Consider the following 288,358-nt stretch of genomic DNA (forward strand, 5'->3'; position numbering starts at 1 on the left):
GTGTGTGTCTCTGCAAGGATGGGGTGTGTGTGTGCCTCTGCAAGGATAGGGGGAGGTGTGTGTGTGTGCCTCTGCAAGGATGGGGGTGTGTGTGTGTGTGCGCCTCTGCAAGGATGGTGTGCGTGCGCCTCTGCAAGGATGGTGTGCATGCGCCTCTGCAAGGATGGGAGGGGGTGGGTGTGTGTGCCTCTGCAAGGATGGGGGGTGTGTGTGTGCCTCTGCAAGGATGGGGGGGTGTGTGTCCCTCTGCAAGGATGGGGTGTGTATGTGTTTGTGTGTGTGCGCGCACTCTGCAAGAATAGGGATGTGTGTGCCTCTGCAAGGGTGGGGTGTGTGTGTGTGTGTGCCTCTGCAAGGAGAGGGGGGGGTGTGCCTCTGCAAGGGTGGGGTGTGTGTGTGTGCGTGCCTCTGCAAGGAGAGGGGGGGGGTGTGCCTCTGCAAGGATAGGGGTGTGTGTGTGTGTGTGCATGCCTCTGCAAGGATGGTGTGTGTGTGTGTGTGTGTGTGTGTGTGTGCCTCTGCAAGGATGGGGTGTGTGTGTGCCTCTGCAAGGATAGGGGGAGGTGTGTGTGTGTGCCTCTGCAAGGATGGGGGTGTGTGTGTGTGTGCCTCTGCAAGGATGGGGGTGTGTGTGCCTCTGCCAGGGTGGGGAGTGTGTGTGTGTGTGCGTGCGTGCCTCTGCAAGGATAGGGGTGTGTGTGCCTCTGCAAGGATGGGGTGTGTGTGTGTGTGTGTGCCTCTGCAAGGATGGGGTGTGTGTGTGCCTCTGCAAGGATGGGGTGTGTGTGTGTGCGCGCCTCTGCAAGGATGGGGTGTGTGTGTGTGCGCGCCTCTGCAAGGATGGTGTGTGTGTGTGTGTGCCTCTGCAAGGATGGGGTGTGTGTGTGCCTCTGCAAGGATAGGGGTGTGTGTGTGTGTGTGTGCCTCTGGAAGGATGGGTGTGTCTGTGTGTGTGTGTGCATGCCTCTGCAAGGATGGTGTGTGTGTGTGTGTGCGTGCGTGCCTCTGCAAGGATAGGGGTGTGTGTGCCTCTGCAAGGATGGGGGTGTGTGTGTGTGTGTGTGCCTCTGCAAGGATGGGGTGTGTGTGTGCCTCTGCAAGGATGGGGTGTGTGTGTGTGTGTGCCTCTGCAAGGATGGGGTGTGTGTGTGTGCGCGCCTCTGCAAGGATGGTGTGTGTGTGTGTGTGCCTCTGCAAGGATGGGGTGTGTGTGTGCCTCTGCAAGGATAGGGGTGTGTGTGTGTGTGTGTGTGCCTCTGGAAGGATGGGTGTGTCTGTGTGTGTGTGTGCATGCCTCTGCAAGGATGGTGTGTGTGTGTGTGTGTGTGCATGCCTCTGCAAGGATGGTGTGTGTGTGTGTGCGCGCCTGTGCAAGGATGGGGTGTGTGTGTGCGCGCCTGTGCAAGGATGGGGGGTGTGTGTGTGTGGCCGGGGGGGTTGCAGGAGCAGCTAGGCTTGTGCCCAGGGGGCGCCCGTGCGACGCGAGGGCGAGGACGCAAACCGCGGCCAGGGGCGCCGGGCTCCAGCCTTGCCGCAGCAGAGCCCCCGCCCCCCGCGCTGTGATTGGCCTCCCGCTCGCTGCCTGGCCCCCGGCCTGCCCGGGCACCTGCCGCCGGGCCCCGGGCGCAGCGGCCGCGCCGGGGAGGCGCGCTCGGCCATAAAGAAGAGGCGCGGCGGGCCGGGCAGCCGGGCCTGCGCCCAGCCATTTAAGGCAGCGGCTCCGGGCGCGCTCGCTCCTTCCCTCACGCCCGACGGGGGCCAGGGCGGGGCCCGGCCCGGCCCGGCCCGCGCAGCCTCTGGGGGCGGGCGCCGGGCCGCTCACCAATGCCAGCCCCGCGGGGGCGGAGCGGCGGCGCCCGGCTCGCGGCGGCTGGGCTTCGCTGCGTGCGTCGGCTCCCGGGTGGCTGCCAGGCTGGGCTGGGGGGGACCCGCGCCCGCTCAGAGCCGAGGGGTAAGTGGGCGCCTGGGCAAGGGGGCGAGGGCAGCGCCCCGCGGGGGGAGCGCAGGGCAGGGCGCTGCGTGGGGCGGGTGCCGCTGAGGCGCGGCGCAGGCTGCAGCCCCTCGCCGTCCCCTGGCGCGCCGCAGCCGGGGCGGCAAGTGGAGCCGCCGCTGGGCTCCGGGACTGGCCGGCGGGGCTCGCGGCGTTCGCGGGGCGGCCCGGGATGGCTTCTCCTGGGCTGCCACCGCGCCGGACAGCGGCGCTTGCGGTGGACTTTGCGCCAGAGCCGCCGCCGCCGCCGCCTTTGCTCCGGCTGACCGGGAGGATGCGATCGCTGCGCGCAAGCTGCCCGAGGCGCCTAGGTGCGCTTGTGGCACGTTCCCGGCATCATAGAGCCATCTCCCCCCGGGGGCCCTCGTTTAGCAACCTCCCAGCCTGGCCTTTCGCCCTCTTTATTGGGGCGACGGTCCCTCGCCCCCTCGGGCAGGGAGCAGGAGAGGGGCGCGGTGTGAAGCTGTTTCCCTTCTCTGGAGCGGCCGTCAGACCAGCGCCCGGCAGCTGGGATCTGGCTCCGGCTGCATCTTGTCTAACGCTGCAGGATGGAGCCCGTGAGCCTTGGTAGCTGCATCCTTGAGCAGGACGCCGCCTGCCGCTCCCAGGCTTGGAGGACATGCAACAGCACCTGCCTTGGGGAGAGCTGGAGTCTTGCATGGTTGATGTTAGCAGCACTCCCTGGGTGACCGTTTAGCCTGAGTCGAGCAATGCTCCCTTCTCTCCACGCTGTAGAGAGTGCTGCCTTCGCCGGACTTGTTCACCCAAATGTTTCAGATGATATCTGGCTCGGCATAAATTGTGTAAATGTTTCAATTGCATTTCACGTGATTAACGTAAAACTACCGATTCCTGTTTACCCAGAGCTTCTTAAGCCTGTCATTATGACATCCTTCCCGCTTTGATACAGAACAGGCAGTCACCTTATAAAGTGTTGGGTGGGTAGAAAGCATGCAATTATTAAAAACATTCCGGTATTAGTTCGAGCTTTGTCATATAAAGCTACACAGAGCGGATCTAAACAAGCCTTCAAAAATTTCCAGCTTCCGGCACACGAGAATGCTCCCAGAGAACAGCAGGTAGACAAGCAAAATGCTGTATGTAAGAAGGAAAAAAGTGAGAAAACACACACTATTTTAAATTAGCCAATTATCTTTTCTAGCGCTAGTTCATTATAAAAGTAAGTAGTTGAAATTACTACTTCAAACTCAGGTAAAACTGGTGGTTGTGAATGGCTGCAGGTCTCCTTTGGGCAAGTAGGATTTTTTTTCTCCCATTAGTATTGCAAAATATTGGTGTTCGAATATTCAAGTATGAAAACGGATATTTTTTTTTAAGTTCAGAAATTTGGTACAGTGCATACTTTTTTAATTGTTCCCTGGGAAACGCAGCTTTTTCACCATGAACGCTTCAAAATGTCAGTGGGGCAGTTTGTGCAAAGACTTGCCTTTCATTTTGACATAAACCAGGAAAACTTTGAAATGTGATTACAAAAAATGATTTTATTTTCACTGATCTTGCTGCCAGGGGAGAATCTTTTCACACAGCTCTGTTTATGTCTTTAGATAACTTGTCCTTTTATAACATTTGCATATCCATTCTCAGTGGGATTTAAAGATTTCTTTTTTCTGTTAAAATGAAAAATGGGGAAGTGTAAAGCATTTTTATTGTAGGCTGTGTTCTCAGGCTTAAAGGATGATTGTTAACAAGAGCACAGATATGAAAAGATTCAATTTTGGTTCTTAAAATTTCAGCAATCATTTCTTCTTGCCAGTAGCTACATGCCTTTCAAAATTAGTTACAACTTTTTTTCCTCTAATGGCTGTATTGAGCTCTTTTGTGTCTGTTTGTGGACCACAGCCATATGACTGCAACCAGTGTATCGCTTGTGACTGCCTAAGTGCAATGTCCACTGTTAAGTATTAAAAGAGCATTAGGTTTTATGGAGCCATGCATAGAACAATTCACAGATAATGTAGATCCTCTTCCTCACTATTATTATATTTAAGATGATTGTAACTGGAAAAAGGTCTGTATACATTTAAGTTTATGTATGGCAGTTATCATTATATCTTTGTACATGTTTTAGGCTACAGATTGACTGTGCTGAAAACTGAGCTATTTTTATTTTTGACATTCTAGCTGCACTTCATATAGCCAAATGCAGAGTGGCTTTTCCTAAACATTGTTTTGTTAGAGCCCTCAACTTTGTACTAAAACAACAAAGACTAGGTAAAATAGCAATGCACCATAGAAATTCAAGCACTCTCTTGCATTACATAATTTACTTGTCATACAAGTCTGATTTTTCTGCAGTATAAGGATGTGCCAGTATTTGCAAACCAATGCTGATTTTCTTTGCAATGGTTCCCATAACAAGAACATCACTTTCTTCAGCATAATGATTGGCTGACTTACTTCACCCTCTTACTCATGCATACCTGCTGACCCTATTTAAGGAAGAGACACCATAGTGTTTAGCAAAGTATTTTTAATTTTTCCTCTCTCTCTCTGAAAAGACCTTCTCATGCAGTGGATTTCAATGAAATTAAACAAGTGTGTCTCTTTTTCACTTGAAATGCCTCTCTTTGTAACTATGACATGTGTGCCATTTTGGTGGGTCAGAGCAACAATTATCACCTTTTGCTTGTCATGAATAGACAGTTCTCTCACACTTGTGTTTTAAATGCTTGCTTTAAAAGTGGAGAAAAGATTGATATTAGTTGACCTGAAGACCTGCTATAGTTAAGTGTCTGTTACTATTGTTCCTTTTAGAAATCGCATGTGCTCAGACATCGCCCCAGTGAAAGTTATCTTTGGCCTCAAATTGGCACAAGTCTGGAGTAGATTACATGCAGTGGGTTGAGGAGGAACTTTATCAAATTAAAAATGGAGATCTTTGTGTACATATAGGCAGGAGAGGTTCTTACATGCTTCTGCTAGCCAGTTAAAATGCTTGAGTTTAACAGCTTTCATGATGGGGATGTGCATGTGCTAGAATCCAAATGGCTCTGCTTTCTTGTACACCATTTCTGCTCTGTGTTTGGGGTTTTTTTGCTTTCGGATTGTCAGCTGCTTTGTTCCTGGAAATGAGATCTGCTGCTTTTCTGGGTTGGGTGTGCAGCTGAATATCGGAATGCACAGGTACTAGCAAGCCTTGCCAGGCTGCAAGGGCCTTTTTCTGCCTAAGGGGATTTATCCACAGTACTAGTGATATAGTGTCTTTCAGGCTGATTTTGTGCTGGCCTTGTTTTCTTGGCATGCAGTAATTCAGGATATGTTTACTCTCTAAGGACTATACCCTAGGGGTATGCTGGCATAACTCTAGAGGGTAGACAAAGCATACAGTGATGGACGGGTTTTCTGTCTGTGTAGGAACACCACTTTTCTGAGCGACGGTAGCTAGGTCAATGGAAACATTCTTCTATTGTCCTTGTTTTGTCTACACTGGGGATTAGGTTGGCAGACCTATGTCACTCGGGTGCGGATTTTTCATACACCCTGATCAACGTAGCTATGTTGACCTAAATTTAAAATGTATATGAAACCTAAATTTGAGTTCATCTGAACAAGTGGAAAATCATTCTCTGTGTGCTTGTGGTACACGAGCATGAGACAGAGAGAGGAGGGTGGGGCAATTAAATTGGCTTTTCCCAAGAAGAGGAGCTGTTTCAGGACTTTAGACCAGGCAGCAGGTATAAAATTGGATTTTTTTAAAAGATAAGTAAATAAGAGGGAGCCGAACCTGTGCTGCTCTTATAGGTTTCTTTGCTCTTCCTTCTTTTTCTGCTATTCTTTTTACACGAATGTGCATGTGTGTGCATGCACATGTCTCTTGTGCAGTCTGGAAGTATTTAAACATGGACTTTATCTGGTGCTGGAATAATGCCAAAGAGCAAGAGTGACAAGCCAGACTTCTTCAAGGTCCATGTAGTTAATGCAGATGCTGAAGCTTTCCCTGCATCTACAGTGCTACTGTTCTCCCCAGTGGTTCTCAACCAGGGGTTCGGGGCCCCCTGGGGGCCCATGAGCTGGTTTCAGGGGGTCCTCCAAGCATGACCGGTGTTAGACTCACTAGGGCCCCAGGCAGAAAGCCAAAGCCCCACCACACAGGATTGCAGCCCGGGGCCATGAGCCCTATCGCCCGGGGCTGAAGCCAAAGCCTGAGCAACTTAGTGTCGTGGAGCCCCCTGGGGTGTAAGGCCCTGGGCAATAGCCCTGCTTTCTACCCCCTAATGCCCACCTTGGCATTTATATGCAGCGAAACAGTTGTTGTGGCACAGCTGGGCTGTGGAGGTTTTATAGCATGTTGCTGGGGGGGGGGCTTAGAAAGAAAAAGATGGAGAACCTCTGGTCTACTACAGCTGTCATAGAGCTAATTGCTGGCAAATATTACTTGCTTCAGTGTACTTCCGTCTCTCAAAGTTTAAATATAGGGGACATCAAACAAAATGAACAAGTTAGAGAGATGTTTGAAGAAAACTGACCATATAGTGAAGCCCCTGAAGATAACAGCCTGTTTCACTGAGGGAAGCGCATAAAAACAGTATGCCTGTTCCTGACAAGATATTGAAGGCAAATTTAAAGTACAGCATTGAATGGAGTGTTTAGCCTAATTAGTGCTTTGAAAGTGCAAGTCCTAACAAACTCTGCTGACAAAGGAATCCCTATGTTGGAAGGACCTGAGACCTTTTGGTTTTGAAGTTAAATGTTAAGGACTCTGTTTATCTTGTAAGGGCTTAAAGGAGCACCTGGTAAAGACAGTGTCTGTAACAGGTAACAGTTTGAGTTCCCTCTCAAAAGAAAAGGACTGGAACAGAATCCCTCAGGCAGCCTTTATTATGGTATGTCTATACAGGTAACCCAGGGAGGCATAACCATGCTAGCTTTAATTTAGCTAGCACCGGCAACGATAGCAGCACAGACGCAGTGGGAGGTGCTAGCAACCATTGTACATACCCATGGTTGCTGGAGGGTTGTACTTGCACTGCTAGCCTGTATTGAAGCCTGTGCCGACATATCTGCACGATGTTGTCATCCACACTAGGTAGACTAAAGCTAACACAGGCTATACCTACCCCATCTATGATCATGCCTTCATTTGCTGTACAGACATACCCCCCCACTCTCCCAAGCTAAGCAATGTTGGGGTGCACCAGTCACTGAATGGCTAATCTTAAAGAAACTCACAGGTGGTTTCAGAAAGCACTGCTGATGATTCAGTGATGTTTTCTGCTCCCTGCCCCCTCCCCCCATCTTATTTGGTACTGAACCACTGCTTGCACAGTATGCTGCTAGATGTACTTGCTCTTATGGATTAGCGTTAAAACTGATGAGGCCATTCATTCATAGAGTTTAAGTCCAGAAGGGACCATTAGATTATATAGTCTGATTTCCTGTATATCGCAGGCCATTACATTTCACACAGTTACACCTGTTTTGAGACCAATAACTTGTGTTTGACTGATATATATAAAGGCATCCAGTCTTGCTCTGAAGAATCCACTGCTTCCCTTGGTAATTTGTTCCAATGATGAATCACCCTCACTATTAAAAATGTGTGCCTGATTTCTAATTTGAATTTGTCTGACTCCAGCTTCCAGACATTGGATCTTGTTATGCCTTTCTCCACTAGATTAAAGAGCCCTTTATACTTAGGAACTTTTTCCCGTGAAGGTACTTATACACTGTGATCAAGTCAGTCACCTCTTGATCTTCTTTTTGATAAACTATACAGATTGAGCTCTTAATCTCTCACTGTAAGGCATTTTCTCTACCCTCAAATCATTTTTGTGTCTCTTTTCTGCATCCTGACCAATTTTTCAACAGGTCATGACTGTGGCCATTAAAAATTCCACAGTACTTATTGTAATAATAGGGCTGTTAACTCCATTTTCCTGACCAAATTCCATTTCTGTTAATTACATTCTGACTGACTTCCTGCTGGATTTTTAGTTGTTCACAGTATTCCATGTGCTAACTAATTGTATAGAATTGCTGTATGCTTTTGAACAGCTGCTGTGCTCCTCCCCATTTTAGGGGTGGGTGAAATGATCTCTTATCTACCTTTTGGAGAGCTGAGTCCTCATTAGGCAATGTTTTGGAAAAGTGCTTTAAGATCCATGGATGAAAAGGTGCTATAGAAAAGAGGTCAGAACATGAGTGGTTTAGGCTGATACGGAAGCTCTCCCAAGTTTAGTGGCTTGACTTAATTTGGCCCAGGCTCTTATCTGGAATTAAAGGTTACTGTTGCTGGAACTCTGGAGCTGTTTGTTTAATGAAATACAGGAGACAGTTGAGAAGAGCTACCAGGCTAAAATAGGAAAAAAAAAAAAAAACCCAAACTTGAAATTATCACTTTGTATGACTATTTTGTCCAGCCGCTTCCTCACAGCATAGCAAGGAAATGACTGGACTGAACAGTTGTGGCTCCTTTCATGCTGTATTGTAATCAAGTGAATTTGGACCCAGTCTTTTCATTGCAAATAGTGGAATATTGTTCATATATTTCTGTGAAACCAGTAGTGGACCTGTTGGCTTGCTTCCTTTCTATGCATGGACAATTGCAGAATATTATGGGCTTGATTTTTCGTTCCACTACAGTCCATTGGAGCTACTTTGCCAGTGAATGGCAACCCCACAGATCTGGGAATTGACTCAATGTAGGAGGAATCCTCAGGTGATGCAAAGCTAGTAAGGTGGAGAATAACTCATCATACAATTCACCTGCATACTGACGTCTTGATGTTGCCGGTTGGAGTAAAAAATTTTTGTTACAATGTGATTGTGAGGAGTGTTGTGTGTGTATTATATTACTGTACATGCCAGAGGTGTACGTGACTTATTTACAGAGGGGTGGAGTTTAGCGCTCCTTGTGTGTGTGTGTGTGTGTGTGTGTGTGTGTGTGTTAAGGTATGTTAAAGAAGGATAACTGGATATATCCTTGCTTTTAAGGGTTTATGTTGTGGTGTGTTCCCCCTTTAAGCAACCTGAGGAGGTTTCTGTTTTCTTTGTGGAAATATAATGATAATGGAACTTACTTTACTTTATGTACATCAGCAATTTTGCAACATTTATAAATTATAAAGGTAGTTAGCTTTAGTTTTTGTAATAAAACAATAACAACCATTTGGTTCTCAGATCAGAATCAAGTCTCTTTTTTTGTTTCTTTTATCTAAAGCAGTTCTCTTGAATGGCATGTGTAACTTCATAAAAGTCTGAAATACTATTTTGCAAACTAAAAGCAGCATTAGGAAAGGTGTATAATCAGTATTATTATTATTATTATTATTACTGTGTACGTAAACTGGCGGCAAGGAGCATTTCAACAGTTGTCTTTATGCAGCTCTGTATAGTCTTCCTGCCTTACCCTGTCCATAGTGCTAGGCACAAGTACGCTTTTAGGCACACAGTTCCTAATAAAGCCAATTTAAATGAATGAATGTTGCATGTCTAAATCCTTTACAAGGCTTTGAAAAATTGTGGAAAAAATCTTTAGGCTTCACTCTGCAGTGAACAGTACATGGCCCACATCTCACAGCAATCATGCTATTTGCTGACGAAGTTGAGTGCTCAGCATCCCGGAGATTTGGGCCCAAATTGAAGAAATTCAGTCCAGAGCAGAGCTCAAAAAGGGACTGCAGTAACTCTGATTCTTATTGAGAGCTGTAGAGGCACTGCAAGGGAAGCTTGCACTGAATTGCCACAAGCAACTACATCTGAATAAGGAGAAGATTTCATTTCTCCAGCTGCTAATCCCTTTACTCAGTATAAACGTTAACCCCAAAATGAGGAAAAAATTCCATCTGAGTTTTGTCCCTGTTGTTTTAATGTGACATAAATAAGTACAGACAGAAAATAGAATTATCTATAAATGCACTTATGGAATATTTTTAAAACAGCAAGATCAAATTTTGTCTATATTTAAGCAAAACGGGGGGAGAGAGAGAGAGATGCAATCAAGAAAAAAGAAAAACTAAAAAACTATAAAAGGGTTTAGTGCTGTACACTAATGTTGGGGTTTAGAGAGCATGACCCCTTAAAAACCTCATCCTGAGGGAGAGGAAGTGCTGGTTGTTCTGAGGGGAGGGGAGCGAAGGAGAGTGAGGGCCTACAATTAATAGGTCTTTATGTAGTGAAGCACCCAAGAACCAGTCCGAAGCTCAGGAGGGACAGTGCGGCCGACCGGGGACATCCCAGGACAGGAGCTAGGAGGAGCACCAGCATGTCAGGAAGGAATCCCCTGAGGAGCACGAGCCAGAGCCAGACCCAGTATTACTGTCACCCAGAGCTGTATGGGCCTGTGAGTAATGGAGCTTGTGACTTTGCATTGAAAATAAGGAGGGAGGCTGTAGCTAGCTAAGTTGAGAGGTTGTCGCTCTGGGTTTGCAGAGTGTGGCAGAAGGGGGCACTGGAAGGGTGTGTTGGGGAAAGTTTACGGGCATGGAAGACAACCAGGAGCACCCAAGGCTTGCTGCCTGACTGGAACTCTGCCCAGGATTCCTGAATTCGGAGTCTAGATGTAGGGCTTGACCCCTGTGGGTCCACATATTGGATGTACACCTGTTCTTCCTCTCTCCCTATCTTCTACCCCCTCTTGTTTTTCCCCATTCATCACTCTGTAAATAAATATTTCCCTTCTTTATATTTGGTGTACTATTGTGTGTGTGTTTACTGCAGGGGGTTTGGAACAGGTGCCCCTGGGATGGAAGGGAGTTTTGCTGCATTCCAGGGCATGCTTTTTCTTGCCCAGAGCTGCCCACAGAACAAACTCCATCTTGACCACGAGGGCGCTATTGTTACATCTGGTGGACCATATGGGGACTTCAACTGGGAAGTCTCTGAAGCTTGGGATGTGCTTCCCTGGCCTTGGTGTAGTATTCTGTCTCCCATTAGTGGGGCTAGGCCAGCTATAGCTCTATGAGCCTCCTACAGACTTGGCTAATAGAGGAAAGTCTTTTAGCTCATGCATTAAGATTAAGAGGTGTTGGGTTTGATCCCTGCTGCTGATGACCCCATATGGGTATGTGCAGTACACACATGCACACAGTGACATCATGCACCCTGAGCACTACTTTGCAGAGCAAAGAGACCCGAGTGATTTCTCTCCGTCAGAAAAGCAAAGAGAGGGGATTACTAGAAGACATGTGCCAAAGGATGTGGATCTCAGAAACTAAGGGGGTGCTGTTGATGGGGTTTCTGGAAAAGATGGAACCCAGTGAAATTGAGGAGAACCTAGATGCAGTGGGAATACTGGAGAGAGTGAAGAGCTGCAGCTGTATTTACAGCCGTATAGTGAAGGGCCTGGTATCTCTATGTACTCACTCGAAGGAAGTATCTGGACAAGGCTCCCAAATTGCTGCAGGTGGGAGTTACCCCCTAGAAAATCCTGGGACCAGAACAGCACTTTGTTGGTATGCTCACATCACTTGAGATGAATTCATTAGAGAGGAATTAATCTCAGCATTGGGAGGTGCTCTGGCACCTGCAGCACCCAGAATGTTAGAATGGGCTAACAAGCTGGGGAATGCCCTCAAAGATGCATTGAAGCTGGCATATGAAAATGCACCATACAAGCAGTTACGTTCTTTCTCAGGAGTGTCACCCATACCCTTGGGGAAGGATGATTGAGACCTAGAGGGATTTTGCAGTGCCCCTTGCCCAAGAGTGGGAATGCTCAGAAGCAGAAATGGGTGCTCAAGAATCTGTATGGACCTACCATTTGAATTGTCCAAACCCTGAAAGACTCCCAACTGGCTGCAATGGTGCAAGACCATTTAGCCACTCTTGAGAGCATCTACAGCAATACTGACAGTGGTGAAGATCTGTATTATCATTTCCATCACATCTATCAGGAGCCCCGTGGATGTCTGTCAGATTTCATCAAGAGACTAGAGCACTTGCTGCAACAGGCAGTGATTCCGCTGTGTTGGACCAGATCCTTCGAGGCACCCAACAAGATGGGATGATAATGTGGAAAGAGGCTCCAAACCCTCCCCTGTTCCATGATCTTATTTGAGAAGACCTGAAGAGGAGGAGTGATGATTGTGGGTGGATGCAGTGGTGAAACTGAAGAAAGCAGGGAGTTACACTGCTGTAGGGCTCGAAGAAAGGGAAGAGGCCCTATCAGTGGTGGTGTCTCTGAGAGAATTGACCTGAGAAGTGGCCATGGTGAAGACTCTGGGACATTCCCCATCTTGCAGCTGGCAGGGTAAGTAGCAGGAGTGGGCTGCAAAGGGAGGACCGTTGAAGGGGTGATAGTCCACAAGAAGATACCTGTTACAGCTGAGAGAGAGTTGGGCACTATGCCTTGGACTACCAGAATGAGACAGGCAATGTAGCTGTATCCTGACAACTGTAGTGAACAGTTGGGGAGCTTCAGGGAAACCCTGAAAGTCCAAAGCTCCCCAGGAAAAACCACAAACAAAGGTTACCCAAATGGGCTGATAGGACCCCAGACTGCAGTGTTCATCCGTATAGGAGGATGATTGTGTGAGGCATTGTTGGACAGCAGATGGCAGATCACCATACTTTATTAATCTTGCTACCAAGAACGCCTGTGGTATTTATTGTTGCACCCCCTGTCTGGCCTGACAGTCTGGGAAATGGTTGTGACTTCTGCCCTTATTGGGGATACATCCTTTTGAAGGTCCAATTTCTGAAGGACAACACAGGGCAACCCAGGAAATAGAAATGTTGGTGCTGGTCTGCTCAGATCCAGAATGAACAATGTGTGCACCCTGAATCCTAAGAACAAATGTAAACCAGTTCCAGAGATGGGTGTGGAAGTTCTATGAGATGGTGGGAAACAACTACCTGCTGGAGCTGCCAATGCATGCTTTATATAAAGCTGCATATTGGAGAGTGAGGGGGCCCGCATCCCAAGAGGAGATTGAGGATTAAACCCTTGGGGAAGGATAGTTTCCAGTTGGATTCCTCTCTTTCTGCTCAGTGAAATGACTGCCTGTGTGAGAACTTAGTCGAAAGGAAGGTTGTTTTCGCTATGCACAAGTGGAATACAAGTTGTGCTCAAGATGTGGAGCACCATGTCCAAATGCAGGACAACTGGCCTTTACGAGAGGGGTCAAGATGATTAACCTCCACTGAAAACGAAGATGTGAGGTGGCACCTGTGGGAGTTGGCTGAAACTAGTATCGTTGAGGCATCCAGGATCCCATACACATTGCCGATTGCTGTAGTGCAAAAGAGAAGTGGCAAGGTGTGCATGTGCATTGATTATCACGCTCTGAACGGTGGACACTCCACAACCAGTACATAATACCTGGGACAATGATACCTTGTAGCCTGAAAGGCAGTTGCTGGTTCTCTATCCTTGATCTCTGCAGTGGATACTATCAAGTATCTATGGCACCGAAGGACCGGGAGAAGACAGCTTTCATCTGCTCCTTGGGATTTTACCAATTTAATCATGTGCCTTGGGGGGTGTCCAGGGCTCTGGCCACATTTTAACAATTCATGGTGTGGGTGGTAGGGAATATGCACCTGTTAGAGTGCCTGGTGCACCTGGATGACATGGTGGTATTTAGGCACACTTTAGGAGAACATGATGCTTGGCTATGCAAAGTCCTGGAGCTTTTGGAAGAGCCTGGCTTCAACTTATCCCTGGACAAGTGCATCATCTGCTAGATGTTTGTAAGGCATTTGGGACACAAAGCGTCTACAGATGGTATGGTCGTGGACCTGGAGAAAGTGAAGGCATTAACCACTTGGCCAAGGCCCATGACCTTCAAGGAATTAGTTATTTCTGGGATTCTGTGGCAATTACCGCAGGTTGATAAAGAATTTTCCGCACATTCTGCATGCAACCACAGAGCTCACCGAGGGATAGCGCCCATAAATAAGAAGGGGAACCCATGCCGGGATCAATACTTTAATGCGAGTGCACCTTTCAGGAAGCAGTGGACTGCTGAGTGTAAAGAAGTTTTCTGGAAAAAATTTGACAACTCACTCAAGCACCTGTCTTGGTGTACGCTGATCCCACCCAGCCACGTGAGTTTCATATTGATGCATGCTGTACCAGGTTAGAAGCTGTCCTTGTTCAAAAACATGAAGGCAAATTTCAGCCAGTAGCTGTTGCAAGTCGAGGCCTCACGCCCCCTGTGAGGAACTACACTGCTCAACAAGTGGAGTTCCTGGCATTTAAAGTGGAGTGTGTGAGAGGTTCCATGACTACCTCTATGGGGCAGAGTTTATCATGAAGACTGATGATGATTTTGCTGTTCTCTTGACATACATCATAAGGTTTATCTGTAGCAGGGTGCCGGTGGTTAGCAGCGCACTCTGCCTATGATTTCACAATGCATTATTGGCCCAGGCAATGGATGCAGATACCTTGTCTCATCGGCCTTAAACTGAAGACTGATCACTCAATTCTTGGATGGATGTGGGGATTCCTGATTTGAGAGCATTATGCCAGCGGGTATCTGATGTGGAGGATAAATCCACAGCTAATGGAGAATGAGTGATTGACTATCTGTGGTACCACCGAAAGCCACACCCACAGTCTACTCAAATTTTACTACAGTAAAGGACCCTCTGCTGCCCAGACTGAGGGATGAACAGATGGAGCATTCCCAGTGAGCTGATTCGCAGATGAAGGATCCCCTTTATGGGTTGGAAAGGACCTCAAAGCTCAAAGCTGGGTGAGTCGCCCAAAGGGAGGTCCTTTTTCTAAAGGAATGGATCCGCCTATTGGTTTGGGACAGGAGACTTTTTAATGAGGGCAGAAGCATCCCCAGCGGCATCACCCAAAGCTGTTTGTGCTACCACAGAAGTACTGGTGAGAGGTGTTAGAGCCCTGCCACAGTCAAATAGAGTACCTGGGAGTAGAGGCATTGAAGGCCCTGGTTAAGGTGAGATTCTGTTGGCCTGGGATGCGAGGGGTGACATTACCCATCGTGTTCACACCTGCACCAGGTGTAATTTGACAAAAGACTGTCTAATCAGGCAGTTCCTCTTGTCAATATCACAGGTTTGGCACCCAGGAAGCTTGTCATTATGGATTTTCTGTCTAGAGCCTGACCACTGGGGTACTGCTAATATCTTTTGATGGTGACTGATCATTTTACTTGTTACGCTCAGGCTTACCCCACCAAGGATCAGAAAGCTTCCATGGTTTCCAAAGTCCTGCATGAGAAGGGATTTTGGGAGCTGGTTAATAAAAGAACTGTGCAAGATCATGGGGATCAAAAAGTCTCATGCCACCCCTTACCATCTGCAAGAGGATCTGCTGCCAGAACAAGTGAACTGCACATAGTTCAACATGCTGGGAACCCTAGAGCCTTGGCAGAAGAAATACTGGAGCTGGCATGTGGAGCACTTGGTAAATGCCTATAACTGCACTTGGCATGATGCAACTGGGTACATACCATACGTGCTGATGATTGGTTGAGAAGCCCAATTGCCAGTTGATCTGAGTGTTTTCACACGGGGCGCGACTGGAAACATATTTGGGGTATGAAACTTGCCTGAGTGATCAACTGAAGGAGGCATATCAGATAGCGATACAAGTCTTGGGTCATCAGAATCAACAGAACAAAGCCCATTAGGACTGGTGAGTGAGGTAACAGGAGCTCAAGATTGGTGATTGAGTTTTGGCCTGGAATCAAGGAAAACACAAAATTGCTGGCTGATGGGAGTTGCACCCATACTTTGTAGAGGAGAAACTGTGGGACCTACCAATATATTATATACGCTCAGAGGGCAGTTATGACCCAGCCAGATCTCTCTGCTGGAGTCATCTGTTACTTGTGGGACGAGTACTGTTCCCTAATGAGTATGTTTCCATGGATTCTGAGCCTGCCAGCACCATGAGTTGGATGTGGTCCTGATGATGATCTACCTGGTCTGTCTGGATGCCCAGCTCCTGGGGGAGTGAGGATGAAGTGAGGTATGGCAGACATCCTGTTTAGGAGGCTCCACAGCATTGGTCCCCCTTGTCATTGCACAATGGGATGGTGAAGGTGGAGAACCCATGCTGACCATCCCAGAGGCTCCACTGAAGTGAGTCCCTTACACTGCCAAAGCTGTGGGGGGCCCCAGAGGGCCCAATGAGGAAGGGACAATGTGGGAAGAGTATGCTGTACTTCAAATGGTCACTCTAAACCTTCATACCTTAGGGACCTGTCCTTTTGCCTCCATGATGAGTGGTAGCACTTCAGCTGATGCCTGACAGCCAGCCTAGCTGTTCCTCCAAGGAAGGGCAGCCTGGGCACGTGCTGATGTATGATCATTTGTACCACGGGGTGGGAGGGGGGGAAGCAAGTTGCCTCATGGGACCCTATTCCACCCCCAGGATCCTGTGGGTGTAAGGACCCAGGGACTAGAACCCAGGTCTGCAGAGTCTGGGGTGGCTGGTATTCCCACAGTGCCACCCCCACAGCCCAGGCAGAGCTGCAGCCAAGGATCACTGTGGAGAGTAGGCACTGCAGGAAGTACTACCCAAGAGACCAGGAGTGACAGTACCCTGTGGCCTGCTGATTGGCCAAGTGCCCTTCCTTAACCCCAGGGGTTGCCCCAGGAAATTGTCTGAGCCACCACACAGACTTCAGACTGCTGCAACGCCGGAGTTTGCCTTGTCTTCTGATCTCCAGTCTCTCATTCCAGTCTGGTTTCAACCCCTATTCCTGCCTCTTGATGCTAGCCTGGTACTGCCTCTGATCTCCAGTCTTCGACCCTGATCTGACTCGGACCTGGCCTTGCCATTCCTCCAACGCCTGCCTGGTGACTCCCATCCCTGGTGGTCAGACCTCATCCCACCTGAAACTTCTGCCCCAGACTGCCTACACCTGGGTCCCTTACAGTGGGTTGGATGCTGGGGATGCTCCCGACCAGTAGGAGACCTGGGTCTGCTGCTGGGGATCTGCTGCCTAGAGTTGCCCACCTTGCTGTGGACAACAAGGATTATTTTTTTGTTGGGGTTTAGAGAGAATGGCCCCTTTAAAACCTTGTCCTGAGGGAGAGGAAGGGCTGTTTATTCCAGGGGGAGGGGAGGGAAGGGAGAAGGACCTACAGGGGCATACGTGTGCTAATAGCCTCAGACAAGAGGGCTTACAGTGAGGCCCTCATTTAGCAAAGCAGCCAAGCAATGGGCAACGGGTGTTGTAGGCCAGGGGAGGCTTAGCCCCTTCCACGGTCCACCCGGAGGCCCCACCCTCATTTCCCCACAGGGTGGCGGGGTAGGCAGGCCGGGGCTTCTCTGGCTGCAGGGGGAGGTGGGGCTCGGGGCTCCTCCGGCCATGCGGGGGGGCCTCAGGCAGAAGGTGTGCGGCTGGGGGCTAGCCTCCCCGAGGGACTGGTTCACTCACCACCTATGCAGCCAAGATCTGGTTCAAAGCCCAGGAGGGACACAGCGGCTGACCAGGGATGCCCCAGGATGGGAGCCAATTGAGCACTGTGCCAGGGAGGAATCATCTGAGAAGGACACACTGGAGCTGGACCCAGTATCACTGTCGTGCACAGCCGTATGCGGCTGTGAGTACTGGGGGTTGTGACTTGGCCTTGGGCAGAGACAATGTGTAACTGTTGGTAGTGGGAGAGCCAATTTAAAGTAACGGTTTTCAAACTTTTTGAGCTAAGCTCCCCCTTTGCGTTACAAATTTTGGTTATGCCCCTCCCACCCATACAAAAAGAGGTGAGTCAGGGGGTGGACGTGGCACTCCCACCCCGAGCCCCGTTGTGCTGGGCTGAAGCCCAAGCCATCTGACATCACCGCTGGCCCCCCTGAACTTTCCTCTGTGCCCCCCAGGTGGCATGCCCCACGGTTTGAAAACCTCCAATTTAAAGGTTCTGGTGGTATGCAGCATGGTTTAGGGCAATGCATATGCAGAATTGCTTATGCAATGGCAGAAAGCTGGGGGAGGGGGAGCACGTGACCCTCCTCCCCCTATGCGGCACCTCTTGGGAGGTTGTTGCTCTGTGTGGGTTTGCAGAGAGCGTTTGAAGAGGGCACTGAAGGGGTTTGCTGGAGAAAGTTTACTGGCACCAAAGACAGCCAAGACACTCTGTGGGACTGGAACTCTGCCCGGTATTCCGAAACTCTGAGTCTAGATGCAGGGCTTGGTCCCCGCAGGTCCTCGTGTTGGATGTTACCTTGTTATACCTCTCCCCCTATCTTCTACCCATCTTGTTTTTCCCCATTTATGACTCTGCAAATCTATATTTCCCTTCGCTATATTTGTTGTACTATTCCGGGGTGTGTGTGTGTATATACTCCAGGGGCTTAGGAACAGGAGCTGCTGGGGCGAAAAGGAGTTTCTTGGGAAGGAACCGCCCGCAGAGCAGTCTCCATCTTGGCAACAAGGGCACTATAATTACAACCAATTAAAATCTCTCTTGTATAAACAGCATCTAGAATGCTCTGTTTAAAAATTGTGTTTTTGCCTTTTGCTTAGATTGTTCGGAAGTATGTAAGCAGTGTTGGATGCACCTGCTAATTGTGCCAAATATTTTTTTTTTTAAATGAGGACTGACGAATGTGATGTTTTGATCACTATTTTGCTTCAGAATTTGAAAAATTTGAAAATTCTAGCCTATATGTTCCACAAATTGCCCAAAAATATGGGTTCTGATCCTACTTGTATTGAAGTCAATGCTTGAATACTTGAAAATACACAAATAAGATTGCAAGGAACATAAAACTAGAGGGTCGTACACTTGGCTACTGATGAAGGCTGAGCACTGTGTATTATCCAACTTAAGTACATATGGCTTTTCAGTTTTAAGGACCAGCTGAGAAGGTATTTGGGGGGAAGAAATCTTTGCTTGGCTGGCCTCAGAAACTGACAGTGTAGCTGTGGTAGGTGAGGCTGGAACTGTTGTGACATTGAAATCAGACAAGGAGAGGAAAACTCCAAGCAGACTTGGATGGGAGTAAAAATGACTTGTGAAGGCGAGGTGAAAAATGTCCTGACAGAAAATTATGCACTCCTTGTTGCTTCTGTAGGCTGAGCTTATTGCATGCACTCGGGCTCCTTGCAACCATCCGTTCCATCTCCCCCCCCCCCCCAACAAACAAACCTCCCTCTGTGCAGCCACCTCCCCATCCTCCTTTGTTTCAGGGACTCCCTGCAACCCCTGCCATGTGTCAGGGGCTCTGTGTGTCCAGCACGCCACCTGCCCCCCTCATTTCCCCCTTCCCACTAGTCTCCTCCCTGCCATATACAAGGGGTTCTGTCACCACATGTCCCCCGCCCCCATACCATTGTCCCCCATTCATCCCTATTTTCCTTCATACCAGGGTTACCTATTTGTCCCATGCCAGGAGCTGGGCCACTCTTCCCCCCACAGCGTGCCCCCCCTTTCCCTCCTACTGCTTTTTTTAACTCCTTTTCTGAGAGAGAAATGTTTCATGGTGTCAGCATATTAAACTATTGAAAGGATGGGCAGATATTATGCTGGAAGGTGTTAATGGCTGCCATCAACCATTTCTTTGATCTATAGAGAATTACTGAGATGGCTGAAATTGCTGGCTCTGTGGGTGTGTTTACATTGCAATCGAAAACCTGTGGCTGGCCCCTTTCAGCTGCCTTGGGCTTGTGGGGCTTGGTCTAAGGGGCTGTTTAATTGCAGTGTAGACATTCGAGCTTGGCAGGAGTCTGGGCTCTAAAGACCCGGGGATGGATGGAGATAGGTAGGTAGGTGTGTGTGTGTGTGTGTGTGTGTGTGTGTGTGAGGGTCTGTCTACACAAACCCTGTGAGCCCCAGTCAGCTGGCATCACAGGTGTCTACTTGCAGTGTAGACATACCCTATGCATGTCCTCCCCCCTCATTTCCTACCTTTTGGTTTTTCTGATTTTCACTGAAATAGAGTTCAGCTCATTGATGCCTAGGATATTTCCTACCATTTTGGAAATTGGTAGGAATCTGCAGTGTTCAAAAGTTGTCATGCTACGGACCGAGAAATGCCACCAAGTTGCCACTCAGCCAACTAAACAAATATGCATATGTTTTCATTGATCTGCATAAAGATTGTTCCCATTTATCCTATTTAGCAGGCAGGGAAATGGGGAAGAGCAGCCAATAAGCTGGGATTTCCCCATAGACTAGTTTTTTTCCTCTCCATAAACTCATAGTAGGGTCTGAAAACTCAAAGGGCTGGCAATTTTATCTTCAGTGGAAGTAAGAGAAAGGCCTATGATCTGAGGCTTACAGTTGTTTGGGAGGCATACACTGTTGACTGGAGGTGAAGGTGATAGTAGGAACCTATTGCCCCCCAAATTAGAAAAAAAAAATTACCACCTGGGATATAATGTTTGAAGGAATTGTTGCAATCTGAGATGAAGTTTTCCAACCTGTAGGGAAATAGATTTTCTTATAAATGTAATCTTTTCACTGTGGGCTCAATTCTTCCTGTCCCACCCTACAGGCATGGAAAGCTCTAAATACAGCAGAATTGCCACAGTTCTCTCCTTTGGGTGGGAAGCAGGCTATGTAGAGGCCAGTCAAGGGAAGCTGCATCTTTGGCGTCCCATGGAGCAGGGTTCCACATTTGTGTCATTGAAATTTAGGGTTTGGAGTAAGCACAGGCTGGAGGCGGGGTGGATAAGCTCATGGCAATTACTTTGCAAGGGAGACTGTAGCTGGTAAAACTGCTGATTCTTTTCTCCCAACCTCAGTGGAGAGTCCGACCAGGACTTGTCCCTGTGTGCCTGTCTTTAAAAATGTCTTCTGTTCCTGTAAATAATGTGGACTGAAAACTGTACTTATTTAGTTCACAAGACACTTGACCTTGTTGCAGCCAGCTGGTGAATAGTTTTAAAGAAAAAAAAATTACTGATCAGCGAGGAGAGTAATAATTCAAAACTGTTTTAAGATGCACAGCTCTCTCTCAGTTTATCTGGATTGTGCCTAAGAAACTGAGGCTGTAAATAATTATACACTGCATATTTAGTAGAATAAACTGGCTGGATTGCTCTAACCCCTTGACTCCTCTATCCTAGAAAGTACACTTCAGTTGATACAAAAGCTAGTGTCTCTCCATAGTTAATGTTGAAACAAGGCTTCCATTATAAACCTGTGAGGACACCCATTTGAAAGCAAGCTACTTGAAATCTTAGGTGTGGTCCTGTGCCAGGCCAGAATATTTCTGGAAAGCTGGAGACAAATTGGACAAGGCATTTGGGAAAGAAAATAGGGAGGTTCAAAAATGTAGGCAATCTTACTTTAGAGAGTTTTCTAATGCTGTTCTGTAATGTCGTAACTCCAAAATGGTTTGGTGTAGATATCTTACATTTGAGTTAATAGGCTGCCCTTTGTGAGGAATGATACCTTTGTCTAGTTCTGTGTGGGGTGGGAGAAAGAACAATACTTACACTGGGAACATCAATATTTCGAACCCTTCATGCTGGCTCGTGCCTCTTTTACGCAAAATATACTGACTTGCTCTGCTGCTTCCTAAACAATACGTCAGGGCCTTGGTGCAGCAGGTCACAAGGGGCTGGTCTGGACACGGTCTGCAGTAACTGCTTTAAAACATGCAAGACCCACAGATGTTTCTTCAGGGTTTATAAATTACTGAAATTATAAACCCCACAGGATGTTTAAAGCCAGTGAAGCCCACAGGTCTTCCATATTTGAGGATTGGTAAATAGAAAAGACAATCTCTGCTTTCATTAAAATATCCCAAGGCTCTAGCCCTCTTTCTAGCAAAATAAACAGATGTAAATCATTTTAAACTGATCACTAGGGCTGAAAGTTTCAGTGTCCTAAAGATCACAGGGTATTCGTGCATCTTCTGTGCTACGCAGCACTGGCAGTTGGAATGCATGGACATGTTAGCTGTAGGTTCTTGCATATTTGGGAGGATTCCAGATCATTGTGTGGCTTCCATTGATAGTACTTGGACAACTATGCTCTGGGCTGGTTGCCTGCAGCTGAGTTGGCACCTCTGAAGTGACTAATCTGGGCAATCTGTGACCACAAGGAAAGGCAGTTCAGTAACATGGGAGGGAACGTGATCTAGTGGACTAGGCGTGGAACTGTAAATAAAGGACTTCCACATTATAATCCTAATTCTAACCTGAATCTTTCTGTGGTCTTGGTCAAATCATTTAACTTTTCCAGCTTACTTTTTCCATCTCTGTAATGGGCAATAATGTTTACCTACCTCAAACCGGAAGGGGGAACAACAGTTTGTAGTTTGTGAGAATGAAATAGTATTTATAAAGCACAGCATATGTACTATTCACTGGGCTGCACATACAATTCTCCAGTTGTTTGGGCCAAAGGCGTCCTGGAACCCCAGTTCATTTGAACAGTTATCATTTTACAAAGCTTTTTTTAAAATGTTGGCAGCTGTGCAAAGGCCTCAGCACAGAGATGGGATCCAGCAATGGGAGGCTTAAAGGAGCAGAGACCTAAATGCACATAATGTTTTTATGAACATGAGTCTGTTACATTTGTGGTGCATCCCAAAAACTAACCTTGTTTCCTCTCCTCCCTGTCCTCCTCCTCCTCCCTCCCCCCCCGCCCCACCAGGCCGGCTCCAGACACCAGCATTCCAAGCAGGTACTTGGGACAGCAGTATTTCCGCGGCGGTGCCAATTCGGAAGCAGCCCCTCAGTGGTGCTGGCTGGGGCGACAGTTAAGGGGCAGTTTCTCTGTTCCGCCGGCTGCGGCGGCAAATTGGCGGCAGCTTCTCCCCTTTGCCGTCCCTGGCAGCAGTTTTTTTTCAGTGCTTGGGACAGCAAAAACTGTAGAGCCCGCTCCCTCCCCCCCACCCCCCCCCCCGCAAAAAAAACCAAACAAACCCAAGAAGGGACAAAATATCCTAAGGCCATCTTTGTGGTATAGTAGTGTGAGCATGGTGGACTGATGTTTGGGTGGGGTGGGGGAAAGAGAGTGGTGGGAAAACATTGGTTGTCAGGCCTGCTAAAAAGTGCTCAGGCTGGCTCTGTGGAGTTTATAAGTTTTAGATGACACACTCTCTCTCTTCCCACCCCCCCCCACACCACACACACACAGTTCAGTAGGCTTTTTGGGTGGTGGTGAGGGAAGAAAAGCAAAATTAGAGTTGTTGGGGTAACCTTAATTGTGTATATTCATATTTTGTATGTGTGTGTTTGAATTCAACCTTTATTTAGAATTTCTTGACTTTTTAATGTTCAGGTTTTTAACTGTACAGTGCTCTCAAGTTCTTCTTCCCTTAAAATTGCACAGAAGCTGGTGTCTTTGTTTTCCTTTTCCGCTGCTTAGAATGTAAAGGAGAATCAAAATTCTTTGTAGTTAATCTTAAATCGAGGTGGGCAAACTACGGTGGCCTGCGGGACCGTCCTGCCCAGCGCCTGAACTCCCAGCCGGGGAGGCTACCCCCGGCCCCTCCCCTGCAGACTCAGCGCGCTGTGTCGCTGGCACTCTGGCCCACCTCTCCTGCCAGGCAGGGCAGCGGTGTGGCTGTGAGCTCCCGCTGCTCTGAGCAGCGTGGTAAGGGGGTGGGGAGGGGTTGGATAAGGGGCAGGGGGTCCCGGGGGGCAGTCAAGGAGCAGGGTGCAGTTGGATGGGGTGGAGGTTCAGGGGAAGTGGTCAGGGGGGTTGGATAGGAGGTGGGGGCATGGATAGGGGTTGGGGCAGTCAGGGGACAAGGAGCGGGGGGGGTTGGATATGGGGTGGGGTCCTGGGGGCAGTCAGAGGGCGGGGGTATGGATAGGGGTCAGGGCAGTTAGGAGCAGGGGGGTGGTTGGATAGGTGTGGGAGTCCTGGGGGGCCTGTCAGGAGGTGGTTGGATGGGGCAGAGGTTCTTGGGGGGGCGGTTAGGGGATGGGGAACAGGGGGGTTGGATAGGGGGTGGGGATGTAGATAGGGGTCGGGGCAGTCAGGGGACTGGAAGCAGGGGGGTTGGATGGGGGCAGTGTCCCGGGAGGGGGCAGTTGGGGACAAGGAGCAGGTGAGGGTTGGATGGGTTGGAGGTTCTGAGGGGGGCAATCAGGAGGCGGGAAGTGGGAGGGGACAGATAGGGGGCGGGGTCCAGGCTGTCTGGGGAGGCACAGCCCTCCATAAAGTTTCGCAACCCCAGTGTAGCCCTCAGGCCAAAAAATTTGCCTATCCCGTCCTAAATTCATAACCATACTTGACTTTTTAAAAATATACAACTGGTCCATATTCATTTTGGAATATAAATATCCTTCCCATGATTGTGCTGGGTTATATAGTTTTTGATAAGTTAAATTGAAATTCTGTTTTTGATTAATGGGAAATAATGTAAAATTAATGAAGTTGGTTTCTTAGCTTCCATATTTTGCTATTCTGTGCCTGATTAAATCTCTTAATTTTTGTTTTTAAGGGGTTTGTGAACATTTGTCCTTGAAAGTTTACTGAAGTATTTTATTTGTATTGCCTGGAAGGATGTAGCTTCAGTTGATGATGAATCAGTGTTTTTCCAAAACAAGATACAAGGTATCCTTTTTTGCTAAGCTTCCTAGTGTAACCAAGGATTTGTACAGATAAATTATAGATAGGGCTATCAAACGATTAAAAAAATTAATTGCGATTACTCTCACTGTTAATAATAGAACACCATTTATTTAAATATTTTTGGATGTTTCCCACTTTTTCAAATATGATTTCAATTACAGTGCTCACTTTAAATTTATTTTTGATTACAAATATTTTCTCTGTAAAAAACAAACACAAGCAGTATTTCAATTCACCTCATACAAGTACTGTAGTGTAATCTCTTTATCATGAAAGTTGAACTTACAAATGTAGAATTAAGTACAAAAAATAACTGCACTCAAAAACAAAACAATGTGAAACTTCAGAGCCTAGAAAGTCCACTCAGTCCTATTTCTTGTTCAGCTAATTGCTAAGACAAACAAGTTTGTTTACATTTACAAGAGATAATGACAGTCATTTAAAAATATGCGCTAATTTGTTCCTGAACTCATTGGGGGAGAATTGTATGTCCCCTGCTCTGTTTTTTTAGCCGCAGTCTGCCATATATTTGATAACCCAGCACGTGTTGTTCGTTTTAACAATACTTTCACTGCAGGTTTGACAAAACACAAAGAAGGTACCAATGTGAAATTTCTAAAGATAGCTATTGCACTTGATCCAAGGTTTAAGAATCTGAAGTGCTTTCCAAAATCTGAGAGGGACGAGGTGAGGAACGTGCTTTCAGAAGTCTTAAAAGAGTAACACTCCAATGCAGAAACTGCAGATCCCAAACTACCAAAAAAGAAAATCAACCTTCTGCTGGTGGCATCTGACTCGGATGATGATAATGAACATGCATTGGACCGCACTGCTTTGGATCATTATTGAGCAGAATGCATCGTCATCAGTATGGACACACGTCCTCTGGAATGGTGGTTGAAGCATGAGGGAGATATGAACGTTTAGCATATCTGATGTAAATACTTTGCAACACTGGCTACAAAAGTGCCATGTGAACGCTTGTTCTCATTTTCAGGTGACATTCTAAATAAAAAGCAGACAGCATTATTTCCTGTAAAATGTAAACAAATGTTTATCCTAGCAATTGGCTAAACATGAATTATGACTGCGTGGACTTGTAGGCTCTAAAGTTTTACATTGTTTTGTTTTTGGGTGCAGTTATATAACAAAAAATTGACTTTTTTTTTAAGTTGTACTTTCATGATAGAGATTGCACTACAGTACTTGTATGAGGTGAAATGAAAAAAACTTATTTTTACAGTGCGAATATTTATAATAAAAAAATAATATAAAGTGAGCACTGTGCACTTTGTATTCTGTGTTGTAGTTGAAATCAATATATTTAAAAATGTAGAAAAAATACCAAAAAATGTAATACATTTCAATTGGTATTATATTGTTTAACAGTGTGATTAAAACTGTGATTTATTTTTTTAATCATGATTAATTTTGAGTTAATCGAGTCAATTATATTATTATTATTATTATATTATTGCTTAGCCCTAATTATAGAGATATGGTGGGCTAAGCAAACGGGTTTTTCCATGGAAATATGTGCTAGCCATGAGAAAAGGCACAGCCCTAATTATAAGATCTTGGATCTTGTGTTTTAAATAGTCAGAGAAGTTCTTTGAAGTTAGCTTGCTTTTCATCTGAAATTTGACTCTCAAAGCGTATGGATTTGAAGCCCTTCTGATAGTTTTTCTAGATCCACTGAAAATACTGTGGTATGAAGGTGATTTATTTATGGGTGAGAAATAGAGTTCACCTTGGAAAGGAATTATTTCAAGTCCATGGATATTCCTTCATTTAGCTATGCCAATAACTTAATATATTGGATATATTTTATCTCCGATTTGCTCACAGGCCAATCTCAAACATGATTTTCTCAGAATAATGTAGGGAATAATTTTTATGACTAATACTTGCGGCCGAGTTCAGAGGTGATGTTCAAGTTAGACTCTGAAATGTACTTATGCAGATTTACCAATATGTGGAAGAGGGTCTCAATAAGTGTAATTAAAACATTGAAAAAGGTGTAAATTAAAGGAACACCATCAACTTAAAAAAATTACACTTGTTTCAGAAAATGATGAGCACCTGGTCTCTGAAAAGTAGGCCTCTTTGACATGTTTCAACTGGGTACTCAGCATCACTAATGACTGTTTAGGCTGTAAACAAAAACCTTGGCTGTGGTGTCTGCTTGCTTAGTGCTAGGTTGACATGAAGCTTCATTTGGACAGAATGAAAGCAATGCTGGTCAGTTGGGGAAGCATTTTGCGGTGGCGGTGGGGCCTGGTTTACCCTTTGTCCAAGAGAATTTCAGTATGTCGTTGATTTTTGAATCCCAGATTGGTTCTGGACCACCAAATGACCTCAGTGGCCAAGAAAAGCTGCTGTTTTTAATCTGTTTTATCAACTGGCACACTCACCTTGTTGCAGATGGGGACCTTAGCTTAGCTCTCCGAACCTATATGGCTTCTAGATTGGATTGCTGCCATGTGCTCTACATGGAATGACCATTGAAAACTTTCTGGAGAATCATCTGGTGCAACATGGGGCTGCTGAATGATGTCACAACATGTCTTTGACAACTTCACTCCCCTTGTTTGTTGCTGGGTAAAATTCAAGATGTTAATATTGACCTATGAAATCCTGTTCGGTATAGTGCTGGCCATCAGAGACCCTTCCTTCTTCTAGGAAACCTTTGTGACAGTTAAGGTCAGCTGAGGCACCTGAGTTAATAGCTCCTAGATTCAAAAACTTCTGTGGACATGGAGTAGGGCATTCTCACTGAAGGGTCTTCCACTCCAGAATTCACTTTTCCCACTGCTTTGACAGAGCTTAAGTTTGTAGATCTTTGTGGATTGGTTATAGTGCCCTTCTATTTTCTTAGGCTGCACCAGCATTGGGAGCATTCTTTAAAAATCTGTCACCCTTGTTCTAGCATCAGCGGCCAAAAAAGAATTTGAAGAACAGCTAGACAAAGACTCAAAAAGTAATAGCAAAAAATGTTTTAAGTACATCGGAAGCAGGAAACCTGCAAAACAACCAGTGGGGCCACTGGATGATTGACATGCTAAAGGAGCACTCAAGGACGATAAGACCATTGTGGAGAAACTAAATGAATTCTTTGCATCAGTCTTCATGGCTGAGGATGAGAAAGAGATTCCCAAACCTGAGCCATTCTTTTTAGGTGACAAATCTGAGGAACTGTCCCAGATTGAGGTATCATTAGAGGAGGTTTTGGAACAAATTGGTAAATTAAACAGTAATAAGTCACTAGGACAGATGGTATTCACCCAAGAGTTCTGAAGGAACTCAAATGTGAAATTCCAGAACCACTAATGGTAGTCTGTAACTTATCATTTAAATCAGCTTCTGTACCGAATGACTGAAGGATAGCTAATGTGATGCCAATTTTTAAAAAGGGCTTCAGAGGCGACCCCAGCAATTACAGGCCAGTGAGCCTGACTTCAGTACCAGGCAAACTGGTTGAAATTATAGTAAAGAGCAAAATTGTTGGACATGTAGATAAACATAATTTGTTGGGAAAGAGTCCACATGGTTTTTGTAAAGGGAAATCATACCTCTCCAATCTACTAGAATTCTCTGAGGGGGTCAACAAGCATATGGACAAGGGGGATCCAACGGATATAGCGTAAGCCTTTGACACTGTCCATCACCAAAGACTGTTAAGCAAAGTAAGCTGTCATGGGATAAATGGGAAGATCCTTTCATGGTTTAGTAATTGGTTAAAAGATAGAAAACAAAGGGTAGGAATAAATGGTCAGTTTTCAGAATGGAGAGAGGTAAATAGTGGTGTCCCCAAGGGGTCTGTACTGGGCCCAGACCTATTCAACATATTCATAAATGATCTGGAAAAAGGGGTAAACAGTGAGGTGGCAAAATTTGCAAATGATACAAAACTACTCAGGATAGTGAAGTCCCAAGTTGACTGCGAAGAGCTACTAAAGGATCTCTCAAAACTGGATGACTGAGCCACACAATGACAGGTGGAAATTCAAAGTTGATAAATGCAAAGTAATGCACATTGGAAAACATAATTCCAACTCTACATATAAAACGATGGGGTCTAAATTAGCTGTTACCACTCAAGTAAAAGATCTTGGAGTCCTTGTGGATAGTTCTCTGAAAACATCCACTCCATGTGCAGTGACAGTCAAAAAAGCGAACAGAATATTTGGAATCCTTAAGAAAGGGATAGAAAAGACGGAAAATATCATATTGCCTCTATATAAATCCATGGTACACCTTCATCTTGAATACTGCATGCAGATGTGGTCACCATATCTCAAAAAAGATGCATCGGAATTGGAAAAGGTTCAGAAAAGGACAACAAAAATGATTAGGGGTATGGAACAGCTGCCATATTAGGAGAGATTAATAAGACTGGGAATTTTCATCTTGGAAAAGAGATGACTACTGGGGGATATGATAGAGGTCTGTAAAATCATGACTGGTGTGAGAAAGTAAATAGTGTTGTTTACTCCTTCTCATAACACAAGAACTAGGGGTCACCAAATGAAATTAATAGGCATTAATAGATTTAAAACAAAAGGAAATATTTTTTTTTTTACCACACAACACACACACAACCTGTGGAACTCTTTGCCAGATGACGTTGTGAAGGCCAAGACTGTAACAGGTTTCAAAAAATAACCAGATAAATTCATGGAGGATAGGTCCATCAATGGCTATTAGCCAGGATGGACAGGGATGGTGTCCCTAGCCTTTGTTTGCCAGAAGCTGGGAATGGACAATGGGATGGATCACCTGATGATTACCTATTCTGTTCATTCCATCTGGGACATCTGGCATTGGCCATTGTTGGAAGACAGGATACTGGGCTAGATGGACCTTTGGTCTAACTCACTGTGGCTGTTCTTACGTTCTTATTAGTATGAAGACCTCTCCTTTTTTAATGTAATTTATTTGGATCTCTGAGTCTTTATTTAAACCTTTAAAAATATACAATGCTGCTTCACAGTCTGAGTGATATCCCTTATGAACACGTTATGTGGTGCAACTTTATTATGTAATTGCAATACAAAGCTCCCTTTGTTGTAGTAGTCTTTGTTACAAGATTGCCTATAATGTAGGGCTATAAAATTCTAGCTTCAAGAAGTTCATTATAACCTCCTACTTCACAATGGATTGCTCTCTCAGCTCTCAACAAGACTCCTACAGAGAGGATGCACTCTGTTGAAAATATGTGAAGATATATGCAATAGTTGTATATGATTTTGTTAAGAGAGCCAACGTGATGTCTGGGAAAACCTGTGACGGTCTTGAGAGTTGTGTAGAACTAACCTAGGTGCTTCATTAAGAGTATGAATTCTGAAAATGTATCGTCCTGCTGGTAAATGTGAAATAATATAGTGATTTCTTAAAGATTTTTGTCTGGGAAGTAAATTTAAGGATGAGTTAAGGTAGAAAATTCAAATGACAATTGCGTTATTATAGTTTAAACAACAAATCTCAAATACTAGAAAAAAGGAAATTTACTGTTTCTGTACTAAACTTTGTCCTGTTTTCTCTCCCCTTCTGCCTAAGAATGGGAGATGCTAATCATTGGCCACATGAAATTTATGTGCCTTATTGAGAGTGTGAATTTCTGTGGTACAGTCTTTACTTGCATTTTACAACCTGTACCCACACTTCAAGATTGAATACAGCCTGGTTTCTGCTTTGTATCTGGTGGGTATTGGGGCAGGTTAAGGGTATGTCCTTGGGACCCAGGCTCTATCCTGGAAAATGCCCCAAATAGATCAGCAAGTGTTGCATAACAAATAGCTGATGGTCAGCTGCTGTTGCAGAGTGAAGGACCCAGGCTGAGTAAGAAAAGGAGAAATGTGAGTATGTCTGAGTTCTCTGAGGTTACATCAGATAATTTGGTGACTGGCCTGAGGGGAGGCAGAAACTGAGCCAAAATCTAATCTAGGCATGATATCATATTCATTGCTGTCATATGTGAGCACTGGGAATCAAACAAAAAGGATTTTGCACGTAATTCAGAAGTAAAACCCACACTTGGGCATGTGGTATTCTCTACACAAACTAACTAAACTGTGTTTAAAAGGATGTGATCTCTTACCCATTTCAGAAGCAAACACACAGTAAGTACAGAGTTTTCCAGCCCATATCCAGAGAGAGTTGGACTGGATTGGAGTTGTGTATTTTCCCCTTACCACTGATGAGTGCTCTGGATAAATCAATGTTGGAGGATTCTAACTGTAAGAAATAGTACTGCTCTTTTGTATTGCTTCTTCTTGATGCTGCCTGCAAACAGCTGTTACACTAACTAGCAACGTGCTAAAATTTCTCCAGAAGGGCATATCAGATATAGGTGCTGGAAGTAGGGGTACTGTGGGTGCTGTCTCACCCCCTGGCTTGAAGTAGTAATAACAGCCCAGGTACATGGTTTCCACCTTCAGCATCCCCACTATAAAAATTGTTTTAGCACCCCTGATATCAGACTGTGACTGAAAGAAAGTAAAACAGATGGACCAGATGAATCAAATCTGAATGGTGTCACCTGGAATAGGAACATGCTTTTCTAGTGCTACTTCCTGCAGGTGTTGAATCCAACATACGATAGCAGATCAGTTCTCAGATATTTTTACCTCGTAGTACTTTTGCTAACAGAAGGGTACTGTCTAAGAATTTAACAAGTGTTCCTGGCCATGTGGACCTTGCTTCCAGGCACTAAAAGTTCCATAGTGTGTTTTGACGTACTGCTGTTTCAAATATTTAGTGTGCAGTAGCAAGGTCCATGCTGCCATTTAATGTTCAGCTAGCGTGCTGTAGATTTGCACCCTGGATTTTCCCACACTAGGTCTCCATGTACATAAATCCTACTAGAAAGTACCAAGTTACTACTAACTGTGTAGCATAAGCTCCCTTCACAGATTGTAACATGGACTGTAGCATGTGGAAAGTCTAGTTCTCAAGGGACAACCTAACAAAGAGGATAAACTATGCAAATTAATCTGCAGGGAATGCAATGATCTTTTTTCCCCTCCTCTTTGCAGCACGATGGCTGACAATAAAACAAAGTCCACTAAACCTGCAAACAAGACCCCTCCAAAGTCTCCTGCAGATCCAGCAAAAGAGAGAGCAGCCAAAAGGCTATCTTGTGAGTCCAACAGTTCCCACGAAGGGGCTATGGCAGCAGAGCTTAGTGCTCTAGAAGAGGCTTTTAGAAAATTTGCCATCCACGGAGATACCAGAGCCACAGGAAAAGAAATGCATGGGAAGAACTGGTCAAAATTATGTAAGGACTGTCATGTGATAGATGGGAAGAATGTGACAATCACAGATGTTGACATTGTCTTCAGTAAAATCAAGTAAGTTCCTTCCCTTTTTTCACTCCCTTGTCTTGTTATACTTTGCACCCACCCTCAGGTTTATGTTTATATTCCCCTCGCCCCCCAAAGCTGGTGTGACTCATAGAATTAACATTTTATGAGCAATAGCAGGTACAGCAAACATGTACCTCTGCCACAATTACACCCTGGCTCTGGCTCAAGTCACGTTATAGTCAATGTAAGTGAGGGGTTAACCCATGCATAACTCTACAGGTTTAAGAGTAGCAGCCGTGTTAGTCTGTATTCGCAAAAAGAAAAGGAGTACTTGTGGCACCTTAGAGACTAACAAATTTGTTAGTCTCTAAGGTGCCACAAGTACTCCTTTTCTTTCTACAGGTTTAAACACACTTGTAAACCAGAGGGCAGATTCACCGGCGGGGGCAGTCTGAAGAGCTGCCACAGACCCTCACTAGTTGTTTGTTTGTTTTTTTCCCCCTTGGAGGCTAAGAATCCAGTTTGATTGAGGTAATAAATAAGATTTTGTGGTCCCAAATTTGTGTGGCATGGACACGCATCTACATCGCAAATACACCATCCATTTTTTTTTTGTGGCTGAAGCCTTCTACTTATCAGCCACCAAAACCTGGATGGTGTACTGGTAATGAAGATGCATGTGCATGCTGCCCATAGATTGGCACTGCCAAGCAAATTTTATTTATTACCTCTTACCAATTACCGCCAAATTGGAATCCTAACCTCCAAGGGGAAAAACTAGTCAAGGTCTGATCCAAAACCCAGTGAAGTCAATGGAAAGACAGTTAGTTCAGCAGACTTTGCATCAAGCCCTAAAATTGCTATCTATCTTGCTTCCCCCTCCAAACTGCTTACGTTTGATCAGATGTGGGGACACAAACATATTGGCTAATTAGGCCCTCTGCTCTCCATTACCTTAGAAGCTGTTTAAGTTGCACAACACTTAGTTTTATTTAAGGACAAATTTTCAGCAAGGTTCCTTAATTGTGCTAATAATTTTGAGGAGTATATGTTTGCACACACCCTAACCCACAGTTTCATGTGTAAATGCTGGTTTGAGGCCATGCAAACTGAGGCAGCTGCAGGTTCAATTAGGGAGACTTGCTGAAAATTTGACCCTTAGAGCCCACCAAAGATAAGAAATATAGAGAAGAAAGGATCCTTTACCCTTCATGGTTGTCCAATGTGATGTACACGAGTCATAGGACACCATGTCATTAATTCTTGAATGAATCTATTGTTTATGCTTGATCAACCTCATCCACTGGCTTTTCCCTAACATTTGTCATTTTCCAAGAGCGGGGAAAAAATGCTGTTTGTGCCGAGTATGTTTCCTCTCTCGGCTGTTTGCTTCTTGCTCTGTCTTCAGCTGACAAGCCAGCATAGGCACTCCAACCCTTTTGTTCTTGGGTTAGCCTCTCACCATCTCTGCTCCCTTGACGACAGTATTTTTCTGGAGATTCTGTTGCTATAACCAAGCTCTGTATTTCAAGTGGAATCTTATCAGTGAACTAGCCCACTGTAGTAGATGGCTAAGCTTGGAGGTGTTTGGGCTTTCAGTTTTGTGTTTTAATGAATTTTGATGGATGATGTCAATGTTCTATTCTCAAGTATTCTTTGGTTTTGATAAACTTGAATATTTATTTGTTGCTAGCCTAACAGGAAATGATACAGGTTTACTTTCTCAGGCCAGTTTCCATGCAGTAAATGATGTGATAGGCTCTTAGTATTGAAGAAACTGGCTGTGCACGGGATTGATGGATCCTGAGGACTCAGACCTGATGCCTCCTGGGGTGGAATAGATTCACTTATGCTCAGTGGGAGTGAGGTGTGGATCCAGTGGTGCAAGTAGGGTGATATGGTATGCCGTACCACTAAGCTATTTATAGCCGATACGGGGTACCGGAAAGACGCAGGAGAAGCAGAACGTGGGGCCGCTGGGTGGCCCCAAGCCGGCAGTTTCTCTGGTGTGGCTGTACCGCCACCAGCTGTTCCACCCAGCTGCATGCGTACATCTTCTGTCCGGGGTCTGTACAGCAGCCCCGTTGGAGGACAGGACAGGGGGCAGTACAGCTGTGCTGGAAGAGCTGCTGACATGGGGCCTCTCGGTAGCTCCATGTTCTGCTCCTTTCACTGCTGCAGTTCCTGGGAGCTGCAGCAGTGAAAGGAGCACAACATGTAGCGCCTCCAGCCCCGCCCCCAGCCCTTCCATGCAGCTGCGTGCCTGTGTCCCTGGTCTGGGGACTGGTGCCGGAGGAGCGGCTGACGTGGGACTGCCCAGTGGTCCCACGGTCTGTTCCTTTCGCCGCCGCAGTTTCTATGAGAGCCATGTGGTTCAGGGCTCTCCTGGGAACCACACTGTGAAAGGAGCAGAACCCCATGCTGTCCCCTCCTTTGGCACGGCTGTACTGCCCCCCACCTTGTACCCCCAGCCCTGTACTCCAGCAGGGCTGCTGTACAGACCCTGGACAGGGCTCAGGAGACGCAACTGTGTGGAAGGGCTGGGGGAGGGGCTGGGGGCAGTACAGCCATGCCAGAGGAGCTGCTGGCATGGCGCTCAGTTGCCAATGTGTCTGAAAAAAATATTCTCTGCTGTCAGAGGGAGCTGGTTTGAAGCTCTTCTGCTGGCAATTCCCAAAGCAGGTGTGACTGTGAAGTGGCTATTGTTCCAGGAGCAAGCCCCCTCTTCTCTTAGCAGCCCACACAGCAGCTGTGCTGTGTTCACCACTGGGAGTGCTCCCTGCCCAGGTAACGTGGGATGGTTCATGAGGAGGGGGAGAGTGCAGGGCCCTGGGTTGAGGGCAGAATGGGGTCACGTGGGGAGGTAACGCACCCCCTCCCCCTTTAGCCGGTGCTGCGTACCGGTAAGACAGGAATTCTACTTGCACCACTGTGTGGAGTGTTAGGGATATGGGGCAAGAGCAGGGGTCTCAAACGCAAATGACCACGAGAGCCACATGAGGACTCTTACATTGGCCCGAGGGCTGCACCATTGATCCCCACTCCCGCGCTGCCCTGGCCCTGGCCCTGCCCCCTCCCTGCCCCCAGGGGGCTTAGGGCAGAGGGTTGGAGTGCAGGAGGGATGCGTGGTGCTTCAGGGGCTCAGGGCAGGGGATCGGGGTGCAGGGTGTGGCAGGCGGCTCATGGCAGGGGGTTGGGGTGCAGGAGAGGTGTGGGATGCAGCAGGGGGCTCAGGACAGGGGGTTTGGCTGTGGAGGGATTTGGGGGGCAGGTTCGACCCGGCATGCACCAGAGGCAGGGCAGGCTCCCTGCCTGCCTGCCCTGCCCCTGCGCCACTCCAGGAAGTGGCCGGGACCTGGGGGAGTTTGGGGGGACACAGGGGTCTCTGTAGTGCCCTGGCCGCTCCTCCAGGTACCTCCCCCGAAATGGCCAGGAGGTACCTGGAGGAGCGGCCAAGGCAACACACAGACCCCTGTGGCCCCCTGCCCCCCCAGGTCCCAGCCACTTCCCTGAGTGGCACGGGACAGGGTAGGCAGGCAGGGAGCCCGGTGCGTGCTGGGCCGGAGCCACTATAGGTGAATGCTGTGGAGGTGGGGGGGGCAGCGGGCAGTTGGCAGGCCACAGAAAATAACCCCTGGCCCGCGGGCCGCGTGTTTGAGACCCCTGGGCTAGAGGGAGAATGCACTGATATAAACACAGGCCACTTCCACTCCCCAGTGATCCCTATTGGCAAGGAGGTAACCAATACATTTTTTTGTTGTATAAAAGTAGCCCAGGAATTCCTGATTTCTCAATCTTTGCTGGAATGACAGAGCTGCAGTAACTCCCATGCAGCTATTACAGGATTAATTGCTTCCCCCTTTAGGAGTGGTGTTCACTGGGTTCTTCTTCTCATGACTGTCCCTGGGGTGCTGGCTCTTCTGGCTGAGAGAGCCCTGTCTTCCGTCTTTTCTCCTGGCTGCCTGCTTCCTTCTGGAACTATGCAGTGTAGCTGTAACCGTGCCAGTCCCAGATCTATTCAGTGTGGGTGAAACCAAACAATCACTATGCTCTCGAATGAACTGACACAGAAAAATGATAAAAGACAAAACCACCCTCCCACCTGTGGGTGAACACGTTTCAGCAATCACTTCATATCTGACCTCTCAGTTCTCATCCACAACATGTTCCAAAGATAAGCCTGGGAGCTTAAACTCGTAACTCTGCTAGACACTAAAAATCATGGATTGAACAGAGATGCTGGATTTATGGTTTATTACAACAACCTATAATATACTAATTGCCTCCTTTTGTCCTATGACTGCAGAGGTGTCAATGAGCCACTTTACCTTGAATGGTCCCTTAGGGGGCGGGATAGCTCTGTGGTTTGAGCATTGGCCTGCTAAACCCAGGGTTGTGAGTTCAATCCTTGAGGGGGCCATTTAGGGATCTGGGGCAAAAATTGGGGATTGGTCCTGCTTTGAGCAGGGGGTTGGACTAGATGATCTCCTGAGGTCCCTTCCAACCCTGATATTTTATGTTCTATGTTCTCCACTTAGCATATTTGCTAACTACTTATGCTAAATAACAGGTTTTGGAGTAGCAGCCGTGTTAGTCTGTATTCGCAAAAAAGAAAAGGAGTACTTGTGGCACCTTAGAGACTAACAAATTTATTTGAGCATAAGCTTTCGTGAGCTTCTTTGGATGAAGTGAGCTGTAGCTCACGAAAGCTTATGCTCAAATAAATTTTAGTCTCTAAGGTGCCCAAGTACTCCTTTTTTACTTATGCTAAACAATGTGTTCCACCTTGCATTTAGCTGTCACACTCTTGAGTGCCTTTCCCAGCCCTGAAGGAGAGCTCTGTGTGGTTCGAAAGCTTTTCTCTCTCACCAACAGAATTTGGTTCAATAGAAGATATTACCTCACCCACTTTGTTTCCTTTTGGAGCTGTCAGCCAAGGACAGTGCTGAAAAAAGGGAACTTGGCTTCTTACCCCCCCATCAATCAACTGGAGAAACCAGTCTTTCATTATCTTGGGAAACCGTGTGCATACTCATTGCCTCTTTAATGTCATTCCTCAGTGCCCAGATGGGGTGGAGTCATGAGTAGGATGTAAGTATTGAAAAGCAACTGCTGGTTGGGTGGCTTTCAGAGGCTCCTACGCAAAGGTGCCAGGACCCAGGATTAGCCTTCGGGTACTGTTTTCTGTTGATACCTGAAGTCACTGCCTTTTTAATAGTTGGAAGATAAAATTTATTTTAGAACATTAATTCCTTATTAACAAATTGCCCATCCATTGTCGGCAAGTGCAGCATAAATTTTGAATGTTCCCTCTGTGTAAATTTAGTATTTTTAGCTATGACATTTCTTTGTATTTTATCGGTGGAGAGAGAAATAAGCAATAACTGACATTTAACTATGAAAATTTCAATATTTCAGGCCTTCCTTAAAAGATTCTACCACATCATTTTTGTATACCCTTTTTCCATAGTTATTTTTCCAACTTGTTTTTGTGTTTTTTTGTTTGTTTTGAGGAGTTGGTTCATTTTGATGGAAGCTTTTATTTTCACCAGAGATCACATATATTTCGTGTAGCATATTAATTATGACAGGTGTGTTAACAGGATCAGTGAAAACATCAGAAGTGCTGAACAATGCACACATTTAAAAAGTGAAATAAAAACTAGAATGAAATCTTACGTGTAGAAGGCTAACAGGCTCAACTGCTAGAACACTGGCAGTGTAGTCACTTTGTGGACACCTGGGAGACATGTGCGAGCTTGGTGTATACTGAATGTACTGGTTGTGCACAAACAACTGCAATGTCTCCTTTCCTTCTCTTCCCCTCCATACCCAACCAAAAAATCAATGGGCAGATTCTGTGACCCTAACTCATAGATTGAGTAGAACGTAGTTTGTTGTGAATAGTCCTATTCCCCACCCCCCGTGGGATTATTTCTACAGAAAGGTAATAATAATCAGTGTAAGATACGTGGGTTCTAGGCAGAGCTGGTTGAAATTTTTTAATCCAAACTGTTTTTCAGCAGAAAATTTTCAACATCAAACACCTGAAAATGGAAAAATTTTGATAGGGGGAATATCACTTTGGTGCCTCATGGGAATTGTAGTTTAGGTGCCTAAAGCTCCCATTCTCCTCTATGGGTTGGGTTCCCCAGATGGATTACATCTTCCATGATGCACCATGGCCAAGGACTCACAGGATGTATTATGATGGCTCAGCAATAGGGGAAGCCATGATGCACTATGGGAGATGTAGTCTAGTCAGAGAGCTAGGCCCATAGAGAACAATGGGGCATGATGGAGGCATTTCCAAATTGGATTTTCAGCTGAAATTTTCAGCGGAGACAATTTTCTGATCAGCCATATTCTTCGGGTATAACTGGAAAACTTTGTGGAATCTGGAGACAATTTAAGCTTAGTGAAATCAGTCTTCAGTCAGAATCGCTATATCCTAAATATGTATGGCTGTAGTCTGGGATGAGGGATAGCTTCTGAAAATAAGGAGTAGGTGATCACTGCTGACTCCTTTGCTCAAAGTCATCTGAGTGATGGAGTTGGTTCCGTTGTTCAGAGATCCTTTTTTTTGTTACAGTAAGGCATTTTCCCTCCTGCAGAGTGCTGGTACTGATAGAACACATTGGAACTTTCCCTGGGAGGTGCTGAACACTTTGTAGGATTAGTAATCTTTTCTCAATGTGAACAGCATTTATTGGACTAAGCACACTTCATCTATGAAAGTTATAGTGAACCTATGCTGTTTGAAAGGCTGGAAATGTCTGTCTTTCTTTCCTTATAGCTTTTAAAGGAAGCTCAGCTAAGGTTCATTATATTACTCAGTATTGATGATGAAGCCATGTGGTAGCTTAGTTACACTATTTCAATTAAAATGAACAATTCAGAGTCACTGTCAGTCTCTAGATGGGGACATAAATTCAGACTGGATTGTAGCTATGCTGGTGGCCTCTTGTGGGAGGATTATATACAGGGTAGAAGAGAAATTGAACGGATCTGGGAGTGTATGGCTTCTGAATGTACATTAAGGTAAAAAGAAGGGGAAGCATAGGTATGAAGAACACACAAGTTGAGATGACTGGAAAAATACAAAAACGTGTGTGTTACAACAAGACGTGAGTTGAGTTAATTGTTTATGGGAATGTATTTTTTGTTTGATAATCATCTGGATATTTGAAGACACTTAAGAAAACACTCATAAATCCCAGATGTTTGATGGATTTTAGCACAAATTACTATCATCTAAAATTTCATTCCAGAAATGCATTATTTGTAAGGCCCTACTTAATTTGTGATAGTGCAGAAATTGCAGATTCCTCAATATTAGGTTTCCACCGCACTTTTGATTTTTATTGGCTTACTACGCAGTCCACAATTTTGCATACATTTTCAGGTTTGCAATACACACTTTTTTCCCCATTAGTGCAATAGAACCCCATTTATCCAAATTGATAGCCCTGTTGCTGGCGGTGGCACTGCCTTCAGTGCTGTGTGGTCAGAGAGCAGCAGCTGCTGGCTGGGAGCCCAGCTCTGAAGGCAGAGCTGCACCAGCAGCAGGGCAGAAGTAAGGATGGCATGGTTTGGTATTTCCACCCTTACTTTGGCACTGCTGCTGTTGGGCTGTTGAGAGCTGGGTTCCTGGCGGAGAGTGGTGGCTGTTGGCCGGCTGCATAGCTCTGAAGGCAGCACAGAAGTGAGGGTGGCAATACTGTGACCCCTCCCCACACACCTAAAATAACCTTCAACCCTCCTGCAAATCGCTTTTGGGTCAGGACCCCCAATTTGAGAAGCACTGGTTGCCCCTGTGAAATCTGTATAGTATAAGGTAAAAGCACACAAAAGACCAGATTTCACAGGGGGAGACCAGATTTCACGGTCCATGATGTATTTTTCATGGCCATGAATTTGGTAGGGCCCTACTGATAAGATCTCTTCAATGTCATCGAATCATGACCATGTTGAAAGTGCCTGATCCTTCTGGGTCAAGTGGCATCATGCACACACGTAGTGCAACACGTGAGACAGAGACTCAGACCGCTACAAGCCTGGCTAGCCACTGTCTTCTACCCCTCTTGTCATCACCAGGACTCAGTGCTCACAGGTCTGGTACAGGTCCTCAACTCGCTGACATGGCGGCTGGACAGCCATATAGTCTGTGTGGGGATACCCTTCTCAAATCCCCAGTCATCCTTATCTCTGATATGCAATGTGTTGGCCCTTGGCTGGGGAGCCCACCTGAGGTCCCTCAGAACTCAAGGTCTTTGGACCCAAGAAGAGCTCTCCCTGCACATCAGTGTCGGGGAATTCAGGGCAATACGTCTAGCCTGCCAGGCATTTCTGCCTCACCTGGTGGGCAAATTAATTTTGATCCTCACAAACAATATGAGTGCTATCTTCTACATAAACAGGAAGGGCAGGGCACATTCTTCCCCCAATGCCAGGAAGCAATCAGCCTGTAGGAGCTCTGTATCAATTACTCCATCAGCCTAGAGGTATCTTACCTTCTGGGACTCAAAACCAGCTTGCAGATCCCCTCAGCTGTGGCGTTCTCCTCTCACCACATGTGCTCTCTCCATTCAGACATCGTGAAGGACATCTTCCAATGGTGGGGGAGTCCCTTTATAGATCAGTTCGCCACCCGAACCAACAGGAAATGCTACTAGTTCTGCTGTCTGAGAGGTCACAGCCCGGGGTCTCTTGCAAATGCATTCCAGTTATTGTGTACAAGGCATCCTATACTATGCATTTTCTCTTATCCCACTGATTCACAAAGTTTTGATGACGATCAAGCGGGACTGAGCAAAGGTCATCCTCATAGCCCCGGCATGCCCCAGGCAACACCGGTTCCCATCCTCCTAGGCATGTCCGTTGAGACACCACTGCAGCTTCTGCTGCACCCAAACTGGATATCCAGGAATTGTGGCTGGCTGCGGCATCTGAACCCCACATTCCTTCATCTGACGGCCTGCAAACTCCAGGGCTGAATCTGGAGGAACTAGTTTGCTCAGAGTAAGTCCGTGAGGTCCTAATGGACAGTAGAAAGCCATCCACCAGAGCCACCTACCTGGCAAAGTGAAAGCAATTCTCCATTTGGTGTTCCCAACGTCAAGTCCTACCCTTGCAGTCTTCTCTGTAACTTGTTCTAGATTACCTGCTTCTGCTCAGACAAAAAGGTCTAGCCCTTTCTTCAACTGCTAAATGGACCTTGACTATGTCAGCTTTCCATCTCAAGATTAACAGCTGTTTGGTCTTTTCACATAACATGGTCATCCAGTTGCTCAAGGGTCTGGAGAGGGTATACCCACAGGTTAGAGATCCCACCCCTACTTTCTCTCCAGTAAAGTAGCTTTCCTGGTGACCATAACTTCAGCCAGGCAGGTTTTGAAGATCCGAGCCCTCACCTTGGAGCCCCCATATATGGTCTTTTTCAAAGACAAGGTCTAGTTGAGACCACACCCATCATAACTTCCAAAAGTGGTCTTGCAGTTCCATTGCAATCAAACAATTTTTCTGCTAGTGTTCTACCCTAAGCCACATGCAAATAGAGAGAAACAGTGTCTCCATTTGTTGGATGTTCAGCGTGCCCTGTCTTTTTAGATACAAACTGTTCCATGGATCCACTCACCTGTTCATAGCGATAGCAGAAAGTATGGAAGGTCTCCCCATTTCTGCACAAAGAATCTCGTTGTGGATTACTTTGTGTATCAGAGCATGTTAGGAGCTCACGGATATTCTGCCGCCCCGGCTAACCTAACAGCACATTCTACAAGGTCTCAAGCCTCCTCCGTTGCCTTTTTGGCATAAGTTCCAATTCAGGACATCTGCAGGGTGGCAACTTGGTCGTCGGTTCACAAGCTCATGACATGCTACCCCATTACACAATTGGCCAGAGACCATGCTGACTTCAGACTTTATGCTGACTTCAGTGTTACAGTTGGCCTGTCCTTAATCTTGGAACCCACCTCCAGTACTGCTGCTCATGTGTCACTTACATTGGAATGGACACGTGCAAGCACGCGAAGAAGAAAAATGGTTACTAATCTTTCTGTAATTGTTAGTCTTCAAGATGTGTTGCACATGTCCATTCCAAAACCCACCCTCTGTCCCCTCTCTCAGAGGTGGTCGGCAAGAAGAAACTGAAGTGGAGCAGGGTTGGCAGGGCCCTTTATATCAACGGTATGAGTGTGCAACACCAGGGGGCACTAGAAAAATTGGCATCTGTGCTCAGAGCGTGCGCACAGCTACACTGGAATGGACACGCGCAACACATCTCAAAGAGTAACATTGCAGAAAGGTTAGTAACCATTTTTTTTCATTGATTTTTTTTTCTAGTCTTATGTCACATCCTCAATGCTAACAGCTGATTTGTAAAATCTATTCATCTGCATTTCTTGTAATGGTTAAACCATGTACCTGCAGGGAAAGTGTGATGAGTTTGTTGAGTCTTGTGGCCCTAAAGAAAGCTGGCAAATTGATGACTGACTAGAAGTGGAAAAATACAAAATGTGTCTGGATTTCATGTTGATCCACCAAAACATTGAGGCTGTGACAGAGCAGGTCTGGGAGTGTTGTTTTTTCATGCCATGGAAAGCAAAATATCTAAGAAGAATAGATGTGATTACCCTCTGACCAGCATTCCGACGTGTTGCTTTGGGAACATAAATTTCTTTGTTTATTGGGATCAGCAACTGCTCAGGGGAATTTGATACAGTAGATATGCCATACACATGCTCCACTTGTTGGATGCAGCTAATGTGGTGGTGGTAATAATAGCCCTGATATAAATATCTTTTCCCTTATTTTAGAAGTGCAAGCACTAAACACTGTAAGAAAATGGTGTATGCACTGCCATAAAATTGCTAATTCTATGACATTACTTTATAGAAAAATCAAAATATTTCTGTTTATACTGGCATGTTACTATGGATGCAGGCAGGCCTGGGTGACGTCATGTCTTGGCTCTCTTGTGAGCATTTATTTAGGTAGTTGTCTCCATGGAAACATTTGTTTGTTTTGATGTTACTATGTGTTAAATTTTTTAAAAAAATTTGTGTGTGGTTCTATACCAGTTTGTTACTGAAGGCTCCTTTTAAACTAGAGAAATCCTGTAAATATACTTTACCTCTCCTACCCTCCAAAAATATTGTGCGGCAAAATATCAATCAAAAGCATAATTGTACTCTTAATTCCAGTAATAGCTTCTGACATTGCTTTGACATGTTTCATTGTTGCTGAGGAAGCCATGTATTCTAAAGACCAGAAAACTCTCTTCCATGTTTTTAAGAGAGGAATTTTTTTGTTCCCATGAAGAACCCTCACAATATACTGTGCTACGTCCTGACCTGAACAGATCCACCCATGTTCTAATATACTTGCAAGTCAGCTGTTTAGCCTAGTTCCCACAGTCCGGGTCAACTAAGTCTCACAAGTAATGCTTCTACCTGAGGCCAGCTGGGTTTTAATTCAACAGTAGCTAACTGCTGTGGTAAAATCATGGAAGAATTAAACCAGATGTGATCAGCCTACACAGCTACTTAGTTCAAACTCCTGGCAAGGATGATGATATGCTTTTCCCACTTGCTAATTGGAATATAACCGCAGCTATCGTTTATTTGCATTGAAAAGTATTACTTCAAACACTTGTAAAAGAGCAGCACTTTGAAACCTGTGCTCATTCAAAAGTCTTCCCAAGAAGTTGGACTGAAGTACTTCCTGTTTAACAAACACTTTCTGATGCCTCTTGTGGCTTTTTATAAATACATTGTGCAATGCAGTGAGACTTCCAAATCAACTCTCCTAGGTAAATGAAGCATATTTATTGTAATACACAATTGAAAATTGTCATCTTTCCTATTGGAATTATTCTCAAAGTGGTATTAGTATTTTGATTTTTAGAATCCCACCTGATAACTGTTCTACCTGTTTTATGTGATTTTTTGCACATTGTATCTGACTACACGGGGAAATGAGTACTAATTGGATTTGGAATGGTACGTAGGGAATTATCTGTGTTAATCAATCTCTGACTTTCAGACTGACTGAGAAAGGGCATGACTTAAGGCTGAAAAAGCAGGTCAAATTACAGCAGGAAGTGATTCAAAATAATTATTTCTTCCTTCAGCACTCTCAGATATTTGTTTGTTAATTGAAACTACCATTCAGATGGGGCTGCCTAATCCACTGTAGTATCCAAGAAGCTAAAGACCTAAATTAAGGTTGCTATTATGTATGTATACCAGCAAATGTTAGTGGTGGTGATGGGGGTTATTGTTTAAAATAAAAACCCAAATAACCTAAGTATGTACAAGTATAGAAGTGGGCAGTTCTGGGAAAGTAGATAAATATTCACATACACTGTCTAATTTGTTCAAATGTAAAATTTATAGGTCAGTAATGTATGGTATTTATGATTTTAAAATCATAGGATTTTGTGTAAACATATTTCACATGAATACTTATCTCTGGCAGTATTTGTGTTTTCTTGGAACTTCCCAGATCCTTTGTGTGCTTATACGACATCACATATAGTACATATTGTCCAACAGCTTTGCTGTTCAGTACAGTCTGCATGAAGCCGTTCTGGATTATAAGGGCTTTTTTTTTTGTTTGGAATACGAATAGGGCTCTGATATCAGACAGTCTCTCATATAGCTCTCATCACTTCAAGTAGAACTTCATTTTCATATTACTCCACTTAGTCTGTAACTTTTTTCTTACCTATTTAATCAACCAAATCAAGTGTGTTTTTAACTATAAAAGCTAAAAGCTGGAACCCTGTTTACTGATAACAAATAAGTATTTTCTAGATCAATAACAAGATTTGTGTCCCTCCCCTTCTCCATGGAAACAAAACCAAAACAAAATAATGTATTGGCCAATCTATAAGGAACCTAGCAGGATTAGTCTACCTGTAAGGAATTTAGCAAAACAAACTCTGCCTGGATAGCCTGTCTCTAACATTTTGCTCCTTCCTTAAGCACTTTTTTCACAAAAGTGTTGGTTGTTTTATGGATAAATGTAGGTAGAATTTGTATACCTAGAAAAGGAAGAATCCTTAAAACTCACATTGCTCCCGAGTCCTGATTAGAGTCTTGATAAAAATGTTTACTCTAAAATCCCCTCAGATGACTTGCTGAGATCATCATAAGGTATGACTTTAGGTGATGGGATTTATTATTAGCCAGATTAATGACTTGCATTTATACCTAAATATAATAATCTAATAAACTAGAACTGCTTCATACAACACGCTATACTAGATATGAAACAAAGTTTCTGGCCAGTAAGTATTGCATATGCAGCCAAAGTTGCAAATATTCCTGATTATATGCTTCACACTATTCCTGAAGGTTTGCAAAAAAAGGTTAAGTATTGTCTTGAAGTTATAGGAGCTAAATACATGCTGGTTTGTTTGTTTTTTTGAGGAAAAACATTAGTGGAAGAAAGATATATCTAATGTTTATGCATCATAAAGTAACTAGATCAACTAGGAAAGATTACTATAACCACCTGAAATAGATACTTTAACATACCATTAGAGCAGTAATGTGGAATTTAGTTAATCTGCCTTTGGCCAGATAACCGCTAAAAGAAATAAAAGATATGGTCCTGCTCTTGGGAAAAAGTGTGTTACTGTTCTAAAGGAAAAATGCATGTGCTAACCTGAGTCAGTGGCACAGCTGTTGTGCTGTTCCTGTTATCCAGAGCTGTTTCAGGTGTTTGTAATAGAACCAGAAGAAGCTGCATAGCCATGCTTAGTGAGGGAGGCTGTGTTGTACCTTTATTTTCAAATGTATTTCTGAATCCATCTTTAGATATTGATAGCTCTAGTAAACTGAGGAAGGATTAGCCAAAAACCCAGCTTGAGTGATTGCTGGAGCTTCTGTGTTACATGGTCTCCCACTTCCGTTTCTGTCACGAATGAATGTGAGGCTCTCTTGTGGAAATAGGTTGGCAGAAGAACATTTTCAGCTGTATATAAGCTCACATTAATCATGCTATTGGAACCCTTGGAACTGGTTGGGATACTTGAGAGCAGGAATCTGGAGCTAGTGTTACAGAGGAGGAATGGAAAAGTTCATTTGTAAATGCTAACTGTGCAGGACATGATCTGGCTCTTAGAGTTGTACACAACATGATCTTACATCGGCAGTGTTGGATGTAAGCCAAATGAGTAAAGTGTAATTTATTGAATTCAGCATGGTACTGGAAGTGATGGCCGTCAAGAAGATACCTTCTTTCCATAATTTGGTCATGTGCTAGCTTGGCTACTTATTGGTGAGAAATTTTGGAGGCTGTATATAGAATTACTTGCAGTGCTGAAACACTGACGTTAATGTTACTTGAAACCATTCCTGAGGGGTGTTTGCATTGATTTTAGTAAAATGGCTAATTCTTACCCTTTTCAAGTAATTTTCAAGACTTCAACCTTATGCAACTGTGGTTTATTTGCTAAAAAGCATGTACACCTTTTGTATGGGGCCCTGATAGAAACGGTCAGAAAAATGGAAAATTTCAAAAATGTTACATGGGGACAAAACTTTCCTAATTTTTGATCAATTCTAGGCCCTGGTTATTCACTAGGGTTTCTAGCTGCTATTGTAATATAAATAATTTAATAATAAAGATTATTGCTTGCACTTATACAGTGGTGGTAATCCTGATAAGTCCCAGAATACTTACACTGTGTATACGAGTCTCTGTGGCAACCTGCTCTAGGGTAAAATACAGCAGCTGTTTTACCACTGCTAAACAATAGGTTAGGGCAGCAAATGGCGGAAGCTATTGAATTTAAACTTAATGAGGAATTTAGGTAGATTGCACATAATTACTAGAGCTGGAATGTAGCCAGGACACCTGGATTAGCATCCCTCCTCTCACGGAAAAAATGCTATGGGGTTTTTAATGACCACACTATCCAAAATCAGCATTTTCAGTCCCAAATAGCACCATGCTTTTACTGTGCGATACAGCACTGTTCCTGGATTAAGCATTATTTGGGGTATGTCTACACAGTGAGCCTCCCAGGCTGGCTTGACAGACTTGGACTTGCAGGGCTTGATCATCGCGCTAAAAATAGCTGTGTAGACAGAGCTTTACATTTGCTGCTCAAACCTCGCCCCCCCATTTTTTTTTTTGGGCTGGAGCTCGGGCTCAGAAGCCCAATCCGAAACATCTACACGAGTATTTTTAGTGCAGGAGTGTGAGCCCCACCATGAACAGGAGTCTGTCGACCTGGGCTGGGAGTCTCACTGATGCGGGCTGTGTAGACGTATCCTTAGAGGAATAAAACCACCTATTGAGTAGCCAGTGCTGCGTCCTGCAGCTCTCCCATCCACATTCTAATTTAGCCAACACTCTTTATGCTGTGAATTTAAAAAAATTTTTTTTTTATTTTTTGTTATATCCCATAAGCTAAAGTTTAAAAGATGGTATATGTGTGCAGGCCACTACTTCGGTCTGACTGGTTTCAGAGTAGCAGCCGTGTTAGTCTGTATTCGCAAAAAGAAAAGGAGTACTTGTGGCATCTTAGAGACTAACAAATTTATTTGAGCATAAGCTTTCGTGAGCTACAGCTCGCTTCATCGGATGCATTTGGTGGAAAATACAGAGGGGAGATTTATAGACACACACAGAGAACATGAAACAATGGGTTTTATCATACACACTGTAAGGAGTGATCACTTAAGATGAGCCATCACCAGCAGCGGGGGGGGGGTGGGGGCCGGGGGACGGAGGAAAACCTTTCATGGTGACAAGCAAGGTAGGCTATTTCCAGCAGTTAACAAGAACATCTGAGGAACAGTGGGGGGGGGGGAGGCAGAAATAACATGGGGAAATAGTTTTACTTTGTGTAATGACTCATCCATTCCCAGTCTCTATTCAAGCCTAAGTTAATTGTATCCAGTTTGCAAATTAATTCCAATTCAGCAGTCTCTCGTTGGAGTCTGTTTTTGAAGCTTTTTTGTTGAAGGATAGCCACCCTCAGGTCTGTAATCGAGTGACCGGAGAGATTGAAGTGTTCTCCGACTTGGTTTTTGAATGTTATAATTCTTGACGTCTGATTTGTGTCCATTTATTCTTTTACGTAGAGACTGTCCAGTTTGACCAATGTACATGGCAGAGGGGCATTGCTGGCACATGATGGCATATATCACGTTGGTAGATGCGCAGGTGAACGAGCCTCTGATAGTGTGGCTGATGTGATTAGGCCCTATAATGGTGTCCCCTGAATAGATATGTGGACAGAGTTGGCAACGGGCTTTGTTGCAAGGATAGGTTCCTGGGTTAGTGGTTCTGTTGTGTGGTGTGTGGTTGCTGGTGAGTATTTGCTTCAGATTGGGGGGCTGTCTGTAAGCAAGGTCTGGCCTGTCTCCCAAGATCTGAGAGAGCGATGGCTCGTCCTTCAGGATAGGTTGTAGATCCTTGATGATGCGTTAGAGAGGTTTTAATTGGGGGCTGAAGGTGATGGCTAGTGGCGTTCTGTTATTTTCTTTGTTGGGCCTGTCCTATAGTAGGTGACTTCTGGGTACTCTTCTGGCTCTGTCAGTCTGTTTCTTCAGTTCAGCAGGTGGGTATTGTAGTTGTAAGAATGAATGATAGAGATCTTGTAGGTGTTTGTCTCTGTCTGATGGGTTGGAGCAAATGCGGTTATATCGTAGAGCTTGGCTGTAGACAATGGATCGTGTGGTATGATCTGGATGAAAGCTAGAGGCATGTAGGTAGGAATAGCGGTCAGTAGGTTTCCGATATAGGGTGGTGTTTTTGTGATCATCGCGTATTAGCACCGTAGTGTCCAGGAAGTGGAACTCTTGTGTGGACTGGTCCAGGCTGAGGTTGATGGTGAGATGGAAATTGTTGAAATCATGGTGGAATTCCTCAAGTGTGTCATCCACTCCCAGCTTCTGGCAAACGGAGGCCAGAGACACTCAGAGCATGGTTTTGCAACCCTGACCATCCTTTTAGTTTAGAGTTGTTGGTGTGTGTTAGTTAAGGTGAGAGGACTGTTTTCCTTCTCTTTTCCCCCAGGAGACTTGTCCTCTCCTGGCAGGATATGCCTAGTTTGCTGGGCTTCAAATGCTGCCTGTCTTGCTGGGAGGCTATACCAATGAGCAGTGGATAGTCCAAGTGTGTCTGTTGCCCGGGGGAGTCCCACATCTCAGAGAAGTGCTCCTTTTGTATGGCCCTTAAGTCCGGAGCTAGGAAGAACAGGGAGATAAAGCTCAGGATGTTGGCGATGGAACATTCCCTGCTCTCTGAGCCAGGGCCAGAAGACCCCCATCTGCCCTCTGCCCCATACATCTGTCCCTGAATAGATACAGTGGCCAGTCAGCCTTGAGGAATGCTTCTCCTAAGAAAGAGAAGCCTTTGGCATACCCTGGGAAGACTCACAAAAAGAGGAGCATGGAATCTGTATCTGAGGAGTCTGCTCCAAAAAAGACCAGGTCCCTAGTCTTCAAGGGTACTGTTGAGGCCAAGGACACTTTTTTTTTCTCTGGTACCTATGGGCCTGTGAAGCCCCAGAGATCCAAGTAGAGGAAGCATGGCTCTAATAAGGTGCCTGTACCCTCCACTAGTAAGGAGAGTAAGCACAGGGTGTCATCGAGCTCAGCCCTGTCATCAGTACTGAAACATCCCCCGTTGATCTGTTGTGTGCTTTAACGCAGCCATTAATGCCAATGCAAGTAGTTCAGCGGGGGATGCGTACAAGCGGTACCCTCGGTACCTAGTAAGTGTCTGACAAAGCTCATGGTATCTTTATTGTTACTGCTACTGTCAGCTTCTGCCACGGCAACCTCAGCTATGGTGTTGGTACTGAGGTTCTCTCTGGTAATGCAGGAGTTCCAATACTCCAGGGATCTCTGTGTCAGGTGAACCACAGTTCCCGTTGTTGTCATGGTACCAAGACCTTGGACTCTGAGTTGGCACTCTGTAGCATAGGACTCTATTCTATTGGCTGCCCCCCCAGTGTGAGGATGTGGAGGAAGAATAGGACTCCCAGTCGGTCTTCGTGATTTCTGTTAGTGGTTCTCCTACATACCCCTGTGGGAATGCCTCCTTCCACAGGGAGGACTTCCAGCTCATCCAGGATGGTGGAGCCAACTCTCTATGCTACCTCTGCTCCTTTATGCATCTCTGCAAAGGCCATATTGTGACCTGTGGGTTGCCTATTGGCAACAATTCAGTAGAACACCGGTACCATCCCTGTGGGAGACCAGGCTTTCACATCCTCCCTCTACTCTTTCAATGCAGAAGATGATGTTTGAGGAGTTAGAAGCTAGTGTAGATGAGGAAATCATCCCAGAGACTCTCATTTCATCATTGTCACCAGATGAGGTGGGATTGGGAATACCTGCCTTCCATTGCTGATGATGTCAGATGATTCCAGGACCTCATTAGATGGGTAGCTGACACTCTGCAGATCCCTCTGGAGGAGGTCAAAGATCAGCAGCACAGACTGCTTGATATTTTTCAGTCACCAACACCCTCCAGAATGGCACTACCTATTAATGAGGCTCTCCTGCATCCAGCTAAGACTCTATGGCAGATGCTGGCCACTATTCAACTAACATACAAAAGAGCTTCCCTGAACAAAAGTGTAGGAAGACCCCTAGGAGGACACAGATTCATAGCTGAATGAGAGAAAAATTAATCCTCCATAGTCACTTATTTCTTTGTCCTTGCTGAGCCTGCCAATAAGGATGACAGTTAGTGCTATTTGTGATGGTTAGCAAATTGGGATAGGCATCTGTGACTGATGGATGCAAGGCCGTGCATCTCATTACAGCTACTCACTGCACCATCCAGTGTTCTAACAAACAGTAGTTCAAAATAATGCAGACTACTAAGAGAAGTAGTTATGGAGTCAATGGATGTATTTTTCTTAGGCTCTATGGATCCCATCATCAATAAAGATGGTAAATTCTATCATCAGCAGCAAAGTGTGTTACAGGATAATGGTTTCTTGCAGCAAGCAAAAGCAGTGAATCCGTGGAATGGTGCTGTAATGTGACAGCTGCTCATTGTGCCATTGTTGAAAATCCGAGTTCTGTTCGGTTTAGAAAACAGACTGGCTGTGTGCTTAATAATCAGAAGCAGATTATGTATACAAGTACAATGTTTTTAGATATACTTACCATTAAACCACAAAAGGCCACAGGGCAGTGCCAGTTAATCCACAGTTTGGTTGCCTGCTCTGCCCCAGAGGAGTGGATCATTTGGCATTACCCCAACCCTTTACCCTTGGGAACTGCAATTTTCACTAATAAATGAGCGTGAAATTATTACTTTGAGACCCAGAGTGATGTGGAGTGTGAGGCGGCCTAGCACGTGAGCAGTAGTGGCCAGAGGCATTTGGTCTGTAGAGGGCAGCGATGGGCAGATTGCTTCAGGAGTGCTGGGGACAGCCATAGGATTGTGTCCAATGTGTAGTAAACCTTTAAAAAAGGGCTGAATATGCTCTCCTCCCCCAGTGCAGCCTCTTAGCTTTTGTATCAGGATGGACAGTGTCTGAACTTGTCACCAGCCTGCCTGGTCACTGCCCTTTTAGAGTGCTGAGTGTTGCCTTGCCAAGCTTGCTCCTCCTGCTTGGAGAACATATCAGCTCCATTCTGGCTCCTTCCCTGGGAAAGAGGCCCTTGTGCTCTTATCGCCTCATGTACCCAAGTGGGACAGCGAACATGTAGCCTTTCTTCCAGCTGTGCATTCTTAAGTTTACTGTAATTTCAAAGTGGATGGTGCCTGGATGCTGGGAGTGTGCCTGATGCCTGAGGCACATGGTAGCTAGGAGGGGAGTGGTTTGTGGTATGGGTAGGTAAGTGAGACAGGCATGCACGATATCTGGTTGGGATTCGGTTGAGGGAAAGCTTTGACAGCTGGGAGGATGTGGTATATTGATTCATGTTGATTACTCTGAGGAGTCTCTATTTAGAAACTATTACTGCTTTCGCCAATCATAAATCAAGATTTTAGATCCATTTAAAGTACACCTCTTTGAAGAGGCTGTTTCCTTCAGTTTTACCAAGTAAATAATCTTGGACCAATTAGGAATTTAATTGAAGACACTGATTTCACTTAGTGTAATCATAAATGCACCCTTTGAATTACAAACCACCTTTATCCATTACTGCTGGTAATGCCTGTGTAGTGGTAAAAGCTCTTAAGCTTTTCTCCAGGGCACTCTGTGCGGAATCACAGAAGAAGTATGAGTTGCCAAATTTTGGATTATCTTTTTCCAGCTCTAGCTCTGCAAGGGATGATTTTAATATCTATCTTAAATACTTAATATATTAGCCCTGTTTTACAAATGGGCAACTGAAGCACAGAGAGAATGAGTGACTTGCCTGATCACCCAAGAAGTCTGTGACAGAGCAGGGAATTGAACCTAGGTCTCCCAAATCCCAGGCTAGTTCCCCAACCAGTGGACCGTCCAGTTACTATCCTCTTTCATCTGTGATGGCCCCAAAATATACCACGCATGGTGCCATTCTGGCAGAGCTCTCTAGTGTAGTCGCTCTAAGTTGACAGGAGAGAGCTCTCCTGTCAATTTATTTAATCCACCCCTAATGAGTGGCGGTAGCTATGTTGGTGGGGAAAGCTCTCCCACTGACATAACTCTGTCTACACTGGCGCTTAGGTCAGTGTGACTTATGTCGCTCCGGGGGTGGCTTATTCATACCCTTGAGCAACGTAAATTATACCGATATAAGTGGTAGTATAGACATAGCCTTAGTGTTCCATAGAAGCAGTTACCTAACAAACAGTGCCACTAGAGAAAGGAGGCACAAAACATTGAATCCATAGAAATGTGTTAGTTACTACGGCTGTGCACATTTCTGCTGATATCCCCAGTAATGCGACAGTGATAGCGTGTGGGTATATTTGTGTCTGCAATAGTAATACAATAAATTCCCCAAACCATCTTTGTCTAATCTTCTGTTGCTAAAAAGAAAAACAATGGAAATCTTATTAAATTGTGTGAGTCTTCAAAGAGGATTTTGCAAACAAGAATTTGTCCTGTGATTAAGATTTTTAAAAAATTCATAGTTTTAAGGAAAATGTTAAGTGTAGTTGATAGTCATTTTAAATGAAGATGGGATATTCTGATCTAACTTTAAACAAGGATCCATTATTAAAATAATACTGCTGCCACAATCCAGCAATGATTTTTAGCAATGCAGCCAAGATTTTCTAAAATAAGTCTACAATTTTAGGTTCCTAAATTCATATTTAGAGACACAGATAAGTAGCCTGTTTTTAAAAGGGCTGAGCACTTAGCAGTGCCCCCAACGTTAGTGGGAATAACAGCTCAAAGCTTCCACCACTCTGGGCCAAATTCTGAAAGGTGCTGAGCACCTGCAACATGTCTTCACTGAGAAATCACAGGTGCTCAGCACCTTTCAGAATTTTGTATTTACAGTTTTACTGTGGGCATCTCCATGAAAAATACTTTCTCTTACAGAAATGTGCTGGCATTTCTTAAGAGGGCAAATTAAGACACAGTTAAAGGAGGTCTGAAGGCAGTGCAGAGATCATTTGTATTTCCAGATGAAATGAAAAAGAAAAATAGATGCTCTGTATGTGAATCACATTTGGATGATATTCTTCAATGTATCCAAGCCCATAATTAATTAGTTGTAAAACTTTTCCATCTAGTTAGTAAATGGTATCCGGTAAAGGTAAGCAGAAAAGAGAAGGATGCAAGCTTAGATATTGCACCAATGTGGATTAGAAGGTGGTATTGATTACAGTAGAGTAGCCTGGGAAGGGAAGTGGATCAGAAAAAGGATATTCTGGGGCTTGCTGTTGGGAATCTAATGCCAGTGAACCAAGAGAATTTTGAGTTCATAATTTTCTAGTTTGTAGGGTGGATTTTTTTGGGGGGAGAGGGTGCATTTGAAATCTGAATCTAATGGGTAACACAGAAAAGAATAAATTTTAGGGAACAAAATCTTTTCTGCGTGGGGAGATTCTTTACTATCAGTCTAGCAGATATGGTAGTTTAGAGGAACTAGGAATGTTAAAGAACCAAGCGGAGGATCACTGTTGGCTGGGGTTAAGGATGGAGGCCTGCATGTGGGATTTTGATTGTACCCTATGCACCTGATTCTCCATTTCTTTGCACGTTGAAGTGATTTATTCTTATGTTAAGTGGATGCAAAATACTGCTGAAGAAGAAAGTTACAAAATGAGATTTCACTTCAAGCTAATACAATTATTTTAAAAAGTGAAAAGTAGAGCTAATAAATTTTTTTTCCATAAATTAACATTAAAAAATTAACTTTTTTCATTTTTGCAAAAAAAAATTATTTCTAAAAATTTTATTTCAAACTTAATTTCAAGTTTTGATTCTCCTTTTTCTTTTTTTAATTTCAAAATTTGTGGGAAAATTCACACTTTTAAAGATTATTTTTATTCATCCCCTTTTTTTGCGTGGAAAAGTATGTGAGTATACGTGCATGTGTGAAGTTTCTCAAAATACAAAGGATAAGAGAAAGTAACACTCTTATCTCCCTTACCATTTGGAAATAATTAAAAAAAAATAGTGTGGGAAATTTTGCACAATTTTTTAAAAAATTTTCATCGCAACATTTTATATGAAACTATAAATAAGTAGATTCACTTTTTTTCTTTTTCCTGAGGTGAAGGAAATTTTTTTTTTCAACAGAGTGTTTGACTAGCCCTAGTACAGAAAAACACATTGATTCCGTGAGTTGGAGGAGCCTGGAAAACTCTAGCTGAAATATTTCCAGGAGGGGGTGTTAGCGAAAAGCAAATTTAGAAACTAATTTGCAACATGAAATAGCACTTAAAAAAAAAAGGGTTAATTATGGATTGCATACAAAGCTTTCCCTACTGGTCTGGTGAGATTCCAGCTGGAATCTCTTATTTATTTCTTAGAACTACAACATTAGAAAGAAATTGTCAAATTAGAAGTTCTTTAGAGAAGAGCAACAAAATTATTAATGAATTGAGAGGGACTGAGTTAGGAGGAAAGAAAAAAAAAAAGCTGAGCTGTGTGTATTTAGCTGAAGAGATTACTGAATAGAGGATGATTAGACATTTCAGAACACGTTATTTTATCCAGGGTGGTATGTAAATTAGTGACATTGCCATCAAACCACTTCCTCCAAAGAAAAAACCCTGCTGTGAATTTCATCAGATTTGAAAGTTGGATTGGGATGAGTGGGTACTATAAAGCAGATCAGATGGACAGAAATAAATACTCCATCATTGATAACCATGTTGGATGATATTCCTGAAGGTATCCAAAGGTGAACAGGGAACTTTTTCAGGCACTGTGATGAAACCCCCCTTTCTAAAATTGGGATTATGTGAAGTTACGTGGTGGTTTGTCTATGGTTGGATTTGTGGCTTTTTGCCGCATTAGTTAAAGGTGATAAGGCCATTGATAAACACATGTGCAAATCTGAGCAGGATGCCTATTAAGTGGTTAAGTAGAAGGCTATCTGCTTGTTGCTCACATTAGGAAATGGAAGTGCTGGTACTAGCTGAGAATGCATTGCAGTGTGTGTTCAGTTTGATAACTGATGGGATTTTGACAAAACCAACCAAAGCATTCTGTTCCAGTAGGTCAGTTTTGTAGTATGTTTTAGTATGACCATAAATGGTTTGGGTCTATAAGCTGTCATTTGCATTTTGGTGACTAGTTTTATCGTAAAGATAAACAGAATTGTTGATGATACAATTACTTCTTTACATAAGCAGACGAGGGGGAAATGTCAGATCTTCTTCCAAACTTGCATCTCCCTTTCATCAGATCTTAAAACGATTCTTAGTAATCAACAAAAGAAATCATCTAGTCATATTTAGAAGACATGATTGCCAATTTTGGAGATAAACTGCATTTTCTTAGTAATTGCTACTGCAGATACCTGTATACTAATTCAACCATCTCCAGAGAAGAATGACATGGGAGAAATGTAATTTTAGGAGAATTGCACTTCACATCACAATGAGTTTGATGAAGGAGTTGGTGGTTATTAAAGCAAAATGCAAACAATGCAAAATTAGCTTGGTCCCAGTTTCTGCCGAAACAACTGTCTCTGACTTATTGCCTGTCCTCCAGCCCAATCAAGAAGGTCTGTAGAAAGGCACCAGAGCAGCCAATTAAAGAAGCTTCTTTGCTCTCACCCTGTCATGCTACTTAGAAGAAGTCACTGCTCCCTGCTTTGATTTCTAAGTCTGTTTTTAGAGTTTGACCTCCTAACCCCTTTGGCTCCATCCCCAAATCACAACTTGGTCACTTCAAACAAAGCCATTTTGCCTGGGTTGAATCATTCTGCTTAGAATTTGATACTTTATTCTAAAGCCAACAGCACAGATGTCCAGCCACAACACACATGTCAGTCATTGGTTGGTTTTTCCCTAGTTCTAGGGATAATAAATATTAACATTGAAAGGTGTGGTGAAGAAGGACCATCTGGAGTGAGGGGAATCTGAATTTCTTCTGTTTTGGGGTTGCTTTGTGTTTCTGCTGGGGACAAACATGAAAGTTCACCACAGCTTCAACAACTGCCCAGGGTATAAGGATTTCCTATGAAGAATGGGGTTTCTTTAGAGGGGAGGAGTTCAACAGCAGTGAAGCAGCTATAAACTTAGAAGTGGAATGATGATTTTATTTTAAGAACATGTCTGAGCCATCTTATGTACAAGGCGCTTTTCATTTTGTCAGTTTCATTTTGTGCTTTGTATATGTCATGGCATTTGTGTTTAAAAATGTTTTCATCCGCATTTGTCAGTGCTGAGATAATAAGATGATGGTATGAAGTGTTAGGATACATTTACCCAAATGCTTTCTTGTGTAATAATCTCAAATATTGTGTCATTTCCTAAAAAAAACATGGTCACGTTTACTGAACAGCACAGCTTCCTCGGGACAAAACAGGAAATTCAAATAGATTTTTTTGTGATAACTGTTGTTGTTGGGTTTCTTTTTATAACTTAAAACTTTATAATTTAAAGCAAATTAAGAAAGTAACAAGAAAAGCAGTACTTGTGGCATCTTAGAGACTAGCAAATTTATTAGAGCATAAGCTTCTCACGAAAGCTTATGCTCAAATAAATTTGTTAGTCTCTAAGGTGCCACAAGTACTGCTTTTCTTTTTGCGAATACAGACTAACACGGCTGCTACTCTGAAACCTAAGAAAGTAACGCGCTTCATTTGTCTTTCCAAAAAAATCACTTTTTGGAAAAAAAATTCTGGCTCTATTTCTGCTCATCTTCCACATGTTGGTCCCTTTGGAAATCAATGGGACTACTTGGATGAATAAAAGTAACAGGACTTGACTTGAATAGTATTACTGTATATGTGCCTTCCCTCCTGGGATGTTATGTAAATGATTTACTTCTCCCAATGCCTCGGATGGTTTGGCTTCACTACAAAATGAAGGTGTGATTGTAGCATGGGCAGCCACACCCATGCTAGTTTTAATCTAGCTAGCACAAGTAACAGATGTAGTGAAGAAGGGGCGTCATGGTCTTCAGTGTGGGCTAGTAACCTGAGTATATATCCGGAATCCCTGACTGGCTTGTGTTTGGGTGGTTAGCTTAAGTACAAGCCCATACCACCATATCTTCGCTACTGTTGTTACCTGTTCTAGCTAGATTAAAGCTAACATTGGTGTGCCAACCTGTGCTAGACACATTGCCGTGTAGACATACCCTGATGGGGTAGGTAATTTGCCCATTTTACAAGTAGGTAAAGGGGCACAGAGTGTGACTTAGTGATCTAGCCAGGGTCACAGGGAGTGAAATTCATCTGTGGTACAGAAAGCCAAAATGAGGTCCTCTGTAACACTTCATGCTTCATTGGGGCCATGTGATGGCGATACTGCTGCAGTGGCCACACAAGAGTGCCTGTCTACGTCCTCCACCCCCTGTGGAAGGGGTTTCTACACTAGCCCTGAATAGCCTGATATAGAGTCAGTTTATGCAGACCCACTGAACCCAACATCCTGCACGATTGAGAAGGTCTGTGGTTGCCACTTTGGCCCTGTCATAAACATACAGCTAAGGGTAGCATAAAATCCCTCCTTTATCTGTAAAGGATTAATCAGTTCCATTAACCTAGTTGGCACCTGACCAGAATGATCAATGGGGAAAGAAGATGCTTTCAAATTTGGGGGTGGGGAAGGTAGGTTTATTCCTGTTTTTTTTTTTGTAACTTTAAAGTTTTGCCTAGAGTGGAATCCTCTGTGTTTGAAATCTTATCACCCTGTAAAATTATCTCCTATCCTGATTTTACAGAGGTTTTTCTTTTACTTTTTTTTCTTTATTATAAAGTTCTGTTTTTAAGAATCTGATTGGGGTTTTTAGTGTCCTAAAAACCCAAGTATCTGGTCTGTGCTCACCTTGTTTACACTCAAGCCTCCCCAGGAAAGGAGGTGAAGGGGTTTGGGGGGATATTTTGGGGAAACAGGAACTCCAAGTGGTCCTTTTTCCTAAATCTTTGTCTAACTCACTTGTGGTGGCAGCGATACCATTCCAAGGACAAGGAAGAATTTCCTTGGGGAAGTTTTTAACCTAAGCTGGTAGAGATAAGCTTAGAGGGTCTTTCATGCGGATCCTCACACCTGTACCCTACAGTTCAGAGTCGGGAGGGAACCCTGACAAGCCCTCTAGGTTGAATTAGTACCTGCTAGGTACTAGGGAGGCTGCCTGGAAACGTATATGGTCTGGTCCTGGCCTTGCAGGTTGGGAGGATTTAACCCCTGTGTTCCACCTAGGGATGTAAATAGTGTGTGAGGGTTTTTTTTTTTTGATTTTTTTTTTAAAACAAACCGTGTAACCAATTAAAATTCTATCAGTTAAACGTTTGATGGGGGAACTAGGGTGTGTGGGGTACTGCAGCACTCCACGTTTTATATGGGGCCCCGCTGCCTGCTCCACACTCAGGATCCCCACCGCCAGCCCCACACCTTGGGCTCTGCTGCCGCCCAGCATCCTGGCATGGGCTATAACCGCTACACTTTCAGATAGCTCTGTAACAAAACCATCAGATGCCCAAATGCTTCAGCTGCAAGATAATCAATGATAATTAATAGAGGCTATCTTACCAGTATCTTCCACTTTAAAATGTACTACAACTGCCATGTCTGCTGAACAGTCAGTGTCAATTTCCAATATTTATCCAATTAGCAACAGTCTTCTCCAAACTCACCTCAAAGCGAAGCTCCTGTTGAAAATGGAAAAGTCGTTGATTTGTTCGTCGCTCTCTGGAGCATCACATGAAACCCAATGATCCTGCAATAACTGCCAAACCTGCACGGATTGCCTTCTGGTTAAATCCACGCCATAAACACATGCGGTTTCTTTCGCCTGTTGTCCAGATTGCTGCTTAATCAAAGCTTCTGCAACTTGCATCCATGTTTAGAAATAGAAGAACCTCCACGTGCCAGGGCTGAACCGAGACGTGCTGAACTGGATGAGCCAATAAAGCCAGCGCCGAAAAATACGCGTGAAACTGAGAAGAGTGTTATAATGATGCTTTTAGGTGAAGATTACACCACGCCTTGGAAAACTCGCAAAGAGTTGCTTGTGCATTCCAGAATTGTCTGTGCCTGCAGAACGTGTGTTTTTCAACACTGGCCTTATTGTTAATTGGCTGCGCACGAGACTGACACCAGAGCGTGTAAACATGTTAATGTTTCTTAACAAAAATCAGCAGTAGAGTTGAAATTCTAATCAGACTTTTTGTGTTTTTGGATGGCTCAGGGATATTTATGTAAAAAGTTGAACAAAAAAGTGGGTTTTATTTTTACACATAACACAGTTTGTTGTGTTTGTTCATAAAGGCACTTGACAAAGATAATATTTATGTGCGGTAGATTCAGTGTGATCCAGTGGCACTGGAACATTTTTAGTAGTGGGGGCGCTAAAAGCCAGCCCCCTCCTATTGTCCTTCCCACCTAGCTGGGGTTTGGAGCAGAGTTGTGTCTCCAGGAGGGAGGACATGGACAGAGGTAAGGGAGTGGAAGCTGGGACCACAACTAGGGGCAGGCAGGGGCCGGGAGTGCAGGATTAGATGTTTTATTGCAGTGATTTTTACTCACATCCATAGTATTAACTGCTTGCTATATATGGGGCGGGAAAACAAGGACATAGTGGTAGGACCATTTTCACCTTCCAAAAGAAGATTAACTAGAGATCACAAGATCAATTTCCATTACAAGATAAAGACTCTGGTCACTTGTGCTTTTTAGTTTCTCTAAAAACCCTGCAAGATAAGATCCCATAAACTTCTCCAGTAAGTAATATATCTGAATTGACTATATCTATCTGTCATAACATATAATGGATCCAGTAGGGCAGGCAACAGAGCCCCAGGCCTGGGCAGCAGCCAGGAGGGATCCTGGGAACGGGGCTGGCAGCAGAGCCCCAGGGCCAGCAGCTGGGATGCTGGGTGGCAGTAGAGTCAGAGGCGTGGTGGCAACAGAGCCCTGGGCACTGGGCGGCAGCTGGGATCCCGGATGCCTGGGGCCAACAACAGAACTGAAATGGATAAGCATCAAGCTAGTCAGTTAACCGGTTAAACTTTTACATCCCCAGTTCCACCCATGAGGAGCCAAGTTACTCGGGCTGTTCAAGAGTGGATATCGCTCTGGTGGCTATAGCAGAGTTCGGATACTAGATCAGATTTTCAATCTTTTAAAATGAAGTGACCCACCTTGCAGTAAATGCTACTAGATTGAATGATGACCAGCACAGGTAAAGAATTAGACTTCAGAAGGAAACTATCAGGAGGTTCCACATTCAGATAATTTGAATGAATCAGACATTTAAATGTGTAAGTATAAAGAATAATGGGCCATATTCTGCTGTCAATTATACTGGGAATAAATATAGAACAACTCCATTGATAACAGAGGAGTTACTTCAGGTTTAGTCCAGTGTAACTGACAGTTTGGCCCAATGTATCCAGTCATTCCACTGGCTCTCATTTTATATCTGACATTTTATACCTGAGAGTGAGAATGAGCCAACTGAGAAGTGTTCAGCTCTGAATAGACACATATTATAATGACTGGAAATAAGAGTTCTAGTGGAAAACTACTGACCCACAGACTGAAGTGAACAAGAGGACTATGGAGCCATTACCTTAGTAACAAAGATGCAGTGTTTGTAGTCGAAAATGAAGTTGGATGGGTTTGGGGTTTTATTTTATTGTAGTGAAGGAAAGTGTGTAGGCTTTGTTGTGTACTAAATCCAGTTCCCATAATTCCCTGCAGGAGTCACTTTTCAGTCTTGTTGTACAGTATGTACCAGTGTTCATAGACCTTTGCCTAATGTCATGTCTTAAAGAACACACAGAGATTCATGACTGACATTACCAGTTCCAGTATGAACTGAATGCAACCTTATGTTTTATTTTAGAATTTTATTTTGTTTTAATTGCAAAACACAATTATGGTTGATGATCTCATTCTAAAATTCAGTGGAATATAAAACAGCTGCAGCATTTATGGCCTGGAGAGGGAAGAACATCTTTGCCAGCAGGCTGGCTAACCTAGTGAGGAGGGCTTTAAACTAGGTTCACCGGGGGAAGGAGACCAAAGCCCTGAGGTAAGTGGGAAAGCGGGATACCGGGAGGAAGCACAGGCAGGAATGTCTGTGAGGGGAGGGCTCCTGCCTCATACTGGGAATGAGGGGCGATCAACAGGTTATCTCAAGTGCTTATATACAAATGCACAAAGCCTTGGAAACAAGCAGGGAGAACTGGAGGTCCTGGTGATGTCAAGGAATTATGACGTGATTGGAATAACAGAGACTTGGTGGGATAACTCACATGACTGGAGTACAGTCATGGATGGTTATAAACTGTTCAGGAAGGACAGGCAGGGCAGAAAAGGTGGGGGAGTAGCACTGTATGTAAGGGAGCAGTATGACTGCTCAGAGCTCCGGTACGAAACTGTGGAAAAACCTGAGTGTCTCTGGATTAAGTTTAGAAGTGTGTGCAACAAGAGTGATGTCATGGTGGGAGTCTGCTATAGACCACCGGACCAGGGGGATGAGGTGGATGAGGCTTTCTTCCGGCAACTCACGGAAGCTACTAGATCGCATGCCCTGATTCTCATGGGTGACTTTAATTTTCCTGATATCTGCTGGGAGAGCAATACAGCGGTGCATAGACAATCCAGGAAGTTTTTGGAAAGCGTAGGGGACAATTTCCTGGTGCAAGTGCTAGGGGAGCCAACTAGGGGGAGCGCTTTTCTTGACCTGCTGCTCACAAACCGGGTAGAATTAGTGGGGGAAGCAAAAGTGGATGGGAATCTGGGAGGCAGTGACCATGAGTTGGTTGAGTTCAGGATCCTGACGCAGGGAAGAAAGGTAAGCAGCAGGATACGGACCCTGGACTTCAGGAAAGCAGACTTTGACTCCCTCAGGGAACAGATGGCCAGGATCCCCTGGGGGACTAACATGAAAGGGAAGGGAGTCCAGGAGAGCTGGCTGTATTTCAAGGAATCCCTGTTGAGGTTACAGGGACAAACCATCCCGATGAGTCGAAAGAATAGTAAATATGGCAGGCGACCAGCTTGGCTTAATGGTGAAATCCTAGCGGATCTTAAACATAAAAAAGAAGCTTACAAGAAGTGGAAGCTTGGACATATGACCAGGGAAGAGTATAAAAATATTGCTCGGGCATGTAGGAAAGATATCAGGAGGGCCAAATCGCACCTGGAGCTGCAGCTAGCAAGAGATGTCAAGAGTAACAAGAAGGGTTTCTTCAGGTATGTTGGCAACAAGAAGAAAGCCAAGGAAAGTGTGGGCCCCTTACTGAATGAGGGAGGCAAGCTAGTGACAGAGGATGTGGAAAAAGCTAATGTACTCAATGCTTTTTTTGCCTCTGTTTTCACTAACAAGGTCAGCTCCCAGACTGCTGTGCTGGGCAACACAAAATGGGGAAGAGATGGCCAGCCCTCTGTAGAGATAGAGGTGGTTAGGGACTATTTAGAAAAGCTGGACGTGCACAAGTCCATGGGGCCGGACGAATTGCATCCGAGAGTGCTGAAGGAATTGGCGGCTGTGATTGCAGAGCCCTTGGCCATTATCTTTGAAAACTCGTGGCGAACGGGGGAAGTCCCGGATGACTGGAAAAAGGCTAATGTAGTGCCCATCTTTAAAAAAGGGAAGAAGGAGGATCCTGGGAACTACAGGCCGGTCAGCCTCACCTCAGTCCCTGGAAAAATCATGGAGCAGGTCCTCAAAGAATCAATCCTGAAGCACTTAGAGGAGAGGAAAGTGATCAGGAACAGTCAGCATGGATTCACCAAGGGAAGGTCATGCCTGACTAATCTAATCGCCTTTTATGATGAGATTACTGGTTCTGTGGATGAAGGGAAAGCAGTGGATGTATTGTTTCTTGACTTTAGCAAAGCTTTTGACACGGTCTCCCACAGCATTCTTGTCAGCAAGTTAAGGAAGTATGGGCTGGATGAATGCACTATAAGGTGGGTAGAAAGCTGGCTAGATTGTCGGGCTCAACGGGTAGTGATCAATGGCTCCATGTCTAGTTGGCAGCCGGTGTCAAGTGGAGTGCCCCAGGGGTCGGTCCTGGGGCCCGTTTTGTTCAATATCTTCATAAATGATCTGGAGGATGGTGTGGATTGCACTCTCAGCAAATTTGCGGATGATACTAAACTGGGAGGAGTGGTAGATACGCTGGAGGGGAGGGATAGGATACAGAAGGACCTAGACAAATTGGAGGATTGGGCCAAAAGAAATCTAATGAGGTTCAATAAGGATAAATGCAGGGTCCTGCACTTAGGATGGAAGAATCCAATGCACCGCTACAGACTAGGGACCGAATGGCTCGGCAGCAGTTCTGCGGAAAAGGACCTAGGGGTGACAGTGGACGAGAAGCTGGATATGAGTCAGCAGTGTGCCCTTGTTGCCAAGAAGGCCAATGGCATTTTGGGTTGTATAAGTAGGGGCATAGCGAGCAGATCGAGGGACGTGATCGTTCCCCTCTATTCGACACTGGTGAGGCCTCATCTGGAGTACTGTGTCCAGTTTTGGGCCCCACACTACAGGAAGGATGTGGATAAATTGGAAAGAGTACAACGAAGGGCAACAAAAATGATTAGGGGTCTAGAGCACATGACTTACGAGGAGAGGCTGAGGGAGCTGGGATTGTTTAGTCTGCAGAAGAGAAGAATGAGGGGGGATTTGATAGCTGCTTTCAACTACCTGAAAGGGGGTTTCAAAGAGGATGGCTCTAGACTGTTCTCAATGGTAGCAGATGACAGAACGAGGAGTAATGGTCTCAAGTTGCAATGGGGGAGGTTTAGATTGGATATTAGGAAAAACTTTTTCACTAAGAGGGTGGTGAAACACTGGAATGCGTTACCTAGGGAGGTGGTAGAATCTCCTTCCTTAGAGGTTTTTAAGGTCAGGCTTGACAAAGCCCTAGCTGGGATGATTTAACTGGGACTTGGTCCTGCTTTGAGCAGGGGGTTGGACTAGATGACCTTCTGGGGTCCCTTCCAACCCTGATATTCTATGATTCTATGATTCTATGATTCTATGGACAAATTGGCCAGATTTGCAAAACTAGAAACTGCTTTCCAACCTAGGATTCTAAATTACAGTTAATTTGCATAGAAAAAGACATGCATGCATGGAGTTAGAGGGTGAAAAGAAAAGATAGCCTTTCTCTTTGGTCAAGAATCCCTCTTATGAAATACAGGCTAGGAAAGTAGGAGGCAAATTTTGCACTTGCATGCCTGCTCATAAACTCCAATGAGCTCAATGGCAGTTACATATATGCATGCACACAATTAAGGGCAAAAATTGGCATGTCGGATTATAGGAAACCAGCCTTTCCACAACATACGTTAAAGCCTAACTGTGAAAAGTTTAATGTACCATAAAAAACCTTCCTTCTTTCTAACAGAAGAAGACTCTCATCCTATTAGTAGGTGATTAGTGAATTTGAGTGTCTGAAGCACACTTACGTATGCACCAATCTACTAATGCAATCCCTGTCGTGACTTGTTGCTATTACAGTAGTGTTTATTGATTTTACATTTCATTTTTTAAATAAACCACCATTTTAGTGGGCTTTATGCAATATATGCTTCCAGTCTGAAAAGTTAGTTCCTTGTCAAATAGGAGGGAACAGGTATGAACACCACTTATTTACTAAAAAAAGAAAAAGAGTACTTGTGGCACCTTAGAGACTAACAAATTTATTTGAGCATAAGCTTTCGTGAGCTACAGCTTGTGCCACAAGTACTCCTTTTCTTTTTGCAGATACAGACTAACATGGCTGTTACTCTGAAACCACCACTTATTTACTGTTTTGAACATATTCATCAGTTTTTTCTAACTCTTTCATTTTGATGTTCTATGGACTATTTTGGATTTGTCTCCCTGCCCTTATTCCCAGACGTCCAGCTGGCATTTAAGCAGCAGTTTATCTTCCAGCAGTAAATTTTAACTCAGTCTTTTATAAAGTTTAACGTCTGAATATTGAGCATCTCCTGGGTTAGCTTTTTCACTAGAAAATTAGTTAAAAGCAACTGAAAGGGCAACACACTTGAGGTAAGTGCTTTGTGGGAAGGGGCAGTGTCAAATGGTAACCTCTTTCACCTCCTCACCATAAGCTGCCTCAGTGCTTACAAATTACAAATCACAGTTTGCAGAAATAATATTTCACTAGTGCCATCCATGCTGCAAAGCTTCTTTCTGCAGGTGATTTGTGGAAATCATCTATCTTTGCATATGATGTCTTTGAAAATTTTGTAAATCTTTTCTCTCTGATTTTGCATGGTGAGGAAACAACCAAGAGCGGTTGAATATTGCTTACAGCTCTATGGCAACCAAACAAGAAGTGCCCCTTGTGAAAGCCACAAGTGGAGAGGGCACTCAAATATCCTATCATTTGGACTAAAAAAATGTTCTCTTGTCAGGGTGGAAACCTGAAGGGCAGTTTGTGCTCTTCCTCCATTTCAGTTCTTTTGAGGACGGTAATTCCTGTTTAGTCACCAGGGAATTCAGTGCTGTTAAGGCCCTAAGGATATTAATGGCAATGACACTGCAACAAAATGTCTGTGGGGAGAAGTGCTCAATTTAACTCTTGAAGAATCTGCTTCTGCCTCAACCCTACCCCGTTTCCCAATAGATTTGACAGCAGATGTAACAAGGAGGCTAAACTTGCCAGAATTTCCCATAATAGTTCAGTAACCCTAGCTGCTTCCTTGGTGCAGTCACTGATGTCATGTCAGACGCTTCCAAAATTGCTGGAATTTTTTCTGGCATTGACTTGATACCTTCCTTTGATTGCTGGTGCCTGAAATAAGTCAGACTCCCACAAGAATGTGCACTTGTTCTTCTGCGGTCTACCCTTACTTTCAGAATGCATTCCAGCATCTTCTTGGAGGCTTCCAGGTGTTCCTTGTCATTTTAGCTTCTGATGATGATGCCATCAAAGTAGATGGCTGTATGGATTAACCTTTGTTATCTTTTCAAATGCATTTATATGATTCTGAGAGGTTGTCTGGAATAAATAGACCTTTATGTCTGTGCTTAATTGTCGTAAATTTCCTCAAGTGTTTGTCCAATTTTACTTACAACTGTTCATAGTTCAGCTCAAACTGGAATGGGAAACAGCGTTAATCCGGGGAAGTGACACTGTGTTAATTAAGAAATGGGACTAGAGCAAAGTGCATTAACAAACTATTAATGCACATCAGCTGAGTCCATACAATTAATATCCAGTAAACTAGTGTTGGTTGGTTTTCAGCCCCACTTGCCACAAACTAAATGTTTGTGTGGACACACCTGTAATGAAACTTGTACACTGCCTGTTTGTAGTCCTCACAAAGTGTCACCTGCAAATTCTCTTTATACAAGGAAGCCTTCCATTACCAATCTGTGAATTTCTGTTTCCCTCTTTGTCCACAAAGAAGACAGGACCAACATCTCCTTAAAAAAAATCCAAGGACTGCACCAGAATCCAGATGACTTTTGAAAAGGCTTTGGACCTTGAATGGTCCAAAATTTGTTCTTAAAACAGGCTCTAGGACTGACTTTGCTGTAGGTTGCTTGGTCTATCTTTATCTGATAAACTAACTCTTTCAGATCATGTCTCACGTTTCTAACCATGCCCCGTAAAGAAATGCATCCTGATTATAATAGGATGTGTCTTTATCTATTTCAATTGAAGTGTTCCTTGTCAACTTGGTGTTACATTATTTGTGGGTGAGAAGTCCATACAAATGAGCAGTTGACTGCTGAAATAAATGTAGTAACTAAGTGAGCAACTTTATTAAAAGAAATTAGCTCAGTGTTTCAGAAGAAGTGGGTGTCTTCAGGAGAGATTTAAATGAGGAGCAACATTGCTGGCTTTGTGGGGTAGCTCAGGAGAGGGTCATTTGTTCATGGTGGGAGGATGGATGAAAGTGTGCTGACAGTAGTGGGAGAAGTGGGCAAATGGGAAAACAAGGCCAGCATCATTAGTAGAGCAGAAGGCCCGATGTAGTAAGAGATAAACACAGATGAGTTTGGTAATTTTTGTTACACACGTGATTCAGAGAGAACTGGAAATGCCTCAGTATGTAATGCTAGCAAGGGCTTGTTGCTACTTTTGAGGATTCCATCTTCCAAATCCAAAACCACATACTTTCCAACTATCCTGAGGTCATGCTCACATGGTTATTTTACTACAGCTCCTGGAGACGAAGGGTGGGTGTTTTTTTTGTTTTGTTCCATTTTTTTCAAAAACACTCAGCACTGCCCTAATTCTGCTCTCATTGACGATGATGATCGAACTCCCATTGATTTCTGTAGGAGCAGTTAGGCCAATGCTGAATGCATTGGAAAAGCCCACACAAAATGTGTGTACAAACATTTTGTAATATGGTTCAGTCAAGATTTTCCAAGGAGTACAGCACATGCCTGACCTCAACAAACAAAGCCAAATTTGCTTCTCTGATCCAGAAAAGAACAGCTAAATACCACTGCTGTTTAATGTCTAAATAAGTCTTCATTTGACATCAAGACCCTTTTTTTACATTATCATTTGATTTGAATGGAAGCAGCTTTACAGTTTTTTGTAGACTACTTCCAACTGCTGTGTAGACTTGTCTTTTGACAGTATCTTTCATAGAGATGTGATTTAACTATTTCTGATTTGTCCTTTGGTTTGAGATTAATGTGCAGGTGTTATATGATCTTGCTTAAGAAGAATTTAGCATGGCTATTCTAAAGACATACTTGCTCATCTGTACTGGTACCAATGCAGTATTCACTGTGGTTAGGACTCTTCATAGTTCTGATTAAACTATCAGAAAATAAGCAAACTGTACATACTTTGATATTTAAAATTTGTTTTCTGAAATAAATTTTTTTTAAAGTAAACTCCCAGGGAGCACTTTTCAAAATGACCTGTCCATTTGGATCACAGTATTACTTATGCAGGTTTTGGGGTGTTCAGTGAGTAATTGCAACGCTTCACTTGTTCCAAAACCTAGATTTATATACAGAGTCTGGTAGCTAAATGTCTTAATGCAAAAATCTGAACTTGCAAAAAAGTCTGTGCCAAAACTTGCACAACTAAAGCTGCAGGAGCAAACTTTGCAGCACATGAAAGCTTGGCCTAGGGAGCCCAGGACTTTCCTGGGTTTGGAGGTGTGTAGTGAGCCTAGAACTGTATTAAGAGGGATTCAGATTATGGTGGGAGGGTTGGCGCACTCTGAGGAGGTTGGTATATCTGCAGATCGCTTCTGACCATGCATTTTTCCCTCCCTTCCATGGTCTCCACTGATATTGGAGTGTTCCAAAGTGAAGCTCAAATAACCTTTTTTCTTGTTTTAGGTTATGCGCTTTGTTTTTGGTTCTGTGCACTGGATCTCTGTATGAGGATACTAGTGATATAAGTTTCATGTGTCTTCTGTGTGTGTGTTCTATAGGTGTGGCCAAAAAAGCAAACAACCTTCTAATGCTTGTTTGCAAGCCATTCAGTTTTTTTAGGGTGCTGTCTTGAGAACCCCATGTTCAAATCACTTTAGACTTTGTTCACAGACTCTACTCCAGTCCTTGACTTGGCCTACCAATTTTAATCTCACTTTTGTTTTGACGGGCTTTAAGGAGCATGCAAAAGTCAGCTGCATCCTTAACTATGAAATCTTTTTATTTTATATGGAAACAGCAACATTTGCAAGTTAATAGAAAAGTCTGAAATCCCTTTGAGGGCTTCAGAAGATGCAGAGTGTACCTTTGCTATACCTCCTGTGGAAAAGAAAAGAAGGGGCACTTGTTCACAATGGTTTGGTTTTGAGGTCTCTGCATTTGTATTCTGGTGAATTCTTGAGTTTACCTTTGTGTATCAGGTACACACATCTTCTGTGTAACATCCTAATACCGTGGATGGTTGTCCGCTGTCTTTGCTGGAGCAAGAAACCAGGCAGTTCGATGGTGGGATCATCTATGAGATGCTTGTTTGTTAGAGCCTGCTCATTGAATATGCCGGGTGTCTTCTGGGTTGAAGTTGGATGGCAAGAGCTACTCCAGCTGCCCAGACTGGGTGGTGGGACCTAAGATGAGTGCGAGGCATGTCAACAAGGTCATCATGGAACAGGAGCTTTTGGTTAATGAAAGGCTTCTTGTACTCTCACAACATAGCCATCTCTTGCAAGATGGTTGGAGGAAGGATGTTTGCGAAAACTGGAAGCCCAGGCACCAGAGTGGACTTCAGTGTGCCAGTTACAAGTCTCAATGCCACATTTAACTTGAAGAGGTCCATATGTGAGCTCCTTTTCCAAACAAGTGTGCACTCCTTGGCTGTGGAATAAACTAAAGCCAGCATTGCCATTTATAGCATTTGAGCATCACAATCCCAGCATAGAACCTGCTAGCTTTTGGATGATATTGATACAAGTCATCTTTATGGCTCACCTGCTTCAGATGTTGTTGATAGGTAAGGCTGCCATCAAGAGTGACTCCTTGATAGCAGTGGTTAGAATCATGGGTGATAGCCTTGCTGCAGACGTTTAAGTAAGCATCCTCTTCGCTTCAGAACTGCAGAAATGGAAAGCTGATGACACGGTTTTTGATGGATTGGGTTTGAGCTGCCAGTTTTCTGTCCTCTTCAGATCAACATTAAGGATGTCTTCGACTACCTTGAGTGTTGCAGTCTACATCATTAGCGCCAGGCTGTCAGAATAAATGAACTTACAGCATGTCATTTATGGGAACATCATTTATAAAGGGATGGTGCTAGTAGTGATCTCTGTGGGAGGCCATTGTGCAGACTCAGCTTTTTGCTGACCTGACTTCTGAGAGACAGTGTCATAAGCTGATGACAAGTCACTAGAAGCTGTGGTTGTTTTAAGCTTCTGCTGGAAACTAGCTTCAGAATGTGTAGTCAGTGCAACCACTTGGTCACAGCAGCTTCACCCTGCCCTAAAACCTGCCTGTTCTGGGGGGATTGCAGTCTCCAGAATGGAGGTAAGCCTTGCCAGGATCACCTACTCCAATAATATGTATGTTGTACAGAGGAGATGTACAGAGTGGAAGCTTTTGGGGCCCTCAGGCAGCTTTCCAGGTTTTAAAATGGCCATTACCTTTGATTCCAAGTTGTTGGGAGTTTGCTGGTGTTGATGACTTCTGTGATGAGTGCTGCCGTCCATTCGTGTCCTCTCAGCCCAAAATATTTAAGGAAGTCCAGAAGGATGCCACCACTGCCAGCTGCTTCTCCTGTTTGGTAGCAAAGAGGGCAGCATCAATCTTGAGTCTTGTGAAGTAATGATGAAGGGAAACTTTTTGTGCAGGATTCCTTAAGAGCGGTTTTCACCTCTCTTTTTGTCATCTTTGAATTTCTTAGCCAGAGGCTGGCGATGCTGTCAGCAGTGACTTGTGGTGCTTTTGTGTGTCATGGTGCTGCTCCACCTAGGTGCACAGAAGGGCCCATGCACAATGGCTTTAATGTCTGAAGTCTGTGGCCTCCGCCATTTCCATCCATCATTGTTGTCTTGTAGAGTGCAGTGATTGAAGGAGAGCAGTGGCTAAATCCAGGTCACCAGTAGCTTCATGATCCCTTAGGAATGTTTTGCTCTTTGGCCTCCAGTGGGGAATACAGAGGCTCCTGTAACCATGGAGGAGCTTAGGGAGTGATGGTGGCAACCTTCATGTGGTCTTCCCTGTTAAGTACACTTTAACCGATGTGTCCAATGTAATGCCACCACTTTAGAGATGGAAGATCATTCATCGACCTCCTGGTCAAAATAGAAACTATTCCAAGAAAGGCTCTTTTCAGAGCGTTGGGGGGCTTATTCCTTCACCCACTTATTTCCCTGGTCCTTCTCGCGTGAACAGAGAGCAACAATACCCAAAGTCCAAAGGTGCAAACAATTCAATGTTTATTGGGGTGAACTTCCAGCAAGCATGATTCCAGTTTCCTTCCTTAGTGTCCCCCTTCCCAGCTCTGACACCACAGAGCCTTATCTGTGTCCCTGTTCCCATTCCTCCTCTTAGCAAAACATGATTCCAATTCCTGCACCCCCATTCCCTGTTCCCATTTCCCTCCCCAACTTCCTGATTGACTGCAGATTATATAGTAAAACTTGAGTTCTGCTTAGCTATACCTTAACCAATAATTTTACTGAAATTTAACTAACCAATCCTAACATATTGTAACATGATTATTTAACCAATTATATCCCACCACCTTAATTAGTTTACACCCAGCAAAATTAATTATACAGCAGACAGAAACAATCACAACCATACAGAGACCATGCAAATAAACAATAGCAAAGTGGGAACTATAATGACAAAACAATACAGAAGTGAGGATTTCACATCCCAGCTATTGATAAGTGAGTTCTTGCCAGACAGGATGCTATCAAACTAAGTTTCCTTTTACATTTTCCAGGCACTTTCCTTTCCCTGGAGGTGATAGGCATTATCAGGACAGGATTGTATTCCTAACAGCCCAATAGCACCTTATTTCAATGTGACTAGTTTGGAATGTGAGGAGGTGACTGGTTGCTTCCCAGTTTATGGCTGCCTCTGCTGCTTAGCCAAAGATCTTAGCCTAAGAACAGGGCCTCAGACTGTCACGGTAAGAGAAGGCCCTTATACCAGCAGACGGTGATTTTGATTCTTTCTTTTATACCTCTATAACTAGTTAAGTGATAAGAATACACCTAAATTCTTAGAGTATAGGCTTTACAGACAGGCCTGAATATCTGTATCCTAACACAGCGCCACACTGATCAACTAATAGGTCCTTTGATTTGTCTGTGCCAACAATGTAGAAGGCCTATCTCGTTCAAAGGCTGATGTCATTGCGAGGCTGCTGATGGACAATAACATCAACATCCTGGCGCCACAAGAAACACACATTGCGGAAGAAGACTCAGCACACTCAAGACACCATGAGGCATCTTTCCCTCCAAACAAAACTATCCAAAATGGCATGACCACCTAAAAGACATAGCCAAAGCATTGCCAATAACGGACAACCGTTTCACGATTGGTATCGTAGCTGGGGAGCCGACAATATATAATGTGTATAAGTTGCCCAGCTGGCAGTGGCCCTTACCAGACCTACCAAAATCACAACATTCATCTGTGTACCTTTGGTGATTTCAACAGTCACCATACAACATGGGGCTATTCAATGAATGATGTTTCACGTGAACAGTTTGCTGAGTGGGCATTGGCATAGGATCAGTACCTGCTGTTTGATGCAAAGCAAAAAGGTACCTTCCGCTCAGCCTGATGGAAGAATGAAAACGCATCCGACCTATGTTTTGTGTCCACAGACTCCAGCGGATCACTGCTTATTGCATCTTGAGCTGTCCTGGACCCTTTCCCGCACAGTCAGCACAGGCCAGTGGTGGTACACATCAGTCTCAAGCTCCCTCTTGTTACCAGCATACCAATTCCACACTAGAACCTGAGATGGGTTGGTGTGGTTTGTTTGTTTGTTTGTTTTTTTTTTTTTTACAGTGGTGGAGAGACCCATCAATAGAATGCCACCAACGCCTGAAAATGTTGACTGGTTCACGCGGCTTATTATTAAAGCTGCAAAGAAGAGCTATGGAATGATAAGTCATTCCATAATAAACCAAATAGCAAAACAAACTTGGTCAGGGTACCCATCTAGACTGATGGACAGCTGTGTTCCCTCAATTCCCCAACTTGGGGTGCCTTTTATGCTGCTTTGCTGTGAGAACAACTACTCCTGGTCTGCTCAGACACAGCCTACAGCATGTAAATAACTCCCAGCTACAGTGTACAAGTGCTATAGCCAACCATGAATTACACTGCAGAGCAACACCAGCAAATTCTCCAGTCCCAGAATTCCCCCATAAATGTATGTCTTGTACCTCCCAGTGCCTGCCTGGACAATACAAACTCAAAGTCTGTCATTTGTTAATAGAATATGATCTGCACAAATCTTGTTATCCCAAATGGAGCTTCCCAAAACACTTCAATCCAAATGCATTGGTTTAGAGAAAACAACAAAGCAAACTTATTAACTACAGAAAGATAGATTTTAAGTGACTATAAGTATTGAGGCATATAAGTCAGAATTGGTTGCAAGAAAATAAAAAGTAAAATTAGGACTATTGATTGATCACAGTTAACTCACACGATTAACTAAAAAATATTAACCGTGATTTTAAAAAATTAATTGCATTGTTAAACAATAGAATACCAACCGAAATGTATTAAATATTTTTGGGTGTTTTTCTACATTTTAAAATATATATATTTCAATTACAACACAGAATAAAAAGTGTACAGTGCTCACGTATTATTATTTTTTATTATAAATATTTGCACTGTAAAAATGATAAACAAAAGAAATAGTATTTTTCAACTCACCTCATACAAGTACTGTAGTATGATCTCTTTATCGTGAAAATGCAACTTACAAATGTAGAATTTTTTTATTACATAACTGCACTCAAAACCAAAACAATGTAAAACTTTAGTGCCTACAAGTCCACTCTGTACTACTACTTGTTCATCCAATCACTAAGACAAACAAGTTTGTTTACATTTATGGGAAATTCTGCTGCCCTCTTCTTATTTACAATGTCACCTGAAAGTGAGTACAGGCATTGGTGTGGCACTTTTGTAGCTGGCATTGCAAGGTATTTACATGCCAGATATGCTAAACATTCATATGCCCTTTAATGCTTCGACACATCATGCCAGAGGACGTGTTCCATGCTGATGACACTCATTTAAAAAAATAACATGTTAATTAAATTTGTGACTGAACTCTTTGTGAGAGAATTGTATGTCTCCTGCTCTATTTTACCCATGCTCTGCCATATATTTCATGTTATAGCAGTCTCGGATGACGACCCACCCTGTGTTGTTCATTTTAAGAACACTTTCACTGCAGATATGACATATGCAAAGAAGGTACTAATGTGAGATTTCTAAAGTGAGTGAGTGCTACTGCACTCGACCCAAGGTTTAAGAATCTGAAGTGCCTTACAAAATATAAGAGGGACAAGGTGTGGAGCATGCTTTCAAAAGTCTTAAAAGAGCAACTCTCCAATGTGGAAACTACAAAACCCGAACCAGCAAAAAAGAAAATTTTCTGCTGGTACCTTAGAAGAAGATGTATATTACTTTATATACATGTTCTCTGTATCTATCTATCTATCTTCTTACTATATGTTCCATTCTATGCATCCGATGAAGTGGGCTGTAGCCCACAAAAGCTTATGCTCAAATAAATTTGTTAGTCTCTAAGGTGCCACAAGTACTCCTGTTCTTTTTACAGGCAATTTAGTCAGAGTGAAATTAACACCATGTCTACTGTAATTTTGTTTGCCCTCTGTGCTGTACCTGTCTCTTCCCAACAGAGCTCACTTCCTGGCAGTGCACCAAGTATGTCTTTTAATTTCTCTTTCAGTTTTGTTGGTACTTTTGTTGGTACTACCTATTGTTAGGACTCTGGAGGTGGTTTTCAGGGTAACTAATCTGTTAAAGGATCTTAACTTTAAGAGTGAGGGACTGGAGGTCAGATGCTCCTCTGGCTTGTATTCTATTCTTACATAGTCATATCTCTATTTTTCAATGAGATCACATTGTTGACTGAGGAGAAATAAAACAAAACAAAAAAATCCGTAAAATGTGACTAATAGTAAGCCTGAGACAAACTGTTCCTCTAATGCCTAAGCTTCATTTTTGCAATCCAAAGTAGAGAGGGCGTTTCTTCAGTATTTTTGCACTACACTTTGCTGTGCCTGTTTGCAGTGCACTGGTCAAATCGGAGAGGTGGCCTTCCACTTTAGGGACCAGCCAGCCCTGTTCTGATCTGGCCCTGCTGGGAAGAGGTCAGGTGATCCCTATAAAGGGCTGAAAGGGCTCCAGTGGAGGAGAGCTGCAGGAGAGAGGTTGGCTCCTGTGACTGGCCCTGAAGCAGAGAGAAGGGGACAGTATGAAAGGTCTCTGTTCATTGGGGATGGCTTTGTTTTGTGAGACGTTGGGTATTTTTTGTTTGATTTTAATAAATTGTCCTGAGGGAAGGGCCTACGGTTGCCCACCCTCCAGGATTATCCTGGAATTTCCAGGAATTAAAGATTAATCTTTAATTAAAGATAATGTCATGTGATGAAGCTACCAGGAATTTGTCCAACCAAAGTTGGCAACCCTAGAAGGGCCTGAAAGAGAGTTGGGCATGGCATTAATCCTTCCTGGGCTGTGGGAGGCTGGCCAGCAGCCTGACATCACTGTTCGTAATTCTCCTTAGCTGTACCATGGTCTTTTGCACTTTAAGAGTACATATGGATCTTGCCTAAGGAGCCATCTAGGAAGTAAATCACCAATGAATCCGCCTGGTAGCAGCTGTGCTTGTGAGCTCTCTTTTGACCATGCACCCCAGCGTCCAACCTTAACCTCCAAGTACAACTTTGTAGGAAGCTCTCAAGATGTCCCCAGAGCGACAGGGCTTCTGGGCATGGACCAGGACCAAGGTTAATCTCCTTCCCTCTGTATATACAGCAAGCATAATTTCACAGCCCTCTTTCCTTATCCTGTGTGAAGGATACACTTGGCTTTAACACTCTGTCCCTTCATTCTCTGCCATCAGTAACCCATGCCATCTCCTCTTTATCCCGTCCTCCTGTCTGCTTTCCCCTCTTGTATCACAAACAGAATGTGCTTATGCTCCTACATATAAAAGTTTCCCTTGCTGTCTCTTTTCCCAAACTACACACAAACAAAAATAATCAAAGATGGCTGTAATCCCACTTAATATTTTGGGAGCATTTTGATGAGAAGTTTTTTTCATGCTTGCATGTGATTTTTATATGAAAAATATCCATCCCTCTGATATCCTGTGAAATGTTGTGGGTGTAAAATCAGCTGGAACAGAAACACTTATATAAAACTTCCAAAAAAATCCTTAGTTTTGTACCACTAAAGCTATTTTATTTCAGGATACAGGTTACTAAATTTGAAAAGGAAATTCAGTGCTGGATTAGACCAAGGCACTGTAGTTTTGGCTGTAAGATTTGTTATAAGCAGTGAATTCACAAAAAACACAGTCTGTGGGCGTCAATCTGTGCTAATTCATTTCTGCGTAAAGTTTTCAAACTATAATATTCTATGCAGTATTTTGGGGAAGGGGGGTGGTTATTTTACACGTAATGTTAATCATTGTCCCTATACTTATGCTCTCAAACAAAAAATGGAAAATTAAAAGGAAATCAAATTTACAAACTAAAATAAAAAGAAAAGGAGGACTTGTGGCACCTTAGAGACTAACAAATTTATTTAAGCATAAGCTTTCATGAGCTACAGCTCTCTTCATCAGATACATTGAGGTTCATTAAGGGGCAAAAAAATTGATCTTCGTCCACTCAGCTAGTTTCGTTTACATTTCTTGAGCATGAAATGTAAATAGATTTACTGGTGCATTTTGGCAGCAGTTCCTTGACACACATCAGTAGTGCTTGAATAACAGAGTGAATGTAGTGTATATGAATTAAAGACTTTTTTCCATCCCCCCTCTTCATTTTCCTTGTCTTCGGCAAATGATTTTTTTAAAATTTTCTTTACACCAAACAATGTGACTTCTGAGGAAAAATTGGAGTTTTGTCAATGGCCTTGCTGGAACCAAGGGTTCCAGACATTTTTCCCCCATGAGAACAAACTTTGCTTTCTTACTCTGTGTTGATCTTGACCAATAAAATATTCAAATTGACTTTGCAGTTGTATTTGTCATGATTTGCTTCAATTAAAAATACATAAATCCTGGCCTTGTTTTTTCATATCACTCGTATGTGGAATGGGTTAACACAGTTACAGTCATAATTACCAGCATGACAGATTCTAAGGACTAGTTTACACTAGATGGGCTGCAGCAGTGCAGCTGCACCACTGTGCGTGTATAGTGAAGATGCTCTAAGATGATGGGAGAGAGCTCTCCTGTCGACTTAATTACTCCACCTCTGTGAGTGGTAGTAGCTATGTCAGCGGTAGAAGCTCTGCTGCCAACACAGTGCTATCTATACCAGTGCTTCGGTTGGTGCAACTTGCATTGCTCAGCGGTGTGGATTGTTCACACCCCTGAGTGATGTAAATTATACCAAAGTAAGTGGTAGTGTAGCCAAGCCCTAAAACCCTTCATGGGGATGCAAAGCTCTTCTATTGAGTATCCTGATGTTAGATGCTTGAACCTTGTATGGTGATGTGGGGCTATTTTTGCCGAGACACTGAAGTTAGATCAAATCTATCCAATGAGCTCCAAGCAAGGAGTTCTATGTAGAAGCACTGGGAATGTCTTTCTGAGGCAGAAGGAGCTAGGGATAGAAATGATGTTCTTTAGGGAAAATGCTAGGAAGATCCAAATTTGGGGAGAAAGTATAGGGTGATGTCTGAGGGGAAGGGGGAAATGTTGTTGTCTTTAGCTTTATGATAATACAAGCAAACTACAAGAAGGAGGTAAATGTGTGATATATACAGTGTGTATATAATCTGTGTGAAGCAGAATAGGAATCCCACCTGCTCACAGTGCAGAGCAGAATTTCATTATAGGTCTCTTGAGGGGAGGATGGTTAAAGACTTATGGACATTACACCAACAGTCTTGTGGGTCCAGAGTAGGCTGATTAGCTGGTATTGGCTGTTTTGCATTGATTTGTGCGTGCTCTAACCCAATGCTTTTTTTCCAACCATTTGAAAGCTTAAGGGGAAAATGAAGCTGTTCCTTCCCAGTTACTTCACTGAGCTCCAGCAGGCTCCAGCGAGTCCTGGGATGAATGCATCCTGCCCTTTGAGAAACACTGCTAGAATCCCAGGATTGTAGCAGTCCAAGCCATAGGCGCTGGCTTCCTCATTTCCCCTGGGGTGCTCGACCCCCAAGACCCACACCCACTCCACTCCTTCACCCATTTAAGATGCCCTGCCCCACCCCTCCTCTTCCTACCCCGTCTTCACTCCTGCCCTGCCTCTTCCAGTCCTATTCCACCCCCTCCCTCCAGTGTGCCCCACCCTTGCTCCACTCCCTCCCCCCAGCACCTTCTGCATGCTGCTGAAAAGTTGATCTTGGTGGGTGAGAGGCTCTGTGGGGGAGGGAGAGGAGCTGGTCCGTGGGACTGCCAGTCCCACTATTTTTTTTCCCCATGGGTGCTCCAGTCCTTGAGCTGAAATCTTGCTGAAGGTGATGGTTGTAATAGGTGTCCTTCATTCAGGATAAATGTAAAAAGCTCTTAACCATGTTTATGGTAGACATCTGAGACAATTGGAGCCGCCACACAATAGGAGCCATGAAAGGCCAGTTAAGAATCTGAGCTATATGGAGGGAGGGGTTTCACTAGGGAGCACTGAATGCAAACACAGAGGGCTGGATATTGTTTGAAGGAACTGTGTGTGTGAGTGAGAGAAAAAAGTAGAAATACCACAGAAGCACACACACAAGGTAGCATGCAAGCCAGCCCTAGAAACAGACGTATAGTGCTTGTAGCATGAGTCTGAGAAAAGATGAGCGAGAGCCCCTTTGCGTAGAGTGCTGGCTAGAAAGAAGTTTTGAACCATGAGCAAAGGCACCATCCTGTTGTTTGATTTCTACTGTGTTGAGAGAAACAGGACTTATATATGGGTTTCAGAGTAGCAGCCGTGTTGGTCTGTATCCGCAAAAAGAAAAGGAGTACTTTTGGCACCTTAGAGACTAACAAATTTATTTATGTACATTCTTTTAAATTAACAGGATTGAACTAAAGAAATACCTGACTCCATCCTCCATTTCTCCTCCAATGCAAACAACACACAAAACCCCAAATATTAGGTAACCGGGGTAAAACAAGTGTAACTGATTGGGATGTGGGCAGTTGTAGCAGGTAGCTGCTCAGCGCAGAAGCGCTGCATTAAGGTAGGCAATGGTACTGATCATTAAAAGCCTGAAGTGCCAACACTGGTATTAATGATTTAAGAGCTAGGTCTTTTCCATCTCTAATTTCCATGTATCCATAAAATATAGAGGTTGATAAAAAAAACAGAAGTTATAAAAAACAGATGACTATCAGACTTTTTTGTTCTGAGAATTTTATTTCCTGTTTTGTTTACTTTTAAGCTGTTTTTTGTAGTCTGTTTATTTGATAGTCGACTGTTGCTTGGGGCAAAATGCATTCCTTGTTACTGGAGAACTCAGTTTGGTTATTCAAAGTTATCCTTACTCAGCCTGTGATGGTATTCCAGCTTCCTTTCAGCAGTGTTTGTGTTGAGCATATTTTCACTAGTATGTCGACTGGGCTCCTTTTTTAAACAAATATTTTCACACTGTTGTGGAGAGTGAATCGAAATGCACTTATTAACCTGTCTTTATTTTTTCCATCATAGGGCCATGATTTATCAGTTCCCATTGAACTGCTCATTAACGCTAGAAGGATTCCTTATTTGTGGCTGCCTACCCTCTTTTCCTATGCATTCAGTGTTGGAATGCATGTACTCTTTGATTGGCAGATAAAGTACAGATGTTGGGTCTTTACTGTCATCTGTCCTGGGATATCAGCTATTCTATTAGGAGTAATGTCTTTTGCCATGATCTGCTTTGTAGCTTTCCAATCACAGAAAGAGCAGCCCAAGTGCATGGAAACAGTATTCGTCTCTTAATTAGTTAGCACAACACTTTGAAATGTAAAATGCTGTATGTCTGAGTTTCAGGGTAACTGCACCTCTGGTTCCCCTCCAGAGTCCCTCAAGGGCACCCACTTAAGATGTCCAGCTTCCAGCCATCATCTCTCTTGGGTAGGCACCCATGTTTCTTTCTCTTCTGATGGGGTTTTAAGGCTGCACAGCTCCCTGCCTAATATTGTGATATCCCCAGTCTGTCTAAAGGCCAGCGCCTGTGCTTTGCTTTCTCTCTCCAAGGGCTATGAACAGAGTACTGCCAGCAGTTATGAGTTATCACACACATCTTACTAAGCAAGCATATTTATTCTTAAGGTAAAAGCATTACAGACACAAAAATCACAAAACCAATACGGTTTTAAACCAATACTATCCATACCCAGAACCACCCACTAGTTTTTTGGGCCCTAGTAGGCCCAAGTCTTTCCAACCCTTCCGCCCGGGTGGGGCCTCCCTTGGATAGAAGATCCTGTCCTTTTGCTGGTTCAGAAAGAAGACCCTATGTGACCTCAAGCTCATCATTTTATACCAAAAGCCCTTTCTTTGTGTCCTAGTCTCTGGAAAACCCAGTATGAATCTCTCCAGGGGCTGGTACCTTCCTAGAGTTGTTTAGTCTCAGTGACTTGCCTTATCACACCTCTGTGTTCTTAGTTCCTTGGAGGAGCTGTAACAACCCTCTCCCCATGGAGTAGAGCACAATCAGAAATAAACAATTCATACATTTAATACATTGGCTCCCAAAGACGCCAAGGCTGCAATATCTGTCATACTATATAAGTGCTAAGTAGTAGTATTATAAGAGAAGAGTTTCTTATCACTAACGCATGTAGGAACTAGTCAGAACTTGGCCATTGTGATGCATACTGAATAGTAAAATGATTAGCTGTGAAAGCAGTCTCCACCACTGTCTATCTGCATGGGGCACCATGACTTCACCCTTTTGGATTTTCATATTTTTGGTGTGTTTAAAGGCTTCTCTGGCAGCTGTCACCATGGTAAGTTGTTGGGTCTCTGCAGTTTACTAATGCTGCCCTCTTTTCCTGCAGTCGACATGTGTGTTCCAGACGTGGTGGAGGCCAATAAGAGCACTGTTCTTTTTGTTTCTTGCTAACAATGGAGGATGACTGCACTCATCTCTGCAGTGGGACACAAGAAACGCCTGATTTGCCACCACCCTTCTCAAACCCTGAAGCACCCAGGCTCCTACTTAAGAATCCACCTAATAGCCCCCATCTTATGGCAAGGTCCTGCTGCCAATCTTCTCTCTCACTTTTCTAACTCTCACACAGTCTCCTTGACAAGTGAGCCTACCAAACTATCTTGTGACTATCAGCCCCCCGGCATTCACGCTGGTCTGAGTGCCTGCCCTCCCAGTTGCACCAGCCAGCAATGCCAGCCCTCCTTGCTCCCACCTTCCAAATTTCCCCCTCCTGATGTGCCCAAAAGAACATGCCATTTCCAGGACTCATGCACCAGATACTAGGCAGCATTTTGAAGATTAAAGTGACGTACCCCAGACAGCGTTTGTAATGTTTAGTCTTACAACTTCCTTATTTGTATGTGTCCCTCTTGCAAGTGTTTGTTTTCTTTGTGCAGTTCTCGCATGCCTCTCACTATGGTGGAAATTTAGGAGAGAGAGGCTGGAGTGATGGCAGCCAAAATGTCATCTCTTCACTTTTTTGAAGACTGGTGCCACATTTTCTTCCCCGCCCCCCTCACCTCCCTCCCCAACCTTTTGGTACTTCCCCAGGTCAACCTCTCTCCCCAAATATAAGTTAGGGTCGAGTACAACACTGGTGCAGTACGTTAATTAGCAAATCCCTTTAGCAGCAGTGCTGCATGTATATTCCCTAGTCCACCTTACCTTTAGATATTCGAGTTTTCCAAATACTCCTTTTCCTGCTCTTTATCAATAGCTATTATTACATCGTCTCTGTTTCTTAACTTCCTGTGTTTCTTTTCTTTAAAAAAATGAATTGTTTCAGCCAGTTTGGAGTCATGGTTTTCATTTCGCAACCACTACCCCGATCGTTTAACTGACCTATTTTCTGCCTAGGCTTCCCTTTCACTTGACAAGCCCTCCTGATTCCCATTAATCTTTTTCACTGAACTCAGTCTGTATTTTGCACTCCCTTTGTTTTTCCTGGCATGCCTTCACAGACTGTTCTTTAGTTGCCTTCTTCCCCCTCACCCACCTCTGGTGAACATGCATTTTTAGCCTTTCATTTTAATGAAAATGAACGTTTAATGTGAACAAAGGACAGGGGAAGGAAACTCCAGAATAGTGAAGCAGAGAAGGGGCTATAGGAGAATCCTTCAAAGAAACATCCGCCTCCTGTTTTCCCAGTTAGGATGAGAAAAGCATACAGATCCCTACTGCTATTGGTGGGTCACCCAAATGGATTTTGGAGACCTGCTTCAAATTTTTCCAAGCTCTTTCACGTCTGCTCTGAGCCTGTGTGTGACAATTTGCAAGCCGAAAGAAGCTTTTAACACTACTAAAAGGGGTTAAAACATATGGATTAGATTGGAATGGGTCTTTCAGCCTTACCAGTAGAATGACTCCATCGTGGGAAACTTAACATGTCAGAGGGCGCAATACTTTTCCTGGCTTCAGAGGGCAAGGACGAAACAATGCCATGATGTTTGGTGCCTTGCTATATGGCATCTGTTCTCCTGCCTGTGCTGCTCAGTCACTGACCCCAAAGGGATTTCTGCATCGCTGATTCTATCATTGTGATGTCCCTCAAGAGCCCTTTGCATCTAGGTCAAGAATTCAATAGGTAAAGGAGAAGCTTCTTATTGTATGCGCTAACATTCTTGTTAAAAATACAAATGAGGATCTCGAATCCCTTTGTTATCAGGGATGAGCATCGTACACTCCTCCCACATTCTACAGTTCATCCTGATGCCTCTCTCCTCTAGTGCAGTGAGACAGCTGGTGGAACTGCACAGTGATGAGGAATGCAGCCTTTTTATTTCCCTTCCAGGTCACAGCACCTTATCTCTGACTTGGCAGAGATGCTGGAGCCAGCGAGATCACATGTGTATAAAGAAGCAATCACGGCTTTCTGTACTTTAGGCCAGTTCTTCTATTTGGCTGCTGTTCATCTTGAGTGACTTATTTTAGCAGAAAATTACTGGTTCTGGCTTTATGAACCCAAGTCGGCTCCTGGAATCAGTTGTTGCAGGTTCCTTCAGGATGACACCCATTTGTCCCCCCCAGTACTGACTATTGACACATCCAGACTCCACAAGCCCCAGTGTCCAGGTGCCCAGCTTCAGAAATCCAGGTCTCCACCATGGCTAGACTGGGCAGAGGCTTTTGGTTGGGGGCGATCCATTGGTTTTGGTTTTTGTTATCCTTTTGATTTTCTTTATATTGCCTTCATTGACTTGTTCCTGCCTGCTGATCTATCTGACAGCCTAGTCCGATCTTCCAAGGAGCAGTAAAGGGTATTGCCTAACCAGGTCTGAGAGGGTTATATCACTGGAATAGTTTCTTCTTCACTTCTGTCTGTTTTGTTTGTAAGTTCTTGCTTACGGTGGGTTCTGCTCTGATAGGTTTGAACGCAGGAAGTGTACAATGTTACCTCTTCTCATTTGGAAATGTTCATCTTTTCTGACTGTGGCCTTTGTACTTTTTTTGTGATTTACTTTTTGGCAGAAATACAAAATACAGCTTCACGGGATGTGTAAATACAGGCAGTCGAGATAAACTGCATTGGCAGAGTACCATTAACTTATCTACACCGAGGATTTAACTAGCTCTCAGGAAGAGTATCATTGATTCTAGCAGTCATAGTTGTTGAGTCCACAAGCTGTAAAAGTACTGAGCGACTAACCTCAAGAGCAGAAAGTGGAATGTGTAAGCCACACAATGAAAAGAGAAAAAGAACAAGATGGGTAGATGTATAATCTACTTCCTTCTACAGAAACAAATTAACCTTGGACTTCATGCCAGTGCCACTAAAACAAATACCCCTGACAAAAAGAATAAACTTGCCAAACAAATGCTTGCATTATCCACTGATCTATACAACTCTTTTTTTTTTTTTTTCAAATCCCATTTCGGTGCCAGTCAGTCCAGAACTCCCGCACAAAGTACTGGTTCTAATGTACTTTGTGTTTATAGATGACATCAAGGAGACTCATTGCTCTTGGCAGTAGCAGGCTAGAAAATCCCTGAAAGAGGTACGATACTGATGAATGAACAGAAGTTAGTGCTTTTAGCACACTGTAAAATACTACCAGAGGGGATTGGTTGTGCTACTGTAGATAGGGTTGAAAAAAGTTGCACTTTTAACTCCTGGATTTCATACAGGGATAAAAAGTCAAACTCAGGCTGATAAATGTTTAAGCCCTGCTCAAAGATGAAAATTTTCTGGAAAGTTTGAGCAAAATCCCTTCAGCTCTTTAGTTTGTTGAGGATGGGAAAGAAAATTCACCACTATTCACTTTAAAAAACAACATACAAACAAACAAACCCTCAACCAACCAAAAACCAACAACCAAAGCCCACATATGTACCCTTGCCACATTTTTTTAGACAAGGCTAAAGCAAAGAGAACTGAAGTTTGGAATCAAGCTCGAATGCTGTCCTCACTGAGGACTTGTGCCTTTGTTAGTTGTAGGAGAAAAAAACAACAGATATTATTGCCTACAAATTACATCTTGAGTGCACACACTGAAAAACAAATAACATTCCTTATGTCTAGAATTTCATCAGTTGCTGTTAAACTTGCCAGATGCCTTGGATAACTAAATAAAATTTACCTCACTATTTGTTACATTCCTTGGGCTCTCATTACGGTAAATCTAGGGAATACTCCAAATACCTGGGGGCGTGACAAGGGGGGCAGGCAGGGTCACGGGAGGGTCACATAGCTTCTCTGCCCCTTCCCCCACCCCTCCAAATAATTGGCAGGGACACACAACTTCTCTGGCCTCAGTGCCACAGGAGGGTCACAGAGCTCCTTGGGACCAAAGAAGTGCTCTCTCTCCCTGCCACAGCCCCACCAGGGTCAGAGGAGTTCTGTGACTCCACTGCAGCCCTGGGGCCAGCGGAGTTCTGTGCCCACACCACAACCCTGGGACTGGAGGAGCTGTCCGCCGCCTCTCTTTTGCTATAATGAACTCCTGGCAATAATGGCCAAATGGCTTGGATGCCCAGGGGTTCGTTATAGCAAGGGTGTACTGGATTTCCTCATAACATCATGTGTTTAAATGCTGCTCCAAAAGCGGTCAAATTTAAATTCCTGCAGATGCCCCCTGAACGTCTGTCTTTCTTTCTTTCTTTCTTTCTTTCTTTCAGGCAACCCTGACAAGTTTTAACAGTGACTGCAGAACAGACTTGCACACACAACCACAGTGGTGGATTTAGACTAAATAGGCCAGCATCCAATCCAAACAAGACTCCCTCCCCATTTGCAAAAGTGTTTATGGCCTCCTACCTCTACTAATGCTACCTCCTCATCCCCAATCCCCATGTCACACTGTGGTGGTGCTTCCCTCAGAACCACGCTTTGTGGGTTGATGAGCCCCTTCACATCAGGGCCAGATTCATGGATCCTGCCTTTGCGTGTACAGTGAATCTCTGTGTAAGTGTGCACTCAGGCCACAAAATGTACAAGCATTGCTAGTTTTGAGAGAGGAACTTGTGAACTGTGCAATGTAGAAACCTACAGGGTAATGGGAAGCTTCTCTGATTGCTCCCAGATTTTCTTTGCCCTCTTAAAACTAGGAAATTAAATGCAAAACCTACCATTTTTGAAATATTAAATTTGCTAGATCAGGCACTAAAGGTCAGGACATTTTAAAACTAAGATTGCACTGGAAAGTGTTCATGCCAAGGTGAAATGCATTTATCTGCTTAATTTCTCTCATCTATTAAGTTGAACCCTTAAATAACTGAAATTAGATTCTTTATTACAGGAGTTGAGCAAAGAGTGGAAATAGTATGTGAATATTTACAAAAGTTTGAGAGTAAATTTTAACATAGTTGTTCACATCCTGTGATGTGAGACTGCTCAGGCATTACATTAGTGTAGATACTTTCAAAAGTTGAAATTTAAGCTTGGATAATCACTGAAATAAAATTTGCAATTGCAATCTGCCCTCTGCCAGTTCTTGATCTTTTTACTGATGTCAGGAAGCTGAATTAAGATTTTTCTCTGGTATAAATTTAGATCCTAGAAAACCAGGTGAAGGATCAAAGCATAAATTCAGAATCTGTCCTTCTGAGCACACTATCTCGGGTTCTCAAACTGGGGGTTGGGACCCCTCAAGAGGTCACAAGGCTCTTACATGGGGGGTCGCAAGCTGTCAGCCTCCACCCCAAACCCTGCTTTGCCTCCAGCATCTATAATAGTGTTTGATTTTAATTTTGTGGGTGGGGGGGGGGTTGCACTCACAGGCTTGCTATGTAAAAGAGGTCACCAGTACAAAAGTTCGAGAACCCCTGCGCTATGTAGTTCATCTACTAGAGGAAGAAAAAAATAATGAATAATTTTGAATAACGAATTTTAAGAAAGTATAATCTGTTCACAAATGGGGATAAAACCGGCATTTATCAAATGTATTGTGAATTATGTGCTCAGCTATTCTTACTATGCACCAGGATGATATATGTGAGTGATTCAGCTTGTGTAAGAAGTAGAGCTTAAAATAGAATGGTATGTAAGAATGTATCCTTCCTAAAGATAAAGGTTTCCTCATGTCATAAACAAGCTCAGAGAGGTTTTTAAGTTGATGATATTCATGATCCCTTTCATGACTCTCTTGTTTCCTTAATTGAACACACCACGTCTGCTGTTTCAATATTTTCATAAAAGCCTTTGTGTTTTTACACACCCCATTGTAAAGATTTTCCTGTTGGTTTCATTTTCTGGTCAATGAGTTTCAATTTGCATCTCCTCTATCTGATTTTGTCATTGTGTTTTATATTGTAATGGGTTGTTTAGACTTTCTTTCCAGTGCATTCCTCTTTGTCCTTTCTTTTCAGTGAGTATTTTATCTTCTTCCCCAGACTTCCATTAACCCCTTTGAAGTAAGAAACCACAGAGAAGAGACCAAATAATTCAGATCTCGTCTTTGGGATACTTAATTGGAGTCAGCCCATTTGGAGTGAGAAGAGACAGTCCTATGAACTTTTAACACATGGAAGTTAATACATTTGTTTTGTTATTCCCATGGAAACAAGATAGTTATTTTGTAATGAACTCCTAAAAACAAGTTACAAACATACACAGGGAGTCTGATTCTTTATAACAATTGCTTAATGGAAACTTTCTATTTTTGTATATTAACTCCTTGGTCCTTGTGCACCGTATGGATGGAAATGGTTTCAACTGTATTGTGTGAATGAGGCCTTTAAAAAAGCAGGAACCACTCAGAGGCCCTGATTGTCTTGTACATTGTGCAGTACTTACCGCCTCAGAAAACAAATCTTGAAACTTCAGAGCTAAGTCTTAGTAGAAAGACAGCCAGTTCTGCTGGGTCATCTCTAGAGTTCTCTGAAATGTAAATAGAGAGAATTGAGGTGACTCACCAGTGTATATGCATCAAGTCCTATCCAAGGTTGTTGGCAGATCTGTTGACCACTTGAGTCTGACTGATTCTGCTTGATTTGTTTACTTTGTATTTCACTGTGTGGAGATTTGTGTGTGTGTGTGTGTGTGTTTGTCAGGGTTGGATCAGGCAAACCTGGGCTCCTACAATTTCATTTGATTGGGACCTTTATCTGTAAGGTTCAGAATCAAGTGTGCAACTTTCTTCTACTCCCATCTTTCACAACCTAGTATGCCATGGCAGCTTGAAGAGGCTTAGTTCCATCGGATGCACCAAAATAAAAAGTGGTTTGTTGTGTGTTGTGGATGGGAGTGAGAGGAACAGTAGATGGAAGTTTCCTATTAAATAGGTGGTGGGGAGAGGACACCTGAGATGTGTCCAGCCAAAGCTAAGATAAAGGAAGTGATATTCTGATTCCCCAAGGAGCTCAGGTTATTGGGCCACAGTCATCCCTGATATAATCCCATTTACGGTAATGATGTTATACCTGGGTTGAATTTAGACTTATACCATCAGATACCTCACAATAAGCATGAAGTGGCTTGTGCTTAACACCACCAGCTGTGGTCCATGAGCAGTAAAACTAGCACTGACATTTAATCTTGTCCACAGAGTGGAGGCCCCAACCCATAAACCAGGAGTTGTCGTAGTCGCATTACTCGATGTTTCTGGATGATAAAGAATACTGCAGTTTAAGGACTCAGACTCAACTCCTGCTGAAGTAAATGGGGGTAGAATTAAGCCCTAAATCAGTAAAGAAAATAACATGTTATATTTGTTCTTAATCTTACATTTTCTGAGCTAAAAATAAGCAAGTTTCATTTTAGATCCCATGTGTATTTAATTTACAGGCATTGCACATAATACCTAAGATTACCACACTTGAAAAAGATAAGAGAAAATATTTGGCTTTTTGGGGTCTTTTTTCCCCCTGCTTTGTGCATTTGACAACAACCTCTATTGTCTTAGAATCATAGAATATAAAGGTTGGAAGGGATCTCAGGAGGTCGTCTAGTCCAACCCCCTGCTCAAAGCAGGACCAATCCCCAGCTAAATCATCCCAGCCAGGGCTTTGTCAAGCCTGACCTTAAAAACCTCTAAGGAAGGGGCTACCACCTCCCTAGATAACCCATTCCAGGGCTTCACCACCCTCCTAGTGAAAAAGTTTTTCCTAATATCCAACCTAAACCTCCCCCACTGTAACTTGAGAACATTACTCCTTGTTCTGTCATCTGCCACAACTGAGAACAGCCTAGATCCATCCTCTTTCGAACCCCCTTTCAGTTAGTTGAAAGCAGCTATCAAATCCCCCCTCATTCTTCTCTTCTGTAGATTAAATAATCTCAGTTTCCTCCGCCTCTCCTCATAAGTCATGTGCTCCAGCCCCCTAATCATTTTTGTTGCCCTCTGCTGGACTCTTTCCAATTTTTCCACATCCTCCTTGTAGTGTGGGGCCCAAAACCGGACACAGTACTCCAGATGTGGCCTCACCAGTGCTGAATACAGGGGAATGATCACATCCCTCGATCTGCTTGCAATGCTCCTACTTATACAGCCCAACATGCTGTTGACCTTCTTGGCAACAAGGGCACACTGCTGACTCGCATCCATCTTCTCATCCACTGTAATCCCTAGGTCCTTTTCTGCAGAACTGCTGCCTAGCCGCTTGGTCCCTAGTCTGTAGCAGTGCATGGGATTTTTCCATCCTAAGTGCAGGAGTCTGCACTTGTCCTTGTTGAACCTCATCAGATTTCTTTTGGCCCAATCCTCCAATTTGTTGAGGTCCCTCTGTATCCTATCCCTACCCTCCAGCATATCTACCTCTCCCCACAGTTTAGTGTCATCTGCAAACTTGCTGAAGGTGCAGTCCACACCATCCTCCAGATCATTAATGATCTTATGCTGTTTTAGATTGTTGCTCTTTGGGGCAGGGACTGTCCTTTTGTTCTGTGTTTGTACAGCACCTAGCACAGCGAGGTCCTGGTCTCTGAGTAGGGCTCTTAGGTGCTACCACCTTGCAAATAATAATAATGATAGTAATAATAATTAGCTTCACTCTTTCCTCTGTATAGTCACTAAGTCAAATTCACAGAAGCTCGGATTTTCATAGTCTAAGGTGCCCAAATCTCACTGGGCATCTAATTCCCTTATTTTCCTTTGAAAATACCATCCAGAGTTATTTTGTGTTAGTGAAGCTATTAGATATAACTGAATAATATCGGGAGTGGTTGTGGGGTGGTGGAGGGTTTCACGCTAGATGCTACAGCTGAACAGACTTTCTGCCAACTTTTAAAAAAAACAAGAAGTGTGGAGGCAAAATGGCTTTGGGACTGAGAAGAAAGCATAATGAATTCAGCCCAGAAGTTAATTTGGTGGGGAGTTCCTTAGAAGCCAGTTGTATCTGCCAGTATTGCATAGACAAAGTGGGTGAGGTAATATGTTTTATTGGACCAACTTCTGTTGATGAGAGACACGAGCTTTTGCGCTATATAGAGCTCTTCGTTAGGTCTGTGCATCTCAAAAGCTTGTCTCTCTCACCAACAGAAGTTGGTCCAATAAAATATATTACCTCACCCATCTTGTCTTTCTAATATCCTGGGAATGACACAGCTACAACACTGCATAACATATAGCATAGCTCATAGTGCCAATTATGCGTTAATTTCTTCACTGTTTATATGGAATACATCTCGCTAAATTAAACTGTTTCATTTTTTCAGGGCACCTGTTTGTGGTGGCTTCAGCATGCACTTTTGAGGTGGAGAATTTGAATATATGTTGTGGTTATGTCTTAGGTTCTCCTTGTTTTATAATCTGAGTGAACAGTGCAGACTTTTTGAGATAGGGTTGTCCATTTCATGGATTGGAAGGAGTCAGATCTGCATATCCCTTTCTCCACTACTCCCCATTTAACCAAACCAAAAGTAAATCAGTGTCACTCACTTATCAGCTAAGTGCAGCCGTGAAAAAACTGTAATTGATAAAAGTTCTTTTCATGCCAGAATAAAACTTGTTTGGCAGAGAGTCAACATTATTAATTTCCATGGATTATACTGACTATATGCAGTCATTCCAACTGGGGCTGTGATTCTGTCAGACCTCATGAGCTAAGCAGTATTGGCATGGTTGGATGGGAGTCCTCCAGGTATAACTCGCATCTAAAACGTAGTGCTGGAAATTCTCTCGGCAGCCCCTTTTGCTATGAGTCAGTGCTGAACCAATGTCTTGGTGTGGCATTATGATGGGATACTGCATTGCTGTAAGTGCTGCATTTTTGGATGAGACACAAGACAAGGTGCTGACCTATTGTGCTCATTAAAGATCCCTTGGCATTTCTGGTAAGAATAGGGATGTTAATCCCATTAACAAGCTTCCTGGCCAAATTCCAGGTGGATAATTACAGTACATTCTGCCTGCCTTATTCCCTTGCAGTCTTAGTTAGAGATCATATTCTTCTTCACTTCCTGTCTTTTAAAAAACATGCTATGTAGTGTTACTATGTTCTGTTAGCATGTGAGTAGTCACAAACAACTACTGTGTTCTGTCGCAAAGATGGAGGCTGAAGTCATTTTGTGTGTGTATGCGTGTGTACATAAAGCAGAACTTGGTCAATATTGAGTGCTTCGGGATTCTCTTGAGATGAAAGGCTCCCTATATAAAGCAAATATTGTAAAATATTATTGCATAAACATATTCACTTTTTGTGAACAATTTATTCCTCTATGCTGTAAAAATCCTAAGGGTTTTATATGTAGTCACTAGATAACACCATCTTTACAGCATTTATTCTTTCGGCCTCTCTTTGCTCTTTTCTCCTCTTTCCCTTCCCGACCTCTCTTTTGGAATCACATGCACAAATCCTGTCATAGATGCTCATCTTCAATGCCTACCAGAGGAAAAGCCCCGTGAATATGACAGGATAAGTGAATCGGGCTTGACAGTTTCTTACATGCTTCTGCCAACTACCAACACCTGTGCCTTCAAATGCAAAACATGTTAATGAGCATGCAGACACGTGAAGTGAAAAGCCACTATGTGCACAGGGAGAATCAGGCCCAGGTCCACAAAAGGAGATTAGGTGCTGAAGTCCAATATTTAGGTGCCATCAAGATCAATCCCCTGCTCAGCTGCCGCCTAACCATGGAGGTGCCTAAAATCCATCAGTGCCTAAATACCATTAAAGTCCCCATGGCTCCGAAGTTTCTGTGCACAACCCTTAAGTCTAGGTGCCTGGACACCTTATGCCTCAGCTCCTCTCGGATGACTGCCCCAACCGCTGGACTAGAGAGTCATTCTCTCTCTGTCTGGCCCAGTGACTATTTAGTTAGTTATGCACAGATGAACAGCTTCAACAGCAGCACTTGAGGGAGTCCCACATGGGAACATTCCCTAGCACGGTGGGTAAGTCACTCATCTGAGAGGTGGCTGTTCCCTGTTCATATCCCCTCTCATCAGGCAGAGTGGGGAATCGGACCCACATCCCAGGTGAGTTCCCTAATCACTGGGCTAAAGGTTATAAGGGGGAAGTCACTGTCCTCCCTCGGCTGATTTGTGTAGAGTTAGGTGTCTACTGTTGCCTTCTTTCAAGAAACTGCTTTGGTGCCTGACCCCAGGGGAGGGATCCCAGCTGTGGATTGTGAGTGGATATAGGTGCCTAACTAGCTAGGGGAGGGGAGCTTAGAACGCATCTGCTCCTTGGCATCTGCTTTTGGCTAGCTCAGGCGGCTCCCCACCTAGCGTGCTGGCTTTTACAGATCTCATTCTCACTGTCCCCATGCATTGTATAGGGAGCCTGGGAGCCTAACTTGGGGTTTGTGGATTCCACTAGGTGGCTATGCGCTGAAAAGTTAGGTGTTGTAAACTTTGTGGACTATGGGCCTCAGTTCAGAAAGCTTTTCTTCATGCCTGAGGATTTCAGATTTATTTTATATCAAATAATACTAGAGTGCACAAAAGTGAAATGAGAATTGTTGGACTTTGCTGTTTTAGGTCACTTCCAATGCCTTGAATCTTAGATTCTCACCATTTGTTTTGTTGTTGGGGGGGGAAAGAGGGTGTTCGTTTGGGGTTTTTGTTTTTTGCCCTAGGAATACATTAACAAACTGCCTTCCTTAATTCAGACCAAAATCTAGCTTCAATTTCTTTATGATCCCTTCTGATGAGAGACAGCTGGAGTGCATGTTTACAAATCTGCTTATGAATTGTCCTCATTCTACTATGCCTGCTTGGGTCAGGCATGTTACATAGCAGGATAGTTGCACAGAAAATTACATTAGCAGTTGAATCTGATATGTTTCCAACATCTTTGAGGTCCTGCAAGGACTTAACGTTATTGTTTATGATGATGATGATAATGACATCTAGTCATTAAAGTCAAATTAGATTTCTGAGTGCAGTTTGTCTAGCCTGATTTTTCTGTTGCCAGCACACACTTTCCCTGTCCTCACCATCCATCACCTACATCTGTATAAATAGCTGTCATCACTGAAAGGACTCGTCTGGTTTTTTGCTAATTTTGTCAAGACACTTCTTTAAATTAGTACAAAAAGAAACACTTGGGCTGCAAACAGGACTGATGTTGCCAAGCAACTCAGATCTCTGCATTGAACGGTTTTTGACTTTGAGAGTTTCCTAACTTTGTAAATGGATCCCTCTGTATTAGAGATGCTGCTTTTTGGGATTGCATTAACAATACTGTCAGCTTTTCTGGAAAGGTTTTACACTTAAGCCTGGTATACACCTAAAACTTAGATCAACTTAGCTGCATTGCTCAGGGCTGTAAAAATGTTTGCACCCTGAGCTCTGTTATTAGGTCAACCTAATCCTCTGTGTAGATGTAGTTAAATTGATGGAAGAATTCTTCTGTTGACTTAGTTACTGCCTCTTGGAGAGATGAATTACCTGCATTGACAGAACAATGTCTTCTCTTGATGTAGGAAGGATCTGTACTTCAGTGGAACTGTAGTGTAGACATACCCCTATTACGTTAAATTTTAGCTTGGGATATGTCTATATGGCTAAATCTCAAAGGCAAAAAGTGTAAATTTTGGTCTAAATGTTTGGGGATATTAAATTAGGCAAGTGGAAAGATATATATTTATATTCTCTTTAATTATATCCTTAATAAGTTTTTTTTGTTAGCAAAATTCAAAACAACCTCCATACAAATTAAGCTATGGCAAGTAAGTTCCCCTTGCTATGATCTAATAATTTCATTTTAATATTAAATTAGTCTGATTTAAAAATCAGAACGTGCTTTGCTATTAGAAAGTGATTTGTGAACTGAAGTTATGCTCTCTGTCTGAAATGCACTTTTATTTAGACTGCCAAAAGGCAGATTTACATAAATGCCCTTTTGACTAAACACATCTTCACAGTGATTATTCAGACATTCTTGTTAGGAGCTTTCAGAGCTCTTCTAAGTGTGTCACTATGGTCCGTCAGGTGTATAATGTATAAAAGTGTCTAAATATATACTGACTTCTTCTTAAAAAAGGTATTTTCAGAAGCAATAATCTATCAAAATCTACCCATAGGCACCTCTACAGCACACTTTTCCACGCTAGCAAATAAAAACAACCAAGCAAGTCACCAGACTGGAAATGTGATGCACCTTTCATTTTCACTTTTAATCATTTATCAAGCCAACACAAAGACTTAATGATAGAGTTTCAGCTTCAGCTATGAATTTCTGTGCTTTTCATGAATGTCAAGCCCTCAAATAACCTTTTCCATACATTATTTGTGAATGTTGTCTCATAAAAGGGACAGTCACAGAGAGAAGTGAAGTCCTATTTTAAAATAAGTTTATTATTTAACTTGTTTAATAGGTTATGATATCAGATATGCAGTGCTAGTGGGTTGTATGCTGCTTTTTGAGGAGGAGGAGGAGTTCAAAGTGATATGTTTTCTTTATGGTTTAAGCTTGATTTCACAGTGCTCATATCACTAAACTAATATTGTATGATTGGGTAGGTCATGATCATCGTTTCAAAGAGGAGACCTATGCAATATCATCTAAAATCACCTTTTGCATTCAACACTAAGGCTATGTCTATGTTCAAACCACTGCAGCTGCGCTGGTGTAGCACTTGAGTGGAGACACTCACTACAATGATGGCAGGGGTTGTCCCATCACAGTATTTAAACTACCTCCCTGAGAAGCAGTAGCTAGGTTGATGGAAGAATTCTCTGTTGACCTAGTGCTGTTTACAGCAGGGGTTAGCTCGGCTTAACTACATTGCTCAGGGCTGTGGATTTTTCACACCCCTGAGTGATGTAGCTTGGGTCCACCTAACTTTTTAGTGTAGACCTGGCCTAAGCTGCTGTCACTCATTTCATTTATGCAACTGAGTTTACAAATAATTACCCAAATTAGATTACATCTTCAGCTATGTCTACACTACAAGCACTACCACAGCACAGGAATGAGAGGCAGTAGCTAGGCTGACAGAAGAATTCTTCTATCGACCTAGGATTGTCTATACCCAGTCTTAGGTAGTCTTAAATATGTCTTTTGGGGTACGAGATTTTTTTCACATCCACTTAGAAACATAGTTAGGTCGAGCTGTTTTAGGCCTTGGTTTAGACAGGTCCAAGCATTCTGAAAGAAGTATGAGCAGTAGTCCAATTCCTTTCGTTTCTCTTTCATTCTGAAGCCTAGCCAAGTGAGGTTCATTACTGTTACAGTGACATTCAAAAAAAGAAAAGGAGTACTTGTGGCACCTTAGAGACTAACAAATGTATTTGAGCATAAGCTTGGGATGAAGGGCAATTCCTTTTATGTAGTATTTGTATGTTGACTGTTCTTCACTATTGCAGACTGCATCTGTTATCCTTCTCTTGGAGTACTGTGTATCCTTTTTGTAATTTCTTCTGATTTTTGTGTGTGTTTTGCCAGGGGGAAATCATCTAGGACGATTACTTTTGATCAATTTAAAGAAGCTCTTCAAGAACTCTCCAAGAAACGATTTAAAGACCAGAGCAATGAGGAAGCAGTTCAAGAAATACATAAACTAATAGAAGGAAAAGCCCCGATCATATCTGGAGTAACGGTACAGTAGTACTTTAGTAGTGACATACAATAAATCTCACTCTCCTTTCCAAAGCTGTTTCTTTTTAGGAGCCTAAACACTGACTCAGAGACTTTATTTAAGATCAAAAAGGACTATTGTGATCATCTAGCCCAGTGGTGAGCAACCTGTGTAATAGCTCCCAGTGGCCACGGTTCGCCGTTCCCGGCCAATGGGAGCTGCAGGAGGCCGTGCAAATGCAAACAAACGGTCTGGCAGCTCACCAGCAGATTACTCTGACGGGCCGCAGGTTGCCCACCACTGATCTAACCTGACCTCCTGCATATTGCATTCCACAGAATCTTACCCACCCACTTCTGAAATAGACCCCCAACCTCTGCCTGAGTTACTAGAGTCCTCAAATCATTAAAAACTTCAAGTTACAGAGAATCCATCATTTACTTTAGTTTAAACCAGCAAGTTACTCATGCCCCATGCTGCAGATGAAGGTGAAAAAACCCCAGGGTCTTTGGCATTCTGACCTGGGGGAAAATTCCTTCCCGACCCCAAATATGAGAATCAGTTAGACCCTGTGCATGTGAGCGAGACCCACCAGCCAGACACCTGGGAAAGAATTCTCTGTAGTAGTAACTCAGAGCCCTCCCCATCGAGTGTCCCATCACTGGTCGTTGCAGATATTTGCTGCTGAGGTGAACTGGGCACTGGCATGGGCCTGCTTGAAATGTTTGTGCTGAAATAAATGGCAACAAAGCTCATGAAATATCTCCGTATCACACTATTACAAAGGATACTACATAGTCCTACTATGCTGGCAAAGCTATGCTGCTCAGTACCACTCAATAAGAAAGGAAAATCAAAATAGTCAAGAAAGCTCTATCGTGATCTGAGCAGAGAAATATTAGTTATAAGTTGTGCTGCAAGAAAAATGGGAGTTAAATACAAGACTTGTTAAACAACTTTAAAGTATTTTGATTAAATCCACAAAACCAAAAGAAAGCAAGGACTTAAGTCTTAAAGTAAACCTAGCACATGATATGAGCCATGTGGACATGGGAATGTTAAGGGCAGAATTCTCAGTTTTATATGGCCTATTCTTAAATCTATTCCCCCCTCATGCAAGACTGTCAGACCCATAATCTTGTGCAGTGTTTTTGATATTGGTAGAGATACTGTTAGATAGCTTAGTCCCAATAGTTACAAAGCCTAGTGTTGATAGATTTGTTTGTTTTTAATATCAAGTTTGGTTGCTTTCCTCCTCTCCACCCCATTTCCCTACTCCTGTCACCAAACAATGCAGCATCTGGCCCAGTTACACGGGCTTATTTATTTTCACTATCAAAACTGAGTGAAATGCAAAATGAAATAGACAGCATACATGAGTAACATAGGACCAGTTTCTGGAACAGTTTTAAAAACATGCCTCAATTTAAGTATTTGATTACTCCTGCTGAAGTTAAGTCAATGGGACAATTCACTTGCTTAAAGTTAGGCATGTGTTCAACTACCTTACTGAAACTGAGCCCAGGTCTTTTAATTAAAACTTTAATTTTAAACAGTCTTTCCAAGGAGAGGTTTTGGGACAAATCCCAATACAGTCAGAGTTTCTGGAGAAGAGAGACAGATTGTGAGAGAGCAATCTTCATAATCCTTATAGTACTTACCAGGTTTTTACAGGATCTTTGAAATCTGTGATAACTATAATGATGCTGCAGTTCTAAATTTGAGTTTGATTAATTAAGAGCCAAATCTTGTTTCTCTTTGAAATCAGCAGTAACTTTGCAATTGACTTAAATGGGATGTGTTTCACCTTTATCGTATTTGACATCTGCCAAAATAATGTTACATTTCAGCCTCGCTGGCATGCTTAACCTTGTGAACTATTTTAACTAACTCACTACTTACTTTGATTTGTACATATTCTATAAAGCTTACTCCAGGCCCCTTCTAATCTTTGGTGTTGTCAGTCAATAGATACTTAAATGAGCAATGGCTAATAATGCACACATACCTGCTTCCTGCATGTCTTGAGGGGCATTGAGTGGTTTGCAGATGTACAGTGTAGCACTGTGTAAGTGCTTAGTATTTTCACTGAGATATGCCAACACAGTAGCAGTGGTAGGCAGGCAGAATGACTCTCCCCTGCATTGCTCCCTCTTGTACCTGCAAGTTGTAGCATAGATAACATGGGAGTAAGGGGGTGGGGGAGGGAGAACAGAATTTGGGGGATGGGGTGGAAGAAAATCAAACCCGGGGAAACGAGGGCCGATTGGAATTAGTTTTTATTCCTTATGCAGGACTTCTAAATTGATAAATTTAACAGCTATGATCTCATAAGTGAAACTCAGATGGGATCCTGTGGCTCTTAAAATATGCTGTGAGGAACTCTCCATCATTGCTTGGGCACAGTTCTGATCCAGGTGGTGCCCAGTTATTTTCCTGTTCCCCTGAAGGTTGAAGGAAGGGTCAGAGCGTGCCTGTTGTTCTTTGTGACCATGAGATGTTAACAGATGCAACAACCCATAATATCGTGTAAACCTGAGTTGGAAGCTTTCCACAGTAGTCTGTCTACTAATCTAGTAACTCCAGATACTTTCCTCAATCATCAGGCGTCTAGGAGAAAAGCTTATTCTGAGAGCTAGTAGCCAGAATGACATTTAATTGAGATACAAAGTTGTTTGCAATGGCACCCAGAAAGGATTTGATCCAACCATCTCTTCATGCCAGTCTAGTTTAATTTGAGATTTACCAACATGCAGAGAGGAGCAATACGTTTTAAGACATTAGTGGAGAGGCCAGTGAAATATTTTCCAAGAGTTACTTTTTTGTTTTATGCTTTTGGTTGTTCATGTTTTAACTGATTTTGTGTTTGCATATCAGGGCTGTGCATTCAGTTCTGCAGAAGACAGGATTAATCTGTATTTCTTGGTATGAGTATTTGATGGTCTTTTTAGGCTTCAAGGGGCCATTTTGGGGGCCCAAGTAATATTTTGGGCATATCCCACTATTTGAGTTGCTGGATGATGTAAATAATATGAAGTGGGACTCAGATGTTGGTAGACGTCAGTGGAAGATCAAGGGCTTTTGATGGCTTACCTTCTTGGGTTGAATTTTGGCTGAGGTTTTTTATGGTGGGGCACATCTATTTTAAAGGACTGCCCATTCTTGCTTAGGGAGATCTCCGCTTCAGCAGTGAGATCTACAAGTCCTTGCTTTTGAGATTGGAGGGTACTATAAGGGATTCATATATTTTTTTTTTCTTCAGAATGTTTTTCAAATGACAAAATTATCTGTTGATTGATATGATTGGAAAGACAACAGTTGGCAGCCAGATACTAAGATGAGTGCAAATGTTGATCTGTATCCTGGAATGTGAGCTGCATCAGCATTCCTGTAAAACATTATAAAATGGTTATGCATTGCAAACAGATGTGTTGTAACATTGATTTTTGTGCAGGGGTTTTCCCTCATGTTGGCAGAAGCATGGAAACTGAAATTGCAACTGATGGCTCAGATGTTTGGGAGAGTGACGGTAACTGAGTGAGGGGAAGAGAGGTAATTCTTGGGAGTCCAGAGAATCTCATAAATTAATTCCATTCCAATTTTGGTGGTGAAAGAGGTAAGAGGTATTTTGGGAAAGTACCTGTGACAAATCAAGATGACCCAGATTTTGTTATGGGTCTTTTGTGTCTCTCAGCACTTTATCCACCCATTCTACACCAAGCAGCTCTTGATATTTCAGAAAATGCCTTAGGCAGCTTAATTTGGAAATCCAGAATGGATTCTTTGTAGAAGAGCTAGAAGTTTAACTCTGCTCTGCTGGAAAATGCTGGATTCACTACTTACTTTAATTTTTTTTTAAAAGTGGAGTTCCGTTCAGCTTTGTTCTTTTCCAAGTTGGGGTAATTACATGTGCAAATGGATATTTACCAGATATATAGGTACGTGCATGCACACGCTTTTTTTGTGATTGAAAATATTCATTAGGGGATGGATCATAAAACGGTGTTGTGACAACAAAAGGTCAGTTGTATCTGAACTATTGTCTTGAGAATAATTTACTTAGAGGCACTGTATAAATAAAAAACTGAAGTGTGGCTAATTATCATCTAATTCAAGCAGTTGGAAGAGTTGCTAAATTAAAGAACAGAACTGTTTGCCTACTCTTCAGCTAAAAACAATCATTATGAAGGAGAAGATAGGTGGCTTGCTAAGTGGGTTAAGTAGCCAAATAGTTAATTTAAACACAGTGCTACTTTTTTGTGTTTTAGGCACAGGTGGGGGACAAGCACATAACTTCATACCTCACTTCAAATGTTAGAAGACGTTATTTACATCAGAAACAAACATTGACCCAGAGGCCATACAGCAAGAAGTAAAACTCCTTTAACTTAGCGGGATGGGGAGATCATTTGGGTGCTCCAGTTAAATAGCAATCCTTGAAGCACTGAAGGAAAAGGGAAATTTAGATGCTTTGGTCAAAGGGTTGGCTTCTCTTCCAAGTTCTGTCACTATAACACCCAAGTATCATCCTTTTCAGGCTGCTGGACAACTTAACCCTTTTTCAGAAGAGGGGTTTCCTGTCCACTTTTAGGAACGTGATGATGAATGTATTGGGAAGGTGTGAACTACAGACCTGTAATCCCCTCACCAGTAATTGTAAAGCACTGTCTAAAATTCAAGTTATCAGGCTGAAGTCCTGTTTGAACTAATACCCCTGGCCCATGTGGGATATAAAACCAGCTTACTCCCATACAGAGATACATGGTTCAGATTAAAAAGAAAAGGAGTACTTGTTGCACCTTAGAGACTAACAAATTTATTTGAGCATAAGCTTTCATGAGCTACAGCTCACTTCATACATGCATCCAATGAAGTGAGCTGTAGCTCATGAAAGCTTATGCTCAAATAAATTTGTTAGTCTCTAAGGTGCCACAAGTACTCCCTTTTGTGGATACAGATTAACACAGCTGCTACTCTGAAACCAATGGTTCTGATTGCATAGTAATATTTTAGACTATAAAATGTTTCCTAGATTGTAAACTCTTTGGGCCAGAGATCATACCTTCTTCTGTATTTCAAAAGAGTCTACTCAGAACAAATAAAGGAGTAGAGTGGATAAAGTTATAGCACACATGGCAAAACAAAATCAGAGCTAAATAAATTTGCATCTCAAATATGCATGCCATTTACTAATGTGAATTTAAAAGAACAACTCGTACAGAAGAAGAGTCCATGCAGGGGCAGCTGTTTCTTTGTTCCATACTGTATAGTGCAGATGTGCTACTAAGAAGAGTACATCTACTCCCACCCATGGTTTATCCATGGATCAATTGCCAGTCCAGCCCTCATACTTAGTTTTGTCCATGGCTGAAGAGACAACACTTTGATAGAGCAAGTTGCATACACAACAGCGCATATAGGGAGTTCTGTTGAAATTTGAAACTTCTCATAAGCCAGCTGAAGAACCTGTATAAATATCCTACAGGTTTACTTATAACAAACTAGTGTTCACTGGATCCCTGTCACAGGGTCTATGCTGGCACTCCCACTTTTGTGCCTGAACCCTGTGTTTAGGCTGGTATAATAAAGAGTCCCACCACCTTCTTCAGTGGTTTCACCTTTGTGTTTTTATTTACAATGTTCTTGTGCAGTCCCAATTTCCCCAACAACAATCACACCACAGACCCCTCTTAGGGTCTTCTGGCTCTTGAGATTCCTTCCAGTAGGTAAGGAGACAGAGAAACAGCCCTCCTGTCTCCTCCCAGGCCAACAACCCCTCACTGAGGTTTTCCCAGGGCTTTTATAGCCCTCCCAGTCTTTAGCCCAGCTGTTCCCACTCGGCCCAGCTTGTTGCTCTGAGCTAGCCCTCATTAGGGCTTACAGCTGGGCTCCCTGCTGCATACCTATGTCTCTCTACCTGGCTTTTTGACAAGAGAGCTGTCTGCAGCCAGCATTTTGGCAGGGCTTTAAAGGGGGTTTTATCCCTGCCCTGCCACAATCCCTTTCATTTGAAGGCAAGAGTTCCTCTTTTCCTTGCTTGAATCAGAATAGCAGGGATGAAGAAGCAATATGAGGGACGCAGTTTGGTTTTCTGGAGGCTAAAATAAGTCTCTGTGTAAACAACCAAATGCTTGCTTTGAAAAAAAAAATCTTTCAGGCCCCCTGCGTTACAGGTACTTTGGATATTTTTTTAGTCCAGGCTTAGTATAAGTGTAGTTAAGTCAGAAGCCTAAAAAGTTATTGAAGACCAGTATTTCTATTGGACTGCTTAATTCTTTTAAATACCTGGATATATAAAGAACAGTTGACCTTAACCAAATCATGCTCTGTGGTATCTCCACTGATCTCTGACAGAAGAGACCTGGAAAGATGAAAGTCCTTGTCGTTGTAGGAAAACAGACCTGCTTGAAAATGTACATTTTACCATGATAGTTTTGTCCACTTCCTCCCAATCTCACATTCCACTGCCATTTGTTTCATGGATGTAGAAAAGTATTTTATTCTTATATTGACCAATAATTCATTAGAAGTAAATGAGTTTGGCCAAAGGAGCATCTTGCATTTCCTAAATCTGTATAGCAACGAGTCTGAAATTCTCTGGGTTGATCTTTTGATAAGGATGAGAAAACCATTAATTAATCACTACAGAGTGAGAGCAAATTAGATAGTGGAAGGAACTAAATCTGCCTGTGCTACCTGTCTATGTTTTCAAAGACACGGTCTACACTGAACTTCACCATTTCTTTAGTGTTCTGTTAATGTAAACAAAGCATTTAGAAAACTAGTAAGTGTAGTAGGAGTAGTATCGTCTGAGTATTCATCTATCTGAGCATGTACAAATTTCACAATCTGTGAACATATCTGGACCAAGAAAACCTGGAAGACAAAGAAATGGAAACTGATGCTATTGTATTATCATCTCTAATGTCTTTTGAACAAATCCAAAAGAAATATGAAATTGCCAAGGTAGAATTGTCTGTCTGTCGGATGATCGCACTTCTCAAAGCATGGTGGACAATCACTTTGTCTCTTGGGAAACTGTGCTAACAGAAGGACAGACAAGCTTGTCATCACCTTCTTATAATACAAACAAGGGTGGGATTCTTCTCAATACCTTCAGATACAATTGGAGAAAAGACCTTTGCATTATTCAGTTAATTTGCAAAAAGAAAAGGAGTACTTGTGGCACCTTAGAGATTAACAAATTTATTAGAGCATAAGCTTTCGTGAGCTACAGCTCACTTCATCGGATGCATCGGAAAGCTTATGCTCTAATAAATTTGTTAGTCGCTAAGGTGCCACAAGTACTCCTTTTCTTTTTGCAAATACAGACTAACACGGCTGCTACTCTGAAACCTGTCAGTTAATTTGGAGAGACACTCTGTCAGTCTCCATGGATGCTACTTTTATGTTTCTTACATATACTTCTTGACTCCCTTGGTGCTGGAACTGTTCTCAGTAGATGGCTCCAGTTTGTGATGGAAATGCACATAATGGGTGGGATCACTATTTTCCTTGTTCTAAGATTGTGAAATTGATGTACTGTTTTGAAGGCTTGTGGCCTGATTTTTCAGAGGTAATGAGCATCTTCATTTTCCAATGGCTTCACTGGGGGAATTGTGGTTGCTTGGTGACTTTGCAACATGAGAGTTTAAAATCATTAGCAAGTTGATGTGAAGGCCAATAGCAAAGTCCACAGACCTGAATTTAGTGGATAACGAGATCAGTGGTTTTCAAACTTTTTTTCTGCGGAGTTGAAGAAAATTGTTGATGCTTGCGACCCAATAGAGCTGGGAATGAGGAGTGTGGGGTGGGCTCAGGGTTGGGGTTCAGGAGGGGGTCAGGGCTCTGGGCTGGGGGTACAGGCTCTGGGCTGGGACTGGGGATGAAGGGTTCGGGGTGCAGGAAGGGGTTCCAGGTTTGGGGGGGCTCAGTACTGGGGCAGGGGGTTGGGGCACAGATTTACCTCTGGCGGCTCCCAGTCAGTGGCACAGCCGGGGTGTAGAGGCAGGCTTCCTGCCTGTCCTGGCACCGTGGACCATGCTGCTCCCCGGAATCAGCCAGCAGCAGGTCCGGCTCCTAGTGGAGGCACGTGACTCTCGACTGCAGTCACCGTCTCCCTTCCCCCCACACCAGTTCCCAGCCAATGGGAGTTCAAAGCTGGTGCTTGGGTTGGGGGCAGCACGCAGAGCCCCATGGCCCCCCTGCCTAGAAGCCGGACCCGCTGCTGGCTGCTTTTTAGTGCAGTGCAGTGTTGGAACAGGTAGGCACTAGCCTGCCTTAGCTGGGCAGCTTCGCTGAGGGGACTTTTAACGTCCCGGTCAGCAGCGTTGATCAGAGCGACCCAGCGCTTGACATGCTGTGACCCAGTACTGGGTCATGACCCGAACTTTGAAAAATGCTGAACAAGATGATTAGAGAAATGAGGAAGAGTTGCCAAATTGTAGGATGGGGCTGTTTTATTACATCTTTTGCTATCTACCACACTTTAGAGAGAGCATTGCTACGGCACTGAAAATGGGTTTGACCCTTACTGATGGACCTTTTTGTTGATGTGCATTAGACCTAGCATTGGGGTTCTATGAGGTAACAATAGAAAATGGTGTAGATACCTGAGGAAATAACTCACAACATGAAGAAAATTCCCAGATAAATGACTGGCATCTTCTGAAAACAAATGTAGCAATATTGTTTGTGCATTGTAACATTGACATTGTAGAAATTCTGCACTGATGTACACTTTCTGCAGTCCCATTGAAACCAATGGGATTAAATAAATTGTACATCTGCTCAGAAATTGACTTTGGGTGTGTGTTCCATCCTAACTTCAGCAATCACAGGGCTTGAACTGGGTTATATGGACAAGTCTGCTAAATCTCTACTTATCACTACTGTTTGGGGGTGGGGGGGTAGGAGGTGGGTGTGGGGGATGGACTTGGGAGTGGAAGGAAGAGAAAAAGTTGGAGCATATCATTTTTCATCCAACTCTTTAATTTGAGATGTGCCCTTACAACCCATCAGAACTGAATTCTGTCCTGCGGACTGATCTGCTGAAGTTTAAGGAAGTCACCTAAAATGTAGAGGGCGTCTCATGACATGAGACTGTATAACATGTGGAAAACCGAAGTTCAGCAAAGTAAGCGGAGATGAAGATGAGGCAAGTGCTACACAATGTGTGTGTTTTAAAACAGGGACAGTGATCTTAAATAACTTCACACTGCAAAGATTGTGTCTTGCATGTGGATTATTTCTGTTTACAAAACAAATGGCCTTAATTGTTGGTAGCATCCTGTGGTGTGCGGGTAAAGAACTATTTTAGCAACAATGTTCTATAAACACATATGGGAAAAAACTAAGTTTATCCCTTTGACTACTTACTAATAAGCTTTGCTTTTTCAAGTTTCCAACCCTTACAGCCCTTGCTTCCAGTGTCTGGGGAGATTGAAGGATACTTTGGCAAGCATCACAGCTTGATTAACTTTTTTTCTGCTTACTTGTGGTCATTCGCTCATCCTACAGACCATACAATCTGCTCTGGCTTCTTTATATTTTTAATGAGCTTGGGTCAGCACTGTCCAAATGGGCAGGAGGTGCTTGTAGCAGGAAGTTCCTGGCTGTCACTTACAGAGAGGGAATTAGGGACCTATAAATAAACCTAACCAATAAATGCCCAAATGCATTTTGTCTTACAACCTGCCCTTTGCTGATATGCTGCTGCAACTGCTGTTCTGAGCACCCAAGGCGCTGAGATGAGGGGGTTCTCCCCTCCACTTCCAGCCTATATAACAGATGGGGACACATGCTGTTGCTCACCAATTGCCTAATTTAGCTGTTCCTTAGAGTGAAAATCATGTGTCTGTGGGTGGCAGAGGATGGAGAGGAAAGGGCCATGTGTTTTGCACCAAAGCCCTGACTAACCCTTTGCTCACACCTGTTGCAAACTCCATGCTCTGTGTAATTACATTGGTATTTTAAATTATTTTTTGGCAGTTATCAATGTTTTTTGGCCCACTGAAATCTTTACAGCAAGTGATGTCGGGGCTGGAGGGGAGACTTGACTATACACAGGAACCTGGGTACTCCATAGTAAACTGGTCCTGAATTCTGCAGCAAGAATCCCCGGCTTCCTGCTGCTTCTGACGGGCATGTCATGTCCTGAGAGTGCTGCATTTGCAGAGGTGGTAATGTATTGTGTATGTGCTGAAACAGCTCTGCAAATAATACACATGTATGCAAGCATTCTACAGGCAGTGCAAGGTGGATATGGACGCCACCCTGAACCCATAGCCCACACAACAGTCTTGTTCTTACAATCCCATTTCAAAAACACCGTGTGTGGTGGTCTGCCTGGAAGAAAGTAGAACTGGGTTATTTGCTACAAGGAAATTAATAAGCTAACTCGGTGCCCAAGGTCTAGCATGTCTCCCATACCAGTCAGCTGTGAATTAGGACAGCTGCAGCAGTGGACAGTTGTGGTCAGCATTAATACAAATAGCTGTGGCGTATCTAAGCTGCCCACACTCCAGCATGTGACTGTCTATATACAGAGTACATGTCAGATTCACTAATGCTTTGGGTACATATTAACAACAGTAAGATCCTTGTTGGGCATCGGGCCAAGAGTCCAACTCTGCTGTCCTGTGGTCTGAGCTTATTCATTTTATTACACTTTGGTTTTGTCTAGCTGTGCAGCTAAGGCAAGTGCTGATGGGGGTGTATTTCCTACTATCACTGTGACTACAGACTACTGGTGATCTGTGATAAATCAGGAAAAACAAAATAAAGCCCCATATAAAGTAATGCCATGCCAAAACACACCAATAAAATACACATATTTGCAAGAATGGCACTTCTTCCCAGCCATCATTTTCATTTCTATATGAATCCAGGGGTAAAAAACATTTTGGAAGTTCTACTTTATAAGACAGTAGGGAAAAAAGGCCCCAAATATCTTTCAACAAAATTATTTGAGAAATTAAAGCCTCATTCTTGCTGCTGTTACCAACATTCTCTGTATTGTTGGCCTATCTCCACATCAAAACCAAGCCACAAAGTTGCACTGTAGAACATCTTATTATGTACTAGTAGCTGAAAGCCCATCCTGTCTCCCCAGTGTAATTAGTAGTCATAAGTATAAAAAAGCTGCAAACATGAATGATATTTGGGATTGTTGTGGGATTGTGTGGGTAGGTGTGATAATTTGTGTGGGAGTTGTTTTGGGAGAATTGTGTTGATTTGTGCGGATGGTAGTTGGACCAAGTAATCCACCATCTGTGCAGTCCCCCTCATACAATCAATGAAATTGTTCCATGCCAACTAACTGTAAAGTAAGCGTGGTGATTGGTTGAGCTACCTCTGATCTCGCAATGGTCTGACTCTTGGCATGGCCCAGCTCATGCCTTACTGTAGCTGTATACTGCACAGGCATAATTCATAAAGTCAAAATGGCTGAAAACTTAAAGTGGACAATAGCAGACCAGGAATCCCAGTGATGGTCGAACCTGGTGATATTCTGAACAGAGAGCTCTGAACCACACTTGCAGCAGTTTCCAGCATTTCAGTGACTCAACGGACATTTCAGATGTGTTGGGTTTGTTTTGGGGGGACGGGGGGGAAGTGTATAAGTTGGTTTATTCAATATCTAACAAAAAGTTTACATAATTTTTAAGGCCACTTCCACTATGATGTTGTTATGTTGCATGTCCCCATCAAATGTCATTAGTCTAAAGCAAAGCATAATTTGGAAACATTCAGCTTCATTATTTAATTGATGACGGGGGCACGTTGCTCTCAGTGGTGGAGGGGCCTTGACATTGGAGTCTGCATCTGTCTTTGGTGCACTAAAGCCTGAGGGTGTTGACCTTTAGGACAAAGTGAAAGTAGTGCTTTTCTTCTTTCAGCTCTCTTGACAAGGGGGGGGTACGTATTTGAGTTGTGTTGTATTTAATGGAAATTGCTTGTCTGCTAATGTGACCAGATAGACTGGTCACATTTCTTCTAAAAAAACTATTTTGTGGAGAAATCACCTTATTTTTCTTTATTAAACAAAACAAAGTTGTCCTCCATTAATTTTTTTCCTTATTTAAAAAAAATGGAAAACATTTTCTTGGGGTATTTTGGGGGGGTGGGGTGGATGGAGGTAGGAGGTTGTGAATTTTTTTCTGTTCTATATAGATTTTTATATTACACTTATTACTGTAGTATCTGAGCGCCTTCCAGTAATGCATCTAGCAGTGTGATTACACATATGTCTTGTTGTTTGTTCTCTCATCTGCTCCCCAGAGGGAGAAGCGTGTGTGATGGAGTGTCTTTGTTTGACAGGGTGGTGGTGTTGTTAAATGTACCTATTGCTATGTGTTTATAGTAGAGAAGGCAGGTGGTGAGGTCGTGATGGTCCTTCAGTTCCTGGGAGAGTTCATCCCAGGAACTGAGACCACCCCAGAGAAGGTTCTGTTTCCTGCAGAGAAAAGCTTTCCTCTTGTTGTTGAGAGTTCCATTGTACTAGAGGAGAGTAACTGTCGGATACGGCTGGCAGTCTTTTAGATATCCTGAGCCCACACTATGGCGCTTTGAAGATAAGGTCTGAGACCTTGAACTTGATTAGAAATGCTCTGGGAAGCCAGTGTAGAGAGCAGAGGGCGGGTCTGGTATGCTCTCAGTCACCTGTGCACTGCAGCATTTTGTGCTAGTTGAAGTTTCCTAAGGGCTGAAGGTATATTCATTGCTGAAGTCTAGCCAAGAGGTGGGGTGTTTTGGTGATTTTTATCAATTTTATTCCCAATGTTATCAAAATTATTATCAACAGTGGTTTGCTGAAAAGTGGGTTTAGATCAAAACAATTTTTGATTTTTTTAAGTCTTTCAAAAACTGCAAACAGAAACAACTTTGAAATTATGAAATCTTTTGTGAATTATTTAGATTTTTTTTTTACCAGAATACATTTCATGTCAAGAATCCTTCATACTGTATTTTGTAAATCAAGAAAGAAACATAAAAGACAGCAAACAATTGCATGTTAACTATTATCTTTTGTTCCGGCTTTGTCTCAAAGAAAGCACTTTCTTTCCCTTTCCATGCACTGGACCACACAAAAATAGTATTGGCACTTTGTCTTTAAAATACAGTATAAACAATTGCTAATACTGCAGCACCCACATGAGAGAGAGAAGCAGTATTATTGGACATTGATCGTCTTAGTGCCAGGTGAATCAACTGAGAGCACCAAAGATGTCACATCTTCTGTCTTCTGCCACAATGCAAAAACCACAGAGGTGTAAACTGGGGGTTTGTATTTTTTTGCTTCTCCTCTGACTTAACTAAAAAGAAAAGGAGGACTTGTGGCACCTTAGAGACTAACAAATTTATTTGAGCATAAGCTTTCGTGAGCTACAGCTCACTTCATCGGATGCATTCAGTGGAAAATACAGTGGGGAGATTTATATACACAGAGAACATGAAACAATGGGTGTTACCATACACACTGTAACCAGAGTGATCACTTAAGGTGAGCAATTATCAGCAGGAGAGCGGGGGGGGGGAGGGAGAGAATCTTTTGTAGTGATAATCAAGGTGGGCCATTTCCAGCAGTTGACAAGAATGTCTGAGGAACCGGAGGAGGAGGGTGATAAACATGGGGAAATAGGTTTTACTTTGTGTAAAGACCCATCCACTCCCAGTCTCTATTCAAGCCTAAATTAATTGTATCCAGTTTGCAAATTAATTCCAATTCAGCAGTCTCTCTTTGGAGTCTGTTTTTGAAGTTTTTTTGTTGAAGTATTGCCACTTTTAGGTCTGTAATTGAGTGACCAGAGTGATCTCTATAGCCTGATGGTTAGGGCACTTACCTGGATATTCCCTGGAGTAGGGACATGAATCCAGATGTTCCACCCGCCCTACCCCAAATATGAAGCCACTTTTGAAAATTATGGCCTTCATGCCCAAAGCCATTCTGTACTCCAGTTTGTAACTAATGAAGTCATTGCATCCAGTGCCACAAAACTAACATTTCTCATTTATTTTTGGTCTCTTAAAAGGTATCACTATTCTGCAGTTCCAATATCAACAGTAGTTAATGATTTATAATGTTAAAAGTAGTTTTCTTTTCAATGAAAAGTATTTTCTTGTGTGGTCTTTCTCCCAATAGAAAACCATTTCATCTCCAACTGTATCACGACTTACAGACACGACAAAATTCACTGGGTCCCACAAAGAGAGGTTTGATCCAAGTGGGAAAGGAAGAGGCAAAGCAGGACGAGAAGACCTGGTTGACGCGTCGGGCTATGTGCCTGGGTACAAGCACGCAGGCACATATGATCATAAAGTACAAGGAAACAAGTAAGCCTGGGGGGCTTAAAAAGAGAGAGAATATACCTGTAAGAATGATGTAGATGAATCCCACATGTTTCAGTTATTGTGAATGTGAAGACTATGTTGGCGAGAAGTGTTTTCAGGAACTGGAACTGATTTCAACATCTGCTGAGATACTTGCAAGCATAGCAACACTTCATTACATTCCTCATGATTACATTGGCAAAAATATCAAATACAAAGTTGTTGAGCTTTAGACAAGAAACCAAATGCAAGGGCTGTTCTACCACACTTTGTCAATACTGGTAAAAGATCTCAAACATTCCTAAATGTCCAGTTCTTTCTTGGGTATAGAAGAAAACCGCTCTCCAGATAGTTGAAAAAAGGGTCATTGTAAATTTTCCTGTGATAGCAGGCAGCCTTTCCAAAGAGCACCCCAATATTTATATAGTTTGATTTGAATACTTATTTATTTGAAAGATGTCTTAAAGAGGATCCAGCTCTGCCCTCAAAGACAAAAATTCAGTATTGTACTAGTGGGAAATAAATGGTTGTAATATAACAGGTTGCTATCCTGAAAAGAAATAGATTTTCCTAGACCATTGATGAACAGCAAAAGACTTATTCCTCTTTGCGGAGACTATTTAGGTTCCATGTATTTGTCAGCAGAAAGATGTGGAAGATACTAGCCCTCGTCTCTTTACCCCCCAAAGCCCAGGACTTCTCAAAACCAATACTGTACTTTCTGCAAGTTACCGCATGTATTGGTAGCATGGTTCTAACTGAAACCACAGGACATAAAAGGCGCTAATGTACTAACATGATATATAGAGGAACTAGATATATTGCTAAGGAAGTCATGATGGAAATATTAATCTTGATTGCAATCTGGTTTTTGGTTTGCACAGGGAAAGTGAAGGGGGCATTAAGATGATGATTATATGTTTTAAACTTTAAGTGTGAACTAAACACCACTGATCAGAGTTTCATTGAGCTAGGCACGTATTCTCATGCACGTGTACACACATACACAGGCACATGCTCCTTTTTAAGTTGTGACTGAGTTAAGGAAGGTCTGTGACAGCTCTGCAATACAGACTTTCAAGTAAGGACAACTAAATTATCACCAAAAATAGCAATTTGTTAGTCCTTTATTTTACAATGAGATGCGTCTCACCCCCTCTAAAGATATATTACTAAAGTTAGCTAAATGATTTGTTAAGTGTTCTATGTTTGAAGCTAGGGGCTCTTTTCTCCTCTTATTTGGACTGTCCAGTGTAAGTCAGGAATAATTCCTTGAAGGCAATCAATTTCCACTGGTTTAGAGCTGCTGTAAGAGGAGAATCAGGACCACTGTCTTAATGCTCTAACAAACTGGCCACTAAGTATCCCATATATGGCCACCATGACAAGTGGTATTAATTGATAAATCACTGAAAAATCTCACCCATTTGATATTGCTTAAAAAGTAAGGAGAAATATCCATACAGGAAAAAGTGCAGGGGCTCATTAGCTGATCTCTATATTCTACATGTGGTTATTGATATTCCACAAAGCAGAATAAGCACCACAATGTATAATATAAAATGATAAAGGAGGATTTTTAGTTGGGTATTTGACTACAACCATTTAAAATTCTGCTTTGCTTTCTATTAAATGAAGTTCAAGCATTAACTTTATAACTCCAGATAGTACAGGTTAATCACCTCTGTTGCCTCTCTGCCACCATCTGTGTCAGGGTTCTAATGTACACAGAACAGCTAGCTTTAGTGAGCTACTTATATATAGTAAGCAGTAACATATGCTAGTTTTTCATGCTGGCCAATACCCTGTATTTGGCACATGTCCAGACATTGAACACAGGTTCTCATCCTTTGAACAGACTGTCTTTTGTATTCTGCTGACTTTCTATAGAAGCCTTTTTTGTAACTTTGCCACCACTGACCTTTCAAACCAACACATGAACGTGAAACCAAAATAACAATAAATAAAGAGAAGAAGTCCCTTATGGGCTTGGAATTTTTTGTTTGTTTGTTTGATTATAGTTTGTTTTGATTTTTGGTTTTCAGGAGAGAGGGAAGTCTGCGCAACCCAGTGCATGCTTTTAAAAGGTCTTGTTTGTGTGTTTTCTGCTTTACGCCCTCCTTGGTGGCTCTGGTTACCTGACACAATTTTAGAAATACACCAGGACTGTCAGTGTGTGGAAGTATCTGTTTGTGAAGCCTTTCCAAGCGATTCAAAGTTATCCACTTTTCCTGAACCATCCAATTCCTGGAAAAGGAAAAGTTAGTTATCCATTTACACATCATACTGGCTACCTGCATTACCCTTCAAGGAGAGGTAACAGCACAAGCCAACTTTCAGATATATGTTATGGCCAATTTATTCCAGAAAAGCAGTGGAACCCAGAGAAACTGGTAAAGTATAGACTAGAGAACACATTCCTTCCTGAAATGTCCCAGAAAGCTACAAATCTGGATAGTGCTCAAGGACAGACATTTTACTGCAATAAACAGATGTGTAACAAACCTTGAATTATTTGTAAAACACTATAAAAGCTGAATATTGCAAAGTTCACATTAGGGCTGTCAATTCATTTCAGTTAACTCATGCAATTAACCCCCCAAAATTATTCCAATTAAAAAAATTAATTGCAATTAATCACCCTGTTAAACAATAGAATACTAACTGAAATTTATTAAATATTTTTGGATGTTTTTCTACATTTTTTCAAATATATTGATTTCTATTACAACACAGAATACAAAATGTACATTGCTCATTTTATGTTGTTTTGATTACAAACATTTGCACTGTAAAAATTATAAAAGAAATAGTATTTTTCAATTCACTTCATACAAGCACTGTAGTGCAATCTCTTTAATCGTGAAAGTATAACTTACAAATGTAGATATTTTTTTGGTTACATAACTGCACTCAAAAACAAAATAATGTAAAACTTTAGAGCCAACACGTTCACTCAGTCCCACTTCAGCCAATCGCTCAGACAAACAAGTTTGTTTACATTTACGGGAGATACTGCTGCTCACTTCTTGTTTACAATGTCACCTGAAAGTGAGAACAGGCATTTGCATGTCACTTTTGTAGCCAGCGTTGCAAGGTATTTACGTGCCAGATATGCTAAACATTCGGAAGCCCCATCATGCTTTGGCCACCATTCTAGAGGACATGCTTCCATGCTGATGACGTTTGTTAAAAAAATAATGGGTTAATTAAATTTGTGACTGAACTCCTTGGGGGAGAATGGTATGTCTCCTGTTCTGTTTTACCCGCATTCTGCCATATATTTCATGTTATAGCTGTCTCGGATGATGACCCAGCACATATTCATTTTAAGAACACTTTCACTGCAGATTTGACAAAACGCAAAGAAGGTACTAATGTGAGTTATCTAAAAATAGCTACTAGGACTGAGTTTAAGAATCTGAAATGCCATCCAAAATCTGAGAGGGACGAGGTATGGAGCATGCTTTCAGAAGACTTAAAGAGCAACACTCGGATGTGGAAACTACAGAACCCGAACCACCAAAAAAGAAAAAAAACCTTCTGCTGGTGGCATCTGACTCATGATGATGAAAATTAACATGCATTGGTCTACATTGCTTTGGATCATTATCAAGCAGAATCCGTCATCAGCATCGACGCATATCCTCTGGAATGGTGGTTGAAGCATGAAGGGACATATAAATCTTTAGCGCATCTGGCATGCAAATATCTTGCTACAACAGTGCCATGCGAACACCTGTTCTCACTTTCAGATGACATTGAAAACAAGAAGCAGGCAGCAGCATCTCCTGCAAATGTAAACAAATTTGTTTGTCTAAGTGATTGGCTGAAGTATGACTGAATGGACTTGTAGGCTCTAAAGTTTTACACTGTTTTATTTTTGAATGCAGTTATTTTTTTTACATAATTCTACATTTGTAAGTTCAACTTTCATGATAAAGAGATTGCACTATAACACTTGTATGAGGTAAATTAAAAATACTATTTCTTTTGTTTTTTACAATGCAAATATATTTATTCAATCAAAAATAAATATAACGTGAGCACTGTACAATTAGTATTCTGTGTTGTAATTTGACAGGTTTCAGAGTAGCAGCCATGTTATTTGCAAAAAGAAAAGGAGGACTTGTGGCTCCTTAGAGACTAACAAATTTATTTGAGCATAAGCTTTCGTGAGCTACAGCTCACTTCATTGGATGCATTCGAGGAAGTGAGCTGTAGCTTATGAAAGCTTATGCTCAAATAAATTTGTTAGCCTCTAAGGTGCCTCAAGTACTCCTTTATTTTTCTGTTGTAATTGAAATCAATATATTTGAAAATGTAGAAAACATCCATAAATATTTAAATAAATGGTATTCTATTATTAAAAGCACGATTAATCGCGATAATTTTTTTAATCACTTGACAGCCCTAGTTCACATCGCCGTTGAGAGCCTGATCTGAAGTCAATGGGATCTGCATCAAGCCCAAATTGAAGGCCAAGTCCTGCAAGTTGCTGAGCCCCATCAACTCCTGTTGACTTCACTATTCATCACTAGGAAGTTGCCTCAGCTAGTGTGACAGGCTGTACCCACCTCCTGCAGGGTGAGGTGTAGGAGCTATCACATCTTTGAAATGCTGCTGATTCCACAGAGTGTCAAGGCTTCAAAGAGTGCTGCTGTGCTCTACTGCTACACAAATGTGGCAGGGCACAGCAGTGAAGAGATTTAAAGTTGTGGCTCTGTGTGTTTGAGAAGCCTTACAACCTCAGGGTCTGACTGTGTGCAGGAGTTCCATGTTTGGAGTGTATGTAGGTCCTGAACCTAAGGCTAGTGGGTTACATGCTGACAAGGAACAGAAATATTGAACTACTCTTTGTTGCATAGACAAGCTTGGTAGCACCAACACTATTACTATAGTTACTGCACATTATTTCTGGTTTACAAATAGGCTTGGCAGAATTTGATTTTTATTTTTTTCTAATTTCATCAGATATCAATATTTATTTTAAAGCATTTCCCCCCCCAATTTATATTGATTTTAAATTTTCCCAGTTGGGGGTGGTCAGACAATTATTTAATGACAGTTGATGTTGCAAGTCAAAAAAGTTAGCTTTGCAACCATTAAAATACAAATTGTAAACATCATATGTCATAATACGCAAAGTAAATATCCTTAAATCAAATTCTAGTAAGTTCTCAAGCAGCATTTTTCTTAATTGCCTATGGATACATTTTGATTATTATCTATGGCAATATTTTCTGTTGGTTTGTTTGTGTGCCGTGAAATGGACGTTTACCAACATTTAAAGATAAAACTTGAATCCTTCCAAGCCTACCAAAAGAAACATGCTCTATAAGGGTCTTATCCAAAGAGCACTGAAGTCAATGGAAAGTCTCCTATTGACTTCAATGAGCTTTGGATCAAGCCTTAAGAAAATAACACCAACAGCAACATTATCGGTTGACAGAAGCATTTATATATTTCCTATTAAAATGTTAAATGAATATTTATTTTAATATTTTTTTCAATTGTCAATTTTTAAAAGCCAAATAGAACAGGTGAAGAAAAGTTGCTTTGAAATGAGGGTGAAGAAGGAAGATAGTAGGAATGAAAATCTTTTGTGATGAGTCTTTTCTCTGCTGCTAACTGGAGGTGAGAACACAACAAAAGAGTGACACTTACTTTCTGAGATTCAGGTTTCAGAGTAGCAGCCGTGTTAGTCTGTATTCGCAAAAAGAAAAGGAGTACTTGTGGCACCTTAGAGACTAACAAATTTATTAGAGCATAAGCTTTCGTGAGCTACAGCTCACTTCATCGGATGCATCCGATGAAGTGAGCTGTAGCTCACGAAAGCTTATGCTCTAATAAATTTGTTAGTCTCTAAGGTGCCACAAGTACTCCTTTTCTTTTTCTGAGATTCAGTGTCTGCCTAGCCCTTACAGTGTGGGAAGGATGCAAAGAGCCTGCCCTTGTGTAGCCTGCATGAGGGCTAGGCACAGTGGCAGCCCCTTTCCTTGGAGAGCAGGGTGTATGGAGGATAACAGCCATATGTGTAGGAGGCAGCAGGCTGCACCCCATTAACTGGTGTAGTAGTAGGTGTGCTTCTATTGTACACCATTACTTTAGGCTGGGTAAATGGCATGGTCCCTAGTCAGGATTTGTGTACGTTGCAAGTTTTCTGCTTGTGATCTTTTTCCAAGTCCGTTCCATCTGACTGTGCATTCTGTCAGTTTGATTTGAAGCACCCAATGCTTCTCAAGTCACACGCGCACATACATGCCCACAAAGTCACTGTACAAATCTTGCAGTCCTCATCTTTTGTTTTCATTTATAGTTTGATTTTGCATCCTTTGAAGCTCATAGTATTGAAACATGACAAGATGCTTCAAATGTGGTATGGTAGATATCAAAGTCTATATTTTAAAAACAAATCAAACACACTTAATTTAAAAATAAATTCCATTCATGGGTGTAGTTTGGGGGGACCAGGGGACGTTCTCCCCCCTGAAAATGTGAGCCTGGGGCAGGCACTGTTGGCCTGACTGGAGCTGCCCCCAAATATAGAAGTCATAATACGCTTATGATTCCATTAACACCAAGGCAGGGCCCAGTCCTGCAAAGCCTTACACATGTGCTTAACTGTATACCCTGAGTGCAAAGTTTTTGCAGGATCAGCGCCCAAGAAATTAAAGTGCTGACTAGGGGAAACAAATGGATTTTTAAAAAGTGAAGTGACATAAAAATCAGATTTGATTCTTGCTTTAGTGCTAGTTTAATAAATTATTTTGAGTACATGATGTGCTTTAATGTTTAGTCAGTGCAGTTCTCTCACGCTTTAGGATTTTTTCCCAGTTATCACATTTATATAGAGCATTCAGTAATGGACATTTTTGTCCTTTTAGTTGTGGCCACGGAAGCTGTAGCAACAGCCTTAAAATAACACATGCATTTAAAAGGGCAATTTTGCTTTAACAGCTCTTCTGCATGAGCAATTACATGATGAATTCTAATCAAATATTTTTATGAGTCCAGATTAAGTAAATATTTTACACGGGGAAGACTGACCAGGATAAAGCCACCATATTAATTAATATTTGCAGTTCACCAAAATTTCCTAGTAAGTGTGTGGTTTCAGTAAGAGATTTATTGTTGGTTTTCTGTTTGGTATCTTCAAACTCAAAAGCCTCTTCAAAGTTCATAGTTTTCAGCAGTTTAGGGATTCCCATCCGAAAATATTTTTGGCTAAAGCATGGCACCGGCGTATTTTATTGACTCTATGTGGACAAGAAAACATGCTGGGGTTATAGGAGGCCTAAACCCTCAATAAATATTTTGAACAATGCTTGTTTTTTTTCCTCTGCTAGCTCTATTCATTTTTTTTTAATTTACAGCACCAGATATTTCATTTCACACTTCAGATCGACAAGTAATTTTTACTGGTTTTTTGGTTTGCAGTGCTGGGTGTACCTCCATATATTCCATCTTTCTCCAAACATCTTAAAACTAATTTGAAAATCAATTTTTATTTCTTTTAGGCTATTAACTATTACAAAATAAAGTTTGATTCTTTGTGCCTTGGTGTGTAATGCCATATTGCTTGATGTTTAAAGCATAATCCTGCCTTACAGTGATGTATGGATATACTTGTTGGGGGCATCTATCTGTGTCCTGTTTGTAATCATGAATAGGTGTTCTCTGCCCTCCCTTGGCCAAGAAACAAACCATTTTGACCTCATAATAAGGAGAAAATGTAATGTGTTGCATGCATTAGCACATGCCCTCCAAACTATTAGCCTTGAGTCTATGCCAAAGTAACCGCACCTTTTTGTACAGCAAACTATAAGTACTTTACTTACCCTGCCAATTGCTCAGTAGTGAGTAATACAATACAAAAGATTTGTACATGTTTGTTAGCAGGTGTGTATGTGTGTGTACCTGTGCTGTAGATGTAACTAGTATTTGTGCCATATGCGTGCTGATCCAAAACTTAAAGCTACTGGGGCCAAATCCTGGCCCTTCCACAAAAACGGACCAGAGCTGTGTGGCTCTGATGCTGCAAAGCCCTCTCCATACAATGGAGGACAGAAATCCCTGTCAGGGCAGCTCTATAGCTCCTGCACAGATGTCTAGCCCATTCCTGGTTCTGGAGGGCAGTGTCCACAACTCTGTCCCTCGCTGGACTACATTGCAGGGCAGCTGCCGAGTAGAGGGGGTAACATCACAGGAGCACTCCTCCCTGATGTTCCACCAGGAAAGGAAACAGCTATCAGTCAGGGCAAGGACAATAGGTCACCAGAATGGATGCCTTCACATGGCCCCCATGCAACATTTTACAATTATCCATGGCAGGGAGCCCCAATTCATACCCTGAGCTCTTTGGCCTCATGCACTTTTGCACCCCTTTTTCGTTAGGCAGGAATGTAGTTACTGTACAGAACACTACACCAGGCCAGCCATCCTCAGCAACAATCAGGTCAGTGCAGAGCCCATGTATTTCATGTAATAATGTGTCCTTTTATTCCCCTGGAACTGGGCCTAAGGTGTTGGCCCATAATGATTACACAAGCCCAAAAAGTAATATTCAAAATATGAAACATCAGTGCAGAGAGCTCAAATGCACATTAAACTCCTAATAAATGCTACAAGCCACGTAATCAAACTGGATGCCTCAGTTGGACACCTAAATGAATCCTACATTGGCACTTGGTGCCCACATGCCCATTGGAGCACCCAAATATTTGAAAATAGGGCCTAGGCTGTTTTCATATTTTTATCCATAAAGGTAGCAAGAGACACTCTACTACCATTACAATCACTTGCTAGATCCCCAAAGCAATGGGAATATAAGAAGAAAGCTCTTGAAACTTTGCCTTTCAAACTAGTGATGGGGTAGCCTCCGAAGGTTTGGATGCGCTGCAGACAGAACCTCCATTGCCCAAGAACTGATCATGATATCAGGAGCCACAGGGATATTGCAAGGACAGCTATTTTTTCGTGTGTTTGCTGGGAGGGAGCCTGAGTGAGTGTCTGATTGGCTGCTAGCCTGCAGGGGGCGGGCATTAGGGTGTCTGTGTGTTTGCGTCAGGGAAGCCTGGCTGTTTAAAAATAGCCGGAGCCTCGCGAACCAGCTGAGCGGCAGCGAACCAGCGGAGCAGCGGGGACAGCAGAGCAGCTCACAGCAGGAGTTTGCCTGGGACTGGTAAGTATCCGAGTGTGTGTGTTTGCTTGCTGAGGAAGTATCCGAGCGTGTGTTTGCTGGGAGGGAGCCTGAGTGAGTGTCTGATTGGCTGCTAGCCTGCAGGGGGCGGGCATTAGGGTGTCTGTGTGTTTGCGTCAGGGAAGCCTGGCTGTTTAAAAATAGCCGGAGCCTCGCGAACCAGCTGAGTGGCAGCGAACCAGCGGAGCAGCGGGGACAGCAGAGCAGCTCACAGCAGGAGTTTGCCTGGGAGTTCGCCTGGAGTGAGCCCAGTGAGGCTTACATCTTGCCAACGTCTCTGAGGAAGCTCCGTAGTAGGTAGGTGATATGGAAGGGGGGAATTCAGCTGTTGTGACCTGCACTGGATGTGCCATGTTTGTCTTTCTTCCACAGGACAGAAGCGACTTTGTCTGTACAAAGTGCAAGCTGGTCTCCATATTGGAAGAGAAGATTGAAGGTCTGGAGCAACAGGTAACGACCCTGCGTTGTATACGAGAGACTGAGGATTTTCTGGACCAAACTCAGGATAGCCTTCTAGGGGCACAAAGCTCTAAAGATGTAGAGCAGGTTGCACAGAGGAGCCAAGAGGCCAGTGAAGAAGCTTGGCAACATGTGACCTCCAGAAGAGGTAAGCGGAATGTCCGGGTTCCAGTAACACAGACACAGGTAACTAACCGCTTTCATGTTCTCTCCACAGGTACCAATGCGGAGAGTGGACCAGATGATATGTCTGGGGGGAGAAAGCAGAAGGAGACTCCGCTGGTTGGGAGGCATGAGATGCGATGTCCTGAGGTTGGAGGTTCCACGACCACCACTCCCAAGAGGAGAAGGCGGGTGGTGGTGGTCGGGGACTCTCTCCTCCGGGGGACTGAGTCATCTATCTGCCGCCCTGACCGGGGAAAACCGAGAAGTCTGCTGCTTGCCAGGGGCTAAGATTCGTGATGTGACGGAGAGACTGCCGAGACTCATCAAGCCCTCGGATCGCTACCCCTTCCTGCTTCTCCACGTGGGCACCAATGATACTGCCAAGAATGACCTTGAGCGGATCACTGCGGACTATGTGGCTCTGGGAAGAAGGATAAAGGAGTTGGAGGCGCAAGTGGTGTTCTCGTCCATCCTCCCCGTGGAAGGAAAAGGCCTGGGTAGGGACCGTCGAATCGTGGAGGTCAACGAATGGCTACGCAGGTGGTGTCGGAGAGAAGGCTTTGGATTCTTTGACCATGGGATGGTGTTCCATGAAGGAGGAGTGCTGGGCAGAGACGGGCTCCATCTTACGAAGAGAGGGAAGAACATCTTTGCCAGCAGGCTGGCTAACCTAGTGAGGAGGGCTTTAAACTAGGTTCACCGGGGGAAGGAGACCAAAGCCCTGAGGTAAGTGGGGAAAGCGGGATACCGGGAGGAAGCACAGGCAGGAATGTCTGTGAGGGGAGGGCTCCTGCCTCATACTGGGAATGAGGGGCGATCAACAGGTTATCTCAAGTGCTTATATACAAATGCACAAAGCCTTGGAAACAAGCAGGGAGAACTGGAGGTCCTGGTGATGTCAAGGAATTATGACGTGATTGGAATAACAGAGACTTGGTGGGATAACTCACATGACTGGAGTACAGTCATGGATGGTTATAAACTGTTCAGGAAGGACAGGCAGGGCAGAAAAGGTGGGGGAGTAGCACTGTTTGTAAGGGAGCAGTATGACTGCTCAGAGCTCCGGTACGAAACTGTGGAAAAACCTGAGTGTCTCTGGATTAAGTTTAGAAGTGTGTGCAACAAGAGTGATGTCATGGTGGGAGTCTGCTATAGACCACCGGACCAGGGGGATGAGGTGGATGAGGCTTTCTTCCGGCAACTCACGGAAGCTACTAGATCGCATGCCCTGATTCTCATGGGTGACTTTAATTTTCCTGATATCTGCTGGGAGAGCAATACAGCGGTGCATAGACAATCCAGGAAATTTTTGGAAAGCGTAGGGGACAATTTCCTGGTGCAAGTGCTAGGGGAGCCAACTAGGGGGAGCGCTTTTCTTGACCTGCTGCTCACAAACCGGGTAGAATTAGTGGGGGAAGCAAAAGTGGATGGGAATCTGGGAGGCAGTGACCATGAGTTGGTTGAGTTCAGGATCCTGACGCAGGGAAGAAAGGTAAGCAGCAGGATACGGACCCTGGACTTCAGGAAAGCAGACTTTGACTCCCTCAGGGAACAGATGGCCAGGATCCCCTGGGGGACTAACATGAAAGGGAAGGGAGTCCAGGAGAGCTGGCTGTATTTCAAGGAATCCCTGTTGAGGTTACAGGGACAAACCATCCCGATGACTCGAAAGAATAGTAAATATGGCAGGCGACCAGCTTGGCTTAATGGTGAAATCCTAGCGGATCTTAAACATAAAAAAGAAGCTTACAAGAAGTGGAAGCTTGGACATATGACCAGGGAAGAGTATAAAAATATTGCTCGGGCATGTAGGAAAGATATCAGGAGGGCCAAATCGCACCTGGAGCTGCAGCTAGCAAGAGATGTCAAGAGTAACAAGAAGGGTTTCTTCAGGTATGTTGGCAACAAGAAGAAAGCCAAGGAAAGTGTGGGCCCCTTACTGAATGAGGGAGGCAAGCTAGTGACAGAGGATGTGGAAAAAGCTAATGTACTCAATGCTTTTTTTGCCTCTGTTTTCACTAACAAGGTCAGCTCCCAGACTGCTGTGCTGGGCAACACAAAATGGGGAAGAGATGGCCAGCCCTCTGTAGAGATAGAGGTGGTTAGGGACTATTTAGAAAAGCTGGACGTGCACAAGTCCATGGGGCCGGACGAATTGCATCCGAGAGTGCTGAAGGAATTGGCGGCTGTGATTGCAGAGCCCTTGGCCATTATCTTTGAAAACTCGTGGCGAACGGGTGAAGTCCCGGATGACTGGAAAAAGGCTAATGTAGTGCCCATCTTTAAAAAAGGGAAGAAGGAGGATCCTGGGAACTACAGGCCGGTCAGCCTAACCTCAGTCCCTGGAAAAATCATGGAGCAGGTCCTCAAAGAATCAATCCTGAAGCACTTAGAGGAGAGGAAAGTGATCAGGAACAGTCAGCATGGATTCACCAAGGGAAGGTCATGCCTGACTAATCTAATCGCCTTTTATGATGAGATTACTGGTTCTGTGGATGAAGGGAAAGCAGTGGATGTATTGTTTCTTGACTTTAGCAAAGCTTTTGACACGGTCTCCCACAGCATTCTTGTCAGCAAGTTAAGGAAGTATGGGCTGGATGAATGCACTATAAGGTGGGTAGAAAGCTGGCTAGATTGTCGGGCTCAACGGGTAGTGATCAATGGCTCCATGTCTAGTTGGCAGCCGGTGTCAAGTGGAGTGCCCCAGGGGTCGGTCCTGGGGCCCGTTTTGTTCAATATCTTCATAAATGATCTGGAGGATGGTGTGGATTGCACTCTCAGCAAATTTGCGGATGATACCAAACTGGGAGGAGTGGTAGATACGCTGGAGGGGAGGGATAGGATACAGAAGGACCTAGACAAATTGGAGGATTGGGCCAAAAGAAATCTAATGAGGTTCAATAAGGATAAATGCAGGGTCCTGCACTTAGGATGGAAGAATCCAATGCACCGCTACAGACTAGGGACCGAATGGCTCGGCAGCAGTTCTGCGGAAAAGGACCTAGGGGTGACAGTGGACGAGAAGCTGGATATGAGTCAGCAGTGTGCCCTTGTTGCCAAGAAGGCCAATGGCATTTTGGGTTGTATAAGTAGGGGCATAGCGAGCAGATCGAGGGACGTGATCGTTCCCCTCTATTCGACACTGGTGAGGCCTCATCTGGAGTACTGTGTCCAGTTTTGGGCCCCACACTACAGGAAGGATGTGGATAAATTGGAAAGAGTACAACGAAGGGCAACGAAAATGATTAGGGGTCTAGAGCACATGACTTATGAGGAGAGGCTGAGGGAGCTGGGATTGTTTAGTCTGCAGAAGAGAAGAATGAGGGGGGATTTGATAGCTGCTTTCAACTACCTGAAAGGGGGTTTCAAGAGGATGGCTCTAGACTGTTCTCAATGGTAGCAGATGACAGAACGAGGAGTAATGGTCTCAAGTTGCAATGGGGGAGGTTTAGATTGGATATTAGGAAAAACTTTTTCACTAAGAGGGTGGTGAAACACTGGAATGCGTTACCTAGGGAGGTGGTAGAATCTCCTTCCTTAGAGGTTTTTAAGGTCAGGCTTGACAAAGCCCTAGCTGGGATGATTTAACTGGGACTTGGTCCTGCTTTGAGCAGGGGGTTGGACTAGATGACCTTCTGGGGTCCCTTCCAACCCTGATATTCTATGATTCTATGATTCTATGATTCATAGTTTTCCAATATTTCCTCATCTATTTTGCACTGAAGCCAGAGAGTTGGATTTCAAAACAAGGTAAAAAGACAAGTCTAATTTTAGTTTTTGTTAACCTTGAAAAAAGGACTGGAATTAATATGGGGTTTGGATTAGCTCTTATTTCATTCAAACTACCTTCCCCTTTCCTGCTAATGTGGGGTAAGTGGATTTTTGCTGTAACACAAGGCAATTTGATTAAAAATAAGGAAAATAGGCGGGAGTGCATTTGCTGGATATTGACACATGCATGGTATTATTGAAGTGTTCTAATGCCATTCTGAAATGGATATTATACGGTACCATCTTTTCTCATGCATACAAATCTATTTGGGCAAGCATAAACAGTATACAAACAAATACCAAGATTATCCAAAGTTGGTGTCTAAAGTTAAGCTCCTAAATTCCTATTTAAGTATCCAAATAACTGGCCTGATTTTGAAAAGTGCTGGTCATCCAACACTCTCCACTGAGGTCAATCACTCATCAGGTGATGAGTTAATTTTTGAAATATATTTATAAGCATCTGTTAACTTCCTGAATAACTGAAAAGTACATGGCACTTGAAGGAAGCCATTTTCATTGTACTGTTAACTTTTTTCTGAATATATGTTTTAAACAGACCCGTCACTTAGTGATTTCAGCCAGTGTTCTTAATAATGCATGCTAAAGATTCAATTACTTTTGATTTTTAGTGCCACATGAATAAAGTTATATTCAAATTAACTAAAAATACAGCCTTGAAAAAATATACTCACATGCCTCACATAACTCTCCATTTTAACCAGGAGTTATTCTACGAATGGTTTAAAAAAAAATGAGGCAAGACAGAAGGGTGATCTACTCCCAGATGATGGTGCATTATTTCAGGTTCCAGTTTACAGTAGATGAATTTGTGTTGGTACTTGCTCAAGTGCTATTTTAAACAAAGTAATTTTAAAAATGTGAAATAGTTCAGCATGGGCTCTGTTAAAGACAGTTGGTGTTAATGGACTCATCAAATATAGCTTTTTATGTTTCTGTGGTAAATTATTCTTCCCAACTATATAAACATATTTTATAAAGGCCTTGTGTAAAAGCCTGGACACACACAGAAGAGCCTAAAGCTGTTGACAAAGTACATTCACTAAGCAATGAATTACATGAAGTTACGAAGTCAAAGACAACAACAAATTATAGTGTGTAACATGAAAGTGTTTTTCTCTGTGCTGGCTTCAGAATATATTAGCCTCAGCAGACAACTCCACTGGGAGGTTTTCCCCCATGCTGCCAATAGTATAAAGTGGTTTGTTTGGCTCGAAATGCTGCAGATTAAAGAAACGGTCGATGATGGGTATATAGGTTGAGGTTTATCCTTACTAAGATTTAATCATGTCATAAATTTAAACGTCACCGGAAAAATATATATTTATACAGAAGAATATTTTTTGAATTCAGTTTCTGGGTGTTTTTTATAATTCATTTTCAGACATGGCCATTTATTTATGCATATTATCCTTTGCTCTTTAATTACATCTTTTATTTGTCTCATCCTGTTCCAATATACACATCTGATTTGGCTTATATTGTCTCAGATCTACATATGTCTGGATGTGCTTACTGTCAGGACCTGTCCACTGGTGTGGAAGGAGACTTGCTTTGGCTAGAGTAGTAGCCGCAATCTGTGTCAGATAGTTGTTTGCAACATGGAGATGGGTCTTATTCTCATCTTCTTTGGAGCCCTGTAAAGCCTGATAAATAGCTAAAATTAATCTTATCATTTCTTGTTCCTTTTTATGTCTTTCATCTTGGCCCAGAAAACCAGGAAGCTGCTGGGTGCTTATGATTACCTTATATATATATATATATATATATATATATATATATATATATATGTTTAGTATTGCAAACATTAACATTCATCTGTACTAGTATACTGTGTCCACTGTGAAATTTTCAACATTGTAAAAACCTAAGATCATTTAACCTTACAAGTTTACTTTTTTCTGACTAATTTATCACCGATTTTTTTCATTATTGCAAATGAACAATTTGAGTGTAGCATCTCTTAATTTTTACTGTAGTGGCTAAACATACTGCAGTATTTCACCTCTTGATGAAGGGAGCCATGCATTTTTCACTGCAGAACAAACCGTGTGGAATGCTGGCCCCATTGATTTCAATGGGGACAGGATTTCATCCACTGGCTTTAATGGCAGGAAAGGTGAACCCACCAGTGAGCCAAGGGGTTAGTAGCTATAACAGAGGTTATGGGGAAGCACATCAGTAATTCTCTGTTCCCAGATCTTAGTTTCATTTCAACTACTATTCAATCTAACAGAAAAAATAAAGAAAGAAACTTGAAAGGGAATCATATACTACTAGTTTGTTCTAGTTTTTTTTTCAGGAAAAAGGAAACAAATATATATATATGCAATATATTTTTACACTGTTTTAATAATGCTAAAAGTATTAAATATCACTTTATCAGTGTGAATGTTAAAGTTAATGACAATGTTATGGATGTTTAAACCTTTTAAAGTTGTCTTGCTGATTTCTAAAACCACATTAACCGTGGACAAGCTACTTTGTCAAGTAAACAACATTATTCCTGATCTTTAGAGAAGAAGTTCAAGTATGGCAGTAGTCTGTTTAGCACTGTAAAAGCTTGTTTTGAAAACTTTTAGTAAAATTCATATTGTGTACACCATTGTTTCTTAGGAGTATAGCTTTTCATAATGTATGCTACTGCTGCTGATTGTATAAAATTGTATCTTAAGTCAGTTAAGTGATCAATAAATCTGTTAATACATGTTAGCCTCTTGTTTTCATGACACTAACTACTAGCTAAACTGTCTGTTACAAGTTATTCTGTAATTTAGCTGTTAAGGTAACTAGCAATAAATGTATAAACTACCGTTAAAAACACTTCACTGACTGACACCCCCCACTTCTAGCTTTCCGTTCAGCCTTAGTTAACCCCATCTGTCAAAATGGGGATCATTATTCTTATCTATTTATCTTACTTGTGGCGATGTGAAGATAAGTTAATGATTGCAAAGTGCTGTGAATATGAAAAGTGATGCTTAGTGTAAGAGCTAAGCAATATTATGACACTAGGACTATATAATGAGCATTCTCGAGTTCTGAAAATATAAAAATGAATACAAGTTCATCGTGAACAGAAGTTTGGATAGTCACAGTACTTAAACTGGGCTCTGATATCAAGCTCCTAGGCTGCTACTCTACTGTTGACAGAAAGCATTGTGACAATAAATGCTTCACTCCCAGGAAGAGCCGTCAATAAATATAATCCCTTCTGAAAAAGCAAACGCATTCCTTTCCATTTGCTCCACCAGGACTTCGGAGATACTAACTATCCTGCCTGTTGGATGGTTGGGCAAACGTAACTATCAATGGTGCATTTGCTCACCCTCAATGACTTTTTAACCTTGCAACATTTCGTTTTATTATTTTAAACAAAAAAGTAGACTGTGCTCAATAAGGTTTATAACTTAATCACAAACCCTTTATCCATAAGTATAAATATTCCTCAATGCCTCACAGTTGTATGATAAAAAGTAATAAAATGAAGCTATTTCATCAGAACGTACACTAAAATAGTATTAACAATTAGCAGATAATATCACAATAACGTTAGACTGTTTAAGAGCTGTAGAAGTACTATGTTGGAAGCTGTACATGGTACTTTCCTACTTTATCACAATACTAATATCAAATTATGATTGAACATGTTATAGTGCAACATACCACTGAATTGTCCCATACATACTATTGGAATGAATGTCATTTTTGCACTCACTCAAACACACCTATGGAAATGTCTTTGGCTAAAATCTGAGAAGTAGAACTGAAAACCTCCGATGACCTTCATTTCTCCATAGAGGCCTCCAACTGTACCCAAAGAACTCTATTTGTGAAATTGTGATCCCTAAGCATATGTGGTAGGTCACCTGAACAGCAGAAATCAAATAAAACATGGCTTTTTGGAGGGGTTTTTTTTTTTAATAGAAAGGTCCGTTTTTAACTCAAAAACCTCTAAAGAAAGGGTATTTTACAGTCCACTATTCTAGTTTAGTGGGAACCTAGACATTAAGGCTAGGGTTTTCAAAGGAGTCCAATTGAGCAGAGTGTCCAAATCCCACAGAATTTCAAGAGAATGACCTGCACCTATTTCCCTTGGGCTCTTTTGACTGACACAATGAGCCTGGGATTTTCAGTGACATATATGCAGCCTCTTGAAATGGATATTTGTGCAATTCCATTTATATGTCTTTGTGCACACAGTATATGTATGCTGAGTATGCAACATAGTATTTAATTAAAATATGTAAAATTATCTTGGCCAGATTCTCTGTGCTCTAGCTTCTGTGAGCTGCATCGGGGGGGGGGGGGGGGGTCTGTCAGAGAGCTGATTATGGCTCCATGATTATCCCCCTGACTTCAGCCCCATGTACATCTTAGAGCAAGCTGGGGCCTAAGCCAAACCACACCTGGTAGCTCCAGTGCTCTAGGGTCCATATGCCAATTCATTTTCAGAGTGCATTATGTTCTGGTCCCTCTGCCTGCCCTGCCATGACCCTACTGTACTGGGTTGTGGGTAGGAAGACGAGGTGCTAGCTGTGTTGGATATAAGACTGAAGAGGATCTCCCACACTTGGTATACCCCTGCCAAGAGATTTGCATTGGAGTAGGACTTCGACTCTGACTCCTTAATTAGCCTGATACTGAAAAATCAACTCAAGTTCATTATAAGAGCAGTTCTCAAACTTTATTGCACCATGACCCCCTTCCTACAACAAAAATTACTCCACTACTTCAGAAGGTGGTGACCTGAGCCTGCCCAAGCCCCACTACCCTGAGTTGGTGGGGAAGGGCCCAAAGCTGAAGCCCAAGGGCTTCTGTCCTGGGCGGGGGGGCTCAGGCTTCGGCTTCAGCCCCAGGCAGTTGGGCTTGGGCCCTGGAGTCCAGCACGTCTAACACCAGTCTTGGCGACCCCATTAAAATGGGATCATAACCACTTTGGGGTCCCAACCCACAGTTTGAGAACCCCTGCATTATGGTGCACCAATCTGGTATACAGATGGTATATGTGTATATGAGATGTGTATATGAGACTGTCGTTATCTGAGACTGAAGGCTCTAAAACTAACTAACTCTAAAACTAGCCAAAACATCTTTTAAGTGGTTATGATAACAGCATAGTAACCACAGCCCCAATTCACCAAAACACGTGTGCGCTTAACTTAAACATGTTCTTAACTCTTTTCAGCAAAGCACTTAAGCATATGCTTAAAGGTAACTGAACAGAAGGTTCCAGATCTCAGGCGGGAGTGCTAGACAGCGGCTCTGTGCTCTGGGACCCAAAGATTGAGGCAATGACAGGCCTCCAGGAGTTTAAAATACCTGGGAATCCAGAGGTTGGGTTCCTTCACAGCAGATTGGGGGTTAGCCAGCAAAGGAAGCCTGGGTCTGTAGCAAAAGCATTCAGCCAGATCCTGCCCTCTTGTACAGCTTTACAAACACTATAACTTCAGTGGGATTGCGCAGGCGTAACTGAGAATTTGGCCAGCACAGACTATTTCCTTCACAACTAACTACATAAATATTTCTGTTTGACTGCTAATTAAATACTGATAAGGCAAAAGTGGTGTGTACTGTTTATGTATCCAAGGCAATGTGGCAATAGAGGCTCACTCTTTGAGAACGTTTCAATGCTAAATGGCCTTCATAAGTGGGGCATTTTTACATAGTACAAAGCAAATAAGCCCAAACGAAGTCACACTGCCATTCCTAGTCAAAGGGCATTTGGGGCCTGTAGTGAGGCGGGGAGAGTGGGGGGCCCTCCCAAGGACACAGAGTGAGAGGCCCCCTGCCCTGAGCCACTACAGGGCCAAAATGTATGGATGTATCTGATAATAAGCAAATGCTGTGTGTTATCTGAAAGCTGATTTAGCAAACTAGCTCCTTTGCTTGAGCTCAGTCATCTTTTGATCTCAGCTGCTGGTTTATTTATAGTCAGCTTAGCATGCCTAGAACATGCAAGGGTTACCCTGTTGGTGTATTTGTATGGAATCATTTAAAAGTAGGCTGGTGCTGTAGTACACCTGCCTCCAGTTCCAGCCAATTTGGACCATTCAGTGAAAACGTATCCTATCAATGTGATTTGTGATTGTGAGTTTCTGCATCCAAGAAAACATTATGCACATAGTACATTTTTGGCTGTTTGTTTTTCCACAATGTAAAATGAGTTAGTGTATAAAACTTGCCACCACAGCTGGTATACAAGCTTCTGCACTAACTGCAAATACAAAAATCATTCAACATCAAAGGATGTTGCAAGCACAAACTCAAAGGTAACATCAGGAGTACTTGTGGCACTTTAGAGACTAACAAATTTATTAGAGCATAAGCTTTCATGAGCTACAGCTCACTTCATCGGATGCATTTGGTGGAAAAAACAGAGGAGAGATTTATATACACACACACAGAGAACATGAAACAATGGGTTTATCATACACACTGTAAGGAGAGTGATCACTTAAGATAAGCCATCACCAGCAGCAGGGGGGGAAAAGGAGGAAAACCTTTCATGGTGACAAGCAAGGTAGGCTAATTCCAGCAGTTAACAAGAATATCAGAGGAACAGTGGGGGGTGGGGTGGGAGGGAGAAATACCATGGGGAAATAGTTTTACTTTGTGTAATGACTCATCCATTCCCAGTCTCTATTCAAGCCTAAGTTAATTGTATCCAGTTTGCAAATTAATTCCAATTCAGCAGTCTCTCGTTGGAGTCTGTTTCTGAAGCTTTTTTGTTGAAGTATAGCCACTCTAAGATCTGTGATCGAGTGACCAGAGAGATTGAAGTGTTCTCCAACTGGTTTTTGAATGTTATAATTCTTGACGTCTGATTTGTGTCCATTCATTCTTTTACGTAGAGACTGTCCAGTTTGGCCAATGTACATGGCAGAGGGGCATTGCTGGCACATGATGGCATATATCACATTGGTAGATGCGCAGGTGAACGAGCCTCTGATAGTGTGGCTGATGTGATTAGGCCCTATGATGGTATCCCCTGAATAGATATGTGGACAGAGTTGGCAACGGGCTTTGTTGCAAGGATAGGTTCCTGGGTTAGTGGTTCTGTTGTGTGGTGTGTGGTTGCTGGTGAGTATTTGCTTCAGATTGGGGGGCTGTCTGTAAGCAAGGACTGGCCTGTCTCCCAAGATCTGTGAGAGTGAAGGGTCGTCCTTCAGGATAGGTTGTAGATCCTTGATGATGCGTTGGAGAGGTTTTAGTTGGGGGCTGAAGGTGATGGCTAGTGGCGTTCTGTTGTTTTCTTTGTTGGGCCTGTCCTGTAGTAGGTGACTTCTGGGTACTCTTCTGGCTCTGTCAATCTGTTTCTTCACTTCAGCAGGTGGGTATTGTAGTTGTAGGAATGCATGATAGAGATCTTGTAGCAGTCAGTAGGTTTCCGATATAGGGTGGTGGTTATGTGACCATCGCTTATTAGCACCGTAGTGTCCAGGAAGTGGATCTCTTGTGTGAGGTTGATGGTGGGATGGAAATTGTTGAAATCATGGTGGAATTCCTCAAGAGCTTCTTTTCCATGGGTCCAGATGTCACCTACTACAGGACAGGCCCAACAAAGAAAACAACAGAACGCCACTAGCCATTACCTTCAGCCCCCAACTAAAACCTCTCCAACGCATCATCAAGGATCTACAATCTATCCTGAAGGACGACCCATCACTCTCACAGATCTTCGGAGACAGACCAGTCCTTGCTTACAGACAGCCCCCCAATCTGAAGCAAATACTCACCAGCAACCACACACCACACAACAGAACCACTAACCCAGGAACCTATCCTTGCAACAAAGCCCGTTGCCAACTCTGTCCACATATCTATTCAGGGGATACCATCATAGGGCCTAATCACATCAGCCACACTATCAGAGGCTCGTTCACCTGCGCATCTACCAATGTGATATATGCCATCATGTGCCAGCAATGCCCCTCTGCCATGTACATTGGCCAAACTGGACAGTCTCTACGTAAAAGAATGAATGGACACAAATCAGACGTCAAGAATTATAACATTCAAAAACCAGTCGGAGAACACTTCAATCTCTCTGGTCACTCGATCACAGATCTTAGAGTGGCTATACTTCAACAAAAAAGCTTCAAAAACAGACTCCAACGAGAGACTGCTGAATTGGAATTAATTTGCAAACTGGATACAATTAACTTAGGCTTGAATAGAGACTGGGAATGGATGAGTCATTACACAAAGTAAAACTATTTCCCCATGGTATTTCTCCCTCCCACCCCACCCCCCACTGTTCCTCTGATATTCTTGTTAACTGCTGGAATTAGCCTACCTTGCTTGTCACCATGAAAGGTTTTCCTCCTTTTCCCCCCCCTGCTGCTGGTGATGGCTTATCTTAAGTGATCACTCTCCTTACAGTGTGTATGATAAACCCATTGTTTCATGTTCTCTGTGTGTGTGTATATAAATCTCTCCTCTGTTTTTTCCACCAAATGCATCCGATGAAGTGAGCTGTAGCTCACGAAAGCTTATGCTCTAATAAATTTGTTAGTCTCTAAGGTGCCACCAGTACTCCTTTTCTTTTTTACCCCAATTACTCTGTCATCAATGATGCTGCACTTCTCCATTTGTCACTATAGCTTCTGAGGGCATATACCATGGTTCTTTATGCTGCTGTAAGTGCTATGTTCTTTCCTAGTGAATTATGGGCAAACTTGTTTGTCCTTCTGGGCATATGGGGGGGAATTGGGAAGGCAGTGGAGGACTCTCAATGCTGAAGTGAGTCAGTTTATGTGCTCACAGCAAAGTCAGCTGGTTACCACTCAGAATGAAAGCAGGCTCTAACCCATACTCCCAGCTGTGCCTGAATGCAAGCACCACTAAACTCAGGTGAGATGTTTGTGTGTGTGGATGAGAGGGGGCTACAGGGGCAACACATGACTAAGAACCTGAGCTAACTGTACTGTGAGGACATACCCTCAGACAACGGGGAATTTCTATGCTTTGAGACTTCTTTTCTTCCCTAGTTTCTCTTTTGCTCCTGTTCACTTTTTGTGCTTTTCCTTTCCTCCCCGCTGCCCTTATTTATGGTAATTAAAATGACTTCTATTTATCTCAGTTTCTTATATTCACAATCCTTTTCACCCAGCTAGAAACCCAAGTCCTTTCCCTCTCTAACAGCAATGATCACTGGGAGCTTAAAAATAGGGGTTTGGCTAATTTACTGCAAATGTGTTTACATCACTCTCACAGATAACCCCTCCTTCTTCAAGCTCTGTCCATTGTAAGAGTGTGCTCCTTGGCCTTACCTCTGACATTTAGGGTGTAAATATTATGCTAATATTAAGGTGGAAATTTGCACCAGGAAAAGTAATGATCTGCTGGCTTTACATTATGTGCACAATCTCTTAGTATTTACAATGTATTTATACAGCACTATGCATTATGGAGTATCACCAAAGACTTTATCATTTATATTTATGCTGTGTTATTGTAGCTATGTTGCTCCCAGTATATTAGAGAGACAAGGTGCGTGAGGCAATATATTTTATTGGTCCAACTTCTGTTGGTGAGAGAGACAAATCATTTACAGGAGTCACTTCAGCCACCATTGAAATTGGTCTCTGAGGGTGGAAAACAGTACATAGCAACACTACACATCAATTTAAAACAGAAAGTGAAGAATACTGTAACCAAAGAAGATGCATGGGGAATTGTCCTGATGGACAGAATGGACAATGATTCAAACTGGATTTAGCTAGGAGGCTGGGGCTAACACTTCAACCCTTGCATAAAGGGTCATAGTATCTATAATGAGAGTAAGCTGGCAGGATATTGGAAAGAAAGCTTCATTCAAGTTAGAGGCGCTATTAAGGTTATGCTAACACAGAGGTTCAGTACCAGCCAAGAAGAAAGGGCAACTTTCTGAATCACCAATAGCCTTTCTTGTAGCATGGGCATGTAGGCAACTTTTTTCTTTCTTTTTTCTTTTTTTTATTTTGTTATTGAGGGGTAGGGGAGAAGCTAGAGGTTTTTAAAAATACAAACAAACAAAAAACAGCTGTTTAATGAATAGTTTTGTACCATGACTAAATTTGTCCAATTTTAATAAAATTAGATAAATGAGCTTCTGTTCCAAGCTCAACGTTTCATTCCTTTATTAACCCAATCCCACAGCCTAGTTGTCTATATCCAGGCAGCATCATGGGAATTTGTTCCACAACTTCTATCTAAAGAGGAACTAGACCCAACCCTGCTTATCATATTCAGACTAGCCATGAATCCCGCCAGTCATGACCCAGTGACAGCCCACATGATGAATATGATTAATGAGAGCTTAAGTTACCATGAATGTACAGGCGACTGCTATTAGTACATAGATATGATTTTTGTTTTAGGTTTGTTTATGTATTAAGTTAATTGGAAAGAATCCAAAAAGGAAAAGCATATATAGCTGTCTTCTGGGAACTGGCACATTCAAATGTTAAATATTAATTAAAAATACCGGGCCTGGTTATTACGTAATTTACAATCTCTTACTTATGGGAAGTCTCAAGTACAAGAATCCTTTTGACTAATCCAACTACAAAAAAAACCTTCATTTTTTAAAGTTACATGTACACTTTTAATATTGCTTAACTCAAGAATAGCTGTTAGTAAAAGTGACTTGTATTTACTATATATCAGAATTGAGTAATTATTAGGAGATCAAATAATTTGAATTTCTTTTATTAGAAAAAGATAACGAGAAAAATATTCAAGAAAGTTATGAATCAGACTACAATAAAAAAGGATTATACCGGATCCATTTATATTGCAGAAGAGAGTAAGCTGCATCACATATTAACTGCTAATTATTTTTTAAAAATCCGACAAGATTATTTACTGCACATTTGACAGGGGAATTTTTTTTGCTGGCTAGAGTCCACCCTCTTTGTGCTGCCTGAGAGTCCAAAGAGGGCGGATCTCAGTAGAGAATGTAACTCTTAGTGTACTTGTAGGTGAAAGAGTACAGCTCATACTCAGTATGGTTATGGAGAGTAAGAGTAAAATAAAAGCTTTAGACAATGATGGATGTGCAAGGAAAGTGTTATTTGTAATGGAATAACTAAAGTAACTATCAATCACACATAGGCCAAACGACTATCACAGATACATTCTTTGAAAAGTTTCAACTTTTGTTACAGGTGCTCATCCACAGTGAAATTGAAAGAACAAGCAGTAAATATTTTCTTTCCCTAAAAAGTTTCCTTTCTAAACCATGTTTAATGTTACATTTGATAATATGGACAGCAGTATCCAGTGCATAAGTACAGATCAGTGCTATAATTCAACTTACGCTATACTACATTTATATATAAAAAATATGAGCTATGTCCTTCTGAACTAACTCAACCACTGGCACTTATGGTCCTGATTTCAAGATAATAGTTCTAATTTTGAACTCACATTTAACTTTAGGTAGCTCTGACTTCTGGACTGAAAGCGCTCAACCAAAATTTCTGACTGGGTTTAAACTGCCATCATGCACATCCATGTTTCTGTAAAAAAGAAAGTGAAGATTTGTTCTGGAAAGTCTCTGATGAACAATTTCTATGCACAAAGACAGAAAAACGATTCTGAATAAATAAAAGGTATCAAAGACATCAACTCATGGTGTAGTTGTAAATGTTTGCTCACACAGTTAGATGAACTCAAGGGTATCACTTCTTATAAATCATTTTACAACAAATTTCCTTGTATTGTCACTAACACCTGCTGTTGTCCATGTTGCTATGAGGATGTTTATCCATAGTTTTTTTTAACTGATTGTAATTCCAGTGGAGCTGCTCAACTTCAGTCCTGTGTCGTGTACGTGTCTCTGCTAATTCTTGCAGGAGATGCTCATTGGTAGAAACCAAAGTTCTGCAAATAAACAATCCAAACAACTAATTGTGCTTATTATTTCAACCATTCACTTCTTTTAACTTCCTTTCACGTTTCTATTGGGTGCTACTTTTTCTTAGTAATTCTATTACAGAATAAACTACTGTGGCTATTTTTTTCCACTTTGAATGTGGAAAAGAAAAGAGGCATCAAAGAGAGATTTTTAGGAATAATTTATGACCAAGTAAACATTCCTTACTGGAAAGATTAGTCTCAATAATACATTTGAAATAGAAGTGCTCGCCATATGAACAAGTTTGCCTTCACTGGACCAAATCCTCAGCTGATGAAAAATTGTATTTTACATTACTGAAGCTCTGGCCAACTAGTTTTTAGCCACTGAAACAACTATAAAATAAGCTGTTGTGTTAATTTTGAAATCCTCATAACTGCCAAGATATAGACATACTGTATGATCTTATTATGGTAACCCTCCCCCTTCAGAATCACAGCACAGACTCCCACCCCATATGTTTAGGACACAAATGGGCAAGACCAAGGTTGCTTTTGTTTTTCCAAATCCAAAATTGGGATTTACATTCCATTTTATCTGAAGCTGAAGATTTCCCCCCTCGTTTTGTCCCATCTCCAGATCATGCTGAAAGGAAGTTATATAAAGCAGTCTTTCAGACATTTACTGACACTGATCCTAAGAACAAGTATCAAAAATTGTAAGTCATACGAAAACAAAGTTTATAAGGGGAACTTTTTCTAGCATCTCCCCAAAACAGAGAGAGAGAGAGAGCAACTTACTAAAGCAAAAAAACATAACAAAAAGGGACTGGGGTCATGGCCCTTCTATCCTTTCACCAGATGAGTAATTCTATAACTGGACAGAAAAATTAAATTTCTTATTAGTAGATCACATATCATGTATTACAAGTTTATAATATAAAACTGTTAGCTATATTACAGATCGTAAAAAGATGACCATTTAGTGGCCAGGAGAACTTGTTTCAGGTAATTTACACTGGGGACAAAGGTCAGTACCCGAAAATGCCAGAATTGGCTCCTAGCCAGAGTTTCACCATCAGCCCCTGGAGTCCATAGTCCATCCACCACAAACTGAGTGGATAGGTGTATTTTCTTTAGTGTTGACTTCAGTTCATCACGATTCTGGGAGCTGATGTTTTTTAGATTATCACACCTGGACATTCTGACTCCAGCAAGTTGTGGTTAACAGGGAGGCTCTATGGGCTGCTGAAGAAGATTCAAATCCTTTGTGAGGGATGCTACAGCTGCATCAACCTCACAGAGAGAATATGTAGCTTCTGTAGAATAGCAGGGCCTGTTTAAAGTGACTTGTTTCTATGAGACCCTATGGGATTTTTGCCACAATATCTGCCACTGATTTAAATCAGCCCAAGTTGATCAATGGCTGAAAGTCATTACCACTGGCAGAAGGCCTACATTACACTGAAATAAATTGGTTGTTTCAGTTCATCTCCTCAAATAGCATGTAACTATATCACAAAAAAACACATAGTACTCAACCCCTCTTTGCTGACTGTTTTGGCAGACAGAGCAATGTTTAAATGGGCACGGAGACTAAGATATTTTCTGCTCCTACGAGATGATCCCGCCAGAATATGGCTGAAACTTATTTATTCAATTTATAAAATCAGCCATCTAATCCCCAGGGTACAATTCAAACATAAAACATTAGTAGGCCAGCGTGTGTGGCACTTGGCACTGCCAATACCTCTGCTGCTATCTCTTCTGGGGATGAACAGCGTACTTAGATTCTAGTTCTCCCAATTTGAAAGAGCACCACTACTCACTTAATTAAAATAAAATAATTCATTACACTTTACACTCCTTACATTCAAACAATAATAAAATAAATAGCAATATTTACACCTCCGTAAAACATGTCTATAGTCCTTCTTGTACACAATCTCTCTAGTGAGTCAGCCGAAGTCCTGGGTCTCCTTTGGGCACTGAAACTGGAGGCAGCTCAAGCTGTTGCTTAGCAACCCTTCTGCTCTGTCCTGTCTTCTTCTTGCTGCTCAGCTATTTTTCTCCAGTGGGAGGGCCAGCCTCAATTTCTCCCTCTCAGCTACTGTCTTTAAATAAAAATTTAGGTTTTTTCCCCCCGAGAGGTATGTGTGCAGAGCACTAACATTCCATCTCAATTTATACAGAACCTAGAAGAAAATCCATCATCCATTTTTTCCCCCCTTCCACACAAAATGCAAGAGATCTAGCACATTCACACCTCACTAGCAAAATGGATGTAGTGCTGCATCAGAGGCACACAAGGCCTCTAACCAACTAATTCCAGGGGGTATCATGGCACGCTGTACCAGTATCAATGGGCAGATTGAGTATCACCAGATGGCTAAAGGAACAAGTAGAGAATGCACTTGCATTCCCAGAAGAAATCTGAAAAGCAGCAACATGGTCATCCCTGTGTACTTTTATAAAACATTACAAGATAGACTTCAATCCCCCCCAGAGAGCCCTCCTCTGGTAGAAGCAACTTCAGGCAGCAGTCTTTATATAGGCCCAGGTCCTGCTTTCCATAGGGAGGAGGAATTCTATATTTTGGGGGCTGATTCAGCCCAGCATTTCAATTTTAATGCCAGGCTAGCTCAATTAATTGACTTACACTAGTGTAAAACTGGAGAAACACAGTGTTAATTCAGGCCCACTATTCCCCTCTCCCCCCCGCCCATCTCAATTTGTTGCTACTTGTTACTTCCCAATATTATGCACTAGTGGAGATGCCATGAAGCGGAATGGAAAATTTGTTATCTGATCATTTTCCTTGTGTAATGAACATTTTAATTCATCCTCCCCACTCTCCTCCAGGATAGTAAGTTATTGAAGTTTCAACTGAGTATAAATCTACCAGTATAAAATTTGAAAAAACAAATGAAATGTTTAAAATGTTGCTCCTGATTTAGTTGTATAGTTTGTCAATTTAAGAGGTAGAGAGCTGGCTGAGCAGACTGGTTGCTAAGCATCATCTTGTGCTACCTCCACAGAATCTAGAGACAACTCAGTACTATGGACTAAAAATTTTACTATGGCGCAGTAAGGAAATCATCCATTAAACTTTCACTTGTTGTTCATTAAATACTGAGACTAAAAGGCCTACTATGTTTACATTTTAAATACACTGAACATCTTCCACTCATAGTAAACATTTAACTGAGAAGCTCTGCTACTTTAATACAGAATGAATTTAAAATTTCAAAGTATTCAATATGCCAAGGATCTGGGTTTCTTATGTAGTTTCTTTTATTTCTGACCAGGACCTTCAATATACCTGTGGCTTTCCTGCAACATCTCAGTGAGCTCTTGAATCTGATCATAGTGCTGAAGATGCTGTTTCAAGCTGATGTTTTCACTTCTTAACTGTTGATTCTCCTTTTGCAGATCTAAAATTCAAAGAGACAAAATATCTTAAGGAGGCTATATCTCTTGATGAAAATTCAACCTAACCTCAGAGGGGTAAATACTGTACAGTAGCATAAAATAAGACTGAATATCCATCCCTTGGATGAGACCTACAGTTGACAGCCTGACCTTTTGTGCCAGTTAAAGATCCCAAAATATTCTTCATGAGCCTGAAGTCATGTCAATTTCCATTGATTTCAGTGCAGTTGGGTCGATCTCCAAAATTAGGGGCATTAAAGCTAGTGCCCTGGCCAAATTTCAACTTACATTTCAACTATAAACCTTCCCTTGCAGTTTCCATCTGGCTGGCCCCTGTGAAGAAGCAGGTCCAGCTCCCTTGTGCCAGAGCAAGTGTTCCCATTTTGCCAATTAGGAGGGTGAGCCAGCTATAAAGGATCAGAAAGAGAGCTGATGAATCAGAAGCTGTCAAGATTAGGGTAGGTGAGGATTGTCTGGCAGTGAGGAAGAAGGCAGGTAAGCTGCTGTAGACTGTACATTTGGGGGCTGGGAGAAGGCTGAAGGCCAAGAGAACAGTAAGAGGGATTTGCTGGGTCATGGTGGGAAGATGAGGAGAAGGAGAAGAATAAGTGGAAGCAGCCTGCTGGCTCAAGCCAGAGAGCTGGAGCCAAGGGCTGGAGAAGGTTAAAGGCAGGGGAGCAGATTACCTGCTGACATCTCCAGACCTACAGAGCTGGACCCAGAAGAAAAATGAGTAACTCAACCAGAGGTTAGGGGTCTATTACAGGAGTGGGTGGATGAGGTTCTGTAGCCTACAATGTATAGAAGGTCAGACTAGATCATCATGATTGTGTGAGGGATGCTCCCTGGCAAGGAAGCTCCCAGCAGAGAGGCTGTGGGAGTTCCACCAGCTCTCCCTAGAAGGCACTACAGTTGAAAGGGTTATGGGGTGGCCTGGTGTAAGGTCAGGAGAGGATGGCACTGGAGAGCTGGGACATAGTGAGGGATGCTGGACCAGTATGTTGCAAGTACTGTTTTTGACTATGGTGGGGAAATATGGACTATGGCTGTGGGACATCTGTTATAATTTATATTTGTGGGACTTTGGGAATAAGTAACCCCTCAAGGGCTATTATTACAATTGGGATGATGCACTGAACTATTTCTGGAGAGTCTGAAAAAAGGAAACTTAGGCAGTTGCCTGTCATGCTGTGGCCTGCAGCAGGATGGCGCTCAGATGGGACTGCCCTTTGACACCATTGTAAGTTGTATTTTCATCACCTGTTTTAAACTGTTTATAGTACTATAATATAGTAGCTTGTTAAGTTTGTAAAGTGCTTTGGGATCTTCCAGGCTGAAAGGTGCTATATGAATATAAGAGTATTATGAACTTCAGACAGATTTTTATTTCCCTAAGCCAAAGTAATGTCTTCTGGTTAGCAGCCCAAAATCTTCAGGCTCCAAAATGCCAATACAAAGCATTATATTGGTGGGAGGAGGGGAAGAGAATCAGGAAACCTTATTTTTATAGTTTTAGAGCTAGCGATGATGAGCCTAATTTACTGCAGATCCCCCTTCTTTACAGATAAGGTGAATGCTGGCAGTGGCCACTCCGTGGTTAACTTGGAAGCTAGCCTGACTCACTCCTGCCTCCGAAAATAAACTAATCTTTCTGTGATTTTGAAGAGTTATATGGCACAGGGGAACTGTTTGAAAGTCAACATTTGGGAGATCCAGACTTTTTGTGGATGTGTGTCTGAGTGAAAGTACAATTTTTCTAACAGAGGTATAATTTTGGAGAGTGCTTTTTAGCTGGACTTTGTTTAGCTCTCAAGGTCCCTTCCAGCCCTTACATATCTATGATTCTCTGAAACATGCTTTCAGATTTTTTTTTTTAAACTGAGTAGGGCTTTGTTTTTTGGAGGTGTATAGGTGGGCATTCAAGTAAATTGTTTCCTGCTCTTCGATACTGAAGTAATTAAATAGTAAAAGTATCTAGATGAAAAAAAGCATGAGAAATGTATTGAATACTAAGGCTCAATAACGCACCAAATCATTTTAAAAAAGGACTCTGTCAATCATTTTAGACCTAAAATGCAGGTACCATAAAAATCTAAAGGGACAACTTAATAAATTACCATTGGCGTGCGCAACACAATCATCTGTAATAAATGCCCTCAGTATTAAACTGAGCAAAGGAAAGTTTCCCAGTGATGAGTTCTAAATGATGGAAACTGCATCATGTAGAAAGAACTGGTGAAAAGCACTGATGAATGCTGTTGTAGTGAACAATGCTGTATTGACCAGGAAGGATGGACTGGATGATCTAACGGGCCTTTTTCTACCAGTTATTTCTCTGAGTTTATATATGCCTCTTCCAGATGGTATACAGCTATCATTGTCCTATACATGCAAATGTTTGTTTGCCTGCAGAGATGCTGATGTTTGCTAATTGGCTGGCTCCTGAAAAAAGTAAACGAGAGTATTCATTCAAATAAAAACCAAAGTTTACTTACCTGGCATTTGCAATCCTCTTCCATCATTTTTATGAACATTTGTCCAAATAAATTAAGATTTTAATGTTCACAGAAAGGAAAAAGGTCATATATTTTTCTGCAAATGTGAATTTGCGCTGAAAGCGCAAGAAGGAAGTGTGAAATTGAGTGACAGATAATATACTGGCTCTAGTGCTTTCAATAGAGACAGAGTTCATCTGTGTGACAGTGGAACAGACTCAGACCAGGTCTATGCTATAAACTTACATTGGTAAAACAGTCGCTCAGGACTGTGAAAAATCCACACCTGAGTGACCGTTATACCAACCTAACACCAGCGTAGATAGCACTACGTTGATGGGAAGGACTCTCCCGTGGACATAGCTACCACCTCTCTTGGAGGTGGATTAATTCCACCAACAGGAGAAGCTCCCGTATCGGCGTATTAGCATCTTCACTGAAACACTGCTGCAGCATTTTAAGAGTAGATCTCAAGTTATTAGTGCATTCATACCTGATTGGATGGGTTCCTTGGCTTCCCAGGGACTAGTGGGAAGAAATGGTCATAGTAATTGAAGATGGTAATCCCTGCACAACTGGTGTTCTTTATCCCTTATCCCAGATTCTGGGCACTTCAGTGTGTTGATACTAGGACTGATGTCACCAGCATGTCAGGCCTTGTTACATGCACGCCTCATTGTTGCCCTGAGACTTACTCATGAGGAAAGGGGAGAGTGGAGTTTGTGAGTGGATGAAGTGCATCTTTTGTTTGGGCATACTGGAACTTTGTTGATATGTTTCAGAGTAGCAGCCATGTTAGTCTGTATTCGCAAAAAGAAAAGGAGTACTTGTGGCACCTTAGAGACTAACAAATTTATTAGAGCATAAGCTTTCGTGAGCTACAGCTCACTTCATCGGATGCATTTGTTGATATGGCCACTAGAGGGACTCATGTCACCAGATTAATAGTATGATCCACAGTTTAACACTAATAGAATTATTAATAAGGTTGCAGTCAGTAGACTTTAATCCATACTTATGTGCCATATGTCCTTATTCTATTCTGGTTGGTACTAAGCAAATTTAGAATCTATGCTGGATGTGCAAACATACACTAAATAAGTAAGCATTAAGAGAAAATTTGTCTACTTTAAATGTGGTTTGGCTGAGAAATTGTTGATTATATCTTTAAAATAGCGAGCTATATCCTCCACTCTGCTGTAGCCCCACTCTTTGAATCCCTCCATGGCTTCCCCTTCTCTGTCATATCCAACATAAGCTGCTTCTGTTCACTTTCAAGGCCCTTCACAAATCAACTACCACATTACTTATTGTTCGCTGTCAATCTGTTCATGCTTGCCTCCGATCAGCCCATGATGCCAGTCTCCACCGCCCAATTGTTAAATTTTCAAACAAGCACCTTTGTGCCTTTTACCATGCTGCCGCACATGCTTGGGAGGCACTCACTGTAAACATGCACAAAGCTACCTAATTCGCTACCTTCAAATCCCTCCTTTGCTGTGATGCCTATAAAAAACTTGACAATGTGTAGACTGCTGGTGTCCACAGACCAATGCCTATTATGTTGACCAATGCTATCTCCATTTCCTTGTACTCCTGTCTATATTTATCTATTGTCTCCTAGTTAGTTTGTAAGACCCTTGCGGCAGGGACTGTCTTTTTGTTTGCTGTTTGTACTGCACCTATCACAGTGGGGTCTTGGTCTATATCTAGGGTCCCTAGGCATTAAGGTAATACAAATAATAATTGCCATGGAAGTACTTATGGAATGAGATAGTACTTGGTGTGAGTAAAGGCATCATGATATACTAAACAAATTAAACCTAAAGACAGAACACAGCCATGGGTTTGCCTCTGACACAACTGTTATTAAAACAAGTGTTTTTAAAAACTCACCAATAAGTTGCAAATGTAATGAACTAGAACTGTCTGCATTTTTGACATTCTGTTCCACATTTAACAGATGAGCTTTTAAGTTAGTGTTCTCTTCCAACAACTGGTCTAAACGTTGCTTCAAGATATCCTAGGGACATTTAAAAATTAACAGAACAAACCTTAAAAAGCAAATTGATAACAACTGAACATTTTCCCAGTAAATTATTCTTTGACAGTCTAAACATGATTTTGTAACACAGTAAATCATAAAGCAATCATCACTGAAAATGAAAAAGGCAAGACCTGGTATTCCTGATTTATTTTGTTTTCTGTGACTTGGTTCCATAAAAAACAAACATTACACCAGTCATTGAATCAAAATAGTCCAGAACTTGGGAAAGCCTGGTATTCCCCTGGATTGATTCCAGGGGGAATGATATCGACAGGGACCCAGATTCACAGCCTTTATGGTATCTGTGAGCTGCTGACTGTCCATAGCAAGAGGGTGTTCCAAAGGGTGTGAGTGCATATAGTCACAATGGTAACTACTTTCTTCATGGGTCCATGGCTCACAGTGCTGTGATGTGAACTTATTTCACAGAGTGATTATAACTGACCATTACTGCCTCGAAATGGCCGTCTCACAGTCGAGCAGAAGAGACCACTTTTTGCCAAACTTATCTATCTTCCTGGATTCCTTGTCAGATGGAGTTGTTTTGGATTGCTCAGCAACAGCTGAAGCTGCTGAAGATCAAGGACTGGATTAAGTCCAAAAAAACCCCTATAGTGCTGTTCACGCACATGGTATAATTAATCTGGCTTCCTGACCATAACAAACTCCATAGCAGAGAATTGCTTGTGTTCTTTCATGTTGCTCTCAGGCACGGAGGATGAACGTACAGGATGGCACAGGGATCCCATATCCCAGGAAAGGAAAGTCTAACAAGTCAGGAAGGAAGGTAATATCCTGGACTGTCCTACAGTGCCAAGTGAAGTCATGACAGAATAATCCTGATTGGATACAGACCACATAGGAAGCTGTGATGGGACACACTGGCAGGGAGATTAATGAGGACCTGTGGACCCATGTAGCCCCATCCAGCTACATCTGCAGTAGATGTCAGGTGTGGAGTGGAGTTAAATCAAATTCTAGTTCTGTTCCTGACTGACCAGGAAGGGGAACAGAGCTCTGCTTCTCTCTCTATGAAAGAAGCCTAGTTACAATCAAGAGTCTGAGACACAGAACCATAAAAATGTAGGGCTGGAAGGGACCTTGACAGGTTATCTAGTCCAGCCCCCCTACCTCATACTGAGGCAGGACCAAATATACCTATACCATCCCCGATATGTTTGAATAACCTGGTCTTAAAAATCTCCAATGACAGGAATTCTAAAACATTCCTTGAAAGCCTATTCCAGTATTTAACTGTCCTTATAGTTTAGCAAGGTTTTTTTCCTGATATTTAAACTAAATCTCTCTTGCTGCAGATTAAGCCCATTACTACTTGCCCTACCTTCAGTGGGCATTGATAGCAATTAATTACTGCCCTCTCTTGTAACACCTCAACTTGTCTCAAGACTTACCAGGTTTCCCCTCAGTCTTCTTTTCTCAAGACTGAAGATAAAGTTTAACCTTTCCTCAGAGGTCAGCTCTTCTAAACATTTCATTTTAGTTGCTCTCCTCTGGACTCGCTCCAATTTGTCCACATCTTTCTTCAAGTGTGGTACCCAAAACTGGACACAGCTGGGGTCTCACCAGGGCAAAGTAGAATGGGACTATTATCTCCAGTGTCTTACTTACAACACTACTGTTGATACACCCCTGAGTGATCTTAGCATTTTCTGCAACTGTATTGCTGCAACCGCTCATATTTGAGATCCACTATGACCCCCTAGGTCCTATTCTGCAATACTACTGCCTAGCCAGTAATCCGATTTTGTAGTTGTGTATTTGATTTCCCCCACCTCTTCTTAAGTGTAGTACTTTGCACTTGTCATTACTGAATTTCATCTTTGTTTTCAGACCAATTCTCCCATTTATCCCCTCCCTGCTTGGGGCCATCTGCAGATTTTATAAGCGCACTCTTCACGCCATTTTCCAAGCTGGGCGGAGATGCAAGCATCTTGGAGGACAGGACCTCATGAAGGATGGACAAGTCTCCCACCAGATGGGATGACTGGGCCCAGGGAAACTGATCAGAAGGAGTGGTCGTTTGAAGACAGTCCCTGAACAGAAGGGCAGAGTCCTGCTGAAGACTCTCAGATGACCCTGTTTTGAGTTCTTAACTCTTAGGACTTGAGTGCCTTAGCCAGAGGGCTAAAGCACCACTGCATCAGATCCTGAGAGGTGGCAACTGACTGTCAGAGATCCCCATGACAAAATGAGTAGTGTCACAAGTAGGTACCACTGAGGTGGGAACTGTCTGAGGGTATGTCTACACTGCAATTAAAAACCAGCAGCTGGCCCCTGGCAACTGACTTGGACTCACGGGACTTGAGCTAAGGGGCTGTTTTAATTACAGTAGACTTCTGGGTTCAGACTGGAGCCTGGCCTCTAGGACTCTGTGACGTGGAAGGGTCTTAGAGCTAGCCTGGTAATCTATACTGCAGTTAAACAGCCCCACAGCCCAAGCCCTGCAAGTCCGAGTCAGCTGAGGTGCCTAATTATAGTGCAGACATACCCACAGAAGCCTAGGACAGAATGGCATAGGTGTACACATCACCTGATAAGACTGGATATCTACACTGGATCTAGTTCAGAATATGGGAAGTGTATTCCATTAAATGGAGACCTCACTTGATACCAAAAGCCTCATTCAGTCAGAAAAAACCTCTGGGGTCAAAGGAAAATGCTCAGTCACTATGCATGGAGCAGGTGATGGATTAGCCATGGAAGGGACCAGAAGATACGTTACTACATGGATTTCCCATTCCTCTTCAATGTGGAAAGAGTAAGTTATGACCGTCACGGCTAATGCAATAATGGCTACAAAGGAGTTGCAAAGCTACTCTGCTGAACAGGTGAGTGTTCCTTATGTCAAAGCTAGGACCAACATTCAGGCTGACTGCTGGAAGGCAGGATTTGGATCTTAGATCTCAATTGTCTTCCACCTATAACCCCTTAAACACCCCTTTTTCCTTCCGAGACCCCAAAATCACCCCATGTTTCTTCCATTACCCCTATATTCCAGAATTCTTTGTGCTTTTAGCAAAAAAAACCCCCTCCAAACTACCCCCCTAAGCCTCCCCCCCAAAAACCCCAAACTAAAGCAAATAAGTGTGCAATAATAAATAAGAACTTAATTTAAAATTCTTTGTGCCATACTGAGCCAGAGCAGATATTTACCTTCAGAAAATAAAGGTGACAAATGGCACACTTTAAAATATATCAAGGTAAAAATTACACACACTGAGAACTTTGAAATTGCCTAGTCCTGAAAACTGTACACTCAAACCTTATTACTGCAACAATTTACATTCAGGCAGCTAATTTTACAACCAAGCAATAAACATTTTAACATCAAGTTTAGATTATATAGAAAACTCCTCTTGCCATGTGGGGGAAGGGTTGGCAAACTACTTTTGGATCATGAGCCCAAAATTCAGAACCATTGTTTTATGAGGATAATGGAACAACCAGGAATAATCCAGATGGATTCACAAAAAACAAATTTAGACAAACTTGAATGCTTTTTTGATGGAATTACAAAATTAAAGTGATGAAAGAGACACATATTTGGATTTTAGTAAAGCATTTGATACACATGAAATCTTACTCTTATTATTAATTCAGCAAAAACAATGAGGAGTCCTTGTGGCACTCCGTTTTTGCTGATACAGACTAACACGACTACCACTCTGAAAATTATTAATTCAGTTTATTTTAAGTATGGGCACTGTTCAATTGGCTAAAAGAAAATAAGTCTCTTCTCAATTCCATGAAAAAGCTGCCCAGTGTGTATATACACAGTGGTCAAGCTTAAAAATGTGTCAATTGCCATAAATTACCACCTTTAATACTTGCAGTACTCCCTATATTAAGCATATGGACATACAAGAAATGCCACAAACATCAAAGTAACATTATCTAGGTAAAACTGCAAAGAGATTAGGCATGATCACTGATAAATGCTCAATTTCATAGGATGAAAGCCTATCACACTATTAAAAATTTGGGGGAGGAAAGTGGTTCAATCCCTCTAACGCACACACAATATAGTTCATAAATATAAAGGGAATTAGAAGTTGTTTTTAAATTTAGTAACTGTTTAGTCTTGGCATCAAAATATTTCACTTGAAGAGGAAAAAAGTTGATACAAGCTGCTTACACAGTGCACGCTAATGAGCACACAGAAAATTACCTGAATCATTCCTCTGAATTGTTTGACCATTTGATATGATAGGATGCTGCTGGGAGTTTGATCAGAAGGTAAGTGCAATTAAACCTAGATTTCCAAAAGAGTTCAGGTTACATAGCCAAGCAGGAGCTTTGGTATGCAGTTTACAAATATTTTGAAGTATTTGTGGACTCACTTGCCTCTCCATCGCACTCATATCCTACCACACTATGAAGTAGAATTATACAAGACTTGTTTTTCTGTTTAACCTGCTTCCCTCTTTATGTTGATGTTTTATTCTTTGTTTATTCTAAGAGCAAAAGCTGTCTGTAGTGCCCATGTTTTCATAAAGCATGGCCTAAGGCAATCGTGCATTTGAATGCCAACTTTTGCATGCAAATCAAGTTTTTATATGCACAATAGACATATAAATACCCACCCAATAGCATGTGCAAACAGCTGATTGCCTGCTCAAGTGTACACACAACCTTGTAAAATTTTACACGGAGGCAACAAAAACATCTGCATAAATTGAATAATCACAAAAATAGATGGGAGGTGGAGGAATTCGACAATAAATCAAGATTAATATGGTGTTGGGTACACACTTTGTAGCTGTGATATCCTGGGTTGAAACTATCAGTGAAATGACCCAGAGGGAGAGGGCCAAGGACAGAGCCTTATGGCTAATAGAAAGAATAGCTGGTAGACGTGAAGCTCTCTTCAGAACAAGAGCAACAGAAGAAACCCACTTTTTCCCAGAGGCAAGTAATTCTAACAGAATAACAAAATATTAAGAATGACTTGTTCAGTGGGTCAAATTTGATGAGAAGTTAGGGGGATGATATGAGGCAAGGCAGGTAAATCACCAAAAGGGCAGTCTCACTGTTGAGATTTGCAGATTAGTTAGCTAGATGTTAGAATGAAGAAAGAAAAGACTGCCTTTTCTCAGAGTCTTACTGAAAAAAGGAGGTTGGAGACAAGATAGTCATTAGCAAGTGGGGAGGAGCTAGTCAGGATTTTTGAGTGAGACAGGAAAAGGTGTCTTGTTGAAAGTGTGACATGCAGGGTTAGAAAGGCATGGCGATCAGTGATTCCAATTAACTGGATGCCAAGCTGAAATCTCTAATTGAGAGAGAGAATGGAGGTGCCTGGGCTTGAACCAGAAACTGCCTTTTTTTCATAAAGAGAATGTTGCAAATTCTTTCAAGCGCTCACTGGGGAAAGGGATAAAGAAAGATGTTTGTAGGAGGGTACTGATTAAGGAGTTGCCAGTCCACAGTAAGCTGTGAGCTCCTACAAGCCTTAGGCCCTGTCTACCCTGGCAAGTTTCTGAGCAGTAAAGCAGCTTTCTGCATTGTAACTTCCGAGGTGTACACACTGCCAAGCCACTTCGTGTGCAGAAACTGCGCAGTTGCAGCACTGTAAAAAAAAAACAACCCAACAAGAGGCATACAGCTTTCTGCACTGGGGGTACAGTGCCGCGGTGCCAGTGTAGACACCCCAGGCCGATTACAACGCTGCGATTGGCCTCCAAGAGGAGTCCCACAAAGCCTGTTCTTGTATCTCTGGTCATTGGTTTGAAGTCTACTGCCCAGCCCTCACGTGACCAACTGTCATCCCCACACCATAAATTTCTTTGGAATTTTGAACATCCCCTTCCTGTTTGCTTGATGATGTGTGCAGTGGTCTCCACACATCCTACCAAGTGGCCACGCCTGCTCCACGCACCAGGCGATCCCCCGCTTGGAGCAATGCTGAGCTGCTGGACCTCAACAACATTTGGGGAGAGGAGGCTGTCCACTCCCAGCTGTGCTCCAGCCGTAAAATTATGATACCTATGGACAGATTTCATGATGCATGACAGAAAGAGGCCATGACCAGGACACACTGCAGTGCAGGGTCAAAGTGAAGGAGCTGTGGAACGCCTACCACAAGGCACGGGAGGCAAATCACTGCTCCGGTGCTGCATCCATGAGCTGCTGGTTCTACAAAGGGCTGGACGCGATACTCTGCAGCGACCCCACCTCCATCGTGAAGGCCACTGTGCATACTTCGTTGGCTCACATGCCAGTCGAGAGTTGACCGAGCCAGGAGGAGGAAATCTTGGACGAGGAGAGGGAGGGAGAGGGGGACCCAGAGGCAGAGGATGACTTGGAGGTCAGAGATGCCTGCAGCCAGGAGCTCTTTTCTACTCCGGAGGAGGCTGTCAGAGCTCGGCGAAGCACAAACAGGAGAGGAGGCCCCTGGTAAGTGGATTTGATTTTGGTAATTGCTGAGGCAAGTTGTTGGGGGCAGGGGAGTTCCAGAAAGCAAGCTTGTGTCTGTATGATGCATATACCACCACATGCTGGTGGAACAGGGTGTAGATTGACTCCCTCACTTCACAGGAATCTGCTTCAGATCTCCAGGAAACACTCATGGAGATACTGGGCAATCCGCTGCAGCAGGTTCTTTGGGAGAACTGCTTTGCTTCTTGCCCCATTAACGGTAACTTTCCCATGGCACTGTGCCATCACAGAAGGAGTGGGTGAGAACCATTGCTGCACACAGGCAAGCCACATAAGGGCCAGGACAGAAGCTGCAGTCTTGGAGAAGACCCTCCCTTGATTTCCTGCTCACCCTCAGCAGCGAGATATCTTCTATAAAGATCACATTCTATGAAAAATGTGGGGACAGGAATGATTATCAGGCTCCCCCTATCATGCTGGCTCTCCCCAAGAGAACAGCAGGATCCAGGAAGAGTGATCCTGCCCCTGCTGCTACTCACCATTTTGGGAGTCGTGTGGCTCATGTGTGCTTGCCTGGGGTCAGCGAGTTAGTGACAGGTGTGTGAATACTGGATGTGTTTTAAATCACTGAATCAGCTTTCTGTGTGTTGCAAACAATACTGCTTCTGTAAAATGTTATGTTTAAACTTCACAGATATGACCTTGGGAGCCCAGCCTCCCTCGTTGTTATCGCCAGCTGAATGGCTACGCAGAATTAGAAAGCAGGCACGAAGAACTAAGGAGGACTTTCTGCGTGATGTTATGATGCATTCAGTGGCTGAAAAACAGGAATTGAAGGAGTGGAGGGACAGCGAGAAGAGGGACCACAAGGAGAACACGGAACGCCAGAATGAAACCACGGAGCAGCTTTTAAACATTATGGAGCGCCAAGCAGACATACTGCAGGAGATACTAGCACTGCAAACCGAGCAGCTCCGCTCCCACCTTTCCCTGCAACCACTGTCGCAAAACTCTTTCCCATGCACCCCTCAGACACTGCCAACACCTTATCAACCTCCTGGCTACAGTCTGTACCCACGGCATTCCACTCCTCCCCATCACAGTCCAGCACTGTAGACTCCCGGTACCTACTGCACACAACACCCATCCCTCTGCAGTTTGGCCCGGCTGAAATACAATACCCCCTGCATTGTAATTCAAAGGAGGTTTGAACCCTGGACATGCACAAATCTTTAGCCGTCCCAGGACTGCACTTTCTCCTGGGACCTTCCCTTCCCTCCCCTCCTCCCTCAGTGCTGATGTGTTGTTTGTTTGTTTGACTCTCTCCCCCGGTTGTTGTTTTTTAATAAAAGAATTGGTTTGAAAACTATTTTTATTCTATTAACTGAAAACAAACAGCCCTGCAAAGCAACAGACAATTGTGTAAAACCTTCATGTTGCATCGTTTGCACCAATCACCTCCTAGCATTACAAGCACTGCACTTCTGAGCATAGCAATAAATATTAGTGGCTTTCAGCTTCAAATTACTGCCTGAAAGCATCCCTGATCCTTTTGGCCCTGCGCTGCACCCCTCTAAATAGCCCCGTTCTCTAGATGTTCAAACTCAGACTCCAGGCGCTGAGTCTTAGCAGTCCAGCCCTGAGTGAAGCTTTCATCCTTCCCTTCCCAAATATTATGGCGCCTAAAGCACGATTGTCATGGGCCAGGTCCAGCTTCCCATATAGGCAGTGCCAGCAGGCCTTTAAACGGCCAAAAGCACACTCAACAGTCATTCTGCATTTGCTTAGTCTGTTGTTGAACCGCTCTTTGCTGGTGTCAAGGCATCCCATGAATGGCTTCATAAGCCACAGAATTAATGGGTAGGCGGGGTCTCCCAGTATCACAATGGACATTTCGACTTCTCCTACGGTGATCTTCTGGTCCGGGAAAAAAGTCCCTGCATGCAGCTTCCTGAACAAGCCAGTGTTCCGAAAGATGCATGTGTCATGCACCTTTCCGGACCAGCCTGCATTAATGTCTGTGAAATGCCCACGGTGATCCATAAGCACCTGGAGAACCATTGAGAAATACCTCTTCTGATTAATGTACTCAGTGGCTAGGTGGTCTGGTGCCAGAATTGGAATATGCGTGTCATCTATCGCCTCTCTGCAGTTCGGGAGGCTCATTTGTGCAAAGCCATCCACAATGTCACACATGTTGCCTAGAGTCATGGTCTTTCAGAGTAGGACGTGATTAATGATCCTGCACACTTCCGCCAACATGAGTCCAGCAGTCGACTTTCCCACTCTGAATTGGTTAGTGACCGATCAGTAGCAGTCTGGAATAGCCAGCTTCCACAGCGCAATCACCACACGCTTCTCCAATGGCAGAGCTGCTCTCATTCTCGTGTCCTTGCGCCGCAGGGCTGGGGAAAGCTCATCACACAGTCCCATGAATGTGGCTTTTCTCATCCGAAAGTTCTGCAGCCATTGCTCATCATCCCAGATGTGCATTATGATGCAATCCCATCACTCAGTGCTTATTTCCCGAGCCCAAAAGTGGCGTTCCACTGTGGTCAGCACCTCCATGAATGCCACAAGCAATCTCATGTCATACCTACTATCTGTGGCAAGATCGATGTCGCACTCCTCTTGCCTTTATAGTTTAAGGAATAACTCCACTGCCACTCATGACGTGTTGGTCAGAGCGAGCAGCATACTGGTCAACAGTTCGGGATCCATTCCTGCAGACCAAAGAGGCAGAGCCCGCAGCACACAAACCATTGAAAGATGGCGCCAAATGCAGATGGAAACACAGGGATTGCTGGGATGCAAAGCAGTACATCACAGGGCCAGGAAATAGGACCCAGGATGCCCCGTGACCTCCCACATCTTCCCACAACTCTTAGAGGCAGAAGAGGAAGAGATGCTCTGTGGGACAGCTGCCCAGAGTGCACCGCTCCAAATACCGCTACAATTGTGAATACGCTATTACACAGGCAGCTGATAGTGTGAACACACAACAGCCGTTTCCCTTCAGGGCTCTCTGAGCGGTGCTGTAAATCTGCCAGTGTAGACATACACTTAGTGATGACTGACAAACTAGCTCTCTGTAGTCCAGAGAGATTCAGGCTTTTCACATATCAAAATCAGTTTGAACTCTGACCAGCACAAATTGAAAGCTAGTGTATTAACTACCCACTAACCCACTAACAAGATCTTTCCACTTTGAATTAGAAACTCAGATATGATTAAACACTTAAGTTTTACCACATGTGTATTCAATTTCATCCACACCACAGAATCATTAGAAGAAAAGAGAAAGTGCCATAATCACCATGTCTTTTTGAGTATTGCTCAGTTCTGACATCAGACTGTTAATCTTTATGCTGTATTGTTGATCTTGTTCAGACAAATGACTTTGTAAAGTCTTTTTCTCTAAGAGCAGATTATTCACCTCCTGACACATTGTTGCAGAATCTTTTTGTTGATCCACAGGTGCAGATTTCTGCATTGCAGACAAAACAGGTCCTGCCTGAGCTGTGAATTAAAAACAGAACAGAGCAGATTAGGCAAGGGTCTCAAACAACGTCTGTAGTTAGTGATAATGGTACAAAATCTAATCAATGATTTCTATTTACTTCAGTTGAGTTAATCTGAAATTATGCTACAGTAATTTATTGCAGAACTCAGCTCAGTAAGTGTAACTGGACTGAAGAAAATTGCTTTCCTGTAAACTTGATAACACATCCTACTCCTACATTTCTGCAATGGAAAGGTAATATCAAAAGTGTATTATGTCATAAATCATGCAAGTACTCAAAATGCAGCAAATACAAATTACATGTTTAATGGCTAATTTTTAGGATTTTCAGTTACTCCCATTGCCAACCAGCAGCAGTGTCTCATTCAAGTGTGTGCAAGAGCTGCACTTAGGAGAAAGTGATAGCCATGCCAGGCTTGAGGGCAGGGCACTGCAGCAGGAATGTATTGGGGGTTCCAAGAAAACTGTAACCAGCAGAGGCAGCAGCTCCATTCCTTATGGCAGATGATAAAGAGAGTTCCCAAACAAAATAGGCTGCAGCACCTACTCCCTTCAGTTTACTGTACTGTGACATATCAGGCTACAATCCAGACTAATGGATAGCTGTGTCATCCCGGACCTCTAACCTAGGGTGCCCTTTGCAATGCTTTGCTGCTGTAGCCTCCAGCACGCAGGTCACTCCCAGCTATGTCTGTCTGTGTGCTGCAGCCAACCAGCCATACCTTGGCTCTTACCAGCCTTTGTTATACTGCAGGTGACCCCAACACACACCCCGTCTTAGATTTCCCCCCAGAAATATATGCCCTGTACTACCCAGCCCTCTCCTGGATACGACAAATTCATATAAAGCCTGTTATTGCTTTAATAGAAAAAATATGCACATAACTTGCCACCCCAAATGAAGTTTCCCAGACGCTTCCATTTAAGCGCACTGGATTAGATCAAACAATAGAACAAGTTTAACTATAAAGAGACTTTGAGTGCAAGTAATGGGGCACAAAAGTCTGAGAAGGTTACAAGAAAATAAAGTTAAAACATTGCTGGTGCCTAACTTAATCTAGATCAGGATTAAGCAAGGTTCCTCACCATATGCATTCAGCAGTCTTACTGACTTAATTTCTTAGGTCAGGATCCCTTCTCTCGTCCAGCGAATGTTTCCTTTGTCACTTCTGGTGCCATGAATAAAATGGGGGGGTGGAGGGGGGATAATTCTCTTGGGGCTTTTGTCCCTCCTTTTTATAGTCTCCCTCTTGAAAAACACTTCCAGCTAAAATTCAGGAGACAAAGAGTCTAACGAGAAGGATGTTCCCTACTGCTTTTCCTAGCCTGTTTAAGCACCCTTTGTTTCCCCTTCCTGCTTGATGATGCTGTTTACTACTTAAATGCAAATTAAGCAGAGCACATATTCCTTTGTTTGAGAGAGAGCTGTTTGCCAATCTCAGTTTGGAACATGTGTTAATAACATACAGTGAAATCTTGCAACTTTACATGCAATGTTGCCACACACATTTTATTGGGACAATAATGGCTAGCAAATTATAAGTTTTCAAATGATACCCAAATGATAGCATACATTGTACAAAGATTATTACAATAATGTGTAGAGTGTGGACATGGGTACATTCTGTCACAAAATGAATTTTTTTAGAAAAAGCACCATGCTCAGTAGCCCTACCTGTTGCTTAATTATGCATTCTCGTAACTTTCACTTGCACCCATCCGGATCTAAGTGACTTCTAACCCACATGGAAATTCTGATATTTCACAGAACACAGAAGTTTTGATCTGTAAAGATCCGAGTTGCATCACTCCTTTCCTATTTAATATTGTTCATTCTACTTATAGCAGAATGGCCATATTGGGTCAGACTAATGGTTCATCTAGCCCAGTATACAGTCTTCCAATAGTGGCCAATGCCAGATGATTCAGACCTCCACAACATCCCCTGGCAACAAGTTCCACAGGCTGACTGTGTTGTGTGAAGCAGTATTTCTGTTTGTTTATAAACCTGCCTCCTATTAATTTCACTGGGTGACACACCCCTCCTGCAGTTAGTGTTTATGTGAAGGGGTAAATAATACTTCCTTATGCACTTTCTCCACACTATTCATGATTTTATAGACCTCTATCTGCAAAGGTGAAGTTAAATAACTTAGGCACCTTAGCAATTGTTATAAATATTAAGGGAAGGGTAACAACCTTTATGTATATAGTAACATAAAATCCATCCTGGCCAGATGTACTGAATCACTTTACCTGTAAGGGGTTAAGAAGCTCAAACAACCTGGTTGGCACCTGACCAAAAGGACCAATAAGGACAGAAGATACTTTCAAATATGGGGGGAGGTTTTGCTTGTGCTCTGTTTGTTCCCTCTCTGGATGGAGAGAGAGAGACCAGGCAGGTAAAGCATCTCCAGAAAGCATACCCGAAATGAGCCATCTAAGATTACAAAAACTGTAAGTAAGAGCAAGGAAATGCATCAGATTATCTTTTGTTTTAGCTTGTGAATTTTCCCTATGCTAAGAGGTAATTTCATTCCTGTTTTGTAACTGGGAAGCAGAGTCAGAGGGGAATCCTCTGTGTTTTAAATCTTTTTATTTACCCTGTAAAGTTACCTTCCATCCTGATTTTGCAGGTGTGATTCTCTTAAGAATTTTATTTATTAAAAAAAAAAAGTCTTTTAAGAACCTGAATGATTTTCAGTGCCCTAAAAACCAAGGGGTTTGGTCTGTGCTCACATTGTAACCAATTGGTTAGTATATTATTCTCAAGCCTCCCCATGAAAGGGGTTGAAGGAGCTTGGGGGAATATTTTGGGGGAATTGGGACCCCAAGTGATCCTTTTCCTGAATTTTTGTCTAAATCACTTGGTTGTGGCAGCAATACCATCTAAGGACAATGAAAGGATTTGTGCCTTGGGGAAGTTTTTAACCTAAGCTGATAGAAATAAGCTTTGGGGGTCTTTCATGCAGGTCCCCACATCAGGTACCCCAGAGTGCAGAATGGGGAGGGAACCCTGAGAGCAATACAGATAGTAGTAGATCCCTTACAGCAGTTCTGTACCTAAGGTGGGGGTTAAAATAAAATGTATTAATTAATTTCCTTTTTAATAGGTGATTGTAGCAAAAGGAGCTTCACTAATTCACTGTACCAGGTTTATATCCAGCTCATCATATATTCCCTGACATGCCAGCACAGCTATGCTAGCCTGGATGCGACAGGGTGAGAAAGACAAAGAGGGAAGGGAAGCGAAGCGTTCACCCTACTCTTCCCCCTCCCACTCATTTGCACAAGGCAGAGGACATAGTGGTTCTGAAGAGCCTGCTTCCCTTTCTGTGCTGTTCCCCATTATATGAGTATCTGATGCAGAAAAAAAAAACACAGAGGCATCTTGTGCCCTTTTACACCAGTGTGCTGCTGGGTTGCAATGTTGCCCTAAATTAAGATCAAAGCTAGTTGGTCTAACATTAGTGGTGCAACATCTCACTTCCGTTTGGCCTGAGACCATCATTCTAACACTGTATTTTTATTCACTTCTGGTTTTCAATGTCCAATTAATAAGTAAAATAAAAGCCACCTTATGCACTGATGTGGAATTGCTTATGTTTGTCTTCTGTCCATAATGTGTTGAGTAGATTATTATTATTGGATTAGGTTCTGGAAATCTGATTACTGATTATTGTGCCATAGACAGAGGCTAAAGTCTATCATTTAAATTACACTACTCAAGATGGAATTATATTGCAAAGCCCCAATAAATAATGATTTTTCTATACATCACTTATATAAATCTTAGGTTGTTCACTAATCCCTGTTAAAATATCTTTTTCCTACTTACAAAGAAATTTCTCATTGCAGTGGAGTGATTTATAACCATTCCAATATTTGTCCACTAAGTCCAGAAGATGTTCCATAGGTGTTGCTTCATACAGATGTTTATTAGCGGATTGAGTTGCTACTTGATGTGTTTCAAACACCTGAATTTAAAAAAAAAATATCTTTCATGCATTAGAACTGCAAATGTTTTCAATTTGGTCCATATAACCTTTTAAGTGCAGAAATGTGACATGCAACAAAGGGGAATTTAAAGGGACAGAGTCAGGTAGTTTTGGCCTAAAATTGATGTTGGTTATTAAAAAACAAACAAACCTAGAAAACAACATTAATATTACAGTGGTGGCCTTATAGTACCAGCTAATTTTAAAGATGTAGTTTCCTTCATAGTTCCCAGTATTCTCACACTTTTATATCTGAAAACTTCTGGTCTGAAAATACCCATGCTTGGTTTCTGCCTGAAGGAGAACACAAAGATCACATAATTGTATAATTTATAACCTCTACATGGAAGGGGCCAGGCCAATTAATTCTAACATTTTCTAACTTTTTGAGTACTTGAATTTGCAAGCTTAATGTTTTTAATGTAGTTTTTCTTGTGCAATATATACACATAGAGGGAGAAAAATGTGTTTTCTCCAGGACAACTACTGTAATTAAACGTTTTTGAATAGAGTTACAGCAAAACAAATGGAATTTGAAACACCATACACATACAGTATTGCTTGCTTTGGGCAGCGGGAAAGTAAAAAGTTGTAAGTGATTGAAAGTTTTTTTTGAGCTTTCAGATCAGCATCTACTATATTTCAGCAGAGTTTAATGAAGCGCCATCTCCATCTGACACCAAGTCCCTCTCAACTTAGCCAAGGGTCCAGTGCCCAGTTACCTCAGTCTGCTCTAGGACAATTTTCAGGAGGGAGATAGTAGCTTTTACTAAACATACACAGAAAAATCTTCACTCAGACAACCATAACATCAGGGAGAGCTGATACATATAAAAATGAATCCTGCAAGAACAGGATCTTTTTGCAAGGTTTATTGACTACTGCAATATTCAGTACATTGTAATTTTTCATTTTTAAAAAGCATGTCTCTGTTTGTGAAGTTGCAGCACTACAGTATAAAACTTTCTCCAGCCAAAGAATAGCAGGATCAAAGATGGGAATTCATCTCCCAAATTGTGAATAAGCATAGAGTATTTGCTTTTTATTTAAAAAAAATAATTAAAAAAAATTGACTGTTGCCAATTCCCAAAATTTTAATCACAATTTCTATTTACTGCAATTTCTATTTACTGTAAGGAACAAAACAATCCTGCATTTTTAGGGAGCTGGAGAGGATGATCTAACAATTTTTCTATTAACTAACTCGAAGCTGCTGCAGAAATTCCAGGGCAACACAGAATTCTGCGTTGCTATGCCACAGAAGTCAGGAGACCTTGCTGCAAAGGTTAGGTCCAGTAAACAACAAAGCACACAGGGCCTTGCCATATACCGTCAGTATGTCATCTTGACAATCCTCAGTTTTTTTACTGCATCAGTGAGATTAACAGTCACTCTTAAACCATGTTTCTCGGTGGTAGCATTCTGCAGTGTCAGATCAGATAATGAGCACGCTAAACTACTGTGGATGTTATGGGCACTCATTCATGGAAGGATAAAAACAGTGCGCTGATGACAAATTGGTATTGGTTGAGGAAAAACTAAACACTTTTGTCTTTAGTAATTGTGCAGTTTAATAGTTCAGTCTAATAATAAATAATGAAACTAAACATTTTAAAGAAATTACCAACTCTTCTGTTCTAGCATTTACCTCTCTAACATCTGTAGTTTTTCTATTTGGCCTTTGCTCTTCAGGTCCAGGTCCCTGAATGGAAGGAGGATGGTTTCTGCCACACTCTTGCATGGTTTCTTGTTTAGACACATTCCCACTAACATTAGGTTGTCTATTATTTTTCTGCAAAGCTGCAGAGTAAGTTTGGTTCTGAACTGGTTGGTTTCCTCCATTATGTGATATTCTATTGCAAAGTAATCTAGATGCTGATAATGTATTAAAAATCTTCTGAGCCTGTGAATGTATCTTTGGAGAGGAGAGGACTGGAGAAGAAATTTCTTGAGAGTCTCCAAAAGAAAAAACACAGAGTCACTTAAACAGAATGACCTCGTTCTTTTAAATTAGCATCAAAAGTCAAAATTAACAAAACATGAATATTCCATTTTTAAACAAGGGTTGAACTATTTTTTTCTGAATACTGGTAAAGAGATTATAAAGTTAATTGGTTCAGAGAACAGGTTTATTACTAGGATAGGTCAGGAAAATTTAACTTTTTTCGGCTTTGAAATATGCATGTTTTCACTAAGTGACATCTAAGTATATATTATATACATTATTTCAAAATGAATAACAGATTTACCTCAAGTGTACTAGTCATTCAATATTATATACAGTGCCACTGTCTTACAATTATATGTTATTGAAAACAAATGGCAAGCATTATGTAGAGTTATTATTGTAATAGTTACGATAAAATGTTTATTTAAAAAACTAGAGGCAGGTTAAGATTGAAGCCCAAATTTAAATTTAGTGAATTAAAAAACAAAAAACACCTCTGTCCTAAGCGTAAGCATGATAAGCTACATGGAAGATTAAATATTAAAATTAAATTTCTAAGGGAAACTGTCCAAAAATTTTTAACTACAGAGCCACTACTTGGGTGTAGTACAAATGTCATTTTATGACAGTAGCATTTAGAACTTTTAAAGTACTGATGTTCATGCTAACCTAATATGCTATGGAATCAGTGAAGACTGATTAAGTCAAACCAACTAATATTTGGTACCAGTGCTCTTTACGTGAGAGCTGTTTATGATGTGGCCAACAACAGCCCTTTGTGCTTAAATTGAAAGACATTAGTTGAATAAAAGTATTTCATTACTATAGTCTAGAATATGGGTACATACTTCAGGAAATGAGTGGAGAGTTCATTTATTAAACAATCCTTGTAAAATGGCAAACATTATATAGCAATATTAGAAAAATCCACTAGGTGGGGCCATTGACATATACCAGATATTAAATCTGAGACCTTCCAAGATTTCAACCAAAATTCCTTCTGGGGACTGTGGCTGCTGCACAGTCCTCCTAGAGCCAATTTAAGACGCTGTCTTCGCTGCACAAGAAAAAAGTCTGGGTGGTTTATTTACTTTTTATCTTGAGATGGCTGTCCATATAGTGGAGACAACACACTGGTACTTTTCTACTAGAGCTGCGTGAAATTTTTCAGTCCAATATCTTATTTGCCAAAAAAATATACATTTCAGGGCAATTAAATCTATTTACAAATCTGGGCTGATTTCAGAAAATAGTTTCAGCTCAATAAATGAGAAAAATTCAAAAGAAAATTGTTCATATCAATGTTTTTTAAATGAGACATTTCAAATTTTCAAAACAAAGTTTCATTTTGATGTCTAGCTAGATTTGTTTATATTTTAAAAGTAACAAAATTTTTCACTTTGTTTGACCTCTAACAAACTTTGTTTTCATTTCAGTCACTAAACTGAAAAAATCAGTTATTCACTCTGCTCTACTTTTTACTTCGCAGCTCCCTGGAGGGCATAGGTTTGAGCTCTACTAGCTACGTATGACTTGTCTCTACTATGATTTCCCACTGAGCGTTCACTCTGTTTTCTCTAGAAGAGGGGGAGAGGGAGAGTTAGTCAGAGGCTCCCCCAAATAACTGAAATAAGTTATTGGCTAGATTCTATGGTGTATGTCTCAAGAAGCTCAGTACAGATGGCACTGCTCCAGGCATCTTTGGGTCTACCAGATTGTACCTGTTCTAGGGGCCATTACAGCCCTTAGTGTAAGTCAGAGTGTTTCCAAGGGGTTCTTTAATTTATGGCAACCTCTCCAGCTATTTTGGGTTGAAGAGCAACCCCTAGTCATGTTGCTCCAAATGCTATGGCCAGTCTCCCTTCTGCCATGCCCCCATGCCGGGCGCTGTCAGGTTGGGAGGGGCAGCACGGAGCCATGTACGGTCCTGCACCAGGGAAAATTCTCTCTGGGGCCCTTGCAGTTCCATTATGACTCCTATATGCCATCGGATGTGAGGTGCGGCAGACACACTCGTCTTTCACCAACCTGTGAGTAAATAAAAAAGTACGCAAGTCACATCTTGACTAGAATTTCAAAAAGTTGTTTATAATCTGATTCAGAGTAATCATATCTGACTGTACACTATGCAGACTTTGCTGACTAACGAATACATAACACACGCAAATTCATTGGATTTGTAGACAGTTTGGGGTTTGTTTGTTTTTTCATTTGGATTTAACAGAGGTCTGACTAGAAAGATTAGAAATAAATTCAGAAAACCACAAATGAGATAGCAGAACTGCTGTAACCAGACACTTTCATATAAATGCACAGGGGACAATGAAAGTTTGCATTATAGAGGTTAACTGAACAACTCATGAAAGAGCACAAAATTTCTGCATTTGTTACCTGGATGGGGTGTGAAATTGGCATGGGTTGTAATTTTTTTATAAGATTCAGCCTCATCTTGAAATTTCAGATTAGGATCTTTCTTAAGAAGATCTTGAGTCTTATTGTCTGAAAATGTAACTTTGGTGCTATTTTTCCTTTTCTCATTCCCTTGCTTAATGGTATTATGTACAACAGGCAGAGTTGGTGAACAATCAGGCAAACTTCTGTACTCTAGAAACAAATTATATTATGTTTTAAAAACGTATTTAATCCCCTTAAATTAGATGGTAGGAAGTAACATAATAAACACACATCTTGGAATTTGTAACATAGAATACTCGTTGGTGATCCTCTATCAGAGTTAATTTTTTTTTAAAATGGTAAAATTAATGTCTATTTTTGCACTGAAATTAATCCATGTTTTAAATCTTTATTCAGGAAACTGGGTGTGTATAGCTTTAGAAATTTCTAATTCAACATTCAAATGAGTCTCCTGAAGGTCTCCACACAATAGCAATACACAGGATGCAGAATTATTTGCATAAGGTATGAACCCGAAATATTTTCAAATGCTATTACAAGGCGAGGAATGAGTAATTTTATCGTCGATAAAAGCATCTGACACAAACATGAAGTCAATGATTCAAAACTAGAATAGATTAAATTATTCTTTCAATGCATGTTGAAGCTCTCGGCTTTTCCTTTATTTGTCAGTAAAACTCCCATAGCAGTAAAATTAATGGTAAATAGTCCCATTAAATTGGAATATCCTATAATTGACAAATGAGATTAAAAACTACATAATCTTTACTCATTTGTTGTACGACGGATTGTTCTTTGTACAGACATAATATACAGCACAAAGTTAACACACAAACAACTGTTACCTTTGTCAGTTTCCTGAACTTTCAACGCATTTCTGTTTTCTGAACTAACATCCTAGATTTAAAAATACCAATACATAAATCAGTATGAAAACATAGCACTCAGGAAACTATACTGCAAATCTGATAAAGTGCTTCAAATCAAGACTTATGCCTTGAAATGTTTATTCTGCTTCTTAAAATCATATCATCAGCTATTATACGAAAAGCCACAGAATCCAGGACTTGGTACAGGTAAATAAAGGAGGTATTATTTTAAAATAATATTGTTTTTAAAGTGCAAAGATAGTTGCACTTTTGAGCACACATTATAACTGGTTTGGTATGCTGAATAGTTTATTAAGAAAAATTTCTAAATTTTAGTTCATCTTTACATAAAGTGTATTGTCACTTAGATCCCAAACCCATGAAGCCTTGTATGCAGGTGCTTAACTTTAAGCATCTGCATAAATCTTTGCAGGATTGGGGCCCTAGAGTTTACAATTCAGTAGAAATTTTGGCAGGCAATGTCTTCCCTGAATTATCTGTACTTCCTATTAAAAGGACATGTAAGTGAATAATAGATTAACAAGAAAACATTTTGAAAGTGCTTGTCAAGAGTTCTTCTTTTCTCCCACTACTTTTTCCCCCTTTCAAAAGGGAGACAGAAAACAAATGTTGAAGCCAATAGTAGATTTTATAGATACAGAACAGCACTCATCTTATTAATTTATTACTGGACCAGAACATTGAAATATTTAGCAAGATGTTCATGGCACCTTGGGGTGTGAATCTGCCACACACTAAACTGTCCATGTGGACCCTGTTGATGGGTGTTAACAGTTTGCTAGTGCGCTTTGATCTAGTCCAGAGAACTAAATCAAAGCACACTAACAAACTGTTAATATGTATCAGTAGGGTCCACGTGGACAGTTGGTCCATAGCAGGCTAGGGAAGGAAAGAGTCACACCCCCGTTTGCCGCAAACTAAATGTTCATATAGACAAGCCCTTACCCGGCATTAGTGCAAAATTCTAGGGAATAATTTAAGAGTAATTTCTGAAACTCTATTCTCACTTTAACTCATATCTTACCTTTTAAAAAATTTTTTTTATTCTGAGCCAGACTCAGGCTGTATGTGCAAATACAATTTTTCTCCATGACTCAGAAAGCACCCACCTACTTAAAGTAGCAACTCCCTCACAAAAAACCCTGAGCAAACAGATGGGCTTTGCAATGTGACCCAAAGATTAAGAACCTTAAGCTCTCCCCCCCCCCCCCCCCCCCAAGAAGGGAGCAAGATCTAGAACTGAGTCTCCTCTGAAAAACACCCTGCCATGAGACCCCTCATGTAAATTTGGGGCCAGTCAATTTAAGGAGACTTGATGGTCTCAACAGTCAGAAAAAAGTATAAGGAGAGAGTTGGCTGCTTAAGTACTCAGGGCCCAAACCAATAATGAATTTCTAAGCAAAAAAACCCCAGCATCTTGAACTGTACCCAGATTAAATTGGTAGCCAATGAAGTCTCGGGAGCATAGATTTAAATGGTCCTTTTCTAAAATACCACTGAGTCTGCAGCACATTCTGCATTAGCCTCTCTTTGCATGCAATACTACTAAGCAGTGGAAGTGCCAAAACCAGAAATAGCCTTGGTTTAAAAGGGAAGGGGCTGCCAACAGGGCCTTCTCCATGAAGGAAACCTAGGCTTTGGAGCTCACTCTCCTCCTGATCCAAATTAGCTGTTTACCTTCAAGACACTGAAAACACCTACATTTGCTCAAGATTTTTGAGAAGGATATCTTTATTTTTTCCTTTTTAATTTTGGCTAAATGGATAATGTTAGGTTACTTGTCTTAATTAATATTTTTCCATTACCTGTCAAAGGCACCTACACACAAAAGACACTTTGTGAATGTAAACTGAAATCTATTCAGGCAAAAATGGTCATTATATATGGCTCTGAGCATTAACATTTAAATTCCTTGGATTTTGGCACGTATCAGGTCAGTGCCAAATGGGGATTGAAACCAACCTGCACATTAGTAATTGCATGTATTAATGGATACTGTATTGGTTCTCTGACTGACTTTAATCGGCATCCACCCATTTGTGCCAAAGAGATTTTGCCTGTCAGGCACCGAGCTTTCTTTTAAAACTATATTAATAAAAACAAACCAACCACCCAGTAAAAGCAGCGCTCCATTTTGAACTTTTTTTCTACTAGCCAACTCACAGAACACTAAAAAGGGTATGTTTACACTGCAATAAAAGATGCATGGCTGACCTGGGTCAGCTGATTTTTTTTTTGGCTCACGGTGCTTTAAGACCCCACAAAGGGGGAGGGTTGCAGAGTCTGGACTCCAGCTCGAGCCCTAACATCTACATTACAATTTTATAGCCCTGCAGTTCAGTACCAAGTCAGCTGACCTGGGCCAGCTGTAGCACTACAGATTTATGCAATGGGAGTCCTAAAATTTCCCACAGTTGCTACCACTGGTGGTAGCATTGGAATGAGGGTTAGTATAGTCTAACTGCCAGCATTTTAATCATTGTATTACCTAACCCTACTAAGAGCAGGACTGAATGTGATTAAAATAGGGGTAGCCACAAGAGCTTTGAACCAATAGTGGTAGCCATCCCAGTTTTGAACCAATGCTATCACCTGAACGTACTTGACAAAGACTAGATTCAAACATTTAAGATTACTTCATTTACAGCCAGAGGAAGAAGAAAAGGAGTACTTGTGGCACCTTAGAGACTAACAAATTTATTAGAGCATAAGCTTTCGTGAGCTACAGCTCACTTCATCAGATGCATTTTGAGCTGTAGCTCACGAAAGCTTATGCTCAAATAAATTTGTTAGTCTCTAAGGTGCCACAAGTACTCCTTTTCTTTTTGCACATAGAGACTAACACGGCTGCTACTCTGAAACCAGCCAGAGGAAGGGCATTCCTACAAAACCTGCACATGTGTATCTAGTGTTTCTCCTAAAATCTGTATGGTAGCTTACAGGTTCAAATAGTTGAAGACAACACAATACAAGTTTGTTTGTCTGGGGTGGTTTTTTTTTTTGTTTTTTTTACCATAGGCATATTTGCTTGTTGCTTCCACATTTGTAGGCTCTTGGGTCTGGTTTCAGATTTCCTATTCATAGTAATGCCAACATTATCTTCTATATTCCGAATACCTTGGGAAATCAGAGAATGGATTAAAGTTTAGTCGTTATATAAAACAGGCTAAGTTTAATAGGATTGCAACATAATAGATCTACGCGTGAAGAGAGTATAGTTATAGAGCCACATGGCCTCCCTGGATCTTGGAGGATCGATTCACTAGTTTGAGGAGTCAATCTTCCTGTTACTTTTACAGGGGGTACAGCCCCACCCCATTACCAAATGCAAAAGGAAGTCCCTCAAAGCACTTTTTCTTTCCAATATGTGGGAATAGCTCAAGGGATAGGTGACATGGCCCAGAATTCTTAGGGCTCCAATATAAGTTTCTGGATATAGTACTTGCATGGAGGGAAAGTACTACTACTGCACCTCTACAGAGCTCTTTTGGACGTATATTATGATTTTTATTTTATAGGAGTATTTTATTTCATAGTATTTTTCAAAGTTTCTACTAAGGAATGTGTCACAAGATAATGGAGGTTTTACTCAATTTCTCTTCCATATAGCACGTTTCATATAAAATATGATACATAATAAAGACTTCAATGGAAAAGTAAGCAAAGAATATCAATGTTTACATACAGTTCAATACATAAAAATCTTTAATTTTAGTCTATTTTATGCAAGCAAAGTAAGTAGACTGCTTTAAAAATGCTAAAGTGATGCATTTGAAAATATTCAAAAACAGAGAAGATATGGCCCCTAAACTCTGAAGATCTCCTTTTTAAACTATTCACTAATTACTTAATTTTTTATGACAAATTTTTAAAGGTATATCAACATACTTTGTAAACTGTGAAATTCTACTTCAGGGTCCTTTTTAGCAGATCCTGTTATTCCAAGAGGTTTGCTCAAGTCCCATTCACACTTTGTAATTAAGTTTAGCACTGCTTCATCTTCTTCATCCATCACTGAACACTTCCTTGACATTGAGTTAATATATGCTATCCGTGGCTGACCAGATCTGTTAAGGAAAATATGCTGTCACACTCTCACCTTATTTTAATGTTGCGGTTTCCTGTATTTAAAGATCCTTTTTGTGTTGATAAAAACCAACTTTACTTATTTTACTGAGTATCAATGTTAGTGGACCAGCCCAGTTTTTTATTCTAGGTAAAAGATTAGTTGTTTTGTTACAAGATATTGGATAAAGCATTAGATTGACTCGGGAGATCTGGTTTTAATTCCTAGCTCTACCACAAATTTCCTGTGTGATTTTTAGGCCGTTCATTGAATCTCTGAGACTCAGCTTCCCATCTACGAAATGGGAATAATACATTTTTTCTTCCACCTTTTGTCTCTGTTGTGTTTTTAGGCTCCAATCCTGCAACTGACTCCAATCTATATTGTAATTATTGGGGGGTGGGGAGAATGAATGAATTTTTAGAAGTAAAATTAAAATGCTCTGATTTGTATGCAACTGCCCAGCTAATTTAAGGTTGTTTATAAACTTTTAAATCAAATTTGCCTAGAGGAATTTAATACACAAGTAACAAATAGGTAAGGTTTGTCAGACACAGACTTGAGTAATTCCCCAAAGTAACTCATAAGATTTACACTGACGGGACAAGAGAGCCTTGAAGATTTTCCATGTTTCCACAGCTGCACTTTTTGATTCTTGCACTAAGAATGTTTATAAACTTGCCTGAGTGCAATATTTGCTTTAGAATTAAGCCCTAATTGCCTTTCCAACACTTCAAAACTACTGCTTCTGTTACTTTGTTCATACCTTTCAATTTCATTCACTTTTGCTGTTGGTGAAGAATCTTTTAATTCAAATGCATGATCTGTGGTGAAATGCAAAAGGGATGCTTTTCGTTCACTATCTCTCACTGGTCGATCATCTAGAAAAATATCCCCACAAAAAGAAATCAATGTCATTAATATTTTTCACTATAGCTTTTAACTCAGGAAATCAGAACAGTGGTATGGCACCTTCAAACTGACTACGTTTACAGCAGATAAAACTCTGATAACCAGCGAGGGCACAGATTTCATCATATCAGTTTTAAGAAAAATACATAACGTGCTCCTAGTGGAGAAAAAAAAAGGCCAAAAGTTAAAAATATATAGATTTCTGAAAGTTCCATTCATTGTGAAAACAACACATATATATAAGCTAATTGTTTAGAACATAATTGGCTATTCCAGAGCCAACATTTGTAAACCCAACCCATTCTCTAGGGGCTTAAAGTTTTGTGTCTGGGTTTTGTAGGCTTTTTATCTCATTCATTTGTAGGAAAACAATCCCTTCACATTTAAATAGACTGTAACAGAGAAGAATAATTCTTCTCACCCTGATAGCAGGTGTTGGAAGCCCTGTCGGGCCAGGTATAGCTTATTAGATTCCACCCAGATATAAGGGAGAATGGCAGACAAGAAAGGAAGCCTGGAAACAGCCACTTGGCAGCAGGTATAATAGGCCAGGGAAGGCTGAGCCTGCCCAGGCACAGCTGCAACCTCCGAACACCGGTTGTGGGTTTGGAGAGGGAAGTTTCCTCTTATTATGCCCCATACAGGTTCCGGGGCAGCCAAGAAGGTGGTATCTGCTATTCCGCTTCTTGGGTTAATCAGTAATCTCCCTGGACTCCAGAAAGATTACTGATGAAGCTGAGTAACACATACCTCCTCAGCCACCCACCTCCACTTTCATGGAGCATACCAAAAGCTAAATGAATTCTCCCGAAAGAGAAGAAACAAGAGCTTTTCATGCAGGTCAGCTTGGGGTCTGGGAAGACACAGTGCTGTGGGGGGACTCTGACTGGCCCGGGACTTCTCTGACCATGTGGGGGGGCTCAAGGCTCTAGCTGGCCCAGGGCTGCTCTGGCTGGGGGGGGACGGGGACTTGGGGCTCCTCTGGGCAGGGGAGAGAGAGCTCGTGGCTTCGGCCACAAGGGGGGGCATAGGGCTCTGGCTGCGGTGGGGCTTGGGCAGAAGGGGTGAAGCTAGGGGCTAGCCTACCCGAAGGGGGGCTCCACCCACCGCTCATTGGTTCATGTAATATGAATTTGGAATTACAGTAGAACACCTTGGGAATGGAGGTTGTTCATAACTCTGAACAAAACGTTATGGTTCTTTCAAAAGCTTACAACTGAACATTGACTTAATACAGCTTTGAAACTTTACTATGCAGAAGATAAATGCTGCTTTCTCTTTCTGATTTTTTAGTACTTTGCATTTAACACAGTACTGTATTTGTGAGGTTTTCGTTTTGTATTTGTCTCTGCTGCCGCCTGATTGCATACTTCCAGTTCCAAATGACTGGTCAGTTCGTAACTCTGGTGTTCGTAAAACTGAAGTTCTACCATAGCTTTTCGTTAATGAAAACAGAGGCCACAAACCATGATCTTTTATTTGAAATCTTGACTCTTGAAGGAAAAATTAGTTAAGGACATTGACATCAATGGTAAATGGGACAAAATACAACATGGTTTTACAAAAGGTAGATCGTGCCAAACCAACCTGATCTCCTTTTTTGAAAAAGTAACAGATTTTTTTAGATAAAGGAAACGCAGTAGATCTAATTTACCTAGATTTCAGTAAGGCGTTTGATACCGTGCCACATGGGGAATTATTAGTTAAATTGGAGAAGATGGGGATCAATATGAACATCAAAAGGTGGATAAGGAATTGGTTAAAGGGGAGACTGCAAAGGGTCCTATTGAAAGGTGAACTGTCAGGCTGGAGGGAGGTTACCAGTGGAGTTCCTCAGGGATCAGTTTTGGGACCAATCTTATTTAATCTTTTTATTACTGACCTTGGCACAAAAAGCAGGAGTGTGCTAATAAAGTTTGCAAATGATACAAAGCTGGGAGGTATTGCCAATTCAGAGAAGGATCGGGACATTATATAGAAGGATCTGGATGACCTTGTAAACTGGAGTAATAGAAATAGGATAAAATTTAATAGTGAGAAGTGTAAGGTTATGCATTTAGGGATTAATAACAAGAATTTTAGTTATAAGTTGGGGACGCATCAATTAGAAGTAACAGAAGAGGAGAAGGACCTTGGAGTATTGGTTGATCATAGGATGACTATGAGCTGCCAATGTGATATGGCTGTGAAAAAAGCTAATGCGGTTTTGGGATGCATCAGGAGAGGCATTTCCAGTAGAGATAAGGAGGTTTTAGTACCATTATACAAGGCACTGGTGAGACCTCACCTAGAATACTGTGTGCAGTTCTGGTCTCCCATGTTTAAAAAGGATGAATTCAAACTGGAGCAGGTACAGAGAAGGGCTACTAGGATGATCCGAGGAATGGAAAACTTGTCTTATGAAAGGAGACTTAAGGAGCTTGGCTTGTTTAGCCTAACTAAAAGAAGGTAGAGGGGGAGATATGATTGCTCTCTATAAATGTATCAGAGGGATAAATACAGGAGAGGGAGAGGAATTATTTCAGCTCAGCACCAATGTGGACACAAGAACAAATGGGTATAAACTGGCCACCAGGAAGTTTAGACTTGAAATTAGACGAAGGTTTCTAACCATCAGAGGAGTGAAGTTTTGGAATAGCCTTCCAAGGGAAGCAGTGGGGGCAAAAGATCTATCTGGCTTTAAGATTCTACTCGATAAGTTTATGGAGGAGATGGTATGATGGGATAATGGGATTTTGGTAAGTAATTGATCTTTAAATATTCAGGGTAAATAGGACTAATCCCCTGAGATGGGATATTAGATGGATGGGATCTGAGTTACCCAGCAAAGAATTTTCTGTAGTATCTGGCTGGTGAATCTTGCCCATATGCTCAGGGTTTAGCTGATTGCCATATTTGGGGTCGGGAAGGAATTTTCCTCCAGGGCAGATTGGAGAGGCCCTGGAGGTTTTTCACCTTCCTCTGTAACATGGGGCACGGGTCACTTAAGGGAGGATTCTCTGCTCCTTGAAGTCTTTAAACCACGATTTGAGGACTTCAATAGCTCAGACATACGTGAGGTTTTTCGTAGGAATGGGTGGGTGAGATTCTGTAGCCTGCGTTGTGCAGGAGGTCGGACTAGATGATCAGAATGGTCCCTTCTAACCTTAGTATCTATGAACCTATCAAGTCAACAGCAAAATTTTTATCGATTTTGAGTGGGACAAGATTTCTCCTTTTGACTCCGCAACGAAAATAGAGCTTCATATTTGGGGCTGACTGGCAACTCCACTCACATAGACATAAGTGAATTCTGTGCTAAGGCTAGCAGAAGGGGAAGATGGCCTCAATGGCAATTGGCCTAATTTTCTTTGTATAATGAACTACTCAACAAAGTGACAAAAATTAAAGAGGTTTGTATTTGCCTTTTTTTTTTTTTTTAAAGTTAACATCTTACTATGGTAGTATAGCTGCATGTACCCAACATTCCCTTTTAAAGGATCCCGATACTTAAAGCTTTTAACTTACAAAGCCACAAACTACACTATTGACAGCAAAAGATATGCAAAGCACTACTGAAAATGAGTCACTGTTCTGAACAATTCTATGGGAAGGGGAAAAGACAAGTTCTCAGAGTGATATTTTAAATAGTTAGTTCTTCTGTTTTAGTATAACTGTTGGATTGGTTCACAGAAGCTAACAGAATCCTACAGGGAGCAGGATATGGTTTTCTTCCCTATATATCAACTAGTAATAGATTAGTTGTGGGCAGAAGTCTTGATAAGCATTATCAAAAAGTTTGAAATACAAATAAATGCAAGGAAATAGTAAGCTTTCTTATCAAAACATTTATGTATACAGTTAATTTGTGCAATAGCTGTGTGCATATTCATGTGTCTAATCAAATCATATGTTCATAGAAAATATTAAATACAAAAGCATAACAGAATTGAGCACCCTTTCATATTACAAAATGTTTACTTTGAACCTTTATTCAAAACAACTTTATTCAGAAAAAAATATATTGCATTTTCAAAACACAGTCAACACTGGTAATGTTTTTTTTCAAATTAAACATAGGGTGGGATTTTCAAAAGTGGCCTTATTCTTCTAGTACTGAAGACAAGGGGAGCAAAGTTAGACCAGTGGTGAGCACATTAGAAAAATCACATCCGTAAAGTCTATAAAACTGTTTGCAATAAAAGAACATCTGCAATGGGATATTTGAATGATCTAAAATTGTTTAACAAAGTACTGAATACCCTCAATAACCATGTTACGAAGGTTAATGCACATCAGCTTTGAACTTCATTATGTATTTAAGTTCATGCAACAGCCAGCCCTGCTGCTGATAAATGGCATTGGAGCTGTCTCAAACCCTAGCATGCATTAAGCTGCTAATGTACATCAACCACAATGGAGTGATGGGCTAAATCTGTCAATTCCTGCTATTGGTACAGGACATGGTTCCCACTGATTCCTGAACACACAATTTTAAAAAAAAAAAATCCTGCACTAAAGAGCTTACAGATTAATTTAAGACAATTTGCATTCACAAAGAAGCACAAGCATGATGATAATAAAAACATGCTTTAATGTGCACAGGTAGATGGTCTCCAGTCAATCTATCTAGATATCTTAGGTACATATATGGCCCCCAGTACCATGGGTTTTTGAGCATCTGGCAATCTTTACTGTATTTATTCTCACAACATCCACTGAGGCAGAGAAATACTATTATCTCTCTATTTCCCAGCTACAGAACTGAGGCATAGAGACTAAGGCTCGGATTCACAAATGTATTTAGATTCCTTACATCCACTGATTTTACAGGTTAGGAGCCCACATACCTTTGTGGATCTGGACCTAAGTGACTTGTCCAAGGTCATCCAGGAAGTCTGTGGCAGCACAGGAAAAGCACCCTGGGTCTCCTGAGTCCCAGGCTAGCTCTTTAGTCACTGGCCTATCCTTCCTCTCTAATCTAATATTCTTTCATATTTTTTAAAAAGTTATTAAGAAAAAAAAAAGGGGTATCAGAAGTCCTACTGACCATTTAGCTAGCCATTATTATGGTAACAAAGGTATCCCTCCACCTGAAAAGCCAGGTGCAGGGATACAACATTTTGTTCCATACATTTAAGAAATACCACCAAAACCACATTCTTAAAAGTACATATATAGCCTATAAAGAATAAATGTGGACATGATATAAAGGTTTCATTGGCACTCATATGGAATAAATTGCATAAATCACACACCACAGACACATTCTTGATACATACACATATATATTTCTCTTTCATATAAGATACCTAACACTATATCTAAAATTTCAAGAACTCAATTAAATTTTGAAGTTCTGAATTGTACTTACCTAAGCGTCTAAGGTTAGGAAGCATGTGCACAACAAAAAGACGATAATCAGACTCATTTTTAACTACAGGGTTCAGACGGAGGTCCACATCCTTGAGTACAGTTAAACTATGAAGTCGAAATATTTCTGATAGTGATGAAATGTGATTGTAATAGAGATTGAGCTTTTCTAAAAATATCAGATGCTGAATGCCCTGTTAATGTATAGAAAATAGAAATCACATTAGTTTGTACTCACATATGACTCCAATAAACTTTACGTTTTCATAGAGTGAAATAAACTAGGTCATTGATATAAATCAAAGCCAGGCAACCAGTGACTTAATAGTCTTTACCAGCTGCCTGTAGCTGTTTGGTGGCCTATGTGAAACGAGTTGCTGGTCTCAGTCCAGGTTCTAGTGCACACATGAAAGGTTTTTAAAAACCTCACAAACAAAAATCACAAGTGACATTATTTGTTATTCTTTTTGGCTGTATCAAAACTATCCACCAAGAAGATGTTCCTTCCAGACAAGGGTTATAACTGAGTGAGAGAGCACTTGGGGACAACTTAATAACCGCTGCCCATGCCATACCTGTTCTGTGCATATAAAGCCGTTCTGTCTTCTAGTGGCATCTTTAAATATTTAAAATTTTCTAGTGACACTTAAAACATTTTGCTGAGCAAGATGAACAATTAGTTAAGAGTGGTGAAATTTAAATGTGAATTGAGCACCTCTTAAATATTGACATTCATCAATTTGAGCTCTTCAAGCTATCAAGAAATACTACAGATATTATGTAAAATAAAGTACTATAGCATATTGATGCTGTTCTTCACAAAAAGGGTTGAGATAAGCAATTACGTACTTACACTCTGATCCTGCAAAGATTTAAGCACATACTTATTTCTATCCATATGAAGAGTCCCGATGACACTGGTTGAACTCGTGTTTAAATTAAGCATGAGTGTAAGTCTTTTTAAGATCGGGGTACACCCTGGAAAAGGTGATTGATTGATAGCACTTGAAACTAAAAATCCTCCTTCAGCTACAAAGGAGCTATAGCACAGGCTATACATACAAATTTCCCCATACTAAACCACTGAAGTGCCACAATCTTCGAGAAAGACTACCTGTAAATTTAATACATTAGTTCAGACTCCAAGCCATCTTTTGCTGAGACTACAACCAAGGATGCCAACTATAATCTGGACTCCAGTCCACTTGGAATTAGACTAAAACTACAAAATCATTTCACACAGTGCTCTGAACAGCCACCAGAAAATAATTTTTGACCACTTACCCAAACTAGATTCAAAATTGTCATTTGGAGATAAAACACTGTATTCTATTACCAATCCTCCAAAGCCAGCTCCATTTACTTGTATAAAAAAAAAAAAAAATTACGCACAAGTGTTTGCAGGATCAGGACCTAAATCAGGATCTGCATGCTGTGCTGGTGATGCAACAGGTAGTGAGGCTGCTCACAAAATACTTATTTTCTTTACAGATACTGAATTTCAAGTTTATCGGAAGGTAAACTGGCGCCCCCTCCACCTGTACCCTCCATTATTTTTCCATAAGGTACCAGGCTTGCAAGGCACAAAAAAACCCGATATTGTTCCAACCGCCATAAAATCTTCAATACGACTCCCCCAATCCTCTTGTCCTTTCTCCATGACTTCAAGACCTAACCCAGTTCCTGTTATATTTATCTTAAATAATCATTTAAAAAAATTAAACAAAAAACGTACCTCCAAGCTAACCAATGCATTGCGAGAGAGGTCTAAGGATTTTAGACGAGTGAAATTTTTCAGAGAATTTCCTAAATGAGTAATCTTTTCATGGTAAGTTCCAGGAAGAGACAGTGATCGGACATCAGCTACAATGAGAAAATGTGAAACCTTAGTATAATTATCTTACGAAAAATGAAATTATTGAAATTATGCTAATTATGTTAAATACAGCTGATATTGAAGTGACAGAAATGCAAGATACATGTTTAATTTTTTTTTTGGTGATTTTAGAGTTGTGCGTGTCAACGACCTGGAGAATATTTATCATCAGCAGGTAGAGCTAACAATCACAGGGATTGGCCTCCTTGTGCCTATGAGGGCAGATTTTAAAAATTGTCTGCAGATATGCTGCTTGGTAGAACTGCAAAATAATACACCTTCCATCTGTATTGCTTCCCACCAAGCTGTCTGCATGGAAATTGAGCCACAAAGGCAGAGGACAATCCCACAGAAAGCAACACTTGCGCTTCCATTCTCAAAATTCTAATGACATTCACATGTGGCCAAAGAGGGGTTCATCTGTAAATTATGTTTCTTGCCGTCAGATTACATCTATATCAATTTGTGAACAGAGTATACCTATTTCAACTAGATAGATCTGTGGCAGTTTCTTAAGAAACCACTAAATTACTACACTAAAACCTAGTTTCTAACCAAACAGTTCTGCCACATTCTAATGGATTTAGTGGCATGTACCCAAGCAGCCTTTTTGTACTTGTCTTCTGGGTCTATGTGATGAAACAAAACTTCTTCCCTAGTTCTTTTAGCAGAAACAGCTTGTATTTCATCAGATAAATAACCAAATGGCAAAAAAAAAAACAACAACAAAAAAACAACCCCCACACAAAAAACTTGCATGTCATGTGGGGCTTGATTGTAAGCACCTACTGAGCATACACTGTTCCTATAGAAATCAATGAGACATGAGTATGCTCAGCACCTTGCTGCAGACAGTAGCACCTTTTGGATCAAACCCTCACAGTTAAGAGCAAGAATGTGCTTTACAAGATATTCCTAGATCAAATAACATAAAAAGTATTATTAGTGATGTGCTCAGGGCTGTTCTGTAGTGAGGTCGGATCATGGCAGAATGGTGAATCGGCACTTTTGCTGCATGGAGGATGCCATTTTGTTCTCAAAATGGCATGCTGCACATAGCATGATGCATTGCAAGGTCATGCCACATGAAAGATGGCATCTGGTAGAGCAAAATGGCATCCTCCGCACAGCAGGAACTCATGTAAATTGTACATGCAAGGTCACACTACATGGAGGATGCCATTTTAGAGCAAAATGGCATCCTCCACACAGTATGACCCTACAATCACCATGTGTGTGAGTTCATGCTGGTGGAGGCATTCTGGTAGATGCCCTTTCAAGATTACACCACTGGCTCAGGGATGTCAGAACTGAAGAAGAAGAAATTAAATGGCCATCTATTCTCCTGTGTGTGCAATTGCAGTTAAAAAGAAAAGGTGGCACAGTCACTACTGTAAAAAATCTGCTTAGTCACACAAAAGCAACAGTAAGCAAGAAGATTTCTATGATAGATAGGGAGCACGCCATTGTGATGGGGGTGTTTACCTCACACAGATGGTGAAACAGTTAATGTGGGCTGGCAAGGCCAATTAACACACCTGGTTTCACCTACAGGGTGGGCCAGGCTTATTTAAAAATGAAGCTCGGTTAGGGAGGAGCTTGGTGGTTTCTATAAAAGGAGGAAGACTAAAGCTGAAGGGGGCTACATGGAAAGAACTCTGCAGTCCCTCTCTGAGTACCAGAAACCATATGTAGGAGGTACAGAGATGTCACTGGGGTAGAGCATGCTCGGCCAGTGAGCTCTGAAAAAAGGGGCAGGACCTGGACCTCCGGAAAAGAAATCCAGCCAGGCACTCAACTGAAGAGCTTCAGGAAGGAGCTTATATGCCTGGGCCAGGCTCTGATGGCAGAGTGAAAAGATCTCCTAGAGTGGACTTGATAAAAGCCAACTGATAGGCAGACAATGTTAGGGATAGACAGAAGTGGAGGATCCAAAGAGGGGACAAGGCTCCAGGGAAGTAACTTGTGAGTGTGAGCATTCTCCAGAAGAACAGAAAGCTGGGGGAGACTCCAGGATGTATTAAAAATTTAAACCTGAGGGAATGGGCAGAAGTTGCTATCATTTCAGGTTTGTATTTTGCTTTTGAATTTGGTTAAAATACTCCAGGGAAAAATCCTTGGGCCAGTATTCTGACAGAAAAAGGGAATGGAAGAGGAGCCCTGGAAGGGCAGGAGATGACATATTGATGACCAGTACTATATGGGACAAGGATCCATCCCTCTAGGATGTTGATACTGTGGAAGAGGAGAGCTTTAATGTGACCTGGCTGGAGTTCTGAGTGACAGGAGAGACACTGCAGTGCCAAAGTGGATGTCAGCAGGAAGTGCTAGATGAGCAGAGTTAATACCCAAACCCAGCCATAAGGGGGTACATCAATAATGAGTCCACTCTTCTATAGCCATCAAATACCACAGAATCCAGGCTTGATTTGAAGGGGGGGGGGGAAGAGGGTAGAACTGCGTGCTGTGGGTACAACCCACACTAAGGGCTAGTCTACACTATCGTGCTACACTGGAGCAGCTGTAGCACATCTGGTGAAGATGCTCTCCCATTGGTATAATTACTACACCTCAACAAGAGGCAGAAGTTATGTCAGTGGGAAAGCATCTCCCAGCAACACAGCACAGTGTAGACACTGCTTTAAGTCAATGTAACCTGTGTCACAAAAGGGTGACTTTTTCACACCCCTGAGCGACTTAAGTTACATCGACTCAAGTGATAGCGTAGATAAGCCCTTAGTGGAAATGTGGTATTATACCACACTAAAGGAAACATTGGGAGCTTCTGAGCATAGCAATGCTGAATCAAACACCCTTACACCACTGGGAGTTCCTAAGCATATAGATCAGAGGTGGGCAAACTACAGCTCCCGGCCCGGATTCTGCCCGGCCCCGGGCCCAGGAGGCTCACCCCCAGCCCCTCCCCTGCTGTTTTCCCTCGCAGCCTCAGCTCACTGCACCGCCGGCGCAATGCTCCGGACGGCGCGGCAGGGGCTGCAAGCTTCTGGGGCAGTGCAGCTGCAGAGCCCAGCCTGACCCGCTGCTCTGTGCTGCACAGTAAGGGGGCAGGGAGCAGGGCGGGTTGGATAGAGGGAAGGGGTAGTTTGGGGGTAGTCAGAGGGTGCGGGGGGTGGATAGGGGTTGGGGCGATCAGAGAGCGGGGAACAGGGGGGTTGAATTGGGGCAGGGGTCCTGGAGGGGCAGTCAGGAAGGAGGGAAGGTTGGATGGGGCAGCGGGGAGCAGTCAGGAGCATGGGTTCCGGGGGCAGTCAGGGGACAGGGAGAAAGGGTGGTTGGATGGGGCAGGGTTCGCAGCGGGGCAGTAAGGAAGGAAACGGCGAGGAGGGGGTTGGATGGGGTGGCGGGGGCCCAGCAGCGGTAGGGGCTGGGGTTCTGGGGGTAGTCAGGGGACAGAGAGAAGGGGTGGTTGGATGGGGCAGGAGTCCTGAGGGAGGGTCTGTCAGGGGGTGAGAAGTGGGGGGCCACGCCCCCCTCTCCTAACCATCCTCCATACAATTTTCAAAACCCACCCCTGATAATAGATGCTGCATGCCCACTGTTACATTTCTTTGTAGGGTGCAGCTTATTTCCTCCTCTATCTCGCATATGGCTTGCCAGTGGTAAGCACTGGTAGATCTGTCTACACGCACAATGCATCCTTGGGATGTTACATGCCCCTCAAGTACAGCAAATGCAATTCTCCCGATCCTTATGTGGATCATGCAAGAGCTGGCAAGGGGAGACTCTCTGTGCCATTTCCCATATTGCACATTTGTTAAGCAGCAAGCAGAATCTGTCTCAAAGTTTCTAGCTGTTATCATTGCAAGAGAACCACGCAGTACTGTCTTTGCACATCTGAAATCAGGTGACTGTTGCCCAGAGCTTTTCCCAATTTACAACTGAATTAAAACAGTCTGTTCTTCCAAGTTACTCCTTTTCATGTCTAGCATGCCAACTTACTTCTCGTTCTCGACACTCATACACTCCTTAAGACATGCTTTTCCTAGGGGTCTTTCAATGTCAACCCACTTTAGGGAGAAATGCATTGGAAAACAAAGGAAGATATCTGCATCCATTTGAGTTTGGATCCTCACTTAGTCAATTAATGTGCTATGTTTTATCCGTGCTAGTTGAATTAGGATTGTGAGGTACTCAAACCAGCAACTGATCTTTCTCTAATTTCATATAGTACCAAGTGCACAGATGGTGCATCAATTAAAGAAAAAAGATCAGTCTGATTACACTATCCTGACTGGAAGCGAAGTGAGGAAAGAAAGGTGCTTTTACTGGTTAATGGGCCTCCATCTTAAGTCCTCAACTACTGATTCCAATTTTTCAGAGTTTTACACTCACTTTGCACTGGAATAAATGACTATGAGTTGCAAAGAAGTGGAAGATTATGCTCATTGTGACATGAGCCACTTCAGCTGTTGCGCTATATACTGCTCTGAGATACACTGGTGTAAGACCAGAGTAATACGTTTAATTTTACCGGAGTTACTTTGGATTAAAACTGTTTAAGTGAGAGCAGTATTGGACTCTGCAGGTACATCTACTCTGCAATTAAGCACCCGTTGCTGGCCCAGGTGAGCTGAATTGGGCTCTCGGAGCTCAGGCTGTAAAACTGCTGTGTAGACGTTTGGGTTCAGGCTACAGCCCAACCTCTGGGACACCATGCAGGGGGGAGGGTCCAAAACCTGGGCACCAGCCCAAGCCCAAATGTCTACACAGCAATTTTTAGCCCTGCAGCCCAATTTAGCTGAGCTGGACCAGCTGTGGCTATGCTGGGGTCTTTCAATTCAGTGTAGACATAACCTAATACTCCACTTTTTTCTGCTTGAAAGTGGGGCTTCCCAGCAGCTTTTATAGATGGCATAAAGCAATGGTTTCTGGCTCTAATAATTTGGAGGCCACCACAGATATCTATGGGACAAGAAACATGACAGGGGGCCAGATCCTCCTACACAGTCTAATGTAAATCACCATCTATCGGTTAACTGGGGATTCCCTTAACCATTGATATATACCCCCGCCACAGTCCCTGCAATAGGGAGCATCATCAAGGGAATAGGGGCATGGCCAGAGCACAGCTGGACTATGACAGTTGTATCTGTCAGCCACTCAGAGGACCAGCCCCCTGTGTACAATCAGGGAGCTCTAGAAGTGGCACAAAGTTATTTCTGTCCCCTCCCTTATGATGTGGGATTCAGGCTGCTCTGATCACGACAGCTGCCATTTTAAAATCCAGGACGGTTTGAACATGTGGGTGGGCTCAGAACAAATACCTGTGAAACCAAGCACGTCCACACTGCCACTGCCAGGATCACAGGCAGCAACCAAACCCTGACCATCATCGCCAAGGTCCCAAGCCTCAGCCACTTGGGGCAGTGGTGGTGATGCCCTCCCCCTGCTGTGCCATAGCAACAGGCCAGGCAGTCACTAGCAGCTGACACGGGCACAGCCCTGTGACAGGCACAGCCGAGGGCTGCGAAAAGGGCTGGGCATCGTGGCCAAGCTGACAAGCTCCCGCCTTCTAAGTGTCCTTGCCCCATGCCACGTCACTGCTCACCTGGTGCTGGGGGGCATCCGACCAACCACAGGGCCCATCAGTCACCAGCGAGGCCAGGGTGATGGGGGACCCCCCAGTAACCCCCGCCCTGCCCTTCCCAAGCGCGGCCACGCCCTCATTCACACACCGCCACACGAGGGGGCGGGGCAGCTCCTGACAGGCCCATGCAGCGCGTCTCAGCCCCGCCCCCCACAGCCCCTCCCGCCCCGCCCCGCCAGCGGCCAGCCTGAGGCAGCCACACCGGGTGGGAGAGGGCGAGACAGGGGACCGCCAGCGGCTGTCAATCGCCTCCTCCCATTGGTCAGCGGTACTCTGGGGGGCGGGACTACTACACAAATCCCGCCTCTTGTTTCCAACCCGCCTAGTGCCGCCGGATTAACGGTTTTAACCGCCAGCGGGGGGAGCTGCTGTCTTCATCTCCAGGCTCCGGTCCCCAGCGACCATCCCTGCCACCCTCTCCTCGAGGAACAGCGCCGCCAGGATGGGAGCTGGTTACCGAGGTTCTGGTGCCGCAAATTAACTCTCTCCCGAACCGCCTCCTCCGTAAGCGCCGCCATTGCTTTCAAACACTGCGCATGCGCGCTGACGTCCTAATGCTACTACCCGCCTGAAGGGCCAACCAGATACCGCCCGGGGGCGGGGCTTCCGCGGGGAAGCGCAAGAGGCGGGGGCGGGGCTTGCTGCCGGCGGCAGCCGCTCGGAATGCGGGGGCGGGGCTTGTGCTGCAGGGGCAGCGCACGCGACGTGTCGGTGCCCAAACGTGTGCTGGGTGCAGCGTGGAGCCCAGTGTCAGTGCTGTGACTAACGCTGGTTGAGAGCTTGTTCCAAGGCCCTTTGAAATCAATGTGCAGCAGGCCCCTAGACCAGAGCCTTACCTCCCCTACCCAGCTGTGCTTCGCTTGTTGGCTCTTTGGGCATTGATTGGATTTTTGTTTTTTTTTAAATAGAGGGAGCAACACTGAATTCCCAAAAAAGAGTGCTTTGGAGAATGAAAAAATCCAAAAACAAAAATCCCAAATCCAAAAGGGAAGTCCATCTAAGACCAGCGATTAGGTTGGAAAACTAACTGCCCTGCTTCTGGGCATCTAAATACCCTTGTGTGTGAAGATAATCTGATTAATTTTTTATTGGACTAAGTCATTCCTGCCCATTAAACAATTTTGTCCTCTAACAATTTTAATATTAAAATCATTTTCTATTCTTTATACTAATTATAAGTTACCAATGCATAATTTTTTACAAAATAATAGTTTCCAGGGATAGAAAAAATACACATAGCCAAACCTGTGTTTCCTAAGTCTCTTAGCTAATTTGAAATAATATCCAATATTTTCAAATAGAGCTTTAGTCTTCCTCTTGAGATGTGATGGAAACCATCTATTCTAAGAGCAAAGACATTCTTGTTTCTTTTTTTTTCTCACATTGGTTTTACATGGTCTTAGATTATGCAGTGTCACAGTTTAGGACAGTACACATTTCACAAAATAGTCTGTGACTAAAAATGTAGAATTTTAGTAAATATGAGATAGCTCAAACATCTCAAATACATCTACTGTATAAAAAACCCTAGTCATTTCAAAGATTAAATTAGCTCTTTTACTATAAAACAATTACTGAGGTTTATCAAATTCAATATTCAGCCTCATATAGAACAATGAAAAGTTAAAGTTGACTGTACAAATACTACAAACTTGTGAATGCAAAGACAAATATACAGAGTAACAGCTTTAATTTCTTCTGGCAGTTTTGTTCCATTTCTTATACAAAATATATCATTTGTGCCTTCTCCCTGTCATACGGCTTTTTTCTTATGAATTGTATAACAGCAATTAGGCATATGTGGAAAAACAAATAAATGTCTCCATTAAAAGATTTTCTTAAATTTGGTATTAAAAGATACCTTTGTGGGCATTATACACAAACCACATTGTTGTACGCACTAACATGAGATACAAGGGAAAATGGAATCATATTTCATTGACTGAAGAAGATCAAGAAGAAAGATAGCAGAACATCCAGTTCATTATCTTTACATTTTCCACAAGAAAATCTTAAATAGATATTACTGGATACCAGACTGTCAAAATGCATCAGGTTTAGCTAATCAAAGTAAACTGTGCAGATGCTACCAACTATCAGCGAAAAACTGTCCCACATAATATTTTTGTCACAAATTACAGAAGTACTGTGCAGTATATGAAAAGGTAACAATGATGAATAGATATAACTGCCCCTGCCTCTTGGTCTATATACTAGGAGGAAAGGAGGAAAACCTTTCATGGTGACAAGCAAGGTAGGCTATTTCCAGCAGTTAACAAGAACATCTGAGGAACAGTGGAGGGGTGGGGTGGGGGGGGGAGAAATAACATGGGGAAATAGTTTTACTTTGTGTAATGACTCATCCATTCCCAGTCTCTATTCAAGCCTAAGTTAATTGTATCCAGTTTGCAAATTAATTCCAATTCAGCAGTCTCTCGTTGGAGTCTGGTTTTTGAAGTTTTTTTGTTGAAGGATAGCCACCCTCAGGTCTGTAATCGAGTGACCGGAGAGATTGAAGTGTTCTCCGACTGGTTTTTGAATGTTATAATTCTTGACGTCTGATTTGTGTCTATTTATTCTTTTACGTAGAGACTGTCCAGTTTGACCAATGTACATGGCAGAGGGGCATTGCTGGCACATGATGGCATATATCACATTGGTAGATGCGCAGGTGAATGAGCCTCTGACAGTGTGGTTGATGTGATTAGGCCCTATGATGGTGTCCCCTGAATAGATATGTGGACACAGTTGGCAACAGGCTTTGTTCCAAGGATAGGTTCCTGGGTTAGTGGTTCTGTTGTGTGGTGTGTGGTTGCTGGTGAGTATTTGCTTCAGCTTGGGGGGCTGTCTGTAAGCAAGGACTGGCCTGTCTCCCAAGATCTGTGAGAGTGATGGGTTGTCCTTCAGGATAGGTTGTAGATCCTGATGATGCATTGGAGAGGTTTTAGTTGGGGGCTGAAGGTGATGGCTAGTGGCGTTCTGTTATTTTCTTTGTTGGGCCTGTCCTGTAGTAGGTAACTTCTGGGTACTCTTCTGGCTCTGTCAATCTGTTTCTTCACTTCAGCAGGTGGGTATTGTAGTTGTAAGAATGCATGAGAGAGATCTTGTAGGTGTTTGTCTCTGTCTGAGGGGTTGGAGCAAATGCGGGTTATATCGTAGAGCTTGGCTGTAGACAGTGGATCGTGTGGTATGATCTGGATGAAAGCTAGAGGCATGTAGGTAGGAATAGCGGTCAGTAGGTTCCCGATATAGGATGGTGTTTATGTGACCATCGCGTATTAGCACCGTAGTGTCCAGGAAGTGGATCTCTTGTGTGGACTGGTCCAGGCTGAGGTTGATGGTGGGATGGCAATTGTTGAAATCATGGAGGAATTCCTCAAGGGCTTCTTTTCCATGGGTCCAGATGATGAAGATGTCATCAATGTAGCGCAAGTAGAGTAGGGGCATAAGGGGACGAGAGCTGAGGAAGCATAGTTCTAAGTAAGCCATAAAATGTTGGCATACTGTGGGGCCATGTGTGGTACCCATCGCAGTGCCGCTGATTTGAAGGTATCCATTTTCCCCAAATGTGAAATAGTTATGGGTGAGGACAAAGTCACAAAGTTCAGCCACCAGGTTAGCCGTGACATTATCGGGGATACTGTTCCTGACAGCTTGTAGTCCATTTTTGTGTGAATGTTGGTGTAGAGGGCTTCTACATCCATAGTGGCTAGGATGGTGTTTTTAGGAAGATCACCAATGGATTGTAGTTTCCTCAGGAAGTCAGTGGTGTCTCAAAGATAGCTGGGAGCGCTGGTAACGTAGGGCCTGAGGAGGGAGTCTACATATCCAGACAATCCCGCTGTCAGGGTGCCCAATGCCTGAGATGATGGGCGTCCAGGATTTCCAGGTTTATGGATCTTGGGTAGCAGATAGAATACCCCAGCTCGGGGTTCTAGGGGTGTATCTGTGCGGATTTGTTCTGTGCTTTTTCAGGGAGTTTCTTGAGCAAATGCTGTAGTTTCTTTTGGTACTCTCAGTGGATCAGAGGGTAATGGCTTGTAGAAAGTGGTGTTGGAGAGCTGCCTAGTAGCCTCTTGTTCATATTCCGACCTATTCATGATGACGACAGCACTTCCTTTGTCAGCCTTTTGATTATGATGTCAGAGTTATTTCTGAGGCTGTGGATGGCATTGTGTTCTGCACGGCTGAGGTTATGGGGCAAGTGATGCTGCTTTTCCACAATTTCAGCCCAGTGCACGTCGGCGGGAAACACTCTATGTAGAAGTCCAGTCTGCTGTTTCGACCCTTCAGGAGGAGTCCACCCAGAATCCTTCTTTTTGTAGTGTTGGTAGGAAGGTCTCTGTGGGTTAATATGTTGGTCAGAGGTGTGTTGGAAATATTCCTTGAGTCGGAGACGTCGAAAATAGGATTCTACGGTCACCACAGAACCTGTATCATATTCGTGGGGATGGAAGGGCAAAGGAGAGGCCCCGAGATAAGACAGATTCTTCTGCTGGGTTAAGAGTATAGTTGGATAGATTAACAATATTGCTGGGTGGGTTACGGGAACCACTGTTGTGGCCCCTTGTGGCTTGTAGTAGTTAGATAGCTTAGTGTCCTTTTTCTTTGTAGAGAAGCAAAGTGTGTGTTGTAAATGGCTTGTCTAGTTATTATAAAGTCCAGCCACGAGGAAATTTGTGTGGAAGGGTTGGTTCTTTATGAGAGTATCCCAGTTTTGAGAGCTCATTCTTAATCTTTCCCTGTTTTTGCTGTAGAGGATGTTTATTCAGGTGGTTCCACAGTTTCTTTGAGAGTGTGTGGCACAAGCTGTCAGCATAGTCTGTGTGGTATTGTAGATTGTAATGGGATTTTTTATTGTAGATTGTAATGGACTTAGAACAACGCTTCCTCAGCTCTCGTCTCCTAATGCCCCTACTCTACTTGCGCTACAATGATGACATCTTCATCATCTGGACCCATGGAAAAGAAGCCCTTGAGGAATTCCACCATGATTTCAACAATTTCCATCCCACCATCAACCTCAGCCTGGACCAGTCCACACAAGAGATCCACTTCCTGGACGCTACGGTGCTAATACGCGATGGTCACATAAACACCATCCTATATCGGAAACCTACTGACCGCTATTCCTACCTACATGCCTCTAGCTTTCATCCAGATCATACCACACGATCCATTGTCTACAGCCAAGCTCTACGATATAACCGCATTTGCTCCAACCCCTCAGACATAGACAAACACCTACAAGATCTCTCTCATGCATTCTTACAACTACAATACCCACCTGCTGAAGTGAAGAAAATATTGACAGAGCCAGAAGAGTACCCAGAAGTCACCTACTACAGGACAGGTCCAACAAAGAAAATAACAGAACGCCACTAGCCATCACCTTCAGCCCCCAACTAAAACCTCTCCAATGCATCATCAAGGATCTACAACCTATCCTGAAGGACAACCCATCACTCTCACAGATCTTGGGAGACAGGCCAGTCCTTGCTTACAGACAGCCCCCCAAGCTGAAGCAAATACTCACCAGCAACCACACACCACACAACAGAACCACTAACCCAGGAACCTATCCTTGGAACAAAGCCTGTTGCCAACTGTGTCCACATATCTATTCAGGGGACACCATCATAGGGCCTAATCACATCAACCACACTGTCAGAGGCTCATTCACCTGCGCATCTACCAATGTGATATATGCCATCATGTGCCAGCAATGCCCCTCTGCCATGTACATTGGTCAAACTGGCCAGTCTCTACGTAAAAGAATAAATGGACACAAATCAGACGTCAAGAATTATAACATTCAAAAACCAGTTGGAGAACACTTCAATCTCTCCGGTCACTTGATTACAGACCTGAGGGTGGCTATCCTTCAACAAAAAAACTTCAAAAACAGCCTCCAACGAGAGACTGCTGAATTGGAATTAATTTGCAAACTGGATACAATTAATTTAGGCTTGAATAGAGACTGGGAATGGATGAGTCATTACACAAAGTAAAACTATTTCCCCATGTTTTTTCTCTCCGCCACCCCACCCCCCACTGTTCCTCAGATGTTCTTGTTAACTGCTGGAAATAGCCTACCTTGCTTGTCACCATGAAAGGTTTTCCTCCTTTTCCCCCCGCCCCCCGCTGCTGGTGATGGCTCATCTTAAGTGATCACTCTCCGTATAGTGTGTATGATAAAACCCATTGTTTAATGTTCTCTGTGTGTATATAAATCTCTTCACTGTATTTTCCACCAAATGCATCTGATGAAGTGAGCTGTAGCTCACGAAAGCTTATACTCAAATAAATTTGTAAGTCTCTAAGGTGCCACAAGTACTCCTTTTCTTCTCCATTGGCTAACACTCCTTGCATTTCCATTAATTTTAATGAGATAGTACCAGGTGTGAAAAGAAAGGGACAACTTGTGGCACCTTAGAGACTGACAAATTTATTTGAGCATAAGCTTTCGTGAGCTACAGTTCACTTCATCGGATCCTTTTCTTTTTGCAAATACAAACTAATACCGCTGCTACTCTGAAACCTACCAGGTGTGAATCAGTGAAGAATTTTGCCCTTTATCTTTCTGCCTTTTGATACGCTTTTACATTTTTTAACAATCTGGTTCACTAACCTTTGTAAATGATTTTCCTAAAACATTTTCTCTGTTGACACTAGAGAAAGATAAGCTATCTAAGAAGTAATTAGCCATGGAATATTGCTATGAGAGACGTATTTTAACTTTGAACTGCACTGATTTTGAACTGTAACAAAATGATTGTGACTCAACATATTTTTTATGATCTATGAATTCAGTACAGATGAATGCTTATAAATCTTAATTTGTTGAATACCTCAGGTGAAGTTCAGTCTTACTAAATTCTGATTTGGAACAACAGGTTTAGTCTCAAGTTTAGGTAGATGAGATTTTGAAATTTTTTAAATTGTTACTTGATCAAATTTTTAATTTCATTGCAAAAGAAAGCTGTGTGTGACCATCTTAAAGTAGCTAGCCTTTTCATCAGCATCCTCTTCCATCCCTCTCTAAAGTGAAGTTAGACTTACTGAACATTGATTGCCAGAACAGTTCTTTTATTCTTTTTAAGACTGGTACCACATTTGTTTCAGTCCCCCCTTTCTGTACTTCTTTTAAAAATTAGTTGCCCAATACTCTGTAAAGACTTGATCCAACTCCCACTGGTGTCAGTGGGAGATTTTCTACTGACTTTAATGGGTATTGGAGCTGTTTCTAAATTATGGTTCAGTTCTGCTGCCTGTTGATAAAATAAAGGTAGAGAAGCTAGTGCTGGGCACTCAGCTTTTTTCTCCAGCACAATCAAAAAATAAGATTCCAACTAGGGCTGGATCTCCCATTAAATTCAACAGGAGCAGATTGGGCCCGTAGTGTGGAAACACGCATTGAGCTAAGTAACATAGTAAAATTTATTTTTCATTGAAATAAGCACTAGTGAGTAAGAATGAAATAAGCCTTGGTGCAGTGTGTGGACAAAGGCCATGGTCAGGACATAGTGTTTTAAAGTATAATTATGTTAAGGCACAAATGTATGTATAACAGCCTTTTTCCTTATTTCAAGGTACTCTTGAGGCATACACTTTAGAATGCTTTTAGTGTAGAATAGCTAACCTTAGGAGAAAGTGAGAGATGAGGCTATCACAGTGACAGCTACAGACAAAAAATGCTTTCAACCAGTCCCATGCAACAGTATTTTTTCATAGCCAACTACTCTGGCTCCAGGCAGTTCTCACAACTCTCCCTACACCCTTGCAGAATTGAGTCCTTATTTAGATAATACTTATCACCCTTATCACCATTGAACCCAAATGTTGATGTGTATATATTAGTTTCTGCAGGAGATCCTTTACGCACTTTTTACCAACAGCTGTCTTAAAGACCTTAATTACATAGTGATTGTCCTTTCCTCTTCATTGTTCTTATAAAAGACCTTTAAAAAACAAAAAGAACTTTTTATTTATTAATGTCTACCTTCTTCCTTTGCATATCTATAAACTCTTCGTAAACATTCGGCCCTGATTCCCCTCTCATTTATGTTGGTTTTACACCACTATAGGCAGTTGTGTTTTTCCCAGGAATTGAAATTAGAGGGGTGTTCGAATTTACTGGGGGAAAGGCAGGGTTGGAAAATGACTAAATTGACAACACTGGATGTAACTTGGTGACCACCGTGGGTTGGGGGGCAGTGGGAGGCAGGGAAATCCCCTTGACTTCAGTGGAATTACTTCTGCTTTAAGCAGTGTAACTTGAGGAGAATCAGGCCTTTTGGCTACCACATTGGTGCTTTAAATGTGACAAAGGAACCAGAAGTTGGTTGACAGGTGTGTGTCCTGAAGTAGGTTCATTTGTCTGATTAAATTTTGTCTAAATTTATGATGATATGCCTTTCTTGCAAACCAGACGGCAGTTTGGTTGCTGACTTTCTAAGGCTTATTATGCTGGAGTTTTCTCTTATTTCAGGTAGTTTTGCCCTCCCACAGTTCTGTCTTGCATACCTAGAAAGCAACTGACCAGTCACCAACGTTACTTAACTGTCCTAGGTAGAATGGGAGAAATGAAAAAACCCAGAACATTACACAGAAAAAAAACCAGCAGGGCCACTGTTAGACTCGGTAACAGCTTGGTTAGTTGTCTGCTGGAAGACACAATGCAACTCGTTAATTAGCCACAGTGCTGCAATGCTATTAACAATACCTGTATGGCATTGTTTGCTCATCCTGCCATTTTGCTGCTCTTATATTTTCCCTGCAATCCTTAACTAGCTCTTTATATTTTCTGTTGTTTCATCTCCTCCCTCACCCATCCATCCACCATGGTCTGTTATTCTTTGATTTGTTGTGTCTTCCTCCTAAAAGGCAGAGACCATGTCTACTTACACTTTGGGTCAGGTTCTTTATTCTTTTCTGGCTCCCTTTTGCCACAAAGGCCATTCAGAGGGGCCCTAAAGCCAGTTTAACCAGCCACTCCCTCTGCATAGGCCGTAATCAGACACTGTCCAACTCCCACATGGGGCTGAGCCCATAATTTGAGAAAACTTCTTTCCAATCAATCTATCAAGGAAAAATACAGGAATCCCTGCCATAGAGAGCTGTTTACTCTTTCAGAAACGTACATTCCATTCCATTCTGGAGATGTCACCTGTGTTCATTAGAATATAATGTTCTCCTGTTTGATAGAACTATGCTAATATGTTTTTTAGTTGACATCTCTGGATTTCTTAATGCCCTTTAAGTGGGTAGAGGTTCTTTTTAGACAATCAGCAGGAATGCCTGCTGCACTTAAATGCTGCATACCTTAGAAAGTGTGCATGAACCCTTGGCAGACCTTAAAATGGGCTTAGAACACTGATCTGAAACCTAAAATAATCAGAAGTGTCTCTTTCCTTAGTTTGCAAAAAATATTTGGAAATAAATCTTTCTTTAACAATTGTAACGATTAGAATATAGGCAGGACTGGTAGATCCTTGGTATAGACAGACCTCTCAATGGAGGAATTATGGCCTAAAGTTGGGATGATCAAACAACATATAAATATTTGAATAGATAAAAACTGAAATCTAGGCTCCTGGAGATTTGTTTCAAAAAATACTCATGTCTTCTGAGCAAATGAAAAATAAGTATCAACTAGCAAACACTGATTTTTTAAAAAATTCTTTACGTTACTAACAAACTTTATCCAGCTTTCCAGTCAAAGGATGCAGTAGTAGAATCTTAGGGCTTCTCTACATTACCAGCTGGATCGACGGGCAGTGATTGATCCAGCGGGGGTCGATTTATCGCATCTCATCTAGATGCGATAAATCAACCGCCGAGCACTCTCCCGTTGACTCCGATAGTCCACCAGGGCGAGAAGCAGAGTCGACGGGGGAGCGTCAGCCATCGACTTACCACAGTGAAGACACTGCGGTAAGTAGATCTAAGTATGTTGACTTCAGCTACATTATTCACATAGCTGAAGTTGTGTAACTTAGATCAGGGGTCTCAAATACGCGGCCCGCGAGGCTATTTCCTGTGGCCGGCCAAGCTCCCCATGTCCGCCACCAGGCCAGGGGTGGGCAAATTACAGCCCACGGGCCTGATCCAGCCCATGGGATTACCCGCCATGGCGCCACGAGCCCCGCACTGCTATCTGAAGCAGCCAGCAGCAAGTCCCTGTGGCTGGGGATGGAGAAGAGGGCCATGCATTGCTTTCGCCTCCAGGCACCGCCCCCCACAGCTCCCATTGGCCAGGAAGGGGGAACCGCAGCCAATGGGATCTTCGGGGGAGGTACCTGGAGGAGCGGCAAGAGCAGTGCATGGAGCTCTCTGCCCCTCCCACCCCCTCCAGGCCGTAGGGACGTGGTTCCGGCTGCTTCCCAGAGCGGAGCGGGGCCGGGGCCAGGGCAGGCAGGCAGGGAGCCTAGGTAAGCAGCGCCAGGCCGGAGCCCACACCCTGAACCCCTCCTGCACCCCACACCTCAACCCCCTGGCTGAGCCCCCTGGCTCACCCCACACCCCTCCTGCATCCCAACCCCCTGCCCTGAGCTCCCTGCTGCACCCCAAACCCCTCTGGCACACCAACTCCCTGCCCTCAGCCCCCTCCCGCACCCCAAACCCCCTCCACCCCAACTCCCTGCCCTGAGGCCCCTGCTGCACCCTGCACACTTCCTGCACTCCCTGCTCTGAGCCCCCTGCCACACCCCTCCCCTCCTGCATCCCCACCCCAGATCCCTGTCCTGAGCCCCCTGCCACACCCTGCACACCTCCTGCACCTCAACTCCCTGCCCTTAGCTCCCACCACACCCTGCACCCCTCCTGCTCCCCCGGGGGCAGGGAGGGGGCGTAGTTGGGGTGGGGACTTCGGGGAAGGGGTTAGAATGGGGGTGGGGGAGGGGTGGGGCCTCATGGAAGGGGTGGAGTGGGGGCGGGGCCAGGGGTGGGGGTGTCAGTGATGCGGCCCTCGGGCCAATGCACTCGTCCTCATGTAGCCCTCATGATCATTTGAGTTTGAGACCCCGACTTAGATCAATCCCCCTTCCTTCCCCCAGTGTAGACCAGGCGTTAGAGACTTCGGGCCAGCTCCTCAACTTGTGTACATCATTGTGGCTTCAACAGAGCTATGCCAGTTAATGCCAACTAACGAACTGGCCCTTTAACTCTGAATTGTTCCATATAAATGCTTGATTCTGGTTCATATCTTCTGTACAGCCAATGGGGTGAAAAGCTGGAGATGAATGGAGAATGAAAGGCCTAGAGTTAAATGAAGAACAATGGAATTCTTATGGGAGAACAATATGAAAGCAGTGCTTAATTTGTAATGAAAGAGATGCCAGGGCGCAAGCAAATTTTTTTACATTCACAATGATTCAGCAAGCCCAGAGGTGTAGGGGCTATGAATTGCTAAGCCTAGAGGTGCCCTGACACAAATTAAGCGCTGTACGAAAGCCTTAAAAATAATGAGAATTAAACTATTTAATTTGAGACTTCAGCCCAGCGCATATAGTATTCCCAAGATAACAGAAAATTACAGAAGGGATGTCCAATTTTTACTAGTAATGCCCACAAGCAGTTTGCAAGTGATGCCATGTGATGTCATGTCTGTTCTCATGTTGTTCCTCTATGGAATTTTGCATTTCAAGAGTTCTTGGAGGAACAGACTGCAGCTACTCTTAGGATGGCTCTTTTTGGATGGATAGCTGATGTCAAATCTTTTCTCAGCACACAGAACAAAACATTACTGAACCTACTGTTAACCCTGTCAGTTATGTTGCAATAAGGTATTAGAAATTAAATGTTGATGGAGGAAGAATGTTTCAAATTGTTAGCAAATGCAATGAATTACAAAACATTGTGAAATACCATCCAAATCACACTCCAAAATTTCTCTTTCATTGATGATAATTAAAAAATCTGTTAATCAACTTAGGCTCTATGAATATTTGGTGTGGCCATAAACCAAACTGGATTCAAATAAACACAATCAGAAAAACTTCTCAGATTCTGGAAATACAAATATTTTACTCCAGTATGTTCTTGTCATCAACCAGTTAAAAATACAGCAGAGTATTCTGAAATTAACTCTACCCCAGATGCTTCTATTGACATTTTATAAGATGCAGCAAAATTGGTTCTGAAAGTCAAATTGGAAAGCAGCAGAAACCACATGAATAAGGGGGAACTTCTGAAAGAATTTTCAAAATTAGGGGCAGATTCTGCCTCTTATTCCATGAGGAGTCCCATAGACTTCAATGCAACATATATGACAGTGATTAACAGTACATTCAGTAATGTTGTATCGTGTGCTGATGAAATCACTGACTTTAGTGGGACTACTCACTGAAGCCTTGTCTACACTACAGAGTTTTGTCGACAAAAGTTATGTTGACACTCAAAAAGCGCTGTAATAAAAGTCACTTTGCATTCACACTCACTCCGTCTGTCAGCAGAGCACGTGCACACTTGGGGCACTAGTATTGACAGTGTGAGCAGTGCACTGTGGATACCTATCCCACAGTCCAGCTTGACACCTGCCGCTAGGTCTTGTGGGACGGCGGCGTGGATCACGGCGCATCTTGGGACCGGGCTCAATGTCTCATGATGCATTGCTTTCTATCCCGGCATTCCATGGGCTTCCGGCTTTCTTTCACGGCATTTTTCAACGGCCCTTGTTTGCTGTGTGCCCCAGCATCTTTGTGAGAAGGGATGGATCCCGCATGGCTCTTCTATGCTCTGATAACTGTCATGAAGATGTCGCAGATGGCAGTGCAGTTAATCACAAAGTTCCTAACTGAAGAAGACTCCCAGTTGCCTGACATGCTGCATGATATGGATAGGAGCAACTTTAGATTGCTTTTGGCATTCACAGAACAGCTGCAGAGGGTGGACCATCGCTTCTGGGCTTGGGAAACAAGCACTGAATGTTGTAATTGTATCATCATGCAGGTGTGGGATGACGAGCAGTGGCTATAGATCTTTCAGATGCGGAAAACCACCTTCCTGGAACTGTGTGTGAAGCTCATCCCAGTACTGCGGCACAAGGACACCAGAATGAGAGCTATCCTATCGGTAGAGAAGCCTGTAAAAATTGCTATGTGGAAGCTGGCGACTCCAGACTGCTACTGGTTGGTCGTGAATCAATTTGGAGTTGGGAAGTTGACCACAGGGACTACATTAATGCAAGTGTGCAGAGCAATTAATCAATTCCTGCTACGAAGGAGTGTGACTCTGGGAAATATGCATGAAATAATGAATGGCTTTGCAGAAATGGTTTCCCTAACTGGAGGGGTGATAGATGGCACACATATTTCAATTTTGGCACCAGACCACCTTGTGACGAAGTACATCAATATGAAGGGGTACTACTCCATTGTGTTGCAGGCGCCTGTGGATCACAGGGGGCGTTTCACTGACATCAACGCGGGATGGTCCGTGAAGGTGCATGACACACGCATCTTCAGGAACACCGGCCTGTACAGAAAGCTACAAGCAGGGACTTTCTTTCCAGACCAGAAGATTACAGTGGATCATGAAACTTTACATGGGAAATCTGGACAGCAGTAAGGAGTGGTTCAACTACAGGCTGAGTAGGTGCCAGATGACAGTGAAATGTGCCATTGGCAGATTAAAAGTGAGCTGCCAATGCCTTTATGGCAGGTTAGACCTCAATGAGGATAATATTCCCCTGGTCATAGTCTCTTGTTGTATGTTGCATAATTTGTGAAACTAAGGGTGAAAGATTTGCTCAGAGGTGGAGTGTTGAGGCAGACTGCTTGGTAAGCAAATGATTAAACTGCCTGTGTATATGGTAGTGTTTGCTATCTCAATTTGTAGGGAACAAAAAAGATGAGTTACCATCCAAAACTTTGCTGTTATTGCACAAGAAACAACACACACACCCACAAAACAATGCTTGGTAGGAAAGGAGGTACCAGGAAAGGGCAGGTCCAGCTATCATTTTGAAAGTTGTCTGAGGGGGTGGAGTGAATGGGAAACTGAGAAGTCCCGGAAAGCAGAAAGGACTGTGTGGGCGGAATTTGGGGGGACATGGAAAAGAGTTCTGAATGTGCTGCAGGAGAGGGCAGCATTATTAAGGACTTCAGCATCTGTGTTTGCTCCTCCATAACTATAATCATCTGCTCAGGAGTGTCCTTAACAAACTCCTGATTTTCTTTTCTGTCCTGCCTTTCGGCTTCTTTCTACTCCTTGTGTTCCCTTTTCTCTGCATTGGAGAAGTGCAGTACCTCCCACAACATGTCTTCTTTGTGCCGTCCTGGGCGCTTTCTTATCTGGCTGAGATGCTCGGCCGGTGTGTGTGGGGTGTTCCTGAAGACCACATCAGCCAAAGCAGAAGGAACAGTGCACAGAAGCACGATTGTTAAGTTCATGCACAGTATTGAAACATTTCAATATAATACACCTCTGGTAACATAACAATTACTTTCTCACTGTCCCTTGGCAAGCACACATCTCTGCAAACACCAAAAGCATGGTGAGTGGTGGCTGGGAGTGGGGGCACGCTATATGGGGAAACGAGAACTCTGCAATGGTTGCAGTATAACCAACTAGGAAAAAAATTCTTAAAATTCTCCCACACTATTCCACAGGCAGAGGTCATTGTAGCAGATATCTGAGTCACTGCTGAGGGTAAGAAGGGAAGAGAGGGTACATCTACTACACGCTTGTGGCTTCTGCCCTGGTCCCTATGCTGCTCACCTATGTGCCGCTTTGGTCCCGGCACAAGTGATTGCCGAATGGCGTGGGAAAATTTCCTACAATGGGGGAAGAAACAAAGCAGCTCTGCCAAGGAAACTTCAACAGAGGATTGCCAAGTATGTCCAAGAAACTTTCCTGGAGATCTCTCTGGAGGATTCCCATGAGATCTCGGTGTTCATCAACACCCTGTTCCGCTATACTGATTAGCTATAAAGGGAAATGTCCTGCACACAGAAACACAGCCAGCCTTCTACATTTCTATATCCTGAACCCACCTCCACACTACACAAACCACAGCCACTTACCAGGCGTCTCCTCTCCTGCTTGCTCACCAGAGAGCAACTGCTGAGACTGGCTATACACCTCTGGAGTGGTGAACAGTTCCTGGCTGCCTGCCCCACTGGGCGACCCCGCCGGGAGCTCCACATCATTGTCTAACTCCACCTTGTCATCAGTGACTTCATCCTCTGGGTTAGGTCCTCTTCTGCTGCCTCCAAGCCTGCCGAAGTATCCACGGGGCTCTTGGCAGTGGAGGTGGGCTCGCTACCAAGGATAGCATCCAGCTCCTTATAGAACTGGCAGGTCTTAGGTGAAGCACCAGAGCGATGGTTTGCCTCCCTTGCCTTATGGTACACCTGCCACAGCTCCTTCATTTTCACTCTGCACTGCAGTGTGTCCTGATCATAGCCCTTTTCTCACAAGCCTTGAGAAATCTGACCACAGGTATCCCAATTCTTATGGCTCAAGCACAACTGGGACTGCACAGCCTCCTCTCCCCATATCCAGTAATGAGCAGATCCGCAGCTCTGCAGTGGTCCAAGCAGGAGAGCATTTGCTGCGATAACCTGCCATGGTCACCTGGGAAGATGCATTGAGACTTCTCCGTGCCAAGCAAAGAGGACATGAAATTCCAAAAATTCCTGGGGCTTCTAAGCGGGAGGGGTGGATGGTTATTTACCTGGCTGCAGGGCAGTGGAGTTCAAATTGCTGACTAGAACAGTCAGGATGGGCATTGTGGGACACCTCCTGGATGCCAATTAAAGTGATAAAATCAAGTGTGGTGTCTACACTGGCACTTCGTCAACAAAAATTTTGAACAAAAAGCCTTATGTCTCTTGTCGGGGTGGTTTTATTTTCTCACCAAAACAGTATATTTGCTGCCAAAAGTTGCATTGCAGTGTGAACGCATCACATGTTTTGTCGACAAAAGTTGCCTTTTGTTGACAAAACTTTGTAGTTTAGACAAGGCCTGAGTAAGGTACTATTCAGTGTGAGTAAGGATGGCAGAATCTGGTCCTTGGGGAAAAATCAATAATGTGGTTAAATTCTTTTTAAAGGCATGAAAAAAAATGAGAGAAAGTCAAAATTCCTCTGATGACTACAGTTCAGAAACACTTCTGAGTCCTAGACAATATTTCTTTGAACATGGAAACTGAGTCCACAAATTATAAGTAGAAATGCTGTATAGGCAACAAAAGAATTAATTGCATCCACTAAGAACATAGAAGGCCTTTTAATTCATGACCCTGACTAAATACGTAAAATAGTTGCCCACTACAAAAGGCTTTATACCATGCTTTTTAATTAATTGACGATAACTCACTGGGTGAAAACTATGTTTAAGAAATAATTAAACCAAATGTGGAAGAAATTGATAAGGAGCTTTTCAAAACGCCTATTGCATAAGACAAAATAGAGAATAATGAACGTGGTATTGAATAGGGCTTGATCCTGTGCCCGCTGAAGTCAATGGCAAAGCTGCCTTAGACTTCAATGATACAATGTTTAGACCCATAATGACTAGGGTCTGATGGCTTTGCTGTTTTCAAAGCGTATAAATATTTATTTCCCCCAAATTAGCTCTTTTATTTCAAAAACTTATCAGGACATTAAATTGCCTACTTTGGCAAAACATCCATTCCTGCTATTTTAAACCCTGATAAAAATCCAATTTTTCCCCTTCATTCTGCCTGATTTTTTTTACTAAATGTTGGTAGAAATATTTCATCTACCACAGAATTTTAGCCATTTGAATGGATAATTTAGTATCAAAATTAATTTATGCAGATTAATCAGGACTTTATAGGGGATAACATGCCTCAAAAAACGTAAGAAATATAGGAATTATCCATTCACTTGGACTGACCAAGACAAATTGCATCAGTCAAAATGAAAGAAGAATCAGGTTCTATTTAGCTGGCACAAGGATAACATAAAAATAAAATGTGTAAATACTCACACAAGTCAGGGGAGAGGAGAAAGAAACCAAAGTGTTATTGTGGGAAAGGAGGGTGTGGAGAAGACCTGAAATTGATTATATGAAACAGAAAACCACCGGAGTTGGTTACATATGAATATCAAAGCTGCCTGGCCTAAACATTTTGTCCTTTTATAATAAAAGAAGAAAGGAGGTCCAGTGAGGCCAAGATCTATGGCATGATTCCAGGAACAATAGAAGGCTTTCTCAAGTGGGACAAGGTCCAGTAATGAATTGGTCTAATGTCATCATGAGGGTATTAATTTAGATTTCTAAAGACTGATAATAACTCATTTTGCCATCAATAAAGATAACTGTACAAACCTTTCCATATGGCACTATAAGCAGGGTTTCTTAGCTGGTAAAGTGTGTGATACATTTGATGTATTAGCACTTTTTCTTTTAATCGTTGTAATTGATTTTATAATGAAATGTTGTGTACAGACATTCTGGTTTTGTCTACACTCCAAAACTTCTAGTTGATATCAGTGAAAGTCATTGAGTGACCTTGGCTTTGCAGATGGCAGAGTTTGGAATCAAGTTGCTGTATGAAGTGTATCTTTACAGGAAGAGTTACAGCAAGTTATTTGCCAGAGATTAAATTCTGTCAACTAGGCCCTTGCAAGTTTCACTTAAAAATCCATTTACCTCCCATTCCTGGTTAGGTTCATGTTGGGATACTACTAAAGCACTGCTACTGACATGGGTCTTAATAAGAAGTCAAGAAACAGGGCATGTGGGGATCAGTAACACAGATCCTTTGTGGTTCACACTATAACCCTAAACTGTTTGGTTTTAGGTTTTTTTTTTCTGCACATGCTCCAAGTTTGTCAAAGTGTTTTTCAAACCTTCTAATACTCATTCTAATCCCAAATTTGAAGTTAAACTCTGGGAGTGCTAACTCAGATCAACTGAAACAAAGTCAGCTTCACTGGGATCGCCAGTAACCAATCAGCTCCAGTTCAGATGCATTTTGTGCTAAAGTACTGAAAACACTTCAATCTGCTATAGACAGGAGAAAAACAAAGGGCCTCAAAGAGTGATAGCGGAGAGTGAATATTCATTCAGGTAAGCATGGGATGAAATTTGGTTTGAGAAAATAATTTATGTGAAATTGCCAAAGAGCTGATTAAAAATTACTTTGCAGAAAGGACAATTACCAAGAGCTATCGTGATGTTGACAGGGAAACAAGCGGACCGAGTGAATGGAATTCAAAGTATGTACAGTGTTTTTCTTCTCCCCTTCCAACCTATTTTATCTGTGGACAGGGAACTGGGAAGCCCTCACAATGTAAACTTTTAAAAACTGCATTTATTTAAAGGCACATACAAAAGCAAAACGTCTCCATCACTGCAGAATTTTGAAATATAAATAAGATATAATAGAAAAACTTTCTCTCAGTCACAAGATTTAAAAGATGATCACAAACTTATAACCTTAAACTGCAATCAACAAATCTTCATGAGAAAATGTAGATATTGCCCTGCATTTGATTAAAATGGTTAGTGTCTCTTTAATGCACAGTCCCACTTTGTAGGTCTGATGAAAATGTATCAACTCCCAGAGGCATTAAGCCTAACATAGCCACAGCGCCTCCCAGAGCTCCAGCTACTTTTAAGGCAAAGCTCACTCTGCCGTCTGTGGGGACGTAATCTGGACGTAATAGAATACTATTCTAGTTTTGGGAGGCTAATCCTAATGCCAGCCTTGCATCAGGCAAGCACAAGGAACAGATTGTGCCCTACCCTTGCATGAGGGCTGCCCTCTTGATTGAACTGGGGACCTCCAGGATTAAAAGCATGAAAAGCTACACCTTGAGCTAGAGATCCAAGCCTCACTATGTGTGGCTATAGCAGACTTATCCTATATAGATTCAGCACAGAAGAGATTCTACAACACATGCTCACCAGCATATTACACTGGCACAAGGGCATATATAAGGAGGAAGGTTCCTTGTGTCTTCTTCCCCTTGTGCACACATGTAGTGCTGGACATAATACAGCTCTCAGAGTCAGAAGAGAAAATTCAGTACACACCTTCTGAATAAATGGTGGCCAAATAGATACACATCTTAATTATGATCTTATGTTTCTTCCAGAAACACATTATACACTTAATGCGTACACATATCTCAACCCTGGATAGTTGTTAATGTCACTGAAGTTATAATTAAGGCTTTGTGTCATACTGTGAGGGAGATTAATGTGTAGTGTGTTTCCTAACTGTTGGAGGTTGAAGGAAGCTCCTTGTGAAAATATGGAGTCTGTTATTCTCAATGGAAATGTTCTGTGTGGACAATAGGCTGCAGTTAAGAGATGTCCCAGAGCAAGGAATTTTCTTGCTTCTTAGGGTATGTCTACACTACGAAATTAGGTCAATTTTATAGAAGTCAATCTTTAGAAAGCGATTTTATACAGTCGATTGGGTATGTCCCCACTAAGTGCAGTAGGTTGGCAGAGTGTGTCTTCAATACCATGGCTAGCATCGACTCACGGAGTGATGCACTGTGGGTAGCTATCCCACAGTTCCTGCTGCCCATTGGAATTCTGGATTAAGCTCCCAATGCCTGATGGGGCAAAAACATTGTTGCAGGTGGTTTTGGGTACATGTCGTCAGTCTTCCCTCTCTCTCTCCCTCCCTTCTTGAAAGCAACAGCAAACAATCGTTTTGCACCTTTTTTCCTGGGTTACCTGTGCAGACACGATAGCATGGCAAGCATGGAGCCCACTCAGCTCAGCACTGCTGTTGTGAGTATTGTAAACATCTTGCGCATTATCCTGTATCCAGTATGTGCAGAACCTGGCTAGGAGATGCCAGCACGAGGACAATTGTGAGGAGGACATAGACACAGACATTACTGAAAGCAGGGGATGTGCAATTGGGACATCATGGCATCAGTGGGGCAGGCTGATACAGTGAAACACCAATTCTGGGCCCGGCAAACGAGCACAGACTGGTGGGACTGCATAGTGTTGCAGGTATGGCATGATTCCCAGTGGCTGCAAAACTTTTGCATGCATAAGGCCACTTTCATGGAACTTTGTGAGTTACTTTCCCCGCCCTGAAGCACAGGAATACCCAGATGAGACCTGCCCTGACAGTTGAGAAGCGAATGGCGATAGCTCTGTGGAAGCTTGCAATGCTTGACTGCTACAGGTCAGTCGGGAATCAATTTGGAGAGGGCAAATCTACCATGGGGGCTGCTGTGATTCAAGTAGCCAAGGCAATCAGTGACCTTCTGCTAGCAAGGGTAGTGACTCTGGGAAATGTGCAGGTCATGGCTTTGCTGCAATGGGTTCCCTAACCGTGGTGGGGCAATAGACAGAACACATATCCCTATCTTGGCACCGGACCACCTTGCCAACCAATACATAAACCACAAGGAGTATTCTCAATGGTGCTGCAAGCCCTGGTGGATCACAAGGGCCGTTTCACCGACATCATGTGGTGAAAGGTGCATGACACTCATATTTTTAGGCTCTCTGGGCTCTTCGAACAGCTGCAAGAAGGGACTTACTTCCCAGACCAGAAAATTATCGTTGGGGATGTTGAAATGCCAATAGTTATCCTTGGGGACCCAGCATACCCCTTGCTCCCATGGCTCATAAAGCCGTACACAGGCAGTCTGGACAGCAGTCAGGAGCAGTTCAACTATAGGCTGAGCAAGTGCAGAATTGTGGTAGAATGTCACTTTGAATGTTTAAAAGCTCACGGCACTGTTTCTGACTAGGTTAGACCTCAGCACAACCAATATTCCCATTGTTATTGCTGCTTGCTGTGTGCTTCATAATATCTGTGAGAGTAAGGGGGAGACGTTTATGGTAGGGTGGGAGGTTGAGGCAAATCGCCTGGTGGCCAATTTTGCACAGCCAGAGAACAGGGCAATTAGAAGAGCACAGCTAGGCGTGCTGCACATCAGAGAGGCTTGGAAAAACAGTTTCATGACTGGCCAGGCTACGGTGTGACATTGTGTGTGTTCTCCTTGCTGCAAACCCGCCCCCTTTGTTGAATTTACTTCCCTGTAAACCATCCCCCTCCCCCCCTTTGACCACAGCTGGCAAAGGAAATAAAGTCCCTATTGTTTTGAATCCATGCATTCTTTATTATTTAAAAAAAAGGGAGATCACTGACAAGGTAGCCTGGGTGGGATGGGGGAGGAGGGAAGGATAAGGCCACATTGCTTATTGTAGCCACACTACAAATCAAAACTGTTTGAATGACAGCTTTCTGTTGCTTGGGCCATCCTCTGGAATGGAGTAGCTGGGTGCCTGGAGCCTCCCCCCCATGTTCTTGGGCATCTGGGTGAGGAGGATATGGAACTTGGCGAGGAGGGCAGGCGGTTATACAATGGATGCAGTGGCAGTCTGTGCTCTTGTTGCCTTTCCTGCAACTCCACCAGTCGCCTGATCATGTCCGTTTGTTCCCCCATTAACCTCAGCATCTCCTCCTCCATGTTCTGATCATGCTCATTGAACGCTTTCCTGTCCTCTGTCACTGAATGCCTCCATGCATTCAGCTGTGCCCTATCAGTGCAGGAGGACTGCAGGAACTCGGAAAACATGTCATCGCGAGTGTGGTTTTTTCGCCTTCTGATCTGCGATAACCTCAGGGATGGAGTTGATGCAGGGAGCATAGAAACATTTGCTCCTGCAGGGGGGATAAAAAGGGAGAGTAAAATTTAAGAAGATACATTTCTTAGAACAAAAGGGAGACTCTTTCACAGTGAATCAAGCAATTCACAGCAGACAGCACATGTGCTTTAGGTACAAGGTCGCATTTTGCCTTTTTTATATTGAGCACCTGCCAGTATGGTGGCACATCACACATGGCTGGGCAACAGAATTCTGTTTCCAGGCAGCCATGGTAAGCCAAAAGGTACATGGGGTTGGCTTTTTCCGCCTTCATAACATGTGGGAATGGTTTCAAATTGCAGCACCCTCCTTTCCCATAGCAAGCAATGCCGGTTGGTTTGCTGTTTAAAAGGAGGGGCTGCGGTTTTGGGTTGGATGTCCAGCACACCCCTCCCTCCACCACGTGGCTATTCTCCGGGATGATCCCTTTTAGCCAAGCACAAACAGCCCAGCATGAACGGGGTCCTTTTAGGGTTCCCTTACAAAATTCCCCTATTTCAATCAGAGGACCATGAATGATATATTCTCCTGAGGCTGACACAGAAAGATAAAGACCGAATGTTGCATGAATGCGACCAAAACCCAGGACCATTCGCTGCCATGCTTTGTGCTGCAATGATTCCGGACTACTTGCTACTGGCTTAGCGTGGTAAAGTGTCCTACCGTGGAGAATGAAATAAGGCAGCCCTCCACAAAGCCTTCTGCAAAGGCTTTCAGAGTACCTCCAGGAGAGCTTCATGGAGATGTCCCTGGAAGATTCCGCTCCAACCCCAGACACATTAAAAGACTTTTCCAGTAACTGTACTGGCCGCGAATGCATCCCAATTGTTCAGGGCAAATGAAACATTAAACACAATTGCTTTTAACCCCTGTAGTGTCATTACAAATGTGCACTCACCAAAGGTACCTTCTTTGCCATCAGGGTCCAGGAAACTGCCTTGGGAGGGTATTGGCTCCAGGGTGATGAAAAGATCCTGGCTGCTGGGGAGAACGGATTCTCCACTTGCCAGCTGCGCATTCTCCTCCTCCTCCTCTTCCTCATCCACAAAATCCTCCTCTGTGTTGCGTGAGACTCCTTTGTCTTGTAGTACACTTGTCTGAGCTCCTTAACTTTCACGCGGCACTGCTCTGTGTCCCTGGTGTAGCCTCTCTCCACCATTCCCTGTGTGATTTTGGCATATATATCAGCATTTCTTCTTTTTGATCAGAGTTCTGCCTGCACAGATTCTTCTCCGCATACAGCAATCAGATCCAGTGTCTCCTGTTCGCTCCATCCTGGAGCTTGTTTGCAATTCTGGACTGCATGGTCACCTGTGCTGCTGAGCTCGCCATGCTGACCAAACAGGAAATGAAATTCAAAAGTTCCCTGGGCTTTTCCTGTGTGCCTGGCTAGTGCATCAGGGTTGAAAGTGCTGTCCAGAGTGGTCACATTGGAGCACTCTGGGATAGTTCCCGGAGGCCAATACCATTGTATTGCACAACATTGCGTCTTCACTACCCCAAATTCAACCCAAGAAGGTGGATATTAGCACTATTCCCCTCGTCGGGGAGGAGTACAGCAGTCGATTTTTATAGCCTTTTGGGTCGACAGAACAGGGTTGGTTGTGTAGCCGCATTGCTTATAAAGCTACGTAACATGGCTAAATTCAACCAAACCTCATAGTGTAGACCAGGGCTTAGGGTTTGTGTTGGAGGGACTGTCACACATATGCAACCTTAATCTTTTTTAATTGAGATTTTTGTTTATGGAAGATATACATGATAGGGAAATCAACCATTTGAAAGAATGGCTATCTGGAGCCAAAGACAAACTAATGTTTGAAGACTGAAACTTTTAGAGGAGGGGTATCAAATATATGGCCTATAAATAAGCTGTATTTATGTGGCCTGCCTGATAGATCCAGATTGTGCAGAGTCTCAGCTTGCATTTAAAAAAAAGTTTCTGTCCCTCTGTGTTAGAGGAAAGGACAGAAAGACAAAGAAATATATGTGGGCCTATGCTTCCTGTTTCCTTAGATTGGACCCTCCCTGTCCAGCACCTGTCAACTGGTAGATTTGATTTTCCCATAAAGGGTCCCTCCCACCTCAGATAACAAAGAGTCAGTTGGGATAAGGTGAAAAACAAATAAAGTGTATTGAAGAATTGGTGTACAATGAATAGGACAAAGAAAAGGAGGGAATAAACAGTAAAATTATGCAATACAGTGATTCCTCAAAATAAACCCTATAAACAGGTAAGTAAACCCCTCAATAGAAACCTTCTTCTATAGATTAAGCTTCGATTGTTGCTTGGGACCTCAATCCTCCGGCTAGTTGAAAGCCATCGGAGAGGAGCTCCAGGGAGTCCCTTGGTGTTTCTCTGAGTCTGAAGAAGAATAGATGGTATGTCGGGGGACAGCAGCTGCAGATGGATGATGGTAAGTGGGATGTGGCTGTCTGTCCTTCTCTTCTCCTTGCAGGTGATGGCAAATGCACATCCACCTGGAGGCAGAGCTGTGAAAAGAAAACCCTAGCCCCCTCTACCACTACGATGAGTAGGTAAGTGCAAGTCAGACCAGTGATAGTCCCTTGCTATAACTCGGATGGACAATCTCTGAGCAGTGCTAGGGACAGACTTATCTAACCTTGCCCGGGAAATTCCGTAGAAGGAGCAGGAAACCCCTTCTGGGAAACCCCATGGAAAAGGCAGTAAAAACCCCAGTTTTATCCAGAAGTCGTTTACCACTTCTGAGGAGAAATAAAAGGTGGGAAAACTGTAATCAGCTGGGTCGCATGGGCATAAACTCCATTTTTGGAACCAATATGGGTTCCTGAAATTATACAAAACATACAAAATGGACATTACCCAACATCTGTGATGGGGTATACAGATCCCACACTGACTAAGAAGGGATTAATGAGAGTCTGTGGATCCAATCAAGCCCACCCCATTACACCTGGGTGAGGTATCAAACTTGGAAGGAGGAGTTAAAAGAGGAAAAGCCCATCTTAGTAGAGGCTGATTGGGAGAGGGAGTGGACCTCTTGAGCTAGCCCTGTGAAAGAAGGCTTCTGGGGCCAGAGTCTAACCAGAGATTCCTAAATGTCAGAGCCCCCTTGGGGTAGATAGGTCTGGTGTGGGACCTTTTGTTCTCCATAAATAGTGTGGTTTCTCTTGTTGGGGATCTGCGGAAGACTCAGCCTGGAAAGAGACTGTAGGAAAAGCCTAGTTGCAGGCCATGGTAGGAAGCAGCCAAGGGATACAGCAGAGGAGCTGACCAAACAGACCTTCTCCATTCATACAGGGTCCCTGGACTGGAGCCCCGACTAGGGGGTGGGTCTGAGTTCCCCAACCCACCCACCTTGGGTGGTGGTACAAGAACCCTGGAGCCAAGGACTTGAAAGCCTACAACTGCTGAAGTTGGGCTGAAGCTCTGGTGTGGTGCTGCCAGACTACTTCTGTGTTGTTGGACTCAGTTTATCCCAGAAGGGGTAGGACTAACAGTGACCTGGCCAGAGGGTTGAGCCACAGGATAAGGCAGACAAGCTAAGTGCCAGCGTGGCTGTCAGCATGGGGTGACAAATAAGAAAAGGCTGCTATGCAAGGCTTTGCCTTGAAAAGGCCTGCCTATGGTGAAGAGACTCTTCCAAACCTTTGCAGAGAGAACCTTCCAAATGGGAACCAGCTATAAATGACACAGTGGTATCTGCCCAAGTCGGCAGTCAGCCTAAAACAACGAAATGGAGCAAATTCCCCCCTTTGCTATTAATCTTAGTGGAGTAACATCTCTAATGATGACAATTGGGTGTCAACATTAATATTTTCTTGCTGATTATTTTAGCAGTGGAATGGGAGTAGGAGGCGGGAGTGAAGTACACTAGGTTAGGAGTTACTATGGGGAAGGAAATGCAGAAAAAACAAAAGATGAAACTCACCATAACAGGGAATGGGGAGAGGTACAGGGAAAGGAGGATGGAGAAGGAAAAAAACCAAAGGGCTGAAATAGCAGTTCCCCAAAAAGGAAAGATATTCCCACTAAGCGCTGAACAAATAATAAATAACTAAACTAAACATTTAGTTACAATATAAAAACCTCATTCTTTCTTGATCTCTGTGAAAACTTCTGTACATTTCACTGTATATTGTGCGGAATACTTAGTCCTGAGTTTATAACCTAGTCCACAAACCATGATTAAATATGGAAGTTATCCCTCTCCTCCAAAATGAGCTTGACACCTCTGATCTAGCACCTGTCATATAACCATACACATACCAGAGCATCGATTCCAGCTGGGTAGTAATTTTTTGAGAAAATGTTGGTTAAAAAACACCAATTTGTTGAAACTGAAAGTTTTTGCAGGAAAGGGTTGGTTTTAATAAAACTTTTGTTAGGAACAACAAGGAGTCCGCTGGCACGTTAAAGACTAACAGATTTATTTGGGCATAAGCTTTCGTGGGTAAAAAAACACTTCTTCAGATGCATGGAGTGAAAATGACAGATGCAGGCATTATATAATGACACATGACGAGAAGGGAGTTACAAGTGGAGAACCAGTGTTGACAGGGCCAATTCGGTCAGGGTGTAGTCCACTCCCAATAATTGATGAGGAGGTGTCAATTCCAGGAGAGGCAAAGCTACTTTTATAAGGAGCCACCACTCCCAGTCCCTATTCAAGCCCAAATTAATGGTGTTAAATTTGCAAATGAATTTTAGTTCTGCAGTTTCTCTTTGAAGTCTGTTTCTGAAGTTTTTTCGTTCAAGTATAGCTACTTTCAAATCTGTTATAGAATGTCCAGGAAGATTGAAGTGTTCTCCTACCGGCTTTTGGGTTTCTCAGATCTAGGCTGAAATTTCCGGTCAAAAATGAAAGTGAAAGAAACTCCTCCATAGCACAACCACTCCACCTGTCCCCTAGAACAGTGGTTCTCAACCAGGGGTACATGTACCCCTGAGGTTACACAGAGGTCTTCCAGGGTGTACATCAACTCATCTAGATATTTGCCTAGTTTTACAACAGGCTACATAAAAATCACTAGCAAAGTCAGTACAAATGAAAATTTCTTACAGACAATGACTTGTTTATACTGCTCTAAATACTATACACTGAAATGTAAGTACAATATTTATATTCCAATTGATGTATTTTATAATTATATGGTAAAAATGAAAACATAAGCAATTTTTCAGTACTAGTGTGCCTTGGCACTCTTGTATTTTTATGTCTGCTTGTGTAAGCAAGTAGTTTTTAAGTGAGGTGAAACTTGGGGTATGCAAGGCAAATCAGACTCCTGAAAGGGACACAGTAGCCTGAAAAGGTTGAGAGTTACTGCTCTAGAATAGCCAATATCTTAGTGGTTAAGGCCTTCACCTGTGCTCTGGGAGAGCTGTGTTCAGGTCTCTGCTCTTCCTGTTTTGAAGCCACAACTTGAACTGAGGTCTCCCATATCCCACGTGAGTGTCCTACCCACCCATTCTGGGGTGGATCTCTCGTTTTTTTGTGAAAATTTTGAAAACATCTCAGTTGCATCCAGATGTGGAATAGAAACAGTTTTGAAATCTCAAACATTCCCACACTAGGAAAAAATATTTCCTGCCCAGCTCTACTTCACATATGGCTGGACCCAGTTATGATGCTATCTGTAAAATCAACATACTTGAGTGTCACAACTAGAAAAGGTACCTTGTCCCAAGCCCACAGGCATCAGAGTACAGACTGATTGAACATTAACTAGGTGAAAGGGAAATCCCACTGTCCTAAATCCTTTCTACAGCCAGAACTACAACACCCATAGTGCAAGCACACACAAAACACAATAAACCTAGGCACGGGAAGGTTTTAGATGGGATGTTCAGACTTGTTGGTGAACAGAGATTCACAGGAACTCATGTCAGATTTTGCCCAAAGTATGGTTTGTTCAGAGTAGAATGCATCAAGAAGAATATATAGCCAACCTGATCTGTACATGTATGCATGCAAATTCCAAGATGCTATTCCATGGATTAAATGGTTAAAGAGTCTTTTATCCAAGGTCTTTTTTTATGGTTCTTGGCAAAGTAACACAGTAATCATAGTTAATGCAGGTTTTGAAAGAAAGGGAGTGAATCAAAACTTTGTTATTATGTGAAGCAAGCACAGGGTAAAGTATTTGGATGTTCTGCCAGTTTTCTAAAGATTCTCCTTAAATTTAGTTTTAAGATAATAATAGCATTCAGAGCAGGGGCTGTTTACATTACTTTTATTAGGATTTTACAACAAACGTATACAAGTCAAAAAGGCTACTCATTGAATTAAAACTGGTGTAATTTCAGTGCATCAGGACTTTGTTTTTTATCAGTAACATCACTTCACAGCAACATGCAGCTCTGGTCAAGACACAAACACTTTTCAAAGCACTATACAAATACTATTTCTCACAACACTTTGCAATGTAAGCCAATTGTAGTACTATTCCTTTATGCAGCTAGGGAAACTAAGACAAAAAGAGAGAAAAAAGCCAGAGTCAATATTGCCTGAGTGACCTAGAAGATCAACATCGGCCTTAGAACTAGAAATTCCTAAATGGCCTAGTGGATAGATCAGTAGAATGGGGAACCTGGATTCTATTCCTGTCTCTGCCACTCCCTGATGGGTGACCTTGGACAAGTCACTTTAGCTGTCTGTACTTTAGTTTCCCAGTAAAAGAGGGATAATAATGTGTACTTCTTCATAAAGCTCTTTGAGATTTACTGCGGAATGTGTTATGTAAAACGGTATTATTATTTCTTATCTTGAATTTACTACATCCTTGGTTAAGATAGCAAGGCCTGATTCACTATTCCCCTGCACCTAGTGTAGTGACTTATACCAGGGCAAAATAGGTGTAAAATGCTACCATTCTGGCTTGATAGTGTTACATGTCCACTTTACACACTGCTGTGAATTACTCTACAAGGTGCTGAGTCATAGTGAATCAGGTCCTATGTAATTTGCTAAACAACACAGTGAATTAGTGGTAAAGCCCAGATTACAAAGTTACAGTCCTCATCCCATGGCCTGTGCTTGATCCTGTAAACCACATTGCTTCTCAGTGAAGCCCAGTTGTTGGAAAACTGACTTTCTTGAATAGAAGGCCTTCTGTATCACCTTCTTCAGTTTATCTCAAATGTGAATAAGGACATCTAGACATTGGCAATGAAGCTCCTTGTCCTGTATCTGTCTCTCTCTCTCTCTGGATACTAGCTATCCAGCATCATCTGAGAAGTCCTCAAGGAATCAATTCTGAAGCACTTAGAGGAGAGGAAAGTGATCAGGAACAGTCAGCATGGATTCACCAAGGGCAAGTCATGCCTGACTAATCTAATTGCCTTCTATGACGAGATAACTGGCTCCGTGGATGAGGGAAAAGCAGTGGACGTGTTATTCCTTGACTTTAGCAAAGCTTTTGATACGGTCTCCCACAGTATTCATGCCAGCAAGTTAAAGAAGTATGGGCTGGATGAATGGGTTATAAAGTGGACAGAAAGCTGGCTAGATTGTCGGGCTCAACGGGTAGTGATCAATGGCTCCGTGTCTAGTTGGCAGCCGGTATCAAGTGGAGTGCCCCAAGGGTCGGTCCTGGGGCCGGTTTTGTTCAATATCTTCATTAATGATCTGGAGGATGGCGTGGATTGCACCCTCAGCAAGTTTCCAGATGACACTAAACTGGGAGGAGAGGTAGATATGCTGGAGTGTAGGAATAGGATACAGAGGGACCTAGACAAATGAGAGGATTGGGCCAAAAGAAATCTGATGAGGTTCAACAAGGATAAGTGCAGAGTCTCGCACTTAGGACGGAAGAATCCCATGCACCGCTACAGACTAGGGACTGAATGGCTAGGCAGCAGTTCTGCAGAAAAGGACCTAGGGGTTACAGTGGACGAGGAGCTGACTATGAGACAACAGTGTGCCCTTGTTGCCAAGAAGGCCAATGGCATTTTGGGCTGTATAAGTAGGCGCACTGCCAGCGGATCAATGGACATGATCGACAAGATTGCTGTGGTCTCTGGGATCTGGTCTGAATTCAGCTGAACAAACAAATGGTTATTTAGAGAATGCTGTCAATTTCTTGTAATCTGAGGGCTGTTTAGAAAAGCTGTTGGGAGGACCCACCCATCCCAGAAACAGTACAGTATGCTGAAAGGGGATTGCCTAGATCATGTATATGTTTTCTGCTAAGGATGAAGAGAGAGGTTTGTAGCCTATATGTAGTCCCGCATATCAAAAATCATTAGGCCCAATTCTCCTCTGTTTTATGCCAGTGTATCTCCATTGACTTTTTGAATTTTTTCTTATTTACTCCTGATCATAAAACTAGTAAAGTCTCTCCTATGATAGTGCTTGGGGTGTGCTATAGACCTCCGGGATCTAATTTGGATATGGATAGAGCCCTTTTTAATGTCTTTAATAAAGTAAATACTAATGGAAACTGCGTGATCATGGGAGACTTTAACTTCCCAGATATAGACTGGAGGACCAGTGCTAGTAATAATAGGGCTCAGATTTTCCTAGATGCGATAGCTGATGGATTCCTTCATCAAGTAGTTGCTGAACCGACTAGAGGGGATGCCATTTTAGATTTAATTTTGGTGAGTAGCGAGGACCTCACAGAAGAAATGGTTGTAGGGGACAATCTTGGCTCAAGTGATCATGAGCTAATTCAGTTCAAACTAAATGGAAGGATTAACAAAATAAATCTGCAACTAGGGTTTTTGATATCAAAAAGGCTGACTTTCAAAAATTAAGGAAATTAGTTAGGGAAGTGGATTGGACTGAAGAACTTACGGATCTAAAGGTAGAGGAGGCCTGGGATTACTTTAAATCAAAGCTGCAGAAGCTATCGGAAGCCTGTATCCCAAGAAAGGGGAAAAAATTCATAGGCAGGAGTTGTAGACCAAGCTGGATGAGCAAGCATCTTAGAGAGGTGATTAAGAAGAAGCAGAAAGCATACAGGGAGTGGAAGATGGGAGGGATCAGCAAGGAAAGCTATCTAATTGAGGTCAGAACATGTAGGGATAAAGTGAGACAGGCTAAAAGTCGAGTCGAGTTGGACCTTGCAAAGGGAATTAAAACCAATAGTAAAAGGTTCTGTAGCCATATAAATAAGAAGAAAACTAAGAAAGAAGAAGTGGGACCGCTTAACACTGAGGATGGAGTGCAGGTTAAAGATAATCTAGGCATGGCCCAATATCTAAACAAATACTTTGCCTCACTCTTTAATAAGGCTAAAGAGGATCTTAGGGATAATGGTAGCATGACAAATGGGAATGAGGATATGGAGGTAGATATTACCATATCTGAGGTAGAAGCGAAACTGAAACAGCTTAATGGGACTAAATCGGGGGGCCCAGATAATCTTCATCCAAGAATATTAAAGGAATTGGCACCTGAAATTGCAAGCCCATTAGGAAGAATTTTTAATGAATCTGTAAACTCAGGAGTAGTACCGAATGATTGGAGAATTGCTAACATAGTTCCTATTTTTAAGAAAGGAAAAAAAGTGATCCGGGTAACTACAGGCCAGTTAGTTTGACATCTGTAGTATGCAAGGTCCTGGAAAAAATTTTGAAGGAGAAATTAGTTAAGGACATTGAAGTCAATGGTAAATGGGACAAAATACAACATGGTTTTACAAAAGTTAGATCGTGCCAAACCAACCTAATCTCCTTTTTTGAAAAAGTAACAGATTTTTTAGATAAAGGAAATGCGGTGGATCTCATTTACCTAGATTTCAGTAAGGCATTTGATACCATGCCACATGGGGAATTATTAGTTAAATTGGGGATCAATATGAAATTCAAAGGTGGATAAGGAATTGATTAAAGGGGAGACTGCAACGGGTCCTACTGAAAGGCGAACTGTCAGGTTGGAGGGAGGTTACCAGTGGAGTTCCTCAGGGATTGGTTTTGGGACCAATCTTATTTAATCTTTTTATTACTGACCTTGGCACAAAAAGTGGAAGTGTGCTAATAAAGTTTGCAGATGATACAAAGCTGGGAGGTATTGCCAATTCGGAGAAGGATCGGGATATTATACAGGAGGATCTGGATGATCTTGCAAACTGGAGTAATAGTAATAGGATGAAATTTAATAGTGAGAAGTGTAAGGTTATGCATTTAGGGATTAATAACAAGAATTTTAGTTATAAGTTGGGGACACATCAATTAGAAGTAACAGAAGAGGAGAAGGACCTTGGAGTATTGGTTGATCATAGGATGACTATGAGCTGCCAATGTGATATGGCTGTGAAAAAGCTAATGCGGTTTTGGGATGCATCAGGAGAGGCATTTCCAGTAGGGATTAGGAGGTTTTAGTACCATTATACAAGGCACTGGTGAGACCACACCTAGAATACTGTGTGCAGTTCTGGTCTCCCATGTTTAAAAAGGATGAATTCAAACTGGAGCAGGTACAGAGAAGGGCTACTAGGATGATCCGAGGAATGGAAAACTTGTCTTATGAAAGGAGACTCAAGGAGCTTGGCTTGTTTAGCCTAACTAAAAGAAGGTTGAGGGGAGATATGATTGCTCTCTATAAATATATCAGAGGGATAAATACAGGAGAGGGAGAGGAATTATTTCAGCTCAGCACCAATGTGGACACAAGAACAAATGGGTATAAACTGGCCACCAGGAAGTTTAGACTTGAAATCAGACAAAGGTTTTAACCATCAGAGGAGTGAAGTTTTGGAATAGCCTTCCAAGGGAAGCAGTGGGGGCAAAAGATCTATTTGGTTTTAAGATTCTATTCGATAAGTTTATGGAGGAGATGGTATGATGGGATAATGTGATTTTGGTAAGTAATTGATCTTTAAATATTCAGGGTAAATAAGACTAATCCCCTGAGATGGGATATTAGATGGATGGGATCTGAGTTACTACAGAAAATTCTTTGCTGGGTATCTGGCTGGTGAATCTTGCCCATATGCTCAGGGTTTAGCTGATTGCTATATTTGGGGTCGGGAAGGAATTTTCCTCCAGGGCAGATTGGAGAGGCCCTGGAGGTTTTTCTCCTTCCTCTGTAGCATGGGGCATGGTTGACTTGAGGGAGGCTTCTCTGCTCCTTGAAGTCTTTAAACCATGATTTAAGGACTTCAATAGCTCAGACATAGGTGAGGTTTTTCATAGGAGTGGGTGGGTGAGATTCTGTGGCCTGCGCTGTGCAGGAGGTCGGACTAGATGATCAGAATGGTCCCTTCTGACCTTAGTATCTATGAATCTATGAATCTATAAGATGTTGAACAATAAACTTCCAAATAGCATCTATAGCAGCTTGTAGCCAGCTGCATTTCAACAAGAGACATTTTGCAATCTCAGAGCAAAATATGTCCCTAATGATTACCACTATGCACTGTGGTGCTGGTGTACTTGATACTGTTCCTTGGAGTAGGAGCATACCTGTTCAGCAGATATTGCCTAACCCCACTCTTTTTAACAGCAGATTGCATCCCTGGATTATTGTGGTTCTTAGCTATAAGGAGGCAGTGTAGTCTAGTGGCTAGATCACAGGATTATGACTCTGAATTCTATTCCTGCTACTGGCTTGCTAGATGATAGTGGGCAAATCATTTCACCACTCTGTGCCTCAGTTTCCCCATTTGCAAAATGGGGACAATACTGACATTCTTTGTAAAGCACTTTGAGGACTATGGATGAAAAGACCTAGGTATTATTATTAGCTACCAGCAGGATGCTGTCTCCTTCTTTAGTCATGCCTACCTCACCCTTTTCCCTCCTTCACACCTGCACAATCAAGGGCAGGTTTGAGCCCATAATGGGAGACTTTCAAAGGCACTCATGGTAGTTAGGCTCCTACCTCTCACTGACTTTCCATGGGAGTTGGATACCTAACTGCCATTTATGCCTTTGAAAATGTTCCCCATACTGTTTATAAGGGGGCTGAGGAAAAAAGATTTGGATTTTGAGCCACACTAAACTGCAGAGGGCACGGTGTGTCCAAGAGAAATTACAACATGTGGATTTGAGAGCAATGCTCAAGCAAGATTATAAAAAACAATAAGGAAGACATTAAATTAGAGCTGATTGGCTGGAAGAAATGTAATGACAGAGGAATTGGAAAACATTAAACAAGATAAAACAAAGCCCATAAAAATAGTCCAAAAAGATAAATAAGTAAAAACAGCTAAAATATCTTACCTTAATTTCAGGGGTACTAAAATAATATTTGGAATCATCTCAGCTCATGTTCCAGGAAACAGTTATCAGTCTGGACTAAAAAAAGAGAAGACAGAAGGAGGATTAAGGAGACCTAAAAATAGAACACACTGAATGATAAATAGGAGATAGGCATAGGAATAGTAGTAGTCATATAGGATTGGGTAAGGGAATGGAATTTATTTCTGCCTGTAAAATTGGGGTTTCAGAGTTTCTCTGTACCACACCCCCTTCTTGCTCAATAATGTCAAGGATGGTTCTTCCTAGATCATTCTTTTCTCCAGTGATGGGTTTATGGTTTTCTAGGGTTTTTCTACACAGTGTGTTGCTACTTGAGAAATTCTGAATTGAGTAGGTTTCACTGATTAATTAGATCTCTGACCTCAGTCTCCTCTGCCTTGCACCTTGTATAGTTGCCATGTGCAGCCAGAGCAGACATTTTACATGCACTTTGCACAGGTGTTAATGATTGCACAGGTTCCAGGCACTGAAGAAGCAGGCCCTTAGACTAATATGAAAAAGTCCCCATCGCTGGTGCAAGGATGGGCCCAAAGACCAGTCCTGGTATCAGGACAAAAGAGAAGGTCTATGAAGAAACTACATTAGTCGTGAGAAATGTGACCATCTCAGATATAACTAGAGAATATTGTAGAAGGAGACATATTTAAATTACTAAATGTTCTAGCAGGAATGCAGTTTATATCATGAATTTAAAATTGTGTACATTATTGGTTTCTGATGTACTTTTGACTGTGGCAAAGGAACATTGATTTTTCATAACAAATCAGACCACGCATGTTGGTTCAGTGGCAAATGAAAAAATCCCAAAATGCATCTAGCTAACTGCAAACTGTACATTGTGGGGGGAACGAAGCCCTGCAATGAGCATTTGCTCTGCAGCATGAGATTTGATTACTCTTATTTTAGCTTGCTGCCAAGTTGTGACTGTTATTAAAGGTCCACAATTAATTAATTCTTTTTTAAAATTCCGTTTTAAAGTATTTGACTCAGTGGCATTCAGTGTAGTCTACAGACTGACTACACATCATATGGAGAATTACAGTCCATTTCAGTTCAGCACTTACAAGGATTAGTCAGTTACATTGACCAATTCTCATGCAACCCTAAGCGGCCCATATTGTCCATGCATGGTATAGATGGGCTGGCTTCTGATCACTTGGCTGCCAGTGACAGGGATCAGACTGCACCATGGCAGTGCATTGGAACAATGGCAGCACAGCTTCACTCAGCCTGTTCTGAGTTTCCACTGCACCGAAAGGTGATGATTTTCAGACCATTGAAACAATGTAAAAAAAAAAAGCCAATGATTGAGGTACTTCAGAATCCCTCAGTCAGCTGTCATCTTGGCATTGCAAGTACCATATTGTGTTATGGGGATTGGGGGAAGGTTTGTAAATATTGGAGACTGATGCTCATTTCATAACTTGCATAGTTTGGCTTTTCATTCTGTAGAAGAAAGAAGCCTCAGAAAGTTACTGGTGTTTGTTGTTGAGGGTGGGGAAGAGATTGGAGCTGGTAATTTATGTTTGTTTTCCATATAATGCTTTGTTGTATGCTTAATGTTTCTGCAATTTTGAAATTCTAATATTATCTATTGGCCAAGATTTTTTGAACAGGACAGGGAGCACTCGTGCAAGTCTGGAGAGGAGGGAGTGTGGTAAGGTGATTATAAGCACCTTGTGCCTCCCAAATCCTGGGACAATGGGCACTCGTCCAGCCCCAGTCCTAAATTAAAGTGGTCTAATGGCTCCTCTAATCTATACCGGTAGTCAATGAGCTCTAAGAGCAGTTCTAGCAGCCAGGGATCAACCAGATGGAGAGGATGTCCTGGTAACACTCCCTTTCCTGGCCATGCCCCTTGAACCAGTGGCAAGGAGTGAGATGGCTTCAGACTGCTGCAGAGGCTATGACACTCAAGGATTCCCCTGTGCGGAGTATCCTCCAGTGTTGTTTACACCAGCTACAGAGCTATTTTCTGCCACCGGGGCAGTGCAAAGCAGACACAACTCACACAGGGTTTCCTATAGCACACTAAAGTGTGGTGGTTGCTTACAGTCAAATAAGAAGACATGATTTCTGCCCTGATTTCTACAGGTTTTGCAAGCAGATTCACCAGCAGTGCAATGCAAACACCTTGTAACCCCAGGATCTGGTCTGGAATGCTGAAACATATAACACAGAAAAGTCTTCACATTATACCTTATATTCCTTTAGGCTGATCTTTGCCATGGAGTCTAGGAGTTAGGCACCTAACTCCCACTGAATTTCAGTGAGATTTGTACGCCTAACTCTTAGTCCCTTTTGAAAATCTCAGTCTTAAACTGTCACTACAGTCGTAATAAGTTAGATACCATGGGATTCCTTTAAGACAATAGCTGTAGATTTAGCTACATTCACCATTGTTCGTAAGCCTGAATTCATAGAATCATGGAATCATAGAAGATTAGGGTTGGAAGAGACCTCAGGAGGTCATCTAGTCCAACCCCCTGCTCAAAGCAGGATCACCACCAACTAAATCATCCCAGCCAGGGCTTGTCAAGCTGGGCCTTAAAAACCTCTAAGGATGAAGATTCCACCACCTCCCTAGGTAACCCATTCCAGTGCTTCACCACCCCCTAGTGAAATAGTTTTTCCTAATATCCAACCTAGACCTCCCACACTGCAACTTGAGACCATTGCTCCTTGTTCTGTCATTTGCCACCACTGAGAACAGCCTCGCTCCATCCTCTTTGGAACCCCCCTTCAGGTAGTTGAAGGCTGCTATAAAATCCCCCCTCACTCTTCTCTTCTGCAGACTAATAATCCCAGTTCCCTCAGCCTCTCCTCATAAGTCATGTGCCCCAGTCCCCTCATCATTTTTGTTGCCCTCCACTGGACTCTCCAGTTTGTCCACAATCTTTCTGTAGTGGGTGAGCCCAAAACTGGACACAATACTTCAGATGTGGCCTCATCAGTGCCAAATAGAGGGGAATAATCACTTCCCTCGATCTGCTGGCAATGCTCCTATTAATGCAGCCTAATATGCCGTTAGCCTTCATGGCAACAAGGGCACACTGTTGACTCATATGCAGCTTCTCATCCACTGTAACCCCTAGGTCCTTTTCTGCAGAACTGCTGCTTAGCCAGCCCAGGTCCCCAGCCTGTAGCAGTGCATGGGATTCTTCCATCCTAAGTGCAGGACTCTGCACTTGTCCTTGTTGAATCTCATCAGATTTCTTTTAGCCCAATCCTCCAATTTGTCTAGGTCACTCTGGACCCTATCCCTACCCTAAGTAATGACTATCAAAGCAAAACATTATCTCATACAGGCTAGTTAAAATATCCAAAGAAGTCAGGAGTGAAAACTGAATGATGGAAACAATTAGGGGAAGGTAAGGGCATTTATTCGTTTTTTTAAATCAAGAACATAGTGAACATCAGAGAAAGAAGAAAGTTGATATGTTTAGCAAGAATGAAGAATAGAGAACTAGGAGGCCGTGAGATAACTGGAGTATTTTAATGCAAATGTCCTAAATAGTTTTACTAGATAAAAATCCCAAGGAGGTGCTCTCTAAATCAGCAGCATATCTGGGAGTCTTACTTCCCTCCCCATGTCACTTGGACAGAAGCTCTAGTTCATTTAAGGATAGTCATAACAACAAATATCTGCAGGCTACAACAAATTTCATATTACAGTGGGTTTTTTTTTTAAATAAAAAGAGGCTGGGAAAAGAAGATAGGTAACTGAAATTATGAAAAATCTTCTTAGTATAAATATGGTCCTGGAACAAATTATCATAACACAAGACAGGTTTAGCTGGCTCAGGAATTCATGGGTCATTCATTTATACAACTGGCTAGGAACGAAGGGTCCTTCTGATTAAAAACAATTAACATTGAGGCCTTTATTTCTAATCAAAATGCGGGTCTGTGTGGAAGAAATGACAGCTTTGCTTTTCTTCTTGTTTTTTAATGTGTTATGAATTTGATATTCCTAAAGAAGATGACTTAGTAATATTCTCACCTCTGTCACAGCCCCTTTACTGCCCAGATCTGGCTGGGGAGAGTTCCCCCAGCACAGGCACTGTGTCAGATAGCTGTAAGTCTGCTTCCAAGAAACCCTTTGCTAGTACTAGTGTATGGGGAGGTACCTGGGGTGGGGTGGGGCCACAGCACATAGAATCATAGAATCATAGAATATCAGGGTTGGAAGGGACCCCAGAAGGTCATCTAGTCCAACCCCCTGCTCAAAGCAGGACCAAGTCCCAGTTAAATCATCCCAGCCAGGGCTTTGTCAAGCCTGACCTTAAAAACCTCTAAGGAAGGAGATTCTACCACCTCCCTAGGTAACGCATTCCAGTGTTTCACCACCCTCTTAGTGAAAAAGTTTTTCCTAATATCCAATCTAAACCTCCCCCATTGCAACTTGAGACCATTACTCCTCGTTCTGTCATCTGCTACCATTGAGAACAGTCTAGAGCCATCCTCTTTGAAACCCCCTTTCAGGTAGTTGAAAGCAGCTATCAAATCCCCCTCATTCTTCTCTTCTGCAGACTAAACAATCCCAGCTCCCTCAGCCTCTCCTCATAAGTCATGTGCTCTAGACCCCTAATCATTTTCGTTGCCCTTCGTTGTACTCTTTCCAATTTATCCACATCCTTCCTGTAGTGTGGGGCCCAAAACTGGACACAGTACTCCAGATGAGGCCTCACCAGTGTCGAATAGAGGGGAACGATCACGTCCCTCGATCTGCTCGCTATGCCCCTACTTATACATCCCAAAATGCCATTGGCCTTCTTGGCAACAAGGGCACACTGCTGACTCATATCCAGCTTCTCGTCCACTGTCACCCCTAGGTCCTTTCCGCAACTGCTGCCGGAGCCATTCGGTCCCTAGTCTTAGCGGTGCATTGGATTCTTCCATCCTAGTGCAGACCCTGCACGTATCCTTATTGAACCTCATTAGATTCTTTTGGCCCAATCTTCCAATTTGTCTAGGTCCTTCTGTATCCTATCCCTCCCACATCGTATACCACACCTCCCAGTTTTAGCATCCGCAAATTTGCTGAGAAGTGCAATCCACCCATCCTCCAGATTCATTTAGAAGATATGAACAAAACTGGGCCCCAGACCGACCCTGGGTCAGCACTCCACTTGACACCGGCTGCCAACTAGACATGGAGCCATTGATCACTACCCGTTGAGCCCGACAATCTAGCCAGCTTTCTACCCACCTTATAGTGCATTCATCCAGCCCATACTTCCTTAACTTGCTGACAAGAATGCTGTGGGAGACCGTGTCAAAGCTTTGCTAAGTCAAGAAACAATACATCCACTGCTTTCCCTTCATCCACAGAACCAGTAATCTCATCATAAAAGGCGATTAGATTAGTCAGGCATGACCTTCCCTTGGTGAATCCATGCTGACTGTTCCTGATCACTTTCCTCTCCTCTAAGTGCTTCAGGATTGATTCTTTGAGGACCTGCTCCATGATTTTTCCAGGGACTGAGGTGAGGCTGACCGGCCTGTAGTTCCCAGGATCCTCCTTCTTCCCTTTTTTAAAGATGGGCACTACATTAGCCTTTTTCCAGTCATCCGGGACTTCCCCCTTTCGCCACGAGTTTTCAAAGATAATGGCCAAGGGCTCTGCAATCACAGCCGCCAATTCCTCAGCACTCTCGGATGCAATTCGTCCGGCCCCATGGACTTGTGCACGTCCAGCTTTTCTAAATAGTCCCTAACCACCTCTATCTCTACAGAGGGCTGGCCATCTCTTCCCCATTTTGTGATGCCCAGCACAGCAGTCTGGGAGCTGACCTTGTTAGTGAAAACAGAGGCAAAAAAGCATTGAGTACATTAGCTTTTTCCACATCCTCTTCACTAGCTTGCCTCCCTCATTCAGTAAGGGGCCCACACTTTCCTTGGCTTTCTTCTTGTTGCCAACATACCTGAAGAAACCCTTCTTGTTACTCTTGACATCTCTTTCTAGCTGCAGCTCCAGGTGCGATTTGGCCCTCCTGATATCTTTCCTACATGCCCGAGCAATAGTTTTATACTCTTCCCTGGTCATATGTCCAACCTTCCACTTCTTGTAAGCTTCTTTTTTATGTTTAAGATCCGCTAGGATTTCACCATTAAGCCAAGCTGGTCGCCTGCCATATTTACTATTCTTTCGACTCATCGGGATGGTTTGTCCCTGTAACCTCACAGGGATTCCTTGAAATACAGCCAGCTCTCCTGGACTCCCTTCCCTTTCATGTTAGTCCCCCAGGGGATCCTGGCCATCTGTTCCCTGAGGGAGTCAAAGTCTGCTTTCCTGAAGTCCAGGGTCCGTATCCTGCTGCTTACCTTTCTTCCCTGCGTCAGGATCCTGAACTCAACCAACTCATGGTCACTGCCTCCCAGATTCCCATCCACTTTTGCTTCCCCCACTAATTCTACCCGGTTTGTGAGCAGCAGGTCAAGAAAAGCGCTCCCCCTAGTTGGCTCCCCTAGCACTTGCACCAGGAAATTGTCCCCTACGATTTCCAAAAACTTCCTGGATTGTCTATGCACCGCTGTATTGCTCTCCCCGCAGTATCAGGAAAATTAAAGCACCCATAAGAGAATCAGGGCATGCGATCTAGTGCTTCCGTGAGTTGCCGGAAGAACAAGCCTCATCCACCTATCCCCTGTCCGGTGGTCTATAGCAGACTCCCACCATGACATCCTCTTGTTGCACACACACTTCTAACCTTAATCCAGAGACCTCAGGTTTTTTCCACAGTTTCGTACCGGAGCTCTGACAGTCATACTGCTCCTTACATACATTGCTACTTCCCCCACCTTTTTCGGCCTGCCTGTCCTTCCTGAACAGTTTATAACCATCCATGACTGTACTCCAGTCATGTGAGTTATCCCACCAAGTCTCTGTTATTCCAATCACGTCATAATTCCTTGACATCACCAGGACCTCCAGTTCTCCCTGCTTGTTTCCAAGGCTTTGGCATTTGTATATAAGCACTTGAGATAACCTGTTGATCGCCCCTCATTCCCAGTATGAGGCAGGAGCCCTCCCCTCACAGACATTCCTGCCTGTGCTTCCTCCCGGTATCCCGCTTTCCCACTTACCTCAGGGCTTTGGTCTCCTTCCCCCGGTGAACCTAGTTTAAAGCCCTCCTCACTAGGTTAGCCAGCCTGCTGGCAAAGATGTTCTTCCCTCTCTTCGTAAGATGGAGCCCGTCTCTGCCCAGCACTCCTCCTTCATGGAACACCATCCCATGGTCAAAGAATCCAAAGCCTTCTCTCCGACACCACCTGCGTAGCCATTCGTTGACCTCCACGATTCGACGGTCCCTACCCAGGCCTTTTCCTTCCACGGGGAGGATGGACGAGAACACCACTTGCGCCTCCAACTCCTTTATCCTTCTTCCCAGAGCCACGTAGTCCGCAGTGATCCGCTCAAGGTCATTCTTGGCAGTATCATTGGTGCCCACGTGGAGAAGCATGAAGGGGTAGCGATCCGAGGGCTTGATGAGTCTCGGCAGTCTCTCCGTCACATCACGAATCTTAGCCCCTGGCAAGCAGCAGACTTCTCGGTTTCCCGGTCAGGGCGGCAGATAGATGACTCAGTCCCCCGGAGGAGAGAGTCCCCGACCACCACCACCCGCCTTCTCCTCTTGGGAGTGGTGGTCGTGGAACCCCCAACCTCAGGACATCGCATCTCATGCCTCCCAACCAGCGGAGTCTCCTTCTGCTTTCTCCCCCCAGACTATCATCTGGTCCACTCTCCGCATTGGTACCTGTGGAGAGAACATGAACGCGGTTAGTTACCTGTGTCTGTGTTACTGGAACCCGGACATTCCGCTACCTCTTCTGGAGGTCACATGTTGCCAAGCTTCTTCACTGGCCTCTTGGCTCCTCTGTGCAACCTGCTCTATATCTTTAGAGCTTTGTGCCCCTAGAAGGCTATCCTGAGTTTGGTCCAGAAAATCCTCAGTCTCTCGTATACAACGCAGGGTCGTTACCTGTTGCTCCAGACCTTCAATCTTCTCTTCCAATATGGAGACCAGCTTGCACTTTGTACAGACAAAGTCGCTTCTGTCCTGGTGGAAGAAAGACAAACATGGCACATCCAGGCAGGTCACAACAGCTGAACCCCCCCTTCCATATCACCTACCTACTATGAGCTTCCTCAGAGACGTTGGCAAGATGTAAGCCTCACTGGGCTCACTCCAGGCGAACTCCCAGGCAAAACTCCTGCTGTGAGCTGCTCTTGTCCCTGCTGCTCAGCTGGTTCGCGAGGTCTGGCTATTTTTAAACAGCCAGGCTTCCCTGACGCAAACACACAGACACCCTAATGCCGCCCCCCCCTGCAGGCTAGCAGCCAATCAGACACTCACTCAGGCTCTCCCTCTGCCCTCCCAGCAAACACACGCTCGGATACTTCCTCAGCAAGCAAACACAAACACTCGGATACTTACCAGTCCCAGGCAAACTCCTGCTGTGAGCTGCTCTGCTGTCCCGCTGCTCCGCTGGTTCGCTGCCGCTCAGCTGGTTCGCGAGGCTCTGGCTGAAGCATAATGCTGAAGAGATTCTGGGCAGTGCTGTCACCCATAGGAGGACATTTCAGGGGAGCTGCTGGAATTTATACAGGCCCCAGGACTATCTAAATTATTCTGGAGGCCACCCTCGTTCCAGAGAAGCCCAGAATTTCTGTGCTACACCTCTTAAAGGCACAGCACAGAATCGCACCCTTCCTCAGTGCTGCCCGTTAACTTCAGTCCCAACACTCTACCTTGCTAGATGTTGGTTCACACAGTTCTATTGCTGCAGCTCAGTCCCAGCATTCAACACACCTGATATTCCCATCCTGGGCCCTTGGGTACAGGTTTCCAGTCATGCTAATTCTGCCCAAAGCTATGTTCCCTGCACTGCTTTAGTGCTAGAGATACAGGCCACATCATGTCCTATATAAAGGCCAGGGGGCAGGACTGGAAAAGTATAAGTAGGTTCAAAAAAGGATTAGATAAGTTCATGGAGGATAGGTCCATCAATGGCTATTAGTTGAGATAGTCAGGGACAACCCCATGCTATGGGTGTCCCTAAACCTCTGACTGCCAGAAGATGGGACTGGACAACCTGGGATGCATCACCAATAATTGCTCTGTTTTGTTCATTCCCTCTGAAGCATCTGGTGCTGACCATTGTCAGAAGACTGGATACTGGGCTAGATGGACCATTGGTCTGACCCAGTATGGCTATTCTGTTCTTAAGGTATTCAGAGAAATCATTTAATATAAGAAAAGATACTGTTTGCTACTGACTAATTATGTCACTGAGCAAGTGACTCATCAGCAGCAGCTGCAGCTGAAACAAGAAGGTGTGAAGTTTTTGGTAGTTTGTAAAGTGGTCGGACCTACTGGGATTTGTCTGAATTATTTTGTTAGAACAGGTGTTAACTAACATGATGTTAAATACAGCTTTGCACTCAGTGTGGATAAAAGCTATTGTGTCTAACATCATGTCAGCTGTGTGTGGTTAACTGGAGTGGACCCTAGAATTAACCATGACCAGATGACATGATGCATAACGTTGTACCTGACTATCTTTGTCTACAGCAAATGTTTAACTAATAAATGTTTAACTCAACTACACTTGAGCTGGAGGTATAATTTCTAGTCTGGTACACACATGTGCACTAGCTTTAATCGAGGTAGCATGCTAAAATAGAAGTGTAGCTATGGCAGTTCAGGTGGGTACTGATTGAGCAGAGGCCCAAGCCACCACCATGCTTCCCTAGCATTTTAGCATGCTAGATTGAGCAGAACTAGCACATATATGTCAACATGAGCAGGAATCATACTTCCCAGCTCAAATGTAGACATACCGTTAGTGCTAGTTAACACATGTTCTCAAACAGTATCATTCCCAGTATAGACAAGGTCTTGGTGTACTGAAAGATAACAGTTATATACTGAATGCTATGTAGCACAGCTGGTTGTGCAAAAGTAATAACGGGCACACAGCAATGTAGTACAGGGCACATACAGGTATAATGAATGCATGCAAGAGTATGGCTGGTAAAAAAAATTATGATTATTTGGTCATTCTGCTCAGTGTATGTTAAAAAACCTCTCTGCATGTTTCCTTCAGGAAAATAAACATGACTAATGGCACCAATTCCTCTATGCCAGGATGGGCAAACTACGGCCTGGGGGCTGCATCCGTCCTCCAGACGTTTTAATCCAGCCCTCAAGCTCCTGCCAGGCAGAGGGGTCTGGGCGTGCCGCACTCCAGCCAGGGAGCGGAGGATCTTGCCCCACTCCGTGCGGCTCCCGGAAGCAGCAGCATGTCCCCCGTCCAGCTCCTAAACGTAGGGGCAGCCAGGGAGCTTTATCCTACCCTCGCCCCAAGTGCTGCCCTCGCAGCTCCCGTTGGCTGAGAACCACAGACAATGGGAGCTGTAGGGGCAGCACCTGCAGGCAGGGAAGCGTGCAGAGCCACCTGGCCACACCTCTGCATAGGAGCCGGATGGGGGACATGCCGCTGCTTTTGGGAGCTGCTTAAGGTAAGCGCGGCCCCAGAGCCTGTACCTCTGACTCCCTCACATGCCCAACCCCCTGCCCAGCCTGATCGCCCTCTGAAGCCCTCGGTCCCAGCCTGGAGTCCCCTCTTGCACCCCAAACCCCTCATCCCCAGCCCCACCCAGAGCCCCCACCCTCAGCCAGAGCCCTCCCCCCAAACCCGGAGCCCCTCCTGCACTCCTCATTTCCGGCCCCACCCCAGAGCCCACACCCCAGCAGAGCCCTCCCGCATCCCAACCTCCAATTTTGTGAGCATTCATGGCCCACTATACAATTTCCATACTCAGATGTGACTCTCGGGCCAAAACGTTTGCCCACCCCTGCTCTATGTAGTGATTTGAACATTACATGCAATACTTCAAACTGGAGTCATTGTTACATGAACAAACATTTCCTGGCCCTTTCCAAGCAGGAACAACAATTTTGATATATCAGTACAAACAGGAGGGTGGTTTTTGGCAGCTGCAACAGCCGGTGATTAAAATAGTACCTGTGCACATCTGTGCCCCCTCAGCCAACTGTCCTTGCAAGGAACATAAGACTAAAATTTTCACAAATGTGTGTTCTTCACAGTGACTGATGCTGCAACTGCAAATCCTGCCTGCCTGTCAGCTGCTACAGATGTTCATAGTACCAAGCTGTGGTGTTTAAAAAAGAACCACTAAAACCAGATACATTTTCTGAGAAACAAAGGGGTCTTTTTTTCAGAAAAAGGCGAACATATAAATCTCTCCAGACAAATCCACATTAAATGATGTTGGAAACTTGGGATGATTGACTATTTACAATTATTTCTTGGGGAGTGGGATAGGTTGTGCATACCCCACGGTGGTTTAGCAAAGGTTAAGGAGCTGCTGTGGGTTCATTAATCCCACCCTGGTATATCTGTACCTGTGGTCGGGCTTAGAGGTGCAGTTAAAAGGAGAAGGCTCCCGGAGGGAAGGTAGGCCTGCTGTGGGACTATTGTGTATGTTTTACCTGGGCCAGGTTTCTGGTCTGAATGAGACCGCTGCTGGTAAAGCCCATTCAGCCAGGAGTGGCCACTCTGGATAAAACTCTTTTTGCACTCTCCCAGATCCATGCTGTGATTCTTCCTGAGCCTAGAAGTACCTCGGCCATAGAAAGCTAGTAGCCATTTTTTAAAGGGCTTTCAGCAGACCCTGCCTTTTCAGAACTGATCATATGTGACTTCCCCCACTAAATGGTGCTAGTATTTATGTAATAAGACTGAGGTTTCAGAGAAGCAGGAGCGTGTGTCCTGTATGCTCTGATCCAGTGGTTCTCAAACTGTGAGTCGGGACACTGTTTTAATGGGGTTGTCAGGGCTGGTGTTAGACTTGCTGGGGCCCAGGGCTGAAGCCAAAGCACAAGTGCTTCAGCCCTAGGTGAGGGGCTCAGGCTTTGGCCTCTCCTGCCTGGGGCAATGTGGCTCAGGCAGGCTTCTTCTTAGTGACGAAGTCCTGAATACACAAAAGGAGGTAAGCACTGTGACAATCAGCATCAAAACGTCTAACTTTTAGGTGCCTATAAAATCACTCATTTCAGAGTAGCAGCCGTGTTAGTCTGTATTCGCAAAAAGAAAAGGAGGACTTGTGGCACCTTAGAGACTAACAAATTTATTTGAGCATAAGTGAGCTACAGCTCACTTCATCGGATGCATTCAGTGGAAAATACAGTGGGGAGATTTATATACATAGAGAACATGAAACAATGGGTGTTACATACATACACACTGTAACAAGAGTGATCACTTAAGGTGAGCTATTACCAGCAAGGGGGGGGGACCGTTTGTAGTGATAATCAAGGTGGGCCATTTCCAGCAGTTGACAAGAACGTCTGAGGAACAGTGGGGAGTGGAGGGGGGGAAATAAACATGGGGAAATAGTTTTACTTTGTGTAATGACCCATCCACTCCCAGTCTCTGTTCAAGCCTAAGTTAATTGTATCCAATTTGCAAATTAATTCCAATTCAGCAGTCTCTCGTTGGAGTCTGGTTTTCAAGTTTTTTTTTTGAAGGATAGCCACCCTCAGGTCTGTAATCGAGTGACCAGAGAGACTGAAGTGTTCTCCGACTGGTTTTTGAATGTTATAATTCTTGACGTCTGATTTGTGTCCATTATTCTTTTACATAGAGACTGTCCAGTTTGACCAATGTACATGGCAGAGGGGCATTGCTGGCACATGATGGCATATATCACATTGGTAGATGCGCAGGTGAACGAGCCTCTGACAGTGTGGCTGATGTGATTAGGCCCTACGATGGTGTCCCCTGAATAGATATGTGGACACAGTTGGCAATGGGCTTTGTTTATCTGATGTCAGATAAAGATGATTTTGAAAGGTTTTCAACAGAGTTTAAAAAACACAACACATACAAATGGCTAGCCAGAAGCACGTACTTCAGTGCTATACCAGCAAGTGCCTCTATGGCATGCAAGAGTTAATCGCCCAGGAACTGCTACATGAATTAAGATCCACCCATTAACTGACTGTTCCTGGACCTTTACATTAGTAATGTGTGAATGATTTGTTTCCCTGCACAAATTATGGTAGTTAAACAAAAGGCCCTTTCAACAAACATTTTGATTCCCATAACTTGGGCTTGGGAAAATTAACATTAGTCATTCAGTACACTAGTAAGTATTCTTTCATTTAAATTCTTACAGAGTTTTAGCTTTATTGCGTACTACATAGGGCAGAAAAAATGCATAGCAAGGTTAAATCCAACACACACATTGATTTGAGGCTTTCTTATGCTTCCTAACTGTCATTCATTACTTTGACAACAGGACTAGCTGAAATGCATGTCTGTAAAAAAGCAGATACGCCACAAATGGTGTGAGTTTTCATTGTTTAGAGCTATAGGAAATGCCATTAATTTAGAAATATGATTGTTTTAGAAAGCAAATGTTAGTTCAGAATATTTCCATTCTTATCATTTCGACTAGAGTTCTTCCTGCAGCACATGGCACTCTGTTGGTATTAGAAAATGGACAGTCGAAGGCAAATTGTCCATGTTGATATTATTCATGTTTCAGAGTAGCAGCCGTGTTAGTCTATATTCGCAAAAAGAAAAGGAGTACTTGTGGCACCTTAGAGACTAACAAATTATTAGAGCACAAGCTTTCGTGAGCTACAGCTCACTTCATCGGATGCATCCGATGAAGTGAGCTGTAGCTCACGAAAGCTTATGCTCTAATAAATTTGTTAGTCTCTAAGGTGCCACAAGTACTCCTTTTCTTTTTGATATTATTCATGTCTTCTTTTACTGCTTGGTGTTTAACAAATGAATGGGGAACTTTGAGTGGTCTGACTGGTGAATGTTGTTGCCATCCAAACAGTGAACTGGTAGGATGACTTTTTCTACATAATAAGAGAAATGCTGATTTAAAACATGTGCTCTTTGAAGATCCTCATAAAACAACCAATTGTAAAACACGTACCACCATATGAATGCATATTGATGAGGAATATGAAAACGAGCTGAGTATTAGCAGAGTATACAATCAATTAATCACAACCTCGTACAGCTATTTAGCTGCTCACACTTGCAATTATAAATTCACAGTAAACTAATGTAATTGCATAAATGCGTGAGCTTTCATGAAGCATGGAAATTAGTAGATCGATTGCACTAACACAGAGTTTTCTCGAACTGTGGTCCGCGAGCTCCATTCAGGTGGTCTGCAGGCTGGTTCCCTCTAAGGTGCGCGCCTGGGTGGCCGCACACGAGACAATGAAGGGCCACCCACCTCATTAGTGGAGCCACACAGGCAGGGCTCCACTAATTAGGTGCCTGGACTCTGGAGAAGACACACATGTAAGGTGAGGTGGTGGCCTTGTGGGGGGGGGAATAGGGGGTAGGTGGGAGGGGCAGTGGAGCGAGAAGAGGGGGTGGAAGGAATTTGAAGCTGCCGAGCTGCGGCGGCCAGAGAAAGAGGCAACTTTCCCCAGCTCCCGGGCTGCGGCTGCCAGGGAGAGACGGCCCTCCTTCCAGCCTCAGCTCCGGGGCTGCTGTGGTGGAGGAGAGACCCCCCTCTTTCCCAGCCCCAGCGTGGGGCCTGCCGCAGCGGGGGAGAGAGGACACATCCATCACATTAGAAAGGTAAGACTACTGATATTAAAATATGAGTTGTGGTTTTTATTTGTAGAACAAAATATTGTTCATTAAGGTTTTTTTTATATAGCGCTTTTATCCAAAGTGCTTTACAGTAGTTAGCTAATGGTACAAACAACATTTGGAAAATCATTAAGTGGTCCGCCAAGACCCTCAGCAATTTTTAAGTGTTGATGGCTGAAGCTGCTGTTCCACAATTGCTAGATTATGATCTCAGGCAAAAGCACTGATTTTTCTCATGGCAGTTGTGCTCAAAACATCCTATTCTCTATGCTAGTGTCAGAAGACACAGTTGTCAGATGCAATCCCAAAGAACTTTTTGCTCTTTATAACGGTGATTTATCAAGGTTTAATTGCAATCAACCAAGCATTGTATGTTTGAATACATACAGCTCCTTTCAGAATAAGATTAGTACATTATCATGTTGGTCAGATAACGAAGTATTTGTGTGAGGCTGAAGAGTGGCAGTACACTATTAATTAGCTAATGAATACCTTGATTTATTGAGTATTACTATAGTACCTTTGCAATAGCTGCTTTGAGTGTCATGTATACATATTTCAGAGTAGCAGCCGTGTTAGTCTGTATTCACAAAAAGAAAAGGAATACTTGTGGCACCTTAGAGACTAACAAATTTATTAGAGCATAAATTTGTTAGTCTCTAAGATGCCACAAGTACTCCTTTTCTTTTTATGTATACATATAATTGCCTATTAAGCATGCTTCCTATAGGCATTGTAAAAAGTGCTTGCAAAATGAGTAGTATGATAGTCTAGTAATATATTGTTGAGAAACTGCTGCAGTGACCAACTTTTAATCTTGATTTTAGCTTTCTCTGAGGAATGTTGTATTTGATCCAGTGTGCCTTGTCACTGGTTTCATTGCATCATTTTAAATCCTAGATTTAAGGCTTGAAGGGACCATTGTGATCATCTAGTCTGACCCTCTGCACATCACAGGCCACAGAACCTCACCATTTATTCTAGTTCAAACTATCAAGGGACCCATGCTGCAGAGGAAGGTGGAAAATACCCCAGGGTATCTGCCAATCTGAGCTGGGGGGAAATTCCTTTCCAACCCCAAATATAGTGATCAGTTAGACCCTGAGCATATGGGCGAGACCCACTAGCCTGACACCTGGAATTCACTGTCACTCAGAGCCCTTCCCATCTAGTGTCCCATCTCTGGCCATTGGAGATATTTGTTACTGATAGTTGGTGATAGGCCACATGCCACTGTTGGTGACTTCATCAGACCACGCCTTCCATAAACTTGTCAAGCTCAGTCTTAAAGCCAGTTGGATTTTTGCCCTCACCGCTCCCCTTGGAAGGCTGTTTCAGAATGTCACTCCTTTGATGGTAAGAAACTTTTGCCTAATTTCAAGCCTAAATTTGTTTATGGCCAGTTTTATCTGCAGTTTTATCTGCAATTGGCCCTTAATTGAAATAACTCCTATCCCTCCCTGGTATTTATCCCTCTGATCTATTTATAGAGAGCAATCATATCTCCCCTTGAGGTGTTCGTGCCAGCTTGGTTTCTAGTCACTAGTACTATGTTAGTGACTCTTTGCTGTTTACGTTTTTTTTTGCTTCTTTTAAAATGTGTGTAGAGGAAGCTAACCTTGACTACACCACCAACTTCTTCTATGGCCATTCTGATCATAGTAATGGGGAAAGCAATGCAGGAGACTTGGAGCCACTGCATCCAGGGTTTGCTGCCTGAGAATAAGGGTTCCAAATGTTATATATAATTAAATATGTTGCCCAGAGAGGCATGCTATCCCAATATTACTTGTTCCAAGGAGGGTAAGGGGGGTTCTCATTGGGGTGGAATAGCAGGGTGGCAGCAGGTGTTGGATAGCTACTTACTGGCAACTGAAGGATGCTGGAAGTGCAAGGCCTTGCACCTTCCATAGTCACATCTGTGCAAAGTGGGTGTAAAATGTGTCTAGCATGTTACACCTACTCTGCCCAGTATAACTGACTATGCAAGATAGTGGAGAACTGAACCAGGAGGCAGCAGCATTCACTGCTGTAGAGGAGTATGATAGTCAAAATGGAGGAACTAGAGCTATTGGTGCAGGAAGTGAAACCAGATATTATAGGGATAACAGAAACATGGTGGCATAGTAGTCATGACTGGACTACAGCTATTAAAGGGTATGTGCTGTTTAGGAAAGGCAGAAATAAAGGTGGTGGAGTAGCATTGTATATCAAGGATGAGGTAAAAAGAAAAGGAGTACTTGTGGCACCTTAGAGACTAACAAATTTATTAGAGCATAAGCTTTCGTGAGTTACAGCTCACTTCATCGGATGCATCGGAAAGCTTATGCTCTAATAAATTTGTTAGTCTCTAAGGTGCCACAAGTACTCCTTTTCTTTTTGCGAATACAGACTAACACGGCTGCTACTCTGAAACCTGTCATTATGAAAGGATGAGGTAGAATGTAAAGAAATAAGAAACGATGGAATGGATAAGACAGAGTCCGTCCGGGCAAAAAATCACATCGGGGAAGAAAACTACTAGAGCCTACCCTGTGATAGTGTTTGAGGTGTGCTATAGCCCACTGGGATCTAATTTGGATATGGATAGAGCCCTCTTTATGTTTTTAATGAAGTAAATACTAATGGAAATTGCGTGATCATGGGAGACTTTAACTTCCCAGATATAGACTGGAGGACCAGTGCTAGTAATAATAATAGGGCTCAGATTTTCCTAGATGCGATAGCTGATGGATTCCTTCATCAAGTAGTTGCTGAACCGACTAGAGGGGATGCCATTTTAGACTTAATTTTGGTGAGTAGCGAGGACCTCATAGAAGAAATGGTTGTAGGGGACAATCTTGGTTCAAGTGATCATGAACTAATTCAGTTCAAACTGAACGGAAGGATAAACAAAAATAAATCTAAAAATAAAAATTTTAAAAGGGCTGACTTTCAAAAATTAAGGAAATTAGTCAGGGAAGTGGATTGGACTGAAGAATTTATGGATCTAAAAGCGGAGGAGGCCTGGGATTACTTTAAGTCAAAGCTGCAGAAGCTATCAGAAGCCTGTATCCCAAGAAAGGGGAAAAAATTCATAGGCAGGAGTTGTGGACCAAGCTTGATGAGCAAGCATCTCAGAGAGGTGAGTAAGAAAAAGCAGAAAGCATACAGGGAGTGGAAGATGGGAGGGATCAGCAAGGAAAGCTACCTTATTGAGGTCAGAACATGTAGGGATAAAGTGAAAAAGGCTAAAAGTCAAGTCGAGTTGGACCTTGCAAAGGGAATTAAAACCAATAGTAAAAGGTACTATAGCCATATAAATAAGAAGAAAACAAAGAAAGAAGAAGTGGGACCGCTAAACACTGAGGGTGGAGTGGAGGTTAAGGATAATCTAGGCATGGCCCAATATCTAAACAAATACTTTGCCTCGGTCTTTAATGAGGATCTTAGGGATAATGGTAGCATGACAAATGGGAAAGAGGATATGGAGGTAGATATTACCATATCTGAGGTAGAAGTGAAACTCGAACAGCTTAATGGGACTAAATTGGGAGGCCCAGATAATCTTCATCCAAGAATATTAAAAGAATTGGCACCTGAAATTGCAAGCCCATTAGCAAGAATTTTTAATGAATCTGTAAACTCAGGGGTTGTACTGTATGATTGGAGAATTGCTAATATAGTTCCTATTTTTAAGAAAGAGAAAAAAAGTGATCCGGGTAACTACAGGCCTGTTAGTTTGACATCTGTAGTATGCAAGGTCTTGGAAAAAATTTTGAAGGAGAAAGTAGTTAAGGACATTGAGGTCAATGGTAAATGGGACAAAATACAATGTTTTACAAAAGGTAGATTGTGCCAAACCAACCTGATCTCCTTCTTTGAGAAAGTAACAGATTTTTCAGACAAAGGAAACACAGTGGATCTAATTTACCTAGATTTCAGTAAAAGGCGTTTGATACCGTGCCACATGGGGAATTATTAGTTAAATTGGAAAAGACGGGGATCAATATGAAATTCAAAGGTGGATAAGGAATTGGTTAAAAGGGAGACTACAGCGGGTCCTACTGAAAGCTGAACTGTGAGGCTGGAGGGAGGTTACTAGTGGAGTTCCTCAGGGATCAGTTTTAGGACCAATCTTATTTAATCTTTTTATTACTGACCTCCGCACAAAAAGTAGGAGTGTGCTAATAAAGTTTGCAGATGATACAAAGCTGGGAGGTATTGCCAATTTAGAGAAGGACCGGGATATCATACAGGAGGATCTGGATGACCTTGTAAACTGGAGTAATAGTATGAAATTTAGTAGTGAGAAGTTTAAGGTCATGCATTTAGGGATTAATAACAAGAATTTTAGTTGTAAGCTGGGGACACATCAATTAGAACTAACAGAGGAGGAGAAGGACCTTGGAGTATTGGTTAACCACAGAATGACTATGAGCCGCCAATGTGATATGGCCATGAAAAAAGCTAATGCCGTCTTGGGATGCATCAGGCGAGGTATTTCCAGTAGAGATAAGGAGGTGCTAGTACCGTTATACAAGGCACTGCTGAGACCTCATCTGGAATACTGTGTGCAGTTCTGGTCTCCCATGTTTAAGAAGGATGAATTCAAACTCGAACAGGTACAGAGAAGGGCTACTAGGATGATCCGAGGAATGGAAAACCTGTCTTATGAAAGGAGACTCAAGGAGCTTGGCTTGTTTAGCCTAATCAAAAGAAGGTTGAGGGAAGATATGATTGCTCTCTATAATACATCAGAGGGATAAATACCGGAGAAGGAGAGGAATTATTTAAGCTCAGTACCAATGTGGACACAAGAACAAATGGATATAAACTGGCCATCGGGAAGTTTAGATTTGAAATTAGATGAAGGTTTCTAACCATCAGAGGAGTGAAGTTCTGGAATAGCCTTCCAAGGGAAGCAGTGGGGCAAAAGACCGATCTGGCTTCAAGATTAACTCGATTAGTTTATGGAGGAGATGGTATGATGGGATAACATGATTTTGGCAATTAATTGATCTTTAACTATTCATGGTAAATAGGCCCAGTGGCCTGATGAGGGTTAGATGGGGTGGGATGTGAGTTACTACAGAGAATTCTTTGCTGGGTATCTGGCTGGTGAATCTTGCCCATATGCTCAGGGTTCAGCTGATCGCCATATTTGGAGTCGGGAAGGAATTTTCTTCCAGGGCAGATTGGAAGAGGCCCTGGGTTTTTTTTGCCTTCCTCTGTAGCATGGGGCACGGGTCACTTGCTGGAGGATTCTCTGCACCTTGAAGTCTTTAAACCATGATTTGAGGACTTCAATAGCTCAGACATAGGTGAGAGGTTTATTGCAGGAGTGGGTGGGTGAGATTCTGTGGCCTGCATTGTGCAGGAGGTCTGACTAGATGATCGTAATGGTCCCTTCTGACTTTAATATCTATGAGTCTATGAGTAGAGAAGGAACAGTCAGTGCTGCTGTCTCTGCTACTGCACCTGAGGCCTCCAACTGGCCAAAGCAAACTGAATAGCCACCCTGAGACTTTGGCTTTATTTGGGACTGAGCAAATGCCACAATTTATGTATTTATTCAGGTTCAAATATTCCACCTATTAATGGAGTTCATATGGTGATGTCTTAAGTGTCCCAGCCCTACAGAGTTTGCTTATTAAGGGCTTGATCCAAAGCCCATTAATTGGAGCCCTTCCACTGACTTCAGTGGGCTTTGGATCATGGCCTCAGTGACTCTTCACTAATTAGATCTTTTGACCTTGCATTACCTTTTCTACACCTTTAAGTAGCTTTAGAATTATTTCTTAAATAAATACTTAATGTATGTGTCGCCACCATTTATTAATTCCATCAAAGCTGTTTTAAAACAATCCATCATATTACAAAAGACTTGGAGATTATAATTCCAAAGTACAGTACTCACTATCAGAGTGACCTCCCCAGGAGTTCTTGCACTGTACATGTCAAAGATTTCAAAAGGCTAGTTAAATGTCAACTGCAGTCTAAGAGGCTCTCTGGTTTTTAGCAATCTGACATGCCTATTCCTGTTGAGGAGTACACTGGTTACATTGTATCAGCACATTGGCAGTATTGTGTCTTGTGATCTAAATTCTATTTGCAGTTTGTAAAGTTCTTTAAGGAATTGAAATGGATCTGTTCAAGGGATTGGTAGTTAAATGCGTAGTCTGGATTACGCTTAGAAATGCAAAGCCGAGGGTGCTGTTAACCTGGATAGGCCCTCACCAAAGGTTAGCCAAGGAAGAGGTCTTCGTTATCTGGACCTACTTAATCTTTGCGCTTGTGCAAAGCTTGTCACTGACAAGGAAAGGAGGTAGATTGTTTGCCTGATCATGAGATGCCTGAGGGACAGTTAACCACTCCCTGCTCTAACTTCACCCAGATACCAAATGCCTCTACGATGTGTCTTGTAGCAAGTGGAGAAATAGCCAGAGCACAGGACTGCCCTCACCAAATTTCTCCCATCCCCAAAATGCTATCTGTGAGGAGATGAGGAAGTGCAGAGCCAGTGGACCTTACTCCATAGCTGACAGGAAAGTCCTTCTGTGCCAGTGGCTTTACCTATGGGGCCAACCCTGACTCAGGTTCTCTTTGAATAGAAAAAAACACAGCTGCATGTCCTGGGTGTGGAGGTTGTCAAGTGAACAGGGTTGGTCTTGTTTTGGCACACTAAGGCTTTGTCTACACTGGCAAGTTTCTGCACAGTAAAGCAGCTTTCTGTGTTGTAACTCCCGAGGTGTACACACTGCCAAGCCACTTAGTGTGCATCCCCTGCTTGGACAATGCCGAGCTGCTGGACCTTATCCGCATTTGGGGAGAGGAGGCTGTCCAGTCCTAGGTGTGCTCCAGCCTTAGGAACTATGATACTTACAGACAGATTTCACAATGCATGACACAAAGGAGCCATGACTGGGATATACTGCAGTGCAGGGTCAAAATGAAGGAGCTGTGGAACACCTACCACAAGGCACGGGAGGTAAACCACTGCTCCGGAGCTGTGACCACGAGCTCCCAGTTCTACAAAGAGCTGGACGCGATACTTGGTGGCAACTCTACCTCCACTGCGAAGGCCACTGTGGATACTTCGATGGCTCGTGTGCTAGTTGAGAGTGGACCAAGCCAGGAGGAGGCAATCTTGGTGAGGATGTGGAGCGGGAGGGGAACCAGAGGCAGAGGATGACTCAGAGGTCCAAGATGCATGCAGCCAGGAGCTCTTCTCTACCTGGAGGAGGCTAGCCAGTGACAGCTGTCAGAGCTTGGCAAAGCGCAAACAGGAGAGGAGGTCCCTGGTAAGTGGCTTTGATTTTGGGAATTGCTGAAGCAAGTTGTTGAGGGCAGGAGGGTTACAAAAAGCAGGCTTGTGTCTGTAAGATTCATGTACCACATGCCTAGTCTGAGCGGTGGAACAGGCTGTTGATTGACTCCCTCACTTCACAGGAATCTGCCTCAGAGATCTCCAGGAAACTCCCATGGAGATACAGGGCAATCCACTGCCACAGGTTCTTTGACAGAGCTGCTTTTGTTTCTTGTATTAAGGGTAACTTTCCCATGCCCCTCTGCCATCATGGGGACCATTGCTGCACACAGGCGAGCCGCATAAGTGCCAGGAAAGAAGCCGCAGTCTTGGATCCTCCCTTGATTCCCTGCTCACCCACAGCAGCAAGATATCTTCCATAATGAACACAGCCTGTGGAAAATGTGGTGACCGTAATGATTATAAGGCTCCCCCCGCTGCAGTGCTGGCTCTCCCTAAGAGCCATGTGCCCAGTGTACACTATGGTCCTGGAACACTGATTTCCCCTGCCCCTGCGGTTACTCACCATTTTGGGGGTCTTGTGGCTCATGTGTGCTTACCAGGGGCCAGCCAGTGATAGGTATGTGAATAGTGGCTGTGTTTTAAATCACTGAATCAGTGGTCTGTGTGTTGCAAACAATGCTGCTTGTGCAAAAATGTTGCATTTTAGCTTTACAGATATGACCTTGGGAGCCAGCCTCACTCTTCGTTATCGCCGGCTTAACGGCTGCGCAGTATTAGAAAGAGGCCACGAAGAACTAAAGAGGACTTTCTGTGTGATGTCATGATGCACTCTGTGGTCAAAAAACAAGAAATGAAGGAGTGGCAGGACCGCGAGAAGAGGGACCGAAAGAAGAATGCAGTGCACCAGAACAAAGCCACAGAGTGGCTCTTAAACGTTAGTTCAGAAATTAGTTCAGAGGGTTTTTTGTTTGCTTAGACTGAGCTCTGAAAAGTCAGGTATATACACAAGGTGGAATTCTAGACCCATGGGCATCGGTCCTTTACTTCCCATGGCCTGGGAACCAATTAGACTCTGCAGCTGTGGAAATATGTCCCTGCTAGTGATTGTTTCTCCCCCTTAAATGAATCCAAGATATGCCTAACTTGACTTAACACAGTGGCCTATGCTGGTCCCCTTAGCAAGGGGTGAATCATAGACTTTTGCAGACCATCACCCTAGTTGCTGTATGCTTCATACTCTCACACTCTCTCTCTCTCTCTCTCTCTGGCTGACAGCTATGGCGTGGTCAGGTAGGGAGAGGCAATGGGACATTTGGCTATGTTTACCAAAGATTTCCTCATCTCTCCCTGGACTGACATTAAGCGTGGAGGAAGCCATGTCTCACAGCAGTGATGTAATGGGGACTTCACCAGTCAGAGCTATTAGCCCCTCCTCAATACCTGACAAGAGTAATCACGGGTGGGAAGGGCCTCCACTGAAACTAACTTCTTTTTTTAAAAAAAATGAAGAATGTGCACGGTCGTGTCAGAGAGCGAGGGACTGACTTCTGATTTCTGAGACCTGGGATGATTGGTGAGGTGCTCATTTACACAGCTTCCCACTCCCAGAATAGTTTCAGCATTTTCCACATTGAGGGGTGTTTTCCCTCCTGCTAAATGTGTGTCTCCAAAGGCTACATATTTTTGCTAAATAGTCCGTAAAATTGATAGTGAAGAACACGTCTTACTGACTGGTGACTATTTGACCTATGTAAAATGAGCCAGTGGGTCTAGATGCAGTTCCTGATGAATAGGATATCAGAAATCAATATCTTTTTCTACTGATTGTCATCCTTGTTTGCAGTCTCATTTTAGAAGCCAACAATTAAATGAGCTATAGAGACTGAATTACTACTTCCTTTCCCCCGCCACACGTCATGAACGTGGTCCCTCCAGAACAGCTTGCGGCACTTTGCTCAGACAGTGTGGGGAAGCTGGCCCTGCCACAATCCCAGCTGTACATCTTCTGGGGATAAGTACAGGATTTCAGTCAGCAGGGCTGAAGGAATCCTCAGGCCTGTGGGGTTGTATTTAAATACTAGTGCCAGCTGCACTAATATATTTCAAACTTCATGCAGAGAGAAAAAAGAGCATCCATTTTCTAACTTCAGATTATGCTGCAATGTTTTTGGGTTTGATTGTGTCCTGATCCTACCTGGCTGCACAGGGAAGTAAGGTTCCACCCTCAAGGCGCTGCCCAGCCATGTAAGACCCTCCAGTCTGTGGCCTGTGTGTGGTGGGGGAGAATGGCAGTTGCACACTTGATACTCCCCTTTGCCAGCAAGTGGGTGGGGGAAGTGGAAAGAGTCTTGGTTCTTCCCACCTTTACATGCTGGCAGCAGGAGCAAATTCTCTTGAGTCACTATTCATTCCTAGGCTTCCTTCTGGGGTGGTGCAGTGATACAGGGCTGAGACTAAAGGCAAATCTAGCCCTTGATATCATAATCTTGCTTAGTAAGCCTGGGCTTACTAGTGAAAAACAGCTAAAGATGAAAAGCCTGAGAAGGAATTCCACCCATTGATGATATACGCTGAATTGAACACAGCAATCTTTTATGTTTGCTTTCTATCTTGAGCAAGATGCACAAAGTAATCTCACATTAAGCTGCACTCCTTTCTAACAGGGGCAAAGTCTGTGTTATACCGGTCACACGAGCCATCTTTAAACACCTATTGCTTCATAACTGTTATGAACAGAAGTAGTAAATAATAATCTTAGCTCATACCCATAGATCTATAAATAAGGGGAAAAGCAGAGGTCATGAATGATTTTGAGATCATTACTAGATACTGTAGTAGTAAACAGCTTTGACAGACTCCTCCTCCCATTCAAATATTCTCACTTATAACAAGTGTCCTGCATTCTCCCAAAGAAGTTAGGAACCAGCACTGAAGAGGGGACTGGGGACCTCCTGGGAGAGGTCTCTCACCTCCAGCACTGCATTAGGAGCTCAGGGCTGCAGAATTAAGGAATCAAACAACACACTCCATCAGAGACAGGGCAGCACTACAAAAGGGAGTGCTGAGGGGAAGATAGCAAAAAGGGTTAAAAATTGGACCTCAAGGAAACTAGAAGCGAAGCTCTGAAGCCCACATAGAAGAAGAGCTTAAAATTAAACCAAAGCGGGGTACTAGAAAAGAAGACAGACAGTTTAAAATCAAGCAAAGACATTCCTGCCACTTCTGATAATGAGAGCAGGAACACTTAACCTGTATTCCTCTGTGCTCCTGGCATGGTTGGCTTGCTGTCCAGGGAGCCTGGCTGGAAGTGTCCTCTCTGAACCCACCATTCCAAATATGGCTTTTGAAACCTCTCAAGAGACATTAGAAAAACCTGTAGATATAAGCAACAGCAGCAGTGGCAGCAGCAGCCAGGGATACCAGATAGTCACCTTTAATTGGCTTGTGGTTCATGTGCCTTATATCATTACATTCTGGATCCTAGTGGCGACCTCATCTCTAATTGGTAAGTAGTCTTGACTAATTGAAGTCTATTTTAATATTATGCATAGAGATGGTCAAAAATGCAGGAAAAAACTTTTTTTTTCCTGTGCGCTTTCAGCTAAATTCCAGAAAGATCAACTACTTTATTAGCTGGCTGAAAAAAACTGCAAAACCCATAGGACATAGAAGCATAGGTTTGGAAGAGACCTCGAGAGGTCCTCTAGTCCAGTCCCTTACGCTGAGGCAGGACCAAGTAAACCTAGATCATCCTTGATTGATGTTTGTCCAACCTGTTCTTAAAAACCTAAAGTGAGGGGATTCCACGACCTCCTTGCTAGCCTATTCCAGAGCTTAACTATCTTGATAGTTAGCTTTTCCTAGTATCTAGCTTGAATCTCCCTTGCTGCAGATTGTCCAAGAAGTAATGATCACCATTTCCAAAATTTGTGATTCGCTCTAGTGCCACACACCTAAAGGAACCATGAAGTAATGAACTAGTGATAGGAGAGCTATAAAGGTTTCCCTACACTGAGGAGCGAGCAAATTTGACCCTCCTTCAGGAGCAAAGGGAATTCCCCCAGCTCAGCAGCCTTGAGGAGGCAGAGGGTGGAAATCCCCCCACACCTTTCTGTTAGCCTGTGGGGAGAAGAGAAGATAATCCTTTCCTCCCAGGAGCTTGGTCAGGGGAAGGGAAGGGAATCCCCCTATTATTTCAGCAGTCAGAATGGAGGAGGCAGGGATAAATGCTGCATCATTGTGGTGTGACGCTGTCACCATATATGATCTAGGTGTACTTGGTCCTGCCTCAGCACAGGGGGACAATCCCTTCCAGCCCTACAGATCTATGATTCTGTACAATGATGCATTGAGTCAGAATAAAGTGGTATCTTGTATCGAGGTGGTACAAAGGGGAGGGGAATTCTGTAAAACTATTCCCCCCCCACTCTTTTTAAAATTTGTGAACTGATTCAACAAACTGTAGAACTGGTCAAAAATGGCTGAAATATTTTTGTTTTCATGAAATGTTTTTTAATTAAATTTCATCTTGCTCTAATGACCTATTAGTAGCAGTAAATATTTTTACTCTGGTAGCACACAGAGGCCCCAATCAGGAATAGGTCTCCTTTGTGTTGTGCACTGGTCAGACAGAAAAGTAGTGATGCCAATCCAGAGAACAATGTAATGTGAGGACAGAAGTGTAATGCCGGAATGCCACAACCTGATGATGTGAGTATGAGCTATTGTTGTGCACTCATGGGCCATGGCTTTGGTAGGGGCCAGAACAATCCCACTGTGGTAGCATGTGCCAAATCTACACCAGTGAAAATGTCCCAAATGGTGGCGCACTGGTGATTCCAGCACTTGGTAAGAGAGTTGAGTATTTCCTGTGGTGAGGAAGTTTCAACCTATGTCATAGATAAAATTGACTGAGTTACATCAGTGGTAGCTGGTTTCATGGGCACAGTGCCAGAAATGGCACCATCTGCCCTGCTTGAGTTCTGCTCATCTTTCCTTATTGACTGTTGCATGTGCAGGGAGAGTAGCATCTAGTGACTGTGATCGATCCCATGCCACTTGTGGCTGGTGAAAAACTGTTCAGAAGTTTTGGGTCTCTTATTTATGTTTATTATTTAAATTACTGTGGGGACTAGGTCCTGAGTCATAGACCAGGACCCCATTGAGCTAAGCGCCAACCACGGATGCCGCTTTCTTGAGGTAAACAAGATGCCAGTTGCTCTTCAGCAAGCAGGGATTAGTCCCTTGCTCAAAAACTCCTCCCTGGACTTTAAGAACCCTGTCAATTATCATCCAGCATCAAACGTGCTCATTGGAGGGGAAGTTATCAAAAAGTTGATAGTGGAACAACTCCAGTTACAACTAGATTCCACAGATTTCCTAGATTTTTATCATTCTGATTTTAGCCATTGGTATGGCAGAAACTGTAACGATATCAATGTCTAATGATCCACTTCTAGGCCAAGCTTTTCAAAGCTACCTAAGAGATATGCTGGCGAGCTCCCATACAATGATAGCCTCGAAAATCCTACTGCTAGTGCTGTTCCATTGTGACAGTTGATTCTCAAGTTATTTCCCCAAATCGTCTTGTGTGTGTATTGTGACATCCCCCATTTGCTGCCCCACACAGAAGATAAAGCACCTAGCATTACCACTAGTGAACGGAGATCTTGTTTAACCTAAGTGGTCGAAGCCTATGCTTTTGGAGTTAAAGAAGTAACAATCTTGTCCCAGCTGAATTTGATTGTGTGTGTGTGTGTGTGTGTTTGTGTGTTATGTTATATATATTATTGTGTGTGGGTGTATATACATACGTATAAATAGTAACTGTGTCCGTTGAGTGCAATGCAGACTCTTAGGAGAAATGCTAAATTATGTCATGAACACCAATCATTTACACATTCTACTGCTTAAGTACCCCAAAAACTACTATATAACTTGTTTCAAATATCTAAAACAACTCTCTGTAAATATTTGTATTATGATATTATCTGTAGGTATGCAAGATCTCCTTGATTGTAAGACTTCCATATATGAAAAGGATTATAGTTTTCATGGTCGTATACCTTGAGTCATAATGAATAATCACTGTTTTTGTTATTAATGAATCTAGTAATAAAAAGGAATTAAAAAGTAGCCTCCTTTTTTTCCTTTACCTGCACTCTGAATTCTTTACCAATAAAACATACTAATTACTTTTACAGAGGCACTCACAAATATTATCTGTTTAAAAAGATCAGAAGCTTTACAGTCACTTTCCTGATTTCAATTCATGTTACTGATTCTCTGATACAATTTCTCCTTCAATGTAATGTTTCCTAATATGAAGAGGTTTATAGTTTTATAGTCATGCAGTTTGTTATAATCTCTGTCTGTCCTCCCAAAACATTTTAATTGGCTTTATATAAGCAATTTATTACTACCTTCTTCCTCTAACATCAACTAGACACGTCTAGCTTAATTTAGGCTATATCTATACTATAGAGTTTCCAGCAGCGCACCTGCAGACACTCTAAGTCGATAGGAGAGAACTCTCCTGTCGACTTAATTAATCCACTCCCAATGAGCAGCAGTAGCTATGTTGGTGGGAGAAGCATTCCCACCGACATAGTGCTGTCTACACCAGTGCTTAGGTCGGTATTAACGACATTGCTCGGGGGAGGGGTGGGGAGTGGCAGCTTATTCACACCTCTGAGCGACATAAATTATACAGACATAAACTGTAGTGTAGACAAGGTCTCATTTATAATCAACTTAGTGTAACAAGATTTCAGAGCATGTTAGAAAAGTGTGTATTACAATGAGCTTCATCACACCACTGTAAAGACAGGTAAATATTACCCCCCTTTTATAGTGGAGAAGCAGAGGGGAGAGGCTGGGTCCAATAGAAAGTCTGTGACAGAGCAATGGAAGTCTCTGGTCTTGTTCTCTAATCACTACACATACTATTTCTTTTGTCAAACCTTTCATAATGGAAACAAACAGATTCAAATATCCTGTAGAAAATATTGAATTGTAGTCGTACTCCTTTCAAAGGCTAAGTTTTATATATGCACATTTTCAAGTAACTAAGTGGGGAAACTTCTGTGTATAGAACTAGGAGCAAAGGGTGCAGTCAAGCCTGCTATAATTGGGAGACCATGAGTTTGCTTGCTTGGCAGCAGCTATAACCTAACCTGGTACTGAAAACTGACTTTTACCGATAAGGACTTCATCACAATTGGCAGCCAGTGTTTCTACAAGATCTGACTGCCTATACATTTAGTTAAACAGAACTTTAAAATCCGGTATTTTTCACAACACGTATTCACTTCTGGGGAGATTTTCAAAGGCACAAATAGGCAACTAAGTGCCCAAATGCTACTGAAAGCCAAAGTGTTGTGAAAAAATGCTAGTTTGACAGCACCAAAAAGTGAACTGTTCTTATATATCCCCAAGGAAAGTACAGAATAGGGAACAGCAACTCAAGTCTCCGTACACTAATGTGCTTTGGCCCAGGCCTGGGGAATGAGAAAGTAGTTCATGCTCCATCAGACAGGCTGCAGATGGTAAAACCTTTTGCTAACTACCTACGAAAGGTGACAAACACCCAATTCCCTGCAACCTTTATTCAGGCTAGACTCCCAGTTCACACCCAAAAATGTCAAGGGGAGTTTTGCCCCCAACCTAAATCACCAATCCCCTGAGCCACTGACTCCTTTTAATGTAAACCTATGACCCTGTCATAAATATAAAGGGAAGGGTAAACACCTTTAAATCCCTCCTGGCCAGAGGAAAAACCCTTTCACCTGTAAAGGGTTAAGAAGCTAGGATAACCTCGCTGGTACCTGACCAAAATGACCAATGAGGAGACAAGATACTTTCAAAGCTGGGGGTGGAGGGAGGGGAGGACAAAGGGTTCTTTCTCTGTCTGTGTGTTGCCTTTGCCGGGACCAGATCAGGAATGCAGGTCAGAACTCCTGTAAAGGATGAATAAGCAATCTAGTTAGATATGTGTTAGATTCTGTTTTGTTTAAATGGCTGATAAAATAGGCTGTGCTGAATGGAATGTATATTCCTGTTTTTGTGTCTTTTTGTAACTTAACGTTTTGCCTAGAGGGATTCTCTATGTTTTGAATCCGATTACCCTGTAAGGTATTTACCACCCTGATTTTACAGAGGTGATTCTTTTACTTTTTCTTCAATTAAAATTCTTCTTTTAAGAACCTGATTGCTTTTTTCATTGTTCTTAAGATCCAAGGGTTTGGGTCTGTGTTCATCTATTGAAATTGGTGAGGATTTTTATCAAGCCTTCCCGAGGAAAGGGGGTGTAGGGTTTGGGAGGATTTTTTTTGGCGGGAGGGAAAGACGTTTCCAAGTGGGCTCTATCTCCGTTATATATTTATTAGACGCTTGGTGATGGCAGCAATAAAATCCAAGGATAAAAGGTAAAATAGTTTGCATCTTGGGGAAGTTTTAACCTAAGCTGGTAAAATAAGCTTAGGGGGTTTTTTATGCAGGTCCCCACATCTGTACCCTAGAGTTCAGAGTGGGGAAGGAACCTTGACAGACCCTATCCATACTGTGGTTATTAGCACAGCTGAGCTTTGCAGCTCCGCCACTGTAAGTCAGGCAACACTTTCTAGGGGAAAAACTTGTTCTGTTCACTCTGTTAGAGGTGCAGAAGCTCTCCAAATGTGGTTTGACCACAGTGGTTCTGCTGCAGAAGGGGAGTAGTTCCCTTCACATGGGCACAAAGCTCCAGGTGAAGGAGTGCTCCACAGCCAGGTGCTCCAAGGCAGAGCAGAGAAGAAGCAGAGCCAGTGAGTTCATGACTAATCAGACTGATGGATCAAAGCCCTTACATGAAAGGAGATGTGTCAGCTGCAGCCAAATTCTTATGTAGAAGTCGGCCCAGTATGGCAGCCATTAATAGATTCCCAAGATGTGACTCATGCTGAACCTACGAAGAGCCATTCTGCCAACTGTATACCACAGGGGATCCTCCTATACATGAGTGATCATCTCATAGCTCCACCAGCTTTAGGGCTGCTGTGCACTGATGATGGCATAATGATGGCAAAATGGCATAATGCATGGGAAAAGCTGGGACTCTGAATGTATGTTTCCTTAAAGAAAAATAACCATTTTACGACTTGTTTTCAAACTTGCAGAAAGTACACAAACTGTTCCTTGCATTTGGTGACGTGCCCAGCTATAACGAGTAAGGATAACAGGGATTCCGCTTTCAAAAGCACACATTGTTCACTGTCTGCTGAAATGGTTTCATTTCCCAATTAACTATTTTCTCCTGAAGGTTTTGGGAACTGCTTACTCTAAAAGATTTAAAAAAAAGACTGCAGGGATTTCCTGGGAAGAGTCTGCACCAGCAATGCCTCTTTTAATAAGGTTAGGTCAGTGAAATATTGACATTGCTTCATGGCAAAGGATGTTGTGACATGTTCTGATTTGAGTAATATGTTCTTCTGCAAGGGATTTCTTGTGCAAGCTGAGAAGTTGCTATCGGTATTCTGGCATATTCTCTGTAAGAAAGAAATCCTATTCTGTGTCCCACATATTTTGGGAAGCACTTAATGAAAAAAATTACTGTGCTATAGTGTGCAGAACTGGATCAAGAAAAGGAGTACTTGTGGCACCTTAGAGACTAACAAATTTATTTGAGCATAAGCTTTCGTGAGCTACTGTAGGTAGCTCTAAGGTGCCACAAGTACTCCTTTTCTTTTTGCAGATACAGACTAACACGGCTGCTACTCTGAGAACTGGATCAATTATCTAAAATTAGAGTTGGCAAACATTTTGAAGAAAAAAGTGTTCTTGAGCTTGTTTTATCTGTAACAATGGCTTTTCCACACTCATCAAACTTCTTCACATGTAGTTGGATGGTGCCTTAAGTGCCATTTCCCCACTTCAGTGAATTCAGTGTCTCTTAAACAGGTGCCTAGCTATAGCATGTGAGAACTCAGTACAAAATAGGCAATAGAGAACAATGGAGAGAGAAATTAGAAATGCCAATGCTGAAGGTCAAAAGTTAAATGGGGAAATTTACTCTGATCCTTTGGTTGAATCAGGAGCCTACATGCTGTGTAGCACCTAAGTGGTCTGGAGTTCAGTCTTGCTGATATTTTTACACACAGGTTCTGTGTATGAAAATTCCTTATATTCTTCAAACTAGATTCACAAAAGGACTCCAAATACTTAACTGCCACTCTAGGTGCCTAAGTCCAAAATTCAGATCTTCAAAACCCTGCTCCGTAGCCACCTAATCCTGTACGCACTTAAAAATCCCTCTTTGCCTAAATTTCTGTTGGTTCATATATACAGAGCTGCTTCTTCCTCTATCCTTTTGTAGGAAAGGACTTAGGGCTTGAAAAATCACCCCCCAAGCATAGCAAGTCTGAGTGCTTTAAAGCGCTAGTGTGGACAGGCTACTGCTTTGAAGTTTCCAGTGTAGCCATGCCCCAAGGCACTTAACTCCAATAGAGGAGTCACAGCTTTTGACTCCTGTGCAAAGGTAGTAGCCTCCTTGTGACCCAGACTCAGGTGCCTAATTCCCTTCCAGGGGTTGAGCCTAACCCTCTCCCTCCTACTGGCCAGCTTAGGTAGCTCTCAGCCCAACATGCTGGCTTTTGGGGATCCCATTGTTGAGGGCCCAACTCTCCCCATGCATTGTAAAAGAAGCCTGGGAACCTAACTTGGGGCTGTGTATTCCATTAGGCCGAAGAGCACCAAAAAGTCAAATGTTGTAGTACTGAGGACCTAACCCTTTAATTTCAACTTGTATATCCCAAATGCATGTTCATGTTATGACAGGGTCAGAGTTTATCTATTTTGCTGTCAATCTAGTTCTTTCAAAATGAGTTAAATGAGTGACCCAATGATAAAATGACTCTTCCTTTCATAGTCACTGAAACGCTTCTCTGGAATATATTGAATGGCAAAATCTACCTACTACTATTTGCTACAACATTTTGTGAAAGATTATATAAAACACCATCATGTAATGTTGCAAAACTGACAGGTTTCAGAGTAGCAGCCGTGTTAGTCTGTATTCGCAAAAAGAAAAGGAGTACTTGTGGCACCTTAGAGACTAACAAATTTATTTGAGCATAAGCTTTCGTGAGCTACAGCTCACTTCACCGATATAGTGAGCTGTAGCTCATGAAAGCTTATGCTCAAATAAATTTGTTAGTCTCTAAGGTGCCACAAGTACTCCTTTTCTTGTGCAAAACTGTACAGGTAAGACTTTGCAAAAGGTCTGAGCCTTTAAAGCATTAATGTTTTATGAAACAATTAAATAAAAATAGGCAACTTCAATGAGAATACTTATCATATGATAACTCCACCCTAAGGTGATTGATTGCACAAAGATTTGATTTATTGACAACTTTGTAATTAACATGATAAGAAAGGAAACGTATTCACTCCTGCACTCCATCCTTTTCTTAACTGCTGAGTGTAAGGGGATAAAGCAGTAAGTGATCTGCAGGGTCATGGGAGTTGATATTTCCTAACTAACTGATGGCTGTCAGCGCCACAGCATTTTTAACACATGTCCTGGTGTTTACTTCACTTGCTAAGGGGAAAACTGTTTTCAATATAGATATACCTTAAGATATTGAACACTCTTTCCAGCGGAGTGTAGAGTACATACACTATGCAGACCCTTAACGCAGCTCTAAAGGGCAGTGTAGGTGGTGAGGCACCACTTAGGTGAGTAAAAACATGCCTGAACTCTGTGGGTGTGTACCCCACCTGGCTCATTACATGCCCAAGCAATGCCTCCCTTGTCCACACTGCACCTTTTAGGAAGTGTAGTGTCCTGCTCTCTCCCTGCTGCCAGAGCCTTGCCCCACCACAGCAAAAGACTCTCTGGCAGGGAGAGGCAGAGGGGAAAGACTCTGACAGCTCCCTGCTGTTGAGCATTCTTCCTCTCCCCTTTCCCCTCCGCCCACCCTCAGGTGTAGCTACACACCACAGTGTGGACACAGCCTACTTTTCATGGTGGCATGTAGCTACACATACCCCAAATGCCACTGCCAATGGGGTACAGTATCAACTGAAGCCGTAAAGATAAAATCATGTGAAATGGTTCCATGCCACTGCACTACCTGGTGTTGCAATCCTAGCAGAACATACAAGCTAAGCAGGGTCAGGACCGATCAAACCTCAAATGGGAAACCTCTAAATAATACTGAAATGCTTTATGAAGGAGTGCTGGTCATTCAGCATATGTCACCTGTTTCTGGGCAGGGACCCTTGGCCCACTCCCTTCTGGCTGGGGTTTAAAGGCTGCACAACTCCCTGCATACACTATGATATCCCCAGCAAGTCTGACGAACATCCAGCCCTTTGGTTTGATCTAAAGAAAATGATTTTTTTTTTTTACTAGTGACCACACAGTTCTTCCTCAGAAAGGTACATTTATTAGGGAAAAAGCATCACCAGAGGAAAAATGTAAAATAAAGGAGTTAAATGCTCACTAAACATACCAAGAATTGCCTGTCTTCCATATGGGTGTCTGGCATGCCAAAGTCTTACTAATCCTTCAGCAGGGGAGGTGACCTCAGAGGTTCTGTCCGTTTGCTGAATCAAAAAGATTGAGTCTATTTAAACTCAGACTTTTATACAAAAAGCCCTAGAACACAATCATACATAAACCATTCACAAATTTAATACAACAGTCACCAAAGATACTGCATGGGCTTGCAATATCTGTCTCAGCACTCTTCCCCATGAATTGGTACTGAACTAATAACATGTAACAGGACATTGAATTGCTTTCTTGAATTATACATAAAAACAGGTCCTGATGACTAGTTGGAGAGTAGGGGGTTATTTTGCAAAAAAAAAAAAAACAACAACAACTTTTGTTCTCAGAAAAATCAAACTGCTAAAACTTTCAGGTAACCAAAAATTTCAGTTTAGAGATGGTACCACAATGCTTCATGAGAGTTGTCATTCAGATGCCTCATAGCATCCATTTTCTCCTATGAACCAGGCTTCCTGACTAGACTTTGTCCCTCATGGTGTCCCTTGTTCCTGATCTGCTATAGTGCATCCTGGGAGTCCCTACCCATGCTGCATTATGGGAGAAGTAGTCCAGCTGGGGAACTCGGTTAGTAGACAACATGAGGCAGCAAACTACAGTTCTTATGAGTCACTGCAGCAACATTTCTCTACATTTATTTATTTATTGGCTGACATTTTTCAGTTTTTGGTGGTGGTAGTAGTGCCATTGATTCAGAGTACATAAAGTTAAGCATGTGCATAAGTCTTTTCAGGATTGAGGAAGGCGGGTCATATATTGTAGTCTTGATTCGTAACAGGTTCTTTAATCAATGCACTGAGACTCAGTATTGAGATACCTAAATATCAGTGTCATTATTGGCATGAGTATCCACACATTACTGACTTAGGCCAAAATTTTCAAATGTAGGTGCCTAACCAGGCATCTACATATGAAAATCCGGTCATGTATATAGTGCCCAGTTGTGGATTTAGGAGCCTAAATGCAAGGGTTTTTTTAAAATATTGGCTCCCACTTTTAGCACACTTTCCAAACTGTTTTATCTATGCTCAAGTCCTTTCATTACTCAAGTTACAGTTTTATTACTATAGATATATAATAATCACAGTTTTACTACCTTCCATCTGATGATCCTAAAGCCCTTTAAGTATTATTTTCCCTATTTTACAGATGGGAAATGGAGGCAGAGAGGTTAAGAGCCAAATTTCAAAGGTGTTTGGACAGATAGGTGCCTAGTGGGATTTTCAAAAGCACCAAGGTGCTTAATGGGAGTTAAGCACCTAAACTCTTGAAAATCCCATTAGGTGCCTCTCCTGGATTTTTTAGCACCTGAATACTTTTATAAATCTGGCCCTAAGTGACTTAGCCAAGGTCATACAGCTAATCGGTGTGAGAGCTGGAATAAGAACCCGGATGTTCTCACTTCCACTCTAGTTTTTCATCCTTTTCACTATTTACACCCTTTAGATACATGTCCTGTCTTTTCTTAGTCATACTTTTGCCAAACAAAACATACTTACTTCCTTTAGTCTTTTCTCATAAATCAGTTCCTCTAGCCCTTCAATCATTTTTGGAGATTTTTATTCAGATCCACAGCTGTTGGCTGGTAGCCCTATATTTACTGGATTTTCTGCTCAGGCCACCCATTGAGAAGCAGTACTTAATATACAAACTAATATTAACAATAACTTCCCTGTACATCTAGGGCAAAAAATTTTAAAGTGTCTACATGACTTGGGAGCACAAGTCTCACTTTCAAAAGTGACTCAGGCACTTAGAAGCCTACGTCTTAGTGAAAGTCTTTGGAACTTACAGTTGTAAACGGTTTAATTACAACCTACACAGGAGAAACTCTGTTATAGAAGATAAAATAAAATGTTTCAATCAGTGCTAAAAAGCAGCTGCCCTCACTGATTGTAAAAACAAAATATAATAAAAAATGGATTATTTCAATCATTACGTCATTATGACTTGTCAGTTGTAGTAATAGTGCATGTCATGCACTACCAGTAGGGCCATGGTATGAAATAATGTACATATGGAGATGAAACAAATCCATAACATAAAATTCAAAATTACATTTTGAAATTCCAAAATGAAAATTTTCTGTAACCAACATTTTTCTGAATTTCTGATTTGTGGAAAATGTATAAAGTATCTGCTTTTCATTCTTATTTGAACTGAAAATACTTTTCAAAATCATAGAACTGTAGGTGTGGAAGGGACCGTCAGAGATCATGTAGTCCATCCCCCCACTTGCTGTGGTGGAACCAAGTGTACTTAGATCATCCCTGACAGGTGTTTTTCTAACCTGTTCCTAAAAATCACCAATGCTGGGGATTTCACAACCTCTCTTATTAACCTATTCCAATACTTAACTGTAAGGATAGTTGTTAGAAAGTTTTTCCTAATCTCTAAATCTTCTTTGCTGAAGATTAAGCTGATTACCTCTTGTCCTACTTTCAGTGGACATGGAGAACAACTAATCGCTGTCCTCTTTATAACAGCCCTTACATACTTGAAGATTATTTTCAGGTTCCCCCCTCAATCTTCTTTTCTCAAGACTAAACATGCCTAGGTTTTCTAATCTTTAGTCGTTTTGTTGAATCTCTCTGGACTCTCTCCAATATGTCACACCATCCTCTAAAATGGTGGTGCCACAAAGGATTCAACAGGAGGAATGCTGAGGAGCTAGTTACTGGATATATGACACTCCGGTTAATATACCCAGAATGATTTATGATGTTGTTGCAAACTGCATCATATTGTTGGCTCATATTCAAATTGTGATCCGTTATAACCCCCAGATTCTTTTCAGCAGTACTTCTGCCAAGCCAGTTATTCTCCATTTTGTAGTTCTGTATATGACTTTTCCTTCCTAAGCACAGTACTTTGCCTTTTGTCTTTACTGAATTTATCTTGTAGATTTCAGACCAATTCTCCAATTTGTCAAGGTCCTTTTGAATTCTTATCCCGTCCTTCAAAGTGCTTGGTGTAATCCACAAATTTTATAAGTGTGCTCTGTGTTTTCATTAATGGCTTGGATAATGGAATAAATAAACCAGGACAGACTCCTGAAGGACACCCTTAGATACGATCTCCCAATTTGATAGCAAACTATTGATGATAACTTGAGTGTGGTTTTTCAACCAGTTGTGCACCTATCTTATAGTTATTTCATCTAGAGCACATTTCCCTTGTTTGTTTATGAGAATGTCATGTGGAACTCTGTCAAAATCAAGATATATCATGTCTGCTTTTCCCCTCTTTTTCACAGGTTGAGTAACCCTGTCAAAGTAGGAAATTAGTTTGGTTTGGCATGATTTGTTCTTGATAAATCCATGTTGATTATTACTTATCACCCTATTGTCCTCTAGATGCTTACAAATTTACATTAAATAATTTGTTCCAGTATCTTTGCAGGCATTGAAGTTAAGCTGGCTGATTTACAATTCCCTGGGCCTCTTTGTTCCCCTTTTTGAAGACAGGTTCCAAGTTTCTCCTGTCATCTGGGACCTCACCTGTCATCCATGACTTTTTCAAGATAATCGCTAATAGTTCCAAGATTTCTTCAGCTAGTTTCTTAAATACCCTAGGGTGAATTTCATCAGGACCTAATACCTTAAATACATCTAACTTATCTAAATAATTGTCAGTCGGGTCTTTCCCTATTCTGGCTTGTGTTCCTTTCCCCTTGTTGTTTAATATTTAATATGCAGTCACAATTAAGAACATAAAAATGGCCATACTGGGTCAGATCAAAGGTACATCTTCCAACAATGGCCAACATCTTCCAACAATGGCCAATGCCAAGTGCCCCAGGGGGAATGAACAGAACAGGTAATCACCAAGTGATCCATCCCCTGTCACCCATTCCCAGCTTCAGGCAAACAGAGGCTAGGGACACCATCCCTGCCCATCCTGGCTAATAGCCATTGATGGGCCTATCCTCCATGAACGTATCTAGTTCTTTTTTGAATTAACCTTTTTATCTAAGACTTAAGCAAAATAGGCATTAAACACCTCAGCCATCTTGGTATAGTCTGTTATTAGCTCTTCTTCCCCAATAAGTAATGGACTTAAACTTCCCTTCATCTTTCTCTTGCTCCTAATGTAATTATAGAACCTCTTCTTATTATTACCTTTTATATCCCTTGCTAGATGTAACTCAAAATGTCTAAAACTTTCTGCAGACTGGAAATTCCAAGGTTCAATGAGTCATATTGCTGAAAAGGGTGTCAGCAACAGGTGCTGTTGAATTAGTGCGCTGAACATAGTTTAGCTGCAAGTATAAATAAAGAGAAACTATATTCCACACTGTAGCAGAAACCATGGTTAAAACCTGCAGAGGAATGGGATGAAGTTGATGTCCTAATACCTTAAAAGCCAGTTTTAACCCTATTTCCTGAAATGACGCCAAATTACACTATTTGACTTTGTCTACATATCCTCAGCACTTATCCATATATGCTGATTGCTACTGCCCACTGTCAGCAGAGTCTCTTTTGAGTTATCCACAAAGCTTAATGCAATATTGAATTTTTTCTTCTAGAAAGACTGTTAGACCCCAAATCCTACCTCAGACGCTTAATTCCAAGACTTGTTTGTCTGATCACTTTACTCATTAGATGGCAGCAGCCACTTATCTATTGTTAAGCTATAGTGGGCATGGCAGTATATGCAAATAGAAAGCTGTAAGGAAAGCAGATGTTTGGTATGTACACAATACTCCACCTTTTGGGTCTCAATGTAGTTTGAGTGCAGGTCGCCCATTTCTCTCAAAGAGCTATATTCTCAGGTGGTGTAAACAGGGAGCTCTATTAACTGAAAAGAATTTTCCTTCCTGTACGGCAGCAGATTTATTTTGGTGCTGTTTAGAAGAACTCAGACTTGAACTGAAACACTTTCCAAGTTTCGGAGGAGTACATGCACTGGTGCATTATTGGTTTGTTCAGGATTACTGGGATGCTGGCATCCCATATAAAAATAAGACACCCAAGACAGCACCGAAGTAGTTACTGGTGTGTGGATCAAAGCACACCTCCAGTGGTGTGCCATACACCAGGTATGCCACCTACCTAAATCCTTTGAAATCAAATGATTTTGCATCTGTTGCCTTCTGCCACGGCAGATCATTTGCAGTGAGAATGAGCAGTGCATGGGGTTTTAACACTGTTGTTTTGGAAATGAATAAGAGTCGGTGTAATCCACACATGTCCTGGGTGTGATGCTCTGTCCCCTCTACTAGCACCCGAGACCACTTAGAGAGAAAGATTGAGTCTGCTCTACACCCTTAGCTAAGGTGCATGTGGCTTTTAGCTCTTGCAGTAGAGGCTCATGCATTTACCTCCAGAAGTCCCAGGTTTGATCCCGCCCAATGACGACTGGGGTCTGTCAGTGTAACATAGGCACGTCAGCTGAGCTTTGGGTTTTCAAGATCAAAGACATTCAATGAGAGTTGGGTGCTTAACCTGCTTTGGCATTTTTGGCTCTCAACACCTCTGTGCATCTTTAGGTGTCTCAGTGTTCTTGTAAATCTGGCTCCTAGTTTGAAAAATACATTCAGTAAGCTTCAGGACTGCAGTTAATCTAACCTGAGGATGAAGATCAGAGTCAGCACTGCCTAGATCAGAGTCCAGGGCTTTTTTTTTTAGTGCCATGTTAGCTATCCCTATGTTGCCCTCATTTTCTGTTTACATCAACATCCCTCTCTAAAGAATATGGGCCTGATCACTGAGATCTGGGTAGCGGGGAACAAAGATGGATATAAAATTCCTTTGTTACCCTGATTTCAGGGCCACCAGGTGCTAGTCTGATCTCGAGAAGAAACTTAACGGAGCATCAGAGTTGCCCTAATTATATTGGCTGTCAACACACCAAGGACTATTCCAGTAGCCAGTGATGGGCTGGGCCAGAAGTGCATGGTGCCACTATGCCAGCCTTATGCCACTTGGATCTTCCCTCACACCAGGGAAATCCTCAACTAGCCAGCTGTGTGCTAAGCAACCTTAATAGGGACAAGGATCTGGCCCCATATTGGTATCAAAGATATACCACCCCAGTGTCTCCCATTCCTTCTCTATTTATATCCACTGGTAATCTCTGCATATATGGCACATTTTGAGTTTAATTGTTCAGCCATTATTGTGCTATCCTCTGCAAATGTCACTATGGTACTTTTTTTTAAAAAGGGGGAGGATGTCCTTCCCCTTCCCTCCTGCCCACTACTCTACAAACTCCAAATGCTACAACATTGACACAAGCCTCTCCCCATAACTTGTTCACTCATCAAAAAGGCCCTTAGACTTTGAGAGACACCAGGCTTGGAAAATGTCAGGTAGTGAGGCGGTGTGGGCCCCCACCGCCCTGGAGAGGGACGAGCCCATCCGGATGCCAGAGTAGGCAGAGCTAGGGAGCTCTGAGCCCGCCCCTCAGAGGGTCAGGTGACGACCCAGAAGTATAAAGGCTTGCCTTGAGAGCTCACTGGAGGGCCAGCCACCGGGGAGGTCAGACACCTGCAGTCTAGCCCACGACTGGGAAGCCCCTGTGGCCCAAGGGGCACTCCAGGACTGGCCCAACCTGCCCTGTGCCCGCTACCCGGAGAAGTTGCCGGGCCTGCCCTGCACCCACTACCTGGAGGAACCCATGGTGCTGGACCCCCCGGAGGACATCACCTTGACCCAGGTACCACAAGAGGGGGAGTCAGGAAGTAGTCCAGGGGCAGCCAACCCTAATCCGGTTGCAGCACTGCCAGAGCCCATGTCAGTATGTTGCGGCCAGGATCCCCACTGACACAGCAGCGGGTCTTCTGCCCCTGCTAGGGCTCCGGGCTGGGACACAGTGGAGTGGGAGGGCCTGTGTCCCCCCTGCCACCCAACTCATGGGTGGCAGTCTCCCCCTCTCTCAGGTCCTTTGGAGGCCCGGGCTTATTGCTACTGTTTGCTACCGCTCAGCCCCTACCTGAGGGCCTGAGTACCTGACTCACTGTTGCCCTGCCCTGACCAAGGGCCTGGGTTTACGGTGCTTATTTCAGTTGCCGCAAAGGCTGCCGAGGGAGACTCTCGTGGCCGGACTAATTTCCCCCAAACATCAACTGTGTGTAGTGAGGCGGTTTGGGCCCCTGCCATCCCAGAGAGGGTCAAGCCCCGGCTAGCCTCTTTACAGTCATTTCCAAAGGTGACTGACTCAAAAAGTCATGAGCATCTGACAACAGAGAGTTAGAATGTAAACTTTTTTCAACCTTAACTAAATCAAATAATCTATTATAAAAGTAGTTCTCAGCACCTGTAATCTCCATAACCCTTCCTGGTGCTGATAGTATTTTCTGCATATGCATAGTCCACACTTTCATCAAACAACTTTTTTTCAATTAAACCTCCTCTCAGTCAGGAAGGAACTGTTTCACATTTCTTTGTAGATAATCTATAATGTAATCTGCTAGCTTCTTTGCATGGATAGAGTCAATCTGCATTTGAACAGGTAATGAACATGCAGCCAGATGGTAATATACTTAAGTTAATAAAACTGACTCCTCTAAATGCTCAAGGTAAAGGCATGGTAAAGCACAGAAGAGAGCCATTAATATTGCCCAAGAACTATTGTCTCCCCCACCACTCCACCCAAGAATGCCCAGACAACCAAAAGAGAGAACTATGGGAGGAAAACTTACCAAAAATACTTCTTTATGCTAGGGGCTCAGAGGAAGTGCAATAAAAATAAAAGGACCTAAGGTGAGGCAAGTTTCACCTCAGGCAGAAGTTGACATATGAATTCAGCATTAAATCTCTGGTAAGTACTGTTAACTGGCAAATGCAAGGAGATTATCACGGTATGATAAACATAGTGGATATACTGGTTCTTTGCTATTAGGTAACGTCTTCCATCTGAGAATCTCAAAATGAGTTATAAATATTAGCAAGCAAGCTTCACTCTATCCCTATGAAACAGGCAGATAAGTAGCATTATCAACATTTTACAGCTGGAAAAACAAAGCCAGAGAAAGGAAGGTCATTTGCCCAAGGTCACAGCTTGTATGCTATTGTTAGTCTTCTGGAAAGTACCTGTCTTTTCCTAAGCCAATGTACATCCTGTATGTGAAATGTCCAAATGGCCCATTTGATTTCACTTAAAATCACTGCCCTCTGCAGCCTCCGCTATTGGAAGTAGTATAAAGCATTAGTTTCTACCAAGCAGGAGGATCCAGTTGTAAGTGTTGTTATATAGTTTGTTTGGACAATGCTATCTGAGATGCAATCATGGATTTCACACTTTTGTTTTACTGTCTCTGTTTACACACTTTGAAAATCTATTCCATCAACCTACTGTACTTCAGGAGCATCAAAACACAATGCAAAATGTTTTTGCTAAAATGTTCAGGCCATGCATAACTATCTCTGGGAGTTCATCCTCTGTATACAGTCAATGGCACTTTTCAAGGGAGCATTGAATAATTAAAGCAATTGTGTAATGAAGGGTATGTCTACACTGGCCAAGTAATAAGTAGCCATTTAATTTATTCCAGTGGCACTGCAGTGGTATGACCATCAGTGAACATTCATGGGACTCTCTTCTCTGTTATCTCCTGCATGCTTTCATCTACTGGTGACACAGGAGTTTGAATGCATGTGAGCCCTGAAGTTGGTTAGTTCCAATGGGTGGAATAGGTTGTCTATCCCAACAAGTGATTGGTATCTTTCAAAGGGTCCCCTTTCCTTAATTTTGTTAACACTTGCAGCTAGATCATAATTTCTGAAAAAAAAAATTGAGTTTCTTCCCCACTGTGATTAACCCTTGTTAAATTTATATTTGTGATATAATGGTTTGTGACCGATGCAAAAAGAGTGGGAGTGGATATGGAGTCAGGTTTTATTCCCGACTATTGCAAATTTGCTGTGTGACCTTGGGCAAGTTCCTTCACCTCTCTACCTGAGTTTCCCATCTGTAAAAGGAGATAATGATACGCACACCCACCATTGTAAAGCATTGAGACCTACAGATGAGAATTCCTGAGTATTGATAGTACAGAGCTGGCTGACTACAAAATAAACAGACAGTTATCTTGAGTGCTGCATTTAGAGGGCAGTTGTTAGTATTAAAACAGCAGATGCATGAGTACATTCTGGCAAGAATACATTCAGTAAAATAGTAGAGGCATTGTAGTGCAGACTGGCATCTGAGCAAGGAAATGCCATATGAGGAATTATCCTCTTCTGGAGTTTCCCATCTGAAACTTGAACCAGGAACCTTTAGATCTCTAAGTACTGAGCTAAAGAAGGATCTGAATTAGAAGCCCTTCCTAGAAACAGTAGCTCTTACAAGAATTCAGGGTGAGAGCACTGCAGTTGTCATTTAGGGTCTGATTCTGCTCCCGTTCAAACCAATGACAAAATGCCCATTGATTTCAGTGGAAGCTGGATCAGGGCCTTATTGTGGGGGCATAGCTAAGTTCATGTCATAGTGGGGAGACTACAACACTGTGTATGAGTGAATATTAAATCCTGAACTGCCTCACCTCTACAAAAGTGCCATGTGAATGCCTGTTCTCACTTTCAGGTGACATTGTAAAAAGAAGCAAGCAGCATTATCTCCTGTAAATGTAAACAAACTTGTTTCTCTTAGCGATTGGCTGAACAAGAAGTAGGACTGAGTGGACTTTTAGGCTCTAAAGTTTTATGTTGTTTTGTGTTTGATTGCAGTTATGTAACAAAAAAAATCTACATTTGTAAATTGCACTTTCACAATAAAGAGATTGCACTACAGTACTTGAATGAGGTGAATTGAAAATACTATTTTATCATTTTTACAGAGCAAATATTTGTAAAAAATAATAATATAGCGTGAGCACTATACACTTTGTTTTCTGTGTTGAAATTGAAATTAATATATTTGAAAATGAGAAAAACATCCAAAATATTTAATACATTTCAATTAGTATTCTACTGTTTAACAGTGTGATTAAAACTGCAATTAATTTTTTTAATCATGATTAATTTTTTTTTTAGTTAATCGTGTGAGTTCCACAGCCTGAGTTATTATTGGACAATGTGTTCAGCAATGGTCACCCTGGCTAAGAGTTAGAGCTCTGCCCTAGTTGAAAAGTCTACAGGTTTGCTGGCTCCTTTCCTCTGTCCTCTCCAAAAATCCCTCTCACTCCCACTCTGTGTAGCACAAGAGGGTCTGAGGATTGTGATAATGGTATGTGTTGTAATGAACAATAATTGAGATCCAGGGGCAGAAATCTCTACCAAGTGTTCTATGTTGAGATTTCTCCTAATTCATTCCATCGTGGGGGGGGGGGGAAAGGATTTTACACACCCTAACATGCTGTGCGCACAAAATCTTCCTGGATCTTGGGAGGATCCGACCAAGCCCAAGGCCATCAGTGTGATATGTCTATGCCTCCACGCTGGCTCTGCATTCCCAGTGCAACCTCCTGGCGCACCAGCTCCAAGCAAACTAAACCCAGAAATCTAAGTGCACAGTGCATCCTGGATGAATAAATGACAGCAGTCAGAGTAACACTGTTCTTTTACTGCCTCATAACCCTGCTTGGCGGGATGGATACTGAGTGCAGTCAGGTCCAGTTCAATAAGTGTCTAGAACAGTGGTTCTTAACCTGGGATGCACACACCCCCTGGGGGTGTGAGATACCCTTTCTGGGGGTGTGAGACGTGCCAGATTTTTTTTAGAAGGTAAATAATCGAAAACACAAATTAAGCACAGGCACGTAAGTACAAATACTTTGTTTCATCAAACCTATGTATTAACATTATACATTTTTTAACGATTACTGTAATATACAAACAAAAATATATCTAGGTTTAAAGAACTGACCTATTTCAACAATTTTTGATAAGGGGAGCGAGAACATATTTTGAGAACCAAAGGGGTGCAGGCTGCAGTAAAGGTTAAGAACCACTGTTCTAGAATGTCTTTTTGTCTAATGCATGGTAAGGAACTATGGAGCTGCTTGTGGTGGGGCCGAGGAGCTCATACAGATGCTGGGTGCTGGTCCCTGGGTGCTGATCCTTGTGACACCACACTATGTCCATGGGATTATTTCAGCCCTGGGGCATCCAAGTGGAGCAAAATCCCACCCTCCATCTTTGTGTATAGGGAAGGGATGGGTGGCCCATGACATAGCAGTCACTGAGGAGGGTCTGTCCTTGCCTTTTCAGATAGGCATAGATCTCCAGGCTGTGGAGCCCAGTTTGATTACTCAGATCCAGCTGACAACACAGAAGAGGCAGGCTGGTTTTAAGTAATTTGCCCTAAGCCACATACTGATTCAGTGACAGGTAAGATAACAGAACACTGGAGGCTGTGCACCAATCTTGTCCATGCTCCCTCCTGTTCAGCAGTAAGGTAGGTACGACCCTTCCCCATCCAGGACATGAAGTAACATTTTATAAGATCACCTAGTTTTATAACCCAGCTGGTGCATTAAAAACAAAAAGCAGACCCAGTAAAAACTGCAACTTAAATGACAAAATATTACCAATAATTTTTAAAGTAAGACACACTTTCATTGGTATAAGGAGACCTAAACGTTTATTTCCTAAAATTAAACAAGCTCCACATTTGCATTTTGTTTTTCTTGATATAAGTCATCAATTTAAATTCTGATAGCGGTGTACAAGGATTAACGCCACAGTTTATCCTTGTACACCCCTATCAGAATTTAAATTGATGACTTATGTCAAGAAAAACAAAATGCAAATGTGGAGCTTGTTTAATTTTAGGAAATAAATGTTGTTGCAATTTTGAAGCACATTAATGTAATAAACTTGTAAAAGACCGATCAAATTTATGAAATAGAGCTGGCCAGAGGATGACAAATCCATTTAACAACAACTTTAATAGCTTCAAAATTTGGTTTTGTTCTGCACTGGAACAAAAACAAAATGTTCTGAACATTTTTGTGAAATGATATTCTGTTGAAACAGCTTTTTCGGATTGACTGAGCTATTCAAAATCTGGGCTATTCAATTTGATGTGTTTCTCTCTCTCTGTCTGGTCAGAAGTTACCTGAGAGCCTTGGACCAAAGAACCCTTTGTTGACACTGATACATCTCTATAAAATGTTTCAAAATTTCATTTAATCAAAAATGTTCCAACCAACTCTGCTATGGTGGCATTAGACAGATGATGTGGCAACAGCTACTGATAAATACTGGTGTATGTTTAGAACAAGCTGTTATCTTAACTTAATAAGACTCTTCCTTACTACATTGAATCTTTACTGAGTCATCTATTTCAGGAAGTTCTCATTCCAGGATGAAAAGTCTTTTCTTACAAATACATTGTCTAGTAGTTTAGACCCAGATTAGACCTACCTTAAAATGTATTTGAATTCTTAATTTGCAAGTCCACACACTAGACTATGCTAACCCATCTCTGATTCTTACTCTGATTTTCAGTATGACCTCCCTGGATTGTCACAAGGTGGAGTCTTGAGACTTAAAGAGCTGGGGATGAAAGCTTTGAACTGGATGTGTGCTAATGCATATCTGCTCTGGCTTGCACTCATTCGTGGTCAGGCATTCATTGAGCAAGATGGTCAAACAAGAGAATATCCTTAAAACAATATTTAAGATGTATGGATGTTAACAAAAGCAAAAATGCAGAAGTAATGTAGAAACAAATGACAAAAAACCACTAGCAGTGCAAGTAACATTAGATTGTCGGTAGTAAATCTAGAGCAGAAAATACCTAGTAGCATTACACAGAAATACTTCCTTTCCCCATATGGAGACACTCACAAACATTTCTCCTTCTTTCTTGACCTGACATTCAGTTGTGCTAGAATTAAATCATCCCTTTTTATAGCACAGTGAAAAGTTTGGATGGCGTTTTTTTCAATTAAACACTGTGCATCATCTGATTTGCTGGGGATAACCTTTTATCCGTGTTTACTTCACGTAAGCTCAGGACATAGAATAATAGAATATTAGGGTTCTAAGAGAAGAGAGACCTCAGGAGGTGATCTAGTCCAGTCCCCTGCTCATAGCGGGACCAACACCAACTAAATCATCCCAGCCAGGGCTTTGTCAAGCCTGACCTTAAAAACCTCTAAGGATGGAGATTCCACCACCTCCCCAAGTAACCCATTCCAGTGCTTCATCACTCTCCTAGTGGAATAGTGTTTCCTAATATCCAACCTCCCCCACTGCAACTTGAGACCATTGCTTCTTGTTCTGTGATCTGCCACCACTGAGAACATCCTTGCTCCATCCTCTTTGGAACCCCCCCTTCAGGTAGTTGAAGGCTGCTATAAAATCCCCCCTCACTCTTCTCTTCTGCAGACTAAATAAGCCCAATTCCCTCAGCCGCTCCTCCTAAATCATGTGCCCCACCCCCCTAATCATTTTCGTTCCCCTCCGCTGGACTCTCTCCAATTTTCCACATCCCTTCTGTAGTGGGGGGACCAAAACTGGATGCAATATTCTAGGTGTGCCCTCACCAGTGTTGAACAGAGGGGAATAATCATTTCCCTCGATCTGCTGGCAATGTTCCTGCTAACACAGTCCAATATGACGTTTGCCTTCTTGACAACAAGGGCAAACTGCTGACTCATATCCAGCTTCTCGTCCACTGTAATCACCAAGTCCTTTTCTGCGGAACTGCTGCTTAGCCAGTCGGTGACCTTTTTTTAAAATGTTATCTTTTAGAATTCTCCTTTTCAGATCTTCACAATTGCCCTGTTTGTCTATCAGTCACTATATTTTGACAGCAAGGTTGAAAGTTCAGCTTTTTCCAGTTGTCCATAGAAACTGTGATCTTTACACACAGGTTTTCTGGTAGCTCTGGTTCAGTGCAGCTGGCCAAACTCTTGCAGTTCTTTCAAAAACATAAACCCCTTTTACTCTTAAAACACAGCTTTTTGCTGATGGAGCCCCATAACATGAACTGAGAGCTCTCCGAGATGGCATTCTATACAGTGTACTAACATCTTGGAAACGTACTGTATTTTTTGCTTATTTTGTACTCTGCTCTATTGAAAATATTGTTTTATTTCCCTCTTTATGTTTTATACTAGAGATTAAATTAGCATGGTTGTTTTTATTTAAAGGGATATTGGCACATGATTTAAGGTCAATATTTACATTCTGTTTTTTAAAAATGTCCTTCAAAAATCTAATGGCCTCAATTCTCAAAAGTGACTATGAATTTGGGTGCCTCCATTTTTTTTGGGATGCACAATTTGAGCTACCTTAGAGGCAGTTTGGCCTAGTGAATAGAGTGTCACTCTGCAACTCAGGAGAGCTGGGTTCTAGTCCTGGCTTTGCCATTGGTCTTATATATGACCTTGAGCAGTCCCTGCTCTGTTCCTTGGTTTTCCCATGGGGATAATGATACTGAGTTTGTTTAGTAAAGTGCTTTGAGATCAACTGGTGAAAAGTGTATTTAGAGGTAGCTATGATTATTATTATTAAGGGGGCCTTGTTTTGAAAGTTGCTTAGCACTGTAATTTTAGTTGAAGATGTGTATCTAAATAGCCTAGTCAGCTTTGAAAATCTCAGCCAAGGTCTTTGTGCCAAAGGGCTTAAAATCTAATACAGACAAAGATGGAAGCATATTATTCATTAACTGGATTGTTTCTGTATCTCATGCATTTTTGGTTTTGGTTTTTAAACTGAATAGCAAATTACAGTGTATTATAATGTGAGCTTGGCTGGAGATTTATGATATCAGGAGTGGATGATATGTGGGGAAACACTTGATTTTAAAAGATAACTTAGTCTGCCATGCTAATTTGTCAGTCATAATTTGTAACAATGGGCTGGTTTAATTTTAATTTTGAAGCACATATCACAAATCATGTTTGAGACAGATTCTAACTTAGGATAAGAGTAGCACATCTTTTCAGTTACATGATAATGAGTTGTAATGTATGGTATGACTAGGACTTCTAGGTGCTACAATAATAATAGTCTTGGAAAGGGAAAGGAGGCCCCTGCCTAATGGTAGATTTCAAGAAATGCTAAACATTAGTCCTCCACTAGATGGTAGATTGCTATTATCTGAGTCAGAGAAATAAACTTGCATGATATCTACAAGAGGGACAAAGTCTTACTACTGCTGAACTCCCACAGTTTATCTGAGAGCCACAAGCAAAAATAAATAAAAATTAATTTCAGAAGTATTGCATTTGAGCTATTTTTAAATCTTCATTGTTAGGGATTGTATAGGGGTGGTTAGTACTGAATAAGTTGTTGTAAGAGTTATTGGTTTACTTATAAAGAATACAATGTGGTTTTCCTTTCTTTTGGGGCAGGATGGGGGGAAAGCAAATAACTTTTTGAATATTGAAACCTAATTTCACCATCCTATTGGACCATGTATTAAGACCATCCTCTTTGCTAGTGGTCTTCTTACTCTGAGTCTGTTCACTCAGTCACACTTCTGCACTTTTTCATTCTCAGCGTGGAACGCTTTAACTTGTGTCTTCCAGGTGGCTACAAATCAGATTTAAAAACTAGCACACATTTGCATTCTCTGCCACCCCCACTCCCCCTTAGATTTATGTATAGTCTCTCTGTATCTGAAACTGTGCAACACAAATATTTATTTCAGCATGACAGTGGCAATGATGCGCCAGAGTCTAATTTCATTTATGCTGGTGTATATGTTATATGGCTGTCCAACATCTTGACAGATAAAAGGAGGCATGATTAAGTCAATCCATCAGTGCTGCTTAGCAATGGTATGGGAAAAGAACCTGATGCAGGAGCAGCAAACCTTCCCACAGTGGCTACAGGTCCACTTGCCAGATGGAGGTTGAAGCACACTCTGCTTCCAGGCTCAGCTGTGAGTCTCAGCCTGGGCTCTCTGGTGGCTCTCTGAAGTGACTGCCCCAGCCTTAACATGGTTTCTCCAAACTGAATGATTTGGGGCAGGATTTTCCTGGTTGTCAGTGGGAATGCTGAATTTCTTGAGGCCTTGCTTGATCTTGTCGCTGTATTGGCACTTTGGCCTTTCTCTGCATGACAGGCAGTTCTTAAGTTGGCCATAGAGCACAGCCTTTGGTAGACTGTCTTGAGGAATGTACTCCGTGTGTCCCAACCAGTGAAGCCTGCGAACGTTCAGTGTAGGCTGCATAGGCCATAGGCCAGCTCTCTGAAGAATCTTGTTATTGGTGATCCGTTGATTCCAAATGGAAGCAGAGTCAGGATGAGCTCTACCCTGACATCTGGTGGCGAGTCATGGTGGGTTGTGGAAAAGAACTTCAGGGACTGATCTCATTTGCATAGGCACACCCACCCTGCCTAGATGGTCACTTTGGCTGCTATAGGAGCCCCAGATTCTCTGTTATTGGATCAGGAATAAACTGTTATTATCCTGATTATGTGAATCAAGGACAGTGGAACTATACTCAGTCTTTTGTTATGATGGAAGGACTCACCATCAACTAAGCAGCACTTGCTAGGCAAGGGTCATGGGTTCCAAAACCCAGTGAGGGGAGAGAGGCTGGGGACAGATATTAATACTTGGTGGTATAGGCCCCCTGGTCAGGGCTTTACATGTTAATTGCATTTCCTCCTCTCTCCACTGTAAAATATCAGAGCTAATTTTGATTCCATTAGGAGTCTAGTTACAGGCTGCTAAGCTGAATTCACTTTGGGCTAATGGTGCACCAGCACTGGGGCTCCCTTACTACAAGCTGAAATCACAAAACAGTTAAACTTATTAAGAGCTGAAATCACTGAGTGTTGTGTAGTGGGGGAGCCTGAAGATATATGTCGGAGCGGTTTGCGGGATGGTGAGCAGAGCAGTTTATGGGACAGTGAGCAGAGCGGCTGGTGGAGCAGAGCTGTTTGTGGCTGGCAGAGCAGAGCATTGCAGTTTACGGGGCGGTGAGCAGAATGGCTGGTGGAGCAGAGCAGTTTGTTGGATGCCTGGAGCAGCTCATGGAGGCACCTGGCAGAGTGAAGCCCCATGGAGAGGCAATCAGCTTTGGACCACGTAAGGTGCCCCTTAACCCCTTCTCCGCCCCCCCCCCATCTCCACCCAGGGTGGGAGGTAAAACTCTGCAGATAAACTTTTGAACTTTGGGGTTGCCCTGACCAGGGACAGAGATTCATAGATTCATAGATACTTTCATAGATACTAAGGTCAGAAGGGACCATTCTGATCATCTAGTCCGACCTCCTGCACAATGCAGGCCACAGAATCTCACCCACCCACTCCTACGAAACTTTTGGGTTGTTGGACTTTTGGGACTTTGGGTGATTTTGGGTTGCTGGACTCAAGAACCAAAGGGAAACGACATGCCCCAATTTGCTAGGGGTGGGGTTTTTTTTTGCTCATGGGTTGTGTTATGAATCTTGTTGGTGGTGTTTCCCCAATATAATGCCACATTGTTTCTCTCTGTTATTAAAAGGCTTTCTGCTACACTCAGACTATGTGCTTGCGAGAGGGGAAGTATTGCCTCTTGGAGGTGCCCAGCAGGGGTGGTATATATTTGTCCCAGGTCACTGGGTGGGGGCTCAAGCCGGTTTTGCATTGTGTTATTAGAATGGAACCCCTAGATACAGAACCTGGCCCTTGTTGCTGCCAACTCTGACAGGCAGAAGGGTTACACAAGTAACTCCAAGAATTTTTCTAAGACAGTGAAGATGGAAACTGTTCTATCTTCGCTCCTGCTTGGAATATGTAACCCAGCTTTCACAATCGTAAAGGAGGGTACTAAGGACACAAGCCTGATAAACAGACATCTTTGTGCTCATGGTTAGCAACTTGTTGTTCCAAAAATGTGAGGTAAGTTTGCCAAAGGAAACGGAAGCTTTGCCAATTCTAGCATCAAGTTCCCTATCATGGTTAAGTGAGCTGGTAAGAATTGAGCCGAGAAAGCAGAAATGATCCACGTTGTTCAGAGCTGCTTTATCGACATAGATTTTAGATGGAATGTTATACTGATTTAAATCCAGAGTAATTCTGCTCACTTTCAGTAGCTTTTTTCCAGATTTACACCAATGTAATTGAGAGCTGAATCTGGCCTCATGCAGCCAAAATGTCGAACTCAAGCTATGAGACTAGATGGGTATAGTTAAACTAGTATCCCTCCTCACCCCTAGTGTGGGCACAGTTATAGCAGTATATACCAGTGTTTTTACCAGTATAGCTTATTTCTGTAAGTATATGGTATAACTATATTGCACCCCTAACTGAAATAGGTATACTTGTACAAAAACTTTGTGTAGACTAGATCTTAGGTTCTATTTATACTACTGATTTCTGTCAGCCTAGCCATGTCAGTCAGGGGTGTGATGATCCCTGATCGATAAAGCTGTCCCTGCAGAAGCCCCTACTATAGACACAGCTACACTGGGATAGTTCCCAGGCATGAGTCTATGTATAGGGGAATGGGATGGAGTACTGGCACCATTTTCCACAGGCAGTGGTGATTTTAGCTGATATCTCACTCCTGAGAGTAACAAAGGCAGACACGGGCACAGCTGCTGCTGGCGTCCCAATGCCACCCAGGCCTGTAGGCTGCTTGCCTATGTATTGCAATGGTGCCTGCTGAAGTAATCACTGAGTGGCGTAGGAAAGTGTCCTGCCATGGTGGGAGAAATAAGGCAGCCCTCCCCAAAAACTTTTGTCAGAGGATTGCAGACTACCTCCATGAAAGATTCACTGAGATCTCTATGGAGAATTCACAGGATGTTCTGGTGCACAATGAAAAGCAGATAGCAACTCTGCCTCTCTGGGTTATTTCATTACTCTTCTAGCACCAGTAAAAAAGAGTAAATCAACAGATGTGTCCAGCAGGGACTACTTTGGGGGTTCCAACCCTGTAATTTCAAAGCAAACTGCATCCTTTCCAGAGGTTCCTTCCCCTGCATTGGGCCTGCCCCCATGCTCAACTGGTTGGATTGCTCTGGAGTCAAAACCATGTCCTGGCTCACTGGGCAGCTGGATCCCCTAGTCAACTGTCCACCATCCTCCTCCTTTATCATCCACCTCCTCTTCTCCCCCCCCCCCCGCACCATCCATGGAAGGGGCTTGTGACTCAGGTTCCTCTGAAGTATCCATGGGGCTCTTTGGGGTCGTGGTGGGATCTCCACTGAGGATGGCATACAGCTCTTTGTAAAAGCAGCAGGACGGCAGCTCCATAGCAGATCAATTATTGGCCTCTCTCACCTTTTGGTACACCTGCCGCAGCTCCTTGGCTTTCCTGTGTCACTGCTGCTGGCCCATCTTATAGCCCTTCTCCTGCATGCCCTGAGCAATCTGCTCTTAGATGTCCACTTTCTATGGCTGGATCAGAGCTGTGCCTGCACAGCCTCTTCTCTCCATAGGCCCAGGAGATCCAACACCTCCTGTGTACTCCAGGCAGGAGAGCATCTGCAGCATGTAGCCACCATGGTCAGTTGCACACAACAACCAGCTGCTGCTAGGTGTGCTCGGCAAGCCAGGCAACCCAGAAAGGAATGTTTAAAATTCAAGGGGCTTTAAAGGAGAGTGGCGGCTTCCTGTCCACTTGGCTCCTTGGCAGCTGAGTTCACAATGATGACCAGAGCAGTCACTGTGGGGTATTGTGGGACAGCTCCTGGAGGCCAGTAACATTTGATGTAACCAACACAGTGTCTATGCTGACACTGTGTCAACCTAACTACATCAAGCATGACTCTATGTCATGCAAGGAGGTGGTATTAAGTCAGCATCGCGGGCACTTACATTGATAGGAGCTAAATTTAAGTGTAGACACATCCACAGTTAGGTTGATGTAAGCTGCTTTGTATCAACCTACTTGTGTAGAATAAACCAGGCCTAGAAATTCTGCAGTGCTAGAATTGCTGAAGGAATAGTTTCTTTATATTGACAATGGGAGTGCAAGATGAAATGGAGCATCTTTAAGCCTTTAAAAGCATCACTGACCATGTTCTGTTTGTAGGGATTTTGATCAGTTACAATTTCCAAAAGCCATTCAGAACGCCATAAGGCACATGGAGCCCAGAGGAGGCTATGAAATGTGGAGGGAAGGAAGCTATATTGCACCCCGTGGGAAATGATGGCATTTAATAACCAGTCTCTGCTGCAAAAGATTGGTGTCTGGGGTACGAGAAAACCCTGGAACCAACTTTCCAGCTGAAATTTGTTTCCAAATCCTTGGTATATATGAGAAATATTAATGCTAACAACTAGACAAAGTGTAACACCAACAGACCCCTGTCATAAATATAAAGGGAAGGGTAAACACCTTTTAAAATCCCTCCTGGCCAGAGGAAAAGCCTTTTCACCTGTAAAGGTTTAAGAAGCTAGGATAACCTCGCTGGCACCTGACCAAAATGACCAATGAGGAAACAAGATACTTTCAAAGCTGGAGGGGGGAGAAACAAAGGGTCTGGGTCTGTCTGGGTGATGCTTTTGCCAGGGACAGAACAGGAATGGAGTCTTAGAATTTAGTAAGTAATCTAGCCAGATATGCGTTAGATTCTGTTTTCTTTAAATGGCTGAGAAAATAAGCTGTGCTGAATAGAATGGATATTCCTGTTTTTGTGTCTTTTTGTAACTTAAGGTTTTGCCTAGAAGGATTCTCCATGTTTTGAATCTAATTACCCTGTAAGGTATTTACCATCCTGATTTTAGAGAGGTGATTCTTTTTACCTTTTCTTCTATTAAAATTCTTCTTTTAAGAAACGGATTGCTTTTTCATTGTTCTTAAGATCCAGGGGTTTGGGTCTGTGGACATCTGTGCAAATTGGTGAGGTTTTTTACCAAACCTTCCCCAGGAGAGGGGTGCAAGGTTTTGGTGAGGATTTTTTGGGGAAAGATATTTCCAAATGGCTCTTTCCTAATAAAAAACCTGGTTAGAGATTTGGTGGTGGCAGCGAAAGTCCAAGGGCAAAAGGTAAAACAGTTTGTACCTTGGGGAAGTTTTAACCTAAGCTGGTAAAGCTAAGTTTAGGAGGTTTTCATGCAGGTCCCCACATCTGTACCCTAGAGTTCAGAGTGGGGAAGGAACCTTGACAACCCCGGTTGTCAGACAGTGGGATTGGAATCTGGGACCTCTGGAGCTAAATACATGAGCCTCTACTGCATGAGCTAAAAGCCATATGCCTCTTAGCAAAAGCTGTAGAGCAGACTTATTCATCTCTAAGGGGGTCTTGGTGCCACGAGATGGGACAGAACCCTACCACACCCAGAAGGTGTGTGGGTTACAGTAACAGCAAATATGTGGCCCTAGGGTAACACAGCCTGACTTTTTTTCCTTGTCTTACGATCCCTTGGATCACTAGAAATTAAGTGGTTCTTGCTTACAATGCTTTCAACAGTAGGTGCACCAGAATTTGCAATCTGATGCCTTCCTCAGCATGCTCAGTAAATGGAAGATTATTAAAGACAAGCTCACGAAGACAATGGTGTGATTATGGAGAAACCTTGCTTTGACTGTAAAGAATGCCACTGAAATGCTTCTGTCCAGACCCAGGAACTTTGTTTAATGATACTTTTTTTGCTCACTCTCTACCAAAAATGGGATATTTTGGGGGGAGGATGGGAAGGGGACACACACTATATTAATGCTTGTCTGGCTGTCGCTTAAGGCTTAAATGCAAACATCTTCTGAAATGTATGTGGAGATATTGATAAAGGTTCTGCTCAGTTTCAGAAGCCGGGCTCACATTAAAATAACAGTGCCCTTTCACTTGCACATCTCACTGCATCTGATTTCACCATCCCTCCTGCAAGCCCAGGGAAGTGCAGCCAGAAGCCTGCTGCACCCTTGGTGAGAGTGAAGCATGCATTCCCTTACCCATGCTGGGCAGGCCTGTTCCATTGGAGCGAAGGGAGAGCTGGAATATAGCCCTGCCTTGCATGGCTCATCTCTCTCTTTGTCAGGCACTTAAGGAAAATGGCATCCTGGGTGAGCTTGTATTTTGGCATCCCCTCACCCTCCGGTCCCCACTGCTTCCCTGGTTCCCCACTCCTCCCCCATCACCCCTGAGCCCCCAATGCCTCCCTAAGCTCCCCATCTCCCTGAGCTCCTTTCGGTGGCCTCACCCCCACCGCCACCTCAAGTCTGCCACAATCCTTGCCTCTTGACCACAGTGTCCTCCTGACATTGGTGCAAGTGCTGGAGGAACCAACTAAGGGCAGATCTCTTCTTGACCTGCTGCTCACAAACAGGGAAGAATTAGTAGGGGAAGCAAAAGCGGATGGGAACCTGGAAGGCAGTGACCATGAGATGGTCGAGTTCAGGATTCTGACACAAGGAAGAAAGGAGAGCAGCAGAATACCGACCTTGGGCTTCAGAAAAGCAGACTTTGATTCCCTCAGGGAACTGATGGGCAGGATCCCCTGGGAGAATAATGTAAGGGGGAAAGGAGTCCAGGAGAGTTGGCTGTATTTTAAAGAATACTTATTGAGGTTGCAAGAACAAACCATCCGGATGTGTAGAAAGAATAGTAAATATGGCAGGTGACCAGCTTGGCTTAACAGTGAAATCCTTGGTGATCTTAAACACTAAAAAGAAGCTTACAAGAAGTGGAAGATTGGACAAATGACCAGGGAGGAGTATAAAAATATTGCTCAGGCATGCTGGAGTGAAATCAGGAAGGCCAAATCACAAGAGAGGTTTCTACAGGTATGTTAGCAACAAGAAGGTCAAGGAAAATGTGAGCCCCTTACTGAATGGGAGAAGCAACCTATGACAGAGGATGTGGAAAAAGCTAATGTACTCAATGCTTTTTTTGCCTGTCTTCACGAACAAGGTCAGCTCCCAGACTACTGCACTGGGCAGCACAGTATGGGGAGGAGGTGACCAGCCCTCTATGGAGAAAGAAGTTGTTCAGGACTATTTAGAAAAGCTGGATGAGCACCAGTCCATGGGGCTGGATGCACTGCATACAAGGGTGCTAAAGGAGATGGTGGATGTGATTGCAGAGCCATTGGCCATTATCTTTGAAAACTCATGGTGATCAGGAGAGGTCCCAGATGACTGGAAAAAGGCTAATGTAGTGCCCATCTTTAAAAAAGGGAAGGAGGAGGATCCGGGGAACTACAGGCCAGTCACTCTCACCTCAGTCCCTGGAGAAATCATGGAGCAGGTCCTCAAGGAATAAATTTTGAAGCACTTAGAGAAGAGAAAAGTGATCAGGAACAATCAGCATGGATTCACCAAGGGCAAGTCATGCCTGACTAACCTAATTGCCTTCTATGATGAGATAACTGGCTCTGTGGATGAGGGGAAAGCAGTGGACATGTTATTCCTTGACTTTAGCCAAGCTTTTGATACGGTCTCCCACAGTATTCATGCCAGCAAGTTAAAGAAGTATGGGCTGGATGAATGGACTATAAGGTGGATAGAAATCTGGCTACCTCATCGGGCTCAACAGGTAGTGATCAATGGCTCTATGTCTAGTTGGCAGCTGGTATGAAGTGGAGTGCCCCAAGGGTCGGTCCTGGGGCTGGTTTTGTTCAATATCTTCATTGATTTGGATGATGGTGTGGAATGCACCCTCAGCAAGGCTGCAGATGACACTAAACTGGGAGGAGTGGTAGATACGCTGGAGGGTAGGGATAGGATACAGAGGGACCTGAGAATCTATCATAAGGCAGCTACATTAGACTCAAGCTACCTGACAAGGAATGAGAGAGGCCGCCGTGAGGCCTGAACCCTCTGCAGATACTCAAGGGTTGGGGAGGCTCCTCATGCAGGAGACAGGCACAGTTAAGCCCTTTGTTTATGAATGCTTGGCAAGGTCTTTTTTTAAAAAAACATTTTAAGGAGCCAGACTGCTTGAATGCATCCCCGAATGCCTCTCTTATGTGTTCATTTAAAAACCAACCAGACCCAATGAATGCTTTATGTTTGTATTGAACTATGTTTCTTTGTATTGAATATTTGTTTGATCTTGATCCTCCATTTACAATACCACCTTTCATAGTCATTCCTCTCATCTACCCACGTAGCCAGCACAAAAACACTGTTGGTTTCTCGCTATCTAATAGCAAGATTTTACAGCAGAATGCTGGGGTGAAGGTGTCCCATGTCTAAAGAGTATTACAAACACTTACCTGCATACTATGCTCTATTGCCATAATAGAATGAATGAATACTAACTAGCAGTTATTAAAATAAGGCCTGGGATGCACACAGTTTTTTTTCCTGATACAATTCTGTGGGGTAGGAGGGTGTGGTATTTTTTATTGATATAGTTACACCATTACAACTGCTCACATGGGCTCAGTTCTATTGGTATAAAAGTGACTTAGGGTATGTCTACCCTACGAAATTAGGTCAAATTTATAGAAGTCGGTTTTTTAGAAATTGTTTTTATATAGTCGATTGTGTGTGTCCCCTACAAAATGTTTTAAGTGCATTAACTTGGCGGAATGCTTCCACAGTACCGAGGCTAGCGTCAACTTCTGGATTTTTGCACTGTGGGTAGCTGTCCCACAATTCCCGCAGTCTCCGCCGCCCATTGGAATTCTGGGTTGAGATCCCAATGCCTGATGGGGCAAAAAACATTGTCGCAGGTGGTTCTGGGTACATGTTGTCAGGCCTTCCCTCCCTCCTTCCCTCCGTGAAAGCAATGGCAGACAGTTGTTTCGCACCTTTTTTCCTGAGTTACTTGTGCAGACGCCATACCAAGGCAAGCATGGAGCCTGCTCAGCTCACTGTCACCATATGTCTCCTGGGTGCTGGCAGACATGGTACTGCATTGCTACACAGCAACAGCAACCCATTGCCTTGTGGTAGCAGATGGTGCAATAGGCCTGAAAACCATCATCATTGTGTCTGAGGTGCTCCTGGCCGCCTCAGTAAGGTCGGTTAGGAGCGCCTGGACAGAGATGGGCGCAGGGACTAAATTAGGAGTGACTTGACCAGGTCATTCTGTTTAGTCCTGCAGGCAGTCCTATTGTACCATCTTATGGTGAGCAGCCAGGAGATGTGGATGGCTTGCAGTCCTACTGCACCATCTGCTGCCAGCCAAAGATGTAAAAGATAGATGGAGTGGATCAAAACAAGAAATAGACCAGATTTGTTTTGTATTCATTTGCTTCCCCCCTCCCTCCGTGAAATCAATGGCTGTCAATCGTTTTGGTGGTCTGTCAGGGGCACCTTGAAAACTTTAATGGAGAGTCAATCCTGCTTAAAATACCAGAGGGAGGGATAGCTTAGTGGGTTGAGCATTAGCCTGCTGAGCCCAGGGTTTTGAGTTCAATCCTTGAGGGGGCCATTCTGTGTGATAGTTGTTTTTGTTGCTCCTTGATGTAAAGCCACCCTCTTTGTTAATTTTAATTCCCTGTAAGCCATGTCATCAGTTGCCCCTCCCTCCATCAGAGCAACAGCAGACAATCGTTCCACACCTTTTTTCTGTGCAGACGCCATACCACAGCAAGCATGGAGCCCGCTCAGATCACTTTGGCAATTAGTAGCACATTAAACACCATGCGCTTTATCCAGCAGTATATGCAGTACCAGAACCTGGTAAAGCGAAACCGGGCAAGTAGGTGAAAGTCAGCACAGTGACGAGAGTTATGAGGACATGGACACAGACTTCTCTCAAAGCACAGCTTCTCTCTCCCTGGCAATGTGGACATCATGGTGCTAATGGGGCAGGTTCATGCAGTGGAATGCTGATTCTGAGCCAGGGAAACAAGCACAGTCTGATGGGACCGCATAGTGTTGCAGGTCTGGGATGATTCCCAGTGGCTGCGAAACTTTCGCATGCATAAGGCCACTTCCATGGAACTTTGTGACTTGCTTTCCCCTGCCCTGAAGCATATGAATACCAAGATGAGAGCAGCCCTCACAGTTGAGAAGTGAGTGGCAATAGCCCTATGGAAGCTTGCAACGCCAGACTGCTACCGGTCAGTCGGGAATAAATTTGGAGTGGGCAAATCTACTGTGGGGGCTGCTGTGATGCAAGTAGCCAACACAATCAAAGATCTGCTGATATCAAGGGTAGTGACCCTGGGAAATGTGCAGGTCATAGTGGATGGCTTTGCTGCAATGGGATTCCCTAACTGTGGTGTGGCCATAGACGGAACCCATATCCCTATCTTGGCACCGGAGCACCAAGCCAGTGAGCACATAAATTGCAATGGGGTACTTTTCAGTAGTGCTGGAAGCACTGGTGGATCACAAGGGATGTTTCACCAGCATCAACGTGAGATGGCCGGGAAAGGTACATGACACTTGCCTCTTCAGGAACTCTCGTCTGCTTCAAAAGCTGCAGGAAGGGACTTTATTCCCAGACCAGAAAATAACCGTTGGGGATGTTGAAATGCCTATAATTATCCTTGGGGACCCAGCCTACCCCTTAATGCCATGGCTCATGAAGCCATACACAGGTAGCCTGGACAGTAGTCAGGAGCTGTTCAACTACAGGCTGAGCAAGTGCAGAATGGTAGTAGAATGTGCATTTGGACATTTAAAAGCACGCTGGCGCAGTTTATTGACTCTGTTAGACCTCAGCAAAACCAGTATTCCCACAGTTTTTACTGCTTGCTGTGCACTCCACAATATCTGTGAGAGTAAGGGGGAGACGTTTATGGCAGGGTGGGAGGTTGAGGCAAATCGCCTGGCTGCTGGTTATGCACAGCCACACACTAGGGTGGTTAGAAGAGCACAGGAGGGTCTGGTGCGCATCAGAGAAGCTTTGAAAACCAGTTTCATGACTGGCCAGGCTATGGTGTGAAAGTTCTGTTTGTTTCTCCTTGATGAACCCCCCGCCCCTTGGTTCACTCTACTTCCCTGTAAGCTAACTACCCTCCCCTCCTCCCTTCGATCACCGCTTGCAGAGACAATAAAGTCATTGTTGCTTCACATTCATGTATTCTTTATTAATTCATCACACAAATAGGGGGATAACTGCCAAGGTAGCCCAGGAGGGGTGGTGGAAGAGGGAAGGGCAAGGCCACACAGCATTTTAAAACTTTAAAACTTATTGAATGCCAGCCTTCTGTTGCTTGGGCAATCCTCTGGGGTGGAGTTGCTGGGTGGCCGGAGGCCCCCGCACCGCGTTCCTGGGCGTCTGGGTGAGGAGGGTATGGAACTTGGGGAGGAGGGTGGTTGGTTACACAGGGGCTGTAGCGGCGGTCTGTGCTCCAGCTGCCTTTCCTGCAGCTCAACCATATGCTGGAGCATATTAGTTTGATCCTCTAGCAGTCTCAGCATTGAATCCTGCCTCCTTTCATCACGCTGCTGCCACCTTTCAGCTTCAGCCCTCTCTTCAGCCCACCACCTCTCCTCCCAGTCATTTTGTGCTTTCCTGCACTCTGACATTGTCTGCCTCTACGCATTTGTCTGTACTCTGTCAGTGTGGGAGGACAGCATGAGCTCAGAGAACATTTCATCGCGAGTGCATTTTTTTCACCTTCTAATCTTCACTAGCCTCTGGGAAGGAGAAGATCCTGTGATCCTCGAAACACATGCAGCAGGTGGAGGGGAAAAAAAGGGACAGTGGTATTTAAAAAGATACATTTTATAGAACAATGGGTACACTCTTTCACAGTAAACCTTGCTGTTAACATTACATACATAGCACATGTGCTTTTGTTCAAAGGTCGCCTCCCTGCACCGCGTGGCTAGCCCCTCCTCCCTCCTCATGGCTAACAGCGGGGAAAATTTCTGTTTAGCCACAGGCAAACAGCCCAGCAGGAACGAGCACCTCTGAATGTCCCCTTAAGAAAAGCACCCTATTTCAACCAGGTGACCATGAATGATATCATTCTCCTGAGGATAACACAGAGAGATAAAGAATGGATGTTGTTTGAATGCCAGCAAACATACACTGCAATGCTTTGTTCTACAATGATTCCCAAGTACGTGCTACTGGCCTGGAGTGGTAAAGTGTCCTACCATGGTGGATGGAATAAGGCTGCCCTCCCCAGAAACCTTTTGCAAAAGCTTTGGGAGTACATCCAGGAGAGCCACGAATGCCAGGGCAAATTAATCATTAAACATGCTTGCTTTTAAACCATGTATTCTATTTTAAAAGGTATATTCACCAAAGGTCCCTTCTCCGCCTGGCGGGTCTGGGAGGCAGCCTTGGGTGGGTTCAGGGGGTACTGGCTCCAGGTCCAGGGTGAGAAACAGTTCCTGGCTGTCGGGAAAACTGGTTTCTCTGCTTGCTTGCTGTGAGCTATCTACAACCTCATCATCATCATCATCATCTTCCTCGTCCCCAAAACCTGCTTCCATGTTGCCTCCATCTCCATTGAAGGAGTCAAACAACATGGTTGGGGTAGTGGTGGCTGAACCCCCTAAAATGGCATGCAGCTCATCATAGAAGTGGCATGTTTGGGGCTCTGACGTGGAGCGGTCGTTTGCCTCTCTGGTTTTCTGGTAGGCTTGCCTCAGCTCCTTAAGTTTCATGCGGCACTGCTTCGGGCCCCTGTCCTTCATGCCCTGGGAACTTTTGACAAATGTTTTGGCATTTTGAAAACTGGAACGCCATTCTGATAGCACGGATTCCTCTCCCCATACAGCGATCAGATCCCGTACCTCCCGTTCGGTCCATGCTGGAGCTCTTTTGCTGTTCTGGGACTCCATCATGGTCACCTCTGCTGATGAGCTCTGCACTCACCTGCAGCTTGTCTCACTGGCCAAACAGGAAATTGAAATTCAAAAGTTCGCAGGCCTTTTCCTGTCTTCCTGGCCAGTGCATCTGAGTTGAGAGTGCTGTCCAGAGTGGTCACAATGGAGCACTCTGGGATAGCTCCCGGAGGCCAATACCATCTAATTGCATCCACAGTACCCCAAATTCGACCTGGCAAGGTCGATTTCAGCACTAATCCCCTTTGTCGGGGGTGGAGCAAGGAAATCAATTTTAAGAGCCCTTTAAGTAAAAAAAAAGGGCTTCGTTCTGTGGATGGGTGCAAGGTTAAATCGATTTAACGCTGCTAAATTCAACCTCAACTCCTAGTGTAGACCAGGGCTTATACTGATATAGCTTATTCCCCTTCCCGTATGGTAACAAGCTATACAGCTATAAGTGCATTTATACCAGTGTGACTGAGTTATACCAATACAACTAGTAGTGCAGACTAGGTCAATAAAAAAACCCAAACCCCATACTCTTATAACTATACCAATATAATTAAATCACTACAACTCTTGTGTCAACAAGGCCTAACTCAACATTTTATGATGCACTGTCCTGGCTTCTTGTGTGTGCTCCAGTATGTGCTAATTGACAAAATTTGGTAGCTTGCAATATAGACCCTACTTATTATTAATTAGCTAGTTTTTACTGTAGTTGTGCTGCCGGAAGAAAGTAACACAATGCTGCTGAAATATTTTGGCTAAAGGGTTAATTAGTAAAAGCCTGTATTACCATCTGTGTACGATGTTTACAGTAAAATATACTGTACATCCATTGGTGCCATCTACTGGTGAAAAATGTGGAAATGAACATGATTCTTGTTAGTGTGGATATGCCCAGATATTAATAACTTTCATTATTTCTCCAGAAACTCTAAGTATGCATCACACTTTAGAGATACATCTAAGAACATTTCCCTGCCCTGAATAGTTTTCAGTTTAAAACTCCTGTGGCAAGTTCAACAAGAAAAGAGAGGGAAAGTATCTGTCCAAGCCCAAAAGAATAAGCTGAAGTCCTTTAAGAAGATCCTAGCCTCAACACCTTTTGTTGTTGTTTGTTTGTTCAAGGAGGATTTGTAGGTTTACTCTGTGGAACACCCAACCTCTTCTATGAGCAAACTCCACACTCTGGCAGAGGAATTACCAAAAATGCTGTGTGAGCTGAAACAAGAGGTACATTCAAGAATTTGGCCCTTATGTTAGAACATGTGAGGTGTTGAAAATAATTAACAAGGATCTCCTTTCTCCATAATCTTCATTGGTCATTAAACAGGTGTTAAGAAAAACAAAGTTTAAAAACTCCAAAATTGTAAACAGTCTGACTACAAAACACTTCCCCACTTAACTAGACACTTTTCACTTTCTTTGCTATTACAGTATCATAATTTCTCTACCTTCCCTGCCAACTATTCAGTCTTCCATGCTAGACAAGACCTGAATTTCTAATGTAAAAAAAAAAGCAGGAAAATAAATCTTACAAAAGACTTTCAGCCTCTCTTCATACATCATAATGAAGCAAAAAAAGGGAACAAGCCCATTTTCCCCTTGTTGCAGCCTCAGATGCAAATCAAAATATAATTTCAAACCATCTATTGCTCCGTAACATTTATTGTCACACCATGCTTTCAACACTTAGGGCTAGATTGTGCCTTGGACTACACACAATACAGAGGTGTAAGGGGGAATACTTCAGAACCCTGCACAGTCTCCCTGGACCTAGAGTTTGGGCACACAAAAGTAATGTGCTGTGTACCCACTACTATAGTGTTTGTGGATGGCGAAGCAGCAGAACCTTGGTTTTTGCAATGTGGTGGCTGGCACTGCAGAGCTGGGGTGAGAGCTATCATAATTTACTGATGGTATAGGCCAGCACGGGCAGAAGGAGCGTGGTTGGGGGGTTAGCTTCATGGTTGTCACATACAACAACATACAAAGCACTCTTGTGTTCTAACCATTTCAGCTAAAAATGCTAACCATTCCACCTGTTTTTATTAAAAAGTTAATTTAGGAAAAAGGAAATCATCCAAACCAAGTTGATTTATCAAACTGGTGTTTTTGTCAAGCACTTGAATGCTGTACATAGCAAAGACTTGAACAAAAAATAAGAATGGTAATAGGAACAAGGAAGGTTAACTGCTAAAAAAAACAAGCAAAACATTTATAATCCAAGCAAAACATTTATAATCTTCCTATGGAATTAAAAGCTTTGTATGCCTCTGTAACAATGAGTCAATAACCTGAATTTTATGGGGGAAGTAGCTCCACCCAGAATTAGCCAATGGAAAAACAAAGAAAAGAAAAAAGAAAAGAAAAGAAAAAAGGATACACTAAAACAAAACGAGATCTAGATGGTGAAATTATTCTCCTTCTCCATTGTTAAAATCAGTGGCAAAACTCCCATTAACTTCAGTGAGGTCATGATTTCACCCAGAGCGCTTGTAAGAGCTGGGACATATAGAGACCTCCAATTCGGATGGTGTTTCAAAGTGGCAGGCTTTACATGCTAGAGTCAGATGCTGTTGCCCAAAATTGGTAACATCAGTCATGTTGAGGAAGACCCAGTCCATGACGCCTAATTTTATGTCAATAATATAAACTAGAATATATTCTTTGAACACGAGTTATCTTGGTAGATGGAGTTAAACCAGCAAACCTGTGCTAGGAATCAGATTTAAATATAATTTTGAGCTCTGTTCCTGGCCCAGGTTTCTTAGTTGCAACAAGTCGATAAGTCCCCAAGCGATTTCATTCTATTCTCATAATCCTCAATCTCCTACCATGAGTGAGGTTTTATTACTTTGCAATAGCTGCCTGTTCACAGAGTTGTAGATGAGATGATCACTCTCACACAACTCTACAAAAGAATTACTAAAAGGCAGAAGCATATGAAATTACCAGACGATTGTGGTCTCAGGGGATGTTTCCCCACAACTTCATATAGAGCTACTTATCTGTGCACCTGTGCAGTGGCATAAAGGGAAAAGGGAATTCTCCATTACACTTCTTTGGTGGCCTATCGAGCATGCAAAAATAAACAGGTGCTGTACACTTGCTGTTCCATCACCATCCCAGAGCAGAGTGGAAATGGAGAGGAGACAGGCCCTTGGCTTTACCCACTCCATACCCCATCATGGCAGCCAGCAGAACAGAGACAATGTGTGTAGGATGGTAATTTGCGGCTGGTATAAACTGGAACAATAAATTATTAACCCTGTGGAGCAATGGGGAAGCAAAATGTGAATTGCTCCTGAAATGTGTATCTCTGAATCACAGTGCCTCCCAGGACTGCTGCTGGAGTGGAGGAGTTTACACACAAACCTTTGCTCGGGGCGTGCCCAAAGGCACAATCTAGCTTCAACAGCAGATCCAAACCTGTATTGGTAGCCTTAAGTACATGCAATCAGCCATGGTACCTATCTGGAGAAGAGGGTTTCATTTTCCAGAGGTCCTTCCTTCTTCTAATGGTCCCAGATGATGGTTTGGGGCAATTGCTCATCTGCCCCACAATATCTCGGATTTGGATTCCACATGGCTCTGTTTTATTATTCCTTTTTTTCAAGATGTATTTAAAGCAACTGGGTGCAACGCTGAGGTGCTCTGTTCTTGTGGTATCATCAATATGCTGCCATTTTGCACTTTTATAGCACATTTTCATCACTGTCTCTGTTTTCCCACTGCCCGGCTGAGATTTGGGCTTGAACAAGGATAAACTAGCTGAATATTAACCTGACCAAGATGGAAGTGTGTGGGGGGGCGGGGGGGAAGGTTCTTGAGGGTAAAGCAGAGTTTCTTCACCCTGTTATTTAGAGGGTTCCACCTCTATCAAAGAAGTCTTGATTTGGGGCTGCTTTTGGACCCCTGCTTTTCTTCTAGATTTACAGGTGGCTTTGGTGGCTAATTATGTGCTTTTGTGTCTAGACTTCTCTGATTTTTCTCTCAGATATGAGTCTTGCCACTCATGCTGACCAACAAGAATTTGTCAGCTACATTATCCCATGCTGTTACTTGTCTGACTGTTTTTGTTTCTTGCAGTATTTGACCAGCTCTATCTCTACTCTGATACTATTCTATAATATTATGAATACATTCTAATAGTGCTATTCATTACATAGGTTATTCACTTTTCTGACATCTTACCTGCTCTCCTTGCTACTATGATCTTTGTGGCTTTTAAACTGGATCACAGCAATGCAATTATATTGGAGCATAAGCTTTCGTGAGCTACAGCTCACTTCATCGGATGCATTTGGTGGAAAAAACAGAGGAGAGATTTATATACACACACACAGAGAACATGAAACAATGGGTTTATCATACACACTGTAAGGAGAGTGATCACTTAAGATAAGCCATCACCAACAGCAGGGGGGGGAAGGAGGAAAACCTTTCATGGTGACAAGGAGGTAGGCTAATTCCAGCAGTTAACAAGAATATCAGAGGAACAGTGGGGGGTGGGGTGGGAGGGAGAAATACCATGGGGAAATAGTTTTACTTTGTGTAATGACTCATCCATTCCCAGTCTCTATTCAAGCCTAAGTTAATTGTATCCAGTTTGCAAATTAATTCCAATTCAGCAGTCTCTCGTTGGAGTCTGTTTTTGAAGCTTTTTTGTTGAAGTATAGCCACTCTTAGGTCTGTGATCGAGTGACCAGAGAGATTGAAGTGTTCTCCAACTGGTTTTTGAATGTTATAATTCTTGACGTCTGATTTGTGTCCATTCATTCTTTTACGTAGAGACTGTCCAGTTTGGCCAATGTACATGGCAGAGGGGCATTGCTGGCACATGATGGCATATATCACATTGGTAGATGCGCAGGTGAACGAGCCTCTGATAGTGTGGCTGATGTGATTAGGCCCTATGATGGTATCCCCTGAATAGATATGTGGACAGAGTTGGCAACGGGCTTTGTTGCAAGGATAGGTTCCTGGGTTAGTGGTTCTGTTGTGTGGTGTGTGGTTGCTGGTGAGTATTTGCTTCAGATTGGGGGGCTGTCTGTAAGCAAGGACTGGTCTGTCTCCCAAGATCTGAGAGAGCGATGGCTCGTCCTTCAGGATAGGTTGTAGATCCTTGATGATGCGTTGGAGGGGTTTTAGTTGGGGGCTGAAGGTGATGGCTAGTGGCGTTCTGTTGTTTTCTTTGTTGGGCCTGTCCTGTAGTAGGTGACTTCTGGGTACTCTTCTGGCTCTGTCAATCTGTTTCTTCACTTCAGCAGGTGGGTACTGTAGTTGTAGGAATGCATGATAGAGATCTTGTAGGTGTTTGTCTCTGTCTGAGGGGTTGGAGCAAATGCGGTTATATCGTAGCGCTTGGCTGTAGACAATGGATCGAGTGGTATGATCTGGATGAAAGCTAGAGGCATGTAGGTAGGAATAGCGGTCAGTAGGTTTCCGATATAGGGTGGTGTTTATGTGACCATCGCTTATTAGCACCGTAGTGTCCAGGAAGTGGATCTCTTGTGTGGACTGGTCCAGGCTGAGGTTGATGGTGGGATGGAAATTGTTGAAATCATGGTGGAATTCCACAAGAGCTTCTTTTCCATGGGTCCAGATGATGAAGATGTCATCAATGTAGCGCAAGTAGAGTAGGGGCATTAGGGAACGAGAGCTGAGGAAGCGTTGTTCTAAGTCAGCCATAAAAATGTTGGCATACTGTGGGGCCATGCGGGTACCCATCGCAGTGCCGCTGATTTGAAGGTATACATTGTCACCAAATGTGAAATAGTTATGGGTCAGGACAAAGTCACAAAGTTCTGCCACCAGGTTAGCCGTGACAGAGACTGCTGAATTGGAATTAATTTGCAAACTGGATACAATTAACTTAGGCTTGAATAGAGACTGGGAATGGATGAGTCATTACACAAAGTAAAACTATTTCCCCATGGTATTTCTCCCTCCCACCCCACCCCCCACTGTTCCTCTGATATTCTTGTTAACTGCTGGAATTAGCCTACCTGCTTGTCACCATGAAAGGTTTTCCTCCTTCCCCCCCCTGCTGTTGGTGATGGCTTATCTTAAGTGATCACTCTCCTTACAGTGTGTATGATAAACCCATTGTTTCATGTTCTCTGTGTGTGTGTATATAAATCTCTCCTCTGTTTTTTCCACCAAATGCATCCGATGAAGTGAGCTGTAGCTCACGAAAGCTTATGCTCTAATAAATTTGTTAGTCTCTAAGGTGCCACAAGTACTCCTTTTCTTTTTGCGAATACAGACTAACACGGCTGCTACTCTGAAACCTGTGATTATGCAAGGCACTGAATTTAGCCGTATAGAGTGGAAATCTGTCAACTTCATGAAAAAACTCGCACAGATACAGACAGACATCATCTTCCTCTCCAAATGCAAACAGATGGACATCATACCGAAAGGACTGAAGGTAAAAAATCCATTACAATCTACATACCACACAGACTATGCTGACAGCTTGTGCCACACACTCTCAAGGAAACTGCGGAACCACCTGATCAACATCCTCTACAGCAAACAGGGAAAGATTAAGAATGAGCTCTCAAAACTGGATACTCTCATAAAGAACCAACCTTCCACACAATCTTCCTCGTGGCTGGACTTTACAAAAACTAGACAAGCCATTTACAAAACACACTTTGATTCTCTACAAAAGAAAAAGGACACTAAGCTATCTAAACTACTATATGCCACAAGGGGCCACAACAATGGTTCCCGTAACCCACCCAGCAATATTGTTAATCTATCCAACTATACTCTTAGCCCAGCGGAAGAATCTGTCCTATCTCGGGGCCTCTCCTTTTGCCCCTCCACCCCCACGAACATGATACAGTTCTGTGGTGACCTAGAATCCTATTTTCGACGTCTCAGACTCAAGGAATATTTCCAACACACCTCTGACCAACATATTAACCCACAGAGACCTTCCTGCCAACACTACAAAAAGAAGGATTCTAGGTGGACTCCTCCTGAAGGTCGAAACAGCAGCCTGGATTTCTACATAGGCTGCTTCCGCCGACGTGCACGAGCTGAAATTGTGGAAAAGCAGCATCGCTTACCCCATAACCTCAGCCATGCAGAACACAGTGCCATCCACAGCCTCAGAAACAACTCTGACATCATAATCAAAAAGGCTGACAAAGGAGGTGCTGTCGTCATCATGAATAGGTCAGAGTATGAACAAGAGGCTACTAGGCAGCTCTCCAACACCACTTTCTACAAGCCATTACCCTCTGATCCCACTGAGAGTTACCAAAAGAAACTACAGCATTTGCTCAAGAAACTCCCTGAAAAAGCACAAGAACAAATCCGCACAGACACACCCCTGGAGCCAGGACCTGGGGTATTCTATCTGCTACCCAAGATCCATAAACCTGGAAATCCTGGACGCCCCATCATCTCAGGCATTGGCACCCTGACAGCAGGATTGTCTGGCTATGTAGACTCCCTCCTCAGGCCCTTCGTTACCAGCACTCCCAGCTATCTTCGAGACACCACCGATTTCCTGAGGAAACTACAGTCCATTGGTGATCTTCCTAAAAACACCATCCTAGCCACTATGGATGTAGAAGCCCTCTACACCAACATTCCACACAAAGATGGACTACAAGCCGTCAGGAACAGTATCCCCGATACTGTCACGGCTAACCTGGTGGCAGAACTTTGTGACTTTGTCCTGACCCATAACTATTTCACATTTGGTGACAATGTATACCTTCAAATCAGCGGCACTGCGATGGGTACCCGCATGGCCCCACAGTATGCCAACATTTTTATGGCTGACTTAGAACAACGCTTCCTCAGCTCTCGTTCCCTAATGCCCCTACTCTACTTGCGCTACATTGATGACATCTTCATCATCTGGACCCATGGAAAAGAAGCTCTTGAGGAATTCCACCATGATTTCAACAATTTCCATCCCACCATCAACCTCAGCCTGGACCAGTCCACACAAGAGATCCACTTCCTGGACACTACGGTGCTAATAAGCGATGGTCACATAAACACCACCCTATATCGGAAACCTACTGACCGCTATTCCTACCTACATGCCTCTAGCTTTCATCCAGATCATACCACTCGATCCATTGTCTACAGCCAAGCGCTACGATATAACCGCATTTGCTCCAACCCCTCAGACAGAGACAAACACCTACAAGATCTCTATCATGCATTCCTACAACTACAGTACCCACCTGCTGAAGTGAAGAAACAGATTGACAGAGCCAGAAGAGTACCCAGAAGTCACCTACTACAGGACCGGCCCAACAAAGAAAACAACAGAACGCCACTAGCCATCACCTTCAGCCCCCAACTAAAACCCCTCCAACGCATCATCAAGGATCTACAACCTATCCTGAAGGACGAGCCATCGCTCTCTCAGATCTTGGGAGACAGACCAGTCCTTGCTTACAGACAGCCCCCCAATCTGAAGCAAATACTCACCAGCAACCACACACCACACAACAGAACCACTAACCCAGGAACCTATCCTTGCAACAAAGCCCGTTGCCAACTCTGTCCACATATCTATTCAGGGGATACCATCATAGGGCCTAATCACATCAGCCACACTATCAGAGGCTCGTTCACCTGCGCATCTACCAATGTGATATATGCCATCATGTGCCAGCAATGCCCCTCTGCCATGTACATTGGCCAAACTGGACAGTCTCTACGTAAAAGAATGAATGGACACAAATCAGACGTCAAGAATTATAACATTCAAAAACCAGTTGGAGAACACTTCAATCTCTCTGGTCACTCGATCACAGACCGAAGAGTGGCTATACTTCAACAAAAAAGCTTCAAAAACAGACTCCAACGAGAGACTGCTGAATTGGAATTAATTTGCAAACTGGATACAATTAACTTAGGCTTGAATAGAGACTGGGAATGGATGAGTCATTACACAAAGTAAAACTATTTCCCCATGGTATTTCTCCCTCCCACCCCACCCCCCACTGTTCCTCTGATATTCTTGTTAACTGCTGGAATTAGCCTACCTGCTTGTCACCATGAAAGGTTTTCCTCCTTTCCCCCCCCTGCTGTTGGTGATGGCTTATCTTAAGTGATCACTCTCCTTACAGTGTGTATGATAAACCCATTGTTTCATGTTCTCTGTGTGTGTGTATATAAATCTCTCCTCTGTTTTTTCCACCAAATGCATCCGATGAAGTGAGCTGTAGCTCACGAAAGCTTATGCTCTAATAAATTTGTTAGTCTCTAAGGTGCCACAAGTACTCCTTTTCTTTTTGCGAATACAGACTAACACGGCTGCTACTCTGAAACCAGCAATGCAATTTACTGTTAACAATGCAGAATATGGCTGATTGCTGACTTGCGTGGCAGCCTTAGCTGTAAGGGAACATATTCAGCCTGATCTCTGACAGGTTCCCTATTTGCTTCTGGGTGCCATTCTGTTAGGGGTTTTTGATCTATTCTATAGAACCCAGAATGGTTTGAGGCAATGTGAGAAAGTGCCTCTCTCCTTATCTTCAACAGCAACTGAAATCAGTTGGCGCTCTTCAGCTAAAAGTGCATCCGATGAAGTGAGCTGTAGCTCACAAAAGCTTATGCTCAAATAAATTTGTTAGTCTCTAAGGTGCCACAAGTTCTCCTTTTCTTTTTGCGAATACAGACTAACACGGCTGCTACTCTGAAACCTGTGTGGAAGCTGTGCATCTGCTGGGGAGAGCCCTTGATTCTGCAGTTTGCATTTCCCCACTGGTGTGAAGTTGTTAGCTTATAGGGTGCAATGTGAGAGAGATCTCTTTTCTCCAGGCTTTTTCTTGAGAAGGTAGGGTGTCAGATGCTGTTTGTTTTATCTTGGGCAATTGCTTTTCAAATAGAGCACATTTTGTATTAATGTAGATCTACTTTCAAAGCAGTAGCTGAGTACATTTTAGAAAACAAATCAATATGACTAATGTAAGAGAAGATGCCATATAGCTTCCTGGAGATGGTAATTACCTCTCCCACTCATGCATACTCCTGTCAGAGAGATTCCTGGGAAAAAGCCATAAACTGTGAAATGGCACTTTGGTCTCCCTAGTAAATGGTACACTGGCCATAAATCCATGCCTCCGTGGGAATAATCAATGGAAATATCAATACTCCCTAGTTCTGGGGGGGAAAAACAGTAATAATATGTTAAAACATTATGTACAATAGTAAGTGATAATTCAAGTGAGTGAAACCTGTGCCAGGAACCCATCCTTGCAACTTAAAGTTACTAAGGCAGATACGGGGCAAATTTCCCACTCTTTACTCTTCTGGTCTATTTCACTTTGATGTCAAACTAGTTATTAACCAGTGGAATATCATCTGTTTGCAAATATTTTTGACAGTATCTCCACAAAAGCAAACAGATAACAAAAGTTGATGGGAGAGGGGCAGGGGATATGCTTTGAAGCAGTTTGTGCAGATTGGCCAACGTGTCAAGAAGAGCCTGTAGTGAGGCAGTGTGGTTCCCCGCCATCCCGGAGAGAGATGAGCTCCAGCTAACCTCTCTACACAGCCCAACAAATGGAGGCTGTTAATTGTCTGTTACACTGCTCCTTAGGATGGGATATTATCTCTGCATAGAACACCTAAATAACTGGCTTATAGGTGACTCACCCCACAAGAACCTTCCTAACAACTGAATGTGATTTAAGAGAAAAAAAAATCTGCCACCTTCATTGCCAGAATAGAATATTGTTATTATTACATGACTACTTCCAGGGAATCTGCCACAGATGCTTCAGCTTCATAAATCTCTATTAAAGTAGTCACAGGGTAAGAATGACCTAAAATTCCAGATCTGTACTACGACTATTTGGCTTGTCTGCAATTTTGTTCTCTGTATGGATAATACACTGAATCGTCTGGTTTATCAGATATGAGTATTTTCCGTGTATCTACCAAATTGTGGCTGATAGTTGCATGTTATTCCACAGGATATAGTGTGATTCCTTGTCTGACTCCCAATTATTTTTAAGCTGGATAACTTGGCTGGGAAGAGTGCTGCCTGGAATTCCTGTTTGTTTGTTTGTTTGTTTTTTGTTTGATAGGTATACATTTTATCAATATGAAACTCAGAGTTGTAAAGTTCACCTCAGAATGGGCTGCCCCCTCTAACTGCAGATACAGACAGAGGGCATACCCATTTTAAGTCCCCTTTACGCTGCCAGAGTAGGTTTAAAGGAGCCTCACTGTAAATGGGGGGCCAAGCCCAGTATGCTTTGAGCTGTCTGACCTTAATTGAGTCCAATGACTTTATTTTCAGTCATTTTCCCAAGACCTGCAGTCAGATTAGAATACTCCTATTACTCCCATGTAAGGTTGTTTTATTTATGATTTAAGAAAAAAATTGTATTGTTAAAACATTG

At 42.9% G+C, this 288,358-nt stretch overlaps 2 protein-coding genes and 1 long non-coding RNA gene across 23 annotated transcripts; 2 read left to right on the forward strand and 1 right to left on the reverse strand.

Moving 5' to 3' along the window:
• Positions 1-1,785: 1,785 nt before the first annotated feature.
• LOC119850600 (tubulin polymerization promoting protein) lies at positions 1,786-111,262 on the forward strand. 3 transcript variants are annotated; one of them, XM_043508574.1, is made up of 5 exons: positions 1,786-1,951; positions 2,538-2,793; positions 31,456-31,770; positions 95,333-95,486; positions 109,609-111,262. In XM_043508574.1, exons 3-5 carry the CDS (start codon positions 31,460-31,462, stop codon positions 109,801-109,803), a joined length of 660 nt encoding a protein of 219 aa, XP_043364509.1. In that variant the 5' UTR covers positions 1,786-1,951; positions 2,538-2,793; positions 31,456-31,459; the 3' UTR covers positions 109,804-111,262. The 3 variants fall into 3 exon arrangements, with proteins under 3 accessions (XP_043364509.1, XP_038244815.2, XP_038244817.2); XM_038388889.2 differs by lacking the exon at positions 2,538-2,793 and adding an exon at positions 24,288-24,400 and having other exon boundaries at positions 1,803-1,951; XM_038388887.2 differs by lacking the exon at positions 2,538-2,793.
• Positions 59,377-64,954, forward strand: LOC122458856. The gene is made up of 3 exons (XR_006279140.1): positions 59,377-59,507; positions 63,954-63,956; positions 64,917-64,954. It is a non-coding gene; the product is annotated as an uncharacterized LOC122458856 (long non-coding RNA).
• Positions 98,614-180,780, reverse strand: CEP72 (centrosomal protein 72). 19 transcript variants are annotated; one of them, XM_043508560.1, is made up of 16 exons: positions 180,674-180,780; positions 174,468-174,595; positions 172,734-172,926; positions 167,235-167,349; positions 166,291-166,469; positions 165,416-165,519; positions 162,358-162,409; positions 161,489-161,701; positions 158,798-159,105; positions 156,990-157,128; positions 152,945-153,147; positions 143,082-143,208; positions 138,581-138,692; positions 135,061-135,285; positions 134,830-134,921; positions 98,614-98,853 (listed from the first exon to the last, which is right to left on the reverse strand). In XM_043508560.1, the coding sequence occupies exons 1-14, from the start codon at positions 180,732-180,734 to the stop codon at positions 135,129-135,131; spliced, it is 2,091 nt and encodes a 696-aa protein (XP_043364495.1). In that variant the 5' UTR covers positions 180,735-180,780; the 3' UTR covers positions 98,614-98,853; positions 134,830-134,921; positions 135,061-135,128. The 19 variants fall into 19 exon arrangements, with proteins under 19 accessions (XP_043364495.1, XP_043364500.1, XP_038244810.1 ...); XM_038388882.2 differs by lacking the exon at positions 98,614-98,853 and adding an exon at positions 110,910-112,043 and having other exon boundaries at positions 135,134-135,285; XM_043508559.1 differs by lacking the exon at positions 98,614-98,853 and adding an exon at positions 111,926-112,043 and having other exon boundaries at positions 135,088-135,285.
• Positions 180,781-288,358: the final 107,578 nt, after the last annotated feature.

This window comes from Dermochelys coriacea, chromosome 2 (genome assembly GCF_009764565.3).
Source record: "Dermochelys coriacea isolate rDerCor1 chromosome 2, rDerCor1.pri.v4, whole genome shotgun sequence".
Taxonomy (NCBI): Eukaryota; Metazoa; Chordata; order Testudines; family Dermochelyidae; genus Dermochelys; species Dermochelys coriacea.

Excerpts from the sequence above, each read along its gene's own strand:
- LOC119850600 (XM_043508574.1), top strand. The coding sequence starts at position 31,460 with ATGGCTGACAATAAAACAAAGTCCACTAAACCTGCAAACAAGACCCCT. Across the intron at positions 31,771-95,332 it reads ATTGTCTTCAGTAAAATCAA|GGGGAAATCATCTAGGACGA; the intron begins GTAAGTTCCTTC and ends GTGTTTTGCCAG. Across the intron at positions 95,487-109,608 it reads CGATCATATCTGGAGTAACG|AAAACCATTTCATCTCCAAC; the intron begins GTACAGTAGTAC and ends TTCTCCCAATAG.
- CEP72 (XM_043508560.1), bottom strand. The coding sequence starts at position 180,734 with ATGGCGGCGCTTACGGAGGAGGCGGTTCGGGAGAGAGTTAATTTGCGG. Across the intron at positions 157,129-158,797 it reads AAACTACAGATGTTAGAGAG|GTGTTTGAAACACATCAAGT; the intron begins GTAAATGCTAGA and ends TTTTAAATTCAG. Across the intron at positions 138,693-143,081 it reads ATTACATTTGCAACTTATTG|ATCTGCAAAAGGAGAATCAA; the intron begins GTGAGTTTTTAA and ends TTTGAATTTTAG.